The sequence below is a fragment of the Eleutherodactylus coqui genome, chromosome 12, assembly GCF_035609145.1.
Source record: "Eleutherodactylus coqui strain aEleCoq1 chromosome 12, aEleCoq1.hap1, whole genome shotgun sequence".
In the NCBI taxonomy this organism is placed as follows: domain Eukaryota; kingdom Metazoa; phylum Chordata; class Amphibia; order Anura; family Eleutherodactylidae; genus Eleutherodactylus; species Eleutherodactylus coqui.
Genome location: NC_089848.1, coordinates 92,720,577 through 93,008,934, shown reverse-complemented (window position 1 = coordinate 93,008,934; position 288,358 = coordinate 92,720,577). Strand labels below are relative to the sequence as shown.

General features: G+C 45.2%; 4 protein-coding genes across 12 annotated transcripts in view; 1 reads left to right on the top strand and 3 right to left on the bottom strand.

Annotated features, from left to right (window-relative positions):
* CDK14 (cyclin dependent kinase 14) overlaps positions 1-36,922 on the bottom strand; it is a 509,998-nt gene extending 473,076 nt beyond the window's left edge. For 2 of the 4 annotated variants that reach the window (XM_066584665.1, XM_066584667.1), the window contains exons 1-2: positions 36,410-36,920; positions 4,244-4,275 (exon numbers count right to left, since the gene is read on the bottom strand). In XM_066584665.1, coding sequence (XP_066440762.1) covers positions 4,244-4,275; positions 36,410-36,500 — 123 coding nt within the window. In that variant the 5' untranslated portion in view covers positions 36,501-36,920. Of the gene's footprint in view, positions 1-4,243; positions 4,276-36,409 lie in introns of all 4 variants that reach the window. The other 2 variants (XM_066584666.1, XM_066584664.1) reach the window with 2 other exon arrangements.
* Positions 36,923-76,807: 39,885 nt separating this feature from the next.
* Positions 76,808-140,103, bottom strand: LOC136586995 (pituitary tumor-transforming gene 1 protein-interacting protein-like). 2 transcript variants are annotated; one of them, XM_066585386.1, is made up of 7 exons: positions 139,834-140,103; positions 133,165-133,217; positions 130,148-130,256; positions 116,859-116,973; positions 115,206-115,274; positions 91,323-91,369; positions 76,808-78,896 (listed from the first exon to the last, which is right to left on the bottom strand). In XM_066585386.1, exons 1-7 carry the CDS (start codon positions 139,946-139,948, stop codon positions 78,847-78,849), a joined length of 558 nt encoding a protein of 185 aa, XP_066441483.1. In that variant the 5' UTR covers positions 139,949-140,103; the 3' UTR covers positions 76,808-78,846. The 2 variants fall into 2 exon arrangements, with proteins under 2 accessions (XP_066441483.1, XP_066441484.1); XM_066585387.1 differs by having other exon boundaries at positions 115,206-115,271.
* On the top strand, positions 140,085-164,638 carry DUS3L (dihydrouridine synthase 3 like). 5 transcript variants are annotated; one of them, XM_066585383.1, is made up of 14 exons: positions 140,085-140,223; positions 142,372-142,461; positions 145,610-145,907; positions 147,546-148,103; positions 148,920-148,961; positions 149,941-150,093; positions 150,365-150,481; positions 153,424-153,489; positions 154,150-154,260; positions 156,632-156,728; positions 157,522-157,597; positions 158,609-158,797; positions 164,209-164,337; positions 164,474-164,638. In XM_066585383.1, exons 2-14 carry the CDS (start codon positions 142,373-142,375, stop codon positions 164,544-164,546), a joined length of 1,998 nt encoding a protein of 665 aa, XP_066441480.1. In that variant the 5' UTR covers positions 140,085-140,223; position 142,372; the 3' UTR covers positions 164,547-164,638. The 5 variants fall into 5 exon arrangements, with proteins under 5 accessions (XP_066441480.1, XP_066441477.1, XP_066441478.1 ...); XM_066585380.1 differs by lacking the exon at positions 140,085-140,223 and adding an exon at positions 140,265-140,352; XM_066585381.1 differs by lacking the exon at positions 140,085-140,223 and adding an exon at positions 140,269-140,356.
* A 6,978-nt stretch (positions 164,639-171,616) lies between these two features.
* SRI (sorcin) lies at positions 171,617-192,398 on the bottom strand. The gene is made up of 8 exons (XM_066584794.1): positions 192,272-192,398; positions 185,200-185,274; positions 182,033-182,102; positions 178,869-178,912; positions 177,371-177,518; positions 175,420-175,533; positions 175,288-175,346; positions 171,617-171,879 (listed from the first exon to the last, which is right to left on the bottom strand). Exons 1-8 carry the CDS (start codon positions 192,311-192,313, stop codon positions 171,853-171,855), a joined length of 579 nt encoding a protein of 192 aa, XP_066440891.1. The 5' UTR covers positions 192,314-192,398; the 3' UTR covers positions 171,617-171,852.
* Between the last annotated feature and the right edge of the window lie 95,960 nt (positions 192,399-288,358).

The window sequence follows — 288,358 nt, the reverse complement described above, 5'->3', positions numbered from 1 at the left end:
CCGAAAGGCAGAGCGTAACGTACAATGTTGCCAAGCAGCGGTCAGTGAATGTGTTGGGTTGAGGATGATCAGAGAGGTTAACTACTTATGTCCTGAACTAGTAAACCCTTATGAAAGTTGTGTTCCTGCAAACTATTTCATGCGCCCGCACTGGGATCACTCCCGCACTCCTCGTCCTGAGCGACTAAGAAATTGTTGGCATTCAGACTGCATCATCAAGACCCACAAATAGGCTGTAACTGTGGGGAATGTGCGTCCATGGGAATGTATTTCCAGCCGCTCTCCCGCTGCTGTTTGTGGATTACTGACAGGATATGAGAAGATGAAGTTACAATGTAAGCACTGTAGGCCTGGATGTGTGATGTAATGCATCCGCTGAAGTGTGAGCAAACTAATCTGTGACACTTTAAAAAGGGGGCGTATATGCGAGGGTATCACATCAGACTACTTTTAGGACTTTTAAAACTTGTTTAGAACCCCTCCACAACTAGTTAATACACTTCATCACTTTTGGAAAGCATCTGTTATAGCTTCTAATTGTCACTTCACTAAATAGACTGGCTCGGCTTCAATCCATCTAGCAGCCCACTTATGCTCTTTCCTAATGGCCTGCAACTCACATCCCCCATTATTACATCCTCTCACTCTTGTCCACAAGACTTCTCCCGTGCTGCACCTATTTAGTGGAACTTGCTGACCTGCAGCATTAGACTTGTTGTTCCTGACCTTCCCGATTTTAAGTGTTACATAACTATAATCCATGGCGCATACACAACCTGCACTGGTCACAGATATTTTTTCTCCATCCTGTCCTCAAATAGTCCATTATAGATTATATATACACACTATCTACTTTATATCCATTTTGGCTCAAGTAGCAGCTGGTGAGGGGTTTATTAGCTGTATATTCGCCATACTGACACAAAGTGCGGGTCTCCTGGACAATATTATCACAGTGTACCTATTTTGTCTCTCCTCTCATTATTTAGATTGCAGGCTCTTAGGGACAGGGCCTCACTCCCGTAGAGTGTCAGGTCTTATGCGCAGGGACCTCTTTTTGCGTTTTCCTTGTTTGTCCATTTGTTTCAGTTACTCATGTTTTCTTGTTAATTACAGTACTGTGCAAAAATTTTAGGCTGGTGTGGAAAAAATGTTGCAAAGTGAGGGCGGCTTTGGACGACCGTATATCGTCTGCGTTTTCACGCCGAGCAGGGGGCGGAGGATGGAAGAGCCAGGAGCAGGAACTGAGCTCCCGCCCCCTCTCTGCCCCTTGCCACTATTTGCAATAGGAGGGGGCTAGATGGGGGCGGAGCCAAGTCCCGGAGCTTAGTTCCGCCCCCGTCCCACCCTTCGTATTGCAAATAGTGACAAGGGGCGGGAGCTCAGTTCCTGCTCCTGGCTCTTCTATCCTCCACCCCCTGCAGCCAAGGACACCGTATATTGGCGTGAAAACCCAGCTGATATAAGGTCGTCTGAATAAGCCCTAAAGGCCCATTTAGACAACGATTATCGCTTAAAATTCGCTATAAAGCCATCTTTTGAGCGATAATCGTTGTGTCTAAATGTGTCTATCTTTCAGTTTTCTACTGAACGACAGTCTTCAGTACTGCTTGAAAACCATTGTTCAGCAGAACAGCTGATAAGCAGGACCACACTGTGTTCTGCCCAGGGAGAGCTGATTAGAGCTGATAACATTGTATCAGCTGTTCTCAGCTGTCAGCCCAGCCAGCAGATCAAGGCGAAAGTAATTAGGGAACAGCGGGAGGTGTGTATCCTGATTAGGCATTAGCGGCAAGTTGTAGGTTATGCAAAATGATCGCTCAAAAGCCATCTTTTGAGCGATCATCTTTGCAGTGTTAATGCACCCTAAGAATGCTTTCAAAATAGAAGCAGTAATAGTTTATTTCTGTCAATTGCCAAAATGCAAAGTGAACGAACAAAAGAGAGAAATCTACTGTATTTTTCGGACTATAAGACACACCCAATTTTATTAAACACTAACTCACCACATACAAGTGTAGTAATACATGACCCCTTCTAGCTGCTTCCTGCTTACATGGTTATGACATCATCTATGGTCCTGCTGCTACTGCAAGACCTTTGATCTCTGCTCTTGTCTGTCCCTTGTGTACAAAAGGAGAACCTGCACCCCAGCAGAGATATGGGTGATCTCTAGAGTTCTCTGCACTGATCAGGCAGGGAGAGGGAGGACTGTGCAGCCGCGGTATGCATGCTAGCAGAATTCTCACAATGACTGGGCAGTGCCGGATTATTAGGGCAGTGGTCAGGGGTCTCTGGATCTATGAAACCCCCCTGTCTTTGAACAATTAGGCACAAACGCTTTTCAGCAAGATTTGGTGTGGCTGCCCTTTGCCTTCACAGCAGCATCAAACTGCCTTCTGTTACAGCCAAATATTTCATTGTGACTCATCAGTCCAGAGCGCCTGCTGCCATTTTTCTGCACCCCAGTTCTTATGTTTTCATGCACAGTTGAGTTGCTTGCCCTTGTTTCTGCATAGATGGTAAGGCTTTTTGACCACAATTCTTCCATGAAGGCCACTTCTGGCCAGACTTCTCCGAGCAGTTGGAGGGTGTACCTGGGTCCCACGGGTCACTGTCAGTTGTGAGCTGACGGCGCTGCAGGTTATCTTCTGATTTTGAAGTGAAGTAAGTTTCCTTGGCCGACCACTGCGTTTACAGTCTTCAACGTTGCCCATTTCTTTGTGCTTTGGCAAAAGAGCTTGAATAGCACATCTGGAAACTCCAGTCCTCTTTGAAATATTTGCCTAAGAGCCCTTGCTGATGCAAAATAACTACCTTGTGTTGCTGTGCTCATTCTTGCCATGGTGTATGTCCTGTGATGTGAAACTGTATTCCACAACCTCCCCTTTGTAGCAGAGTTTTCCTCACTGACTTTTAAGCCTCCTACACATCTGCTTCTGTTTCAGTTGATGACTATTTCAACATGAAAATAATGATCATTATCACCAGTTTGGTATAATTGGTTAATCAAACACCCAACTATAACCTTACAAAATCCCCTCACTGTGTTTAAGTGTATCTAGAAGAATTCATGTGGCTTTAAAAGACAAAGGGCGGTCACAGCAAATATTGATTTGATTTAGATTTCTGTTCATTCTCTTTGCATTTTAATTGACAAAAATAAACTATTAACACTTCTATTTTTAAAATAATTTTTACTTTGCAGCATTTTTTTCACACCTGCCTAAAACTTTTGTACAGTACTGTAACATTCCCAATTGTAAAACGCTGTAGAATAGGTGAATGCCACATAAATATAGATTATTAGTAAAACCGATGTTACTCCACAATGTCGTCTCTTGGGAGTGTTCCGTTAATTGACATCTCCTGCTTTACCATAATCTATTGTTATAGAAGCTATGTGTGAACAAGTCTAAGGGCTCATGCCCACAACAGTGACGGACTCAGTTTGCGGAATATCGTAGCGGAGTCTGTCACAGCGTCCCCCCCTCCCCCCAAAGACCCCATACCCACCTCCTGGATCCGCTGTGCGTGTCCTGCCTGACGCGCTGATGCGCATACACAGTACAGCGCATGACGCGGCCGGCGGTGGGCAGGGTTGCATATTCGGGCGATACTTCCGCTGTACTGACAGTTGAAGTATAGCGTGACAGCCAACTTCCATTTACTACAATGGAAGCCGGCTGCGGCAAATAGGACATGCCGCGGTTTATTTCCCGCTGCGGAATTCCGCAGCATGGACATTCAGCTATTAGGTTCAATAGAACCGAATAGCTGCGGTGTAACGCTGCAGATTTCTGTCGCGTGTAACGTGATGGAAATCCGGCCGTGGGCATTAGCCCTAAGAGCATCATTTATGACTGAATAGGTCTATGGCGTGGAGCTTGAGGTCTTCTTCAGATGGGGCTTTGACCAATCCCTTTCACTACTGCTCAGTAATGAATGAGATATCAATGTGGGTCAGTCGTTATCATGTTAAGGAAATTTGAAAATTATGATTATGGCGGCTAAACAGGGCCAATCCCATTCAAAGGGGAATCAAGCCAAAACGAACTTGTGATAGGCCATAGATACAAGGGAGAAGAGGACATTGGTGAAGATGGACATCAAACAACAATTGAAGGGCTATATAGAGAGATCAAGCCTCTGTGTCTGCAATGTCCGAATAGTCTCATCTACAGGAAAGCAAATGGCAATTACTCAATGTATCACTATAAGTATTATACACAAATTTCAATACCTCATCGATGGTGTTCTCATCCTTCTTCAAAGCTGTAAGTAAAAAGAGAAGAACATGTTAGAGACAAAACTAAGAAACCCAGATGCTTCTAGAGATTCAATCAGAAACTCCAAGAATATGAAATAGAAGCTGCAGATACTCACCCATTGTGGCACATGGAGATCATAAAGGGGTTCCTTGTTAACTACCTCCATACCACTACTAAGCAAAGCTGTATACAGATCCCATCTCCATGTGAATACAAAGGATTGCAGGGCAATCACTGAACTCAGTGTACTTAAGGTACCTTTACATGGGATGACTATTGTCTGAGTAATGGCTGAGTAAGCAAACAATAGTCTTTCAGTGTAATCACAGCCACCAACTAAGCGATAAGTGGCCAGTCGCTTTGTTTCAGTTTCCAAAAAAAAGTTACTGCTTGATCAAAAGTGGTCTGGTGTGAAGTCACAGTCGTTCATATTTGAACAACTTTACATGGAGATCCCTTTATGAACAATATCCCAGCAAACTACTAAAGAACAATAAGTACTCCATATAAAAGCAGATGAATGACTGTCGTTAAGGCCCATTTAAGCGCTGCGGAATAAGTTGGCGCTATACAAATAAAGATTATTATTTACACGTAATGATTATATCGCTCAAAATTCATTCAAAGTCCGAAAATGAGCGACAATCGTTACATGTAAACGCATGCATAGTGCACTTTTCACTTGAACGATGATTTTAAGGCGAACTTAAAGTATCTCTCACTAGGAGGCGGCAGATAACATTGTAACCTGCCAGCAGCCGCGAAGAGAATAATGCAGCTGTTTGCACAGCTTGGCGTAAGATTAATCACATGCTAGGCTCTGCAAACAACCCCTGGAGGCCCTTTTACATGCACATGATGATAAAGTGTTAATGGCCATGAACACTTTCTGCAAATAGATCGCAAAATCTTTCAATCTTTCAGTTGTTTGAAAGATTATTTTAGTGTGTAAATGGGCCTTTGGTCACTCAGAAAAGTCATTGAAACGTACAATCTGAATAATAGTTGTTGCCTAAAAAGGTACCTTTAGTAAATAGAAGATCTACCCAATAAGGGGACATCCCTATACCTTCATCTTCTTGGCCACTGCTGCACTCACGGTCCTGCAATTGGCCACATCAGGGCCACGTGTGTGGTAAGGTACAGAAGTAAAGAGGCCCATGAAATTGAGAAGCGATAAGTAAATGGAGGGTCTAGGGTCTGAATTTTGGGGTCTGTCCGGCAGTGAATATTAGGCACATATAGCAACATAGGATCTCAAAATTATGTCACGCATGTACACACACAGCACTCAGAGGTGCATTTAAAAAGTTTGCTATAGGACAGCAACTTCGAGTTACAACCTTGGTATACATAGATGGACAGAGGAGCTACACTCCAATGAGGCTGTGACAGTAATAATACGGTAGCTATTAGATATGATAGATACCATGCTACCACAACTAATAAGCAACACACCCGCTGTCTTAGGGGTCATATATATATATATATATATATATATATATATATATATATATATATATATACTCCCTATATTCAAAACACCTCCCTGCATCTCAAAAATAGCTCCAGAATCCGGCTACTCTTAGGCCAGTCTCACATGGGCAAATTTGAATAATGGAATCCGCGGATGGCATCTGCATGGTGGATCCACAGCAAGCGGCATGCATTGAAGTTATGCAAAAAATTGCTTTTTCCTTCACATTAGCGGAAACAAATTGGGATTTCCGTGAGCGAAGGAAAAAAATCACAGCATTCTCTATTTTGCTGTGGACTCTGTGCCGACAGCCTCCATTGAAGTCAATGGACGTTGTCTGATCCGCAGCCCATCCGCAATGGGCCGGATAGGCCGCGGGTACCCGAGTCACTACCTAGCGACTCTGTACTTCGCATGTATCCGAGTATCCATGGTCATTCGCAGTACAAGAAAAGAAGCTACGTGAGGGTCGCCAACTGAGGTTACAGCCGAATTCCACTGCGGGTTCCCCGAATCTGCCGAATCTGACTCGTCCGTGCGAGACCTGCCATACTGTTGCCCTGATCCATTTTCAACTCTCTACTAATCTGTCTTCCCCTCACTAAACTCTCCCTTCTCCAACCTACCCTGAATACAGCAGCTAGGCCAATCTTTTTGTCCCACTGCTCCACCGAAGCCTCCACCCTGCCAGTCACTGCACTGGCTGTCCATCCATGGTATCACTTAACTCATCGCTCTCATCCATAAAGCTCTCCACAGAGCTGCACCGTCCTATATCTCCTGCCTCATTTCTTTCCACCACCCTGGGCTCTCTATTCTACTAATGATCTTCGACTAAAGGCCCTTTTACACGGAATGTTATTATTAAAAAAAAAATCGTTCAAATGAGCGAAAGTGAATCATAATCGTTCAGTTCAAATGTAGCCAGCAATCGAATGACAAACGATAAATCATTCACTTTTCGTTCTTTTTATGCAGACTTCAGATAGTTGCTCTTCTCCGAACAGCTGCCTGCTCACAGAGATCTCCAGTGCGCTCCTCCTCCATTCACTGAAGGACTATTACTCCATGTATGAAAGCGTAGGAGCAATAGGACGACTGTTGGGCGCAGTTTTCCCACGTAAAATACCCCAAACTCCTCTGTAATTCTCTCAGTTCCATCTCCAAGAATCTTCCCATGCTGCACCAGTTCTTTAGAATGCGCTACCCCAGACAATCAGATTAATTCGAAACACTAACAGTTTTAAACGGACCTTAAAAACACCTCTTTTTAGGGAACTTTACCATATTCCCTAATCCAAGGGCTATTGGAGACAATCCGATATATCGTTTCACTAGATCGTTCGTTTGTGCAGCCTGTTTATAAGGCAGATACATTGTTGGCTCGTTGAAACGAGAAATCATTCAGTCATTCACATTCACTGTATAAGTGACAGAGAGGGCCTGAACAAGTGCTGTTTAAACTGAACGATAAGTGAATGAGCCAACAATGATTTTTATGCATTGAATAAGCGAAAAGCGAACGATTATGGTCCGGTCGTTGGCTCGTGTTTAGACTGAACAGTTGTTCACTTTCGCTCATTTGATATCGTTCTGTCTAAAAGCACCTTACTCTTCTGTTTACCCCTCTTCTACATTCTCGCTCAGAACCCGACCCCTTCATCCCACTGTACCTCCCACACCCTATTGCATTTCGCATACTGTATATACATATATACATACTGACTGACGACCAGCTCATACAGTTTACTGCATACTACCCCTTGTAGAAAGCACTTGTTGCAGCAGTGCTGCGATCGCTGTTGGGTTGATGGAGTCCGGTGCGGGTGTTAAACATCTTCTAGCTTTGTAGGGGTGATACAATGCGTTCACATCTGTGGGTGATTAGCTGGCTATTTAGCTGGGATGGATGGGAAGCTAAGGTGCTTTTAATTGTCATTTGCTCACTGTCTGAGCTGACAGTTAGTGGCTCCCGTGGACAGCGTGGTATCCACTGTTCCTTACTCCGGACGGCTCTGTGTGCTGCGGCTTATTCTACTAAAGCTAAATGTTGTGTTTTATTTTGTTTTGTCCTTTATCAGTTTGGCCAAGTAGGGTTACCTAGGTCCCAGGAATGAGTGCAGGCCCACATCTATCGACGCGATCAGTCTGTTAGGCAGGGCCCTCTCCCTCGTTTGTTACGTATTTAGGGAAAGACTTCCCATTTATTATTTGTTGGTTTGTTTTGGCCACCGCACTGTGAGCAATTATTGTGCACGTCTGTGGGTGCTGGTCCAGCATGTCCTTTGCAGATGTAACAGCACTTTTACCTCCTGCGTCATCCCCATTTCCTCCTAGATTGTAAGCACTTGTGAGCAAGACTCCTATTACTCAAACTGTATGTATAAGAGGTTTCATTTTATCTGTATACGTCCCCTGTAATTTGTAAAGTGCTGCGGAAAACGTTGCCGCTATATCAAATTATCACGCTCCAGACTTGACGATTGAAAATGATGATGATGAAAGAATCAGCACATCACATGACATAATGCAGACTATTTGATGGATGCATTAGTGTTGCAGAAAGCGGCTGCGATAGTCCTGACACTGATGCAGTTGGGTCACATGACCTGACTGCGGGAGATTTTTTCGAAGTGTATTTGTACGATGAACCAGCCCTGACCATTACGGGGCTATGGATGGCTTTTAAAGTGTACCGATCAATATCTGCATTAACTTTCAATTAAGGATGTTGGAGTTTACTGCTTAGTGTGTTGGATGAATAAATGATACATTGCACATTACTCTGGACAAGTTGAGCACTGAAAACACACCGCGTTTACTCGGTTACCGTACGCTGCGTGTTTATTTATTCAGAAGAATGTGGACCCGATTTCTAAGATGTATTTATTTTCCACTCATCGGGGGCTATAAAAAGTCAGGTGAACTAATGGAAATCCTTATAGTGCACCATTCCGAAATATTAAATATTAAAGAGCATTTCCCTTTAAGCCCATAAAATAGTTGTTTTCTTTCAAGTTATTAAATATTCCATCCTGTCCTTTCGCACAATAGATTATGGGAAAGCTGAGTGACATACTCAGAAATGACTAGAGGGGGCACCACCGGCGCCTCATGGAGTTATCACCCCTAAACCTACCATTGAAGTTGAAACCTAGGAAATGAGGACTGCATTGGACTCCGCTCCATCCCCTACTTTATTGATCTCTGTATACTCTATCATTGTATTAGTTGGGCAGTATATGGCGAGAGGGATGTCCATGGAAAGTAATGTACAGGGCACCATGAAACCTAAAGACAACCCTGGATTTATTGTTCAGGACTAGAAATGAGCAAACTGGACATGTAGAACCCAAATTCAGGTCGAACTTTACTAAAGGTTCGGTTCAGCGAAAACAAGAACCTCAGGCGATTCGTTTCTGCCGAACTAGAAGTTCATAAAAACTCCTAAATTGAAGACAGTCTAAAAACATGGTGGTGGTGATGGTCCTTCAATGGAAATATCAGTGGTTAGTACTGTTGCCTTGTAGTGTTAGGGCCGCAGGTTCGAATTTGACCAAAGACAGCATCTGCATGGACTTTGTAAAACTCCATAGATGTGGTCTATGGTGAGATTTGAACCTAGGACTCCAATTGTCAGGCAACAGCCAGCAAGCTTCTGCTTCTTTCTTCCTCCTTCACTTTCTTCTTCTACTCCTGAAGAGGAGGGAGAAACATAGTGAATGACTGGAGGACACTGTTGTCTTGCAGTGCTGGACTCCAAGGACAGCATCTGTATGAAGTTTGTATTTCTTCTTGTTCTCCTCCTCGCCCGAAGTAGGAAGAAGAAAAGAGAAGGAAGGGAGAAGCAGCAGCATGGTGGCTCAGTGGTTGGCACTGTTGCCTTGGAGCACTGGCTTCTTAGGTTCAAATCTGACCTAGGACAGCATCTACATTTAGCATTTTATAAAGTCCATGCAGATGTGGCACAGATTAGTACCTAGGACCCCAGCACTGCAAGGCAACAGTACTAACTACTGATCTACATCCGCTGAAGGACCACCACTACTGTTCAGAGCACTTAGAGGTTTTTAGGAACTTCCGGTTTAGTTTGAACTAATTGAGACCAATCCGTTCTTGACAAAATTCAGCAAACCAACTTTTGAGAAGTTCGCTCATCTCTACTCAGGACTACAGGAAAGTTAGGTGACAACCCAAGTGGGAACTATGATATCCAGCTTTCCCAGAAGATATATGTAAACCAGGACTCAATTCTAATATTTACTAGGATTTTTTGTGCTTTTAAACATTTTACTTTTTCAAACTCAAGCCCAAGATCCAGAGTAGACATCCAATTACCTTTAGCTCTACTTAAATCGTATTTTCAACGTTCTACTTTATTTTACTGTTTATATTACGGTATGTATAGATTTAATGCAATTTAAGAAAAACACACACACACCTAACTCTAAATGCATTGTACTTGTCTGGGTTACAGCCTGTATTCTCCAGAGCTGCATTCACAATTTTGCTCTTTGCTACTGGAAACAGTCAACAAGCTTGTTGTCAGACACACCCCTAACAGTAACAATACATTGGAAACAGTTTTTATTTCCTGCATGAGATTTTTATATGTTGTTCAGCATGAAGACAAAACTTCCTAAAATGCGAAGCTCTGTGTAGAAACTGAACTGGTAGTGAATGTTGGGAAATTTCAGCTCCAAGCCTGCAGAATTATGAATGCAGCTTTGATCAACAGCTATTAAGGATACTCGCTAAGGCACTACTCGTCCGAGTAATGTGCCTTAGACGAGTATCTCCCTGCTCGTCCTTAAAGATTCAGGGACCGCTGCGGCTGACAGGCGAGTCGTGGCGGGGAGCAGGGGAGAGCGGGCGGGAGAGAGGGAGAGAGAGATCTCCCCTCCATTCCTCCCCGCTCTCCCCCGCCCAGTGGCGGCCCCCGAATCTTTAAGGACGAGCAGGGAGATACTCGTCTAAGGCACATTACTCGGACGAGTAGTGCCTTAGCGAGTATACTCGCTCATCCTTAACAGCTATGTCTCCCAAGCTCCCTCCCAATGAGTGTGCATGTATTCTCAATAGAGAGAGAGGAATAAGGGTAATTGCTCACGTGCAAACACGAACCCTGACAGGGTACTGAGTAGAGATGAGCGAACCTACTCGTTTCGAGTAATTACTTGATCGAGCACCACGATTTTCGAGTACTTCAGTACTCGGGTGAAAAGATTCGGGGGGGGGGGGAGCAGCGGGGAACAGGGGGGAGCCCTTTCTCTCTCCCTCTCCCCCCCCCCCCCCACTCCCCGCTGCAACCCCCCACTCACCCACGGCGCCCCCCGAATCTTTTCGCCCGAGTACGGAAGTACTCGAAAATCGCGGTACTCGGGCAAAAAAGGGGCATGGCCGAGTAGGCTCGCTCATCTCTAGTACTGAGCGAGACATTTTCTCATTAGTGGTTTCAGTTCACTAGTTAGAGTTTCACTATGGGGCCCCTATAATTTCTGTGTATGACCTTTTTTTAGACAGAACCCCCAAAAAATATGACATGTGTGCATGGATCCTCAATGTAATGTCCATCCCCAGTAATCTGAAATACTGAATTTTGGCGTAGCCCCAAAAACATCTGCAAGAGAGTTTAGAAATATGAAAAAAAGTCTATGGAATTAGTAACGTCAACAATGGGTTTAATAAATGTTCCCCAGAGAAGCCAGACCTCCACATAGTCCTTCTAAACATAGCGTCGTGTAGCCGTCACATCCCGGGCCCAGGAATACTATTTATAACAGCAGAGATTTATACACAAGAGCATCACTCACACCCGGACCGCTAAGATATTACTTCCATTAACGGTTCTAGAATACTTGCACTGCATAATCCCCGTGATGGCACAAATAGGAAGATATATCTGGTTTCCTGTGTTCAGTATTGATCACACTAGTATAAAACCAGTATAAACCCTGCATACATCCATCTAAAAGGGATAGGAAAAGTATGAAAAATATATATTAACGTGCCAAAAAGTTATGGGGCAGTAACGAATATTGTATAGGACCCCCTCTAGCTTGAAAAAAGTGCCTCGACTCAGTGTGACATTGATTCCACAACTGGATGGAAGATGTCTGCAGTGATGCTGAGCCATGCCATCTGGATAGCCACCCACAGCTCCATGGCATTTATAGGTGGAGGATCTCGGGTGCGGATGGACCTCTCCACCACATGCTATAATGGTTCATGTCAGGTGAATGTGCAGCCACACTATTCATAGGAACTCTTCAGAATGAGCCTCCAACCAATTCTGGACAACTTGGGCCTGAAGGTATGGTGCATTATCCCATTATTGTGGGTATATGAAGTCCATGAAGCAAATGGTCATCAAGCAGTGAAACGAAGTAAGCAATGGACAATGATGTATTTAGGTGGACCAGTATACCCAACCCATGAGAACACACCCCACGCCAATATGGAACCACCAGCAGCCTGCACAGTGTTTTGTTGATGACTTGGGTCCATGACCTCATGGGACTGGGGGACACATGGACACACGGACACACACACACACGAAACAATTAGTACTGTGACTCATCAGAGCATGCCACGTTGCCAGTCCGCTAGAGGCCAGTTAGCAACCTCGCGAGCCTAGATGAGGTGTTGTGTCCGATGTCGTGGTGTTGGCAGAGGCCCTCTGTTGTGTCTTCTGCTCCCATATCCCATGGAAGATAACCCTGCAGCACCCAGGGTGGAATATGCGTGTGGGGCCTCCAGCATTGAAAATACATGATTGTTGCCGAAGCGGCTTGTCCATTTGCACAGACAATTCTAGCCAGATACCGGTAGTCGTCATCATTTAGCTCCTATAGGTGGCCACGGAGCTGTCCACTGTGGGTGGTAAGGACAAATTCCCAGTATGCATATGACATGTGGATCAAGGAATGTTAGATATCCGCAGAACATTGGAAATGGAATACCCACTATCATGCCTCGTTCAACACCAATTCATGTCTCCTTGCAATTAGAACGCTGGCCAGTGTTCAAGCTCACTCACAAGATAACACCTCATGACTTATACAGGTGTGGGTGTTCCTAAGCAGTTAGCTGAGGTAACGCCACTTCATAATCAATTTATATACCGCTATCTCGTGACTTTTGGCAGATCAGTGTACTATATACAGCCACCAAAAAAACATTATGACACCATTTTCACAGAGGAGGGTGGAGGTTGTGGTGCTTGCTGTTTTATTTGCTCCACATCTGCTCCTACAGTGAATACACAAAGCTAAGTGGACATTTAAGAGGTTTACAAATTTAGGAGTTAGATGATTATCTCATTCCAAAAAGAAGGCCATTACCATTGCATTGCCCCATGCCATTTGTTACTATAAGAGGAACCATTCTTCGAATGCTTCTCCGCAGGTTTTGGAACAGGTCACTTTCAGGTAGAAATAATGTGCGGAGTCATTTCTTTACATACGGTACCTTTATAGTAATCCAGGTTTGTGAGCGGAAAGTGAACCAACCTTTCATTTCAAAACGAGGGCCAGCACTGCCACGGGAGATGAAAGACCAGAGGTCACTCGTAACCCCAGTACCATTATGGAGGACAGGTGAATGAGGGAGCTTCTGGGAATTCAGAATTGTATCTTCATACTCACAAAGAGAACAAACTTCTTTGTTCGGACCGCTACAGTCCCTAAACTCTAGAAGAGGTTATTGTTGCTGGAAGGGGGTAGAAATACAACTCTGCACATTTTCGTCCACTTGTAATATGATGTTCTCCTACAGTAAGTACACCCTGAAGTATTCGGCAGGAAGAGGAAGATTAAGATAAGGAGGCACCCGGCATGTACTGAAATAGCACACAGGTAACGAGTTTGAGGTCAATCCGGGACAGAAGCAAAACTTTATTATCTGCACTCATAAACTCAGCACTGTAGGATTTATGGGACTCATCTTTGTGTGTGGCTCAAGGGTCCTCACTGTATCTTTCCAAAGTAACGACCCTGACAAATAAGCCCCTACAGTGGAAACAAAGCTCCCAAGACACCCAACATGTAGAGGGAGCGGAAACACACAGCAATTACAAGTGGGATGCAATTCAAGACAATAGCTGCGCCATCAAAAGGTCAAAAGCAAATACTTACAGAATAGATTAAAAAAAAAAAATCATGGAAATAGCTAAAAGGGATGTAAAGATCTGGAAAAAGAAATAACCCCCCCCCCCCCCCCCCCCAAAACCCTAATGAATATTAACCCTTTAATGACCAGTGCTTTTTTTTTTGTAGAGATTTTATGAAGAGCCGTAACTATTTTATTTCTTATGCTATCAAAATAATTTCCACTGCATTCTTTCTAAGACACGACAGCTATTTTTTTATAATATAGATTTTTGCTCTTTTTTTTTTTTTTTTTTAGAGTTTAAGTAGAATATAATATATAATAACTGTGAATTTTCACAATTTAATTTGTCAGAATGGGTTCCCCATTTTGTTTCTTGGCTCATCTCGAAATAGTTAGGCCGGTCTCATACGAACGATTCAGATTCCGCGTGCCGAAGCTCGCAATGGCCGGCGACCCTGCCTACCTTCTTCTCCTGTACTGCCGCTGACCGATGACACTCACTGGTCGGTCATGCGCAGTAGAGATTTTTTTTTCAAATATCTGTATTTCCCGCCCCATTGTTATGTCAATTGCGGAGGAGCTGCGGGTCGGACGGCCTCCATTGTCTTCAATAGAGGCTGTCTGTGCGGAGTCCGCAGCAAAAATAGAGCATGCTACAATTTTTCCTCCACCTGCAGAAATTGCGATTAGTCTCCGCGATTGTAAAGAAAAAAGCAAAAGTACATGCCTTTCAATGCATGCCGTTCGCTGCGGATCTTCCATGCGGACGCGGATTCCGTAATAGAAATCCAGACGTGTGAGACCGACCTTAGACTGCGTGGTAAGTTCAGTTTTCTTCCTCCATTTAGGGAGCAGGAAAGGGGAATCCCCTGGCCAAACAGATCAGTCTTATGACGAAACCAAACAGCGCCCAACTGACACCATTGACCATAATGGGGTCCAATCGGTTTCTACTCAATTGCCCGGCATTCTACCAAATGTAAAAAGGGCTCCATAGACCAGGTGAATATTTTAAGTTTTATTCAGATGACAGTATGGACAGCGCATGGACACCCGCCGACATGATGTCTAACCTGCATGGACAATGCATATTGTGTGTCCTATTCTTGTCCATGATACGATAGGACATATGCCCCCTGCACACGAGTGGAAATTCCACGGCGGGATTTCCCGCAGAATTTCCGCCTGTGCCTGCTGCCATAGGACTGCATGCATGCCTGCAATCCTATGCACAGAGCCGCGATTTGTCCGTGCGAAAACAAATGCGGAAAACAAATTGCGGCATGTTTTATTTCTGTGCGAGTCTCGCACGCTAACTGGACAGAACGCTAACTGAGAATACGCCTGTATGAATAAGCCTTAAGAATATGTACATCTGTAAGCACAGGCACTTATTAGGGATAGCCTGTTAGGGTAAATCAGTGGTATCTAGAGCTGAGCGAGCATTGTCCTTAGCGAGTATCTCCCCGCTCGGCAGAGAAGGTTCGGCTGCCGCCACGGGTGACAGGTGAGTTGTGGCAGTCAGCAGGGGGGAGCGCGGGGGGCTTAGATCTCCCCTCCGTTCCTCCCCGCTCGCCGCTGGCAGCCAAATCTTTGCTCCCGAGTGGGCAGGTACTCGCTAAGGGCAATGCTCGCTTGAGCAATTGCCCTTAGCGAGTATACTCGCTCATCTCTAGTGGTATCATAAAAGGCAGCTCTGGGGACTTGTGTGGATCATGTGGAGAGTGCTGGAAATCACTGCTAGAAGAAGGTCTGGTCGTGGCACTGAAAGGGTTAACTGGTAAGTATGACCCCCAGGGACAGAACTGTAAAATGTTGGAAATTACAGCCACAATAATCTGCACAAAAACCTCCAACTACAAAAGTTACAGATACTGGAAAAAAGTCAAATTTCTTACATAGCACGAGAGCATCAGCATACCATACATGTAGTAATGCTCTGCTCTGTAAGGGTACTAGAGTTGTGTGGAGTCTGCTCTGCAATGTCAAGATATATCTGTTCCCCCTCTCCTCCTACAATATATGTATAAAGGTTTCCATCATGTCCCGTCCCCCCCTTTCTTCTCTCCTTCTGTAACATATATAGAGGTTTCCATCATGTCCCTCTTCTGCCTTCTCTCCTCTATGTAACATATAAAAAGGTTTCTATCATGTCCCTCCTCTCCTCCTGTAACATATATAGAGGTTTCCATCATGTCCCCCTCTCCCTTCTCTCCTTCTACTAATTATATATATATAAAGGTTTCCATCATATTCTTCCTCTCCTCATATAACATATAGAAGGGTTACCATTAGAGATGAGCGAGCACGCTCGGATAAGGCAGGTACGCGAGTGAGCATCGCTCTTCTCAAGTAACTGCATTCTTGTCTGAGCAGGCTTGGGGGTGAGGGGGGAGAGAGTGAGAGGGGTTTCTCTCCCCCTGTAGACTTTTGGCACACTAGTATAACCACGACTTGGGAGCAACTCACTTCTGACAGCACACAGACATTCATCTGTGTGCTGTCCAACATGCATGGACTATGCACACTGATGTGCATTGGCGTGTCCTATTTCTCATATGTGAAATGCACAGTAATAGGACATGCCACGAGTTTATTCACATAGACCACAGGTCCATGTGAAAACAAGCATCTGCGTGTACTGCTTCATAGGCTAAAATAGGGCCATGTGCTGAAAATATGCTTGTGCGTCACTTGCCTAATGGTCCTTTCACATGCGCCAATGTGTAAGGCCTTAAGGCTAGATGCACACTAGCATAAAAAGTCTGCTTTTCATATGTGTGCAGTTCCTAACATAATCTATATGCGGTCTGTGTCTCCGTTCTCTTACTTCAATACGTCATCCGGTTTTCATGTCAAAAAAAAAAAAAGAAAAAAATAAAAAAAACAGGTACAATTCCTTTTCTCTTCATCTCTTAAGAAAAACGGACAGCATGTGGATGACATCTGAGTGCTGCCAATTTCCCTTGTACTCCCCCCATTGACTTGAATAAACAAGTTTGTCAGCGAACTGCATCAGAATAGTACAAGTCATGAGCTTTTTCTCATAATCTATGCAAAAGAAAAAAAAATAATAAGTGCACCTAGCCACATTAAGTAATTCAGGACCCTGTGCCGTCTGAGTCTAGTAAGTTTTTTACTCGAACAGCACACAGACTTTAAAAATCGCTAGCGTGCCAGAGGTCTAATTCTGCCACTCGCCCCTTTCTAGGAACAGTCGGACCCCCAACTTCCCGATCAAACATTAATGGCCTATCCTAAAACTAAAACAAATCCCACCTTCTACACTTGCTTGTTCGCGGCTGGGTCCAGAGCAGAGGATCCCCCCTGTGACGCCAAATCTAACCGGCTAATAAGCAGGATATTGAGATCATCTAAAAAGCCCAAATGATGAGGAATTAAATCCATCTCCATGTTATAAACCACACAGCACGTTACAGTAGCCCAGGCTCTCATGTCAGAAGAGGACACCATGCCAGCATCTTGGATGCAGCAGCCTGTAGGGTTGAACATTTTGGCAGCCAGTATCTGGCACCTGATCCTCCTCACATTTTCCAAATGTAAATCGAGAGAGAAGCGGCGTCTGCATCACTCGGTTACATTTGGGCAAACTCAGTAACCGCTCCACTCAGCCTTAAAGGACCTAGAGGGTCTCCTCCTCTTCTCCTTACAAGGCTAGAATAGGCATCAAATACTTCACATTTGCATTGCTGAGAATACTGTTCTGTCTCATTGATGACACCGCTGGAATTTCCTCCCTGAATACAGTCAATTTTCCAGAGCGAGAGAGAAAAAAAAAAAGTGTCCTGGAACGGTGACAGCAGTAACTGGGCCTAGTTAGCATATGATGAAGAGCCAAGCTAAATAATGACAGAATTGTGTCCGTGCAGGGAAGGGGGCGACTGAAGAACCTGGCTAAAGGTTTTGGCGCTGATAATAAATGGCCCTGAGATCACTACGGCCCATAGGACGCAGGGCATTTTGGAATGCAGCAGCCACTTAACCTTCTCACCCCCATCTTTCCAATGCCTTTGGGGCTCTGCATTAGGTACACGAGCCATCTGTTCTGCACGCAGCTCCACTATGACCGCGCCGAAAATAATAATCAGCTATTGTTCTCACAATATAAACAAACAGCGCCTGACAACTCACATACATGAAAATGTAGCAAGTACTACGAGGGTAATAAAGCTCTAAGATCAGTCTACAGTAGCTATTGTTTCCTGCTTGCATTTCCTTGCTGTGCACTTTCGTCCTCAATTCTTGGAATGCTCCAATACATCTAAAACTATTTTTTCAAAAGTCATGATTTAAAAAGGAAAAAAAAAAACATTTTGAGTATACAATTCCTATGCAGAGCTGTGGATCTCCATGGTAACAGACTACAAACATAACCTGTATGCAGTCTGATCCTGCAGTTATACTTTTGTCCATTTGTTCTTTACTTACTTGCTTAGATACATTCATAGAACTGATCTAGAGAAAGCACATTGTAGCTAGGCTTGGCACGCCCAAAAATGGCTGATAACATGGAACAATAGAATATTCAATCATCTGCCAGAAAGCGAATATTAAAGAGGTTGTCCGGTTGGAAAAGGAGTTTAAAAATTTGATCCAAAGCAGTTAAAACAATAAAAACAGCAGTACTTATCTGTCCTCAGCCAATGCCATCTAGTGCTATAGCCCTGTGGTCCATCTAGTCTTTGTTGTGGAACAGACACGCCGTGGCTGTGGCAGTGGGGCACTGTTCTCCTGGCATATCCGCGCAGATGCCAAGAGAACAGCACCTGACCGCTGCAGCCTCTGATTGTCTGCAATGGTCACGTGGCTATAGAGGGTGCAAAAGTAAACTTGTACCGGGGCTTAGTGCCTTAGAAAATCCAAAGGGCCCCCCAGCCATACAAAAAGACACCAGTATTATACATGGTAAGGGAGGGCCCTGTTACAGATTTTGCATTAGGGCCCAGAAGCTTCAAGTTACTCCTCTGTCCATAAGTGTAGGCTTCCATCTATTCCCCACACTACAGACGAGTCTATACTATAGACTTTCAAGGATGAATCTTAGGTGCCAGCAGTCAGAGGAGGCATTTAGCCTCAGCGCTTGTGCTGCTAAAGGCTCATTCACATTTGCATGGATCCCGTTTTCCTGCCCACCACTTATGGTTTAAAGAGTCTTGGTGGCCCTTTTGGACATGGCTTAGGTAATGAGAGGCAGGGCATATAGTTAAAAAATTTGGCATGGTCCGCACAATTTCTCCCTGAAGAAATTTCCCAAAAATAGACAAAATAATACTAAACATCACTCCTAAAATTAGGGTAGATTGCACAACTGGTGCTAAGGAAAAGCAGAGTACTTCACCAAAGTTGTGCAGCATCTCATGTTGTGAATTGAAGGTTTGTGTGAACTGGTGTCCAATTAGGTCAACAACATTTTACGTCGAGTGTCCGAGTGAGAAGTAAACAAGTCCCATTCCTTCTATCATTTTGATTGCTGTTCACATAAGCAGGTGCAGAACATGTGTGTCAATGGCCCGCAGATGGATGCTGCATGGCGTAAAGGAAGAATCTCCATGGCTACAGTAAGGAAAAGCAAAATAATAATGATGTTCTCTATAAGACGAGCCTAAACAGGACGATCTTGTTGTAGTATTTAAAAAAGTAGCGTAACGGGAAAATTACAGATTGGCATTCAGACATTGCATTAGTTCAATGCAGTTCTCCCCACGCTGAGAGGAGAACAGTTGTTGGTGGGGCGCAGCTGGGAAGTAAATTTTGACAAAAAGTAATATATCTAGTGATGTCTGTTTAAGGCTAATTTCACAAGGGTGAGTGCGATGTTGGGCCATTTTTCCATGGATGTAGGGGTCCTCCGGCACAGCGGACAGCTGCACCGGAGGATCAGCGACTGTTTCCCATTTAGTTTCAATTGGAAACCTCAAATTGTACATGTGTGCACCTTGCTCGCCATGCAATGCTTTTGCCGGCCCTATTGAATATATATGACTCCGTTCAAAAGAATGGGGTTCATATCCATGTGATTTTCTCGGCTGAGAGAAAGCTGCCCAAGGTATACATTGGGAAATCTTTCTGGTATATATCTCCAATGTACACTGTAAATCCAGTGAGAATAGACCCATAAAAGGGGTATTCTACTACTGATCTATTCTACTATCTTCAGTATGGGTCATAAATAATTGATTGGAAAGTGTCCATTGCTTGGGATCACCAACGATCAGCAGAGTGTCTGGCCTGCTGCCCTGACATTGATCAGCTGATTGGTGGGGATTCTGAGCCTATTCACAGGATAGAGAATAACTCGCTGAGTGGTGAAAGTACTATTGCTGAGACCCCCACCAATCATGAGGAAATTTTGCTCCTGGGTGTCCTAAAGTTTTGTTAGCAGTGTCCACACCAGCGCACCTCTGCTCCATTGACTTCAATAGGACCGCCGAAGATAGTCGGCTTTGACTGTTCGACTATCTCCGATGCTCCCATTGAAGTGAGTGAAGAAGTGCCACATATGTGGCCACCGCTATCAAAATGTCAGCATGCGCTGGGTGGACTTTGGGGATTTGTAGAGGTTCCAGTGGTTGGATCCTCACCAATCAGCAAGTTATCCATTATCTTGTTGATAAGGTACATCTTGCTACGATTGTTCTACCCCTTTAAAAGGGGTTTTCCCACTGAAGACATTTATCCCCTATCCACAGGATATGGGATAAGAGTCTGATCTTTGGAGGTCTGACCACTTAAACCCTCAGCAATCCCAAGAACAGCACACCATGAATGCCTCACCACTTTATTCACTTCTTTGGGATAGATGGAGATAGATACGCTCTGCTACCTCCCTCTGTCCCATAGACATAAATGGAATGGCAGTGGACCATACACATTGCTGCATTCACATGGGGCATATGGGATGTGCTGTTCTAGAGATTGCTGGGGATTCCAGTGGTCAGACCCCCCAGTGATCAGCTATTTATCCACTATCCTGTGAACAGGGAATGTCTTTAGTATTAAAACCCATTTAAGGTACCCCTCGAAATTAATCTACAGTTGTTGAAAATGGGCAATTTAACCAAAATGATTGTTCACTGGGTATAATGTAACAAAGAACAACTGGTTTAATCAACCAAAAGACATACTATCATCATCTGGAAAGAAGTTGGCCATGTTTGAAGTTTCTCGTCAGGTAGTCTGACTAAAGATCTTTCGTCCATAAAAGAACTATGTTTGAAAGCGTGTGTATGGGAAGTATGAAGAACTGTAATAGCCAATGTGGACTAAAATGTGTAAGGCAAAAAGATCATTTCCCAGGTGACTTATGTTCAGCCATCAACCTAGTTCTATATAGGCTATGGAAACCTTTGAGCATAAAATATATACACGCACGCACGCACACCTTACTGAGTCCCTTTAGAAAAAAAAATGAACTTATTTGTTTTTTTTGGAATGAGTTTTCCTTTACTCATTTAGAAAGCCTCATTCTTGGTTTGCAGTATCTCCTACATTCAAGTTTCTGGCTGCGGTCGTTCTCAGCGCTAATCAGCTTGTCTCTCTCATGAATGTGCACAAGCTCATCTCCCCCTCCCCTCCCTTTTTTTCAGAGGCTGTGTAGTATAACCACGCCTACTCAATTCTACACAGCTATTTCTCCATCCTTTTTCCAAGCAACTAATGGTTTGTTCTTCCTCACTGCCGAAAAGAGCAGAAAATTCACCTAGTGAGACCTTTGCTCTCTGTCTTCCTGATCTCCTCCCTCCTCCCCCCCCCCCCATCCCTTCTATCCCCAGCCCTGTCCTATAGCCCTCTGTAATAGCTCTGTGGGAAGGTAGTGAAAGCACCATCACAACAGGGGAGTTGAAAAGAAACAACCTTTCAGTTTACGGTGACAGAATTTGCTACAATTCCAGTCCTCCAGTATCTTGGAAAACCAATACAAACATAGAGCTCAAACACAATTTTTTAATGAAAACCAATTACAAAATCTCAATTTCCAAAAACACATTGATTTAAAAAAAAAGTTCAAAAGGTTACGTAGCCTTTAAACCCATAAAAAGTGGTTAAAAATAAAAATATAATATATTGTCATATAAGGTTTCATACCTCACTGCGGACTAAAACCCATGTAAACTAATGAAATGAAAAGGAAATAAAAGATTTAAAAAAAATAGAAGCATAAATATTTAACAATATAAAAGAATTTTAAAAAAAGTAGAAAATAGTTTTTAGATTTAGTCACTGAGACAGATATGAATAATAGATCAGCTATAGCTACACGAATATCACGCAGGTGCTGTCCCATATGATGCAGAGACAGCGCCGGTGTGAGGTGTTGGCAGACTGCAGATGATTGACACTTTCTTCCCGAGGACACAGGAAATTGTGCAGCAGCTGGCGGAATTTTTTTCTAAATATTTTCTTACAACTTTCCAGCCGTATTTACCCACAGAAAGATTATATAGAACAAACAATATGAAATAAAAAGTATGTTAACTTGTATCTTTACTCTCTCATTGCCGTACTTTGGATCCTATTTTTAATTTATTTGTACTGTGTGTGTAATATATATATATATATATATATATATATATATATTTTATTTTTTTTTTTAATTTTTTTTTTTTTTTTTTTAAATATCGCGTAAGAAATACAAAATTTTAATCAAATCAGATTGAAATACAATGGAATATTAAAATAATAATGTCCAATCTGTCAATGTCGAAAGAGACAAATGAGGGGGAAACTACCAGTAGCGGGCCTCAGCTGTTACCGGCAGAACCCGATGGGACTCTAATGTCCTGTAATGGCTGGTAGTCTAGTCTTTTCTGAAATGATAGCCATGTATAGCTCTTCCTTCGGCAATTACTGTAGCAGATGTAAGAGTGAAACTCAATAGTTTACAGGTTTCTCATTCATACACACAGCTCTATTGATGAGTTATGTACAAGCTCTAGGGCCGCATTGTAAGTACAGAGCAGGCTGAATGGATATTGTATACAGACAGCGGAGTAGAAAATGTATATTTGATTAAATATATTTTGTCTGAAATTAGGTGCAGATTGCTTTCAGAAAATACATGTTTAATCGGGTGATTTCCTATCTGGATTGGAACCTCGGAGGTTCTGTCACAGATCCGGAAAAAATACAGAAAGAGCTGGGCAGCTGAGTTGAAAGCAAACGGAAACATTATAGTTAATGAGGTCTGTTGGGTTCCATCCTAAGGCCTCATGCACTCTGAATAGCAGATTCCGCAGCCAATATTAGGTTCTGTCTCCATCGGGGCTAAGAATCTAAATTCGCCAATGTTTTTGGAGTGTGGGAGAAAACCCATGCAGACATGGAAAAAGTATAAACTCCATGCTGATGTTGTCCTAGGCAGGATAATGAACCCAGGACCCCCCCATCACTGCAAGGCAACAGTGCTCACCACCGAACAACCATGCTGCCACAGAGCCTTAACAGACACAAATCACCTGCTTCCATTCAATGTTCTGGCTGCTGCTAATCACCACTAGGGGGAGCCGAATAAGTCTGTATGCAGAGAGCTCCCCCTAGTGGTGGTGGTATGAAACTAGAATGTTATTTATAGTAGCCCTTCGGTAAAAAAAAAAAAATATAGCCACCTCATGCACACTGTGTATTAGTAGCCTATGCATCAGTAGTCTAAGGCGCTACAAGCTGCTCCGATTGGACAGTGCTGCTCGATCAACACAGGTGTCGTGTCTTAGACTAATGATGCATACTAATTCCCTAAGTCTTGCTTTTATGTCATATATACTGTTACAAGAATGACAAGAAAACTTTACTCTGTAGACAAGTACGATGGCGACAATACCAAATTTATATAGTTTTACTTTGCTGCAACTTTTAGGAAATAAAATTTTTTTGGAAAAACATAAAGATTATTTCCTGCAGCCGTCTACTGGCAGCCAAAAAGCTTTTATTTGTTCATTGACATAGTTGTACGAGGGCTCGTTTTTTGGAGGGACATCCTGTAGTTTCTATTGGTATTATTTTGGAGTACACACGACTTTTTGATTGCTTTTTATTACATTTTTTCTTGACAATAGGGTAACCAAAACAAAAGACAAATTCTAGCGTTTTTTCCGGACAATTTAGGATAAATAATACGATACTTTGATAGATTTAACTCTTATGGATGCAGCAATACCCAACATGTTTTTTCTTTTTATTATATATGCGGGAAAATTTTTTTTACTTTTAATACTTTTCATTGGTTCTAATTAATACAACTATTTGAAACTAATATTTCGTTTTTTTTTTGTCCATAGGTAACATGAACTTGCGAGAAAAAAAACAAAAACAAAAAACACACATAGGACAACCCAATTGATGTCACTTTTTTCCCCCCCACTGTCTCAGGGCAACATGCATTACAAAAAAATGCAGTGAAAGCAGATGTGTGCTGTATTCACTACATTTTTTTCTAAACAACACTTACATAAAAAAATTCACCCATGAAAGTCTGTGTATGTAAACCAGGCACAGAAAAACGCACCAATTTAATTCAATGGGTCTGTATTTAGTCAGTAAAAAGAATATGGACTGAAAATATGCCTGTGTGAATGGGCCCTTACACCACTGATTATATAGCTTATACTGTAGTTGCAGGGTTCTGAGACACAAACCCAAGCAAAAAGTAAAAATGAATTCCCACTTAAAGATTTCTAAAGGTGCACAAAGTATTTTCCTGGGAAATCCAAGATCCTGGGACACCCCTCCTTCCCAGGTCAGCGCGGCGATATATGACGCACACAGTCTGAAACGCAGAACACTACATAAGCTTCTGCAAACAACACTCAGTACCCTCTTCTATCACCCTGAAGGCTGGTTTATGCAACCAAAAATAGCTTACTCCCTTGTATTTCTCCCTCTCCGGAGTTTTTTTAGTGTGCACAAACACTCTGCGCATTTACGCACGTAAAAAAGAACGCACAAAATCGCATTGATATATAAGTTGATATGCAGGTTTGCATGTGGAGAAGTGGTAAATTGGCACATTGATTGCAGTGGGTCTGTATCTAGTCTGTTGTAGGCTGCCCACAAACTGAAAATAACGTTATGTGAATTATGCCTTACGCATAGGGGCGCCAAGCTCATTTTCACCGAGGGCCACATCAGTCTTATGCTGGGCTCACACGAGCATATGCGTTATACATGCAGCGTTTTACCGCTGTGTAAGCCGCGGTGAGCAGGCTATCGCTGCGTAGGGCAGCGATTTTGCACTGTTCATGACAGCGTATCTCAATCACGCTGTCATGCGCAGTGTGACTTGTTTTATTTTTTTTTAAATTTCCTGCAATGTAATTGCGTATGTACAGCTTTATTACGTGCCCATAGAGAGTAATAGGTCTCTATCGCGCCTAATAGAACAATAAGGGAAGGGAAGTGAAAGGCCAAGTAAAAATCTACAGCTAATTAATATATTTTAGAACCTTGCTATTAGAAGTGGAAAGAAAGAACAAAGACAAAAAATTCAGAAGGAAAGTAGAGGAGCAAGAGACACCGATCACAAACTAAAAGGTTTCTACACAAATGCACAGAGCATGGGAAACAAACAAGGAGAATTGGAGCTCCGAACACAGGAAGACTATATGACGTCATAGGCATCATGGGCGATGTTACACTTGATTGGAATACAAAGCTTGAAGGGTATAATTTATTTATAAAGAACAGACCTAATAAAAGGGGAGGAGGTGTTGCGTTGTATGTTAGGAAAGCATACATCTGCAAAGAGATTCAAGCTTCAGAGCATGGGAGTTCTGTAGAAACTGTTTGGGTAAGAATAGAAGGAGAGAACAACAGAAAGGTCACTATTGTAGGCATTTACTATAGGCCACCTGGACAAGCAGAAGATATGGATGAACTCTTTCTACATCAGATGGCCGAGCTCTCACAGAAGCATGACATAGTGATCATGGGAGATTTTACCATCCCGACATTTGTTGGGAATCTCTCTCAGGTAAAAGTAATGGATCCAACAAATTCTAATCTGCTCTTGCTGACATATCTATAAAGCAGAGAGATGGCAAGGGAACACTTAGCTAACTTAAATGAATTCAAGTCTCCAAGTCCCGATGAATTACATCCTAGGATACTAAAGGAAGCGGAGGTAATTGCTGAACCACTTGCCATAATCTTTGAAAATTCCTGGAGAACAGAAGTCTCAGAAGATTGGGAAAGGGCAAATGTTGTCCCCATCTTCAAAAAAATGAAAGAAGGTAGATCCCAGAAACTACAGGCCTGTGAGCCTGACTTCTATACTAGGAAAGGTCTTTGAACAAATTATTAAATAGCATGTAAGCATGCAAGTACTTGGATGAAAGTGGAGTAATTAACCAGAACCAGCATGGGTTTGTAACAAACAAGTCATGCCAGACGAATATAATTTCCTTCTATGACAGAATCACAGACTGGGTTGCTGAGGGAAATGAGGTGGATATAGTTTATCTTGACTTTAGTAAAGCATTTGACAAAGTATCTCATACCATACTTATTGAAAAAAAACGACCACATATGGGATTGACAAGGCTACTGTTAGGTGAATTCACAACTGGCTGAGTGATCGTACTCAAAGAGTGGTCATAAAGGGCTGCACAGCCACGTGGAAGAATATATCAAGTGGGGTACCACAAAGGCTTTGTCCTCGGCCCAACATTTTTAGAAATGATCTGGAGGAGGGAATTTATGGGAAACTGATCAAATTTGCAGACAACACAAAGCTAGGAGGGATAGCTAACACTAGGGAAGAGAGAGAGGGAGGATTCAAAAAGATCTAGAAAAGCTTGCATAGTGGGCAGCGACTAACAGAATGGTATTTAACAAAGGGAAATGCAAAGTCCTACATCTGCAGGAAAAAAATGAAGAAAGCACATACAGAATGTGAGGAAAGGGGCTAAGCAGCAGCATATGTGAAAAAGACTTGGGTATACAAATAGATCATAGACAGAACATGAGTCAACAATGTGATGCAGCATCCAAAAAGGCAAACACAATTCTGGGATGTATTAAGAGAAGCATAGAGTCTAGATCATGTGAGGTCATTATCCACCTCTACTCTTCTTTAGTCAGACCTCATCTGGAATACTGTGTCCAGTTCTGGGCACCCAACTTTAAATAAGACATAGACAAACTCGAGCAAGTTCAGAGAAGCGTTACTAAGATGGTGATCGGTCTGCAAATCATGTCCTATGAAGAACGGTTAAAGGATCTGGGAAGGCTTAGCTTGCAAAAATGAAGTCTGAGAGGAGACTTAATAGCGGTCTACAAATATCTGAAGGGCCGTCACAGTGCAGAGGGATCAGCCCTATTCTCACTTGCACAAGGAAAGACTACAACAAGCAATGGGATGAAACTGAAAGGGAGGTGACACAGATTAGATATTATTGTGTTTCCGCTGTGACAGAGGATTTTTCATCACCGCAGTCCCCGCGGGGATGAAGGAAACTCCTGCCACAGCTGACAGCTGTGGCAGAAGTCCGCGGTATTCTCCATATTTTTTCAATGGGGCTAGCGCTGCTGCCGCTGGCCCCATTGAAAAGGCTGGCGATATCCCGGCGTCATCCCGTTTTTTTTTTCTCGCACTGCAAGGCGAGAGTTTTCACTTGCACCCGCAGCGCAATGGAGAAAAAAAAAAAAAAGCCAGTGGGTGTCCGCCCTAATGCTCTAATTTTCTGTGTATTTGCCCACCAAAGGCCCCATAGAAGTAAATTGAAGGCGTGGGGCTATCCACAAGGAGATGCGACAAACACTGCGTAAATCTGCTGGAAAAGAACACTTCTGGAGCCATTTAGCCATTTCAATCAGCGCCGATGAACATACCTTGCGGGTCAAAAGTGCAGTAAAATACGAAAATGTGTGCGCAAAAAAAAGCATCCACAAATACGCAGTCCATCCTGAACTAATTAATTTAATTGCCCATTTCAATGAATAGAAGCATAGTTGCGGTTTTTGGTTTTTATATGCACAAATGTGTGTGATTTGCGCCGCACATAGTACAGAAAAACACGCACAAAAATTGCAACGCTCATTGCTCAAATATGCAGCGCAAATGTGCTTCCACCCGTGTGATAATGGCCTCACGGCTGATTTACTACAGGTGTAAGAAAGGTTTTCAATGCTTATCCAAATCTGGGCTTACCGGGGTGTAAAAAATAAATAAAGCGCTGTACGTGTGGTTGTTATTTCTACCTACAGACGGACACGGACGGCTCCGAAGGACATTGTTCGTTTGCACGTACTGAATAGGCGAAGATGCATTAAAACTACTGCAGAATGAAAGTGGCGCAGTTGCCTAGATTCCTCTACTCAGTTTTCAGAGGACATTTTTAAAACTAAAGCTGCAACCTGATTGGTTGCTATGGGCGACTTCTCCTTAGCAACAAATTATTATGATACGTCTCCCTCACTGTGGGTAAAAAAGTTTTTGCTCAGATTCTGGCTTTTCTACGCCAACCGCTTTACGAAAAATCGAAAGCAGGAATGTGGTTGGTCGCTCCATTTTATTTTGCGCCATTCCGTATTCTACACGAAGGTCCGTTGGGTTTTATAGAAATGCAAATTAATAATGTGAACTTTCGCCATCTGTACTTGCAAATCTGCGGAGAGAATGAAGCAGCTGACAGCGTGCCTGTGAAGGGTTAACGCAAGCTGTATCGTCTTACAAATGACGGCCCTGCATGTCCCACCAGCTGGTGTTTAATAACCCCCCACCCCATTATATCAGCATCGATTCAGCGCTGCGCATTTGTAAGGGTGACCACGCGGCTGCACTTCATTACAACGAGGGGGGATTATGAATACGTGAGAGGAATCGGATGCGCCGGACCGCGCCTTTTATATCACCGCGTTATGGTAATAAAGTGCAACCGCAGTGAAATGTGGAGGGGGATGTTAAAGGTATAGATGCGATGGTTACGCACATACACTGGGGATGTCAATGGTGCAGAATTTCCGCAGCATAAACCCGCGACATTTATATTACGAACCACGCGAGAAATATTATTTAAAAAATCTGGCTGATGTGGAGTTGAAAAATTGCGCATGAAATCCGCTGCAGGCTGTGAATTCCGTAGCGCATCAATTGAAGCTGTGGATTTTAAAAGCAGGTTTAAATGCAAACGGTTGAAACCCGCGGCACATCTCACGCCAAAATCTCAATATTTGGGTGCCGATTTGGCGTCTGCAGTGAATTTCTGGTGTGGAAGTCCGCCCTGAGTGAAGGCACTGTAAGGCTAGTTTCACACAGACAATTGCGATTTTGCCGCAGGAAAAAGAAAATCACTTCTTTGTTCCCGCGATTTTTGAGATTCAGCACTTTTTTTTAGAATAATCTCGCATCGCATTACTGCTATCATCAAAAAAAATTACGCAATAAAAACACACGATTGTTTATCACAAAACTCAATAGCCTCACAAAACACGTTTGTACCCGGCGCATGTGCGCGGCACGCAGCCGGCGTGCCGAGCACATCCGCCGGCCGAAGAAAGAAGATCCGGCCGTGAAGAAGAGAAGACCTGCCCAGTCTGCTGCGGGTAAGTTAATTCTTATTTTCAGCGCTCATGTCGGCGGGGCAGGAGGGACCCGCTGCAGATTCTCCATGTAGAATCTGTAGCGGGCCTGATTTTCCCCGTGGACATGAGGCCTAAAAGAACTTCTTAAAGGGAGTTGTCCAAGTTCCCACTCTTGTCCACGGGCCGTGTCGTTACCAGCCCATGCGCAGGTATCGGGCTGTTTCCAGAGAAAAAGTAATTTTTTCTAAACCTGGCTGTCCACTTAAAGACACGTTGATTATTGTGAATACGGCGGGCATGCGCACTGTCCAAAATGTCTGAAAATTGGAAAGAAACAGCGCACATTCATTTGATTGGGTGTTTGCACGCTGATTTTGTTTTTTTACTTGGGGCTTATTCATACCAGCGATATTCTCACACGAGTTTTATCTCATATCTCCAATATGTGCAAACATACTGGACAAGTTTTTGATAAGATATATATTTCCATCTGTTTACTTTATTCTGGACGCACATTAGAAAAACTTTAGTTTTTTTAACCATTAAGGAAACGTACAAAGTTAACATTACTTATTAGCATTTCAAGGAACATTTCGTTTTCCTACACCAAGCCAAGATTGCAAAGGCTCATAGGTGTCAGAATGATGTGTGTGTGTGTGTGTGTGTGTGTGTGGAGGGGGCGCAGGAGTATTTTGACACCACAGTTTCCTTTCAGGAATTAATGCAATTTAGAAGAGAAAACATAAAATTTCATATTTTAGCAAATATGTCATTTTAAAGACCAGTTTTTTTCTTTAGTGCACATGAAAATGAGGATTTGCACCCCACAATAGATACCCCTGTTTGAGACAAAGTGGATAGCGGTGATCATGTGACCAGGAAACACATACAATGGTCACCGGTGATCGCTCCCCAGTGGCCCCCATGACAGCTACAGGTTGTCGGCTACCTCTGGCAGCCGACGGCATGGAGCTGACATGTCCACAGGCCCCGTAGCTTTAATCCTCAGAGCGTGTTTTTACGGCCCTGAGGATTAAAGCCCAGCCAGCCAGGGTGCAAAAAGGCAATGGGGCTGTCACTTAGGGGTTAAGGCCACTTCCACACAGGCGACGCGATATTGCAGCGCGAAAAATCACAGCAATATGGCATCTGTGTTCTGTGCGATATCGCTGCCTTTTCTCGTGGCGATATCATGTTTTGTGTCGCACATGGTGCTACAAAGTCGCACGTGCAAGGTTTTTCGAGGGGGAATGGCTTGAAATATAAGCCCTACCCCAAAAATAAGCTTTAGCTGCCAAAAAAAAATAAATTAAAAAAATGCATCACCTAAGAAGCACTGTCCGTCTCCTGAAGCTCCCCGGCACTTGATTGAAGTTTTCCGGTATAGCTTCCTGGTCAGGATTTTGAAAAGTCCCACCTCCAGAAAACTCTGCCTCTGACTGGATGGCATTAAATGGCTGTTATTGGCTCTTCGAGTGCTGGCTCAGCTTTTTTTAGCGCAGCTAGGGCTTACTTTTGGGCTTTTACAGAAGGATTTCCTACTGTAAAAGTTGCATCGCACCGCATGAAAACTGTGTTTGTGCTTTGGGTTGTGTTTTGTTAGTTGCGCACAGTTGTGCCGCTTTTGCCCTTCTCGTCCAGGATGGACATAACAGAAAAAAAAAAAAAAAGCATTGTTCATAGCGCAAGCACATTGCACTAACGAGCTCGTAATTGCGCATACGCCCATGTAAAAGGGGCCTTAGGGAGCAGGAAAACAGCACCCTCTGGCAAAACAGTTGAACGGTGCCGAATGGACCACATTCACGATAATGAAGCTAGTCCGGTTTCCGGATGGCCTTCTGGCTCTTTACGGGACCAAATAGTGCGACATAAGACAAATCCGTTCAGCCAGGGCTGATGAGAAAAAGCCCCAAAACTCTACAGAATTCACATCTGTGGTTCCACATCTGCGCTCGGCTTTCTGATTTCTTGCTCCATTCAGGAAGCAGGAAAGGGGAATCTCCGTGACCGAAGGCTCCGTCTCAGGACAGACCTGAACAGCGCCAAGTGGACCCCATTGACTATAATGGGGTCTATCCGCTCAGCTGGCTGGCTTTTAGATGGAAGAAAAAGCACCTTCATGGCAATATTAAGCAATGCTACAATTGGAGGTCTGTCCAATTACTGCAGGTACAGTAGAGCACCTGTCCTGGTATCACATGGACCAAAGAGGAGACGCTTTACAAGAAAATGCAGGTGATGCTGGCATATATTATATACACATCTGATAATCCAAAACATTTCGGAAATCCGATACTATTCTTTAGGGTTTTATGGCAAGTCAGAAAGGAGGACGGGGCTTTGGGTGACTAGACTGTATGGGGGTTATAATGGATAAGTAGGACCAGGGTTGAATTGGCCAGCTGACAACCAATTGTATCAGGCCTTTTGGCATTAATGGTACACAAGGGGACGCCGCACAGTGCCCAAGGTGTCACATGGGGACGCCACTCGTCACACTTTCACATCCAGAATGGACACAAACAATGGCAGATTACTTTTACACCCCATTTACACTGACAGATGATCGCTCAAACCATAGTTTGAGTGACATTTTTGAGTGATCATACTTTATAGTAGCTAATTAGCCACTATACAGTTATGCAGTCCTGGCCTCTAATAGAACACTGCAGCTGTTTTGCATAAGCAAACAGCCGTATTGTTCTGCAGGCTTACAAGCCCATAAGCTGTGTTTACTCTTACAACTAGATAAGGTTCATTTACATATGACTCACCCTGTCTGTAATGTAGATGTAGCAGAGCTGAATTTGTCATTGAACCTTTCTGTCTCTACACTGCCATATTCACTAAACCCATGGTACAATTTCTCTGCAGTGTTGTAGAAAGTTAGTGATATACTAAATGACATACTCCGCTCGACTCCATCTGCAGAACCTCACATTAGTTGTCTAATTGCTTTCTAATGTCTTGTGATCAAAGTTCTTCCATTATTTTACAATGTTGCTAATGCTAACCAGCCACTGAAACTTACTGACACCCATCAATCTCCTGACAGCAGTGTCCCAGCTGTAATCATACAAATGTGTAAGAGACCCGCACCAAAATTCATGTACCTCCGTGCGGAGTTTGACGCGGAATTGAAAATAACCTGTGAAAATCCGCAGATGTCTGCGGCGGAAGAGTTAGTTGTGGCCAAATACCAGCCAATGCGAAAGCGCCCCAAGAAGGTAACATTGTTATCATTTGTTTGACTGCGTCTAGCCTGGCGAACGTTTGTGCAATTTCTTAGCGGGATCGAGAGGTGCAGACTACTATGTTTTTCTGTCCCACAAGAAAAAAAAAAAAAAAAAAAAAAGTATGGAAATGCCTGTGTATTAACACTGCGGTCAATGAACAATGTACGGTTTTAAGTTTTCACGCTTTATCTCTACGGTTTTTGTGATCAAGGGTGGAAAAAAAAAAGTTGAGCTACAAAAAAACTTTATTAAAAAAAAGTTTGCAGTGAAAAACGTAGAAAAAAAAAGTGGATTAAAATAAATACAATTTTAAAAAACATAAATGTATGTTTAAAACAAATTTTCTATATGCGCCTTTCTAAGGGTGCATATAGAATTCCGCAGCGAGATTTCCCGCCCGTGCGCGCTGCCATAGGATTGCATGCAATCCAATGTAGACAGCTGCTATTTGACTGCGTGAAAACTCACGCGGTAGACAAATCACGGCATGTCCTATTTCTGTGCGAACCTCGCAGAGGCCCACACAGAAACGTCACTGGTGTTGGGCCGGCTCCGCTCTGCGCATGTGCTGGCAGCAGAGATAAGGCACTCGGAGGAGGTGAGCCGCGGGTCACTGCAGGGGCACAGCTCACATCCCGCAGCGAGAATTCTCGCAGCGGGATCGGACCCGGCCGTCTGCATTCACCCTTACATGTGTGGGCGAGCCCTAAGGCAGGGGCGTAACTATAGAGGGTGCAGGGGATGCGGTTGCACCTGGGCCCAGGAGCCTTAGGGGGCCCATAAGGCCTCTCTTCGCCATATAGGGGGCCCAGTACTATGAATAAAGCATTATAGTTGGGGGCCCTGTTACAGGTTTTGCATTGGGGCCCAGAAGCTTCAAGTTATGCCTCTGTGCAGCATGGTTTAGGTATGGGTACGGGTACAGATAGAGGGGGGGGGGGGGGGCTCACGTTTTGCATCAGGGCCCCTGAGCCTTTAGTTACGCCCCTGCCCTAAGGCCTGTTGTCCACGACACGCAGTGCATCCGCAGTGGATGTGATGCAGATATCCGCAGCCGATGCACTGTGGATCAGCTATAAAATCCTTAAAAATGATTGTTAAATGCTTGCGGGTGATCGCGGATTGTGGAGTTTTTCCGCGCAGATGCGCTGCGGATCATTCCCCGTGGAAAAAAAATCCACAACCCCCCCTCCAAGCCTTTTCCCTACCTTCCTAATTGCTTCTAACCTTCAAATCCGCAGCGGATCCGCAAATGCATTTAAATGTATTTGTGGATGTACTGCGGATCCTGAGCTCCCATAGAGATGAATGGAGCCAGATCCACACGTGATCCGTGGTAAAACGGAGCATGCTGCAATTTTCGATCCGCTTGGATACTAAATGAATACAATAAAATTATATCTGCAGACCTAAAAATCATTTGCAGAAGCCCCATTCACTTCTATGGGCGGCAATCCGCAAATGGACATTGGGCCTAACTCATTCCAATGAATACGTGATGTTCGGTGCGAGCTCTGGCCATCGCGTTTTTTGGTGAACGGTGCTCTCTTGTGCACACATCGGTGTATTTTACTGTACCCCCCCCCCCCCCCCCCTTACAATTGTTGCATCTGTCATCCCAATACCACAGACATAATGATTATGGGGAGGATTGCCATCCACGGTCGGAGGGTTAATGATGATCATTATGTCTATGGCTCATTGCAAGAGAACTTGGAAGAATGTTTATCAATCCGTTGCCGCGGGTTACAATATTCTTTTATTAAAGGTTCCAATAGCGAATACACATTGTGACCTTAATTTAATTGCAGGCAATTCTTCATGGACGACTTAACGCAAGTTTATAACCACTGAGGATAAGAGGAGCGGAAAAGTTTCCAGGGTCTGGGTTATTCTAGCATGTACCAGTTCACACAGGAAGTGGTAAAACAAGGAATTTCTGGAGATATTAAGTCACCAGAGAGATATCCCATTGTACACAATGCGGAAAAGAACAAGAATCACCACTGATCCGTTCACATACCCCAATAGTATACATAGAGATGTAGCAGAGCCGAGTTTGTCACCAGCAGCAAATGAAACACAGCTAAGCCTATCATACAGTCTGTGATGGATATGCAGATGTAGTAGAGCTGAATTTGTCAGCAGTAGAACTGAACGTGTCATTTGTGGTCTATATGCAGCAGAGCCAAGTCTGTTCTGTGGTCAATGTGCAAACGGAGCCAAGCTTGTTATATGCAGTAGCAGCAGAGCTGAGCTTGTCATATATGCAAGGTAGATGAAGCAGGGATAATCTGGGTTACAGTATATGCAGGAGCAGCAAAAATGTGCTTGTCCTATGTGGTCTCTTTGAAGATAAAGCAGAGCTAAGCTGGTCAGAAGGCTAATGCGGTTATATGTGAACTACATGCAGGAGCAGCAGAGATGAGCTTGTCACATGTGGTCTACTTGCAGGTAAAAGTTAGTTCTATATGGCCAATATGGAGAGCTAATGTGGTTATATGTTGACTATGTGCAGAAACAGCAGAGAGGAGTGTCAGTGAGGGTCTACCTGCAGACAAAGCAGAGCTAAGTGGGTGAGAAGTGGTCAAATGCAGAGGCAATGAGCTTGTCATATAGGTGGTGTTTAATAGAGACAAGCTTGTCCTATGCGGTCAATAGACAAAAGCAGCAGAACCAAGCTGGTCGTTATGCAGATGAAGCAGAGCTAAAGTCGTTCTGCAGTAAATGGTCTATATCCAGGAACAGTAGAGAGGAGCTTGTCACATGTGGTCTGCTGCAGATAAACCAGAACCTGGCTGGTCATATGTGGCCAATATGCAGAACTAATGCAGTTATATGTTGACTACATACAGGAGCAGCAGAGAGGAAGACGTCACATGTGGGCTAACTACAGATAAAGCAGAGCTAAACTGGTAGCATGTAGTCAGTGAGGTTGTCATAGGTGGTCTATATACAGATGGCATACAGCTGAAGGTGGCATATGCAATCAATATGCAGAAGCAGCACCGCTAGATTGGTCATTACACAGATGAAGCAGAGCTAAATTGGTTATACGGTAGGCTGTATTTATATATGTAAAATAATGGGATATTTCTTATGTTCATCTCACAACTCACAGAAATCATGGGTGAAAATCTCCCGGCACAGAAGGGACTACGCACGGACCGCATGCAGACCCATATTATTCTATGGGGTTTTGCACGCAGACACGAACAGTGCAAAAACACTCAACGCATGCACTATTCTGTTCTGATCCTGTTTACGGAGAAGACTGGCCCATTCAAATCAATGGGGAGAAAGAAAAAAAAAAAAGACATAACACAGATGCCGAAAAAAAATTTGGCTTTTTTTTTTTTTTTTTGCGGATGTGAAAATAAAAAAAACGCATGACATAAAAGAAAAAAACAAAAACAAACATCTTTTGTAGACAAAGCAGATTTTCTTACACAAGCCTAAATGGACTACATGCAGGAGCAGCAGAGCTGAGCTTGTCATTTGCGTTTTACTTGCAGATAAAGTAGCGCTAAACTATGTGATCACAATACAGAAGCCGCTATGAGCCTGTCCTATGAGGACTATATGGCATTATAACAATCCAGCACTGCTACATCTGTAGTATACCCATTGACCATATGCAGCATTCAGCCATCCCCACACTGTTGATGTCAGCAGATCCTGTCTCCAGCGTACAGAAACATCTGCGAGCTGCATACCAAAGAGTCTAATGCACAAAATCAAAAGTTCGGCTTCCTCCATCCAAGACCACTCACCTATCCTGCTGAAACTCTCAGACAAAGTTCTTCTCAACTTTTTCATCTTGCTCAGCTTCTGAGGGGGCTGAGGCTCAATCATGTCACACATTTAGATTGCAAGCTCCTGGTTCCAATCTGTAGCAGGAAATGGTTAATAATCCCAGTTACAATGTAAGCAGCTGCCTCTCCTATCACCTTGGATCTTCAGCCAGTGAGGAGCTGCGGAGACTTTAGGTTTTGCATGGAGTCTGTGCCCAGAGGATCTGACTCATTTTTGGGTTTCTTCTATTTTGTCTTTGAAGAAAAACCAAAAAAAGCTGCAAAAAGAAAAATAAAAAAAAGAGAAAAATTCCAAAATGCTTCAGAAAATATTGACCCCCAATCTATAGTATGCAAATCAGCAAACACAAATCCAAGTAAGTACAAGAGGAGTTTGCAAGTGGGGAACGATCAGGATGTAGGGAAGCCCTTGGTTGGACATGCAGCAGCTTTGGTTGGTCCTTCTGCAGCTTCTTAGACAGCCCAGTTCTGTGTCTGAGCTCTGCTCTGTCCCTCCCCTGGCTTCGTCATTGTAGTGTTTATATTCTTAGCAGGCTGATGAAGCACATCCAGGATGGGGCTTTTAACTACAGAGGAAGGAGAAGGGTATTTGCTCTGTGGTCTCGGGAGCAGCTGTAGAATGGAGATTGGCATAGCTCTAGGGAGCCATCTAGTGGCGGTTAGGGGTAAGTGCAGCTGCCCGACTTGTGCAGTAAATCACCATTATGGAGCTCAGCTGTGAGAATAGGACCAGGTCTATCAGGATTTTGATGAGCTTTCATTATGGCACTGCATTAAAATGGAGATGTGGTCATCTTACATTTAATTGAGTTAGTAGATGATCGATAGGAGGCAGGAGGCATGGAGTGGAACTAAATAAACCGCTTTTCTTGTAGGAGTTTTCCACATGGGTCCAATTAAAAAAAAAAGAAAAAAATGCAGATATGTGATTTTTAAGGAAGCAGATAGTAACCGATTCTTATGTTATGCAGAACACTTCAAGCTGCTTATGGAAACCGGTATTAAGAGATACAGTGTATCAACGGAGCAATTAGAGGGTGAAGAATATCTATCACGTATCCATGGATTTTCAGGGATTTTTGAAATAGACGGAGGGAAGCACGTTCCAAATTAGGGCGAAATTCTCTCACTGGTTTGTATATGTAAGGCCGCCTTCTGATAAGATTATTGTAACCCGACCATCTGTATTACCAAGTGTTACAGATGATATTACAGCCTTGTGTCATCAGCATATCATCCATATATTTTAGCTTCTGGATAAATACTGATCCGTATTTATTTAATAGTAAGTAATAGAAATATGGAGGCAAATACGGGAAAAATAGGTCATGCCGCGTTTTTAAAAAACGGCGGTGAAAAATTACGGCCATGTGAACAGATGCATAGATTTAAATTAGGTCTGTATTAGGGTCCATGAAGCACGGACCAAATATGGAGCTAAAATACGCTTGTATGAAAGTGGCCGTGGGCTGCATTCCCACGAACGTATATCGGCTTGGTTTTCACGGCGAGCCGATATACATCGTCCTCATGTGCAGGGGGGGAGGATGGAAGAGCCAGGTGCAGGAACTGAGCTCCCGCCCCCTCTGCCTCCTCTCCGCCCCTCTGCACTATTTGCAATGGGGAGAGGTGGAACAGGGCGGGGCTAATTCTTGGAAATTAGCCCCGCCCTGTCCAGCTTCCTTTCATTGTAAATAGTGCAGAGGGGCGGAGAGGAGGCAGAGAGGGGGCGGGAGCTCAGTTCCTGCTCCTGGCTCTTCCATCCTTCCCCCCCCCCCCTGCAGATGAGGACGACGTATATCGGCCGGCGTGAAAACCCATCCGATATACGTTCGTCTGAATCCAGCCTTAAACATTTCTGCCTGGAGTTCATCTTTTCACTGAAGAAGCCACAGTGAGAAGCAGGCAGGTTTCATGGACCAACACTGTAAGAGATCGTCTTCTCCTTACAGGTACAAGATGCTTCTGATCTATTATGATTTGTGTCCTATTTTATACACTATAACTTGCTGAGTCATCTGCCATGTGCTCCAGGCTTTGCAACCAAGATGTTATCAATCTGAGACCCTCACCATCTGAAGTAGCCAGCTTCATTGATGGAAGGTTCAGAATCAACAAAACTTAATTCCCTAGACAATGATGATGGTATCAAAAGATTAACAAGACTCAACAGATTCCTGGCGATACAATGTATATTGAGAGAGTTCAAACAAACCTATGCAAACGGAATTGTGGTTAATGCAAATAGCATTGTTCTGGTAATTGTAGTTGATTCAATTACCACTGTTTTGGATAACTAAGTCTACATCAAACAGGTTTAAAGTCCACAGGAGTGCTCATAGCATTTCACATTTAAGATACAAAATGGAGGATAAAGGAACAGAAATAGCCATTTTATATAGGCCTGCATTACAATAAGAAACAAAATGGAGGGCTACAAACAGCCAATTATATTTGCACCACACTATGTCATATTCAGGGGCGTACATAAAGGCTCAGGTGTCAAGATGCAAAAGTGCAGAGCGCCCCTCCCCCCGTACCCATACCTAAACCATGATGCATATAACTGCAAAACAAATTTACATACATGATCTGGCCCCTTGACCAGACTCATTTACTGCACTACCTGAAAATTTGTTTGTAGCCCAGTAGGCCACTCTCATACACACACACAGCTTTTTACTGCTATTAGCGCGACGTCTTGAGGTCTGCGGTACAACGCTCTTATTGATTTTAATGGGGTTACTCATACCAGCGCTCAAGAGAGGTGTGTCTAACGCTGCGATTTTTGAGAGCTGTCCGTTCTATTTTTGCTTTTTCACGCTTTTTTAACGCACCTCCTCATCCAACACAATAATGGGGGTGCAAACTTTGTACCATGTGTTCAAAACCACCGTTCAAAAGTGCGGTAAAAATTCCATAATTTTGAGCTGCGTTTTTTGAACAAATGTGAGAGTGACCTTGGGCTGTGTTCATGTTTTTTGTTGAACATTTGAACCACAATTAAGAAAAACACATTAAAAAAACTGCGTGTGGTATTCAAAGACCACATATGTTTTTAAGACACTGTATACACTACTAAAAACCGCCTGTGCTTTGGAATGCGTTTTTTAATTGTGTATATTGTGTATAACGTATACAAAGTACAAAATGAATTTGAAACTAAATGTATCTTCCCTGCTTCAATGAATCTCAATGAAAGAAATGCAAAGTAAGCATTATTGAAGTTAGAAGTTGGTGTGGACACCCACTGGTGTTTTTTTCTATCTTGCACTGCGAGAGCAAGTGAAAACACTCGCCTCGCAGCGCAAGAAAAATGCTAGAAAATTTCTGGAACAGCGCCAGTGTTTATAATGGGGCCAGCGGCAGCAGACTAAATGAATGAATAGCTAAGCCCTAGCTGTAATTGGCTGAGTGCTTAGCCAATCAGCACAGCCCTTTCAGGAGGCGGGGATTTTTAAATCCCCACTTGCTGAAAGTGCTAGACAGCAGTGTCGGGGAGCCAGCCGGAGAACGCATCTGAGCGGCGGAGAGTTAATTTTTTTTTTTTTAACCAGTTAATAATTAATTTTAGGGAAGGGCTTATATTTTAAGCCCCTCCCCGAAAATCATACTGCGGGGCTTGCCACAAACCACTGCTTTCAATGGGACTGGCAGCAGCGCCGATCCCATTGAAAGCAATGGGATAGCATGCTGCACTTCTGCCACAGCTGTGACAGCTATAGCAGAGGATTCTTTCATCCCCGCGGTCCCTGCGGGGATGAAGGAAACTCCTGCCACAGCTGTGGCAGAAGTCCGTAGTATTCTCCCTATGTTTTCAATGGGGCTAGCGCTGCCGCCACTGGCCCCATTGAAAACACTGGCGATGTTCCAGCGATTTTCCAGCATTTCTCTTGCGCTGCGAGGCGAGTGTTTTCACTTGCTCTCACAGTGCAAGACAGAATATAACGCCAGTGGGTGTCAGCCTTTACCGAGATGTAAGAGGGCTGCGGGTGTTGCGGCTCTTGCTACTTCTGCTGTGGGAGAGGAATATCAATGGAACACAAATGCTTTAAATATCCAGTTTTATAATAGTTTGAGGCAGTGGTTTAGAATGGGGTTGCCTGGTTACCTGACAACATGCCCTCTTTATCACCCTCCATGCTAAAATAAGAAAAGGAAGTGTATTTGCCCTTCCTCTTTCACCACAATCCAGCACTGCAGCCCCGCTGTGGTCCTGGCATTTGTTGTGGCAGATGATATCACTCGAAATCAGGTGACCACCGCAGCCAATCAGAATCTGCAGCGTTCCCTCCGCTCATTCTCCTGGCATCAGCACTCAGATCCTGAGCACCATGATGCCAGGAGTGCGGAATGGTGGCCCTGCATCCCCTGGCTGCAGCGGTCACCAGACTTCCAGTGATATCATGTGTCACAACAAACGCTGGTACCACAACACTAGATCACAGTGATAGAGGATGGGTAATACACTTCCTTTTCTTATTTTATCACATTGAGTGCGTAAGGGGGCAGATTTCCGGTAACCAGAAAGCTCCTTTAACTGCTTGCCTTCCTGATTGGCCAACTGCAATCACTTAGTTATGGCCAATTCAGAATGCCATTAGCAGATGTATTTCCTATAGAACATCTACAGTACTAGATACTCTGGCTTACAAAGTCTGTTCTGGTGACAAAGTCTATATCAGAAAGATACAGGAGCTACAGAGATGATGCCACTAAATGACCTACATGTTTCTCTGTGGACACTTAGGAATCCACCAGTTTCTGGTTCTGAAAACAAGACATAATCAGATACAATGGATGAGAGGAGAACAGATCACATTACCAGTCTATAAGATTCTACATATGGATATTGTTTTGTGTAATGTTCTTTGGCTGCTACCCAGGGGCGTAACTATAGAGAATGCAGGGGATGCGGTTGCACCCGTGCCCAGGAGCCTTAGGGGGCCCATAAGGCCTCTCTTCTCTATATAGGGAACCCAGTACTATAAGTAAAGCATTATAGTTGGGGGCCCTGTTACAAGTTTTGCATCGGGGCCCGGGAGCTTCAAGTTACGCCTCTGCTGCTACCGTAAATGAGACAACACTTAAATTTACAAATATTGTGACCCAATGAGCTCCAAAAGTGTAAATCCAGCTGTGCTCCTCCTATAGATACACATGACTGAATCCTCCCTAGGCCAGGCCACCTTCACATGATGTTCTACAGATCTACTTATAATCGTCATTAGTGTGGATAATACAAAGACGGGGTTGGAATCTTTCTAAACCACAATGGATCACAGACATCGGGGAGTTATTTACTTAGACCGGCATTTTATATTCTAGTCTAAGTAAAGACAGCGACCAGCTATGAGCAACAAATGTATTAAGAGGCCGAAAGCTTCTTTCATCCGGTGGCATCACTGTGTGCCAGATGACAAATTTACTCCAGCTAGGAGCTGGGATAGTTCCTGTGTAGATTACAGCCAAAGAAACAGGCAGAGTGCAGCCATGTGTCCAAAAACCGGGCCTCACCCACTTTTTGAAATAGTGACGGGTGGTGTGTGTATGAGTCTGAAAAGTCACAGTTTTTGGCATGTACACCAGAATTCTGCCGTCCAAGAGTTCTTAAATAGGCTATATTTTACAAAGACTGGTTCTCACACTTCATCCAGCAATGATTCAATGACTGTAACACTATGAGCTCCAGCAATAGTAATAAACTTTTGAAAAGTTCTGTTAGTCTAGTTCATTGAACTTTTGCAAAATGTTTGGTTTGGGTTAAATTAGTTTGAACCAAACAGAAAGTTCACCGAAAGTCCTGAAAACTGTCTAAGAGCTATAAAATCCATGTCCAACTCTAAGGGTGCGTTCACACGAGCGCATAAACGGCGCGTTTTTGCGACCAAACGTATATACGTGACCATCTGAGGCAATGGTTTCAAATGTATTCGTTCACATGGGCGATCTTACGGCGCGTAAAAACGGCCACCCGTGGAAAAACGGACATACGCGACCGAAATACGTGCCGGCGAATATTCGATGGCCGAAAAGACCGTTTGAAAAGTAGGAACAAACGAAAATACGCTTTCTAGCTCTGGTCGTGATCGTCGAAAAACGTTCTTTCCGGCGATTATACGCTGCGCTCGTGCGAACGTAAATACGCCTACGCTCGTGTGAACGCACCCTTAGAGTGTTAGGGCTCTTAGACAGTGTTATATATAGAGTTGCCGCCTGGCCAGGACAGTAATTAGGTCTGAAGGCCAGTGATTGTATTCATTTTTTACCGGCAATGTTAATTGTTGGTAACCAGAAATAATCTAGTTATGTTCTTGGCAGTAGCAGGTTGTGTCTGACTGTGTGAGTCCTGCTGTTGGGAGATTTACGGGGAGGGTACTGAATCTAAGGGTAGGCCACTGTGGGGGGTCACTATTACTACTGAGGCCATTGTGGGAGTCATTTTTACTACTAGGGAAACTGTGGGGATCACTATTACCATTGGGGCCACTATAAAGGCAGATTACCACTACTATTGGGGCTACTATGGAAGTCACTATTACTACTGGGATCACTGTGAGGGTCACAATTACTATAGGGACTACTAGGAAGAACACTAACACTGGGGCACCTGATGGTGTCACTATTATTACTGGGGGCTCTAGTGTGGTCACTACTGGGATCACTAATGGGACCAGTATTACTAATGAAGCCACTAAGAAGGGCACTTATTATTTGGGCCACTACTTGGAGAACTGTTATTTTTGGGGCCACTGAGGGGTGGTTGTGGCCACTAGAATAATGGAGTTAAAAACATACATGGCATTAAGCAGCACCCCTTTTGCCTTGGCCAGTATTTTTTTTTTTTTTGTGACAAAGGTAGCAACCCTAGTTATATGCCAGTGTTCATCTACTATTGTAGAATAGAACCTTGTTTCGGGAAGAACTTTGCAAAAAGCTCAGTTCAAGTTTGTTGCAGACCAAACTTTTAGCAAGGTTCGACCCTAAAAAGGGTTTCACAGACTTAGTTCACTCAACAAATCAAGCTCTGCACCTTCTAGAAACTTACTTGGGTGATTCCACACTTGGCCAAGTTATAATTGGTGGAATATAGTGGAAACTTACAAATAAAATCTCATTTATAGAATCTGTTTCTACCAAACTCAAGCACCATAAAATGTAGATCTAGTAGTGAAACAGTCTGGACATCCATAATCTACAATGTTATGAAATTTATAGAGTGAGCATATAATAGGAAATAATAAGCTTTCCACCAACCTGCTGATGGTCTCTTCTCCGATGTCTAAGTATTCTACTTCACTCTCCTCTTCCTCCTCCTTTTCCACCTTCTCTTTCTCCCTTTTGAATGAATAAGGTAGAATATATGGTATATAATTCTTAAAGCTAATAAGAAAACAAGAACAAATACAACCTAAACTACAATGATGTAGTTATTCCACCCATGACCAGGCCTCCTTCACATGATGTTCTATAGGCCTATAATGGAGAGCGCATAAACTTACAAAAAATTTCTTATCTATAGAATCTGTTCCTACCAAACTCAAGCGCCATAAAATGTAGATCCAATAGGGAAACAGTCTGGTCACTGTGAATCTACAATGTTCTAAAATTCATATAGTCATCACATAATAGGGAATAATAAGGTTTCCACCAGCCTGCTGATGGTCTCTTCTCCAATGTATTTTATGTCCACTCCTCCTCCCTTTTGAATAAATAAAATAAAACACATAAGGTACATGATTCTAAAAGCCAATAAGAAAACAAGAACAAAACAACCTAAACTACAACTATATAGTAGACAATAACGTATACAGCAGTTTCCTCATACACCTCTACAACGGATCTCCCTCTCGGTATGAGTGAGGTATCCTGATCTAGGACCATGACAGTGGCGGGGAAGTCACATTCACCAGCTCTGCCCAACCTTCTTAGAACTATGACCCTGCTTCTCCAATAGACTTACGGAATTGTCTCCAGATTTGGATACAAAGAGAGTCCATTAAATTTGAATCGCCTACCATAGGAAACAGAACTCTGGTTACAATCATCAATAATTATGTGACCCTACAGAGAATACATCTATCTATACATAACTCATCTCTCTCAGGCAAATACATTGTAGGATCTCCTCTCTATTTCATGATAGATGATGCAGAAAGATTTTTAGCCTGAAGATGAACCCGGGCGGTTCGGCAGCTCGCTATATCATCATGTATTTTTGTTAGTCAATAAGAGGTATCATATCTCCAAAACCACGTGGTTTCTCTTGCTGGGAACAATCACAATGTACTCTACTGGATAACTCGGTATCAAACCTTTGTTTAAATATTACTGTGTTTTCCCCCCCAAAAAGACACTGTCTTATATGAATTTTTGCCTCAAAAGAGGCACACTGTCTTATTTTCAGGGGGTGTTTAATAATACTTACCTAGCAGCTGGCGTTCGGGTCCCTCGCGATGGCCTGCGGCGCTGCTACAGGTTGCCGACAGAGCAGTTCTTCCTCGTATCAGGGCTTAAATACCCTACTTCCAGCAAGCTAATGCTCTGATTGCTTATTCGGGCGCCATGTCAGCCAATGAGAGCCGGCGCTCGATTAACCAATCCCAGCAATTCATTGAATGACATAATTGAATGGCTATGATTTATTAATCCAGCGCCGGTTTTCATTGGCTGACACGGTGCTCAATTAACCAATCAGAGCATTAGCTTCCAGGAAGAACAGCTCTGTGGGCGTGAAGGAGGACACGGCATCCTGCAGCAGCGCTACAGGCCATCACGAGGGACACAAACGTCAGCTGCTAAGTGAATATTGGGCTTTTTTTACATGTAGCCTAACTATGGTTTATTTTCAGGGGAGGGCTTATATTTTAAGACACCCACTCACCCCTGAAAATCAGTGTTGGGCATATTATTGGGGAAACACGGTATATATACAGGCTATAGAAAGTACCAGGAATATACATTATACTACTGGCATCAGATATAACATCCAGTACAGGCAAACACCGGAGCTGCCGCCTACAGAATATAGTGTTATGTCTATTGGTTGATGTAAACTAGATTTTGGGGGTAAATGTTTCAGTAACAGGGGCCACACAAGTTCTATAAAACTCTTTATAATGATGAACATTGAGCGAACCAAACCACTAGAACCCCGTTTTGGGTCAAACTTTGCTAAAAGTTTGGTTTGGCATGAACCTGAACTAAGCTTTTAGTAAAGTTCTACCCAAAACAGGGTTCTACTGGTTCAGTTCATACATGTGTGTCTATGTGATATATACTTCGCCGGAATTTTAATATATTTAATAAAGGTTATATTTTTTGTTAGTTTTTCCCTTTGGTGATTTCTAGTTTTCCTTTTTGGGAATTCCTCTGCCAATGGTGACCTGCTATATAACACTGTCTAAGAGCCATAAAAGCCCCGTAGCACACTCTCAGAGTGCTTTATAGGGCTTTCATGGCTCTTAGACAGTGTTAGATATCAGTTTTAGGGATTTAAGTGAACTTGTGGTTTGGTTTAAACTAAGGCTGCATTCAGACGAACGTATATCGTCTCGGTTTTCACGCCAAGCCGATGAACGTTTTCCTCGTGTGCAGGGGGGGGGATGGAAGAGCCAGGAGCAGGAACTGAGCTCCCGCCCCCCTCTCCGCCCCTTTGCACTATTTGCAATAGGGAGAGGCGGGATGGGGCGGGGCTAATTCGTGGAACTTAGCCCCGCCCCCGCCTCTTCTCATTGCAAATAGTGCAGAGGGGCGGAGAGGAGGCGGAGAGGGGGCTCAGTTCCTGCTCCTGGCTCTTCCATCCTCCCCCCTGCACACGAGGACAACGTATATCGGCTCGGCGTGAAAACCGAGCCAATATACGTTCGTCTGAATGCAGCCTCATTCAGACTTTTTGTAAAAGTTTCGCAAACCAACTGAACTTTTCAAAAGTTTACTCATCACTTAAAATGAGGTACATACATCTCATCTGGGACATATAGCGAGGTCCCTTTTTCTTCTTTTCTTTTCTCCTTGTAGCCAAGACCTACTAATTCTAATTCTATTTTTGCTTAATCTACAATTTGTTATTTTTTCCATTTTTAATGGCAACAGGCGTTTCAAACCTGCATTATTCCATGAGCACAAGAAATTGCTAGGCCTGGGGGTCTGATGCATATATAAGTTATATGGGATGTACCGGAAGGACATACAGAAGAACTTAATGCAGTATTACTGGGTACAATATCCTTTTCTTTTATTTCTTCTTTTCTAATCTATAAGCTATTATTGCGGTCCTGCGAGACCTGCTATATGTTGTTGGTTTTTTTTTCGGTTGTCTAGGTGTAAAATTACGCAAAAGTTCTAATAAAACCATATTAAACATACATCTCATCTGGGAACTCCTCCTCTGAACCTTTCTTCATCCTAATAGAGAGTAAAGAAGACAATGTGAATTAAACAGCAATGACTCCTGGGACTTTTTAAGATATAGACAAAAGTTTATAATAGACAGGTATGTGATTCTAATTTACTAAACCTACCTAAGCTTATAACTGTGAATACCCGCTGTAGTGTATTTATACCCAACCTGTACCCGCACCTCTAGACTTGAACCCAATGCCTTATCACCAACCCATCAATCCCCAACATCTACTGCCTACATAGTCGGAATAGTGAGAATGAGCTCAGGGTATGAGAGGTTTCAGGTCGTCATTAGAGAAATTCTACATTTACAATAGAGATGAACTTACCTGAAAAAAAATCGCTCACCAATCGCTCACCGATGCTACTAGAGAGTAAAAAGAAGAATTTACAGAGAAGAGATCATAGTATTTCCCTGAAACGTATCTGCTGATACACTTATAGGATGGAAAGAGGTGAGAGCAGAGAAGAGCGGACAGCTGGACTCACGCAGAGGAGACGTGTGGGAAGAACGCGAGAAATGGCAGGAAATAATGGAGAACACAAAAAGATCATGAGAGTGCAGACTTTCCTCCACTAATGCAGCATCCAAGGAGTGAGCCCACAGCCGAGGAGATAGCGGGGTGGATAAACGTTTTGTCACGGCGCTCTACCATCCCCTCCCTAGGGTTAGTTTGGGACCCGACCAAGTTACTGCTGGGGGAGGTCATAGGGAAAAGTACCGGAGGTTGCCTGTAGTCGTCTTTGTCACGCATGACGCCACCGTTCTATCCTCTGTGGTGAATCCTGACAATTGAATAAAGTAGAAACGTTCCAGACAAACCGTGAATGGTCGCTAATGTTCATTTACTGCAACTTGTTAAACTCCAAATAACTTCAGCAGTCTGGCAAAGATACAACAGAATAAAGTAGTGCGACAGGGAGGATTCCCGGGGTAATCCGGTCGATCCACAGTCCCAGTTATCTGTGTAATCCTGCTCCCGGCAACTCTCTCTCTAACTCTCTACCGGTCCACACTCACATTACTTGTCTTTTCCTTTAGTTATGCAGCGGTCTTTCTCTCTCACTCAGTGCTTAGTGGTAGCATCGGCACATCCTGGATAGACTGGCCCAGGCCAAGCAGAAGGGAATCTCTTGGCTCCCACCATTCTCTCCACACACAGACTAATCAGTGTCTGTGCAGCTCACTCACTCTCTTCCACAGACATGGACTGACTCCAGCTAACTCGCAGACTTAGAGTAGACAGACTTAGGAAGATTCTGCGCAAACATTTGTGATGTTATCCCTGCCGATTGCAGTTGTTACCGGCCCTGAAACCAGAAGGCAAAGTGCGGCGATGTTCTTTCTGCGAGAGTCTGCAAACTGTAATGGAAGGCGATGGTTTCATGGAGTCTTTAGTGTTTAGTGATGAATCCGCCTTCCACCTTTCTGATAGTTACCAAATGAAATGTCAAAATTTGGGGGGCGGGAAAACCCACTTGTCTACGGGTAGTGAATGTGCGACTCCCCCAATGTGAATGTGTTCTGCGTTATAACCCATATGAACATATACGGCCCTTTAATATTCCATGAGGAAACAATCATGGAGATTTCATACCTGTGTGCTACAGATATCGCCGATTTCATCTTCTAACAGGATTAGGCACCCCCCGTTTGTTATTTGGCCTCCACATTCCCCGGACATCAAGCCTTATGATTTTGTTCTCTGGAAGAGTGGGGTGGAACCTCCACTACATGCCCCCCTTACCACCAACCATGCATGATCTGCGGCATCCCAGAAGCCATTGCATCAGTCAGTCGTGATACCCTACAACGTATGCGGCAGGAAGTTGACTATAGGCTCCGTGTGTTGAGTGATAAGGGGGGTCATGTTGATCACCTCTGATATGGAAATCCTTTTTGATGTAGTGCAGCAAACCTTTTTGAGCTTGTTTCCATTGATATTAAACTTATGTATCTGAGTATCATTAAACGTGAGTTATGAGGGTTTCAAATCGGGAAGATCATTTGTAATAACCCTGTGTGTACATATATATGTATACGCATGCTCACATTATACACGTCTCATGCCAGAATATTGGAAAATTTTCAATAGTAAATCCGCCCCAATATGTTACATATCAAGTCACACTGAAAAGTAAGTAGCTCTAAGTCATCTAGCTGTCTAGCTTCCACCTTACATTGCAGGGAAGAAGTCATATATGAGGAAAGTTTTCTTCTTGGACTAATATGAATACAAATTGCAGTATTGATCATTTGCAATGGAAATCAGAAGTAATATCCACCACCAGGGGCGTAACTAAAGGCTCAGGGGCCCTGATGCAAAAGGTGAGCTGGGCCCCCCCCTCTATCTGTATCTGTACCCGTACCCATACCTAAACCATGCTGCACAGAGGCATAACTTGAAGCTTCTGGGCCCCAATGCAAAACCTGTAACAGGGCCCCCAACTATAATGCTTTATTCATAGTACTGGACCTATATGGAGAAGAGAGGCCTTATGGGCCCCTAAGGCTCCTGGGCCCGGGTGCAACCGCATCCCCTGCACTCTCTATAGCTACGCCCCTGTCCACCGCGGGGCTTTCTGTTTGTATCTGAGTCCTATAATCACTATTAACCTTTCTTGCGACATTCAGTTTATCACCTCCGAATTAACAATCCCCCTCCCCATAATATATGTGAGGCGCTGACCTGTTCTACTGTACTGTATTATGGAGAGCCGCAGAGTATGGGCTCTATGGGACAGTAAATGGTAACATTACAAAGAAAGGATTGGATACTCTCTTATCATCAATTTGATGCTTACGACATTTGTACTGATACATTGGGGGTCTTTGCGAAATGGGATTAATATAACTAAATATTAGTAAACTTTTTGTTAGCTACCTCATAACTTCTACCTTTTTTTTAGACTTTTCAGATGCAAATAGTAGGCAAATAAGTGGTGGAATAATGTTTCCACAGCGCCACCTATTGGAAGGTAATTACCCATCCAATTGCACTGAGCAGGGGGTTGGATCCAATGACCCTGGAGGTCCCTTCCAACTCTACCATTCTATGATAACCTCTGCGTCAATATCTAACATCGTGTAAGATGACTAGAGATGTAAGCTAACGCAGTATATTCTTGTACAGAGAGCTGTTTTGGGGTTCTTGCCTCTTTTCCGTGCACAGTAGGGTGCTCTATAACCTACTGATGTACATGTGTATTCTGGTTTGGCTTATATCACTGGTCATGTTGCAAGCCTTGTTAAAAGCTTAGACCCATTGCATAGCTATTTTTCAATAGGCTTATTGTTGTGTGTCTAGATTCTCTAACTTCTGACCATCAGCTGTCACCACCAGAGAATGTGTCTTTTCATATAGTACACTTCCCGCTCAACAACTGTACTTTACTATCGTTAGGAAAAAAAATCGGTAGGTTTTGCAGGTATTGAATTCAATGAGAGCTGCGCCTGCACTATCTAACCAGGCAGCGGGGATCTGAGTGACTGACTCCCACCGATCATCTATTGATGACCTATACTGGCCAGGTCTATACTGGTTGATGACTTGGACAGGTCATCAGTAGACAAAAATCAAAAAAAGCCCAGATAATCTCTTTAACATTTCCCGGTAGATACAGTTCAGAGCAGGTAAGTTTAACCCTTTGCAATCCAATTTTGGATTCAGGGTTTCCTAGGGGTTTTCCTCTTTCTGCCATTATACAATAGCGCCTTCTGCTGGCTAGAGTCAGTACTGTGGTATGGTACATGCTGGAGCGGCCCCCGACAACAGAGCGGCCAGTAATCTACAGTAAGAATACCCTGCCGGACGTCTTCCGACATCGGAAGCTGTACAGCCTTCAATCAGAATGTCTTTAGACGTCAGACAGTGGATTGGAAAGAGTTAAGAGAGGGTCTTGCCCACTTTCAAATTCAATGCAAATAAAATAAGTTTACTGCTCAGATTAGCCTTTAATACATGAATAATCTTTCCTCTGCAAGACACTCCTCCTTATTAATGCTATGTCTTAGGCCAGTGGTGTATCTATAGGGGTCACAGGGGTCTCTGTGAGTCGGGGTAGTTGACTTCTGGGTATCCTGGTGACTCTGGTGATTTGATCATCCCTTGAGGTGGGATGGTAGCCCTGATTTAAAAATGTCCTTTTAAGATGGTATAGATGTTCCTCTTTGTCTGTTGGGTTGGAGCAGATCCGGTTGTATCTGATGGCCTGGCTGTAGACAATGGACTTTTTAATGTGTTTGAGGTGGAAGTTATCACATATGAGGTATGTGGGCTGATCAATGGGTTTTACAGGGATAACAGAATTGAGTTGTTTAAAATTTTTATGGTGGTATCGAAAAAAATGTTGATTTCTATATACAAGTAGCTTAATGTCAGCTTAATGTGGTGGTGTGACATACATCAAATCTTTCATGGAATATTATTAGCTCTTGTTCGGTGTTGGTCCACATGATTATGGTGTCATCAATGTAGCTGAAGTAGGCCAGTGGTTTGATGGAGCTGGACGCCAGGAAGTCACTTTCCAGTTTTGCCATGAAACGTTTGGCATATTGCGGTGCCATTTTACTGCCCATGGCAGTTCCGGTGAGTTGCAGGAATATCTCTTTGCCAAAGGAGAAATAGTTGTGTGTGAGGAGGAATCTTGTGAATTGTAACAAATTCAGAGCCAACCCAATTTGTCTCAAGGTATGGCTGGAAGACGGTCAGTCTATTTTTGCAAATCTTGTCCACTTTGCTGGCTGCCTAGTTTTTGCTCTATCTCAGCGTGTACAACGCGCCAAGATAGAACATGCTGCGCTGAATTTCACGGCCGCGGGGCAGACAATGCAGCAGCGCTCATGTGAGCGCTGGAATGCATTATGATGGGAGCTAGTGACAGCGTATCAACCGCGGAATCTACCCGCGTATAAAATGCGCTGAAAATGCAGCCAAAAAATGTCCACGTGAGAGAGACCTGCTGTTTTACACGGTCGTGATTTCTCCGTTTTGCCCAAGGAAACTTCCAGAATGCAAAATGTATTCAAGAGAACCATTGCTCTCAATGAGCTCATTCAAATCCCAGCGCGCAATTACGCCGTGATGTGTCCACCAACTAACAGGCATAAATACCTATTCACTGGCAGCTTACGTGTGTCACTGATGACATCAGCGGTCCCAGGACGGCCCAGGTCATCGTCACAGCCCCAAGATCGGTCATGCAACCGGCGCCACCGCAAATGCAAACGCAGGCACCTCCACTGAATTTTGCAAAGGTGCCTGCGTGTTTGAGTTAACTTATATGCAAGCAGGCAGCGATACTGCGCTGCCTGTTCGCGCATAGGGCTGTGTAAAACCGCCCTTAGGGCTCTCTCACACAAGCATTGTTTTTCTGCATTTTATGCCCGTTTTTCATGCAAAAATCACCCATAGGAATGAATGTGGTGCTTAAAAAAATGCAGCGAAATGCAATTGCTGCGTTTTGTACAGCGTTTTACTGCGTTTTTCACGCAGGTTGCTATGATGGAATAGGAGGGGGGAAAAAGAGAAAGGAGCTCGTCTTTGTTTTGACACCGGTAAAAACGTGCAAAAATGCAGGTCTGAGTGCAGTAAAACGCTGCATAAAAAAACACAGCATTTTTACAGACGCTTGTGTAGAGCGGCCTTAAGGTTTAAGCCTTAAAATAAATGTTAGGGCTCCTTGACTTCGCCCTGAGGCCCAAAGGCCTCCGCAATCTAAGAAGTTTGAGAACCACTGTATTAGAGGTACCCTGGGCAGATTGTGTGGCTACTGTTGTATCTTGACTCCACCATGAAGAATGGGTGGAGGCTTGGATTGCGCAGGTGGAGGATTAGGTGACGCCCACAGCAGCTGATTGGCTGATGCTTGACTGCCATCTCCTGTCCTGGGTCCTGTCAGTGATCCTGGCGTACATGCCCCCTCCTGTCAGTAACCGTGCCGCTCACCCATCTCCACTCCTGCCTCCAGCGCTGAGTGTCCCCGCTGGCCTGTGCTTCAATCTGTCCTCCTCCTGCTCCTCCTGTCACTCAGCCCACCGCTTACTCGTCTCCCCTGCTGCCAGTGCCTAGTGTCGCTGCTGGCCTCCACTGCAATATGTCCTCCAGTCCTCATGCTCCTCCTGTCAGTCAGCCTGCTGCTCACCCATCTTCCCTCCTGCCTCCAGTACTGAGTGTCTGCTCCTGCTCCTTAGAAACCGACACCGCTGTTAGCATGAGCAAGTCAAAAAACTCGCAAGCTGAGGCTCAGGGGGATGAAGTCTATACTCACCTGTTTCCAGCGTGTCGTCCTCCCGATGGTCTGCGGCATTGCTACAGGCTGTCACTCTCTCCTCCACACCGACAGAGCATTGCTTCCTGGATGCGGGGCTTGAATGCCCCGCCTCCAGTAAGCTAATGCTCTGATTGGTTAACTCAGCCCAGCATCAGCCAATAAAAGCCGGCGCTGGCTTAACCAATCACAGCCATTCAATGACATCATTCAAGTTCTGCATCCAGAAAGCAATGCTCTGTCGGCATGGAGGAGGGAGCGACAGCCTACAGCAGCGCTGCAGATCATCGCAGAACGCCGGCGGATGGTGAGTATTGATTTCTTTTCTATTTGTAGTTAGTTTCCCCATTGAAATGCATTGGAACGCATTAATGGCGTTTTAATGCATTTCAATGGGGAAAAGTGCTTTGACATACGAGTTTTTTGCCTTACGAGCTCCGTCTCCGAACGGATTAAACTGGTATGTCAAGACACCACTGTAGTAATATTTTGTATAATGATGTATCTGATTGGCCTTTTCCTGTTCCAGATAGTCTAAGAGTTGATTTAATTAAAAGGAGTAGTGAAGCGTATCGGAACAAAGACGGTCCATTCCATACAGTTACAAGATCAGGTGATACAATAACGGGTTCTTACTGCCAACTAAGTCTGATTGGTTCTATATTAGTCTACCAAATGGTGGGAAAATACTAAGAACCTGGATGGCATACTATACAAAAAAGCAAAGCGTGTACTGTTTTTGTTCTAGGCTGTTTGGCACTGCTAATCCATCAAAGTTTATGACTGGTTTTCAATCTTGGTGGAAACGTCATCCGAAAGTTCAAAGTCATGAAAACTCTGAGCAACGTTTAACTTGTCTTGAAAAATGGAAAACGTTATGAGCGAGTCTAATTGCTAACAAAACGATTGATCAAGTTAGGCAGACTGTTGCAGAAACAGAAAAAAGGAATCGAGGGATATTTTGAAAAGGCTCTTAGATGTAACATTGTTTACCATTCCGTGGCCACAAAGTGCATATATTATCGGAAGACAGAGGAAATTTTCTACATCTAGTTGAGCTGCTATCAAAGTATGATCCGGTACTAAGAGAACACTTGATCGAACTAGAGCAGGTAGGTCAGTCACAGACAGGCAAAATACTTATAAGCTATCTGTCCCCACCCACACAAAACAAGTTTATCACACTTCTAAGGGAGAGCATTAAGGAAAAGATTTTAATTGTGGTTCAAAAATACAACAAAAAACATGAACAGCCTAAAGGCCCATTTAGACACAACGATTATCGCTCAAAATTCGCTCAAAGCCGTCTTTTGAGCGATAATAATTGTGTCTGAATGCGCTGCCATCGTGCACTATTCGTGCATTATTCGTTCATCGCTCATTTCTAGCAAGCTAGAAATGAGCAATGAGCCTTATCAGTGCCGGATGCTGATTTTCTCAGTGGGTGGCACTGATAGCATTCTTTCAGCTGGTATCCCGCTGAGAAGCCCCAGCGGGATACCAAGTGAAAGCTCTGAGAACAAAGGAGCTGTCAGCACTCCTGCTGTTTCTCGGAGCTAGCAGCTCAGCGGGACAGAGCGACAACAAAGCAGCTGTTTGCATACACAAAACAGCTGCTTTGTTCTCGGAGCTATCGCAGAGGTGTCCTGCTCTACCTGCATAACTCTTAAGTAGCTAATTAGCTTCTTAGAGCTATGCAAAGACGATTGCTCAAAACTGTCACTCAGACTGTCATTTGAGCGAATTCTATGCGATCATCGCTCCGTGTAAATGGGCCTTAAAAGGCTACAAACAAACTTGAATCATGTTTGAAAAGCTTATGCCAAAAGGCTAGATCCTGTATGTAAATTTGTTTTTCAGCATGGTCTAGGTATGGGTACAGGTACAGATGACTACAGGCTGTATGGTTTAGGTATGGGTACAGGTGCAAATGACTAAACTGTATGGTTTGTGTATGGGTACAGGTGCAGATGACTGCAGGCTGTAGGGTTTAGGTATGGGTACAGGTGCAGATGAGAGGAGGATGTAGGGTTTAGGTATGGGCACAGGTGCAGATGACTGCAGGCTGTAGGGTTTAGGTATGGGTACAGGTGCAGATGAGAGGAGGATGTAGGGTTTAGGTATGGGCACAGGTGCAGATGACTGCAGGCTGTAGGGTTTAGGTATGGGTGCAGGTGCAGATGACTGCAGGCTGTAGGGTTTAGGTATGGGTAAACCCTGTTTAAAGGGTTCACAGGTCTGCAGTAGTTTGAGTGGTTACGGGTTCATTAGCGACAGTTTAGGAGTGTGTTACTCAGAGAGCTTAGGTACTAATGAATAATGTGCTATGGATATGCTTGCGGAATGTTATTGCACAGCAGGTCACCTGACCGTTAAAATGCAAGAAAAAGCAGAATAGCAGAAAAGACCTTGAAGTATATTATGGTGTCAACAATATCACGCGCTCCTAGTGTAAGGACATAGCCCCTAAGGGGCAGATTTGGTTGGGCTATGGGTATCTAGATGAGTCCAACGGCCGATACATGCTGTAAACATGGTGCCAAGGGTTAAATGCTATGTACCATACACTGTTAGTTATTTGGTGTTACGTTCTAGTAATTATCATCCGCCTATGGATCAGCAAAATGAACTACCATTGTTCAGTAAAGTTCAGTTTTTATATGTGCCGCCTTCATCTGTCACCGCCGCACCATACATTACCATCCACCACCCGCTTCAGTGGCATCACTAGTTTCCTACCTAGGTTGCCCGCCATATGGGTAAATACTAATATGTAGAACAGCCGCTGCTTCATTTCCTGCTCACAGGCTCCGCTATTCCCGGAGTACATGAAGCAATTCTCTTAAAAAACCTGCACGTCACGACGGAGCGTAACGCTCCCTGCAAGTGAAATATTTTCCACCAACTTCATGAAGATAAAGCAATGAGAAGCCATTAAGAGCTGCAGCTGTTCAGTAGACTCGGCGCGCTGCAAATTACCTGTGGAAAACCCGGCATACTTGAATGAAGCTGGTAACCATTAAGACGAGACATGACTTCAAGATGGATAGAGACATTGCTTTCACCACACGGTCGTTCGAGCGAGACTTATTTCAGGATCATAAAGCCAGTAGCCTACATAGAAGTGGGGTAAGCAGGTGCCTCCCCTGGAGCCAATAGTCATTTGTAGAATTGACACCTGAACAAAGGGTAGTTTGGGATCACAGCCTACCCCATTTGCCTCTGTCTCCAGTTAGGCAGTGCTGGGAAGGTAATACCATATTTCCCCGAAAATAAGACACTGTCTTATATTAATTTTTGCCCCCAAAAGGGCACAGTGTCTTATTTTTTAGGGGGGGGGGGGGCTTATACTCACCTGGTTCACGGCATCCCAATGGTCTCCGGCAGCGGCACTGCGGTAAACTTCGTCCTCCTCGGCTCACACCTGAGCTTCTGCTGGTGACGGGGCTTTGATTACCCCTCCTCCAGCAAAGCGAGGGTTGTGATTGGCTTATCGAGCGCCAGCAGCCAATCACAGCCAGCGCTCGATGAGCCAATCACAGCCATTCAGTGATGTCAATAAGAAGGGGCGTACACTTTCCTACAGGTTTTGTTCCTACAGCACAAAACACATTCACCTTGTTGTCGCGCATTCGCTCCATGTAGACATATGGGTTTTCCTGCCCCCAGATTCTGACATTACCTTGGGTAACTGTCCCCGAAAGGTGGAAGACGGATTCATCACTGAACACTAAAGATTCCATGAAACAATCGCTTTCCACTATAATTTATATACTCTCGCAGGAAGAACGTCGCAGCGCTTTGCCGCCAGGCTTCAGGGCCGGTAACGACTGCAGTCAATAGGGATAACATCACAAATGTTTGCGCAGAATCTTCCACACAGTCGGTTGTATATAAAACAGAAACCGATAAAAACCAGTGCTCTAAGATAAGTACAAAGATGGTGCAACGCGTTTCGGAGAGTAATTCTCCTTTCTCAAGCATAGACTTATCACAGGTAAGATGCCACACCAGATTAATATAGTAATTAGAGATGAGTGAGCACGCTCGGATAAAGCAGTTACTCGAGCAAGCATCGCTCTTCTCCAGTAACTCCTTACTGGTCCGAGCAGGCTCGGGAGATATTTGCTAGGTACTGTATAAAATAAAATAGAGCAAGTGAAACTCAAAATTGTGGATTGGAAGGATAAAAAGTGAGTGGAATAAAAGTATAAAATTGTTACATTTTCTGTAATACTTTGTTCAGGCCATTCGGGCCAAGTGTGTTGAGCCAAAATATCCAATACATTTCTTTAGATTTGAGTCTTGAAAAGTGACCTTGCGTTACCCTCTCCAGTGGTGGGATCTGCATCACGGAGGGGTCCTTATTGTGCACATTGGAGAAGTGTCGGGATACGCTGTGTTTTTGAAATCCATTCTGGATATTAAATGGATGTTTCTTTATTCTGGGCCTAAGAGCATTTATAATCCTCCCGATATTTTTGAGACCACACGGGGCATTCTAAAAGGTTTATTACAAAGCTTGGACTGTAATTGAGAAATTGTTTCAGACGGATAGATCTATGCTCACTCTCTATAAAAATGTCCTTCCTGCTATGGTGAATATTACAAGAACACTTACAATTCCAAATCCCACATTTCAAAGAACCCTTTAAAAGTCCATATATAACATTTAGAGATGAGTGAACGTACATGTCCGAGCTTGATACTCGTTCGAGTATTAGGGTGTTCGGGATGCTCGTTACTCTTAACGAGTACCACGCGGTGTTCGGGTTACTTTCACTTTCCTCTGTGAGACGTTAGCGCGCTTTTCTGGCCAATTGAAAGACAGGGAAGGCATTACAACTTCCCCCTGCAACGTTTAAGCCCTATACCACCCCCCTGCAGTGAGTGGCTGGCGAGATCAGGTGTCACCCGAGTATTGAAATCTGCCCTTCCCGCGGCTCGCTACGGATGTATTCTGACATTAGTTCAGGGAAAGTGGTATCTTGGTGGAGCTGCTATAGGGAGAGTGTTAGGTGTATTGTAGGCTTCAAGAACCCCAACGGTCCTTCTAAAGGCCATAAATCGTCTCTATATGCGCTCAGTGGGGCCGGCGGCAGCAGCGCCGACCCCATTGAGAACAAATAGAAGACAAATCCTTCTTTTCTGCCACAGCTGTAACAGAGGAGAACGATGTTTGCCCATTGAATTCAATGGAACCAGCAATACAGCAGGTTCCACTGAATGCAATGGGCTGCCGGCGATCGCAGGATGAATGGTCGGGAAGGGGTTAAATATATAACCCCTTCCCTGCAATTCATCCAGAAATGTGATACACTAAAAATATATACCGGCGTATAAGGCGACGGGGCGTATAAGACGACCCCCCAACTGTCACCTTATACGCCGGCAATACAGTGGAGCAAAGAATAAAAAGCATTACTCACTTCTTCAGACGATCTGCACCGCTCCTGTAGACTGTCACTCCTTCCTGGTGTTCTGCGGTGCTCCTGCAGGCTGTCGCTCCCTCCTGGTTCCCGGCAGAGCATTGCTTTCTCTACGAAAGGCTTTAAATCCACGCCTCCAGAAACACACGTGCCTTCAGCCAATCACAGCCAATGACAGTGATGTCATTGAATTGCTGTGATTGGCTGTGTTTCTGGAGGCGGGGATTTCAAGCCTTTCATAGAGAAAGCTTTAGTCTGCCGTGGACCAGGAAGGAGTGACAGTCTGCAGGAGCGGCGCAGATCGTCTGAAGAAGTAAGTAATGCTTTTTATTCTTTGCTCCACTGTATTGCCGGCGTATAAGGTGACAGTTGGGGGGTCGTCTTATACGCCCCGTCGCCTTATACGCCGGTATATATTTTTAGTGTATCACATTTCTGGATGAATTGCAGGGAAGGGGTTATATATTTAACCCCTTCCCGACCATTCATCCTGCGATCGCCGGCAGCCCATTGCATTCAGTGGAACCTGCTGTATTGCTGGTTCCATTGAATTCAATGGGCAAACATCGTTCTTCTCTGCTACAGCTGTTACAGCTGTGCCAGAGGAGAACGATCTTTACGCTGACAGTGCGAGGGGGGGGGGCCCACTCTTGCCGCTATTGTGGCTTAATAGTGGGACCTGTGAACTTGAGATGCAGCCCAACACGTAGCCCCTCGCCTGCCCTATCCGTTGCTGTGTCGTTCCCATCACTTTCTTGAATTGCCCAGATTTTCACACATGAAAACCTTAGCGAGCATCGGCGAAATACAAAAATGCTCCGGTCGCCCATTGACTTCAATGGGGTTCGTTACTCGAAACGAACCCTCGAGCATTGCGAAAATTTCGTGCCGAGTAACGAGCACCCGAGCATTTTGGTGTTCGCTCATCTCTAATAACATTCCTAACTGGAACAAGAGGAATTTTTGGAATATGTGGACAAGGCGGAGCTAAAATGTTTTTCAGGGTTCGATTTTTTTTTTAAAGATAACTGTTGGTTGTTCATAAATCTCATTAATACAGACAGAATAAGATTTTGTACAACTACAATATTGAATTACAATTACCGTATATACTCCAGTATAAACCGAGTTTTTCAGCACAAAAAAAATGTGTTGAAAAAGCCCCCCTCGGCTTATACTTGAGTTAGGTTAATTCAATGATGTCATTCTGAATGGCTGTGATTGGTTTATTGAGCATTGGCTGCGATTGGCCAGTGCTCGATCCAATCACAGCGCTGATGGCGGGGATTTCAAAAGTAAGCCAGGTAGAAGACTGCAGCAGTTGGTTGCACCGCCAGGGACAGCATCGCGCCGGGGATACAGATGTCGGCTGATAGGTTAGTATTGAGGGTTTTTTTTTTTTTAACCTATCAGCCGACATCTGTATCCCCGGCGCGATGCTGTCCCTGGCGGTGCAACCAACTGCTGCAGTCTTCTACCTGGCTTACTTTTGAAATCCCCGCCATCAGCGCTGTGATTGGATCGAGCACTGGCCAATCGCAGCCAATGCTCAATAAACCAATCACAGTCATTCAGTAATGTCATTCTGAATGGGTGTGATTGGTTTATCAAGTGACGGCTGTGATTGGCCAGCGCTCGATCCAATCATAGCGCTGACAGCTGGGATTTCAAAAGCAAGCTAGGGAGAAGACAGTGGGGAGAAGACTGCAGCAGCTGGCCACACCGCCGGGGAGAGTATCGCACCAGGGACACAGACACCGGCTGATAGGTGAGTATTGTTTTTTTTAAATCTACTATATACTCTTTTATGATAGCAGATCTCTGCAGGCATATATTTCCTCCCTGTGTTAAAACTCTAAAATAAGGAGAATAACTAATTCTTTGGGGTAACCTTTTAAAAAAAACATTTTTAAAATATCTGATTGTTTAATAAAAACCTTGTCAGATGTACAGTTCCTACTGATTCTCCTGAACTGTCTGTATTGTTAACTTTCCATTTCTTGGCATGGCAACTTGAGAAGTCAAGATAGCTGTTTGAGTCAACTGGTTTGAAGTGATTTTTCACGTGGACAGTATTGTTGACAATATATAATCCCAAGTCTAAGAAGATTATACTTGTCAGGTCATAAATGCTGGTAAATTCCAACCCCCACTGGTTCTTGTTAAGAATGTCAATAAATGCTTCTAAGGCAGCCATGGTGCCATTCCAGATAATTAAAACCTCATCAATGAATTTCTTGTAAAAAATAATGCATGGGTCCCTGATTTGTTCCTCAAATGCCCCATATATAAATTTGCATAACTTGGGGTAAATTTCGTCCCCATTGCAGTTCCCTTTGCCTGCAAATAAAAGTACTAAAAAGAAAATAATTGTTGTGTAAAATAAAATCAATTGCTTCTAAAATAAACATTCCTTGGTGGTGTGGCATAAGTGGGTCCTGGTCTAAAAAGTGTTTAATTTATTTGGACACCCATAGAATGGTGGATATTAGTGTATAGTGATTTAACATCTAATGATACCCAGACAAACAACTCCTTTCACATAAAGCCCTCAGTTAGTGACAGAAGATGTCCAGTATCTGGCAGGTATGTGACAAATCTCTGCAAACGATGGTCCTCATAGTCAGACAGCCCACTTGGTATGAGGCCAACCCCAGAGATGATTGGTCATCCTGATAGGTTAGAGACAGGAAGTAGAAATAAGGAACCTCTTGGTTAGTCGTCTGTAGGATGTCTAATTCTCTGCTTGTTCTGATTGTCTTTGTTACCCATAGCGACCAAAGTGCAGCTTTCATTATACATCAGCAACTTGAGAAATGAAAGCTGCGCTGTGATTGGTTGCTATGGACAGCAAGGACAGTCTTACTTTTACTAAATGAAACTTTTTGAGTTTCTGTTTCCATTAATATCAAATTTATGCATCTGAGTATCATTAAAAGTGATTTATGAGGGTTTCACACTGGAAAGATCCTTTTGTACTGTATTAACCCCATAGTTCGGCCTCATGTCCACGGGGAAAATCGGGCCCGCTACGGATTCTACATGTAGAATCTGCAGCGGGTCCCTCCTGCCCCGCGGACATGAGCGCTGAAAAGAAGAATTAATGACAATAAACTCACCTCCCATCCGCTCCGTTTCTTCTCTTCGCGGCGGCGTCATCTTCTCTCGTCGCGGCCGGATCTTCATTCTTCGGCTCGGCGGATGTGCACGATGACGTCGGTGACGTGCCCCGCGCATGCGCCGGGCCAAAGCAAAATGATCCGGCCGCGGCTGAGAGAGGATGGCGCGGCGCCGAAGAGAAGAACCGGAGCGGGTAAGTAAAATGTGATTTTTGTGTCCCGCGGATCCGGACGGCTTCCATAGGCTTCAATAGAAGCCCGCGGGAGCCGTCCCCGCGGGAGACCCGCATGAAAATGGAGCATGGTCCAGATTTTTTCATGCTCCATTTTTTTTAAAATCCCTTTTATTGACCATCCGCGGGTATTTATCTACCCGCGGGTGGTCAATGCATCCCTATGGGGTGCGGATCCGCGCGCGGGAGAAGAGTTAAAATCCGCTGCGGATTTTAATTCTTCTTTTCCCCGTGGACATGAGCCCTTCTTCTTCTGCTTTTTCTTCCATTACTTGTCTGGACAATACATGTATTATTTCATTTAAAAGAAATTAATATTTGATGTCTGAAAAATTGGCAAAAAGTATAAAGAACGGCTTTCAAATCCAACCAGATGTGACATCTGCAAGGGGTTTGTATGTTCTGCCAATACTTGTGTGGGTTTCTTCCATAGACTTTGGGTTTCCTTTATGCTCCAAAACAGATAAGGTAGTATTCCGTGAGAAAAAAAAAAGCTTTTTTCATCCTGAAATGGTGCCACTTTCGTTTATGGGCTGTTTGTGGTACTGCAGCTCAGCTGCATTCAAGTGTATGGGGCTCAGTTGGACAGGTGTGTTGCTATTCCTAGATGAAAGCAGCCAAGTTTTTCTAATCTAACACAAGCACTTTAATTGAATCTATGGAAGGGGGGCATGGCCTGGACACGGACCAAGATGGCTGCTTCCTTCTGAGCTCCGTCCAGTTCTCTCCTCTTTCAGTGATATATGATTCTTTCAAACCATTGCATTTGCCGAAAGAATTTCAAGATGACCCGCTGCAAGACTTCCAAGGTGCAACCTAAGCACCTCACCGAGTTTTTACCACACGCAGTTCGCATTGGAACTTTGAAGCTGAGACCTGCAATGCTTCCTAGCCAGGCAACTTAAAAGACAGTGAAGAAATTCACTGCGATTCCCGATGAAGCTCACCGGGTTCTCCTCCAAAGCCTGCTTGACAATGTTGTCCTCCAGCTACGCCAAACCTGGTGTGTGAACAAAGAGCCTCTCCTTGTTCCTACAGTTCTACAATCTGGGCTAATGCAGCATCTGAGGAGCAGGATCACACCTGAGGAGATGGCGGGGTTAATAAAGTTTTCTGTCACAGTGGCTCTACAATCTCCTCCCCTGAGGGTAGCTTGGGATTCATCCAAGTTACTGCTGGAGGAGGTTAAAGGGAAAGAGTAACTAGTGGTTACCTTACAGTTCTTTGTCACTCGTGACACCACTGTTCCTGCTCTGCGGTGAACCTTGAGACGGAAATAAAGTAGTCCACACACAGGGATAACTTTCTGAGGAAACCAGGAATGGTCAGTAATGCCCGTTTACTTAAAGGGGTTGTCTCGCGAAAGCAAGTGGGGTTAAGCACTTCTGTATGGCCATATTAATGCACTTTGTAATATACATCGTGCATTAAATATGAGCCATACAGAAGTTATTCACTTACCTTCCCTGCGCTGGCGTCCCCATCTCCATGGCTCCGTCTAACTTCAGCGTCTAATCGCCCGATTAGACGCGCTTGCGCAGAAGGGTCTTCTGCTTTCGGGTCTGTCCGGCAGCAATGGTGTTCTGGCTCCGCCCCCTTCTACACGTCATAGCGTAGCTCCACCCCGTCACGTGTGCCGATTCCAGCCAATCAGGAGGCTGGAATCGGTACACGTAATGGGGCGGAGCTACGCGATGACGCGTACAAGGGGGCGAAGCCAGTTACTGCCTTGATGTGAGTATGACTTTAAGAAATTTGTTGTTCACTTGTTTGCCACTAACATTTGCCTGTGTAACTGGCCTTATACTGGTAAGCCATCCTAGCATGCTCTCTAGCCTGTCAATCATCCAAATACAGCTCAGCTAATATTGGCTAGCTAGTTAGAAAGCTGTTAGCAGCCCTGAAATTGGCAGCTAAGATCTATGGATGGGTTGGCTGGGAGTAGTTGATATAAGAGAGGAGTTGTGATAGTCTAAAGGAGTAGGAGTAAGGAAAAAGAGGAGTAGAGAAGAGTTGACAGCAGAGAGAGAAGAGGCAGGAGAAAGGCAGTGCAGTGAGAAGGAGGAAAGTGTGAGTACAAAAGTTACATAAGATTTGGAGAGAAAAGAAAGAGCAGTTATAGAAACCAACATTTTCAGTAAGAGAAGGAAGATAGAGAAAGGAAGCAGATCAAGAAAAGGAAGGTACGGCCTAAAAGTATCAGTAACTACCTAAAAGTAAAGCTTCATACCTAAAGAAACAAAAGACAAGAAATAGAGAGAAAAGCAAAAAAGCAAAGCATAGAGGACAGAGAGGATTCCCATGCTTGTTACTATTATAGAGCCTATCAGTGTGCAGATATGGTTTCTGCACTTAATGCCTGTCTCTGTACTGATATACGTGACTGTACCTTGTAAAGAAGATAGATATTAAGTAATGCTATGTGAATGAAGACCCAAAAGCTAATTTCTTATTTTTCAACTCTGCACCGCCTTTCTGCCAGCATGAGACAGCAGATGAGCCAACGAGACCACCACCATTGCTGCCCACCTCACCGCGCGTTGAACCATAATAGGGCCAATCATCTATTACTAGTAGGCAGAGTGGTGTGCAGCCCTCTCTGGAGGACCTGTCCTGTTCTGGAGTACACAGATAGCCCATTCATTTCTATTGGTGTAATGTGGCGGCCCTGCGGCGGAATTGAACACTCACTGACGGATTTCTTCAAAATGTAGTTAGGAGTCCCGTAGCAGGATCACCTGTGATCATCAGGGGATCCTTCTAAATAAGAACTCAGGGAGCAACGCCGGTACATGCTGCGGATCGCTGCTGCAAAGCAAGTGTACAGGAATCCTTAATGACACAGCTAATTACTTTGATCATTAACATTAATTTTTTTATTAGTCTTCACCACTTATCATCCCAGCTGTCAGGTCTTTTTTTTTTTAAGTCTGTGCAGCTGTATATCTTCCCTTCTGATACACGTAAACTAAATATTAGGCTAACTTCACACTGGCGAGCGCGATATTGGTCCATGAATCCCACCCCCATATCGCGCTCCATGTGAATTCCCTGAGGATGCGAGACGTTTTCATGTCAAAACAGCCTTGATCATTTTGGGGATGAAGGGAATCTCCTCCGCGGCGGAGGTTCGCAGTTTCTCCCATTTTGTCAATGGGAGACCTTGCATCGCTTGCACCTAGCATGTGGTGGGATGCTGCGGCGGGCTCCATTGAAATCAATGGACGGTGCGATGCGAGAGCACGCAGCAAGATTGAACATGCCGTGATTTGTTTGCGATGCGGTGCCATGCGGGGAAAACATCGCTCATGTGTACGACCCCATTCAAAAGAAGGGGGTTCATATTTGTGAGAGATTTGTGCGTTTTTCTTGGCCCTGTGAGGCCGGCCTAAGGGGCTGATTTTTATTTCTTTCTGCCAGATGTATTAAGCCTCCCTCCCACAGGCGTTCGGCAAAGCGCTGCCATTTTACTTTCAGCCGCAGCTCCCTGCAGCTGACAGCGGAGTTTAGCATACCTCATCATGGTATGTGCGCACACAAAAAAATGCAGATTCCCAGGCCGCAGCATGTCTTTTTTTTTTTTCCGTTGCGGCCATGCTCCTCTCTTTTGGAGCACCGGCCGCAACGAAAAAGTAGGCAACCAAGCTGCTCCAAAGCCGCAAGCTTTCTGCCTGGGAATACGACCCGTGTGACCCCAGCCTTTCAATGACAATCGGCCCTTTGTAGACAACCATAAAGCTGACGGTGCCCTCGGTGAATAAAAGTATGACACCCCTGGTCTGGACTGTTCATGTCGGCCCTCACTTTAATTCCGATTTTCCTTCTGTTGGATGGTCTTACGTAAACATAGTAGAGGTTATATTTGAGATATTTCATATTCCGGACTTCCTATTGCTAATAACTGCGTCTGTGAATATAATTCAAGATGTTAAAGCGCCGCTGTTGTAAAACACTTCAATCCAAGAAATCTTGCAAAATAAATAAAAGCAAATGGTGACAATAGCGCGGCATCCGTCTCCTTAAGACGTTTAGTGTCTTTATATCATGCTGACAGCTGCTAGAATTTCATATTCAGTCCTTGACACCTTTTATATAAGCCGGCTGACAACAAAGACAAATGTTTTCCTATTAAGTTGCCGGTGTCAGTATTGAGCTCCGCCATCCTCTGACGAGGATACTTCTATCATCTTTACAAATAAGTACTTACCCCCCAACACCACCCTTCCCGTCGCCAAGCACCTCTCCATTATTAGCTGCCGGCAGTAAGCCTTCAAGGGCAGTCACATTAGTGGTGTCCCATCCTGCACCTCGCCTCTAACTCCCAGATTTTACGGTTATTGATTCTTAATGCTTCCCCCTCCAGGACCAGCAAATTCTATATTAATTGTATTACGAAAGGGCTTTAACACCACATTTCTTTACATAAAAAAATGTCTTTGCTATGGATTAACCTAAAGGAAATTTAGCCCACCGGCAAATCATTATTAAACCACCCACACCTGCATTGTCTGACCCGATGAGTTATTATATGTAAAAGCAAAGGAAATGGGTTCCCACTTTTAACGCCTACACAAGAAAATGTCTATTCTGTAAAGTAATGGTACTGACACACAAGGAGCGGGAGAAGAGGAAAAGTAGAAACAAGACGACAAACAGGTGCAGCAGAAAGAGGTGGAAAAATGTAGATAGATAGCAGATAGATAGATAGCAGATAGATAGCAGATGGATGGATGGATGGATGGATAGATAGCAGATAGATGGATGGATGGATAGATAGCAGATAGATGGATGGATAGATAGCAGATAGATAGATAGCAGATAGATAGCAGATGGATGGATGGATAGATAGCAGATAGATAGATAGCAGATAGATAGCAGATGGATGGATGGATGGATAGATAGCAGATAGATGGATAGCAGATAGATAGCAGATAGATGGATGGATAGATAGCAGATAGATAGATAGCAGATAGATAGCAGATGGATGGATGGATAGATAGCAGATGGATGGATGGATGGATAGATAGCAGATAGATGGATGGATGGATAGCAGATAGATGGATGGATGGATAGCAGATAGATGGATGGATGGATAGCAGATAGATGGATGGATAGATAGCAGATAGATGGATGGATAGATAGCAGATAGATGGATGGATAGATAGCAGATAGATGGATGGATAGATAGCAGATAGATGGATGGATAGATAGCAGATAAATGGATGGATAGATAGCAGATAGATGGATGGATAGATAGGAGATAGATGGATGGATAGATAGGAGATAGATGGATGGATAGATAGTAGATAGATGGATGGATAGATAGGAGATAGATGGATAGATGGATAGATAGGAGATAGATAGATAGATATTTGATAGATAGATAGATATTTGATAGATGTATATGAGATATATTGATAGATATGAGATAGATTAGATAGATATTTGATGGATAGATAGATAGGAGATAGATAGATAGATAGAAAGGAGATAGATAGATAGAAAGGAGATAGATAGATAGAAAGGAGATAGATAGATAGAAAGGAGATAGATGGATGGATGGATAGATAGATAGGAGATAGATAGGAGATAGATAGATAAATAGATAGATAGGAGATGGATGGATGGATAGATAGATAGGAGATAGATGGATGGATAGATAGATAGGAGATAGATGGATGGATAGATAGGAGATAGATGGATGGATAGATAGATAGGAGATGGATGGATGGATGGATAGATGGATGGATGGATAGATAGGAGATAGATGGATGGATAGATAGATAGATAGATAGATAGGAGATGGATGGATAGATAGATAGGAGATGGATAGATAGATAGGAGATGGATGGATAGATAGATAGATAGATATGAGAGATAGATATGAGAGATAGATATGAGAGATATGAGATAGATAGATAGATAGGAGATATATAGATAGATATGAGATAGATTAGATAGATATTTGATAGACAGATAGATCGTGTTAGGTCTGCATGTGTTTCCTACAAACGTTCCAGTTTCAACCCACGCTCCAAAAATATATCAAAAGGTTAATGGACTTTGTGTGTCTAAGGCTTCTTTCACACAAGCGTTCTATCACGACTATTTTGCCGCGATAAAATGCCGGTCCGAAAATCGCGACTATCTGAAGCTTGGATTCCAATGCATTTGTTCAAATGGCCGATTTTCCGGTGTTTAAAATTGGCCGGATGGAAAAGATAGCATATACGGTACGCATTCTGGATGGACACTTTTATGCGATCCCGGAAATGATAGGACTTGTTCTACTGTGGTGGCCGAGAGGGTCCTCCAGAATAGCCACACAATCATTGTCCTGTCACACCGGCTTCATATGTGCTTCAAGGCAGCATAGGAGGTGCCTTACGTCAGAGAAACCCTTTATCTTCCCTTCCTAAACTAAAAGCTTGGCAACAGCTGGCTGCTCATTGCTGTATGTCATGCCCACACTTGTTGGTCAGAGGGTGTGGTTAGAGTCCAGAGCTGGAAACTAGACAGTGAGCCTCTATGCTGAGGGGGAGGAGAGGAGAGAAAGTGCGGAAGCAAGGCAGGAAGTGAAGGAGGAGTCAGAGCAGTCTTCAGTAGTCAGTCTGCAGAGAGAGTCGTTGGAGGAGGTCGTGCAGGGAGGAGGTCCGCAGTGTGAGCAGCTGAAGCAAATGCTTCTCTTCAGGGAAGCCAGGATTCACCGGCTCCCTAGTCTTACCAGCAGTGTGGAGGAGTGAGACTGAAGCCGTTCCACTAAACAATGAGTTACACAAAACCCGGTAAATTCAAAGCCAGGGATAGTAAAGCTGCCAACTTAGCTCTAATTTCAACACCTGCTTAATCTACTTCCAGTAGCCCAACAGATAAATAGGCCCGTGGGAATTCATACTGAGTAGCCTTTCAAGTTCCAAATAGAGAGAGAGAGATCGCTGAAGAGGAAATTGTGTTTACAAGTGAATCAACTGTAGTGCATAACCGTCTGTTCTGCTATCCTTTTACAAGACTGAAATTGTGAATTGTATCGTGTTTCAACTACTTTAAAATACTGAAATAAACTGTGCACTTCTGGTTACTAACAAAACAGTTACCAGGACTCGTGTCAAATTATTTCCCGCCCTTGACTGCCATAGTCCTGGATGAAGTGCTGGCGTCACGTGACAAACCACTGTTCATCTTAATAAGAAATGTATCTGTATTTTGTGCCACTGTGCTGCAACCAAGTGGGACACCTTTGCCACCATTGTTGGGAGAGATTCAGAGCCACCTGTGACATCCATCTGGCAATCCCCATGGTCTCCCCCACTTTAGCGCATCTCGCTCGGTGGGAAAACGTTGCAGTTCCCATAGACTTCTAAGGGAAAGGGAAGGGTGAGGGAGTTTAGCCGTGGCTTGCGTTGCTAAAGTCCCTCTCCTTGAAGTTTATTTTGTTTTTGGAAGTTTATTTTGCACACAGAACGAGGGTTGGGTAATATCAGCAATTATATGATGAGATGGAGTAAGATTGTAAGAACAGTACGTATCTCCATATCTAGCCGGATATTACAGGGAACATAAAGCAATCGAACAGAATGAGAACGAAGTGCAATGGCCTCCTAGTTCCTTCCAGCATCCCCAGAAGAGCCCAGCTTACTTTTGAGCGCACTCCAGCAGCTGTACAGATTGCTGATTGGGCCAGAGCTGTAGAGTTTTTGTGCGGACCGCGCGGTTTTTGTATGGTGACAAACTGAATTACCATGGGATCTAAAAAAATTTCAGCAACAGCTATCCTGTACTATCAACACCTGAGTAATAAGTTACTAATGGCGTCTGCTGTTTTCTATATGGAGGACAGAAACTGCGCTGGATTCCCTACACGTAATGACACGTAATATAAAACCACTATGGGGGGCATTTTTGAAGGCTTTATGCCAATTTTCTGCCAAAAAAAAAATTATAAAATTTTGGGCAAGGGCCCCTTCCTCACAAAAGTTTGCGACTTTTTAGCCTTTTGCGCAAGCCCCGTTCTGGACCAACAGATTTATGTATAGTATACACCACAAACTGCAGTAAATTACACCAGAAATGTACACCCGGTCGGGAGGTGTGACCCTCTTTATGCATTCAGCCTACTGTTTGCTGGGGGAAATCTTACTAAGCCTTGAGCAGGAATTGCCGGACCTAGTAAATTTCCCCCTTTATTCCTGCTTTGTCTCAGCGAGTTAGGGAGGAGTCAGAAAAGGGAAGGGGTACCGTACACAGGTCTTCAAATACACTGCAATACCCAGTAGTGGCATTCATAGGATAAGTTTACAAGGTGCATGACCACTCAGATGTGCAACTTTCAGAGAAAGGCTGATGCACATTTGGTCCACATTCATACTGCTGTCAACCAGATGATTGCCCCTGCTATATACTGTAAAGGATCTGTCTACACTTTATGGACACCTGACCATCACACCTATAGGACATTGTTGGACATCCCATGACATTGGGTTATGGGCATTAATATGGAGTTGGGCTCTTTTTTGGAAGCTAAAACAGCCTCCACTCTTCTGAGATGGTTTTCTAGAAGATTCTGGATGTATCACGTGCAGTCAGTTCCTGATGTTGGAGAAGGTCTGATCACAAGTTGATCCCACTGGTTTTGGATGGGGTTGAGGTCAGAACTCTGCAGCTACTCAAGTTCCTCCACAGCAAACTAATCAACTTATGTCTTTATAGCAAATATTCACTGGGTGTATCCCTTAAAATATAACTTTTATTGACAAATATATATAAAATGTTTGGGCCTCACAAAAAACAGACAAAACAAAACAAAACAGAAACAGAGCAGTAGATAGAACCCTGGAAAAGAACCGATAAAAAATCTACGAAGCTGATCCCTCCAAGGTGGTACAGGAGTGTACTGATGGATAAGACACTACCGACTCACTATATCAACCGCTCCAAAATCAATTCAAATCTATTTAGAGGACCATATCGAGGTCTACCCTTATAGAAAAGATGGAAGCGGAAAAAAATTCCACCAAGTGGGTGGTTTACAGTCAGCTTCTAGTGGTGGCGAGCCCCTGGGTATGCCCTATGTCCCATAAGCTAGACCAGGAGCAAAAATGAGCAAGTGACCCAGTAGAAGCCCCAGAGCTCTGAAAATGACGTATCGGTAGGAGACAAGTGCGGTTCTATCCAGAGGAATGCCCTGTTTAAGTAATAGTAACGGGCAAGAAGTAATCCCAGAACGAGAAACCAGCAGAAGTCTATGATTGGCCTCTATCCACAGAACTAGATGAAAATTAGTTCTGAATACACGGACACCAATCAATGCTTCCGCTGAGTACCTCCGAGAGATAAACACAAGTGGCTGATAGACTATAAGCCACAGGTTATCAATCCAGAAATACAATAGATTCTAATGAAACAGCAGGAGAACCACATTCAACGATATGATGGGTTCTCATGCAACGTGTGGTTTCAAAGACCAATAAAAGACAAGTTCAGAACACCAGTGGACAGTCAGACTGGGTTCTCCTAGCAAAAAAAGGGATATTTTGAAAAATTGTTTCAAGGTTGGTTCAGACTGGTTCAACGCGTTTCTGTCTCATACAGACTCATCAGGAACCTTAATGCTTGATAGTGTCATAAGACACGGAAAAAGAATAGTTGTCCTTGATAGTAAAATATCTATCTCATGTATAATTGGATTAACCTAAGCAGATGCCCTATGCTGTAAGCTATGCTGTTATATAGTAAAATAGGGGATAGCTATCCGTATGGGCAAATGAATAGATGATAAATTGCCCATAACAGAAAAATTGTACCAAAATACCACTTCCCCCAATAATAGAAAGACTCCCAGAAAAATAAGGAGTATGCTCATAGAAATAAAACTAACCAGGATGATTGCAACACCTATGGAGAAATGAGCGTTAAAAATGTTACACTGATTCCTCACTAGAAGGTGCTAGGATAAAGTGATATCCTGGAAACAATATCCCAAACAGAACAGAGTCTCCACAATAAATGGAGAGTGCTCCAAAACAAAAGGTTAGAAAAAAAACAAAAAACCCAATCCGGTTAGAGATAGAGCAAAGTGGGAAGAAGAGAGAAAGAACAGCAACTCCTGTCTTGATGGTAGACAGGAGTTGCTGTTCTTTCTCTCTTCTTCCCACTTTGCTCTCTCTCTAACCGGATTGGGTTTTTTTTTTTAACCTACCGATACGTCATTTTCAGAGCTCTGGGGCTTCTACTGGGTCACTTGCTCATTTTTGCTCCTGGTCTAGCTTATGGGACATAGGGCGAACCCAGGGGCTCGCCACCACTAGAAGCTGACTGTAAACCACCCACTTGGTGGAATTTTTTTCCGCTTCCACCCTTTCTATAAGGGTAGACCTCGATATGGTCCTCTAAATAGATTTGAATTGATTTTGGAGCGGTTGATATAGTGAGTCGGTAGTGTCTTATCCATCAGTACACTCCTGTACCACCTTGGAGGGATCAGCTTCGTAGATTTTTTATCGGTTCTTTTCCAGGGTTCTATCTACTGCTCTGTTTCTGTTTTGTTTTGTCTGTTTTTTGTGAGGCCCAAACATTTTATATATATTTGTCAATAAAAGTTATATTTTAAGGGATACACCCAGTGAATATTTGTTGAAAAGCCTTTCCTTTGTATCCCTCTGCCTCTGTGAATTATGTCTTTATAGAGCTCACTGTGGGCACAGGGCGTAGTCATGGTGGAAAAGGAAAGAGACTTCACTGAACTGTTACAATAAAAGTTGGAATGTGACAACTATCTTTCCTCCGCCACATTTTACAGTAGGCACTGTGCATTCTGGTAGGTAGCGTTCTCCAGGCATCGACCCATTTGAGATTCCTCCATCCGACTGCAAGAAGATGAAACACAATTCATCACTTCCAAGCTCTAGTACACCGGGAAATTCATGAACCGACTTGTGGCAAACTCTCTCTTCGTGCCACGGTGAAAGGCGCTGGGCTTAACGGCACGACCCACACGATTACCAATATTTATCTATGGAGATTACATGGCTGTGTGCCTGATGTTTGTAATGGATGCCCAGCCAGTACTTGTATATTCTGCACCTCTATGGCTGAGAGGTTACTTGCCTTACAGGGACTCGAATGGTAGCCGCTTCTTCCTTATCTGTGCCGTGTGCAGAAAATGAAGTGTGAAAATCCACTAGATCTAAGAGGCAGAGGAGTAAAAACAAAGATTATGGAAGGGGGGGGGGGGGGTTCTTGGATACCCCAGGCAAGGTCGTTCTGCGCCATTCTAATCCCCTCTAAAGACTCATTTGATAAGGCGAAAGAGAAATTCTATAAATGTGTGGCCAGAAATTAAAGTAGCACGTGAGGCGCGGCCGCTCACCGGTCACCACTGCTAAGCCTTTAACCCTTTCATGACCAGAATGTTCTATTTTTCTCTCCCCGTCTTTCAAGAGCCATAGCTTTAGCTTTTTTTTTTGTTTTCCATTGTCATACCCATGTAGGACAATGGAAAACAAAGTATTAAAAAACTTTTCTAAAAAGTGAGATTAATATAAAATAATATAATTCACCATTTTTGTTTACTAGTTTTGGTGTTAACGTGACAGTAAAAAAGAAGAAAAAAAAAAGACTTACTTTATTCTGTAGTCAGTCTGATTATGATGATACCAAATTTACACAGTATTTTTTTTTTATTATTTAAGAAAAAACAAACAAAAAACCCCACCTTAAATAAGTTGTTCTGTGTCGCCATATTCTGACCTCGGTGGCTTTTTTTTCTCTGATAGATGGGTTGTGTGGGGACTTGTGTGTTGCAGAATAAGTTGTAGTTTCCATCAGCACCAGCTTGAGATAGAGGCGACTTTTTGGTCACTTTTTTTTCGCCAATCTTATTTAGAAATGGGGTAAACAAAAAAAAAATGCAGTGAGGGCACTGTGTATTTTTTTTTTTCCTATAGCGGTTACTCTGCTGGCTAAATAGTGCCATTTATGGGGGAAAAAAATGTAAAAAGTCTATTTTTAAATACCTTTCTATGGCCGCCTGCAGACGAGTGGGTCGGATCTGGCAGCGAGAATTCTCGCCGCGTGATCCGACCCGAGCGCCTGCAGGGACGAGCGCGTACTCACCCGCGCCTGGCGGCCCCGGCTCTTTCATGTGCCGGCTGCCGCGCAGCCGGCGCATGCGCAGACCGGAGCCGGCGGCCGGGTGAGTGCGTGCCCCGCAGAAAATTAGGACATGCCGCGGTTTGTTTGCCGCGCGAGATTTCGCGCGGCCAAACCGCGGCCGTCTGCATAGGAGTGCGTATTTTAATGCACTCCTATGCAAACTTTCAGCGGCAGAAATCCCGCGGCGGGATTTCCGCTCGTGTGCAGGCGGCCTAAAATGTTTTTACACCTTTCTTAGCGCCACTAGGGACCTTAGCCAGACGATCCTTTTAATGCTTGTACAATATACTGCAATCCTTCCTATTGCAGTATATTGTAAATGCCCTGCCAGGATTTTATTGTTTTCCATACATGGCAGTCTTTACTAAGCCCTAGGCTGCCATTTATACCCTACAATCGTGTCACAGCAGAACCGACAGACAACCCTCTCCCTGTGGCATAGATGCAGAGGTCGGCATTGTTTGTGGAATCAAAGTGATTATAGGGAAGCTGGTACCTGTCTAAAGCACCATAAACTAACTCATGGTGCCCTTAGGGCAGGTGCTGTATTTTTTATATTCACCAGCTTCTTGGATCATGCGGTGCCCACCTGTCAAGTTTATGCAACGGCCGAAAATCAGAGTCCTGTGCGCTCCCACACGAGTCTATGGGAGAGCACGCACAGGAAGCAAGTTTTCAGCGGGTGCGCGGACGTCACATGTGAGCACTAGGAAGTGGGCGTGTATGAAAAATATAGCACCTAGCTCACTGGCACCTGCCCTAAGGGCACCAAGAGTTAGTTTATGGTGGTGCTTTAGGCAGGTGACAGGCTCCCCTTAGTGATTGATACACCTTTGTAGTGAAGGCAGCTTTAAACCTGCACATATATGTTTTATAGGTGGTGGCTTGCAGGGCTGTAGAGTCTGAGCCAGAGAGCCGCTTTGGTGGAGGCAGAGATGGTAGTGTACGGATTCCAGCTTATAAAAAATTATATTATATATCTTATAAATATGGTATAATTGATTCAATACAGAAATCTTGGAAAATTTTCACACAGCCGGTATCTGATCACACAAGAAGAATCCAAAGCGGCCGTGTGCATGCAGCCTGAGGGAGTTTATTGTTACAGACTGGTGGACGCCCTAAAAACAACCCCCCCCCTCCCCCCAAATAAAAAAAAAAAAAAAAAAGATTGGCGGAATTTCTAGCCAATCTAGGAATCTTACCCTGCCCCCTCAAAAAGAAATAAGCCATACAACACCTATATACCCAGAGGGGGGGGGGGAAGTGGGCATTATAAAATACAACTCATCCCACAAAAATTATTTTAAAAACACCCCACAAGCCTTCACTCAGCTATGCCAATGAGTTATGGCTCTTGCAAAAGATGACGATGCAAATCGCTTGGTCCTTACAGCACAAAATTAGCCGGTCACCAAGGGGTTAAAGAGCCGTTGCTGGCGGGTTGCAGTTATCTGCCGCACACAGCCGGCACCTGCACGGTATGGAGCAGCTTCAGCTGCTAAGTCCGTTTCATACGCTCGCCGCGCCCGCCTGGCTTATTTGATGCAGTCCCGGAAGGGATTGCATTAGCTTAGGGAGACACCGCTGCTTCTTCCTGACTGCTTGCAGGACCAGGAATAGGTTTTCTCTTAGAAAGTACTCTGGGTATATACATTTATACTGATTGTAATATGACAGCTTACAGCTTTAGGTCTCCCCATTTAATTGGCAGAATAACTTTTTTGCTTCTGTTATGAGGTTACGGCTATAAAGGACAGCGGGACGTTTCAACCAATAAGAATGATGCGGTTCATCTCACTGATTGGATATTTTTCTTCTTGGTGCTCTTTAATTGTAAACTATTACTTTTTAAAACTTTGTACAGCAGTGTCAGTGTCAGTGTCTGCCATGTAACTTATCCTATGACACTCTGCCAGAGCTGGGGTCTAACAGGCTGCTGTCATAGTGTTAGTAGAATGCACTACATAAGTAATGCAGTGTACTATGCTAGCGATTGAACTATCACATCTTCAAGTCCCCCTTGTGGAACAAAAAAAAATAAAATAAAAAAATTATAATTTTTTTTATTTATTAAAAATTTCTATAAAGTTTAAAAAAGGGAAAAAAAAAGGATGCAATTTAAAAAAAAAACAAAAAACATTTTACTGGAATAGACTTTTTTTTAATGCAGCACAGTTATTACCATGTTCGTAATGGCCCAGATATTTATTGAGCATGGTGAACACCATAAAAATAAATTTAAAGAGACGGAACGCCTCAATTGCTATTTTTCTTTGGTTTGCCATGGTTATCAGCAAGTTATGGTTCTTGCAATGTGAACAATTACTTGGTCCTTAAAAGCAAAAGATAAAAAATAAAAATGCTTGTTAAATGGGTTACAATTAATTTTCCAATTATAACGAATCCTTACCTGGACCTGCGGTGTCAGAACCTCCACTTCCATCCCGGTTCCGACACCAGGTCACATGATCTAGACCCATTCTGTGCCCCACATATCATTGAAAGGGGTTAGCAGTTTCATTTATTTTAATAACTAAGCCAGCCCCCTTTAAGATGAGCGGAACAGCCAGCCTCCTGCAGAGATGTGACCCGATCTGATCTAGACGGCTTGGATACTTTTGTGTATTTCTTCATATTTAAAAGAGACACATACACAAAGTGTGCCCTCCCCTATTATGCCTGTTGGTGCCCCATAAGCATCACTACAAAACAGATCGATAGATAAATAAATGTAGACCGGTATGAAAGTGGAGTCAAGGGTTCACGTTTTTTAATATAACAATGCAACAAAATACTAAACAAAAAAAACAAAAAAAGAGTGAATCAAGTGCAACATCTGATAATAGAGTGTCAGCTCCTCTGCTCCAGTAAGTAGCATCACACAAGTGCTTGGCTGGTAAGCATCAATCTACATATCCAATATTATAGAATAATGCCAGTGAATCCATAGCAGCCAAGTAAAAGCATTGATGTAGCAGAGCTGAATCTGTCACTGTACTGGTCCTCTTCATCTTACTATGCTACTACGACTCCCCCCCCTCCTCTAAGAGGTGCTGCAGCTCCTGGACCCAGCGCTAAACATGTAACAGAGCCTACCATGCACAGTATTAAAACCAGCATCCTCGCATGGCAGAGGCCTTTGGACCCCTTCAGGCACTGGGGGAATCTTCCACCTCTTCCCCCCCCCCATAACTACGTGTCTGCGTCTTCTACTGATAGCCTGTATCATGGCATCGTCAACACAGCAGATACGAGTTTGTGATTTTGAATAGATTCAACATCTGTATTGATTAAAAATGAAAACAACAGAAGCCATAATACAACGCATATAGTAAAAGATGTAAGACTTGGAGGAAATGACTAAGTGGCGCAAAGCCCCAACGTGTATTCACACAGATTGTAGATAAATGCTTAAAGGGTAATTCCATAATGGTGTATTTTCTTTTTTAAACCTGATTTAGATGTAGGAAGTTCCAAGTTCTTCAGCATCGCCTTGCAGGAGCATCACTAGACAAAGCAATAGGCTGGCATGGCAGAGTGCCAAGTTCTCACGGGCTGGCACAGTATCATCAGAATTGTCCATTACCTAAAAAGTCCATTTCTCAAGGCCCCCATGATATCAGGAAACCTTAATACAAGCAATTGTCTGGTGGTTCCTTTAAAGAGGCCATCTTTGTCTACGGTCTGTGTCCATTATTGCAGGTATTCGCTTAATTAGGGACCATAGGCAGAATTGGCGCCCTTTCTGGTGGCAAAATCTGACCCACCCCATTTACAAGAACTTTATGAAAATGTGGTTCTAGTGACAACTCAGAGTCGCACTCCAGAACCAAAGTGCTAAAATCCCTATAACTGCAGCAACAAAGTACGGTTAAATATACATTATAATGAGCGAGACCATTAGGGGGTGGGGTGGGGGAGGGGGAGTAAAAATCTGAGAAAATCTAAAAAAAAATAAAGAAATGTTTCCCATTCACATATGTGCCGCGGTTAAAGTGATATCAAGAGTTAAAACAAAGCAATAACATGATAATAAAAAAAATTCACATACGAGTTGCCTGTTGAAGATGACCCATCAGCTCTCCTGGCATGTTTCTGCAATGCTCCAGAAGTGTTATTTGATGGAGAATACGTCATTCCTCCATTATTCCTCCTGCAAAAGTATAAATAGACTTGACACCTGGGTGTTACCATTTCCCTCCTCGTAGTTCCATACTGTCCAATCAGTGCTGAAAATGTTACACTGTATGGAAAAGAGAAATGTTAATGTCCAATTGTCAATTTCCAGGAGGAGCGACAGAGGAATTGCAGAAAGCTGCTTCAGAATTCCTATTATATGTGGAATGCAATAATTTATTCAAACAGACATAGCAGCAGAGCCAACGAGTCCTGTTTTTGCCCCGATCAAAAAGCTGGTGGGTAAAGACAGAGAAGTGCAAGTATCTGCAACAAAGGGAACGAAGTTCCCGCAGTTGCAAACAGAATTTATGTGCATTGTTGTGCATGTCCTTCCGCTAATCAAAGGGTTAATTACTAGCTGAGAAAAAAATGTAACTAGTTCAGAAACTTTTTTCGACTAATGGATTACATTTCTATTGGTCGGAAATGATCTCTTCGGCACCATAGACCTAATGATGGCCGATCAACAGGATCAGCAGTGACCATCACTAGGTCTGTGGTCGGAAGCCTCATGCACTGCACACTGAAAATGATCTGCTGGCAGTCCGGCGTCTACAGGGTTGGCGCATGCGGCAGGACGGAGTCACATCCACAGATCTTATCCGGATTTACTCGTTATCAAATTTGCTGTAGGGATGATCCATATCTTGGAGGAGACCTAGAAAATAAGAGGGAAATCGCATTAGAAAATTCAGTGTGATGTGTGACTAATGCAGCCTATAATCCCAAGAAAGCGAGAAGAAAAAGGGTCAATTATTTAAAAAAATTATATATCATTTTTTTTTCCTTTTTTTAAGAAATGGGTTCCCAATAAAGTGAAACAATAAACACACAATAAATCCACATCGCCATTAGTTACTAAACATCCTGGAATGTGTAATTATCTGACCTCAGAGTAGGAAACAAACTGCTGCATCTTAAAAATAATGATTGCCATCTGATGGTCAGAAGTGGTACTGCAGCGTTTTAAGCATTATTTAATGGTAACTTTATAAAAAGGTGTAACAAACAAAATAAATAAGATCCAATACAGAGTGCCGGCCTATGTATACCTTCAGGAGCCAGGAGACTTCAAATTTCCCAGGCCTACGTGCACATGCGGCTGACGTAATGCCACCTGGCGTGTGCATGCGCAGTAGACCGGCATCAGGTCTTCAAGGACCAGATCGCCGCAGGACATCACGGAGAACGGGGGTCCTCCATGACTGCTCCATGTGGTCAGCTATCTCCGGGAACTGACAGCATGGAGCTATCATGTCTACAGCTCACATGGCTTTAATCCTCAGAGAAAGCATGTTTTTACATCCCTGGGCATCAAAGCCCACCTAGCTAAGACGTAAAAACACTATGGGGTGGTCACTAAGGAGTTAATATGCCGCCTGTGAGCCTCGTGGGTGCAACCACCATACATGGGAAGTGTGCCAAAGGCCCAAGGATGTAAGCCAGAGTCAGAGTCTGTGTACATACAGCTGTTTCGACGTTACCTTCTGATAGGTGGCGCTGTGGAGGATTACTACATCACTAATTTGCATAGCCTGAAAGTCACATTTTCAGGAATACATAGGGTTAATTTGTATTCTATAACCATGGACATACATAGGTTTGTTTAGGAGCTGTATACACAAAACGGAAGGCTACTTTTAATGTTTCAGGCCAAACAGGGGCAGATTTACTGATTTTAAATAGTTTAAGACTCGTCAGAATGAGCCTAAAACGCAACACCCCATGCCAATAATTGCATCAGATTTTGGTGCAATTTTTTGTGTAAACTCAGCTAGGTAGTACAGTGCCCCAGGTGATGACCAAAATGGTCAACGTCGTGCCCAAAACTTTATAAACTGCAATCAGATTTTTCTATCTGGTTGCGACTGTCCCTGCAAAAACAAAAAAGTCAGATGGCCTCCCTCACGCTGGGCACATCAGATGACCCACCCCCCAAACACTGCTGTACATACCAGCACTGAGAGGGCACTCTGGATGTGTTTATGTAATAACAGTGCTGTATATAATACAGTACAGCGAGTACTTCACATTTATTTAAAGGGGTTGTCTGGAACTTTTGCAATTTGAATTCAATGGGAACCGAGCCTGCAAAACCAACCCGGGCCACTGCACTAAGTACAGCGTTATCTACTTCCTGTACTGCCCATACTGGCAGCAGTGCTGGTAATCAGGCGATCAGTGAGGATCCTGAGCGGCAAACCTCCACCGATCAACTATTGAATTGATGTCCTATCCCTTAAGATAAATCATCAATAAAGAAAAGTCCTGACAGGCCTCTTTAAATTTGGCCCCTAAACTGAAAAATTTAGGAGCCAAATTAATTTTTTACTTGCCAATGCCTCCTAAATAATGGAGTCCTGTAGAGGCTGGTATAAAAAGTCAGACGAGACCATCTAATGCCAAGACCTGGCATATCCTTCAGCAGAGCCACGGTGATACATCTGGTGCATTGTAAAACTAGTCTAAATTTGCACTAGAATTAGGATTAGTAAATAGTCTTTACCACGTTGGTGCAATATGTGAGTTAACACGGGGGGAGGGGGGGGGGTTGTAGTATCTGCTATGCGGAAGGTCAAAGATGGGCAATGCCATAGACAGATCCATATTAACGGCTTCCTGCTCACATTGTAACCAGTGATTAACCATGAATCCATTACAGGACGGCCGCCTTAAGGCACATTTACCGCTTCCTATCCTCGTCCTCACATTGCCGCGGAGATCTCTGGCCGACGGGACCCACAAGTGGTTACATCAGACCCATCCTGCTGCTGTGTGCAGCATTTCATACATAAATTAGATTACAAGGAAATTGGCTGAACAACTCTGCGTTTTCCATTATATCAACGGGGATAAACAATCCCGACACTTAAGACGGCAGACAAATTAAGGGCAGAATTCTCTTCTGATCATGTTCTCCTCGGGAGGACGACCGTACAAGTGTATTACCAGCCTGGAAACATTACTGTGAGATGATATGGGAGATGGTCAATAGGCCCGTCTGTATAAAAGGGAAGATATGCAGGAGATATAGATGGAGCTCATGGGAACTGATGGACATATCTATTATCTAAGATTATGGACTCAAGTGTCTGTGAATGCAGTTTTAATACTCGCCTGCTTTCGCGTACCTTCACTGTCCGCAGGTGAAGCCGCTGCGCAGGCCATTGAGCAGATGACTCCTCTGCATTGCATGCGCACACAATCTCATTATGGGTGGCGAGCACATGCAATGGAGAGACAGAGCGCTGGCTTACTGTGTGGGCAGCGAGGGATGGAGAGGCAGATGAGTATTAAAGTCACACAACTAGAGATGAGCGAGTATACTCGCTAAGGCACATTACTCGAGCGAGTAGTGCCTTAGCCGAGTATCTCCCCGCTCGTCTCTAAAGATTCGGGGGGCGGCAGGGAGCAGCGGGGGAGAGCGGGGAGAAACAGAGGGAAGATCTCTCTCTCCCTTTCTCCACCCCGCAACTCACCTGCGCCGGCCCCCGAATCTTTAGAGACGAGCGGGGAGATACTCGACTAAGGCACTACTCGCTCATCTCTAGTCACAACCCTTAAACCCATTGGCCCATGTCCCGTGAGCCAATGGTTATAGGGCACAAAGGACATGGGCGGTAAAAGTGGCATCCAGAGGCTTCTGAAATGCTCAATGTGTCTTAATAAGCCAACAATGACTGGAAAACCCCCTCTATCGTCAGATCATCCTCGGAATAGGTCATCAATAGTTGATCCACACGGATCATCTGATCCTCCAGCCCACTCTCAGTACAGCCAAGCTGGAAGTGTAATTAAAGGCTTCACTCCCATTGAGATCAATGGAAGTGAAGTCTACTACACCATCTGGCCAACAGTGGGCCAAAGGATCAGAGGATTGGCAGGGATCCTGAGCGGTGGACTCCAGCTGATCAACTATTGATGACCTATCCGGAGAATAGGTCAATCAATCATAAATAACCAGAAAACCCCTTTAACCCTTTCCAATCCACTGTCTGACGTCTAAAGACATTATGATTTAAGGCTGTACAGCTCCGATGTTGGAAGACGTCCGTCGGGGTTCTCTTACTGTATATTGCCAGCCTCTCTGCTGTCAGAGACTATCTAATGCGTCACCTCATGCAGTACTGACTTTAGCCAGCAGATAGCACCGTTGTATAACAGCAGAAAAAGAGTAAGCCCCTTAGGAAACTAGGATTCAAATTGGATTGGAAAGGGTTAAAAAGGTTGGCCAGGACATACAACTGATGCTTATTCTTACAAAAGGTCAGCAATGCATAAAATCAGAACGTGTCCGACTACTCATCTCCCAATGCATCGTGTAATTAGCATACATGGAACCAACAGTAATGACGACGTTAACAGGGAATCAGCACACCAGCAAATCGGCCCATTTACACCAGCCAAAGATCGGGAAAAAAAAAAGAGGCTAAAATCGATCATTTTAGCGATAATAGTTCCGTGTAAATGTGCGCCCATCGTCCGCTTTTTGGGCACTGCTAGCTGATCATTAAATTCAAGCCCACCTTGTCCTTCACTTTTATCAGTAGTTCTCCCGGGCGGGGGCACTGTTGCTTCCTGGAGAACAAAGGATCTGAGCGCAGATAATAGTCTCTGGCTATTAGCTGCATTCAGGGAAGGCTTCATTTGCATACATAATTGGTATTTAAGTAGCTGGTGCCGATTTTGATACATATCTGCAGCAGGTTTCAATTGGTGGGTTAAAATCTGTTGGGTCTGCCCCAAACAGTGAGAATTTTGATATAAATTTGGTATGTATTTTTCCACCATGGATAAGCTGCATCTAATCAGCTACATGTGAACACACCTCACTAGGGGATAGTCTGATAAGACGCATTGATGTATAACCAAGTACATGCCATTCATGTCTGACAACTGTAGGCTCTACCTGTGCTATATCAATCAATACAAAGCGCTTATGGAGTCAGGTGAACTGCAAAAGCCCAATTGGCCCCATTCCTGGGATTGTCGGACCTTCAATGATCAGTCTAGCGGTTGCCATGAAAGTCTTGCTGGAAATAAGTTTTCTTGATACATTTTCTTTCAAGATGTCTGGCTGTAACATTAAGAAGGGGTATGTTCAGGATAATAACGTGCTTGCCGTTATTCCAAAAAAAAGTGGTACATCGGTCCGTGGGCAGTGCCATCCAATGTTGATTCTCGTCCCCATTTAAGTGAATAGAGTTGCAATACCAGATGATACATGATATTCAAGGGTGGGCATCCATTATAGGCCAATTCTATATCCTGCTTGACGGATACAATCCATAGATCCTGGACCTGTGTTCATGTAATAAAGAGTGCGGGTAGCAGCCAGGTGCGCCGGGGATTATTCCGATGTCCCCGGTGTTTCCCTTGAATCCAGGCTTTATAAGAACACACAAACAAACCTTCACTGCTATTTATACAGATGGAGACGCTTATTTAACGTTCTCTCTTCTGTCCTCCACAGCTCGAGACTGTCGCACCTGACATTTTAAAATTGCTTTGCTCTCTAGTTCCCGGGAGGAGCGCTAGTCACTGGCCATGCGGCAATTTTTATATTGAGTAATCGGTAATATACAGAAAGGGTCAAGGTAAAATTTGCCAGTTGACTTCACCGAGGGACGTGAAACATCCTAGTTATATTTGGACGCTAATAGATTGTCTCACAGATCAGATAAACGGACGGCCGTTCTTTAAATTCTTCAGCAATTAGAAGACCGAGAAACAATAATGGAAAATGCTAGAAAAAAAACAAAAAAAAAGTGTTTGTGGGAGACGAATAGTGCCAACTGGTGAAGGGCTTTTTTTCAGGACCATCACCAATATCTTAAATCGGCACCACCACAGAAAAAAAATTACGCATTACATTATGGCCATTCAAATCAATAAAGGTGTCTAATACAGGACAGGTCCTCAGGAGGAAGCAACACTCTTTGTAAGGGGGAATTTCACATCTGCGTCAGGGATTCCACTTTCCTGCTCTGTTTGGGGAGTATGAAAAGGGAATCCCCGCGGCCGAACTGTTCAGTCTCTGGATAGAACTGAATAGTGCTGGATGGACCCCACTGAATATGATGGGGTCTGCCATTTTTCACCCAGCTGCCCGGCTTTTGGACAGATGACAAAGCACTCTATGCAGTACAGTACTTTTATTTTGGTACTTTCAGCCGCATCTGTGCCGGAATATCTGGTCAGAAGTCCCAACGCGGATGTGAAACCGGTGTTGCTGCTCTCCACTCTGGCCAAGAAATAAGGATCTTGACTAGAGGTGAAAAGCTATCTTCTATCCACAGGATAGGGCATAACGTTCTGATAGGATAGTGGGAGTCCCAGCGGTCAGTCCCCCACCAGAGAACAAGGGTCCCAAGCACTTGAACTTGGAAGCGCTGGAGACAGCCATTGAAATGAATGGAGCTGCAGAAACCAAGTGAGACCATTCATGCAGAGACCTTAGTGACCCATCAATTGTAAAGAGTCTGCCTTGATACTGGAGTCTTAAAGGGTTTGTTAATGCATGCCGCTCCATTTCAATGAGAGCAATGGAGAACTTTGGAAAGCCTGCTCCTGGGATGGGTGGGCCCCCGATCAATCAGAAAGTAATCCCCAATCCCATGGATAGAAGATAACTTTCTATCTTGGCATGACCCCTTCAATAGAGGGTTAGTCCTCCATTCAGGATCCTCATCTCTTGGCCAAAGTTGACAGTAATTACAAGGAGCGGCTCTCACTCTGGAGGCCCTGCCTTCTTTTGCATTACTTAAACAACTGATCGATTTGAATGGATACTGTGTAATTCTTAATTTCCCCTGTGAAGGTGCTGTAGGGAAACTGAACAATAAAGGCCCATTAAGACAGTGATTATCACTCAAAATGCACTAAAAAGCAGTCTCTTGAGTGATAATCGTGTCTAAATGTGCCCATCTCTCTCTGTTTGGCTGAATAACAGTTTTCAGTTCTGCTTGAAACCAGTCAGCTGATAAGCAGGACCGCACACTGTCTGCTGTCCATGGTGCCGAATTCTCCCCGGGGAGCCCATGACTAAACAATGGAGCTAATTACAGAGCTCAGACCTCCTGCTAAGTTCTGCAACAGCTTCCAGAAGCTCATTTGCATGAAATGTAGCTAATAAAGTACTAATAGCAATTAGTGCATATTAGTACTTTATGCAAAACGATAGCTGATCTTTCAATCCTTTGAAATATATCTGTGTATGTAAATGGGCCTTTACTTCCACCTTTCCCCACAGATTATAGCTGATCGCTAGGAATCCCAGCGGAGAGACACTTTGTAAATCAGCTTAATGTCAAGGGGATCTTTAAAAAGTAGAGATTGCCAAAAGTAGAGAGCCACTTGGCCTTGTAAACATGTTCGCGTTGTCGGGATCCAGGTAACGGCATTGGTCAAGACACCAGTTTTCAAAATCGGCAGAGCTCCTAGTGGTCAACTCCTACGGATCAGAAAGTTATGCCTTCTATCTTGGCACAACCCTTTAACTCAGAATTCCCTATTGGGGTATATGAAAATGGCTTTTAAGTACTAGACAATCCCTTTAAGTCAACCTTAACATGAAACTGCAGTGCAAGCTCTATCCTTCTCCTTGTCACTTTCCCTCTCCATGCCAGAAAATCTCAATATGTAATTACCATCTAAATTATATGAGAAAAGCCGGTTGGGGCAAACGAGGAGAGAGAAAAAAATGCACACATATTAGCGTATCCCCAATAGACGAGCCTGAGCTGACATTTTGTAGTTTAATCTTCTGAGCCCGAGTTAATAAATCTCTTCTCATTCTGTCACTCATCCTTATTAGGAGTGAATTAAGTTGGACACAGAGGAAAAGCGCCCCCCGAAGAATAATGTTGCATCTTGCAGAATTCCCATCTGCATAAAGGACATTATCGGTTCTATTGAGCTGTTTTGTGGTGCAGCTGGTTCTGGTGTCAGGAGAAGTAACACAAAATGAACCCGAGGAGGAAAAACAAATCCAGCAATAAACTTCAATAGGCTGCGTGTAAAGCTTCGCTTTTCTGACGTCCTCTTCGCTAACACCACACAGAAGAGATTACACAGCAGCGACATTAAGCTCGTCTGCGAAAGGTTTATCACACGCTGTAAAGATTAAACTTCAACCCAAACCGTATCCACAGCTCAGCCTGTGTATTGGGGACACTGGATTATATTAAACCGCCTAGGACGGGATTTATGGCATATTGACTGGTCTGGTGACAGCTAAAGGGTATACAAAAATTCTTGGACATGTCAGTTTTGGTAAATACTTCTATCGCCCATGAAATAAATCTGGAGTATCACTCTGCATTGTGCTATTCCTCCATGTAAACCTAAACAACTAGATATTACAACTTCTCTCGTCAACCGGACTCATTCCGACATGATCAGCATGGACTCGACAGTGTGACACCGAGTAAGGACAGTTCATTCATTTCCGGGAAGAAAGCCAGATGGAAGGCACGACTTCTAAGAAGAAACATTTTAGAACTGTTATTTAACCCCTTTAATGGCACGCCCGGAAAATCTCCAGGGCTTGCTGCACTGACCATGCAGTTAAACCCAGGAAGATTTCTGTGGACAGCTCCAGTGCTGAAATGCTGGCCAGGACACAGTTATTGTGGCACTGTAGACGTTTGCCACTTCGAATGACCTCAGGAAAACCTGCCACTGCGCTGACATGGTAATAAACCTGCCACTGAAGGGGTTAATAGAGAACACAAGCATTTACTAAAACAGACGAGCCGTCAGGAGAGCGCGAGAGTCAAAGCATTCTGAAAAAAAAAAAACACGATGCCAACGGAGAACCATAAATAAGAATTCTTCTATCACATTGTGTGCATGGATGTCAAGAGGGTCAAATTAGACCACCCAAATAGTTAGCGATATCAACTCAAACTAAACCAAGAAGTCAGGAGGTCAGCACTGAATAATGAAAAATATAAAAACCTTCAGCGTTTAAATCGGAAAACCGCATTTAGTTCAGGATTTTATTAAACGCATTAAATTTAGTAATCTACAAGGGTGGCTCTGAAACTAAAGCTTCCCATCTTACGTTGGCACAGGATGCCACAAACGGATGCTGGCGGTATGCTGATAGAGCTTGAATTATTCCACTGACATCCGGTAAGTTGTGGTGCCGTGTGCCAGATGGCATCAGAAGGACAGTCCGCTTTATACACTTTCATGTCAGACATCATTTTGGCAAAGAGGTGTAATTGAATTCCTTCATGTGGACCCCCCTCCCCCCCCCCCGAAAAAAAACAAAAAACATTCTTTGACGTTTGCTGAATGTTTACAGAAGCCAGACACTGGATATCAGCACAGTGAGGTGGTGGGCGTCACGTTTCAACAAGCCATGGACCACTTTCACACCATGAAATAAAGAGCGACACAATCAGCTCACCTGCAGGAATCGGAAGATCATAGTTTCCAATACACTAAAGCGGTTCTTCAGCTCCTTAGCTAGGTTCCCTAGTCATAATCCTTCAATTTGGGGCTGAAAAGCTGATCGAGATGCTCACCATTGTCGGGCGCGAGTGTGTTGTGCGTGGCACCCACTGCCTCACTGCGCCAACATCCATGGTTTGGTTTCTTGAATTGTTCTGCCATGTAGAACAAAAAAAGATTCCATCCGTTGACATTCGATGAATCAAATTACACACGTTTGCTTTATAATTGCCTTTATGTCAAACTGCCCATCTGTCATAGGGCAACAAAATTTACCAATTTTCTGCAGCTCACTTGTCAGCTTTGTTGCATAGACTGGGACAGAATGCAGAGTTTTTTCATCATCAGAGGGTGAGCAAGTTACTGACAGCTCTATTGTACTGCTGGGAGCCTGGATAAGAGCCCTTTTACGATGAATGGTAACGGACAGTCAACCCCCTGTAAAAGGACCCTAATGGCAGGAGATAGTCACACAAAGCCTTATCTGTTTGTATCGAGTTACTATTCTGTCACTCACCGGTATCAATGGGAGGGGTTCATCTCCATCACTTTCTGGAGACTGTAATATTCTGACATTTCTCCATTTTTGCAAATATCTTTAATGAAATGTTATCGTACAGAGCAATATGCGGATATTCTGTATACGAGTATCCCAACACAATAAAGTTCAGCTAAATGTTTAAAAATGGGAAAGCCGATATTTGCTGCGGGTCGCCATCCCTAACCTAACAGTCTTGTTATCGCTGCTTAACAGAGGTTTTACATTTAGCTTTCACACTGCTGAAATGACAGAGGAAAGGTCATCAGATGGAGAAGATTCTAATCTCAGAGTAAATAACCTGCACAGAACAGTCACAACGGCACAAAGACGGGGCTGATCGGAAAGAGAAAGAATACATAGACTTACCTTGTGGCACTACCCCCGTCAACAACAGTAAGCTGAAGTCATGGTGAGCTAATGGGTAAAACCTTGCATAGTAGGGTGGCTCTTCCCCGAGCGAATTAATGACTAAAAGACTATTTAAAGATACTATTACGGGGAGCAATACACAGAATTAGCACCATAAATGGGAGGGAAGGGAAGGGATTTTAGCACCTATGGACCAGCTAGGTGCTTTAAAATTGCTGGCACACCCTTACCCCAATAAACAATGGTCTAGCCGAAGGACTGAGGAGAGCTAGGCTATGTATATGGCAACCTTTAAGGGAATCAGCCAACACCTTAAAAAAAGACAAAATGGGCTGAATCTCAAGTTGACAAAAACATTAAAAGCGGCGAAACAAAAAGTGCCAAAAGGGAGAAATGTCCAACCTGGTTGCTTCCCCCTGATGGTAAAAATAAAGAGCTAATTCAATCCTACGGGCCGCTATTGGATCCGTTAAACGTCCATTTTTTTTCTATATACTATTTTTAAAAACAAAAAGATCTTTTGAAATGAATCCATTATATTTTGTCACCATCTCCTTACCTCCATAGCAGGCTTTATTTACCTGTTGATGGGGCTGTGCGAGGACTCATTTATTGTTGAACTACTTGTAGTTTCCATTGGTACTATTGTGGAGTACATATGACTTTTTGATCGCTTTTTATAAAAAAAAAGCACAATTTTGGCATGGCGTATTTTATTCTTCTGATGACATTCACCATGGAGGGATAAATAATGCATTGATAGATTGGGTTTTTCTGGATTTGGCAAAACCAAATATTTTTTTTTTGTCTTGATTATAAATATGGGAAAAGTTTTTTTTTTCTCTTTATAAACCTTAGGCCTCCTGTCCACGGGGAAAATCAGGCCCGCTACGGATTCTCCTTGGAGAATCCGTAGCGGGTCCCTCCTGCCCCGCGGACATGAGCGCTTAAAATAAGAATTAACTCCTCTCGCACGCTCCGGATCTTCCCTTTGTCACGGCTTCATCTTCTCTCCGCCGCGGCCGGATCTTCTTTCTTCAGCCCGGCGGATGCGCACGGCATGTCGGTTGCATGCCGCGCGCATGCGCCGGCCCGAAGAAAAAAGATCCGGTCGCAACGGAGAGAAGATGAAGCCGCGAAGAAGGAAAGATCCGGAGCAGGTGAGTATATTCCGATTTTGGTCTCCCGCGGATCCAGACGGCTTCCATAGGCTTCAATAGAAGCCCGCGGGAGCCGTCCCCGCGGGAGACCCGAACGAAAATGGAGCATAGTCCATTTTTTTTCATGCACCATTTTTAAAAAAAATCACTTTTATTGACCATCCGCAGGTATTTATCTACCCGCGGGTGGTCAATGCATCCCTATGGGATGCGGATCTGCATGCGGGTTATCCGCTGTGGATCCTAATTCATAATTTGCCCGTGGACATGAGGCCTTAATATCCATTACTTTATACAACATTTTCTTCATTTCCTTTTAAGTTCCGACCCCTCTTCTAATCTTCATAGGGGACCTAAACATGAAATAGTTTGATCGCTTATACCAAATACTCCAATATTGAAGTATATGGTATTTCTACAGGCATTCTATTATGACACGGGCCCGTTTTAATAGACAGAAATACATGACAGTCCTGAGGGTCTTCAGAAGGCCCCCAGGTACAATGACACCTCCTGAAACCACTCCATACAAACCCCACACACCCAGGAGGTACATATATGTCCTGGGACGCCAAGGGGTTAAAAAGGCACAGCTGATCAGTTACTGTAACACTGTCGAACGGGTCTATAAAAAGTATGAAATCCACCCCCCTTCTCCTTAGAGGCTCAGTCTGCTGTCCTGTCTTTATACCATACTTTACACTGAAGCTCCACTTGTTCCGACTGGCTAATGTGTATAAGCACAAGCCCAACATAAACTCACCAGGAAGACTGTAGATTTCTCTAACAGTAAGGATACAAGTATTCCCACACTGCAGCAGTTTGCCAGAAAACAGCACTGCCACGAACAACTGAAACCAGTGCCAACATGGTTTTGTCTGTCTGTACAGAAAGTGCAGCATGGGGTGCAAGCTTTATGTCAGCTGAAGTGAACGGAAGATAACGGACGGGAAATGGCAGAGATTACAGTTTCCAGGAAGTAATGTTGTGCAGCCGATTCCCCAGAAACGAGGGAACGTCATACGAGCTGCACACAGTCTTACCTGTGTGACTAGTGCTACTATATCGCAATATCTAGGCCTTCAGCAGTATAACAGAACTGTCATTTAGTCTTCCACTCCCTGCTCACTGTGTCCCAGTCTATACGGCAGAGCTGACAAGTGAGCTCAGCAGCTTACTGCGATTCCTCTAATAGCCAACCTGAAGATTGCAATCTCCTTTTTAATGAGCATACACAGAAAAACACACTTTCTGCTACTGTTCCTTTAAACCAGGTTGTGTAGCTGAGTTTACGCTGCGGTTACTGTGCAGCGCTGAACAGGTTACTGAAACAGAAGGTAGAGAATCATTTAGAACAACCTGTAATTATAGCACAGAAAACAATAACAAAAGATGATTTAATTTTATAGGTCAAAACATTTGGCAGAACGCGCGGCGTCAATCATTTTACGTTTCGCTGCTGAACGTCATTCTAGCAAATCGCTTTAAACAAAACAAAAAAAAAAATACAAAAAAATAAATAGTCTTCAGTTTAAGCAGAGCATAAACTTACCATATTTCTTCCGGATCTCGTTATGCTTTACGGTCCTTTCGTTCTTTCTGTAAAAATAATTAAAAACACGATTTACAGATTTGTAGAGGAGAATGCGGCTCATAATATACAGATGCTTCAGAGAGAAAACAAAAATAAAAGCCCTTTCCTATACCGGTACTTTGTATCGTCAGGACGTCTCCTGAAGGGTTAATTCTATAAGATGACAGCAGTAATATAAGTGGCACATGATGGCCCCATTACGGATTATGCATTGCGGCCCAAGAGCTTCTAATTACACCTATAAGTCAAGCCCCATTATTTTAATAGACCACAGGAGGTAAGTGGCTGCCAGATAACCCCATGTCACTCATCTCCAAAGGGATTCGACAAAACCTATACGCCAATTAACCCATTAAATACCAGAGCGTTTTGGTGCAACAAGGACCTTATAGTCATTTTACCCAGGTGTTGGTTTTACGGCCCCATTTCTTTTCCGGGCCTGATAAAGTTTCGGCTGTTTTTTTTCCATAACATAAGGTTATTTAATACTTTTTTTTCTTTTCATTGAATTTTTTTTTTTTTTAATTCTTCGGGTTAATGTGGTCAAAAAGTTGAATTTTCTTTTAAACTTAATTTTTAACATTCTACTTACATTAAAGTCATTCTGCTATACGGCGATGGTTTAAATTGGGATTCTTTTTAAACCTTTTTCCTTAGTAACATTTATGTCTCCCATGATGTCATAAGACCTCTGGGGAACATTCACTAATTTTCTTTTCTTCATTATTTTGCATTTTTCCACTGTAACTAGGACATCCCATAGACGCAGCATCCATAGGAGCCCTGGTTACAGGGAAAAACATCCCCATGTGCGACAACAGTCCCTGTCAGAGCCGGCCGGAGGTCTGCCAAGACTCTGCAGCTTATACCGGCCGGTGATCGCCGGGTCCCCAATGCAGGAAATGGCAGTCCTGTTTCCTGCCTTCTCTATATTGGCACCCAATGAGTGCCGTTTAACCTGTAAAAGGTGGCAGAAGTAGTTGAAAACCACTTGTTTTCCCCTCTGGCTCTTCGGCCGCATCTGACAGACGAGAACCCGAACCTGCTCCTCCTTGATAGAGGGATTAAAGCTAAGTATATTTATTAAATCGGCCAGGATTAAAGCCCAGGACCAAGTGCCGGACACTCGGTCCTTAAGAGTTTAAAGTCGTCATACTACTGGAACCCCAAAACAGTCAGCTATAATCTGGTAGGGAATAGGACAAAGTGCTGCAGTGCCCCCATAGGGGAAACAAAGGATTACATAGCTTTCATTGAAATTAGTGGGCTGCCTGTGTAATGCAAGAAACATTAGGTCCTCCAGAGCAGGAGGCGCCCTCTGTAGGTGGCTCTTCACTCGGACTAATAGATGAGCAGCCAGAATGGCCACACTGCAAATGTTGCTCAGGAATGAATGAGGGACATGAAAAGATTAAGGGGATAACTCTGCCCCCAAATTCCCTGGATCTCAATCAGATCGATCATCTGTGGGATCTGCTGGTAAACTAGTCCAATCCATGGAGGCCGCACCTCACATCTTACGGGGCTGCTAACATCTGTGCCAGATACCACAGGACCCCTTCAGCGGACTTGTGGAGTCCGTGCCTCGACAGCCCGGTGATTTTACAGTTTAGGCTTAATGGCTTAAGTCTAGTATATACTAACACTAACTGGTTTATACTGATTGTAGAACTACACATGGCAGCATGTCCTCCCAATTAGATGGATTATTACCATTTCATACACAACCTGCTTTTTTTCAAAGCTTACAGTGTATTTATTCCAAGTGTGGGGTCCTTGGGGAAACTCTTGAGACCCCATTTGGGCCGCTGGTGAGATAAAAGGATGCAGATCAATGGCTGCGATGCATAACCTGCAACACTAATATCTTAATACCGGCACAGCACTTAATACCACTCCGACACCTTCATGAACTCCATCACCCCAATTAAAATCAAGAGAGGCGGGAAATGTGAAGGTGAAAGCTGGAGATTTACACCGTGGGAGGGAGAGCGGTGGAAAGAAAGAACAGGAACGCAGCGGAGAGCACAGGAGAACTACAGCCTGGGGGGAGCAGAACCGGTTACACCTATACTACCGGGTTATTACAAATCTGCCCGGTTTGAACCCCCCCCCCCCCCCCTCACCACTCGCATTTAATGACTCCGACACATAAATTTGTCATCAGTGGAAACAAACTCAAAGTTTTCTTACACAACATCATAAGTGTTCAACGTCACTCCCTTAATCACTGGACACATCAAGCCTGGAGTCAAAAGTCACTGCCTGTAGAGTATCACAGTGACTGATGCAATGTCATCCGTCATGCATCCTCGCAGATCATGCATGGAAACTATCCAATACAAACGACCAATGAAAGTTAGTGCTAACCAGGACTAGGAGAATGGTAACATAAGTGCTCCGTGTTCTGGTTTGATATCCTCAAACTTCAAAATGAAAGGGGTTTTCCAGGACTAGATCTCATGACCCTATCCTTAAGATAGGTCCTAAATATTTGATTGCCCCCACGACCAGGTATTTGAGTGCCACAGCATCATCACGGCTTACCAGGCACAGCACCGTTCATTTCAGAGTGGATGCGTGCGGTATAGCAGCTCAATCCCATTAAATGGAACAGAGCTACTCTCTTCAAACAGCTTATTAGTGAGGGTCCAGTGTGGCAAACCACCCCTTCCCCATGATTGGATATCGATGATCTGTCCTAAGGATAGGTCATTAATATCCTAGTCCTGGAAAACCCTTTTAATTAGAAAAATGGGTCATTAGTGTGGCGAGGGGGGTGAATCCTTCAAAGCTGATCACTCAACAGGTTCTCTCAAAGTGCAGATTAGGTCGCAAAGGAAATTAAAGACGTTTTACCACCTATTGATTGGGGGTGATACAAGTCTGATTGTGGGGGTCTCACTGCTGAGAACCCCACCGAGTCAGAGAAAGGGGGTCCCATGGTCCTTTTGTGTCATCACTGCGGCTCCCTGCACCCACCCACAGCGATGGAGACTAAACGGAGCAATGGTCGCACACGTGTGGCGCCACTATATTCATTTCAATGGCGTTGACAGAAATAGTTGAGAGTTCAGCTCCCTCCAGCAGTCCCACTGAGGAGGTAAGTAGTGGCACTGTCGCTTTATTCAATCTCCTCCTGACTGCAGGGGGTACAGCGAGTCCATAGCAGCAGAAAAAAAAAAAAAAAAAGGGTCAGACTTGTTCGATTGCAACACTTCTGATATTTTTTTCCATCCCTTTCCATTGTAATCAACAGGCATGCTTGGTTGAGCCGCGTGCGCATGTTTACGATGGAGCATGGTAGCTCCAATAGCTGCCGATGAGATGGATAAAGAGAATTTTGGTTATTGTGACACTAGAATGTTACAATAGCAAATCTTGCTTCAGTTAGTTGGTTATATAACAATGACCAGTATTGTGCAAAAGTTTTAGGCAGGTGTGGAACAATGCTGCAGAGTAAGCCTCCCTTTCAGCACCACCCTAATGGCGGTATAACACTCCCACTGTTTTCAATGGGACCGCTCAAACAGCCCCTCGATCGCAGCGCTGCAATTTTCGAGCGGTACCTGTTCTATGTTTAGGCGTTTAATGCTCTTCATCAACGATGGAGTGCTAGAAGCGTCGAACAGAAAAATGTGGCAGAGCACCGCAATTTAAATTGCAGCGCTGACCGCAACGCTTGTGTGAGGGAGGGATAAGAATGCTTTCAAAAATGGAAATGTTAATAGTTCATGTTTGTCAATTCACAAAATGCAGAGTAAGGGTGCCTGCACACGAACGGAATTTCCAGCGCGTTATTTTAGGCACATTATCCGCCCCAGACCGCAGCCAATATACTCCTATGAGGATCCGCAGTTGTCCCCAGACGGACGGATTTGTATCGCGTTTTTTCACGCGCTTGAAAAAATCTGCGACCTGTTCTAATTTGGGTCGGATTCTGCGCGTGAAGCCTCCAATACAAGTGAATGGGTGCGTTTTTTCACGCAGTACATCCGCAGTGCAGCTGCGGATGGAGTCACTGGTTGCTATGACTACAGGAAGTAGGCATGGTAGGAGGCGTCCCAACACACAGCAGAGCTTCACAGGCAAATTTGTAGAGGGAGATAGGTAGTATTTCTTGCCAATGCAGGATGTAAGAATGCAAAATCTGTAGTAATGAATTCCTCTTGTGAATTTTTTTGCAGTGACTGAAATAAAGTCACGCTGGAGAAGCACCCGAAAAAAGTTACATGGATCAACCATGCCCACAAAGACATCTGCTCACCGGGTGAAAGCATGTTGCCAGAATAATTTAATGGTGCTCGCACAAGCAAGAGGGACAAAACGGAGTCTGGGTGTTGGTTTTAAAGCTGTTTTCCAAGGAATGGGCAGTTCTCTAGGGGTTGGGTTTACAATAAGGGGCGTCTGCTGGTTTTTCTGCGCGTTTTTTTCCGCAACACATCCGCGTATATCCGAGGGTAATTTTTCACGCATCCGCACCTATCCGTAGGCACATTTAGGTACCATACGCGCGTGAAAATCCGCTAGCGGAATCCGGAACGCTCGTGTGCAGGAGGCCTAAACGAGAGAGAAATCTAAATGATACCAATATTTGGGGTGAACACACTTCTCAACAGCATCAATTCTTTTAAATTCACTTTCACAAATTCAGACTATTGTTAGATTATAGTCCGGTGTCGGATTGACCAATTAGACCAAACGAATGATGCTAATTATCTTCACATGTAGGTTGAAACAGTCATTAACTGGAACAGAAACAGCTGTGTAGGAGGCTTATATCTGGGTGAGGAGCAGCTAGACTCTGCTATAAAAAGGTGAGGATGTGGAAGACAGTTTTCTGTCACAAGTCATGCACTATGGCAAGACTGAGCACAGCAACAAGACACAAGGTAGTCATTCTGCATCAGCAAGGTCTATCCCAGGCAAGGATATCAAAGCAGATTGGGTTGTCCAGATGTGCTGTTCAAGCTCTTTTGAAGAGGCACAAAAAAACGACCAATGTTCAGTGTAGACGTAGTGGTCGGCGAAAAAATCTTTGTGCAGTAGATGAAAGACATCCTGCTTACTTCCCTTTAAGAAAAAAAAAAAAAAGGAAACTACCCAGCAGTGCCATCAGGCCCAAACTAGCAACAAGTAGTGGGACCCAGATACACCCATTTACTGTTGGAAGTCTGACCAGAAGTGGTCTTCATGGTAGACTTGCAGCCAAAAAGACATTTTCTTTGCAGAAACAAGGCCAAGCGACTCAACTATGAGCCAAAACATCAGAATTGCAGTGGAGAAAAAGGTCAGCAGGCGCTCTGGACTAAGGAGTCAAAATGTGAAATATTTGGCTGAAATAGAAGGCAATTTGTTTACTGAAGGGCTGGAGAGTGGTACAATAATGAGTGTCTGCAGGCAGCAGTGAAGCATGGTGGAGAGCGGTACAATAATGAGTGCCTGCAGGCAGCAGTGTAGCATGGTGGAGAGCGGTACAATAATGAGTGCCTGCAGGCAGCAGTGTAGCATGGTGGAGAGCGGTACAATAATGAGTGCCTGCAGGCAGCAGTGTAGCATGGTGGAGAGCGGTACAATAATGAGTGCCTGCAGGCAGCAGTGTAGCATGGTGGAGAGCGGTACAATAATGAGTGTCTGCAGGCAGCAGTGAAGCATGGTGGAGAGCGGTACAATAATGAGTGCCTGCAGGCAGCAGTGCAGCATGATGGAGAGCGGTACAATAATGAGTGTCTGCAGGCAGCAGTGAAGCATGGTGGAGAGCGGTAGAATAATGAGTGTCTGCAGGCAGCAGTGAAGCATGGTGGAGAGCGGTAGAATAATGAGTGTCTGCAGGCAGCAGTGAAGCATGGTGGAGAGCGGTAGAATAATGAGTGTCTGCAGGCAGCAGTGAAGCATGGTGGAGAGCGGTAGAATAATGAGTGTCTGCAGGCAGCAGTGTAGCATGGTGGAGAGCGGTACAATAATGAGTGTCTGCAGACAGCAGTGAAGCATGGTGGAGAGCGGTACAATAATGAGTGTCTGCAGACAGCAGTGAAGCATGGTGGAGAGCGGTACAATAATGAGTGTCTGCAGGCACCAGTGAAGCATGCTGGAGAGCGGTACAATAATGAGTGTCTGCAGGCAGCAGTGTAGCATGGTGGAGAGCGGTACAATAATGAGTGCCTGCAAGCAGCAGTGAAGCATCGTGGAGAGCGGTACAATAATGAGTGTGTCTGCAGGCAGCAGTGAAGCATGGTGGAGAGCGGTACAATAATGAGTGCCTGCAAGCAGCAGTGAAGCATCGTGGAGAGCGGTACAATAATGAGTGTGTCTGCAGGCAGCAGTGAAGCATCGTGGAGAGCGGTACAATAATGAGTGTGTCTGCAGGCAGCAGTGAAGCATGGTGGAGAGCGGTACAATAATGAGTGCCTGCAAGCAGCAGTGAAGCATCGTGGAGAGCGGTACAATAATGAGTGTGTCTGCAGGCAGCAGTGAAGCATGGTGGAGAGCGGTACAATAATGAGTGTCTGCAGGCAGCAGTGAAGCATGGTGGAGGATCCTCACATGTTTGGAGCTGCATTTCAACAAATGCAGTTGGGGATTTGGTCAGGATTAATGGTATCCTCAATGCAGAGAAATACAGGCAGATAATTTTCTATTATACAATAAATTTGGAGCGAATCAGAAGCCTCCCTGATCGTATTCTGCAGCAGAACCACCACCCCAAACATCCAGCCAATGTCATTAAGAACTATCTTCAGTGTAAAGAAGAAAAAGGAGTTCTGGAAGTGATGGTATGGTTTCCTTAGACCCCTGATCTCATCATCATCCAGTCTGCCTGGGATTACATGAAGAGACAGAAGGATTTGAGCACGCTACATCCACAGAAGATCTGTGGTAAGTCCTCCAATAGGTCTGGAACAACCACCCCGCAGAGTTACTTCAAAAACTGTGTGCAAGTGTGCCGAGAAGAACGGATGTCGTTTTGAAAGCAAAGAAAGGGCGATCCCAGCGAATATCGATCTGTTTCAGATTTCTCCTTTGTTCAGTCACTTTGCATTTTGTTAATTGACAACAACTTTTAGTAGTGAAAAACGATCCAACTCTTCCAATATACTGTCTGTTAATTTCTTGTGGATTTCAAGATCTCTGCTTGCTGAAAATTCAATAGAAGTACTCATTGTGTTCTGCCAGGGAATATAAAATCTGCCCTGGTTATGTGATGCCCACAGCTGCACGACTCCTTACTGTATGTGTATCAACACTTGGCTTCTGTGTGCCCTATGAACAAGACATTCAGGTCCTGTGACAGACAATGAAACTTCCTACTGACGGACAGCAAGCAGAGTTCTTACAAATAGTGATGACATATTAGAAAACTTCATTCTACAATAACCTTTATTTGCTGAAGCTGGAAAATCCCTTAAAAAAATCGATACATTTCTACACAGGGAGGAGTGGATTTCCTCATGAGATGGGACAGGAGGATAGCGGGGACTTTCCAAAAGTTAAATTTGCTTGTATCCAAGAAAATATGAAGACCCTGGAGGAATAAAAAGTTTTATTTCGTTGACCGTTCATGGTCAAGCAACCGAGAAGAGCAATATATTGGCAGAGTAAAATCCTATCTGTGAAATGCTGCCCTCTTGGTCGGAGACTCCGCTGAACAGGCGGCCTGCAAATCATTAGGTGACAAATACGAAATTGCATTTTGGTTGAAATAACCCATCTATCGGCGGGCAAAGTGGCGATTTTACGAGGCCGGCGGAACATCCCGCAAGTCATCCTCTGCTCATCCCGGTAATTTGCAAATCATGTGATGGGATTCATTCCTAGAATGGCGCCTTGTGCCGAAGTTCAAGCGGGGATTTAACAAGGTGAATAGGACAATAAGGGAATGTAATGCTAAACCTCGTTATGCCATGCGGAGTAACGCATCATAGAATGAACGGGTTTAGAAAATTACTGAATGAATTATTAAATCTTTTGCATCTGAGATGTGCTGTAGTGTCAAAAATGAATCTGGTATCCAACCGTTTTGAACCTTCGTGGACAACCCCCTTTAAGCCCTTCCTGACGCAGCCAATTTTGGCACCTCCATATTTGCTTCAGCATAGACACATAAGGGCTACTATTTTGCTTTTTTTTTTTTCATGGCAGCATTTAACCCTTTCCAATCCAATTGGTTTCCTGGCTTTCCTAGGGGGCTTACTCTTTTTCTGCTGTTAGACAATGGTGCTATCTGCTGGCTAAATCCAGTACTGCATGAGCCTTAAATCATGATGTCTTTAGACGTCAGACAGTGGATTGGAAAGGGTTAATGGAAAAAAAAAATCAACATACATCTATATAGTTTAAGTGGTTGTTGGGGGGGGGGAATTGGAAAAAAAAAAATGTTGGGTTTAGCTTTTATGACGTTAACCATGTGGTATGAAGGACTCAATAGCTTCTCTGTGGGTCAGCACAATTCCAGAGATACCAAGTCTGTATAGTTTTTGAAATATTTTACTACTTTACAGACATATAAAAAAGGTGCTTAGCGTCTTCACATCACAGACAAAACTGTTTTCCCCCATAGTTTTTCTTTCCCCATTTTCCATAGCTTAATATTTAAAGAAAAAAAAGACACTTTTCACAACTAGAGCTCAAGCGTGTAATCACTTGATTGCTCATCTAATACACTGCAATATTTATACACTGCAATACTTATGTATTGATCCCTACATCTAAGGGGTGTAAAGAAAATCTACATAATAAACCAACCGTAACACAAGAAAGGGGACTGACAGGTCAGTGTAACCATACTGCTTCTGTGCTTCAGTTACTCCACTGCTGCACCGTATGCCATTCAGTTTAAGATAGACCAAGGAGCAGTGTGCTCACCGTCCTGATCCGGGCTCTCCATACCTTATTTATCAGCAAAGTAGCTTGGTTTTTGGTGATGAAGTGCCATGTGTTCCCTCCACCACACCTCCACCACACCTCCACCACACCTCCACCACACCTCCACCACACCTCCGAAATCCGAGCAGGACCTCATTGGGACTGGGGCAGGGAACGTTACTGCACAGTCGAGAATTCCAAAGCTTCATTGCAAGCATAGTATGTGGAAAGCATGGCGATCTGTCATTACAGAAGAAGTGGTGCGGTTTGTATAAATGGAGAGGGGTGGGGTGGACCTGGACCAAACTAGCAACAAAACTATCCAGTGAGCTGTTTGAAACTAATTCGCATACCGCATGTGACGCAAAATACCTGGGGCACAAAAAAAGTTTTGAAAATTGAATATTCACCCATCCCGGCAGCTCCCCATCCAATGCTGCAGCCCCGATGCCCACCGCACAGAACCCAGTAGAATCAGAGGGTTTTATAACAGCTATAGAAGAATCCCCACTGAAGCCTGCAAGTGGCTGAGCGGTCACGTGCACAATGAACGGCCTGTGATCGCCCGAGACTTCTACCTACCAGGTTGTTGTGCAGTGGGCACCAGGGCTACAGCGCTAGACGAGGAGCCGCCAGGATAGGGCATTATTCAGTTTTTCTTTAAGACTGTATAACTTTAAAAAAAAAAAAAATATCCCTTTAAATAGTAGAATTGTAGAAGTCTGCAGCCACCACTAGGTGGCACATACGAGTTTAATGCATACTTCTCCCACTAAGCTCAAACCAGCCATAAGCTCCCTCTACAGGTGGCTGTAAGCACTACAAATTGATTTATTTCGGAGGCTGCTCGCACACAGCAGCGCGGCAAAGCGCCACGATTTTACTTTCGTTTTCGGTCGCAGTTCCCTGCGGCCAACAACGGGGTTTAGCGCGCCTCATCATTGATGAGGCGCGCTAAACGTAAAAAATTGCACAGACTCCACTTGAAAATCACGGCGCTGAAAAACGCCACGATCGAGCACATGTCTACTAGGCTCCATTGAAAACGGGAGCCTCAGACAGCGTTTAGCGCTCCGCAAAAGCGCAGCGCTAAACGCTGAAATAAAGGCTTTGTTAGAGGGGCCCAAGGCAACAAATAAGAATTTAGAATTCCGTAGCAAATAAATTGGAACTCCGCCCCTCGTTAAGTTTTTATGCCATTAAAACACATTTCTGATCTAAAAACTAGATGGACACTCCCTCCAAACACTTCCCTTGCGCCATTTCTTCTTTGAAGTCTACACTTCAGGCAATAGAACAACACACATTACTCCTTTGCCACCATCATACCTTTGATTCATAGACCCGTTACCCAATTATGTCATCATCCGCTATAGAACCGCTTTGCTTCTTATGCGTTTTATGAAATATTAATGCATTCCTTAGCGCACAAAACCCACGGCCGCAGTGGTTAAAGAACCCGCCGCTATTTCGGGCCCTTCATAACTCAGGGCAGAATTTACAATACTGTCACTTTTAGACGTTTGGACATTTTTCACCGCCAGTTCTGCCGAGCGCAACCTGTGATTTTGGTAGTAAATAAGGGGAGCTGAGAACAAGGCAGGTTTAATGAATTAGTGAGCTGCGGCGCTGTATGTTCAGAACGTATTATGTCTGATGCAAATCCATAACGCTCCCCTGACAAAGGCTTTTTAATGAATTTTTGATATATATATGCAGAACTGTGCGAGGCTACAGAGCAGGCCACCGAGAACTGCTGGGGGACTTCTGAGCGTTTCTTTTTGGGTTTGCAATAAATAGAGGACCAATATCTGTAGAAGGGGGTACTTTTTTTTTTTTTTTTTTTAAATTCGCCTCTAATGAACACCAGACCGAAATGTCCCGAGCGTCCCCTTCCAGTAGCAAGAGAGGAGATGCTCTAAAAAGCTCCATATATTTTTACTCCCATTAATCACATGCAGAACAGGGGTCTTTCAAACACTTGATCGGCAATAAAATTCTAGAACAGCAGTGAAGAATGACACAGGCAAAATATAATTGAAAGAAGGAGTGTCTGGTTTATAATACCTATTGGTTAAATAGGTCATCCTCATGTGTAAAGTCTCCACCGCCACAATTCTCTCCCCCCCCTCCCCCAGCAGCAGACGCATCGCCTCCACCGGCCACCATTCTCCCCCCCCCCCCCCCCCAGCCCCAGTAGCAGACGCATCGCCTCCACCCCCGCCACCATTCTCTCCCCCCCCCCCAGTAGCAGACGCATCGCCTCCACCCGCCACCATTCTCTCCCCCCCCAGTAGCAGACGCATCGCCTCCACCCGCCACCATTCTCTCCCCCCCCCCAGTAGCAGACGCATCGCCTCCACCCGCCACCATTCTCTCCCCCCCCCCCCCCAGTAGCAGACGCATCGCCTCCACCCGCCACCATTCTCTCCCCCCCCCCAGTAGCAGACGCATCGCCTCCACCCGCCACCATTCCCCCCCCCCCAGTAGCAGACGCATCGCCTCCACCCGCCACCATTCCCCCCCCCAGTAGCAGACGCATCGCCTCCACCCGCCACCATTCCCCCCCCCCCCAGGTGCAGAAGCATCGCCTCCACCCGCCACCATTCCCCCCCCCCCAGTAGCAGACGCATCGCCTCCACCGGCCACCATTCTCTCCCCCCCCCCCCCAGTAGCAGACGCATCGCCTCCACCCGCCACCACTCTCCCCCCCCCAGTAGCAGACGCATCGCCTCCACCCGCCACCACTCTCCCCCCCCCCCAGTAGCAGACGCATCGCCTCCACCCGCCACCACTCTCCCCCCCCCCCCCCCCCCAGTAGCAGACGCATCGCCTCCACCCGCCACCACTCTCCCCCCCCCCAGTAGCAGACGCATCGCCTCCACCCGCCACCATTCTCCCCCCCCCCAGTAGCAGACGCATCGCCTCCACCCGCCACCATTCTCCCCCCCCAGTAGCAGACGCATCGCCTCCACCCGCCACCATTCTCCCCCCCCAGTAGCAGACGCATCGCCTCCACCCGCCACCACTCTCCCCCCCCCCAGTAGCAGACGCATCGCCTCCACCCGCCACCACTCTCCCCCCCCCCCAGTAGCAGACGCATCGCCTCCACCCGTCACCATTCTCCCCCCCCCCCCCAGTAGCAGACGCATCGCCTCCACCCGCCACCATTCTCCCCCCCCAGTAGCAGACGCATCGCCTCCACCCGCCACCATTCTCCCCCCCCAGTAGCAGACGCATCGCCTCCACCCGCCACCATTCTCCCCCCCCAGTAGCAGACGCATCGCCTCCACCCGCCACCATTCTCCCCCCCCCAGTAGCAGACGCATCGCCTCCACCCGCCACCATTCCCCCCCCAGTAGCAGACGCATCGCCTCCACCCGCCACCATTCTCCCCCCCCCCCCCAGTAGCAGACGCATCGCCTCCACCCGCCACCATTCTCCCCCCCCCCAGTAGCAGACGCATCGCCACCATTCTCCCCCCCCCCACCTGTAGCAGACGCATCGCCTTCACCCGCCACCATTCACTCCCTCGCCAGTAGCAGACGCATCGCCTCCACCCGCCACCATTCCCCCCCCCAGTAGCAGACGCATCGCCTCCACCCGCCACCATTCTCCCCCCCCAGTAGCAGACGCATCGCCTCCACCCGCCACCATTCTCCCCCCCCCCCCAGTAGCAGACGCATCGCCTCCACCCGCCACCATTCTCCCCCCCCCCCAGTAGCAGACGCATCGCCTCCACCCGCCACCATTCTCCCCCCCCCCCCAGTAGCAGACGCATCGCCACCATTCTCTCCCCCCCCCTGTAGCAGACGCATCGCCTTCACCCGCCACCATTCTCTCCCCCGCCAGTAGCAGACGCATCGCCTCCACCCGCCACCATTCTCTCCCCCGCCAGTAGCAGACGCATCGCCTCCACCCGCCACCATTCTCCCCCCCCCCCCAGTAGCAGGCGCATCGCCTCCACCCGCCACCATTCTCTCCCCCCCCCAGTAGCAGACGCATCGCCTCCACCGGCCACCATTCTCCACCCCCAGTAGCAGACGCATCGCCTCCACCGGCCACCATTCTCCCCCCCCAGTAGCAGACGCATCGCCTCCACCGGCCACCATTCTCTCCCCCCCCCCCCCCAGTAGCAGACGCATCGCCTCCACCCGCCACCACTCTCCCCCCCCCAGTAGCAGACGCATCGCCTCCACCCGCCACCACTCTCCCCCCCCCCCAGTAGCAGACGCATCGCCTCCACCCGCCACCACTCTCCCCCCCCCCCCCCCAGTAGCAGACGCATCGCCTCCACCCGCCACCACTCTCCCCCCCCCCAGTAGCAGACGCATCGCCTCCACCCGCCACCATTTCCCCCCCCCCCCCAGTAGCAGACGCATCGCCTCCACCCGCCACCATTCTCCCCCCCCAGTAGCAGACGCATCGCCTCCACCCGCCACCACTCTCCCCCCCCCAGTAGCAGACGCATCGCCTCCACCCGCCACCACTCTCCCCCCCCCCCCCCCCCAGTAGCAGACGCATCGCCTCCACCCGTCACCATTCTCCCCCCCCCCAGTAGCAGACGCATCGCCTCCACCCGCCACCATTCTCCCCCCCCAGTAGCAGACGCATCGCCTCCACCCGCCACCATTCTCCCCCCCCAGTAGCAGACGCATCGCCTCCACCCGCCACCATTCTCCCCCCCCAGTAGCAGACGCATCGCCTCCACCCGCCACCATTCTCCCCCCCCCAGTAGCAGACGCATCGCCTCCACCCGCCACCATTCCCCCCCCAGTAGCAGACACATCGCCTCCACCCGCCACCATTCTCCCCCCCCCCCCAGTAGCAGACGCATCGCCTCCACCCGCCACCATTCTCCCCCCCCCCAGTAGCAGACGCATCGCCACCATTCTCCCCCCCCCCCACCTGTAGCAGACGCATCGCCTTCACCCGCCACCATTCACTCCCTCGCCAGTAGCAGACGCATCGCCTCCACCCGCCACCATTCCCCCCCCCCAGTAGCAGACGCATCGCCTCCACCCGCCACCATTCTCCCCCCCCAGTAGCAGACGCATCGCCTCCACCCGCCACCATTCTCCCCCCCCCCCAGTAGCAGACGCATCGCCTCCACCCGCCACCATTCTCCCCCCCCCCCAGTAGCAGACGCATCGCCACCATTCTCTCCCCCCCCCTGTAGCAGACGCATCGCCTTCACCCGCCACCATTCTCTCCCCCGCCAGTAGCAGACGCATCGCCTCCACCCGCCACCATTCTCTCCCCCGCCAGTAGCAGACGCATCGCCTCCACCCGCCACCATTCTCCCCCCCCCCCCAGTAGCAGGCGCATCGCCTCCACCCGCCACCATTCTCTCCCCCCCCCAGTAGCAGACGCATCGCCTCCACCGGCCACCATTCTCCCCCCCCAGTAGCAGACGCATCGCCTCCACCGGCCACCATTCTCCCCCCCCCAGTAGCAGACGCATCGCCTCCACCGGCCACCATTCTCCCCCCCCAGTAGCAGACGCATCGCCTCCACCGGCCACCATTCTCCCCCCCCAGTAGCAGACGCATCGCCTCCACCCGCTACCACCATTCTCCCCCCCCAGTAGTAGACGCATAGTCTCCACCTCCCCCACCATTCCCCCCCCAGTAGTGGACGTATAGTCTCCACCTCCCCCACCATTCCCCCCCCAGTAGTGGACGCATAGTCTCCACCTCCCCCACCATTCCCCCCCCAGTAGTGGACGCATAGTCTCCACCTCCCCCACCATTCCCCCCCCCAGTAGTGGACGCATAGTCTCCACCTCCCCCACCATTCCCCCCCCCAGTAGTGGACGCATAGTCTCCACCTCCCCCACCATTCCCCCCCCCAGTAGTAGACGCATAGTCTCCACCTCCCCCACCATTCCCCCCCCAGTAGTAGACGCATAGTCTCCACCTCCCCCACCATTCCCCCCCCCAGTAGTAGACGCATAGTCTCCACCTCCCCCACCATTCCCCCCCCCAGTAGTAGACGCATAGTCTCCACCTCCCCCACCATTCCCCCCCCCAGTAGTAGACGCATAGTCTCCACCTCCCCCACCATTCCCCCCCCCAGTAGTAGACGCATAGTCTCCACCTCCCCCACCATTCCCCCCCCCAGTAGTAGACGCATAGTCTCCACCTCCCCCACCATTCCCCCCCCCAGTAGTAGACGCATCGCCTCCACCCGTCACCACTCTCCCCCCCCCCCCCCCCAGTAGCAGACGCATCGCCTCCACCCGTCACCATTCTCCCCCCCCCCAGTAGCAGACGCATCGCCTCCACCCGCCACCATTCTCCCCCCCCAGTAGCAGACGCATCGCCTCCACCCGCCACCATTCTCCCCCCCCAGTAGCAGACGCATCGCCTCCACCCGCCACCATTCTCCCCCCCAGTAGCAGACGCATCGCCTCCACCCGCCACCATTCTCCCCCCCCCAGTAGCAGACGCATCGCCTCCACCCGCCACCATTCCCCCCCCAGTAGCAGACACATCGCCTCCACCCGCCACCATTCTCCCCCCCCCCCCCAGTAGCAGACGCATCGCCTCCACCCGCCACCATTCTCCCCCCCCCCAGTAGCAGACGCATCGCCACCATTCTCCCCCCCCCCCACCTGTAGCAGACGCATCGCCTTCACCCGCCACCATTCACTCCCTCGCCAGTAGCAGACGCATCGCCTCCACCCGCCACCATTCCCCCCCCCCAGTAGCAGACGCATCGCCTCCACCCGCCACCATTCTCCCCCCCCAGTAGCAGACGCATCGCCTCCACCCGCCACCATTCTCCCCCCCCCCCAGTAGCAGACGCATCGCCTCCACCCGCCACCATTCTCCCCCCCCCCCAGTAGCAGACGCATCGCCACCATTCTCTCCCCCCCCCTGTAGCAGACGCATCGCCTTCACCCGCCACCATTCTCTCCCCCGCCAGTAGCAGACGCATCGCCTCCACCCGCCACCATTCTCTCCCCCGCCAGTAGCAGACGCATCGCCTCCACCCGCCACCATTCTCCCCCCCCCCCCAGTAGCAGGCGCATCGCCTCCACCCGCCACCATTCTCTCCCCCCCCCAGTAGCAGACGCATCGCCTCCACCCGCCACCATTCCCCCCCCCCAGTAGCAGACGCATCGCCTCCACCCGCCACCATTCTCCCCCCCCCCCAGTAGCAGACGCATCGCCACCATTCTCTCCCCCCCCCTGTAGCAGACGCATCGCCTTCACCCGCCACCATTCTCTCCCCCGCCAGTAGCAGACGCATCGCCTCCACCCGCCACCATTCTCTCCCCCGCCAGTAGCAGACGCATCGCCTCCACCCGCCACCATTCTCCCCCCCCCCCCAGTAGCAGGCGCATCGCCTCCACCCGCCACCATTCTCTCCCCCCCCCAGTAGCAGACGCATCGCCTCCACCGGCCACCATTCTCCCCCCCCAGTAGCAGACGCATCGCCTCCACCGGCCACCATTCTCCCCCCCCCAGTAGCAGACGCATCGCCTCCACCGGCCACCATTCTCCCCCCCCAGTAGCAGACGCATCGCCTCCACCGGCCACCATTCTCCCCCCCCAGTAGCAGACGCATCGCCTCCACCCGCTACCACCATTCTCCCCCCCCAGTAGTAGACGCATAGTCTCCACCTCCCCCACCATTCCCCCCCCAGTAGTGGACGTATAGTCTCCACCTCCCCCACCATTCCCCCCCCAGTAGTGGACGCATAGTCTCCACCTCCCCCACCATTCCCCCCCCCAGTAGTGGACGCATAGTCTCCACCTCCCCCACCATTCCCCCCCCCAGTAGTGGACGCATAGTCTCCACCTCCCCCACCATTCCCCCCCCCAGTAGTGGACGCATAGTCTCCACCTCCCCCACCATTCCCCCCCCCCAGTAGTAGACGCATAGTCTCCACCTCCCCCACCATTCCCCCCCCCAGTAGTAGACGCATAGTCTCCACCTCCCCCACCATTCCCCCCCCCAGTAGTAGACGCATAGTCTCCACCTCCCCCACCATTCCCCCCCCCAGTAGTAGACGCATAGTCTCCACCTCCCCCACCATTCCCCCCCCCAGTAGTAGACGCATAGTCTCCACCTCCCCCACCATTCCCCCCCCCAGTAGTAGACGCATAGTCTCCACCTCCCCCACCATTCCCCCCCCCAGTAGTAGACGCATAGTCTCCACCTCCCCCACCATTCCCCCCCCCAGTAGTAGACGCATAGTCTCCACCTCCCCCACCATTCCCCCCCCCAGTAGTAGACGCATAGTCTCCACCTCCCCCACCATTCCCCCCCCCAGTAGTAGACGCATAGTCTCCACCTCCCCCACCATTCCCCCCCCCAGTAGTAGACGCATAGTCTCCACCTCCCCCACCATTCCCCCCCCCAGTAGTAGACGCATAGTCTCCACCTCCCCCACCATTCCCCCCCCCAGTAGTAGACGCATAGTCTCCACCTCCCCCACCATTCCCCCCCCCAGTAGTAGACGCATAGTCTCCACCTCCCCCACCATTCCCCCCCCCCAGTAGTAGACGCATAGTCTCCACCTCCCCCACCATTCCCCCCCCCCAGTAGTAGACGCATAGTCTCCACCTCCCCCACCATTCCCCCCCCCAGTAGTAGACGCATAGTCTCCACCTCCCCCACCATTCCCCCCCCCAGTAGTAGACGCATAGTCTCCACCTCCCCCACCATTCCCCCCCCCAGTAGTAGACGCATAGTCTCCACCTCCCCCACCATTCCCCCCCCCAGTAGTAGACGCATAGTCTCCACCTCCCCCACCATTCCCCCCCCCAGTAGTAGACGCATAGTCTCCACCTCCCCCACCATTCCCCCCCCCAGTAGTAGACGCATAGTCTCCACCTCCCCCACCATTCCCCCCCCAGTAGTAGACGCATAGTCTCCACCTCCCCCACCATTCCCCCCCCAGTAGTAGACGCATAGTCTCCACCTCCCCCACCATTCCCCCCCCAGTAGTAGACGCATAGTCTCCACCTCCCCCACCATTCCCCCCCCAGTAGTAGACGCATAGTCTCCACCTCCCCCACCATTCCCCCCCCAGTAGTAGACGCATAGTCTCCACCTCCCCCACCATTCCCCCCCCAGTAGTAGACGCATAGTCTCCACCTCCCCCACCATTCCCCCCCCAGTAGTAGACGCATAGTCTCCACCTCCCCCACCATTCCCCCCCCAGTAGTAGACGCATAGTCTCCACCTCCCCCACCATTCCCCCCCCAGTAGTAGACGCATAGTCTCCACCTCCCCCACCATTCCCCCCCCAGTAGTAGACGCATAGTCTCCACCTCCCCCACCATTCCCCCCCCAGTAGTAGACGCATAGTCTCCACCTCCCCCACCATTCCCCCCCCAGTAGTAGACGCATAGTCTCCACCTCCCCCACCATTCCCCCCCCAGTAGTAGACGCATAGTCTCCACCTCCCCCACCATTCCCCCCCCAGTAGTAGACGCATAGTCTCCACCTCCCCCACCATTCCCCCCCCAGTAGTAGACGCATAGTCTCCACCTCCCCCACCATTCCCCCCCCAGTAGTAGACGCATAGTCTCCACCTCCCCCACCATTCCCCCCCCAGTAGTAGACGCATAGTCTCCACCTCCCCCACCATTCCCCCCCCAGTAGTAGACGCATAGTCTCCACCTCCCCCACCATTCCCCCCCCAGTAGTAGACGCATAGTCTCCACCTCCCCCACCATTCCCCCCCCAGTAGTAGACGCATAGTCTCCACCTCCCCCACCATTCCCCCCCCAGTAGTAGACGCATAGTCTCCACCTCCCCCACCATTCCCCCCCCAGTAGTAGACGCATAGTCTCCACCTCCCCCACCATTCCCCCCCCAGTAGTAGACGCATAGTCTCCACCTCCCCCACCATTCCCCCCCCAGTAGTAGACGCATAGTCTCCACCTCCCCCACCATTCCCCCCCCAGTAGTAGACGCATAGTCTCCACCTCCCCCACCATTCCCCCCCCAGTAGTAGACGCATAGTCTCCACCTCCCCCACCATTCCCCCCCCAGTAGTAGACGCATAGTCTCCACCTCCCCCACCATTCCCCCCCCAGTAGTAGACGCATAGTCTCCACCTCCCCCACCATTCCCCCCCCAGTAGTAGACGCATAGTCTCCACCTCCCCCACCATTCCCCCCCCAGTAGTAGACGCATAGTCTCCACCTCCCCCACCATTCCCCCCCCAGTAGTAGACGCATAGTCTCCACCTCCCCCACCATTCCCCCCCCAGTAGTAGACGCATAGTCTCCACCTCCCCCACCATTCCCCCCCCAGTAGTAGACGCATAGTCTCCACCTCCCCCACCATTCCCCCCCCAGTAGTAGACGCATAGTCTCCACCTCCCCCACCATTCCCCCCCCAGTAGTAGACGCATAGTCTCCACCTCCCCCACCATTCCCCCCCCAGTAGTAGACGCATAGTCTCCACCTCCCCCACCATTCCCCCCCCAGTAGTAGACGCATAGTCTCCACCTCCCCCACCATTCCCCCCCCAGTAGTAGACGCATAGTCTCCACCTCCCCCACCATTCCCCCCCCAGTAGTAGACGCATAGTCTCCACCTCCCCCACCATTCCCCCCCCAGTAGTAGACGCATAGTCTCCACCTCCCCCACCATTCCCCCCCCAGTAGTAGACGCATAGTCTCCACCTCCCCCACCATTCCCCCCCCAGTAGTAGACGCATAGTCTCCACCTCCCCCACCATTCCCCCCCCAGTAGTAGACGCATAGTCTCCACCTCCCCCACCATTCCCCCCCCCAGTAGTAGACGCATAGTCTCCACCTCCCCCACCATTCCCCCCCCAGTAGTAGACGCATAGTCTCCACCTCCCCCACCATTCCCCCCCCAGTAGTAGACGCATAGTCTCCACCTCCCCCACCATTCCCCCCCCAGTAGTAGACGCATAGTCTCCACCTCCCCCACCATTCCCCCCCCAGTAGTAGACGCATAGTCTCCACGTCCCCCACCATTCCCCCCCCCAGTAGTAGACGCATAGTCTCCACCTCCCCCACCATTCCCCCCCCAGTAGTAGACGCATAGTCTCCACCTCCCCCACCATTCCCCCCCCAGTAGTAGACGCATAGTCTCCACCTCCCCCACCATTCCCCCCCCCCAGTAGTAGACGCATAGTCTCCACCTCCCCCACCATTCCCCCCCCCCAGTAGTAGACGCATAGTCTCCACCTCCCCCACCATTCCCCCCCCCAGTAGTAGACGCATAGTCTCCACCTCCCCCACCATTCCCCCCCCAGTAGTAGACGCATAGTCTCCACCTCCCCCACCATTCCCCCCCCAGTAGTAGACGCATAGTCTCCACCTCCCCCACCATTCCCCCCCCAGTAGTAGACGCATAGTCTCCACCTCCCCCACCATTCCCCCCCCAGTAGTAGACGCATAGTCTCCACCTCCCCCACCATTCCCCCCCCCAGTAGTAGACGCATAGTCTCCACCTCCCCCACCATTCCCCCCCCAGTAGTAGACGCATAGTCTCCACCTCCCCCACCATTCCCCCCCCAGTAGTAGACGCATAGTCTCCACCTCCCCCACCATTCCCCCCCCAGTAGTAGACGCATAGTCTCCACCTCCCCCACCATTCCCCCCCCCAGTAGTAGACGCATAGTCTCCACCTCCCCCCCCATTCCCCCCCCAGTAGTAGACGCATAGTCTCCACCTCCCCCACCCCCCAAGTAGTACACACACAGTCTCCACCCACCACTATTCCCCCCCAGGCATATATCTATATTACACCACAATTATGCATTATGTTCCCCTAATAGTAGTAGTATGCACACTCTTCTTCCAACAGAAGCAGCAGCAGAAGGATCTTCACCTAGGTTTACACATACTAATAAGAGTAAGCTTTCCAGCCACCACCTGACCCATAACAGTACTGTCCCTACTAAATAAATGAATTGCTAAGTGTCATAGATTAGTGTCTCCCAGACACCCCCAAGTCTTCGGCTCATCCGATTCTAAAGAACATTTCAAACAAAACAACCCAGTTCATATTGTATCCAATTGATCATTGTGCTGTCTGCTCACTGCATTTACCACATTATGTGGACACTGTCTGGTCCTGCACACCTCACATCGATGGCCGGGGCGGTACCAATCCACTTTGCAACATTAGTCCATTAGGCATAAAAAAAAGGTTTCCTTCTATCAACACTTGAGCCGAGAATAAACAGAAGAGCAAGAGTGAGCGCGCAGAACACAGCGGCCATCTGTTCCTCTAAGTGCCAGTGTACAGCGGTAATCAGGAGACAGGATGAGGGATACGTAGACACCAATTATTTACTGTTACGACACGTACTCCATCAAGCAATGGGCACAACATAGCAACGTGACGGCCTAGATGCAGGTGGCATGGAGAATATATTTACCCATTTCTTCCTCTGTTCACTGTTCATAACATGATCAAAAACAGTTTCCAGATATTAAAATGGGCATCCTTGCCCATAGAGGGGAGTACTATAGTAGTTCTATTCTTGCCCATAGGGGCCAGTAGTACTATAGTATATTCTTGTACATAGCTGGCAGTATTATAGTAGTTATATTCTTGTACATAGGAGCAGTATTATAGCAGTTATATTCTTGTACATAGGAGCAGTATTATAGCAGTTATATTCTTGTACATAGGGGGCAGTATTATAGCAATTGTATTCTTGTACATAGGGGGCAGTATTATAGCAATTGTATTCTTGTACATAGGGGGCAGTATTATAGCAATTGTATTCTTGTACATAGGGGGCAGTATTATAGCAATTGTATTCTTGTACATAGGGGGCAGTATTATAGCAATTGTATTCTTGTACATAGGGGGCAGTATTATAGCAATTGTATTCTTGTACATAGGGGGCAGTATTATAGCAGTTCTATTCTTGTACATAGGGGGCAGTATTATAGCAGTTCTATTCTTGTACATAGGGGGCAGTATTATAGCAGTTCTATTCTTGTACATAGGGGGCAGTATTATAGTAGTTATATTCTTGTATATAGGCGCAGTATTATAGTAGTTATATTCTTGTATATAGGCGCAGTATTATAGTAGTTATATTCTTGTATATAGGGGCAGTATTATAGTAGTTATATTCTTGTACATAGGAGGCAGTATTATAGTAGTTATATTCTTGTACATAGGAGGCAGTATTATAGTAGTTATATTCTTGTACAGAGGGGCAGTAGTATAGTAGTTATATTCTTGTATATAGGGGGCAGTATTATAGTAGTTATATTCTTGTACATAGGAGGCAGTATCATAGTAGTTATATTCTTGTACATAGGGGGCAGTATTATAGCAGTTATATTCTTGTACATAGGGAGCAGTATTATAGTAGTTATATTCTTGTATATAGGGGCAGTATTATAGCAGTTATATTCTTGTACAGAGGGGCAGTAGTATAGTAGTTATATTCTTGTATATAGGGGGCAGTATTATAGTAGTTACATTCTTGTACATTGGGGCAGTATTATAGCAGTTATATTCTTGTACAGAGGGGCAGTAGTATAGTAGTTATATTCTTGTATATAGGGGGCAGTATTATAGCAGTTATATTCTTGTACATGGGGGGGCAGTATTATAGTAGTTATATTCTTGTACATGGGGGGGCAGTATTATAGTAGTTATATTCTTGTACATGGGAGGGGCAGTATTATAGTAGTTATATTCTTGTACATGGGGGGGGCAGTATTATAGTAGTTATATTCTTGTACATGGGGGGGGCAGTATTATAGTAGTTATATTCTTGTACATGGGGGGGGCAGTATTATAGTAGTTATATTCTTGTACATGGGGGGGCAGTATTATAGTAGTTATATTCTTGTACATGGGGGGGCAGTATTATAGTAGTTATATTCTTGCACATGGGGGGGCAGTATTATAGTAGTTATATTCTTGTACATGGGGGGGGGGGCAGTATTATAGTAGTTATATTCTTGTACATGGGGGGGCAGTATTATAGTAGTTATATTCTTGTACATGGGGGGGCAGTATTATAGTAGTTATATTCTTGTTCATGGGGGGGGCAGTATTATAGTAGTTATATTCTTGTACATAGGGGGCAGTATTATAGTAGTTGTATTCTTGTACATAGGGGGCAGTATTATAGCAGTTATATCCTTGTACATAGGGGCAGTATTATAGCAGTTATATTCTTGTACATAGGGAGCAGTATTATAGTAGTTATATTCTTGTACATAGGGGGCAGTATTATAGTAGTTATATTCTTGTACATAGGGAGCAGTATTAAAGCAGTTCTATTCTTGTACATAGGGGGCAGTATTATAGCAGTTCTATTCTTGTACATAGGGAGCAGTATTATAGCAGTTATATCCTTGTACATAGGGGGCAGTATTATAGCAGTTCTATTCTTGTACATAGGGGGCAGTATTATAGTAGTTATATTCTTGTACATAGGAGGCAGTATTATAGCAGTTATATTCTTGTACATAGGAGGCAGTATTATAGCAGTTATATTCTTGTACATAGGAGGCAGTATTATAGCAGTTATATTCTTGTACATAGGAGGCAGTATTATAGCAGTTATATTCTTGTACATAGGGGGGTAGTATTATAGTAGTTATATTCTTGTACATGGGGGGGCAGTATTATAGTAGGTCTATTCTTGTACATAGGGGGCAGCATTGTAGTAGCTTTATTTTTTGTACAAAGGGGACAGTATTATAGAAATTCTATTCTTGCAAATAGGGGGGGTGGGGGTGGGGGTGGGGGGAGTACTTTAGCACCTAGATGCTTCTTAGTGTTACAGCAATCATTGTGTACTATGAAAAGAAAAAAACAAAAAAAAACAAACAAAAACGACTTCTTCACATCTAGGGCACAAAACACAGCAGGAAAAAATAACAGTGTGAACTTGGCCTTAGAAGTCAATAGGGCCTACGAGAGCACCGCCGAAGGTGAACTCCTCTCCTAATACATTCACAGTGGCAGCTGCATGACATGACAGTAAGCACTGTACCTCTGAAGGGACTCTTGTCTCCTCTTCTCACGTTCTCGGATTAGATTTTCCTCTTCTGCTTCCAGTCTTCTAGAAGAGACAAAACAAAATAAAACTCCATGTATCTGTATAAGGAATTTCAATTTCCCTTTAGTAAAATTTACAAGCAGCTGTTTTATAGACTAGTGCAAGACAGACTAAACATTGTAACTGATCCAGTCCTATAGTGCAGACTCCAGTCTGTACCTGAAGGGTATGTTCACAGATAGTGGAAATGATGCAGATCTTGGAGGATCATTAGCAGTCTTCACCCCTCTTAACTGGAAGGGCGAAACCCGCTGCACATCTGCATCAGACTCCATACCAATACTATAGATCTTGACACGGGTTTGATGCAGATTTTCCACTGTGGAAAATCCACACGATTTCCGCAACGTGTGAACATAGCCTAAGGATGAATTTGCAGCACTGTCTAATGCACTAACCTCTTCTCCTTTAGAGTAAAGGGACTCTCCAGTCGGTCAGCATCATAGAACATCCCTGGCAAGCACCGGACACTATTGCTATAACAATCAGGGGTAGTCAGTGATTGATGTAGCCCTAAAATCCAACCAAAGCTTGTACCGTCACTCACAATTACCGCGTTTCGCTGAAAAGAGGACGGTCATTAAAGTTTGCCCCAAAAGATGACCTAGGCCTTATTTTCGGGAAACGTCTTATTGTACTTACCTAGCAGGCTTGGTCGGCGTTCCCCCCACTGCTCTCTGGAGCTACGGCAGGCTTCCTGCAGTCCTCGGCCGCCCACAGAAGATCGCTTCCTGGTTACGGGATTTAACCTGCCTCCAGGAAGCGATGACTGATTGGTTGAGCAGTGCTTGGGAACCAATAAATGCAGCACTGGATGAACCAATCACAGCCATCGTATTGGTTCATCGAGTGCTGCATTGATTGGTTCTCGAGCGCTGCTCAGCCAATCAATACAGCACTCAATGAACCAAAACGATGGCTGTGATTGGGTTCATCCAGAGCTGCATTGATTGGTTGAGAGGCACTCGGCAACCAATCACCGCCATTACATTGTGGAGGCGGGATTTATAAATTGGCTGAGCCGCGGCATTGATTGACCAATTTATAAATCCTGTCTCCACAATGCGATGGCTGTGATTGGTTGATCGAACGCTGCATTGATCGGCTGAGCAGCGCTCGAGAACCAATCAAAGCCATCGTTTCCTGGAGGAGAGATTTATGAATTCCGTAACCAAGACGCGATCTTCTGTGGGCAGCAGAGGTCTGCAGGAATCCTGCTGAAGCACTGGAGGGCATCGGGAGGGGCGTGGACCAAGCCTGCTAGGTAATGTATTGGCTTTTTTTCTTTTAATGTAATGAAGCTAGAGCTTATTTTCAGGGTAGGTCTTATATTTATGCCTCCCCGAAAATACAGAAAAACCAGGGTAGGGCTTATTTTCAGGGAAGCCCTGTAGACCTACTAAGAAGACAATCGCATACAGGTATCATCATTCGGGGTATCGTGTGCATAAGGCACCAGGTTTTAAAATGTTGTTTCTTGTTAAAATGCTTTTTGCACCTCCTTGGAAAGCGCTGTTGGCCAACAGGCACATAAGAGAAATGATCTATGCAACAGTATGTAAATAGACATGTAAAAAATAAACTTACAGCCGTGAACTTGAACTCTTTCGACAGTAGCAGCAATAACAGCAACAGACTATTATAGTCAGTAGAAGGACTCCCGCCACCACAGCCATTGCAATGATCAACGCTTCAAAGTTTACTGAAAGACACGAGAAGAAGAAACATCTGACTATTATATACAAGGATATGTCATCAATAGTTGATTGACTGGGGTCCACTGCTGATTGGGACCCTATAGTCAGCACAACACAGCAGTCAGAGCAGCAGCTTCCGCTCCGTATACCTGTGTAGTCGCCGACACTTTACTAGCAGGCGCAGTTCTCACAGATTGTAATGAGCTGCGCCGGCAGTTACAAGTGCCAGCCACTACACAGAGGTACAAGCTAGGCATTTTTGACACTGGCATCGGGCCCCTAGCAGCTGGGGGGCCCGAGTGCTAGATCCTAGTTGATCAACTATTGATAATGTATCCAGAGGTAATCAATAGCATTTTCCTAAAAAAATAAAACCTTTAAACTTAAAGATCTTGCCATTTCTTGGTTTTGTTGTAGCATCCGTTTTGCACGAGTGACAAGTGAGAAGTAAAGTAATGGGGACAACGGCTGCCCTTTGTTGTAACTTGTCACGTGCAGCCAAGTTAGTTGCAAAAGTATCCGAGTTTTCTGCAGGCGCCAGGCTCAGTAACAAAGTTTTCTGCAGGCGCCAGGCTCAGTAACAAAGTTTTCTGCAGGCGCCAGGCTCAGTAACAGAGTTTTCTGCAGGCGCCAGGCTCAGTAACAGAGTTTTCTGCAGGCGCCAGGCTCAGTAACAAAGTTTTCTGCAGGCGCCAGGCTCAGTAACAGAGTTTTCTGCAGGCGCCAGGCTCAGTAACAAAGTTTTCTGCAGGCGCCAGGCTCAGTAACAAAGTTTTCTGCAGGCGCCAGGCTCAGTAACAAAGTTTTCTGCAGGCGCCAGGCTCAGTAACAAAGTTTTCTGCAGGCGCCAGGCTCAGTAACAAAGTTTTCTGCAGGCGCCAGGCTCAGTAACAAAGTTTTCTGCAGGCGCCAGGCTCAGTAACAAAGTTTTCTGCAGGCGCCAGGCTCAGTAACAAAGTTTTCTGCAGGCGCCAGGCTCAGTAACAAAGTTTTCTGCAGGCGCCAGGCTCAGTAACAAAGTTTTCTGCAGGCGCCAGGCTCAGTAACAAAGTTTTCTGCAGGCGCCAGGCTCAGTAACAAAGTTTTCTGCAGGCGCCAGGCTCAGTAACAAAGTTTTCTGCAGGCGCCAGGCTCAGTAACAAAGTTTTCTGCAGGCGCCAGGCTCAGTAACAAAGTTTTCTGCAGGCGCCAGGGTCAGTAACAAAGTTTTCTGCAGGCGCCAGGCTCAGTAACAAAGTTTCTGCAGGCGCCAGGGTCAGTAACAAAGTTTTCTGCAGGCGCCAGGGTCAGTAACAAAGTTTCTGCAGGCGCCAGGGTCAGTAACAAAGTTTCTGCAGGCGCCAGGGTCAGTAACAAAGTTTCTGCAGGCGCCAGGGTCAGTAACAAAGTTTCTGCAGGCGCCAGGGTCAGTAACAAAGTTTCTGCAGGCGCCAGGGTCAGTAACAAAGTTTCTGCAGCTGAGGGTATAATGATGTCCGCAGCTCTGGGATATGGAAGAACGCACCGCTACACAGTGACAGTATATCAGCACAGGAGTGTCCCCTTCTACCACATCTCCAGCGTTACACTTGGAAGACCTCTAATAGAAGGACGGCAGGTAGAGAACGCTCTGCGATGTCACGGTGCGAGGTGCAGTCACTGGACCGCAGTTTTCATATTAGTTCCGACTAAACTCCTTCCCTGCGATCTACAGTGGGATAAATACAAGATATGACTCTTATCTAAACCAAACCTGTGGCTCTCCTGCGGCAGCCATACTACAACTCAGCAGCCTCTGGATTAAAGGGACCTCAACTTAACCCTTTAAGGACCAGGCTGTTTTTAAAGATTTTACCCATGTGGTGGTTATACTGCCCTATTTTTTTCATTTCAGCTACCAAAATTATTTTTGTGGCGGTTTTTCCCCGTGACAAATAGAGCTGTTTGTTTTGGTTTTTTTCCCCACAACCCCCCCCCCCCCCCCCATTTTTTAGTTTTACTGGGGGTAAAAAGCTAAATTAAAATGTTTTTTCCCCCAAAACCCTGTGTTCTACTAATTTTTGCCCCAAAAGAGGTTCTAGGTCCTATTTTCGGGAAAAGTCTTATTTTACTTACCTAGCAGGCTCGGTCCATGTCCCTCCCACTGCACTCCTGAGCTTCACCATGCTTCTTGCAGTTCTCAGCTGCTGACAGAAAATCACTTCCTGGTTACGGGATTCATAAACCCCGCCTCCAGGAAGCGATGGCCGATTGATTCTCTAGCGTTGCTCAGCCATTGAAGAAATGACAGCTGTCTTTGGTTCAGCGAGCGCTGCATTGATTGGCTGAGCAGTGCTTGAGAACCAAAGCAACAGCTGTCATTGGTTCTTCAATTGCTGCATTAATTGGCTGAGCATCACTAGAGAACCAAATCAGAGCCATCGCTTCCTGAAGGCAGGATTTATGAATTCCAAAACCAGGAAGTGATCTTCAGTTGGTGGCCAAGAGCTGCAAGAAGTGCAGCGAAGCTCTGGAGAGCAGCGGCATGAGCGTGGACGAAGCCTGCTAGGTCTTATTTTTGGGGGAAATCACGGTATTTATGCTAAAAAAAAAGTATGGGAAGGAGTCCCTTATTTTGTTTCGGAGGTTTGGATCTATAAAATTTGTATAGTTTTGGATAACAGAATGCACACGGCAATGGTTTTGTTGGGGGGGGGGGGGGGGAATTATGCAAAAAAAAAAAAATTTACAGAATAAAAGTTGTATACATAAAGAAGATGACCCAACGCCAACCCTCCATGTCCCCCATGTCTTTTCAACACTCTCTAATAAGGCATATAGACAGAGGATGCTGTGATGGGTCCACCTCTAGATTGAATATGCGCTGTACATAAATGGGGCCCTTTGATGTTGGCACTGGGATGCTGAAATATTGTCTAGGTGACCCGAGGATCAGATATACTACTGCTTCCCTTATTCTTCATAACTGGCTGCAAATTGCACCTTTGCTGTGACAGCAAGATGCAATATTGCATATGAATCTCCCTTTAAAAAAATCCTATTCCATCTTGATAACAGACTTCCCATCGCCCGGTTGGGGTTCAGTTCATATTGAAGTCACTGTCATTATTCCAGCCCAGTATATAATATATCCCCAATAATGGTCTCTACGGCCCCTCTGAGCTCCGCTGGGCACCATCTCATTACCTTCCTCCTCCAACTCCAGGGGTTGAATTAAGTTCGGTGATGACATCTTGTTAAGCCTGTCACAGATTTGTAGGCAGAGCTATAAGGAAAGTTGTGCGCCTTAATGTACTAGGCTATAATGGACTGTCTGTGCACATACAGATTGGGGTCACGACATTAAAGGGCCGACTCCAGATCTCGTCAGCCGGTAATTTGGCTATTAATAATAAAGTGTGAAAGCGGCGTTCAGCTCTACCCGGTATCATGCAATTAGTAAAACGTGAGGGGTCTGTCAAAACGAGCGCAGCAAATACCAGGGAATGCGGAACACATTCTGCTTTCATTAGATTTGCCTTTGATTCCTGCAGCCTACGATATTAAGAGCATAATTTAGCCCTAATTGCTGAACGCCGGCGCTCAATAACATTTATACAGGAAGAATCCTAATGATTTTAAATATCAGGCTCCTTTTGCAGCTGTCAGCAAAACAAGACCTTCCCGCTGTCACAATAGACTGCATGGTGCTGCTGTGTTGGCGCCACCTAGTGTCCAAATCCTAAAACTACAAGCCCTAGAAATAATGCGGTAATTTTTGGCACAGATTGTGATATTCTTTCCTACAGGATTGTTTTTTGGTTTTTTTGTAATTTCATGTAAATGGGCTTATTTGTTTTGGTGGTTTAACTGTACTTGCCTGCTGAATAGCACTGATCCGTCACTGCCTCGGCGTGAATTTGCATTATTAGCAGACATTTATGCTAATAGAACTGAAAGCTGCTGAGATATTTAACAGGATAGTTTGCATATATTACAGCAACTGCAAATGCCAGAGTGTGGCATAGTTAAGCCCATGGGGGTGGTGGGGTGGGGGGAATCTGTCTGTCATTCTATACCAATCATTTGAGGTATATTAGTGTCGTTTAGTACAAATTCATGACCACAATTAAAAATAAAATCGATTTGTTTAAAGGCATAATGAGGGTTTCCTTTAACAAGCTCAGAGCGATACCACAGAAGTTAATTCTGCGATATAGGCCGGGAGCAGCGGCACCATTTTTGTGGCTTCCAGGTTGGACAGCTGTAATCATTGGTATCACCTTCACTATTTTATGGCGTCTTGAAATTTAAAGGGTAGTGCAGGATTAGAAAAACACATGGCAGCTTTCTTCTAAAAAAAACAAACAGCGCCACAACTGTGTAAGGATAGTATTACAGCTGGGGTATTGCAGCTCAACCTTATACACTTCAAAAAGGAGCTGAGCTGCAATACCAGATACAACCAGTGGACAGGTGTGGTGCTGCTCTTGTTTTTCTAACCCTGGACAACCCTTTTCTATGGGATCTGGCTGCTGCAAGGGCATAAGGAAAGGGATTGAATACAACAAGTGTCTGATCACGAGGGTCTGACTGTAGGGAACTAAATAAAAGGGTCTTATGCCACTCTACCTGGTAGAAAGGAGGCTGTATGTACAGCGTCTCTTCACTGTAATCTATGGTAGTCTCAACTGATGTGCCATTAAAGGGGTTGTGCCAATCCCCACCACTGGAGGCATACATGTACACCCTCTAACATTAAGGGGTTAAAGGGGTTGTCCCGCGAAACAAAGTTGGGGTATACACTTCTGTATGGCCATATTAATGCACTTTGTAATATACATCGTGCATTAAATATGAGCCATACAGAAGTTATTCACTTACCTGTTCCGTTGCTAGCGTCCTCGTCTCCATGGTGCCGTCTAATCTTCAGCGTCTAATCGCCCGATTAGACGCGCTTGCGCAGTCCGGTCTTCTCCCTTCTGAATGGGGCCGCTCGTGCCGGAGAGCTGCTCCTCGTAGCTCCGCCCCGTCATGTGTGCCGATTCCAGCCAATCAGGAGGCTGGAATCGGCAATGGACCGCACAGAAGACCTGCGGTCCACCGAGGGTGAAGATCCCAGCGGCCATCTTCACAAGGTAAGTAAGAAGTCACCGGAGCGCGGGGATTCGGGTAAGTACTATCCGTTTGTTTTTTTCAACACATGCATCGGGTTTGTCTCGCGCCGAACGGGGCGGGCTATTGAAAAAAAAAAAAAAAAAAAACCTTTCGGCGCGGGACAACCCCTTTAAACATCTGATAGATGCAGCTCCCATCTTTAAAAATGGTGCGTTGAGAATGGCTGTTGCCGGACTCCCATCCCATCTGGTGAGGACATTGTGGACTGCTGCATCCAGGCAGGAAGAATGGAGGGATACTTGTGCGGTTCTCTCTATTCACTTCTATGGGAGTTACAGATCCAGCCGAGTGACCGTGGATATACCAAATACAGTTAGGGCCAGAAATATTTGGACAGTAACACAATTTTCGCGAGTTGGGCTCTGCATGCCACCGCATTGGATTTGAAATGAAGCCTCTACAACAGAATTCAAGTGCAGATTGTAACGTTTAATTTAAAGGGTTGAACAAAAATATCTGATAGAAAATGTAGGAATTGTACACATTTCTTTACAAACACTCCACATTTTAGGAGCTCAAAAGTAATTGGACAAATAAACATAACCCAAACAAAATATTTTTTTTTCAATATTTTGTTGCGAATCCTTTGGAGGCAATCACTGCCTTAAGTCTGGAACCCATGGACATCACCAAACGCTGGGTTTCCTCCTTCTTAATGCTTTGCCAGGCCTTTACAGCCGCAGCCTTCAGGTCTTGCTTGTTTGTGGGTCTTTCCGTCTGAAGTCTGGATTTGAGCAAGTGAAATGCATGCTCAATTGGGTTAAGATCTGGTGATTGACTTGGCCATTGCAGAATGTTCCACTTTTTTGCACTCATGAACTCCTGGGTAGCTTTGGCTGTCATTGTCCATCTGTACTGTGAAGCGCCGTCCGATCAACTTTGCAGCATTTGGCTGAATCTGGGCTGAAAGTATATCCCGGTACACTTCAGAATTCATCCGGCTACTCTTGTCTGCTGTTATGTCATCAATAAACACAAGTGACCCAGTGCCATTGAAAGCCATGCATGCCCATGCCATCACGTTGCCTCCACCATGTTTTACAGAGGAAGTGGTGTGCCTTGGATCATGTGCCGTTCCCTTTCTTCTCCAAACTTTTTTCTTCCCATCATTCTGGTACAGGTTGATCTTTGTCTCATCTGTCCATAGAATGCTTTTCCAGAACTGGGCTGGCTTCTTGAGGTGTTTTTTGGCAAATTTAACTCTGGCCTGTCTATTTTTGGAATTGATGAATGGTTTGCATCTAGATGTGAACCCTTTGTATTTACTTTCATGGAGTCTTCTCTTTTCTGTTGACTTAGAGACCGATACACCTACTTCCCTGAGAGTGTTCTGGACTTCAGTTGATGTTGTGAACGGGTTCTTCTTCACCAAAGAAAGTATGCGGCGATCATCCACCACCGTTGTCTTCCGTGGACGCCCAGGCCTTTTTGAGTTCCCAAGCTCACCAGTGAATTCCTTTTTTCTCAGAATGTACCCGACTGTTGATTTTGCTACTCCAAGCATGTCTGCTATCTCTCTGATGGATTTTTTCTTTTTTTTCAGCCTCAGGATGTTCTGCTTCACCTCAATTGAGAGTTCCTTTGACCGCATGTTGTCTGGTCACAGCAACAGCTTCCAAATCCAAAACCACACACCTGGAATCAACCCCGGACCTTTTAACTACTTAATTGATTACAGGTTAACGAGGGAGACGCCTTCTGAGTTAATTGCAGCCATTAGAGTCCATTGTCCAATTACTTTTGGTCCCTTGAAAAAGAGGAGGCTATGCATTACAGAGCTATGATTCCTAAACCCTTTCTCCGATTTGGATGTGGAAACTCTCATATTGCAGCTGGGAGTGTGCACTTTCAGCCCATATTATATATATAATTGTATTTCTGAACATGTTTTTGTAAACAGCTAAAATAACAAAACTTGTGTCACTGTCCAAATATTTCTGGCCCTAACTGTACATCAGAGTTGGAATCCCTATTTAAGGCCAAGTCACCACATCAACACGGATCAACTATTTACTGTGAAACTCACGTTCTCCAAACTGCAGACCACCTATGGGAAATAAAGTTCCCATAAAAATATATATATTTGGCACACAGAGCAGTTAAAAGGGTTTTTTTCCTGCAAAAACACATACTCCATGCAAGAACATAAACACACAGTCCCCTCTCCAGTCTCCCTGCTATGTCCAACGCTCCAGATCTCCTCTGTGACGCCATGTTTACAGGCTGCAGCAGCCTGTCCATGGGACATCACAGGCTGCTGCAGCTCGAGCGAAACATTTTCCAGGGCTTCCCCCATAAATTAAGACTAAAAGCGTTAGAAAACCCCATAATATACATCACTGTCCTATGGGGCTATATGTAAATGCAATTTTAAGTAAGCTGGTCCCCCATATTTATAAGGCAGTCATGAAGATAGCATTTATGACAGCTGCCATGTGCATGACTAACTTAAGTTTCTGCATTGCATGGACACAATTTACAGTACGGAGCAGGGTGCACAACTCCAGTCCCCAAGGGAGCCCAACGGGTCAGGTTTTTAGGATTTCCTCAGTATTGCACAGATGTAATTATTGTCTTCACCTCACACATTGCCACAGGATATACTAAAAACATGACCTGTTGGGGACCCTGAGGACTAGAGCTGTGCACCCCTGCTATGGAGGATTCTATATGGACACCAGTACACTAAGTAAATAGGCCAGGTATGCTACAGTACATATATACTGGTTACTTACAGTGTCATGTCTAGTAAATTCCGAACTCAGTGTAGCTGCTTAAAAAAACCAACCCTGGACCCGACTAATGCTGCCAACTACCGACCCGTCTCAAACCTCCCCTTTATTTCCAAATTACTGGAACGCCTGGTCTACTCCCGCCTTACTCGCTTTCTCTCTGACAACCCTCTCCTTGACCCCCTCCAGTCTGGCTTCCGCTCTCTACACTCGACCGAAACTGCCCTTACAAAAGTAACAAATGACCTGATGACTGCAAAGTCGAGAGGTGATTACTCCCTACTAATCCTCCTTGACCTGTCTGCTGCATTTGACACTGTCGACCATAATCTCCTTCTCACTATGCTCCCCTCTATTGGTCTAAAGGACACTGCTCTCTCCTGGTTCTCTTCCTACCTCTCTGACCGCTCTTTCAGTGTTTCCTTTGCTGGTTCTAGCTCTGCTCCACTTCTTCTCACTGTTGGGGTACCCCAGGGCTCGGTCCTTGGTCCCCTTCTTTTCTTTATACTGCCCCAATTGGACAAACCATCCACAAATTTGGCCTCCAATACCATCTCTATGCTGATGACACCCAACTATACACCTCCTCTCGTGAGATCTCTGAACCATTCCTCCAAAATATCACCGACTGTCTGTCCGCTGTCTCTAACACCATGTCCTCCCTTTTTCTCAAACTAAACCTCTCTAAAACTGACCTCCTTGTCTTTCCGCCTTCCAACCGACCTCCCTCCAACATCTGCATTCCAGTGTCTGGCACCATCATAACCCCCAGACGGCATGCCCGATGCCTTGGGGTCACACTGGACTCTGACCTCTCCTTTGCCCCCCCATATCCAATCTCTGGCCCAAACATGCCACATGCACCTCAGAAATATTGCTAAAATACGTCCGTTCCTAACCACGGACACACTAAAGACACTCGTGGTTGCCCTCATCCACTCCCGGCTTGACTACTGCAACTCGCTACTCATTGACCTCCCCCGTACTAGACTCGCTCCGCTCCAATCCATACTAAATGCAGCAGCTAGACTCATTTTTCTATCCAGTCGTTATTCAGACGCCTCTGCATTATGCCAGTCGCTGCATTGGCTGCCCATCCACTGCAGAACTAAATTTAAACTCCTCTACCTCACTCACAAAGCTCTGCATGGCGCTGCGCCACCATACATCGCCTCCCTACTGTCAGTACACCACCCAGCCCGCTCACTCCGATCGGCTAACACCCTCAGACTAAACACCCCTGTAATATGAACCTCACATGCTCGCCTACAGGACTTCACTAGAGCAGCACCCATCCTCTGGAATGCTCTACCCCAAGGCATCCGGACAATTCCCGAAGCACGAAACTTCAGACGTGCCCTAAAAACGCACCTCTTCAGGGAAGCATACCAAATCTCCTGACCTAGTCCCTCGCCCCTCCCTATGGTGCCCCACCCTGTTTGCCTTCTGATAAATGATCTGTACATAAAATTTCCTATTGCCTGTGTTCCCCACCCCCTGCACCTCCTGTACCACCCTCAACCCATTTGTGACTAACCCAATGTATCTCACATTGTAATTGTTGCAATTGTTGTATTGTTCTGCATTTATCCATGCCTGAAAGCGCTGCGGAATAAGTTGGAGCTATACAAATAAAGATTATTATTATAGCTGGATATTTTTGACTTGCTGGTTCTTTGCAGCATCCATGTAAATCACAAGTGGTGTGCTAGTGCCATCTGGTGGTTATTTCAGTTTTTACTCTTGCCATCGTACATGGCTTTTTCACCACTCAGATCCAATAATGTGTCCCACTTTAGAATGGAGTGGTGGTATTCACATACTTAATGCAACATGCAAATATCTGATGGATGCAAATACCGCTTTAAGCCTGCCACGTGCAGATGCACCTGAGCTCTCTCTGCCAAAAAACATGAGCCAGGAAGTACCTAAGTGGGCTACTTCCAATGAAACGATCATGTGTTCTTTCATAATGGTGTGTTAGGGGAGTCGCTAAAAAGGTCGGTAAGTACCGAGCCTCTGCAGTCCTGACCCTTGTATAACAAAATATATACACTTTGTAGAACTAACATTTATGGAAAAAGTCTGCTTACTAATGCTAGGACCATGGTTGGAGGATCCAACCAGCAATCTTGGGTGACTGCAACACAGTATAAGGTCAGTGTGGGCGATTGGCTTACATAAAAAAAAAACAAAAACCACACACGATAGAGAAAAATAAAAAGTTCTTAAAAATGTAGAAGAAAATAAAGCTGTTGGGCTCACTCGGGATATCACCCAGCTTTGAGTGGTATGTTAAATAATATTTGAATAGTATGTTAACACTTTCCTTGCAGACCACATATCAACTACAGCCTTGCAAGGAGGCACTTCAGTAGTCCTTGCTTCTAGTGCATGTATCTCAGGTTGGGTTGTGGCTGAAGCCTCAATTTTAGGCAGGTTTTAAAGCCAAGAATCTTGCCATAAATTTTTATTCAGGTCAACAGTCAGATAGATTTGTTCACCGACTCACATCATGACTTTTCTGAAGAGGAAAAGACACTGAGAGGAGCTCTTGCCCCAACTCATCAGCCCTCTGTACCTAATTAGGCAGTTTACTGACTCCACGCCCAAAATTTACCAGCGTCCAAATAAGGGCTTATTCAGACGTCCGTATAATTGGACGGCTTTTCATGCTCGGCTGATATACGGAGTCCCTCTCTGCAGGGGGAAGAGGCTGGAAGAGCCGGGAGCAGTGCACTGAGCTCCTGCCTCCTCTCCACTATTTGCAATGGAAAGGGCAGAGCTAAGTTTAGGAACTTGGCTCCACCCCCACCTCGCCCCTTCCCATTGCAAATAGTGCCGAGGGGCGGAGAGGGGGCTGGAGCTCAGTGCACTGCTCCCGACTCTTCCAGCCTTCTCCCCATGGCAGAGAGGGACGCCGTATATCGGCGGGGCATGAAAACTTGGCCAATATACGGTTGTCTGACTTAGCCCTCAGTTGCATCCCAAACCTCAAAGTTTATAAATTTGACACAAGCACAATCTTGCCCGTCTATGCTCTTTAGTATAAAATATGTTGACTCCTATCTAGCGAAACCCGTTACAGGCTCCAGTCAAAGCGATATTGACCATCACTAGTGGGAGATGTCCAATAAATTTTTGGCAAATGGAATATAAGATACCGATGCAAGCTTCAATTTCATTTGCATGTAAAATGTAGCTGACATTCCTGCAGATTTGGGGTTTGTTAGTTGCAGCTGTGGACAGACGTGAGGGGTAGGTCTGAACTCTGCAAAAAAATGCTGTGTTTATGTAGTGTACATTTTTTCTCAACTACATATTTTAGTTACAAATTTGAATCTTCATGCAGTTTTTGCCGATAATCACAGTGATAAAACGTTACATGAAGGTGGTTGTGGGCATAAACTAAGTTGTATTTGTATACATAGCATGCTGTGCCCTCTCTGTTAGCCTTGCAGCTGACCGCGGTGCGCCGTGTAGGTGCTTAATAGAGATGAGCGAACGTACTCTGTAAGGCCGATTTCGCAATCGAGCACCGCGATTTTCGAGTACTTCACTACTCGGGTGAAAAGTACTCGGGGTCGCCGGGGTGCGGGGCGTGGCGTGGCGGAGCGGGGGTTAGCAGCGGGGAACAGGGGGAAGTCCACTCTCTCTCCCCCCCCCCCCCACTCCCCTCTGCAACCCCCCCGCTCACCCACAGTGCCCCCGAGTACTTTTCACCCGAGTAGTGAAGTACTCGAAAATCGCGGTGCTCGATTGCGAAATCGGCCTTACCGAGTACGTTCGCTCATCTCTAGTGCTTAACACATCTGTGAATGACGGACAAATCTTGCAAAGTTTCAGCTTCAGTAGTCTATACGGACTTTGCACAACTTGATCCATTTTTCCATTGTTTGTTATGTGTTGTTCTGCTTGAAAATGAACTTTATGTGCAAAAAAAATCCTGTGTCACAAAGTCGCATAACGGTGGACAGAGCAGACAGTCAAGACAAGTGCAATCAGCAGGCCGCCTGCTCTCAGGAAATGTATACGGCTTGGGAGGCATTTCTCAAGGTGTGTAACTTTTTCAGTATTTTCAGGTTAAAACAAGATTTTTGTTTTTTTCCAGTTCTGGATATTTAACGAATACACGACTTTATATCACATATTTGTAGGAGTTATCGTGCAACTTTTCTGTTTGGGTCACACTTAGCTGCCAGTATCAATTTTTAAGTTTTCTTTAAAAATGAGAAATTATACTTTTATCAAAATTCCACTGAGCACACGAACCTTCATGCAACTTTGCATCAATGTGCCAGGTGTCCGCTTTCAGAAAAACATATGGGGGAGTTTAATATGATTTTTATTTTGTAATTTAGATTTAATTTGAACATGTCACAAGTATGAAAAATGTTGCGGCTACAGAAGGCGCCTCGTGTTCAAACACCTTTGACAGAAAGGAAGAGTTAGGCCTCCTGCAGACGGCCGGGTCGGATCCCCTGTGAGAATTCTCCTAGCAGGACCCAACCTGCACCCCTGCAGGAACCAGTGCGGGTCTCAGCTGCTCCTGCGGCTCCGTCTCTGTGATGTCCCGGCTGCCGGCGCATGCACAGAGCCGGTCCTACTGAAATAGAGCATGCCGCGATTTCTTTTCCGCTTGTGATTTCACGCGGAGAAATCGCAGCCGTCTGCCTAGGATTGCGTGTGTAAGGGGGCCTTAATCTACATTGTTTAAGTCACATCAACCGGGTTGCCCCTTTCCTTCTGCACGGTGACAGTTCTCACTGTATTTTGGCATTGTATTCATAAAATATGTAATAAAAAAAAAAAAATTCTTGGATACAGTAGGAAGCTCAAGATCAACAACTGGACTGCCTGGGCAGAAAACCATATAGAACTGCGCTAACTTGCATGGTATTGTGGGAGGACCAAAAAAAATTTTTTTTATGGAAATCTATAGGTCCCGCTCCTTTTCCAATCCAGCTGCCAGGGATCTAACCCCCTTATCACCTGATCAGGTCCTTTACCGTCCACGGGTAAGGAAAAAACCCCCTGTATTCCTAGGAATGGACATGCATATGCATAAGTCATCATTTCTATTCAGCAAGTGCGATTTGAATAATCATTTGGCCAATTTGCATGTTAATATCTTGAATTTGCATAAACACGTGTCCCTCCCCCATACCGGGCAAATTTGTAGCCCCCTGGGGACAGGATCTTGTCTGATATGTTTAGCTGCTAAATCCCATGAAAAGCGTGCATTGTGACAATAAAGAGACGCCGCGCCATAAACTTACACAAGTGCTTCCATGTAGAGCATTATACTTACTCCAACAAGCCCCCCATCTAGCAGCAGACATGGCGCAGAGGGAGGAGGGGGGCAGGATGGATCTGACAGGGTACTCCAGACATGTGCTATTTGTTATACACCACAGGCACTGCAGGGATCAACACAAAGGCATTAATGAGTGCAAATCAACTTCATTTTCACTGCTGGTTACACTTTTACAGATGTAGCAGAGCCCGGGTTGTCATTTAATGCTTTACAAGCGTGTCAAGCACAGCGATAAGAATACAGATTAACGTGTGCTCAGGAAAAAAGAAGATGAACGACATACTTGGCTCTGCTGTTTATGTACATCACAGAAAAATGTCTCATTAATTGTAAAAAAAGAAAGAAAGACAAAAAGTTTTGAGATATCAGTCCATAAAAGTACATAAAAGGTTTTGACCCACTTCTAGCCATTTTGCTGCAGGAAGCAGACAGCGCCCTACAGTGGCCTGGGTTGGTACTGCAGGCTGAGACCTATTGAAGTGACTCCGCATGCAGTACAAACCAGGCCAGTGTGCAATGCACAGAGCTGTCCGCTTCCTGCAGTAAAACAGCTAGAAGTTACACATGCTCATTAAATCACTTCAAAATGATGGGCCGATTAATTTCTATGTATATCCGTGTACAGTCATTGTCAAAAAACATCAATTCCCTAGCAGGAGGGCGAATGGGATGACTCTCTGTGTGATTGCAACGTTAATATAAGTGATTACAATGTCAGAGCAAAAGGAGAATTTATTCTAGGCCTGGAGTGCCGTGCTGTACCGCCTCTAGCTTGGCTACAAGATGTGATACAGGCGGGCATGGAGGCTCTAGTACCCTGTTGTACCGCCTCTACTTCGGATGCAAGATGTGATACGGAGGGGGGGGGGGGGGGGGCATTGAGGTGCTAGTACCCTGTTGTACCACCTCTAGTTCGGATGCAAGATGTGATACGGGGTGGGGGGGAATAGAGGTTCTAGTACCCTGTTGTACCGCTTCTAGCTTGGATACAAGATGTGATACAGGCAGGCATAGAGGCTCTAGTACCCTGTTCTACCACCACTAACTTGGATACAAGATGTGATACAGGCAGGCATGGAGGTTCTAGTACCCTGTTGTACCACCTCTAGCTTGGATACAAGATGTGATACAGGCAGGCATGGAGGCTCTAGTACCCTGTTGTACCACCACTAACTTGGATACAAGATGTGATACAGGCAGGCATGGAGGTACTAATACCCTGTTGTACCGCCTCTAGCTTGGATACAAGATGTGATACAGGCAGGCATGGAGGTACTAATACCCTGTTGTACCGCCTCTAGCTTGGATACAAGATGTGATATGGGTGGGCATGGAGGCTCTAGTACCCTTTTGTACCGCCACTAACTTAGATACAAGATGTGAAACAGCTAGGCTTGAAAGCATATAGGTTCTGTATGGGATCCTGTTGTATATCGCTCCACATTTGCTGTAACGGAGCCTCTAGATTATGCAAACTCGTAGACTTTTGAAGTTGGCGTCCCAGATACTCCCCTACATGTTCTATAGGCGATAAATCTGGCGACCGGTCAGCCACAGAAGTGTGACACTGTTGTGGGGACATTCCTGTGACCCCCTTGTGTGTGCGGCCGACCATTATCCTGCTGCCTCTTGGAAGCCGCCATGAGAGGAACACATGTGGCTGCAGGATGTACTGAAGATATCGCTGAGCTGTCAGTGTCCCTCGTACCACTACTAGGGGGGACCGACTATTGTATGTGATGACCCTCACAGCATCACACCAGCAGGGGGCAGTGTGCCGCTCCACAGCCAAGGCAGGATTGAAGCGCTCACCCCTAAGTCTCCAGACACGAACCCGGGCATTATCAGTGCCCAAACTAAACCTGGCTTCATCCCTGAAGATAACCTTGTGTGCCCTCATTCATCCACTAGTTTCAACACCTGCTAACAGTCTGGTCAGAACGGCCGGTGGGGGAAAATTCAAGGATGCGACCATCCAGCTTCTCACATCCCAATAATGCGCCCCTCTCAGATTCTGGTAACATGGTAAAATCTCTTCTCTGTGTCGTAGAGGCGTCTAGTGGCCAACAAGCTCTACACAAGCGGAAGAAGAGGTCACTACAGACAAGGAGCCTCTGAAAGCCTTTTACAGGCCAAGAGGCGGGGGGGGGGGGGGTAGAGATGACCGAGCATACTCGCTTAGGGCAATTTGTCGACCGAGCATTGCCCTTAGCGAGTACCTGCCCGCTCGAGAGACAAGGTTCGGGTGCCGGCGCGGGGGAGCGGTGAGTTGCGGCAGTCAGCAGGGGGGAGCGGGAGGGAGAGAGGGAGAGAGAGATCTCCCCTCTGTTCCTCCCCGCCGGCACCCGAATCTTGTCTCTCGAGCGGGCAGGTACTCGCTAAGGGCAATGCTCGCTCGACAAATTGCCCTTAGCGAGTATGCTCGCTCATCACTACTTCTAGGTGCTTGATATTTTTTTTGACAAAGTCTCTCTATGACAGAGATCTGTTTTTCCAATACACTGTTCTAAATCTCCTGCATAGACCTAGATATATAAAAAAAACAAAAAATACATTGCAGTTTCAGCTCCCCATAGTGGTGGCTGCAGGTCTGTACTGCTTCGCACTGAGATCTGTAACCTAGAATAAAGTAAGCCCCCTCTAGTGGTGGTTGAAGGGATCCAATATGGCAGCAAATAGAGTAGTAAGCATGTTTCCCTACGTGTGCATGTGCGGTGTTTATTGCACATTTTTTTTCGCATCCGCATTTGCTGCGTTTTTCCAAAAAAAAAAGCGAAGCGGTCCAATCCAGTCGGCAAAACCGCCTGTGTGAACGGGTCCTTACGGCAGGGCGAGCAGCAGCCTAAAGAGGCATGTTCACATGGGGCAGAGCTGACACTGTAGAATGGTGAAAATATGTTTAATAATCTATATATTCCGTGTCGCACCCCTTACAGTGTAGTAGCGTGAAGCCCGACGACAGCCCGGGATAACATACATGTCATCATACAGTAGGGTTAGGGCAGACTTACGGAGACGTTCTTCAGGCAGTTTTCACAGGAGTTTCCAGAGTAGAAACTGCAGGCTGAAATTAAGGGAAAAAACTATTAAAAGCAGAAAAAACAACTATATACTAATAAATGATAAAGAGTGTAACAGGAAATATTCAAATCCATATGATAGAGGATTGAACCTGCGTCCCCATGACAGCTCTTCCTGCCCCTGTAGTCTGGCAGCCCAGTATTCTAAAAAAAAATAAAAAATTAAATTTGTATAGCGCTAACTTATTCTGCAGCGCTTTCAGGTGATTTATTTATTACCCCCCAGCAAGCTCATTTTACCGACCTCGGAAGGATGGAAGGCTGAGTCAACCTTGAGCCGGCTACCTGAACCAGGCGGGGATTGAACTCACAACCTTAGGACTGCATAACTGCTGCCTTAACACTCTGCGCCCCCACAGTAAAAAGTCAATGTTGGATTGGATGCGATCAAAGAAAGTAAAGAATCTGACTGGCTGCTATGACTTCCAGTGTCCCTGTGATAACACTGAGCGGCAAAGGGTTAGGAAGGGTTGTCATGGGGATAGGGATTTTTAGAATTTTTTTTCCCCCTTTTCCTCATGCCCAAAACCACTAAAAGGGGTTGTACGAAGATGGCGAGTTATCCTTGATCACAGGTGCCTTTAGACGGAACGAATACGGTTCAAACCAGCAGAAGTCAATGGCAACTGTTAGGTCTAAACGCGAGCCAGCGACCCAACGATGAATCAAAAGACACTCCACCCCCCCAAGACACATCGATCTTGAGAAAGGTGGTCCCATTTCTTCCTCTGCCTGTTATGCCAAAGATAAGAAACGCCGTGATTTTTTACCTCCACACTGCGATTCGAAAAAACCCCTCATGTATATGACCCCACGGGGTTCATATTTTCTCGGCCGCGTGAAAGCGGCCCAAGACTCCTGCCATACACAGGCCATCTGGGTTAGAGGCGCATTATCTATATACACATTTATGGCATATCTGCAGAATATGCGAGAAGTGCTTCATGGCTGCCCTCATCCATCATGGAAAATGGTGGTTGTACATGTGGGCCACCGAACAGCAGGCCGGCAACACACCGATATGGAAGCGGTCAAAAAGAAAGTCTCTGTTACCCATAGCAACCAATCACAGTGCAGCTTTCATTTCTTACATTGCTGAGGTAAGATGAAAGCAGCGCTGCGATTGGTTGCTATATATTATACTGCTGAGGTAACATGAAAGCGGCTCTGTAATTGGTTGCGTTATATTATGCTGCTGAGGTAAAATGAAAGCTGCGCTGTGATTGGTTGCCATCTCCTATACTGCTGATGTAACATGAAAGCTGCGCTGTGATTGGTTGCCATTTGTTATACTGCTGATGTAACATGAAAGCTGTGCTGTGATTGGTTGCTAGGGGCAACCAGGACAGATTGTCTTTTAGACAGTTTTCGGTACCGGCCTACTTGTCCGTGGCCGCGCTGTAAGTCCCAAAGACTAATGTGGCACCCAGTCACCTCTTCATTGACTTCTATGCTGAGAGCAACCGGTCAATGAGGGCAACGTGACCCCTGCTCTTCCGATAGGCGAGGGGCCCAGAGATGGCATGACCATATCAGAGTACTTATGGAATATCTTGTGGATCCCCTTTAATAGGAACTTAAGACACTATGAGGAAATTTATGAAACCGGTATGTGTGGAAAAGGGTCTCTCTTTTCCACCCAGCAACCAATCAGAGCGCAGCTTTCATTTCTTAGACTACCTTCACATGGGTGAGCGCACTTGCCAATGTGCGATTTTCACAGTGAAGAGTTTTTGATTAAAAATCACATCGCTTCTGTGAAATTGCAATCCGCACTTTTTCGCGCCCGATAGGATTGCAAGCATTTCCCACTGACTTAAATGGCAAGCCTCGCGCCGCACGCACGTCATCCAAGCGCCAACGATGTCTTTCAAGGTCCCGTTGAAAGCAATGGGCGAGGTGTTCTGAGGGACCGCCCAAGAGATAGTGTCGTGCGCCACCTCCACAGCCCTTAGGCCACAGTCGCACAGGGCGGATTCCCGACGAAAATGTCGCAGTTTGGCCGCTGCGAAAAACCGTGACATTTCCGCCGGGAGAACTGCTGTGGAGGCTTTGAAGTGGTCCGGCCGCTCGCTCTTACGCTGCGGCCGGCGCTCCTATAGAGTAGAGCGCGGCCGCAGCGCAAAAAAAATAAAATAGACATGCTGCGGTCGGCAAATCTGCGCCGCAGCAGCGGCTTCTACCGGCTTAGCCGCAGCAGATTTGCCGTCCCGTGTGGACGAGATTTCTGAGAAATCTCGTCCACATGGCTGGCTAATCCCGGGATTAGCGGCCGCATGCGGATTTGCCGTGGCGAAATTCCGCACGGAATTTCCACGCCAAATCCGCCCTGTGTGAACCCAGCCTTAAAGTAGTCGTTCTAGATTTGCCTAAAGCGTTCCATTAACCCTGTAATAACGCCCAAAAGTTCCTCTTAGCGGTGAAGCAGAAGACGTTGAGGCAATCCTGAAGCCTTCTGTCTTGGAGGGCGGATCTTGAGAAAGGTTATGTACCGAGCAGTAAAGACACGCTGAGTTATCCACCCGCCGCGGAATGTAATCCGATAGATTTACGGCCGGCCAGGGCGGCTGCCAAAAATACAAAAGGAACATTTACCGTGAATTATAAGACGTTATAAAGACGTTCTCCAGAGGAGAAGAGAAAAAAAAAGCATCCCGCGCTCAGAGGCATTTCCGATTTAGCGGTACGACAACCTGCAGATAAATGGAGCCATTCCACAGCAGAACCTCGGTGATCCGTCAACAGAATTAGTCTCAGGGCTTAAAATCAATGGCGATGAAATTAGCAGAAAAAATAGCAACCCGCATAAATCGCACGAACACGGGGAAACCGGTAAACAGTTTAATTGGCGCACATAATAACCAACGCAGGGTTCGTTATTTTAACGACATGCTCAATTTCACGAGCCCCTAATTAGGGAAAACAACAACTCCCGATTCCCAGGAATGTCCCATTATTTAGTCCAGTGATTAAAGGGTGTGTATACTTTCGCAACCCTTGTAGTCAAGGCCCCAATGCAGTTGTAATAAAAATGATGCAGAATTGCGGATTCTGCGTTCAATTCGTGCGGACGATCCGCGGCCGTGGACAGGCACGTAGATTCAAAGTTCACCTCACATCTGTGGGCACAGGCGTAAGAAAAATCGCAGCGTGCTCTAATTTACCGCAGATGGGCTCCATTGAGGTCTATGAATGCGTGCGATCTGCAGTGCGTAGGCAACGTGAATGGGTGGCGAAATTGCGTACAAGATGCTAGGAGACCAGCGAGGAAATGTATTCAAACAAGCGACGCTGAGCGATAATCGTTCCGTTTAAGCCCGAGCGGATGAATTGCGCGCTCCTCGTTGGTCTTCAGCTTTAGCCGCAGTTTAAACATAGGAATGTGAAGCGCTGAACGATTAGTGAGCGAGAGACGCAGTCTAAACACGCTGTCCGTGCTAGTGATGACGTCACCAGCTCATTCGCTCGGGCAAAGCAGAATCGCTAGATTATCGCCCTGTAAGGGGCATTACCTTTGTAATTTTTTTTTTTTTTTTTTTTTTTTAAACATTACAGTCAATGGCAGATGTATGGCAACTAGAGATGAGCGAGCACGCTCGGATGAGCCAGTTACTCGAGAGGCGTGCTCGGAGGGGTGTAATCGGGGGATAGCGGGGGAGAGAGAGAGAGATCTCTCTCTCACTCCCCCCCCCCGCCGCTCGGGATTGTGAGTCCATATTGCAGCGGGTTGGTTTAGTGGTACAGGCACAGTTCCCAATGAACTCAGTGGGGGACGTGCCTATAGCACCAAACCGGGCAGCTGTATCGTTGGCAGCACTCTTCTACCTGCACTGACAGCGGGGGCAGGGTCAGGTGACTGACGGGGACTCAGAGGAAGACTATGGCCAAAAAAAAAACAACAAAAAACGCTATGGCAGATCTATGAAACAATGGAAGCCGCAGCGCCTGATGGAGCCCACTGAACATAACGGGTTCCGCCCGGTCGCTAGCATTTTCCTGGCAAGCGTAGTCCAGCGCCACTTTACGACAGAAACCCGTTTCGGAAATGTGAACGGAGACTTACCCAAAATTCAGTCAGGTATAACCAAACTTCAAAAAGCGTAAGCTGGGAACACGCTGCCCGCCACAGGGGTTTATGGCTATATGGGGCGATTCTCCCACCAGCTAACCCAAACATTCCTCAATCGCCTTCACTTGGCTCCCTATGACAAACTGCCATGATGGAGATGACAGAGGAGATTCATAAAAACGGTCTGTTGCCCATAGCAACCAATTACAAAGCAGCTTTCATGTGGAAGGAAGACGCGCTGTCATTGGTTGCTATGGGCAACAGAGACAGGTTTCATTTTAGACAGTTTTATAAATCCCATCGGCACACTTTACCTCACGAAGTGGACTATTCCCATGAGGTCAGGACGCGGCGCCAAACAGGCATCAGAGAACGTACTCCGTTGAACAGGGACGTTTGTTTGAATACACAAACCGGTTCATTTACAGAAGGTCAAAGGGCATGTCAGAATACGCCTGAAGAAGCATATTGAAAAAAAATCCAGTATTTACGGAACGCGTGGATATTTTGTGCGGATTTCCGCAGCGGATGCACTGGGGGTCATCTTAAAATGTTTATTTCCTTGCGCGGATCATCCACGAGGAAAAAATCTACCACCCCACCTCCCAGCCTTTTCCTCCTCTCCAAAATTGCTTCTAACCTTCAAATCCGCAGCGGATCCGCAAATGTATTTAAACGTATTTGCGGATCACTGCGGATCCTAAGCTCCCATAGAGATAAACAGAGGCGGATCCACACATGATCCGCGGTAAAACGGCGCATGCTGCGATTTATTATCCGTGCGTGGCATCCGTAAATCATTTAAAATCAAATCCGCAGGACTTAAATAAAGCGCGGACGCCCAATGCTTCCCTATGGGCGGCTAGAGCTGCGGATCTCGCGCGTGGAGTGGATTCCATAAATTAAAACCGCCGTGGACATTGGGTCTAGTAGATGCCAATTAGATCTAATGCAAGCACCAGGGAAATCACGGGTATGTTTACACGCGGCGGGAATGCTGCGCCATTGGTGCGGATTTTGACTGGACATCAGTTGCGTACCCGTAACTCCGAAGTCTTCAGCTGGCGGCGCTTCCTTCACCCAGCGGCCTCTAAAGAGCGCAGCGCCACTGGTCTGGAGACGCGGAAGTAAACCGCGGGGCTGCGCTCCATACAGGATGCCAGGCATAAGGTGAAGGAAGCGCCGACAGCTGAAGACTTCAGAGATCAGCTGCGGGTACACCACTGATTTCCAGTCAAAATTCACACAAATGGCGCAGATTTACACATTTCCGCCACGTGTAATCTTACCCCAACAGTCATTTACATGGCCATTGGATTAAAAAAAAAAAAAAATCTGTAGCCACCGAGATCACCAGACCTGCCACCACCGGATTCCTTCTTCAGTGGCTTACTGCAGGGCCGTGCGTACAGCAATAAGCCGCGAACAACTGGTTCCCTCGTAGACGCGATATGGGGAGGTTGCTGCCATTAGCGATGTCACATTAACAGAGGTCTTCACCATTACACAGACTTGCTGACGCTCGGCCGCCACTGCTGGAATTCACTTTGATTGCGGCCGTTTATTATTGAAATGCTGCTGTCATTCTGTTTAAAGGGCCCGACTGGCATCTAGAAGTCCTGAACAGACCCGCTGCAAGGAGATCGCCGAGTGCTGTTCAGGCATCATGGCAGCCAAGGGCCTTGTGAAGACTTGCTGCCATGGAGGTTTGCCTATTAAGACATGACTGTGGCACGTCTTAATAGAATGCCTGTCAAAACCCTGTATAATACAGTACTATGATGTTGCAGTATACTGTATAAGCATTGACATGATCACAAGTTGGGAGACGGTCACCATGTTCTAGCGCCATTCTCTGAGAGCACCATAGTGAAAGGCACACTGATTACAGTGGGGTGTCTGCTGTGTAGCGGTTTGGGAGAAACTTATTATTAAGCGTATTTTATCAGTAGCAGCACCTCTCGCAACTATGTTGACGGAGAAATTAAAAAAAAGCTGTAGCTGTCAGAAGATTGCGGGAGAAATTTTTTCTCAAAGGATTAAAAAAAAAAAAGCGGAACAGCAAAAAAAAAACAACCTTATAAGTTTGGTATTGTACCGCCCATTAAAAATTTTTTTCATTTTTGCTGCAGTGCATTCACTGTAGAATCAAGACCCTCCGAAGATGGCAGAATTTAATTTTCTTTCCTTCCACTTCCAAGTTTTCTTTAAAAAATCTCATTACATTAAATAGTACCATTGAATAATACAACTCAATCGCCATGTTGATGGGGAAAAAAAAAGTTTTGAAAATGAGGACGGGGAGGGGGTGAGAAAAAAAAAATAAGAAAAATAGCCTCATACCTAAGGGGGTAAACAAGGGGTTAGGCTGAGGAGGTCACTCAACCCCAAGAGGCAAGTGATGACCTCACTTCTTCCCAAACACAACCACGATGACATCACTAGCACGTCACATACGTCACTCATGCATTATAAACCCAACCTCGGTGCCCATAGCAGCATCGCACATGTCTGCCACAACCCCTGCTTACGTCTGGTGAGAGGGGCCGGGGCTGGAGGACTGGTCTGTGCCGCTGCCATGGCCAGGCTGAGGAGTAGGAGCGACAGGAGCAGGACACAGACGTGCTGGGCTCTCATCTCCTCCATAGCTGACAGTCTGCCCCCTTCTGCACGGATACAATATAACAACTTCCGGGAGGCTGTGCCCCGCCACCTGCTTCCTGCAGACCTCAGCCCGCCGTTGCAGCACAGCGCCCCCTACCGGCCGCAACTGCACTACTAGGGACAGGCTCACTGCACGCCGCGGGTCTCTCTTCACCCGAGGGTGGATTTAACGGAAACACTGCGCATAGAGAGAAATAACGGAACCTTCTGTTGTGGCTCTGTTGCTGCACGGACTGATATAAAACCGTACGGTTCAGGTATGGGGGAGCGTATTCAAGGTTGCACTCGAACGGTTTCCTTTCCCCGGCTAAGCGTGGAGAGAGCAGAGCAGTCACAGGAGGACACACGTGTGTACCGGGCGTGATATGAACAGTTCAGGGCTGCGGGTGGGTTAGTCACCCAGATTCGGTGCATTTACTCTTAAAAGGTGGCAAGAGGCATATGATTTGTATAGACCAAAGTGGGTTAGTGGTCTGCAGTTGTTGGGGAACTACAACTCCCAGCATGCCCTCGACTGCCTGTAGCTTACAGGGTATGTTGGGACTTGTAGTTCTTGAAGCAGCTGGAGTTGCTTACTCATTTTGCATGGTGTTCCCTGGCTGTGTTTACATGTGTGTCTGTGGCTACGGCCGCAAGACGTCTATGGGCAGCAGGGTCTCTGCATTGGCTAGACTGGTGTACAGTATATACTGCCCGTGTATTTCATGGACAGCGCGTGTGCCCATTATGAGCCAATTAGACTATTCACATGAGAGCTCCGGGCTGCAGTAAATCACTGCATGGTCTATCCTGGTCCATATAACGGAGGAGAGTGGAGCATGCCATGGACGGCACATAGACGGGTCCGTGTGCGGTCTGATGTGCGCTGTACCTGGGAATCTCTGCCCAGCTCTCGTACGCCTGTCTGAATGGGCCCTGGTTACCCATCTGTGTTCTGTGTCATCCCTGTGTGGGGCTGTGGAGCATCTGTATGGATTGCCTGCAGCCATCATTTACTTCTGTGTATCATCCCTTCCTCTTAAAGTGTCACTTGGCAGTGATCTGCAAAAAACGTCACACGCAGATGTCAGCCATGTTCGCTCCATCTCCTTTTTTTTCACCTATTATTGACTTGAAGGGGTGACCGATGTCTGAGTAATTGGACCAGAATAGGGCATGTTGAGCAATGCGGTTCACACAAAACCGGCCCGAATGTGAAATCCATTCTTTTGAATGGACTTTTGCACATAAGCATTTTTTTCTTCTCATCTCTGTGTGTTCCCATGGAAATCCTCACCGATTATTTACAATGGGGCCCTAAAAGATATCACATGGCACTTGGTTTGATGTCAATGGGAAATACATGCGATCCTTTGATGCTCGTGATACATGTATCTGGCGGATCGCAATTTCACAGAAGTGATGCACGCCGATTTTAACCCTAAAAAAAAATGCGTCGGTCTGAAAAAAAAAAAGACGCACGTTTGTAAGTACAATATCGCGCATGCCTGTGTGAAGGTAGCCTAGAGGTGTAGTCACACAGGTGATTGCGATTTTGATCTATAAACAAAACTCCAATTTTTCCCGTGCGTGAAAGAGAAAAAACCTTCCTCTGCACTTCCTAGTTCACTTAATTTTTTCTTTATGGTTTCCATCATTACATACATTAAAAACGGATCGCACTCACATCACGCAAGTGCAATCTGTTACTTTTAACGCGCGCATCATTGGGTGATTTTACTCTTATTTTTCCTTAGAAACTCACACAAAAATAGGACATCCTCTCGTGGTGTTGTGTTTTGTTTTTTTTAATACTCGGACTGTCTAGCAGAGTAACCCCCCCCCCCCCCCCCCCACACACACACACACGAAGTCTCCGCATTACCCCATTGAGTCTAATGAGGGTTAGTTGCGAACATGCATATCACACACGTAAATAAGCCCTAATGGAGTGCGAGACCCCTCTCTTATATCCGTATGTGATGTACAGGAGTTGTATCATGAAGAGAAGGCGTAGAGACCTCCTAGAGCGAGTTCCTGGGCTGTGGACCCCCTATGCAGTATCTACATGTACACTAATTTTAATAGCCACCATATAATGCTACATTTCCCTGCCTAGGCTGCAATCATAATGACACCCTCTGAACATGCACAATAAGAAGGAGGGGAGGGGTTGGATATAGAAGTACTTTCTGTCTTGGCAATACAATCCCTTTAATTGGAAATTTAGGCTAGAGCCCCGTAGCTACAGTGTGTGGATTGCAAGTTCCTAGGGAGAAAATAAGACCCAAGTGCTTTTGAGACGACCACAAAGAACACGTTTCCATAGTACCCAAGCCTTTCTATAGTCTATGAATATAATGAAAATACAGAATTTGTTCTACTTTTTATTATAATATTACTTTTTTTTAATGTAACTTTCCTAGAATGGCAGAAGAAGGAAACCGGAGTAAAGAGAATGGCAGAACAGAAGCCGCGAATGATTCTGACCGCGGAGTAGCTGCTATTAAACCTCAGTAAGTGATAAACATGGATGTATAATGTCATTGTGGTCTATAGAATATGGAAGTCATGGATGCAAAGTAGTGCAGAGAAGAACTGTGGCTGTTGCATATAAAAACCAATCTGAATCCGTGATGGCAAAGTGTGAGGAGAGGTGAGTAATTAGAGAAAGCTAGAATTAAATAGGTTTTCTCACTTTTTACTATTGATGACTTACCCTCAGTATGGGTCATCAATAACAGATCGTAGGCAATCCGACTGCTCGTGATCCCACACGGTCAGTCCATCCTCCATCCCGCTGTCAGTGCTGCAGGGCCAGACGTTCTTATCGGTGCTCAGGGTTGGAAGTGTAATAGATTGCTTCACTCCCATTTAAATCTATAGGAGCGATGCCTTCTATTACACTTCTGGCTCCTTGTTGCAGTCAGAGCTGAAAGTGTAACAGGAGGGACGGCTTCTATTAATTTCAATGGGTGAGAAGCCGTGTATTACACTCCCAGTGCTTACAACTGATACAGATGTATGGCTCCGCTGCAGTGACAGTAGGCCAGAGGATCAGCGGGGATCCTGAATGATGGATCCCTGCTAGTGATGAGCGAGCATATTCGCTAAGGGAAATTGCTCGATCGAGCATTGCCCTTAGCGAGTACCTGCCCGCTCGGGAGCAAAGATTCGGCTGCCGGCGGCGGGCAGGGAGCTGCGGGGAGGAACGGAGAGGAGATCTCTCTCTCTCCCCCCTGCTGACTGCCGCAACTCACCTGTCACCCGCGCCGGCACCCGAACTTTTTCTCCCGAGCGGGGAGATACTCGCTAAGGACAATGATCGATCGAGCAATAGTCCTTAGCGAGCATGCTCGCTCATCTCTAATCCCTGCTGCTTTGCTATTGATTACTAATCCTGAGGATAGGTCATCAATTGTAAACTGTGAGAAGCCCTTTAAAGTGTTATAAAATAACTTTAAGGATGCCTGAGGCATATTCACTGCCGACTTTCCACAGTGGAAAATCATCATTGAATATGCAGTAAATCTGCAGGGGCCAAATCTGCACCGTAAGGCTACATGCACATGAGTGAGAATCTCACATGCGTTTTGTGCATTGCGAGACGCACAAAACTCATTCGACTATGCATTCTATTCTTTTGAATGGAGTTATTCACATCAGCGATTCGCCCTCACAGCGATGCTGCAGGGATCAAAATCACTACATGCTGTATCTTTGGGCGTTCACTTGGGACGCATTGCCCATTGTTTTCAATAGGACTTTCAAAGACATTGCATGGTACTCGCATTTGAGTGCAATGTGATGCTTCCCTTTGACATCCATAAAAAACGCTTGCGATTCTCTAGCGCTCATGAAACACGAATTCCACAGAAGTGTTGCGAGGTTTTTGAATGAAGAACTCCTCGCATCTGCGTATTAAACACATGTTGGCAAGTGTGATATCGGGCCAAGTTTCTTGCCCCAGTATTGCGCTCGCCCGTGTAAATGTAGCCTAAAGGCCCCCCTCACACAGGTGTTTGCAAAAACGCTGAGTTTTTTTAATGCTGCTTTTAGGGCCTTTTCAGCAGCGTTGGCGTGTTTTGGCTGTAGCCAAGGAAGCTGGAGACTTTTTTTCAGACTTGCTGGCATAGCAACCTGCGTCTAACGCTATAAAAATGCAGTACAAAGTTGTGCCGCGTTTTCAGCAGTGCTGAAAACGCTGCCGTTCATTTCAGTGGGAGACACACAGCTGAAAACTGACAAGAATACAACATGCAACACTTTCAAAACGCACCGTTTTAAGCCTTGTGTGAGCAGCCCCATTGAAATGAATGGAAGTGTTGTACAGCGTTTAGCGCAGCGCTGATTGTGCACATTTGCTGCAGGTTTCAACTTTTGTATTTCAAAGGTTGAAAACCACAGTTAAAAACAGTTAAACTTTGCAGGATAAATTGACACGTTGTGGAATTTTTCATGTGGTTGACATTTTTAAAATCTCTTCCACGTAGCTTGTTCTGTAAATACTGCAGCTTTTCTTCAGCAAATTCCACAGCAAGTATGGTTTGTGTGAAGGCACCCTATGGCTGCCTGCCCACGGGCTTTGCGGTATCCTGCGGCGGACCGCCGCCTGGGAGCAGGAGCCGGCAGACAGGTCTCCCTATCTGACAGATAGGCTGACTGTGGAGAATCATGGTAAATTCGCAGCACGCTGCAAATTGCTGCCCACGAGTGGGGAATCTCAGAGCTTTCACTGCGTTCCCTGCAGCCGGATTATTGCCGCAGGGAACGCAATTCAAACCCGCCCGTGGACAGGCAGCCTAAGGCTAGTTCTAAACACGTGAGTTACTGCAGTCACAAGAAATTCACCAAGTTTGGATTTCCTGCAAATGTGTTGCAATAACTTGCCAATTGCAACATGACCACAATCCCTTCCATGTGATGCAGACAGGCGTGACACTGCTATCATTGGCCTTGTGGGTCCGGTCCCGATGTCTGCCCCCAGACCAAACCCTATTAGTTACATCCATATCTGAACCTTTAGGCCCAATGTCCACGAGCAAAATTGAATTGCGGGTCACCTGCGCGAATGATCCGCAATTCAATATGCCCATAGACATTCATTGGGCATCTGCAGGTAATTAAATACCTATAGATGTCATTGTTTTCCCGGCGTGCGGATCGCACGCACAGGAAAAAAGTATATCATGCTCCATTTTCTGCGAATTCCCGCACGGATGGCTTACTTTGAATTCAATGGAAGCCTTCCAATCCGCGGCACACCCACAGCTGACACTACGTCTGTGCCGCAGGACAGCAGAAGATTGGGGGAAAAAAAAAAAGCACAGCGCATGCACGCAGCACGCTACCAGTGTGCCCGAATGCATTTCTTGTGCAGCAGAAAAAAATTTGGCCGCAACGGAGAAGACCCGCACAGCACCTGGACAGATAAGAAAATATCTTTTTAGGCCTCATGGATGCGGGCACGAGTGGAAACTGTGCGTGGCGTGGACATGAGGCCTTACTAAAGCAGAAAGCATGTGATTTGCTGGGTGAAGGGGGACCATAAATAATTGGCACACTGCCAGCTGCTGTATATTTACATGATGTGGTCAGGAAGGGGCTAAGACTTCTAAATCTGATTCCTTGGAATAACGCTATTCTCTGCTTTTATTAATGCAGGTTTTTAACTACAAAGGATGCCTTCCATGCCTTTGTAGATGCAGACAGTAAAAAAACGGCAGCAGGATCAGTTGATTCTGAGCAGTGCAATGACGGTGAGGAGAGTAGCAACTTCGCGGCTGAACCTCCAGCAAAAAAGATTAAATTGGTGGACTCTGCGGGAAATCAAGAAAAGCAGAATGAGAAGGTTGAAGAGGAAAAGCAAGACAAGAAGAGGGCGAGAGGGCAGAACAAGAGTCGTCCTCATGTGAAATATCACCAGCTGGAGCTGCAACGACTGTGCCCCTCTATTGTACAGGTATGGGGGGGATCCGGTGCATGGAAGCAGACAGAAAAATGAGCCAATAACGTATTCATTAAGTCCTTGTTTATAAAAGGCAGAGAGTTGGGAGCGTCTTGGGGTCCTGTACAGTAAGTAGTGTACCAGAAAAAGTAAATTGAAGCCCCTTCCTCTGGTGTTCAAAGGAGCATCTCCTCCTGTTGCAGGTAGGTCGCTGTGTCCTGTACTTCAGAGAGGCATTACTGGGCAGCCAGTCAGTGCATGCACGAGTCCTACAGTGTCCGCTAGCTTTACTTGTAATGCACAGATTCAAAGATGATTTACTAATGAGGCGCACTCTCTTAGATCACGATTGTATACATTACAGATGCACACAGCCTGTAGTATTATACTTTAAATGTGGTTTTCAGTTACAACGGCCAAGGGTTTCACATGGAGCAGTGTGCTTCAGTAAACAAGCATGATCAGCGCTCATGCATTGGGTCTTTACATAGTCTAGTTCACACTCTATTGGGGGCTAATATGAACGTTTGTCCCCATAGAGTTGCCATTGGTTGGCTGCACATGTCACTTTTTACACAGGCAGCCACACAGTGAGAATTTTAATGCTTGCAGCCAAAAAGAAAGCTTTTGCTCATTCATCAGCTAATTATGTCCTTTCTTATGGCCTGATAATACGCAAACAAATATTTAGGTGAATGTACTTGCGTAATAATTGGACCCTGTAAAAGATCCTTAATGGCAGCACTTTTCATCTCTAATGTACAGAACAGGCCTATTTAGAAATAGGTTTATTAGCCTGCATTTCTATTACAAAACCCCTCTTCAACTATGCTGTGCTCCTGTGATCTGTCTGTCACCCAGGCTGGTTTTATTACTCTTCTGTCTCCACTCCTGCTGCCTTCCCCATGTGCTGTGTAAGGAGATGCTGTTCTGCTGCAGATGGCTTCTCCAATACTCGGTGCCATTTTCCCACTAGACCTTATACACTGTCAGGGTCTCAGTGCATTGGGTGTACTCACAAGCCAGTGGGCTGAGACCCTGACAGTGCATCGGGTCCAACAGAGAACGGGCGCTGTAAATGAGAGAAGCTGTCTGCAGCACAGAATAGCTTCTCATTATGCAGTGCCTGCCGACGGAGGCAGGAGAATTTTACACCAGTGCTGGGGACAGACACCTCTTAGGGCACAGGAGGATTGAAAATGAAATAGAAAGGAGGTATTTATTAATATCCTATTTTATGGTAACAGCTGTGCCTGCACTAGAGAGAGAGAGAGCAGTGCAGGCACAGCTGCAGTTCCGTCTTCTGCTACGCAATGAGGTGATGATGGATTTCCCAGGCCTGTCTTCACCTAGCTACATAGCTGAGGAGGTATTTTGTAAGAATAATGTACAGAACAGGCTTATAAAACCTACTGCAAAATGTTTAGAATTGCCTATTCCGTACATTTTAAAACAGCAAAGTGTAGATTCTCTTTAAGGAAAAGAACATTGTAATTTGAGTAATTGCTGTATTTAAGTGGAATGTGCCAGGAAGGCTATCATTCTGATAACCCAGGACTTTATGGGCATCTGTCCGGTCCTTTATGTCAGATGATGGGGATTTTACTTTACAATCCACCTATGTAATGAGTTTTTGTTTCTCTTCACCAACAGGAATGTGCCAGTAAATGTTTCTTTGGTGACAAATGCAAGTTCCTGCATGACGCTGAAAAATATATATCGGGGAAGCATGAAGACATCGGACCCAAATGTTATCTGTACGAGACTTTTGGAAAATGCATATACGGGATCACCTGCCGGTTTGCCAAATCGCACTTGGGTGACGGTTTCAAAAATCTAATCAACGAAGAACTGGTGAAACAACGAGAAGGAAAAGTGCTGGTGAAGAACAGTCTAGACAAAGACCTCCAGCAGCAGCTGCGGAAGAAGAAGTATTTGTTTGAAAAGTCTGAGAGGTACTTAAAACTTCTGAACAAACCCCGAAAAAACAGGAAGGAAGAAAGGAAGGCTGGAGTCGAGGCCGTAGCCCAGGGGAATGCACTAGAGGAAGCCACGGGTCAAGGAGGAGACCTTGGTGTAGACAGTGTCACTACAGGGGAACCTACAGAGGAGAGCCAAGTGAAGCAGACTACTCAGGAGCCTACACGGGTGACTAGGGGAGCAATCACAGATGAAGATATCATAAAAGTCAGGCCATGTGAGAAGAAAACGGTAAGGACCCAAAACATAGTTAAAGGGGTTGTAGCAAAATCGACCTTTATCGCCTATCAACAGGATAGGTGATAAATGTCTGATCAGAGATTCCCTACCAATCATGAGAACGGGTCCCATGTCCCCCCTCTTCTCACTGTGGGCTCGCTGTACCCACCTGCAGTGACACGGAGATGGAATGGTAACTTGTGCGGAGCTGCTCCACTTATTTCAGTGGGGCTGGTGTAAATGGCACTTGACTTTCTTCGGCAGTCCCATTGAAGAATGGAGTGATACCGCGCATGCATGACTGCTGCTCCATTCAAGCTCCTCCCCACTGGAGGAGAAAGGAACATGAGACCCCCACCCCCATCTCGACTACCTCTTAAAGGGATTGTCCAGGGACGCCTAGTCTCTACCTGGACCCGTGGTGATGGGACTTCCATTTCCAGTTCCCACACCAGGTCACATTGTATGGACTCTCTTTGTGACAGTCACATCCTTGTAGTGAGCTGGCTGTTCCGCTCATCCTAATAACGCAGTCAGCCCTCTTCTCAGTTACAGCCGCTGCAGAGATGGAAAAGGGGGCTGGATTAATTATTAGCCTCCTCTAATGATGTAACGGACACAAAGAGTCCATGTAATGTGACCCGTTGTCAGAACAGGGCCAGAATTGGGGGTCTGGATACTGCAGATCTGGTTAAGTAGTCGGATGGACAACCGCTATAAGGCACGTGGAAGGGGGTCTCATTTGGTGCCTCCATAAGAAAACACTGCAGTGCGAGGCTTTGCTTTGGCGAATGTGACTTGATGATATTTATTTTCTTTCCTGTACAGATCGACTTCCGAGGCAAACTTTACCTCGCTCCATTAACTACGGTAATTATTCTCTCTGTTATAAAGCTTGTATGAGTTTCTAATAGTCTCTAATTTATGGTCCCGTTAAACCTCACTGGTGCTATTAGTTTATTGAGGAACAAGCAGAAGGCACATAGTTATAGAAATCCTGCATATATCCATTAGCGGAGCTGCTCCATTTATGGACAGCAGCTAGAGATGAGCGAGTATACTCGCTAAGGCACATTATTCGAGCGAGTAGTGCCTTAGCCGAGTATCTCCCTCGTCTCTAGGGGGCCGCCGGGGGAGAGCGGGGAGGAACGGAGGGGAGATCTCTCTCTCTCCCTCTCGCACGTAAAAGCCATGGAATGGCATGCGCATTTGCCGTGATTTTTTTAATGGGGTTTATTTCCAAGCGGTAAAAAACGTACGCTGAGTCTGCATGAAGATGTGACCCTTTTTTTTTTTTTTTTTTTTTTTCCCGAGCCGCATAAACTATGGTACACTTAAAGGCTGCAGATTCCGCATCAGATCTGTGGTGAAATCTGCCGTGTGAACACCGCATTAAGCCCCGTTTATACGCAACGATTATCGCTCAAAATGCACTCAATGTCTTTTGAGCGATAATTGTTGCATGTAAATGCTACCATCTTGTACTTTTTGTCCGAACGATGATCCTTAGTTGAGTTTAAAATCTATCCTTCGGGCGGAGAGCTTATGGCAGGGACCACATGGCAGAACAAAGGGGCTGTATGCAGAAAACAGACCACCTGCTGTTCTCTGCATGCAGCGAAGGGAGGCTCCTTTACATGCAAATGAAGGTAATAAGCTGCTAATGGGCATTGAGTGATCATTTTGCATAAGCTGCTAATGGGCACTAAACTGCCAATCATCCTATCTTTTGAACAAATTTTGAGCAATCATCTTTGCGTGTAAATTGGGCTTAACTTCATGTAGGAAGAGGAATACATTATTTTGCTCTAATGCATATAATGTCTATAATTTTCTGTTTTACTATTAGTGTGGGAATCTTCCGTTTAGAAGAATATGCAAGCGGTACGGAGCAGACATCACGTGTGGAGAGATGGCTATGTGTACCAACCTCCTTCAAGGCCAGCCTTCAGAGTGGGCACTGATGAGAAGACATCATACCGAGGATCTGTTTGGTGTTCAGGTCTGATTCAGTGTTAATCATGACTGTAGTGCTTCATTATTTATCTAGCTGGTGCTAATAAAGCTGCATAATCCTCCCCTCTCACCATCTGAGGTTTGGTAGGGGGGCTGGTGTATGTTGCTTCTAGTGTACAACTAAGGCCTTGTGTCCACGGCACTCATGGACTTTTCGTACGGAACCCACCAATCCTGAGAAATGTTACATTTTGAGCTTTGGTTTATTGCATGCTCTATTTAGCCATAGATAAAATGCATTCCATTTGTTCCTGCAGCTAGAGGGCGCCTTCCCCGACACAATGACCAAATGTGCAGAGCTGCTCAATAACAGCATTGAGGTTGATTTTGTGGATATCAACGTTGGATGTCCAATTGACTTGGTCTATAAGAAGGTATGGTTCTGTTTTATAACTTATGTTTCTGTACATGTAAAGGTCCATTTACACGAGACGAATATCGAGCAAACGATGCCCAACAGTCGTCCCCGCATGTACTCGCTCCCGTGCTGTTGCACAAAAGTGAGTATCATTGGCTCGCAACGGGAAGGCTGAAGGAGATTTCACTCCTCGCTCTTTCCCGCCCCTCTCCATTCACTTAACACAGCGGCGTTCCGTACTCAATGGCTGCTGTTTATACTGAATGATCAGCGATCAGGATTTTATGCAGCTTAAAATCCTGACCGCTGATCGTTCAGTGTAGATTGCGTCCGTTTAGTACTGAATGGCCACTGCGTTAAGTGAATGGAGAGGAGCGGGGGAAGAGCGAGGCGTGAAATCTCCTCCAGCGACACTCTCTCCTATGTAACAGCACAGAAGCGAGTATGTACGGGGATGAGTGTCAGGCATCGTTTGCCCTCCATTCGTCCAGTGTAAATGGGACTTAAGTTAAGGCCCATTTACATGCAAATATAATCTTTCAAATGATTGAAAGTTTTAGCGATCATTTTGCATAAAGTGTTAATGGACACTAACATTTGATACACAATCTTGACAAGGTAATACTAGTTTTCAATTTGTCCATACAATTCCAGAAATTATAATACCGTATATCTCTGAAAATAAGTCCTTGTCTTATATTAATTTTTGCCACAAAAGAGGCACCTGTTATTTCAGGGGATTTCTTATAATACTTAGAAGCCGAAGAACCAATCGCAGCCATTGCATAGTGGAGGCGGGATTTATGAATTGGCCAAGCCGTTGCAATGATTGGCCAATTCATAAATCCTGCTTCCACAATGCGATGGCTGTGATTGGCTGAGCAGAGTTTGAGAACCAATCGATGCAGCATTGATTGGTTCTCGAGCGCTGCTCAGCCAGTCTGAGCCATCGCTACCTGGAGGTGGGATTTATAAATCCTGTAACCGGAAAACAATCTTCTGTCAGCGGCCGAAGACTGAAGCAAGCTCTCCGGAGAGAAGCGGGAGCACCCAGACCGCGCCTGCTAGCTAATGTACTGCTTTTTTTCTTTTATGTAATCTATGGTCTATTTTTCGAGGTAGGGCTTATATTTCAAGCCTCTCCGATATATCAGGGTAGGTCGTTTTTTCGGGGAAACGCGGTAGAGGGATAACACAATGCAGAGTTCTAAGAAAAGATTCTCCGGAAAGTCCTCCTTGCCCCACTATATGTTGGAGAGATCTGCGACTTTCTAATATACTTTTTGAGTTTATTTGTTTTTAAGATTTTGTTTTTTGCCTTCAGTGTTTCGGAACATTCATGTTTTACAGCGATGAAAACCTGTATATTGTCAACTATATGCAGTCCAAACTACCCTCTGCAAGCTAAATACAAGAGCAGCGCACATCTCTCTGGTGTCTAAATACATTGTAGCAAATGATCTAAACAGGAGGGAAACCTGCGCTGCTGATGTGTTCTGTAGACTGGATACAATTGTAGCAAACGGTTAGCCGTGAGACGTATTAAAGGGCTATTCCCATCTCGGGAACCCCGTTCCCATGTACTGCAGACACGAAACGAAAGCACTCACCGATGCCATGTCTGATGCAAAAATGTCCCGTTTTATTGAAAAGCTGCAGACTTCTCCTTTAAAGTTGTGTACTGCGCATTGCCCGGGGGAGCGACCACCCCCGCTATGTTGCAGAGATGGCCGGAACTTGATTGTAGCACACAGTTCGAAGTGTCCAAGCGCCGGCCATCTCCAATCTATGTCTGAGGTGGTTGGTTCCACCAGAAACTAGCATGAACAACTTCAGAAGACTAAAGCATTTCAGGACAACTGGACTTTTTTTGTAAACAGGCAAGGCATCGGTGAGTGCTTTAGGGTCGTATTTGCAGCACATTGAAATTGGGATCCCTGAGATAGGAATACTCTTAAATGTATGAACAGGTTTTCAGCCTCTACATGAAATTTTTGGCAAAACAGTCCCACAATCAGAGCCATTGAAGGGCTGGGGTTTATGCAAACCTCACCCAAAATGGCAGGTTGCGGAGTTTCCAGGGTAGAGCTTAGAGAAACCCGATCGCCATCTTTTTGAGAAACTTGCCTGTTAGCAGTAGCAGCTAATGCAGAGAGAACCACTTAAAGCACTACTTTAAAATATCTTATTTTTTACATAATGGCTAGAGATGAGCGAGCGTACTCGTTAAGGCAAATTACCCGAGTGAGTATCGCCATTTTCGAGTACATGCCCGCTCATCCAAAAAGATTCGGGTGCCAGCGGGGTGAGCGGTGAGTTGCGGCAGTAAGCAGGGGTGAGGATAGAGATCATCCCCCGAATCTTTTCGGGCAAGTAGGCATGTACTCGAAACTGCGGATACGCGCTCGAGTAGCTTCCCTTAATGAGTACGCTCGCTCAAAAGGGCACCAATAAAGGCTATAACACTTCCTGCAAAAAAACAAGACCTCCCAGAGCTCCGCTGCCTGAAGAGTAAAAATGTTATGGGTCTTTGAATGGGGTGATGCAGATTCAGTTGTCTTTGTTTTTCTTTAAAAATGTGCTTTTATCGTGCTAAAGTAGTAAACAATAAAATCTATTTAAACTTGGTATTGCAATAATCGTGCTGATCCAGAGAAGAAAGTTACCATGTTATTTTTGCCGAATAGTAAACAATGTAGAATTTTTGTAGAGGTTTTTCCCATCTCACCCCCCTCCCCGCCACCCAAAAAAAGTAATACGTTATATAATGCAATAGTGCTATATAAAATATGCAACTAGTCCGGAAAAAATACAAAAAACTAGCTCTTGTATGGCTATGTCAACGAAATATGGCTCTTGCAATGCAACAGTGAAAATTGCTTGGTCCTTAAGGCACAAAATAGGCTGGTCACTAAGGGGTTAATGAAGTGACTATTTCTACCTTTTCTCCTTTTGCAGGGTGGAGGATGCGGTTTAATGACCAGAACTAACAAATTTGAAGACATTGTGAGAGGTATGAATTCGGTGAGTGTGGAGCAGTAAACGTAGAATTCATAGTATTTAAACTACAAAGAAGCGGTCAGTCTGATCCTGCAGCCAAATTCCCTTTTCACCTATCCTCTACTTGCTTTCATGCAGTACATGGACACCCGACTGTTGCACCTATGGACTTATACATCCACTCCAAACCCATGGATGCTAATATGGAGTTGCCCCCTTTATGGCTGGTCTACTGGTTTTGGATGGGTCTATGGGAATTTATGTCCATTCAGCCAATAGACTGTGAGATCCAGCCTTGATGTTGGCGGTCTGGCTCGCAGTCTGCGCTTTAAAGGTGTTGGATGGGGTTGAGGTCAGGGCTCTCGAGTTCTTCCACACCAAACTCTTCACCCCATGCCTTTAGGAACCTCAGATTGTACAGGGCCTTCACCAAACTGTTACACAAAGAGACAATGATGTAAAGCGTCAAGAAGTAGAGGGCAGATGGAAGCGGACTACAAGCATAACCTTGCTGTTGTCAGTGACCTGTATTAGGTACATACAGAGTAGATCAAGCATTCTCTGTAGCCCTCTCTGCCACAGGGAATCCCCATTGTGTCAGAAGTGTCTCAGGTTTTTCCTGGAAAGTAACGAATTATGAACATTTACCATCGTATTCTAATTTTTAACATAATCTACTTGCAGGTTCTGGATGTGCCGCTCACTGCGAAGATCCGGACTGGAGTTCAGGAAAAAGTCAATCTGGCTCACAAACTCATTCCAGAGCTGCGAGATTGGGGGGTGTCACTGGTCACTGTGAGTGCCGGTATTTATAGTAAAACTTTTTTTATCGTTCAGTGCCCAGCGACTAAAGGTTTATCTTATTAATTTTGGCATCAGAAGGCTCTGACCAACCGATGGGGCTCATTTATTAACACGATAGTGATATCTGAGTGGCTGTTAATAGAGTTGGATATGTTTTGGGCTTCTATTTGACACATTGTAGAGAGGATTATCAGAATACTAACAACCACCTGTCCGTGAGTGACTGTGTGAGTTACATGCTCCATTTCTGATCACCTGACGGTGACATCATCAAAGGTCATCAAACAAAAACCATGCAGAGCCTTTAAGCCGTGTGCTTACAGGAACTGTGATGGTCAAGTCATGTGATCTTGAATGAGTGAGTTGCATGCGCCACGCCTGATCACATGACAGTGACATCATCACAGTTCCTTCATCCCTCTGCAGATTATGGGCGGACTACATTCCCTACAAATCCCTGCGGCCCCAGTTGCTACGGAGTACAAACGACCACTTGTCTGTAAGTGAGTGACTGTGTGAGTTACATGTGAAGATGCCACCATCATGGGATCAGTCGCCCATCCAAAGGATAGCTGATAAAAGGCTGATCAGTGGGGATTTCATTGCAGAGATCTTCACCAATTCCAGGAATGGGGCTTCTGTGTCCCTGTAGCAATTCAGTTGTCATGGAGGCTCTAGCACCCCATTGTACTGCCTCTAGTACCCTGTTGTACCGCCTCTAGCTTGGATACAAGATGTCATACAGGTGGGCATTGAGGCATACAGGTTCTGTATGGTATCCTGAAGCCCATCGGTCCACATTTGCTGTAACTGAGCCTTTAGATCATGCAAAAAGTTGGCATCCCACATTGTCTCATACATGTTCTTTTGGCGATAAAACTGGCAAACGTATTGCTGAGCTGTCATTGTCCCCCGTACCACTACTAGGCGTGACGGACTGTCATATGTGATGAGCCCCAGACCATCACACCAGCAGGGGGCAGTGTGCCGCTCCACATCAAAGGCAGGATTGAAGCGCTCACCCGGAGGTCTCCAGACACTAACACAGCCATCGTTGGTGCATAAACTACACCTGGATTTGTCACAGAAGACAACCCGGCTCTACTCTGGAACAGTCCAGTTTTGTCGTTGTCCACGACACCGCTACAAACAGAGGTGACCATGGGTGGTTGTCAAAGGCCATACACATAATGGGTGTCGTAAGACCAAATGTCCTACAGCAAAGTGCCTGGAAATGGTTCCAACAGACATGTGGATGACAGACAATGAAACAGTTGGAGATGCTCATGCTTGTCGGACCGTCAATGACATTCTGAGTCTAGTCGTCTTGTCAGAAAGGGCCAAGTGGTGGCAGTTCGTTGATACGACCATCCAGCTCTTAAACTTTGTTACGTGGATGAAATCTCCTGTTGCATCGTAGAGGCGTCTAGTGGTCAACAAGCGGAAGAAGAGGTCACTTGCACACAAGGAGCCTCTGAGAGCCTTTATAGGCCAAGAGGGGAACCACTTTTAGGGCCTCAGGTGGCAAGACCGTTCATCTAATCACGCCACAACTCTAATCATTTACATATCTGCCGGAGATGGAACTGCATGCCAAGTTTTGCAGCAAAATAAAGTGTAATTTTTTTATTTTTTTTTCTTTCTTTTTTTGTGACTCCTTCCACATCATATCTATGAATCTGTCACAATTTCATTCCCTTGTGACATTCCCTCTACTGTTCACTGCACCCCACAGGGAGGAGGAGTTTGAATGGAGAGGTGCCTCTCCATTCATTCTCAATGGGACTGTCGGAGATAGCTGAGCGCTTGTACTATCCTATGAAAGGGTGGTGAAAGTCAGTTGTGAGACAACCGCTTTGTTTTCTTCTAGTGGCTAAAAATCTGTGATGCAAGCAGAGGGGGTGCTTTGTTACATGTCCATCAGAAATCAGGATGGAAAACCTCTATACAGTACCATTTATATATGGGGATACAGAGAATGGAGTCACGCTCTTGCATATCATCCTCGTTTAGGACATGTATGATCTAACCACAGGATATTCCTGTATTATAACAGATGTAACAGCTGCAGCTTCGTTCTAATGGGAAGATCAGCAGGACCTGGCATTCAAGGGAAAGATCGAGGAGAGACACCGTACCCCCTTAGATCACATAAATAACAATTAGTTATAACCATCTGAGTGCAAAAAGGAGAATTGGGAGGGGAGACACAGTTTTAGTCCCTAATGGGTTAAAATAGAAGCCTTTCCTAATGGACGTCGGTTGAGAAAATCTGTATATCGCCCAGTTGTAGTATAACTGGTATCGGCTCATCTTTAAAAGAATGCAGTTGTATTTTCATGGCTTTCCTGTTTCATCTTAGCTGCATGGAAGATCCAGGGAGCAGCGGTACACCAAACTCGCCGACTGGGAATACATTAAACAGTGTGCTAAAATTGCAGACCCGCTGCCTTTTTTTGGTGAGTGTTCCACGTTGATCCTTCCTTTTCACCTTCTAGATAATATTGTGGTCAACGGCTATAGACTGATCTATTAAAATAGCTAATTAAAGGAAACTTTTTACAAACTTCGGTGGGGGTCCAAGTGCTGAGACCTCAGCTGATCTCTAAAACAAATGGTCAGAAGCACTCGGCTGAGCGCTGCGTCTGTTTGGCCATCACTGCCAGTGGTGCAAGGGCTCTATAGCAGTGACTGAAACGGCCAAAGGAGCACAACACTCAGTTGAACCCTTCTGCCTATTCAATTTAGCCATAATGACATGTCAGCAGTCAGACCTCCACTGATCAAAACTACTAAGACCTACCATTATGGCATGTCAGAAGTTTGTCTAAAAAAAAAAAATGGAGCTACCGTTCCAATCGGTGGTCTCCAACCTGTGGATCTACAACCCTCAGCATGTCCTACTGGGAACTAGAGAGCCATAGAGTCCAATGCTTTACACTGTTCCTTTCAGGGTGGCTGATTAGAGGACATACTGGAACTGCATTGTGTTGTTCTTCAGTTGTTTTACTGTTGTATATTATACATTAACCTCTGGGAATTCCATACATAACTGGGATGTAGGGAGACACGCCCCATTGACGAAAGCAATGGTAATGCCCATTTGGCAATTGATTTTATAAATTTCCAGGATGAATAACGGAGGTCCAGCGGGGTGCAGAATTCTAGAGAGAAAACATGGTTTTAGTAAATAAGGATAGCTGTTATAATACAATCAGAGATAAATCTGTGATATAAACACTTTACTTGCAGGTAACGGCGATATATTCTCTTTTGAGGATGCAAATCTAGCGTTGGAGACTGGAGTTTCGGGGATCATGGTGGCCAGGTTGGTATTTTTCTTTTTCTTTGTGCCATGAAATGTACCATGTTCTAATAAAAGGGGGGAATCGGGATGACATAAAGATGGTCCAATATGGGCGGGCATTTCTGTGTTATACAAAAGGTTTCTGATAACTTGGGAGGGTTTGTGTGTGACAAGATTTACATTGACAAAATAAAATCTGATACCTAAAGAGGAGTACAGTGGTGCCACAGCTGGCGAGCTTCTTGACTTGTGAGCAGGCTCTCTCCCAAATTTTTGCTCTAATTTAAGAGCAAAAACTCTGGTTACGAGCCTGCTCGCTAGTCAAGAAGCTCGAAAGCTTATACACGGAGAGGGGGTCTAATACTCGCCTATCATCGGCGTTCCAGTCCTTCGATGGCCTGCCACGTCCTCCTCCACGCTGACAGAGCATTTCTTCTTGGAAGCAGGGTTTGAATACCTCGCCTCCAGCAAGCTAATGCTCTGACTCAGCGCCGAGTCAGCTAATGATGTCATTGAATGTCTGTGACTGGTTAACCCAGCGCTGGCTTCCAGGAAGAAATGCTCTGTTGGCGTGAAGGAGGACATCGCAGGCGGCAGCAGCGACTGAGACCAGCGTGAGGACAGGAACGCCGGCAGTAAATGAGTATTGATGTTTTGTTTTTTTACATGTAGTGTAGTTAGGGCTTTGGGGAGGTCCGGAACGCATTAATGGCATTTCAATTCCTTTCAATGGAAAAAATTGATTTGACTTACAAGTGTTTTGGGTTAAGTGCTCCGGAACGACTTAAACTCTTAACCCAAGGCACCACTGTAGTTCATAACCAAGGATATTACCTTTACAAGGGTTGACTTTGGAGTCAACCCCTGAAACTTTACGGTCACTATTGGCTTTCTTGCAGAAAGGCTGGCTGATTGGAAGTAGTTCCAACTAATCAGATACATGGAAGGATGGATAAAGTACAACCGGATCTTTGGGGTGAATCGTTTTGCTATTGACTTCCTCTATTGACGGCTGGCCTCTCTTGCTTGCAGGGGGGCACTAGTAAAACCTTGGCTGTTCACAGAAATAAAAGAACAACGGCACTGGGACATTTCCTCTTCGGAACGATTTGATGTTCTCCAAGACTTTGCAAACTATGGATTAGAGCACTGGGGCTCGGACACGCAGGGGGTGGAGAGGACCAGGAAGTTCTTGCTGGAGTGGCTCTCCTTCCTATGCAGGTAATGAGCTGTTCTTTCTGTATTGGACTCTGTTCACATCTGTGCCATGGATTCATATAGTTATAGAAGCCAGAGCGGTGTACCACATGAGAATGGCACCCAACTGATTTATAATTATAAATTGATTGGGGTTGTGTGTTTTTGACAGCAAATTGTTATTGTTGAAGTAGAAAGTGATCGAAACCCTAATGGAATCCCTGAATGCCGGTGTGAATATAACTTTATCTCCCGACAGAGCAAAATATCAGTTTGTATTCTAACATGCCTGATCCTAATTTACCCAAATATACTGTATATATAATATACAGCTTCACAGCTGGATATGTGGATGATATTCAAATGTATATGGGCAACCGCCTGTAATGCAGAGACATTCCTGGTCTGATCTTCTCATAGTCACCCCCCCCCCACACACACACACACACACACCCCAAGGCCTCTTTAAGATTAGCACAATATAAAGCTCATTTTTTGCATCCATATTACTAAGGAGTCTTCTGTCCTTGGGAATTATTCTGCTGTGAGTTCGAGCCAGTAGATTTTGACCCTGGACACTCATCTGTAATGTGGGCTATGCTGCTGTGAGTACTGGTCAGTAGATCTCGGGCTGGGACACTCGTCTGTAATGTGGGCTATGCTGCTGTGAGTACTGGACAGTAGACCTTCATTTATAATACAGTTTCAAAAATACACCCGTATTACACTCCTCTAAAAGTAGCTTATGGGTTCTAAAAATATGTTCCTAAAACTAGTTTTCTCGTCTGTATCATTGGGGAACACAGCAAAGACCTTGGGTATAGCTTCTGCCGCTAGGAGGCAAGCTCAGTTTTTTGCTTAGAAGAGGTCTCCTCCTTCAGATACTATCAAGGTCCCCCAGGACTACATGGGTACAGGGCAGACAGGACTCTTCCTGTCCCGATTATACATGGATGTGGGCAACAGGGCAGGCAGGACTCTCCCTGTTCCCCACGAGGAGGTCAAGACGGTAGGGGTCTGTCGTCCTCCAAGAAGAAAAGGAGGCACATCAGCTCTGACTAAAAGCACTCCCATCCTCTCCAAAGGATGGCGAGATGATAGGGCTCACTCCCGGAGATGAGGGAGCATGCACAGCATCAGGACAACCGGGAGTAGGTGAGTAGCTATGGTAGTGGTCTCGTCTCGTCTCGTCCCTGCCCAATCCAACCTCAGAGTGATTCTGGCCTTGCTGACTCCTGTAGTACCTCCCATCCGGAAGGAGTACTCACACAGGGAGTCTCTGGACGCTTTGCCCCTCCTGCAGTTCTCTGCAGCCAGCCTTACTGCAGTGTCCGTATCCAGGATGACACGCGGAGAGGGGCAGCCAGAGCCACATACCAAGTGCGCTCTCGCGACATACGAGATACATCCAGCTAGAGGTTATCTCCTTTTACGAACGGCAGTGCTCAAACTAATTGCCAACATGGCTCCAGTTGGACTAAGCTCTGGTACCTGCCATAATGGTAGAGTACTCGTACAGGTATTCGCCGGACCAGGTTGAGCCTGACTACTGGTAGCTCCCCTGTTGCCCCTCCTGTAGTTCCCTGCAGGCAGCTGTATTGCGGTGTCATAGTCCAGGATGACACATGGGCAGGGGCGGCCAGAGCCACGTACCAAGTGGATGACACGTGGGCCGGCCAGAGCCACGTACCAAGTGCGCTCTCGCCGCAGTGTGAAATCACATCCAGCAGACAGGATCTCGTCTTTCGAACAACTGGGTTGAAGCTAATGTAGCTACCCTGTTGCCCATCCTGCAGTTCCCTGCAGGCAACCTTAACACAAAGTCCTGTATGGAGAGAGCTGCTGATGAGAACGCAAAAGGTCGTGGGTTCAAGCCCCGACAGTCTGGCTTCTTCACCTTCCTTTCCAGCCTTTAGGTGGCCAGAGCTACGTACCAAGTGCGCTCCCACCACAGTACAAGATTATAGCGGAGAATAGCTTATTTTACAGACTACAGTGTTAGAACTGGTTGTCAGTGCTGCCCCAGGTTTGCTGAGACCCGTGGTACATTCCATACGGACAGAGTACTTGCAAAGGGATTATCTCGGATCGTCCCCCCTCACGTCTGCTCCACACGGGGTGGGGACTCGTCTAACGGCTAGTCCCCCAGCTTCCCCTCCTGCAGTTCCCTGCAGGCAGCCTTGGCACAGTTTCCATGCCCAAGATGACATGGGTCAGGGGCCGGCCAGGGTCACATACTATGTCCGCTCTTGCCACTCAATGAGAGTTACATCCGGCAGAGAAGTCTGTGTACGAACAAGGGTGTTCAAATTGTTTGCCAGCATTGCTGAGACCTGTGGTACTTTATATATAGAAAGAGTATCTGCACAGCCATTCTCCGGACACATCGCTTCTCTCGCCTACTCTGGACTGGGTTGAGCCTTCTCTAGCGGTAGCACCCCTGTGCCTTGCGGACAGCCGTGCCACAGTGGCCGAGTCCAGGATGACACACGGACAACAGTGTTTTATCTTATCAGCATTCATCCAGGCTGGATTAAGAGCGGTGTTATCTTCCTCATGGGAAGAGTACTTTGCGCACGAATTCTGTGGACTCCGGAACAGGGGAGACTTGCCTAGGACTGGATCCCCTATGATGGCCAGCCTGCAGTTTCTTTGCAGGCAACTCTGGCACGATTCCCGCTTGCAGGATGAGCCGCAGGCTGGAACCAGGCCAGAATAGCATGTGTTTGCAGTCTCACCACAGCACGAGATTGGCGGACAAAGAGTATCTCGTTTTTTAAGATCAGTCTTGTTCAAAGTATAGTGGTAGTCCAGGGGTTCACCCTTCAGCAGGGACCCTGGGGCTGTAGGTCCATCTATTAGTGCCCTCCAGTCAAAACCGAAACATCTAGTGCCTGCGGCCTTGTCAATGTGGACATGGGTCACTCAGGTTGTCTGGGATGCATGTATGATTCTGGTTTAGATAGCGCCGCTGCTGACCCTAATTTCCTCGATGTGGATAATGGTACTGTCACTGTAAGGTGTGCTCAGACCAGCCTCCAACTTCGCTCGTAGAGCGGGTCTTCACGGAGCCCTTGGGCGCAGGTACCATGCATATGGTTCTGGTCCAATGTTGGAGCCCCTCTGACAACTGCGTCACAAACCGGTACAGTTGGGATGCCAGGCATCCTCTAGTGTCCTGTTTTGACAAAGATCAGTCGCTATATGGCTGCTATGCCGCACATGGATGGCTGCATATGCATCGCAGAGCAGTTGCTGGGGTCCCTCAGCAGTTATACAAATGCCTCTTTTTTCAGGACCCCCTCATTTGTGCAGGCACTCTGAGACCTGTATGGTTGACAGCCGCCGGTCGTAGTTTTGCATTTTCTCGTGTCCGGACTACACCTTATGGAGCGTCGTCCCAGTGAGACAGTGGTTTACACCAGACGGATCTAGAAGCATGATGTGATCCTCCTGCGTCATTTCCTCCTGCAGTGTTACTTGCAGGAGATCGTGGAACAGTTTGCACTGATACTGATTTCAATGCTAGCACTCGCCCCTCCAGACGTTTCCACAAAGGGACCAGCGGGATTCACGTACTGTGTAATCTTGAAGGAACGCCAAATCTTATGGTGTCTGGTTAGTCATGCGGTTGCTTGACATCCTTTAAATGGCCCTGGTAGAGAACCCAGGGAGATGCCATTTACCAAGGCTAGACCTCTTCAAAAACCATAGGCATCATTCAGAAGATGGAAGCTGTGGCCGTTGTCAATCCCTGAGGACTAATGCTGAGGGTAATTTGAGCCAATCGCCCCCCCCTCTGGCGTGCTCTCTGGTAGCTCCCATACATTGCCTGGGTTGCTCCCTACTAATTCTTTAACAGCGGTGCTGTTGATATCAGTGGATTTCAGTGTACTCCCTAGGTCGACAGCAGAAGGCCCCAAACCTTGAGGTACTGCTCCACTTCTGGGTGCCGACGACACATTCAGTTCGCCTGGACTACTCGTCTTCCCTCTGAGCAGGAGGTGTTATCTGGCGGAATTCTCCTGGTTGAGGGTTACCGACTGGTTGCATGTTTCCTCACTAGATGTAGTATCGGGATCGGCGTCAATGAGGTTTCCGCTCACAATAGCTGCTAGTCCCATGGGACGCGCCGGTTACAGATGGGCTCGGTCGTCTTCACAAGATACCTCTATCAAGTGGTTTTAGTTAGTCACCTTGTCTCTGGGCTCACCCACTGTCAACCCAAGTTGTGTCCTTGTTTTTCCGACTTTGCTCTGCGGCAGTACAGGGTCACCATGTCATGGACATCATACTTTCAGGCTGTATTACGGCACACGTTACTCGGACAGCAGGTGCCTCATCGAGCGTTTTCTCCCGGTGGGTAGATAAGACTGGTACTCAGCTACTTTATGCTCCGTACCTAAGCTGTCTGGATGCCTAGGCACCCGTAACGCTGCTCGCGGTGAGAGGAGTGGGTAACGCTCCTTTAGGCCTACGGCTTCTTATATTTCCCACCCCCTTGGGTACTGCTCTGGAACATCCCAAGGTCTTTGCTGTGTCCACCAATGATACAGACGAGAAAACAGGATTTTTGTCATAACTTACCGTAAAATCTCTTTCTTGTCCTGTTCATTGGGGACACAGCACCCACCCAGTGTGTTGTTAGGACTTTAACATATACTCCTTGGTTGGAGTGTCCTCAGTACAGTTGCACACGGTACAATGAGTACAGTTCATGAGTATGTGCTTTATTAACTATTATTGTATCCTACTGGCTGCTCCTACTCCTTGCATACAAACTTCATGCCTGCAGGTGGGGTATAGCTAGTGGGAGGAGTTAACACTTTTTTTGTGCTTAGTGTCGCCTCCTAGTGGCAAAAGGTATACCCAAGGTCTTTGCTGTGTCCCCCAATGATACAGACGAGAAAGAGATTTTACGGTATGTTATACCAAAAATCCCAGTTTTGTAAGGTACGGTTATTTATCTAGCTGAATATAAAGACTGCGATGGAGAAAGCTGCAGTTCTGGGAAACTTGCATTTCTCTGCCACAGAGTCTAAATTGGGAACCCACATAAGTTTTAAAAATGTGGTGTTCAGAGTAATTTGGGGAATTACTTGTAGACCCTTCAGTCCTTATATGTAGATGAAAATAAAAGATCAACCCTATTCTTATTTGCACAAGGAAAGACTAGAAGACACAAATTAGATATTAGAAAAAACTTTCTGACAGTGAGGGTGATCAATGAGTGGAACAGGTTACCACAGGAGGTGGTGAGTTCTCCTTCAATGGAAGTGTTCAAACAAAGGCTGGACAAATATCTGACTGGGATGATTTAGTAAATCCTGCACTGAGCAGGGGGTTGGACCCGATGACCCTGGAGGTCCCTTCCAAGTCTTCTATGTTGGGTACAATAGATTTTATGTGTGTCCTTCTGTACTCCTGTTTGGCAGGTACATTCCAGTTGGTTTATTGGAACGTGTGCCCCAGAAGCTGAATGAGAGACCTCCGTACTATATGGGAAGAGACTACATGGAGACATTAATGGCGAGTCAGAATGTATCCGACTGGATTAAGATCAGGTAGAGTGAACGATCACCTGTTGGGCGGGAGGTATACCAACGAAGTGTAGTCGGTAATGGAGATGGAAAATGTGTTCTAGAATTCAGACCACTCTTGGTTTATATGATGTAACGCTATTCTCCTATTATTTTGCAGTGAAATGTTGCTGGGTCCTGTTCCTCCAAACTTCACTTTCCTGCCTAAGCACAAAGCCAATTCTTATAAGTAAAAAACCCTGTATTAGGAAACGGTTCTGACTGAACTTTTTTTGTTTTTATTTTTTATTTTAAATAAACACTTTCAGGCTGTCTTATTACTGAAGGATGTTCTTGCTTATTGGGGAGCTACATCACACACAAACGGTTTCTGTATTTCTCAAATTACCTAGCTTGTTTAACACGCAGTGCTTAAATCAATGGGCTTTTCACTGGACCATTCAGACATGCACATTACGTGCATTTACACAAGCCATGAAAAGAAGAATGGAATGTTGACAGCTGGGACGGGAACAATGTAGTGGTTTACATAGCTGGGTGTGTGTTCAAACACACACTGGGCTCTGCAAACAACCCCTGGAGGTCCTTTTACATGCAAATGAAGATTATAAAGTGTTAATGGCCACTTTATGCAAATTTATGCAAATTTGCATAAACCACTTTATGCAAATCGTTAAATCAGTCATTTGAAAGATTATCTTTGCGTGTAAAAGGGCCTTATGCTAGGACATTTAGTTTACCTTTTTGTCCATTTTCTGCTTGGACCTTTTTAGTCCAGTCCAGGGGCCATATTTATCCCATAGTTTTAGACCGCCACAAATTCGAATGAATCCTTTTATGGTCCTGAAAGGGTTAATGGGATTTTACTATCTTTTTTATTGTTACCACTCGATATTCATATCAAATGCTGAGATCTGTTGCCATCACTTGGTCATTAATGCATCGGTCACTAAAGTGTTAAGAAAAAAAGTTGGGAGTAACAATGAGATGTGATGTCATAGAACCCCGGCTATTGTTACATCATCGGGTTCTAGAACACGGACTCCTATAATAAGTGGGTCACGCAGCTCTACTTCACACTTCATACTTTGTGGTGAGGTGAACTTACCGAGCGGTGTACTGACCGAGCGATTTATTCACGATTACGGAAAGCGAATTTCTTCAAATTCTTCTTTTCTCTACAACCGAAGGGATCTCTGCAGCTATTAAGGTACAGTATAAGTTTAATAGACTGTCATTAGAGATGAGCGAGCGTACTCGGATAAGCACTACTCGCTCGAGTAATTGGCTTTATCCGAGTATCGCTGTGCTCGTCCCTGAAGATTCGGGTGCCGCTGCGGCTGACAGGTGAGTCGCAGCGGGGAGCAGGGGAGAGCGGGCGGGAGAGAGGGAGAGAAAGATCTCCCCTCCGTTCCTCCCCGCTCTCCCCTGCAGCTCCCCGCTCCGTGCCGGCACCCGAATCTTTAGCCCCGAGCACAGCGATACTCGGATAAGGCCAATTACTCGAGCGAGTAGTGCTTTTCCGAGTACGCTCGCTCATCTCTAACTGTCATATATAATTAGATGTTTTGTTTGGTTTGAAGGAAGAGGGCTGCCTCTCTAGTGCCATCTATAGGTGACTACCTGTAAGCCAATGCCCTACACACCGGGTACACAGTGTGTATTCCACCCCTCTCCGTTTCAATCCACTTGCCGGGCTTTTATTAAGAAAAAAAACTTTGCTTGAAACATTTCAGCAAGTGGACTGAAATGTTGTTTATTAATACATGTGCAGTAAGCGCCCCCTAGTGGTGGCTACCAGTAGCCTTTGTGGGAGCTTTGCTTCTATTTAGGAAGACTTGTACAATCTGGGAGTGTAGACAAGTATGATATAAGCAACTGCTGCTGACCTGTAGTCATAGCGCCTGCGGTTGAAGTTCTGGGGCTGCATTGTAGATGGAATTTTCTTATTCTGGTGCAGGGTTAGAAAAACATAGTTGCTTTCTTCCAAACAGCGCCACGCTGCTCCATAGGGTTGTGTGTGGTATTGCAACTCAGCTCCCATTCACTTCACTTGGGCTGAGCTGCAATGGCACACACAATGGACAAGGGTGGTGCTGGTTTTGGAAAGAAGCAACCACGTATTTCTTGCCCTGGACAACCCCCTTTAATTTCAGTGTTCACCAATGTATTTACCTGGTTGATGTATTAGATGCTGCAGCTGGTGAATTCTATAACTGACCGTTTCTGGATAACAACGGTAACAAATAAGTAGCCACAATGGTGATCACTGACATTAATGCACCGTAATAAATGTAAGAATTGAAAATGGTCATTTTTATAAACTTTGGGTAAAAGTGAGAATTGGTGAGGATGAAAATCCCCATTGGAGTCTGTAGGAAAGGTGATGTTACCATGACAACAAGACCAGTTACTATTGTTTTATCAGCAGCTCTAAAATGAATTAATGCCTCTCTGGTGACGTCCATTCAGAAGATGCATCTCTACCCCATGATTACATCACTGGTTATACATATGGATGTCATTGGTTATAGATTTTGATTCCTGTAGCGGTGTCTGCAATCTGACGCCATGTTCCCACTTCTCACATGTACTGGTTTGTGACGGTTGTAATGTATACACCTAATTTTTTATTCCTCTATTGCAATAGCAATGGCAGACAAAGATCCTAAAAAGTCCAGGAAGAGACCCTCTTGTGCCACTGAGGTACCATCTAAGAGGCGTCTGATTGAGAATCCACCAGCGCAGGAGCCAGCAGCACAATCCTCTGCACGACGCACTCTGCTGTACACACCATCTAGCGAGGTCCTCAAGTGTCTGGGACGGTTTCTTTGCCAGAGATGTTGTAAGATCAAACCTCTTTCGCCTGAAGATCCTATAAATTGGCTAAAAAACATTGACAACTACCTCCTTATTTACGGCTACCAAGGCGCAACGTTCCTGAACTCGGGCAGCGCAGTGTTCCTCTACATGCTCTGCCGGGACCTCCTCTCTCCAGAGGTAGACAGTGTGGAAGAACTGCAAGCGACCCTCTTCACGTGCTTCTACATCTCATACTGTTACATCGGCAATGCACTTGGATACCCACAAACACCATTCCTGGCGGGGAGCACCAAGAACGCCTTCTGGGACCGCTGCTTATCCTATATCAAAATAATGAGTGCAAAGATGATGAGCATCAATAAAGACCGCAAGATCTACAGCAGCACGCTTGCCGAACTCAAAGCTGTAGGCCACTAAAATAACATCTACATCCTGGTAAAAGACCATCTTTTAGTGAAGCCATCTCCACCAAAAACCATAAGCTTCACCCTGAAAGTGCAGTCATTTTCCAACTGCTCCTGGAGGCCTACAACCCCATTCACACCCAGCTGACTCACTAAGTAAAACAACCAGGATTATCATAAAGGTGCCGGACAAGCCGTCTTCTGCCGACAAAGCCGATGACTCAACCATGGATAGAAATATGGATCACTTGAGAGATGGATCGTCCCATTTTCCTGGAGATGGAGACTTTGCACTCTTAAGATCCTTAATATATAATGGGTGAAGTCATAGAGTAACTGAAAATCAATCAAAACCGATATTGGACCAAGACACAGAAGGCTGGTGAAGATGGATACATTGTCTTCTAGACAGAACAGAGCAGCTCAAAGTGTTCCTTAGAGTTGAACTGTGTCCTACAGCCAACCACTGGACTTATGTTTCTGTAGTCAACTTTCTTTGTTTAACCTGCTGAATTTTTTCTCAGCAGTCAAATAAAAGTTCTACAATTTAGTTGTTTTTGTTTTCTATCATTTTTATTGCTCACAATTAATAAGGAAAAAATGCAGAACAATAAGCGGTAAATCATGTCTATGACTGTATGTATTGATCTAGGGGACCATCGGCAGCTACAACCACCAGTTCCCAGCAGTATATAGAAGGGCTGTACAGCAGGACTAGACTCCACTGTAGATTTCTTCTGCTGTGAGTGAATGAGGTTTGTTCAGACCCCATATACTTACATTCTACTGGAGGTTTCTTGTGGGAGTTCTGTGTGCATTCAGTAGTCAGAATTCCATGACTCTTCTATTATGTGTGAACTCACCCTAATAGTGCAGTAATGGCAAACCTTTTAGAGACCGGACTACAGGGCGCATCGTATGCCGCATGCACAGCATTTCATTTCATGCCCCTCTAATAAGCCGCTCTGGCTCCAATCCTCGCTCCAAGAGCAACTCATCTTTTATGTTGATATCTTAGAGGTGTCAATATCAGGATAATACTGTATGGATCGCAGAGCAGACATGGATATTTATCTGGTTATTGCATTAAAGTGCAAAGATATAACTTTATACTGAACTTGTTCCAAAGATTTCTTTGTAGGAGGAAGCTGGAGGAGAGATCATCGTAATCCACCATGTGTCGTCGTCTTCTCTGACTCAACCATGGATAGAAATATGGATCACTTTAACCCATTTAGGACCAGCCACGGCATGTGACCTCTTGGGATTCCCTGCTATGCAGAGCTGGAGGGTCAGACATAGACCCTGGCAGCTCTGCAGGTGACTAATGTCACCACAGGGGTTGCTTTCCCCTATAATTAGGGCTCCTATGGATGCACCAGCTACAGTGGGAAAGTGTCAAAGAAAAAAAAAAAAAGTGAATGTCCCCCAGAGGTCTTATATGACGTCATGGGGGACATAGATAGTAAAAAACGCAATTACATACATCAGTAGAGTAAAACAACAATACATACATAAGAAAGAGAATAACACAAAGCAGACACCAACAAAAACCGTCGCCGTATGCGCCCTGTAAACCAAAACCATACATACTATATATCAAAACGTCCGAAACAAATAGAGGAACCCATTTCCATACTTTATTTTAGTGTAAATATAAAAATAATTTTAAAAAAAACTATAAATGTTAATCTTTTTTTTTAGCATTTTACCCCCAATAAAACTAAAAAAGCGGGAAAAAAAGTCAGTGAAAAAGATATTTTAAAAAATAGTCCTATATGTCACGGGGCAAAAAACGCAGCAAAAATAATTTTGGTAGCTAAAGGACAAAAAATGGAGCAGTAAAACCGCCACATGGGTAAAATCCCTAAAAAGTGTCTGGTCCTTAAGGTACAAAACAGCTTGGTCCTTAAGGGGTTAAAGATGGATCATCCCATTTTCCCGGAGATGGAGACTTTGCGCTCTTAAGATCCTTAATATATAATGGATGAAGTCATGGAGTAACTGAAAATCAAGACTCCACTGTAGATTTCTTCTGCTGAGAGTGAATGAGGTTTGTTCAGACCCCATATACTGACATTCTACTGGATGTTTGTTGTGGGAGTTCTGTGTGCATTCAGTAGTCAGAATTACATGACTCTTCCATTATGTGTGAACTCACCCTAATAAGTGACTAGTGCAGTGATGGCGAACCAAGTGCCCAGACTGCAACCCAAAAACCACTTTATCGCAAAGGGCAAAACCGTCAGGGGGGCGGGGCTTTTCACGGCATATGATTTTACCCCCTTCCTTCTAAAAAGGACAGGGCCGCTTCAAAATAGACAGTGTGCAGACCTGGACCTGGACTTCTCATCAGGAAATACCTGCTCTCCTAGGTCGGCTTTCTCAGATCCACCCAAGTTTCCTGACTTTTGCTTTGTAGGTCAGGAGCTGATTTGCTGCCTGAATTTGTGCATTACAAGCAGAGCCTCAGAACCCTGCGTCTTGCTCATTTATAAAATGATTCACCTGTATTGGTTCCTCTGTGATTTGCAGGTGCAGAGGGACCAGGGGGCATAGGCGCCTGTTGCCTTCATTACTGATGTTTCTGTGAGCACCAGTCCAGAATTCCAGAGAAAGACATAGCAGATTGCATGTCAAGCACGGTGGCTTGGCGATTCGTAATATTGTCTTGCAGTGCTGGGGTCATGAATGCGGATCAAGCTAAAGGAAAACAACTCATTGAGCGCTATGTACCCGGGAGAGGAGAAGGCAGAATTGGCCAAAAAAAAAGCTTCTCCCTTCTCCTCCGGGTCCTTGGTGACCAACAGCTAATAAGCTGACCTGCTCCTGCTTGAGCAGAGTCTTTAATCCCACGCCATAATTTTGCCATTGGCCAGGATTAAAGCCCAGGACCAAGTGCCGTAAATTTACTGAATTTGGTCTTTAAACAAATCTTAAAGTGTTAAAAAAAAGCTGCATTCAGCTTCTTCTATGGGGTGGGGCAGATTCTCTTAACAGTGTCAATTTGAAGAGAAGCTACAATGCTCTTCAACCCTAATTGAAGCCCTGTATTTGCAGAAAAACCCTCCCACCCATGCCCTCTCAGATATTTATACCATTCTACAGATTACTCAGGGCTACCCTCACTATTGCAGATTTCGGGAAAGGGAGTTGTCTGCCACGATTCCTGACTGATTAGGCCGGCACATTGGTTTTCACACACAAACTGCCGATAGCTTATGCCGCGCAGGAAGAAGACTACAAACTGCTCACTAGGTGGTACAGATATCCAGACCCCAGTCATTAAATGTATCCAGCAGTATCGGACTCCTGCTGGCGCTGTAGCTCTGGGTTGGGAACCAGGCTCCAGATCTGGTGGGAGTGCCTGGCTTTTCAGTACTTCTAGGACACTGTCTCCCAGTTATACGTAGCACAGTAGCTGTGTCCCCTCCATTAGGCCTTCTTTCCATTATCCCAGGTTCCTTTGCCAAGATGTCACTTTCTGACCGCAGTATGAACTGTTACTCCTTGCCACTGGTGGAGCCCCCACCCACTATACTTTATCCAAGAATTGAATTACTTAATGCATTTGGAAGAAATGGTGGCTGAAGATTCGCCTAATTCAAACATGTGCCAGATGGACCTTCTTTCAAGATTCCTCAAATTTTCTAAACTTATTGGGATGATTGGATAGAACGTTTTCCTCCCCCCGTTCCCCTAGGTACCCTTCCACACCCCATCTTCCCCTCCCTCCTCCCTTTTTTTTTTCCTTCTCTTTCCCTCCTTTCTATCTTACTTCTACATCCCCCTCTCTTTATTATTATGACAATGTGATTCTTCATTTCTAGTGTTCTACTAGGTACTGTTTAGCAAATATATACATGAGGAATCGCTTCTCTGGGTGTCCTATTATAAGGGCTTGTTCACATACGCCCCATTACCCGGGTGTTTGGTTGCAGACCCACATTCCTTCATATACAAGTAGTTATTTTCCTGATGGGACTCTACTGGATTCTGAGTGACTCTTTCTAAATGGTCCGATAGCATTATTTAGTGCACTCACTGGAGCGACCTTTACAGGACGGCCTCAGATGTCGGTCATTGGATATGTCTTTATTGTTGTTCCTGTTTTATACGTAAACATTTAATCCACAGATGAAACAAAGATACTTTCTGCCACGTTGTGTCGCCTCTTCACAGTTCTGCTTTTATTAAAATACAAAAAAATAATTACAAAACAAGTGGGATGTTACATATAAACATGCTAGTAGATGTGCAGGAGTAAAAATAGGCAGATTGTAGGTCATCCGTTTCTGGGAGGTGGACATATTCAGATGCTCATAATGCACTGTATGAACTGCGGAGAAAGAAGAAATTGGGAACCGTAAACAAAAAGTACAAATCAAGTCTTAGCAGTTAGAGAAGGAAAACCTATTAAAGCAGGGAAGGTCCGCTTCACCCCGAAAAGGAGTTGGAGGCATAAAAAAAAAAAGACTTTAAGGCCTCTTTCACAAGGGCTACAAAGTCGCGAGATTTAGTAGCGATGCGACATCACTACAAAACGCATGCATGTGACGCTTATGGTTTCCTATGGGTTCTTTTAGGCTACAAAGCATCTCATGTGAAAGAACCCATTGGAAACAGTGAGCTTCACATACTTGCGTTCTGTAGTGATGTCGCATCGCTACTAAATCTCGCGATTTTGTAGCCCGTGTGAAAGAGGCCTAAAGGAAATATGTCATGTCCCTACAGCCAAGTTATAGTGCTGCTAGGGTAGGCGACAGGGAGCCGGGTGATGTATATATATTTTTTTATACTCACTCGCTCCCCGATTCCCACGGTGCGGCGCATAAAACTCTGACTCTTTTCAGATTGCTGTGTACGTACACTCCCATAGACTTGTATAGGAGAGCGTGCGCACGGCAATCTGAAAAGAATCAGATTTTCGTGCGCCGTGAAATCTTCAGTGGGAATCGGAAAAAATAATTATACATCACTCGGCTCCGTGTCATCTTCCCTAACTGCACCATAACTTAGTTTATAGTGCTGTAGGGAGGGAACAGGTTCCTTGAATTCCCAGTTATGTGTGAAGAACACAGTAATAAAAAGTTATGCAACTTTTTATTTGCATGTGAAGTAGGATTTCCTACTATCAAAGTTGCATCACCCTGCATGAAAACCGCGTTTCCATGCGATGCAACAGAGAGGAAGACTCCATAGAGAAACATGGGCTACAAAACCTCGCAGGTCAAGTGCATATCGCGAAACCCGCAAGGTTTTTGCCTCGCAATGTCACAAGCTACAAAACATTGTAAATGTGAAGGAACCCACAGGAAAGCATAGGCTTCACATACATACGATTTGTAGAATTGTCGCATCGCGAGAAAATCGTGCAACTTTGTCGGCCGTGTGAACGAGGCCTAATGAACATGGTATCACAGTACTCTGCTGGGCGCTGCAGTAGGAAGCCTTTACTATGGAGGGACTATCCCGGGTCTCCTCTGCTGGGTGTAGTACGGCGGCAGTTATAGTTCCAAAAGTTTTTATTGAAGTGTCGGATAACATTTGCATTAAGCTTATTTGAGTCCCCACGCAGGGGGTGCCACAATGTTGAAAAGCATATAACAATAACATAACATTTTTTTTTTTTTTTTTTTTCCTGTTCGGATTCCACCATGTTCCTAATGTAGGCAATGGACTGGTTTAAGTGTTCAAGTTTTTCTCCTCTTCTGTGTCCTTTACTTCCACCATTGTGTGTTGTGTGTTGCCTTTGATATCCCTCTCCCCCGCCCCCTCCTTCTTTCCACATCCTTCCCCCCTCCCGTAATCAGTCTTTATTTGTTCTTCTATCGGTTTAGTAGCTTATGAACTAAGGGGTCTGGTTAAGCCTGGTATATCTAATGAGACGGCCCAGGGCGTCCAGGTCTTGAGAAATAGGTCCATTTTGTCATCCCTCATGGCCGACAGTTTTTCATAAAGCATCATTCTTGATGTTCTAGTTATGATTGGTTCTATATGAAGGGTGGGTTTCATCCATTGGAATGTGATGTAGATTTTGGTTGCCATACAGATCTGCTGTGCTAGTTTGTGTTGTTGGTTATTGTATCCCATGGGTTTGTCAGCTAGGAGGCATACAGATGGAGTGAGGGGGAATGTCTTACCCAATACTCTAGATATGAGGTTGGTTACTCTTCTCCAGAGGGCGGCCACTATGGGGCAGGTCCACCATGTATGTAGGATTGTACCTAGGTTATTGCATCCCCTGAAGCAGTTCGGGGAGGTGGTAGGGGAGTACTTATTGATCGTTGTGGGGACTAGATATGCTCTATGGAGTATTTTTACTGCGGTTTCTGCTAAGGTTACTTGATGACTGCCTTTTGCTGTGAATGTGCAGCAATGATGCCATCGTGGTAGAGAGAGGGTAACACCCAGATCTGACTCCCAGCGTGTCATAAAGGGGAGTTTTGTGCCTTCTGGGGGTTTATTCATGGAAGCGTAGAGTGTAGATATTACGCCCGATTGAAGTGGTGACTATAAGCAGTTTCTCTCGAAAGGTGTAGGGACGGTTGGCGGATTAGTAGTGTTCAGTAGGGAGCGTAGGAAGCTGTATATTTGCCTTAGTTCAAACCATAGGTTTTCTGGGACTGTGTATTTATCTATCAGTTGTTGCATAGATAGTAGTTTCCCACAGGGCATGAACTGGTGTAGGGTCGTGATGTGTTTGGCTCGCCACCATTGGTAATTTTGTTCTTGTAGGCTAAGGGGAAACGCCTGATTGGGGATCACCGGTAGTAGTTGTGGGATGGGTGACATCATGGCATATTTAAATCTGTTCTTTCTCCAAATTAAAAATTGGTGGTGGGTTAGTGGGGCTAGGTGTTGTATGTTTGTGGGTTTCCAGTTTTTATCCCAGAATATGATACCTAGGTCCAAAGGGGCCAGAAGGGCAGTTTCCACCTCTGCCCACAGGGGTCTTTTCCTGCCGGCGAACATTAGGGGGATTTGTGATAGTTGCGCTGCTATATAATATTTTTTCAGGTTGGGTACTGATAGGCCTCCGGTTCTCTTGTGATAGTGCATTACCTTCTGTTTGATTCTGGGTCGTTTGTTCCTCCAGATAAATTGCAATATGGCCTTTTGCATTTCTTGTAAGTCTTTAGGGGGGATTCCAATGGGGAGGCATCTAAATAAGTATAGTAGACGGGGCAGAACGTTCATTTTAATAGAGTTGATGCGCCCTATCCATGACATGGAGGGGTGGTTCCATTTCTTTAAGTCTGCTTTCAACTCTGCGAACAGGGGGGGGGGGGGTAGTTCTTTTTGTATAAGGTGTCTAGTTTGGGGGTGAGTTTGATACCGAGATATGATGTTGGCATGCATTAAATCCAAAATTTAGTTCAATGAGCTTTTGTGAGTGTGAGGGGATATTGTGGAATAAGACTTCCGTTTTGCCCATATTCACTATCAGTCTTGAGACTTCAGCAAAGGTGTCTAAGACTTTCATTAAGTTTGGTAGTGAGGTGAGGGGTTTAGTTAGAGTGAGCAGGATATCGTCCGCGAATAGGCTAGCTTTATATTCTTTGCTTCCTGCGGTCACCCCCGTTGTGTTTGGGTTCTTTCTAATAATTTGTGCAAGGGGTTCCATCGCTAGAGCGAAGATGGGCTGGGGATAAGGTACGGCGGCAGTTATAAGTTGCAATATACGGACATTGCACATTAGTTCTGTGGTTTTATTGCAACCGCACTAATCTATCGCAATACTTACATCATCGTACATGAAATTCACCATCCCCTGCTGAGCAGTATCTCGTCGTCTGAAGGTGTCTGCAGACAATGAGACACTTGTAAGAAAACAGTGTAGGAGAACGCCCCGCAGTATCAGAATGCAGTCACTCACCTGTCAACGCTCGGATCTTCACACAGCAAGCAATGTAGTCGTCAAACGTTATCCTTCCGTGGGTGCTGTATCTTTTGGTGATCGCATTCAGTGCTTGGGGGCTCAGCCGATATCCTACAATGTACAGTACAGAGACACTAATAATCATGTCTTTTCTGGATATAACCACCACTATGTATATGGGGGAACTACAATTGGGGTGGTTTGCTCTGGGAATGACTCCTCTAGCCGAAGCCCTCATTCACACTTCAACATTTCATCAGTGCTTTTCATTGTTTTTTGTTTTTTTAAGCAATATTGGGAGGGAATTAAAGAAAAAAAAAACAAGAATAAATTTTCTCATATATATTTTGTATTTGTATTCCACTCTTGGTTTTGGGTTAAAAAAAATACTGATCCAATAGTGTGACAGGAGCCTATCCTACACAGCTGCGAGTAGCTGTGTAAGCATTTATGCTTAGAGTGATTCTACCCCTTAAGGATTTTTCTGGGACATGAAAACACAGTTAATAGAGCTTAACATTAATACACATTGAATATTCACCTATCCTGGCCGCTCCCCGTCCCGGTGCCTGCCGCACAGAACCTGGAAGAAGCCGCGGGAGTTCACACGTCGTACCTTGTGCATTTGACCGCTCGGCCACTCACAGGCTTTAGCAGCCATAGAATCACCGCTGAAGACTGCGAATGGTTGAGCTGTCATGTGCACAATGCACGGCTAGCCGGTTCTTCCAGGTTCTGTTTGGCTGGCACCAAGGCTGCAGCGCTGGCCGCAATAGGTGAGAATTCAACTTTTATTCATTTTAAGCCCTTTTAACTGTTTATGTCTTGGAAAACTACTTTAAAAAAGCCACATGCCAAAAATGGTGTAAAATAAAGCAAAATGTATACACAACTGTTCCAGCAACTCTTCTTCCAGCACTGGAAAGCCTGTGCCTGACGCTTGGAACCCGGAAGAAGTTAGCAGGCGGTCATGTGCCATCTATTGCGAACCACCAATGGCACATGACCGCCGTTCAGCTTCTTCTGGGTTACAAGTAGGGAGGACCAGGGCTGTGGCACTGGAATGGAGCCGTTAGAGCAGGTGATTATACACTTTTCTATATTTTACACCATCTTAAGCCTCCACTTTTTTTTTTAGACCCGAAAAGTCCCTTTAAATGGCATTTTGGTTACAGCGCTTTGTCAGATTTCAGTAACCGAAAATCCTGAGCGGTGCCAAAGGAGTTTGATCTCTCTATAGAGTCATTTTATTCTATGGTGGACTGCGACTTTATCAATGTGATTATCTCCAGTGTATCTATGACATCGGAATATAATTTCCTTTCTTAAAGAAAACTGATAATTATATAATGATTAGAGATGAGCGAGTATACTCGCTAAAGGCAATTGCTCGAGCGAGCATTGCCTTTAGCGAGTACCTGCCCGCTCGAGTCGGAAGGTTCGGGTGCCAGCAGCGGGCAGGGAGCTGCGGGGGAGAGCGGGGCGGAACGGAGGGGACATCTCTCTCTCCCTCTCCCCCCCGCTCCCTCCTGCTGACTGCCGCTACTCACCGCTCCCCCGCGCCGGCACCCGAACCTTCCGTCTCGAGCGGGGAGATACTCGCTAAAGGCAATGCTCTCTCGAGCAATTGCCTTTAGCGAGTATACTCGCTCATCTCTAATAATAATCTTATAGTGTGGGACCCATCATATACCAGTCAGTATATTATCTAACTTTGACTAGAACATCAGAGAGGGTCCTAAAGCTAGAACTCCAGTGCAACCTTTGGTTCAATGACAGTCAACCTCAACAATTTCCGTCAAGGATACATTGATGTCGTAGGCATGAAAAAGTCACCTGTAGCTTAAGAAAATCAATCAACCACAAATCTTGTATGTCTTAGTTTATGTGGATATCAGGAACCAATGTCTTAACTCTTTCTCTGTACTTTAAGAGCTCCCATACTCACCCATAGACCCCAAAGCGCGCTGAAGCTCCATTCCATCAATCGTCCCACTCCTGTCTGCATCATAGGACATGAAGTTCTGCCTCCAGCCATTTAAAGCCACCCCCAGCTCCTTAAACTCATTAAAGCCCATCTTGCCGGTCATGTCTCTCTTGAGGCAATGTTAAGGAAATTAATTTTGTAGGACTAGAGCATCCCTCAAAGTTTGGTAAGAACACTTCAGGTACCAATAATTTACCATTCTCCATTTAAAGGGAATCAGCCACCCGCTTTATGTATCCAATTTAAGGGGAAGCATGAAGTAGTGATAGACACTCCGATTCCAGCGAGGCGTCACTTACTTCTGTTGGTGCGGTAGTATTTATAAAATCAGTGGTTATCAGCTTAAGCGGGAGCCGAGGATACAGTCTTCTCCATTCAGTCCGAGCACCCTATGGTCCTCAATGTACATTAGCAGTGAGTATGCCCCGCCACTAATTGACAGATTTCTCTCACTCAATGATGGGTGGAAGGAGGGCGTCACCACTCATAAACACAAAGACTCCGCGCTGCAGCCAATAAACCATGATTTTATGAAAACTACTGCACCAAGAAAAGTAACTGATTCACAAATGGAATCGGGGTCTCTGTCACTGATGACACATTACCTTTAACCCTTTCCAATCCAATTTGCATCCCGGTTTTCCTAGGGGGCTTACTCTTTTTCTGCCGTTATACAATGGTGCTATATGCTGGCTAAAGCCAGTACTACATGAGGTGACACGTTGGATAGGCTCCGGCAACAGAGAGGCTGGCAATATACAGTAAGAGAACCCCAACAGACGTCATCCAACATCGGAGCTGTACAGCTTTAAATCATATTGTCTTCAGACGTCAGACAGTGGATTGGAAAGGGTTAAAGGCTCTTGCACACTGCCATATTACGGCCTCAGACCCCACAAATGCAATATACAAATACATATCTGGCAGCTTATCTCCTGAGAAACAAATCTTAAGGAATTTTTTTCAATACACATATTGATAGCATTAGAGATGAGCGAGTATACTCGCTAAGGCTAACTACTCGAGCGAGTAGTGCCTTAGCCGAGTATCCTCCCACTCGTCTGTAAAGATTCGGCTGCTGGCACGGGTGACAGGTGAGTTGCGGCGGGGAGCGGGGGGGAGAGAGGGAGAGAGAGATCTCCCCTCCGTTCCTCCTCGCTCTCCCCCGTCCCCAGAATCTTTAGAGACAAGTGGGGAGATACTTGGCTAAGGCACTACTCGCTCATCTCTAGATAGCATCAACTAGCAAGGTATCAATGTGCAGTAGTGGTGGCAAAGTGCTTACTAGCAATATAGCACCACTGTCTATAAAGAGTCATCCCCTCTAAGAAGGCAATGCAACCCAAACCTCTAATCCTGTGTGACAATTGGGGGTGGAGAAGCGATTTTACCTACAAGTTACAGGTAACACCTAATTAATGAAGGCTGCAGTGTTACATTTGTAAGTCTAAAAAGATACATCCAGCATGGCAATCATGAGTTTGCAGGCTTCCAAGTTAAAGGCTGTAAAAAAAGACAAAATACGAAGGCGAATTAACAAAATACATAAAATTACAATACTGAGTAGTAACAGTGATGTTAGGAGTTACTTGATCTGGAGTTCAGACAAATAAAGTAACATTATCCATAGTGGTGCGATTTGCGATGACTGTTATCCGAAAATTACAAAACAATTCATCAGCTTTGGATTTTTGGTGATTGTTGGGTCAGAGATGCGGCAACTTGCAACGCGACTTCACTTACAATGATGTAAGCGAGGCCACAGTGAGATATTCGGTTGTGTAGCGGCCAAGGTCGCAGCGCAGCCTAAAAATGTCTCTCCTTCATTCTTGAGTTGACTGTGGCTCCTGACCATTACTGAAAACTGAATGTGGCTCACGAAGTAGAAAAGGCTGGAGACCTCATCTCTCGAGTCGTGTCAGTGTTCTGTATATTTCGTGAAGGTCTTGTGCAATTTTTTACATCATAGGAAAATTTTAAGTGGCAGTGCGATCATTTATTGTACCACAAGACTGTCTCAATGTAGCCAAGCCTAAAGAGGATATCCTGAAAGTCCTCCTACTGGACTCCCATCGATCCGCCAAGTTTATGTTGGGACAACGCCTTTAACTTTGGCCTCACAAGTGCACAATTCCTGATCATTTACAGCCGGACAAAGGAGATTTCCGATAAGATCTAATAAGCACTTTGGGTTTATTATTAACAAGACTCTCTATAACTAGACTTGCACGGATCAATACCTATATGGCGATTACACACATGAAGTGCAGTCATCACTCTAAGTCCAGGCTCACACGAACATTTGATAAAACATATATATATATGCAAATGTGAATGGATCAATGAAGATCAATGTACTTTCATTGGATCCATTCACCACATAATACGCGATTAAATTACGCTCATGTGAGCCTGCCTTAGTGGTGGCCACGCACATTACATGTATATCAGCCAAATGCAATGTTTTCAGAGGACCGGACGATCATCTAATCTGTCCGGAGGCCTCCAAACTCTACCCTGACAGTGGATTTCAGGGGAGATAAAAGAACCAACTGTTGGATTTTCCATGATCAGCGCAGATTTTTATGCCCTGGAAGGAAACAATGAAGGTTCCTATTGAATAACAGCAAGCTGCGATCCTGCAAACTACTAGGGATTGACACAATATAGATCAATAAAGTTTTACTGCTCTCAGTTAGGGTGGCTTCAGATGAGCGTGTTTTTGTGCGTGCATACGTGCGCACAAAAACACGCTTCTATTAGAAACAATGCATTATCTATGGTGTGTTCAAATGTCTGTGTTTTACAGGTGCGTGCCTGTAAAGATAGGACATGCGTGCACCATAGAGAATGCACGCATTGTCTTCAATGGAGCTGTGGAACTGTAACCAATCAGAGGCAGCTCTCAGCTATTGAATGGCAGCTGAGAGCTGCCTCTGATTGGTCCCTGCGCTCAGCCAATCAGAAGCAGCACTCACCCATTCATGAATTCATGAATGGGTGAGTGAGAGCTGCCTCTGATTGGCTGAGTTCTGGGACCAATCAGAGGCAGCTCTCAGCTGTCATATAATAGCTGAGAGCTGCCTCTGATTGGTCACAGTGTTCAGCCAATCAGAGACAGCCTATTCAGCAGCCAGGGATTTTAAATCCACGCCTGCTGAATACTCCTCAGAGCAGTGCAGGAGAAGAGCCGGCTGGATGCGGCTGAGCCCCGGCAGCTGAAGAAAGGTGAGTATGTGTTTTTATTTATTTTTATCACCATTTTTTCTTGTTTTTCAGGGAAGGGCTTATATTTAAAGCCCTTCCATGAAAAACAATTACAGGATACCGGCAGTTGGATCTCCTACCGCAGCTGTCATCTGTGACAGTTGTGATAGGAAATTCTTTATTCCCCGCAGGGATGAAGAATTCCTTTGCTGCATCTGTCACAGATGTGGCAGGTGCAGCAGGGAATTCTTTATTCCCTGCGGGAATGAAAAAAAAACATCTTCCATCCAAAAGCTGCTCGACTTTTGGATGGAAGAAAAAGTGCTGCATGCATTGCTTTTTCTTCCGGTACTTTGAGACGGATTTGGATGGAGCCTTCGACCGGAGGATCCAACACTGATTTGAAACTGGCTTTACAGCAAGCTTTTGAAGCTACTTAGGTCTCTTCATTAGGCACTAGACCAAGCTCACACTATGCCTGACGAAGAGGCCCAAGTAGCCTCGAAAGCTTGCTGTAACATCATGTCTTAGAAGTAGCCATTAAACTGTATCCTATCTACAAGATTATTGTTTCTCTTACTTAGCATAACAACACTTTTTTCTACTGCTTACACGGTACCAAACTTTTCTCTTTTTACTAATATATATAAAAACATTGTATATTCATTTATTGATGGAGCAGTAGTAACTAGAGATGAGCGAGCAAGGCAGTTACTTGAGCGAGCATCGCTCATCTCGAGTAACTGCATTCTTGACCGAGCAGGCCCGGGCGGGGTGGCGGGGGGAGAGTGAGAGAGATCTCTCTCTCCCCCGTGCTCCCCCCCGCTGCCCCCCTGAGCCTGCAGTTACTCGAGAAGAGCGATGCTCGCTCGAGTAACTGCCTTATCCGAGCGTGCTCGCTCATCTCTAGTAGTAACTTTTTAAATCATTTTTATTTGATTAATTCTCTGATATTTCATGAAAAAGTAAACTTCTATACTTAAAGGGGCTGTCCAGGAATTCAACAAAATAGCCGTTGCCTGTAGAAATCCATCCTAAGGTTGACTCCGGCATCTCTACACTGGCAGGGGAAGGATTTGGGGTTGCAGGTGGCGGCAGAACTTCACGCCACACTGTTAGGCTGAATGGCAAGAGTGAACAATGTGATATCAGGCCCCGCCCCTTCAGTCTAGAGATTCATTCACCCATCTTTGGACGGTGACCACTTTGTTGAATTCCTGAAAACTCCTGGAAACAGGCACTGATTGAAATCAGGTACTCATGGCAATCAATCAAATGGCTGCTTTTAATTTTCCGAAGGGCATCTGAAAGACGAGGGATGGAATCTAATTGGTTGCTATGGGCAACAGCTCTACTTTTTCTCCGCATCAGTTTTGATAAATCTCCTCCATTCTATGTATTTTCCCAGACACTTACGTTTATATCCGCCCGCCATGCCAGCTTGTGTCAGACATCTCTGCAGCTCATCAGCATCTATCTGACCATCCTGGAATGGAAGAACAAGGGTCATCGTATAGATTAATATGCTTATTTAGATGTTTCCTTGATTCCTACAGAAGAAATTGAGAAAGCTGAGTGCATGCTTGGCCACCTGTCCATAATATTCCATCTGGATTCAGGACAGGGATTGGGAGACCCGAAAGCTTACACAATTAGAGCTTCCCTACGGGGAAATTAGACACATGACCCCGGAGTGCAACGCTATCGCATTCAGGCAGGCCATGGGGGAAATGACCTAACTGAACGCAACCCAAATAAGGGCTGGAGGGAAAGGATTGGGACTGTGGAACATGCATACACGCTGAACGCCATAAGAAAGTGAACTGCAAATGGGACAGACATCCAACAATGACTAACAAATACCAAAACGCATAAGCAGATGGAATAGCTAAAGTACGTACGAGGTATTGGTTCGTATTTTGGCCAAGATACTTAAGTGCACGAGCCCATGACAAGGGTCCTCGTTGTCTTGCGGGTCCCTACTCTACCAAGCCAACTTAACCCCAGGAGTCCTGCCTGCAAACTGGGCAATTGTACCATTAGGGATGGCCCCACGCTGGAAGCTACAGGTCTGGATCGCCCTAGTTGGTATACAACATATACAATGAACAGGACACAGTTCACAAAACAGACAAGGGACATCCACCCTGAACAGGGAGCTGATTACACCTCATGTCTGGTCATCTACACAGACACTGAACACGTCGCTGTTCACACCAACAACAGACAGAAACCCCACTCAGAACTCTCATGCATAATGATATTAAACAACAGCTAATGGAAAATGTCCTCACACCGAGGGGAAAGTGCGTCAGACACCGAATTGATCAAAAGGGAACCGAGTCAGGCATCACCCACCTGACAGCACAAATGACATCGGGTGTCTGGAGGCCGCACCTGTCAAAGGGAAAGGGAGAAGGGGCCTGCATAAGATGCAGACAGGGAATACAGGTGTCCAGACCATCCTCAAGGAAGGTGAGAGAAACACTTCAGACTAACATGCATAACAGCGAGCTCTGAGGGGGAATAATATAGGATAGATAAGTGACCGGCACCCTCTAGTAGGAGGGGCTGGTATTTATATGCAGCAGACCGGTGGCAATTGGCTGGCTGGAGAACTCTACACCATCAGCCAGCCAAATCAACTACACCTACAGCAGTGTGCTACTGGAAACCCAAGAGAGCCACAGGTCCCAGGAGCACAATGTGACACTGACACTCCAAATACTGTTGGGATAAGATATGACATTGTGATACGGATATACTGTATGTGCTCTTATTATAACATCCTATCTATGCCTTTATAAATCGCATCTCCTGGAAATGACATCTTTGGTGAGATAGAAATTACGTGTAGGTGTAATTAGGAGCCTCCGCAATTTGAGATTTGATCCATTATTATTTGGTATTGTTTTCTGATAATATTGTATCTGAAGATATATAATACCCGGCTATAAATTATATTAGTGATTATTATATGAGTAACAAATAAGGTGTTATTTATGACATTAGTTAATGAGTGATGATCCCTAATGTACCCTCTGAATTTAGAGGTCAGATGCACAGAAATATAAGTAATCTGTATCATTTGAGGTCATAAGTATTTGAAATTAAATGTACCGTATATTCCGGTGTATAAGACCTTTTAACCCTGAAAAATCTGCTCTGCACTCGGGGGTCGTCTCATACGCCGGGTATACAGTTGTCTGAAAAAAAACAGTACTCACCTCCCACGGCGTTCTGCGGCACTGCTGTAGGCTGTCACTCCCTCCTCCTCGCCGACAGAGCATTGCTTTCTGGATGCAGGGCTTGAAATCCCCGCCTCCATACAGCTAATGCTGTGATTGGCTAACTCAGACGGCGTCAGCCAATCAATGACATCATTGAATGGCTGTGATTGGCTAACGCAGCGCCAGCTTTCATTGGTGGACGCCGCCTGAGTTAGCCAATTACAGCCATTCAATGATGTCATTGAATGACCGTGATTGGCTAACGCAGCGCCAGCTTTCATTGGCTGACGCTGCCTAGGTTAGCCAATCACAACATTAGCTTTCTGGAGGCGGGGATTTCAAGCCCCGCATCCAGAAAGCAATGCTCTGTCTGTGAGGAGGAGGGAGAGACAGCCTGCAGCAGCACTGCAGAATGCCGCGGGAGGTGAGTAATATTTTTTTTTTCCGTACACTGTATTCCCGGCATATAAGGCGACAGTTGGGGGGGGTCGTCTTATACGCCGGAATATACGGTATATATTGTTGTATCTTGTGATCTGTATTGTTTGCTGTTATTCTTTGGAATTCTTTTCATTTTTTGGATCAGGTCTCCTCTTATCTTCTCCCTAATTTTTTTTTAGTTAGGGGAAATAAAGGGAGAGGCAGGTCAGGTTCCAGTGTGGGGTCACCCTTTTCGAGGCGGTTACTCCACGTGCTCATCTCAATATTACATTTTGGGACATTGTAAGGTGCAGTTAGATTTTTTTATATAATTTGATCGGTAATAACATTTTAATTCCAATTAAGATTACAGAACACATTTCTGCTTTTTTGGCTGTGATTATTTTTTTGCCTGTACGGGGCATTTATTCCTGACATTCTATAAGTTTTTTACTCCAGATACTGTGTCTAAGCGAACGACTTGCGATTTTTAGCACAGATGGGTAATAACGGCAAACAACCAGTTCCAGCGCCATTGTTGTCTAAATAGAAAGACAAGACTCCAGTGGGTGAAAGACAACAAAAATTGGATCACTGAGCCGTGAAAATCATCACCTGGTCAGCTGAATCCAGATTTGTTTCACCATGCTGATGGGAGGGTTAGAATTTGGCGCAAGCAGCATGAATCAATGAACCCTTCTTGTTAGCAGTTCAGAGCATTTTAGTGCCGCCATCTGATTCGCGGTAACTGCAAGATGCTCTGCTGTCCGCATGGGCCGATATTCCTGCAAGACGATTTCAACACCTAGTGGAATGTATACCATGACTAATTGCTGAGGTTCTGAAGGCTAAACGCACTACTAGCTGAGAATCTGTAATAAAGCGGCCTTGTATATTGTATGCACACACAGATATACTGGCAATAAAACTTACCTGCCCTGCAATATTTAAAAAATAGGCATACATGGGATCCTGCTGCGGGTATCCGCCCCCTGGAGCGCCGCCATACTGAAGAGAAAGAAAAATGTTAAAACGCACAAGATACGGGAAGATAACTGAATTTAGATAATATTCTGCACATAATGTACTATATCACGTATTCCGGTGATCGCCAACCTGCGGCTGCTACAGAACAAGTTAGGATGTTTAGGTTCACAACTGCTGAACAATCACAGGATGGAGATCGCTGCGGTGAGGGATGCAATGCATTACGTAATTAGCTCGGTTTCCTCCATTCTGCGACAGTTGAGTTTTTGCAAAACTATAACTCCTAACATTCTGCAGCAGGCAAAGGTTTGAGATCATTGCCCTATACTATGGAAGATGTGACGAAGGGCGAGGGGAGCAGGCTATACACTGCAGTGATATGATAATGCAGTTTTTCCGTTGGGCGGATCTGGAACTTCTCTAGTCATTCACTGCTCACAAGGGATGTGAAAATGCAAGTTTCACACACCAATCTGCACCCATCACCTGCTACAAGGCACAAAGGGAAATTTATTAATTTAGTAAATTGGGGAAAAAGTGAAGTTGGAATTGGGTTTATGCAGCATGAACCCAAGACAGGGATGCCCAGTGCTCCCATGTATATATTACTCTGAAACACTGCAGGGTTTCAGAATTAACACACTTTGAATTTTGACTCAGAGGAGCTCTGAGTCACAGAGGTGGGCTGCGCAGGCTTCTCCCCGCCCGCAGCATGAAGACTGACAGCTCTCTACCTATACACAAGCATGAGCTTGTAAGGCTCCTTTAACACGAAGCAATAAATCGTGCACAATGGTGTTCGCAAATACACTTTGAAATTTGACTCGGAGTTCAGATTTAGAGGCGACTTGCGTTGCCCCTCCACCCCCCACCCCTCCGCAGCATAGACGACTCCTTGCCCTAGCCGTTAAAAAACACTCCCACAGCATGATGCCACCACCACCGTGCTACATTGTAGGGATGGTATTGGGCAGGTGAGCCCAAAAAGTTTAATCTTGTTTTTCACACTTTGTCCTTTATGTGCTTTTTGGCAAACTCCGGGAGGGCTCTCATGTGTCTTGTACTGGAAGTGAGGCCTCTTTCTGGCCATTCCGACGTAAAGCCCAGATTGGTGGAGTGCTGCAGTGATGGTTGACCTTCTGCAAGTTTCTCTGTACAGAGTCTTTGGAGCTGAGTCAGAGAAAACAATGGGTTCTTGGTTACCTCTCTAACCAAGCCCCCCCACCCTACCTTCGCAATTAGTTCGTTTGGTTGGGTCGGCACTCGGCTGTTCCAAACTTCTTCCATTTAAAAACCTTGGAGGCCATTGTGCTCTGGCAAACGTTCAGTGCAGCAGAATCTGTAACTTTTTCCAAATCTGTGCCTCCACACAATCCTGTCTCTAAGCTCAACAAGCAGTTCTTTCCTCTTCATGGCTTGGGTTTGGCTCTGATATGCATTGTGAGCTGTCAGACATTGTATAGTCAGGGATATGTCTTTTAAAATTATGTCCAATCAACTGAATATACCACCAGTGACTCCAATCAAGGTGTAGCAACATCTCAAAGATGATCAAGAGAAATGGAAGCCCCCCCAGAACTAAATTTCAAGTGTCATAGTAAAGGGTCTGAATACTTATGTCCCTGCAAAATGTTAGTTTTTCATTTTTTTTAACTTACGAAGATTTCTGTTTTTACGTTGTCACTATTGAGTGCAGAATGATGGGGGACAACTTCCCCAAGTTTGTTTTTTTTAATTTGCACAAGGCCACAACATGTAAAAAAATGTAAAAAATAAAAAAGGGGAACGGTCTGAAGACTTCCTAGACCCCATTGTATTCCTGAGTGTTAACTGTAACATGAGACAAAGTAGGATCAAAATGAATAGTGGCGATTAAGGAAGTTACCTGCTGAATGTTTATTGTGTTTTTCTGTGTTTAGTGTTCCTTTAAAGGTGTTCCCATAGTTGTGGCCATTGTTAACACTTTGTTTGCCAATACAACACAAGTGGAATGTAAACTAATTCATTACTGCATTCAATGTACAGTAACGGCAAATACTATTTATCACCCTGTGTCTCTAGCAACCAGATAACACAGGGAGCTGCAGCGTCAGCGGTACCCATTATCCAGGCCGCTCCACGAGGGACAGTTCAGCTCTGTCTGCATCTGCACCATGGCTTCCATTTATAATGGAGACCACATTGCAGCGCCGCGCCTGTAATATAGCCAAGCACATCAGATCCCGCTACGGTAAGGCAGCCTTTGTAATGAAGGAACAAAATAAGACAAAAAAAGGAAAAAGGTTGCTGAAATGCAAGGAGGCAAAAGTAAAAAAAAAGTTACTGTATCATTAAGGCCTAAAAAGGTCTGGTCATTAAAGGGTTAAAAAAGTGACCATTCCCCCCCCCCCCCTTGACTGTTGCTTTAAATGGCAACAACCTATCTCTTTCCATTTATAATAGTTAGCAGGCGGTTGTTACAGGTCCATTCATAATTCCAGCGTCCAAGGGCACCTCGCCTCAGGCGGCGCTCTATTCCTGACCGGAGGGGGCAACGCTTTGCAGTTTATGCTGCCAGCCGTACATAAATAAAAGGAGCCGTTGCCAACAAGGTCTAGGGCACACAGGTCAAACACAAGGCCTTCATTTTATCTGGCCCGCCGGCAGTGCATCAGAATAACAGGTATTACAGTCACCCGGCCTGCAGCCCTGGTCCGGCGGCGGCGGCGGAGTCTGTGACCGCTGACCTTGGCATAGACGCTGGTGGCGCATTGCAAGAGTGTGTGACCGCTGACCTCTCCCCGTCTGCGCTGAGGAGAGAGGTAGCGGGTGGCAGACTCAGCAGCGGCTGCCGTCACCAGGCCAGATCTGCAGGCGGGGGGAGTGTAAAGTCTGTAGGGATGCTGCCCAGACAGATGCCAATAGGGGCAAATACGCTCATGTGAACGAGCCCTTACTCTACAATTATAATTGGCCCCTTGAAGGCAACCATAAGGCTGGTATGGCCGCTCCCCGGTGACAATGAGTTTGACACCCCTAGTCTAGGGGATGGGTGTCAGTTCGTATACCTGTATCTACAGTCAGAGGTACACATAGATATAGTCGGCCACCAATGCTCCAGGCGGGTTCTCCATCTGGTCTTTATTTCATGGCAGCAGATATGACCCCTGTGGCCACAGACTGGCTATATCCCAAAGGGGATCACAAGAGCATTGATCATGGTCAACCCCTTTAAAAACCGAACCAATATGGGTCATTTTAGCCTGCCGGTTATGTTCACACCTTTTTAATGGTATGCCAACTTATCTCCTGTCCAAAATAGAAGCACATCCCATTAGAGGAACATAAAAAATCCAGCTTTCCACTAAAAAAAAAATCAATAATTACCAGTTTTGGCAAGAAATAAGTCATTGTAGCTCAAGTGCAACTACACCCAACTGAGAGTTCTAAGGTCGGCCTCCTGTAAACTATAAAGGGCCTACCCAAAGCCAAAGTCCATCAGTAGGCACTTTCCTGGGCTAATCTAGAAATGTCAACGTAAGGGCCATACAAAGAGTGAATTTCATGGTCTTACGGTAGGATGCCCAATACTAGAGTAATTATACATACTGATGACATTAGTATGTGCCATCACGTGTTACCCACATTTACCAGGCTGTACAGGTAGCTGCCAGGGTTTCTATAGGTTCAGGGAAGTGACTGGTCTACGTGCCTATAGAGCTCATTTTTCGTTTAAAGGGGTTGTCCAGTTGAAAATTATTAATGGCCCACCTGCAGAAAAGGCCATCAATAGTAAATCAGTAGAGGTCTGCCTCCTGAGATCCCTGGCAAACAACTGTTCCCCAGGCCAACGTGTTTGTGCACTGAGCTGATTTCTGCAGTAAGCAGACAGCTCCATTCCCACTACAGTGGGCAGGCTTGGTATTGCAGGCAAAGTTCCACTGAACTGAATTGAATTGAAACTTCGGGTGTTATGCCCAGCCTGGCCACTGCAGTGGCAACAGAGCTGTCCACTTCCTGCAGAAATCTGCTTAGTGCACAAAGCACACCAGCCTGGTGAAAAGCATATCAGTGGGACTCCCTTGATCTAATATTGATTGCTTAACCTGAGGATAGACTATCAATAGTCTACTACTGGCCAACCCCTTTAGTCCGGTAATACTAATAATAGTGTGGACCCGCTTATGGCAATTTTTGCCCGTGAATAACAGCGTATCTCACGCACGCTGTCACACACAGGCATCCCGGTTTAATCTTTTAAGTGTAACATTCCGCTCTGCCGCTTAGCGAGGTTGCGTATAAACTCCGTACATACGCCAGGTGTATGTACAACATTTATTACGCACCTATAGAGGACATGGGTGCTGCATTCTTTTTTTAATGGTGTACTATAGGCGATGAAGAAACGGTAATGTGCGTCCAACAGCGAAGATCAACATATTTGAATTACCGCATAATACGCAATTCAAACACGCCCGGCCTTACAGTCATAATGATATCTTACTGCCTTTTCATATTACACCTATCTATGGAGGCCTTATACCTGTAGACGGTGGTCAGATTCTTTTTTATTGGTGATGTACCTATTTTAGTTATATTCGGCACCGAGGCCGCTGGGTAGATCATATTACATGTCGACTTTTCATCCTGCCCCAATTCCTCATTTTCACGGTTATTTTGTTTTTGTTCCCCGTGTTCTTCCTTATTTTATTTCGCTCCCCCCGCCTCTCCCAGAAGTATAAAATCATACATATATATATATTATGCCGACCATCTATAAACTGTTTTGGCCAATGATCAGGCCTCATGCACACGAGCGTGTCGGATTCTGCATGGGGAGTCCGGCCCTGGCAGCAGCGGCGTCCCCGTGTACCTGCTTTTCTTTAGGGCTCATGTCCACGGGCAAAATGTGATTTAAAATCCGCAGCGGATCTCCCGCGCGCGGATCCGCACCCCATAGGGATGCATTGACCACCCGCGGGTAGATAAATACCCGCGGATCGTCAATAAAAGGCATATAAAAAAAAATGGAGCATGAAAAAATCTGGACCATGCTCCATTTTCATGCGGGTCTCCCGCGGGGACGGCTCCCGCGGGCTTCTATTGAAGCCTATGGAAGCCGTCCGGATCCGCGGGAGACCTAAAATAGGAATTAAAAGCATTTACTCACCCGCAGCGGACCGCGAAGCTCTGCTCTTCCTCACGGCCGCATCTCCCTTGCTTCGGCTCGGCGGATGTGCCCGGCGCATGCTCGCGGCACGTCGACGACGTGCCGGCGACGTGCCGCCGGCGTCAGGAATTCATCCGCCGGCCGAAAATGAAGATCCGGCCGTGAGGAACAGCTGACCTTCGCCGCCCGCTACGGATAGGTAAATGCTTTTAAATTTCTATTTTCAGCGCTCATGTCCGCGGGGCAGGAGGGACCCGCTGCAGATTCTACATGTAGAATCTGCAGCGGATCTGATTTTCCCCGTGGACATGAGGCCTTAATCTGTGCTGTGTATGGTCCGCACGGCAGATCTGCCTGTGTGCAGCCGGCCTTAGGCTGAGTTCACACAGGGCAGATTTGCTGCGGTTTTTCCGTTGCGGTTTTGTCGCAGAAGAACTGCTTCTGCGGCAAAACTGCTTCAAAGGTTAATTTTGGCTTGCGGATTTTCTTGCGGAAAAATCCGCAAGCGTTTTTTTCCGCAGCACTTTTTTACTTTCTGCCGCGTATTTTGGTGCGGATTTGGCTGCATCCATAGAGGTCTATGGACAAAAAAGAGCTGCGGAAAAGACAGAGGAATGGACATGCTGCATCTTTTAAAACTGCGCCGCAGTTGCATTTCCGCACTGCGCCTGTGCGGAAAAAATCCGCCCTGTGAGAACAGCTTTTTGCCCAAACACATTTGCACTGCAAACGCAGCGGTTTTTCTGCAGTGCGGATATGCAACGGCAAACCGCAGCGAATCCGCCCTGCGTGAACCCAGGCTTAGGCTGACTAGTCTCTATACTTGTTTTTATCATCAGCAGGTTTTGTAGTGTTTTACCCCAAACTGCTGGCTTATAACTTTGTCCGATATAAAAAAAGTTCCTTCCACCTCACCGGTCCTTTATAAAGTTTTTGGGGGGTTGCGCCCTAATCCCGCACTTCTATCTCCGTCTCTCTACGACAGGCGCTGTACCTAATGGCGGAGAGGTTGGAAGGGATTTACGTTTTTTCATGTGATTATATAACAGATACGATGAGATCGACACAGGCTGGTAGACAGCGGACGTTGGCAGAACGGGTAGCGCCCCTCTAGATGGGGACAGGGATTTACCACGCAAATCAACGGGAGGCAGAAAAAAAAAAGTTGTGTGACCTTGAAGACGATTGCGCACAGAAGTTTAAATAGCTGCGCCCGACATTCTCAGGGGCGACTCAGATCGGACCATACATGGATGCCCGTCTGTGCTGCCCGACCTGCGCTACGCAGCATACTGACACATGCGGGTCTTGTCCGAAAATCGGCAAAAATAGGAGATACTGCGATTTATTATTTTTTTTACTCTGACTATTCGTCCAAGTAGAAGGAAGCCCTTCCTACAAACGAGTGGGCGCAATTTCCGTCCAATGTCCAAAAATCGGAGAGAGAAAAAGGCGGCGTGCATGTTCCTTTAGGATACATTTACACGAGCAGATGTGACATCGTTCCGAATTTATCGCGCTTGTATACCCACAATCTTGTATGCAAGTGTGATGCGTTTTGGCAAGAAGCATGCATCCATCCCTGCTGCCACGTCCATTGCAGTAAAACCGTGCATGTAAACTACATGCATTTAATACAATCGCTTCAAAATCGCCCACGTAAACGCGCCATTTAATGGCATCCCACTAGGTTATAGCCAGAACTGCCACACTGACCCTATCACCTCCACCCATCAGTGACTACTCCCCTCTCCAGCACCCTCAGCATCACTAAGTGCAAGCTCTGGGAACCAGAGTCCAAACAGTACATGCAGAAGCAATGCACAGCCCGTCCTACTGTAATGTATATAGCAGATGCTCCGGACTCACCCCCGGGCCCGAGCAGTAGCCCCCTCCTCCTGGATAAGCCATAGCTGCAGACTGCACGGATGCGCACTGCCTGCACTGCCTGTAACCGCACCCCGATAAGAGCAGCAGAACTAAGCCACGCCCTATCCTCCCGAAGTGGGCGGGGCGATATAAAATAGTCAACATTGCAGGCTAGGCAAAACCACGCCCTCTTCCTGGTTGAGGTCGCTGTGGTGGGTGGGGCGTTTGTAACATCTCTCACAAGTAGTATCGTAAAACCCCGCCCTGCTCTCGCTATCGGGCTGAGCGGGCGGCGTTAGTATTACGTAATCAGTAAAGCGAAACCCCGCCCTCCTCATTATCAGGCTTATGTTGTGCGCTGGTAGGCTAACATAACCGGTGACGCCCCGCCCTCTTCCCTATCAAGTTGCTGCTGTAGGCGGGCTGCTTATTATTATTACTGATTGCTCCGCCCCCTACATTCCTATTATTATGGACGCACCTTGTAGCACTAAGCCCCGCCTACTGGCTCGGCCTGTACTCATGGCTGGTGAAAGTCACCGATTTTTATGCGGTTGTCACACTTTTTAACCCCTTAATGACGCGGCCCCTTTTTCTTTTTCTATTTTCGTTTTTTCCTCCCTCCTTCAAAAAATCCGTAGCTCCTTTATTCATCCATCGACGTCGCTGTAGGAGGGCTTGTTTTTTGCGGAACGAGTTGTATTTTTCAATGATGCTATTTAATGTACCATATAATGTACCGGAAAACTTTAAAAAATTCTAAGTGGAGTAAAATGAAAAAAAAAAACGACATTTCGCCATTTTTAGTGCGTCTTGTTTCTACGGCGCACAAACGGCAACAAAAGCGACATGATGACTTTATTCTATGGGTCGGTACGATTACTACGATACCAAACTTATATAGTTTATTTTTTACTATACTACTCATTTTTTTTTTCAAATACATTTAATTTTTTTCAATTATTTTCTGCAGTCATTTTGTGCGCACGATAACTTGTTTATTTTTCCGTCGATGTAGTTCAGCGATGGCTCATTTTTTGCGTGATGTCCTGTAGTTTCTGATAGTACCAATTTGGAATACATACGACTTTTTGATCGCTTTTTATTGCGTTTTTTCTGGGAGACAGGGTAACTTAAAAAGTGCATTTCTGGCATTCTTAATTTTTTTTTTCAGATGATGTTCACCGTGCGGGAAAAATAATGCGCTACTTTGATAGATGGGACTTTTACGGACGCGGCGATACATATTTTTATTTTAGAATTTAGATTTTTTATTAATAGATATGGCAAAAGGGGGGTGATTTAAACTTTTATAACTTTTTTTTTTACAATTAAAAACTCTTTATTGTTTTTTTTTTTTTTACTTTACTTTGAAGTCCCCCTGGGGCATATATACCAATTCAGTATTGACTGAGTAGCGCACTGAGTAGCGCTGCCGATTCCAGCCACCTGATTGGTTGTTGGGTACACCCCCCCCCCCTTAGGAGATCTGCACGAGTGCAACTTCACGAGACCAACGGGGGGGTTAGGGTTTAGGGTTAGGTTTACGATTAGGGTTAGGTTGAGGGTTAGCTTTAGGGTTAGGGTTTAGGGTTGTGGTTAGTTGCTGACCCTCCTACGGCCCTGCTGCTGCTTATTTAACGGGCGGGTCACTCGTGCACATCTCCAAAGGGGGGTGTGTATCCAACAACCAATCAAGTGGCTGGAATCGGCAGCGCAACTCAGTCCCCATAGTTACCAGCGTTAAAAACGTATCGTTTGTGATGCGTATTTTAGTCGTTTTTACTGGCTGAATAGAGCGCATTGAACGAAATTGATGAATTCACAAATGCCTTTTTTATGCGCATAAAAAAAATAAAAACCGCAGCATGTCGTATTTCGGTCTGTAGCACTACTAAATCACCCATGAGGCCGCTCCCACACGGCCGAGACGCACACAAGACTTGCGCAAATAAAACCCCCACTCTTATGGAGTCGGATACACGAGCGATGTTTTCCTGCACCGCATCACCGCGATGGAAACAATCGCGGCATGTCCAACCTTTTGTGTCCCCCGGAACGCATCGCCATTGTTTTCAGTGGGACTGTATAGCACATCGCACGCCGTATGATGCGAGGTTTACCACTGAAGACAAGGGGAAGCACCTGCCGATTCTCTGAAGCGACTGAAAGCCGCGCCGGAGGATCGCTACTTCACAGAAGTGGCAGGAGGCGTTTTTGCCAGAAAGCCGCCTTACATCCATGTGGCAACGCACTTTGGCGAGTGCGATATGGGGCTGAGTTGCTTGGCCCAATATGGCGCTCACCCAAGTGTGGGTAGCCTAAGGCTAACTTCACACAGGCGAGTGTGATACCGGCCGTGCCGCACTCGCCGACATGTGATGTCCCTGCGGATGTGAGGTGTTTTTGTTTCAAAACCGCCTTACATCACTTCAAGGAAGAAGCGATCCTCCTGCAGGGTGAAGGATCGCGGTGTTTCTCTAAATGTTTTTGATAGGTGCATGCAGTGCGAAGTGAGGGTTCCCCTAACACGTGGCGAGATGCTGCCGCCGGCCCCATTGTGAACCGTGGGTGCTGCGATGCGTAAGGACGCAGAATGAAAGAATATGCCGCAATTCGTTTTCCGCATTGCGGTGCAATAGGGAAAATAAGTCGCTCATGTGTATGACCCCATTCAAAAGAATGGGGTTCAAATTTATGCAAAATTTGTGCGGTGTGAGACGCGATTTTCTCGCCCGTGTCAAGCCGGCCAAACAGTGTATGGGAGTGAAATAAATGTAGTGAATACGGATGTTACTTGTGTTTTTGCAACTTTTTTTTGGTGCATACTGTCAGGAAACAGTGAGAAAAAAAACAAAAGTAAAGAAAAGTCCTAGATAGTCCGTGTGGCCACGGCAAAGCGATGCAGCTGTTCCTACTGACCTGTAGACATGACACGTCCTCTTTAAACACAGGGGTAAATATATGTACACACGTGTAAACATGTATGAGCACGCACAAGTATATGCACACAGCATGGGATCTCACGCTTTATTAAAACCTTACCCAACTCTTATAAATAACCGACACAGACCCCAATATTGGATAAATAAGGCCACGGTGTTTATTAACGGGGTTACAAACATTTGGGGAGAAATGTAACCAATAATCACCATAACACTTCTTGTAAACTCTGTCTTATAGTTTACCACCACCAAACTCTCCCCAAGTTTACCTGCCCCCCCCCCCCCCCGCCTAATGCGGGGGCGACAATCCCCCCATTAACTACACCGCGACAAACCTAAGGGAGGGCGGGATGCTGCTTTCTTTCCAGATGATTTTGGCACCACATCTCTGCACCTCCATATCTCACTGCTGCTCCTCTCAGCCTGTTTCTCTGGGCCAATCACCAGCCACTGTAAGGCCACCAGATTCTGCCTGACAACCACAGACGCGTTCCGCCATTTTTCTTCAGCCAATCATGTGCTGCTGCCAGCACTCCATCACTGGGCGGAACTCACTCTCTGCCATGTCATCTGAGCCAGTAATGACCTTTGTAACATTTCTTGGCAAACCAGAAAACCTCCTCCATAGAGAGTGACATATCATCCATCCATCATGTACCTAAAGCTCCCAGATCCCATGAGGCGTTCCCTCCTAACTGTCCCTGAAGCCTTACAGGAGCCATCCTCAGTTATTCCTCAACCGGCCTGCATGGGACTGTAAGGGCCGTTATCTGCACCAAACTCTTTGTACAGAATGCTGGTGGGAGAGGAGTTGCTTTGTGCCAAAGTGTAATTGTATTTCCCTATCACAGCATTATCACAGATTTTCCCAAATTTTGGAAAACCACAGTAAAACAGCAGTTTGGAAATTCTCTGAACCTCACGATAATGTTGGTGGACACAGCCTGGAAGCCTGCTGGGTACTCCAAGATCTATGACACATACCCTATTGGGTTGGGAACTACTGATATTAGTTACACGCTTCAAAAAAGCTACCCTCATTTTCGTTGTGACTCAATCCCTGAATTCACCTTGTGAAGGACTTTCCTAGGTTGATATCTCTGCAGCTGGGTGGTCATGGCTGCTGCTACGCAAGGAAGAACAGTGGAGGGAACGCAATGCGAAAGGAGCACTGCAGCCTCTGCATCTTCAGGATTGGTGACCTCGAAGCCAGGATTACCCCACCGCACAACCATCATATATTAGATATATCCTACATATCAATAGCCTAAAAATATGTCATCACTTTATGAGATAGCGATATCCCTTTAGGGCTCCCACACACTTTCGTTTTTTTTAACGCAATTGTCAATGGGACTTTCTAATGTTAAAAACGCATCACACAAAAATTGCAAAACACAAACTTGCGTTGCATTTTTAACGTTAGAAAGTCCCATTGACAATCACGTTAAAAAAAAACGCAGCGATATCGCAAGGTGTAAAAAACGCAAGTAGGTTAGTGCCCTCATACGGGCGACAGCAAAATCACTGCTACTAAATCGCTGCTGTGTACACATGATTTTGTAGCGTCAGTGATGCTTTTTTCTTGGGAAAAATGTAGCATCGCGTCGTTGCTACCCGCAATTTTCTTATGCAATAAAATTGCGCAATTTTATAGCGAGAATGTTAATAGGACTTCCTAATGTTAAAATTGCATTGCAATGCATGCGATGGCTGTTATTGGTTCTTCGGCATGGCAGTGATTACTATTAGCTAAGCCGCGGCGCTTGACAAGTGCTTCCTGGAGGCGGGGTTTTTGAACCTTCAATCCAGAAAGTGCTGACAGAAGAATGCAAACAAGTATCTGGGACCTGCGAGGAGAAGTGCAGCGGAGTGGACAGCGGCTGTTAGGTCATGTATTGTGTTTTTTAATTTATTTTATTAATGCAGCTGGGGCTTAGTTAAGGGGAAAGAGTCGGACTTCCCACTGTAAAAGTTGCATTGCGCCGTACGAAAACTGTGTTTTTGTCCGATGTGATGCAACAGAAAGGAAGGCTCCACAGAGAAACATGGGCTACAAAACATCACTAATGCGAAGAAACTAGAGATGAGCGAACCTACTCGGCCACGCCCTTTTTTCGCCTAAGCGCCGCGATTTTCGAGTACTTCCGTACTCGGGTGAAAAGATTCGGGGGGCGCCGTGGGTGAGCGGGGGGTTGCAGCGGGGAGTGGGGGGGAGAGGGAGAGAGAGAGGGCTCCTCACTGTTCCCCGCTGCTACCCCCCGCTCCGCCACGCCTCCCCCCGCCCCCCGGCGCCCCCCGAACCTTTTCACCCAAGTACAGAAGTACTCGAAAATCGCAGTGCTCGATCGAGTAATTACTCGAAACGAGTATATTCGCTCATCTCTAGAAGGAACCCATAGGAAAGCCTGGGCTTCACATACATGCCATTTGTAGCACTGCCGCATCACTAGAAAACGGCGCCATTTTGACGACCGTGTGAAAGTGGCCCTAATTTGATTTGTTCAACCAGACAGATTTAACCCTTTCCAATCCACTGTCTGACCTCTGAAGACATTATGATTTAAGGCTGTACAGCTCCGACGTTGGAAGACGTCCGTCGGGATTCTCTTACTGTATATTGCCAGCCTCTCTGCTGTCCTATCCAACGTGTCACCTCATGCAGTACTGGCTTTAGCCAGCATATAGCGCCATTGTATAACGACACAAAAAGAGTAAGCCCCCTAAGAAAACCAGGATACAAATGGGATTGGAAAGGGTTAAGCCACTAAGTAATCACACACTCATTCATGTATATCGATACCAAATGCATGCACTTTGTCCAACTTACATCATTGCTATAACGCCCAAGAACAAAGGTCTTCATTTACTCTAGCGTGACTCCTGCCTCTGGGTTGTAGGTGGCACAAAGCACCCATGTACACACATTTTTATTGTACAGTAGGTATAAGAGCAGGGTGAGGCTGGGGAGATAAAAACAAGTGACAGGTAATAATTTGTGCGGATTTGATCTAACACGTATTCTATGATATGGGCACATTACTTTATATATGGATCCACTTGCTGATATACCCGGCTTCGCCCGAGCTAACTTGTTACAGGTGTTTACCTGTTGTTCACATGGAAAATTTTCATGAAGTCGTGCCTACTTCAGAGGAACCGAGGAATAAAATATGTACACACATAGAGGAGCGTTAGATTCTCCTCAGACTGCATGCACTAATGTCCCTCTGAAGAATGCGCCACCCCTCCCATTCTCCTCACTTTTTACCCTTAAAGGTAAAACCCCTTTTTATTAAAATTTAACCCCAGATTGGAGGTTGCAGCCCCTTCTTAGCCTTAAAGGCATGTTCCATCCCTGCAGTCCATGGCCAGTAGATTCTTCTCAGTATACACACATAGAGGTGAGGTAGATTCCTCTCAGTATATGCACACAGAAGTCAGTTAGATTGTATGACATCGGAAAGTTACATAACATAGGGGTGCACTTACTTTTGCACTTAGCATTGAATAATCAAGTTGTGACCCCTTTACTTTTCCTATTTAGGACCTAAAGAATGTTACTGCCAAATTTCATGTTTGTATGACATCGGGAAATTAGAGAATTACTGGCGAGTCAGTCAGTCAGTCTAGTCAGTGAGGGCTTTTGCCTGCATATAGATGGATGACATCAATGTAAATTGCATCCATGTCATACAGGATGGTCCTTGATAGTGCTAGTGAGTTGGGGAGTTACATCACCAGTTGGAACATAAATATAAGTATTAAGAAAGGGTTAATAGCACTGATAGAAGGTAGCATTACCGCAGCCATCGTTTAACTGGCTTTGCAGCATCCCGTAGGGTGACCCCGAACACATGGCATACGCTGAGGAGCTGGGAGGGAAAGATGCTGGCTTGTCATGGCGGCACTTACCATGCTCCCTCCCGGAGGGATGCACGTAGCCAAGGCCAGGGCAGCGCTGGGCCTCTTTCGGACACCCCTGGCATGGGGATCCTCAATAAACTGGGAAAATGGGGTTGTGGTTGTCACGGGTGACGCCACCGTTCCGGTACCCCCCTGCATGAACATTGGTGGGGAAATAAAGGACTTAACTTTAGCAATACAAGGCATAAATGACTAGTTTGGAATAATGCAGGAATTAGAAAAGCTAGAGTACCTGCACAGGGCCAACCCAGACTACAGGCCACCTGTCCATGACTGAATAAAGAGCTAGTCATGCATAAGGGCACTTCTGGGATTAGAATAAGCACGGCCAACCACAAGATGGCACCTCAGTAATAGAAAACAATGGAGCACGCCAACCAAGGGTGCCTATACATGAAGTATATTATATATAATAGCAACTAGTTCCTGATAGAGTCAGCGCCATATAGTGGATGGCCGAGACGCTGATCGGCAGTGTTACTGTCGTTGGCTGTGACGCAATCCGCGTACGCGCGGTGCGCCGGGAAGATTCACCTGACAGTATATCCGGCTGAACACATGAATGGAGACATAGTGGAACGCTGTGTGGAGCAGCCCAACACATGGATGCAGTCCAGGTTTTACCTTAATGTATATGTGCAGAGAATCTTGTCTTTTGTATAGTCCATGTCTGTTTTTTGTTTCATGTGTGTTGTATTACTTACTGATTAAGGAGTTGGAGGAGTGTCCTCCCTGTCTGTCCTCACTATATAAGATGTGTGTTCATGGCAATGTATTAGGCTTGAAAAAGACTTAGATTAAGTCGAAACGTCGCCACTTTATGGAGCAACTAGCGTACCCGTCGCGCGTTGCTGCGAAGACAGACATACATACATACATTCGTTTTTATATATCTAGATAACAACCAATCACAGCGCAGCTTTCAAGTTACCTCAGCGGTATAATATATAGCAACCAATCACAGCGCAGCATTCATTTTACCTCAGCAGTATAAGAAATAGCAACCAATCACAGCACAGCTTTCATGTTGCCCCAGCAGTGTAATATATAGCAACCAATCACAGCGCAGCTTTCATTTTACCTCAGCATTCTGAATATCCAGCAATTGTCTTGCGAAACGTTCGGCGGATGCATCATTTTGTAGTTGAACACACATCCCGTTGCTCGTAATGCCTTTTGCTTTTGTGCTTGAGATGGAAATCAAACGATCTTTGTCTGGGGGGCATAACTGTCGACGATGCTCGCACGTGCGCCACCTATCGTAGGGTAGTTGTACTATGCCTATAATCTTCCCAGGAGTGTACTCAACAACTTCCCAAAGTTTCATGGCGATTAGATGAATGGTGTAGTAGCGCCAAAAGGACAGACAGATGACATCAGGAAGTGAGAGAATTAAATTCTGTACTAAAAATTTGGACGCTAATTATTTTGCACTTAGAATTGAATAATTGAGTTGGGACCCATTAACTTTTCCTATTTTTGACATAATCAATGCTTGTGCCAAATTTCAAGTTTCTATTACATTGGGAAGTGAGAGAATTAGATTCCGTACGTAAAATTTGGACGCTAATTCTTTGGCGCTTAGAATTGAATAATTGAGTTGGGACCCATTATATTCTCCTATTTATGACATAATCAATGCTCGTGCCAAATGTCAAGTTGCTATGACATTGGGAAGCGAAAAAATTAGATTCCGTATGTAAAATTTGGACGCTAATTCTTTGGCGCATAGAATTCAATAATCGAGGTGGGACCCATTAACTTTTCCTATTTATGACATAATCAATGCTCGTGCCAAATTTCAAGTTTCTATGACACCGGGAAGTGAGAAAATTAGATTCCGTACGTAAAATTTGGACGCTAATTCTTTGGCGCTTAGAATTGAATAATTGAGTTGGGACCCAGTAACTTTTCCTATTTATGACATAATCAATGCTCGTGCCAAATTTCATGTTTCTACGCTTTCGGGAAGTGAGAAAATTAGTGGCAATGATGGAAATCGAACGATCTACGTGTGGGGGGTATAACTGTCGACGACGCTCGCACGCGCGCCATTTGTCATAGCATAGTTGTACTATGCCTATAATCTTCCAAGGAGTGTACTTAACAACTTCCCAAAGTTTCATGGCGATTGGATGAATGGTGTAGTAGCGCATAAAGGACAAACAGACAGACACACAGACATACATTCAATTTTATATATATAGATAAAACCTTTTTCTACAATTTCTACACCGTTGATGCTGCCGCCTCCTTGGACACCATTGCATTTATTTGGGGTTGGGTTCATGACCCCACAGGTGGCTTGGCATACACAGATTGGAACCTCTGCACTTAAAGGGATTGTCCCGCGAAACAAAGTGGGGTTATACACTTCTGTATGGCCTTATTAATGCACTTTGTAATGTACATCGTGCATTAATTATGAGCCATACAGAAGTTATTCACTTACCTGCTCCGTTGCTGGCGTCCTCGTCTCCATGGTGCCGTCTAATCTTCAGCGTCTAATCGCCCGATTAGACGCGCTTGCGCAGTCCGGTCTTCTCCCTTCTGAATGGGGCCGCTCGTGCCAGAGAGCGGCTCCTCGTAGCTCCGCCCCGTCACGTGTGCCGATTCCAGCCAATCAGGAGGCTGGAATCGGCAATGGACCGCACAGAAGATCTGCGGTCCACCGAGGGTGAAGATCCCGGCGGCCATCTTCACAAGGTAAGTAAGAAGTCACCGGAGACCGGGGATTCGGGTAAGTACTACCCGTTTTTTTTTTTTATCCCTGCATCGGGTTTGTCTCGCGCCGAACGGGGGGGCTATTGAAAAAAAAAATAACCCGTTTCGGCGCGGGACAACCCCTTTAAGTGCTGCGGGACTTTCCTATTTCTAGTGACTGAATAAAGACACGTATCTCCACTCAGCAGGATTCAAACTTCAGGACGCTTGAGAGTGAACAATGACTACTGAGTACCTCCACCAGGTGGTCCCTGAATTCAGGACGCGCGGACGTGACAAACAAGTGATTGAGTACCTCTGCACTAGGCCTTGAAAGACTCTACTTGCTCTCTCTGCTCACTATCTCTCTCTCTGGGACTCACTTTGTCTGTGTTTACGGAATTTCTATGTGGCAAATCCGCCTGCAGCTACTATTCCTGGCATTTGCCAGCCATGTGGACGAGATTTTGTAAAAATCTCATCCACATGGGGCAGCCAATCCGTCATGGCAAAGCTGCAGCATGTCAATTCTTTTTTTTCCCATTGCGACCTCACTCCTCTCTATGGGGAGAGAAAGCCACAACGTAATGCCAACGGCCGAAACTGCTCCAAATACCGCGGCAAAATGCATTGGGTTTTGAAGCTGCTCCCTCTGTGACGTTGTTGGGCTCTTGCGATACAATCGCAAAGAACCCGGCTGGTTGCCATGGCGTCCTGTATTGCCAGATACCGGCTTCCTGTATTGCCAGTGCCTGTGATCACTGTAATAAGCAATAAGGCATTGCAGTAGAGAAGTTCTGCAATGCCTTATCACAGCGATCATCGGTGCTATGGTTAAAGTCCCCCAGAGAGACACAAATGGTGTAAAAAAAAAATCTAAATAATGTACAAAAAAAAATGTAAAAAAACCCGCCAAAAGCGTAAAAAAAACGCTAAAAAACTGAGGCAAAATGCACATTTTTAGCATTTTGTCTCCAAAAAAACGCAATAAAAGTGATCAAAAAAGCCATATCTACCCCAAAATGGTACCAATAAAAACCACAGCTCATAGCGCAAAAAATAAGCCCTCATAGAGCTCCGTACATAGAATAATAAAAAAGTTACAGGACTTTGAATGCAGCAATTTAGAAAAAAAAAAAGATTTCCAAAAAAAGGGGTTTTATGGCAGAAAAGTGGAGAAACCTAAAGAAAAATATAAGAATTTTGGCATTGTTCTAATCGTAGCGACCCGCAGAAAAAATGTTTTGTGTAATTTATGCTGCATAATTAACGCTGTAAAAAAAACAAAACAAAAATCTATGGCAAAATTGATGCATTTTCTCTCTGTTATAAAAAAAAAATAATAAAAGTTTTACAATACAGTCTATGTACCCAAAAATGACACCATCAAAAACTACAGTTCACCACTCAAAAAACAAGCCCTTACACATCTGTGTCGACAGAAAAGTAAAATAGTTATGGCTTTTGAAAAATTGAGATGAAAATCCGCCAAAAATCGTTGCATCCTTAAGCCCAAAATAGGCCATGTCATTAAAGGGGTTGTCCCGCGGCAAAACATAAAATTTTTTTTTACACAGACCCCCAGTTAGTCCACAGTAATGCCCCATCCATGTGTTATTTTATTTATTTTTTTTAATTCCTCTTATCTGGATCCCGGTTCTGCAGCTTTGTCTTTTCTTCTTTCAAAGATGGCGCCGCTGGTCTTCTCCCACGGTGCACCGCGGGTTTTCTCCCATGGTGCACCGTGGATGTTCTTCTCCATCCTGCATTCCACTGCCAATTACAGACACCTCATTGGCTGATCGGCACCACGTGACGGAGGCGGAGCTACGATGACGCGGAGAAGAGGGAGGAGCCAGGGTGCCGCTCGTGAGCCCGGAGGGAGACAGAAGAGGAATCTTATCTGCGCAAGCGCTGACTGTTGCAGCGACCATAGAAGAGGCTTCATCGTCGCCATGGAGACGGGGACGCCAGCGCCGGAGGGGGTAAGTGTATAACTTCTGTATGGCCAATATTTAATGCACGATGTATATTACAAAGTGCATTAATATGGCCATACAGAAGTGCTGAACCCCACTTGCTGCCGCGGGACAACCCCTTTAAGGGGTTTAAAGCTGAGGTAATACAAAAAGGAAAGATAAGTTAAAGGAGTCAATTTTTTTCCCCCCTAAGGTTAGATGCACACTCGTCGTAAGTCCGAGTTGCGACCAAGAATTTCTGGCGTAAGTTGCATCAGACAGCACACAGGAAATGTAACTGAAGGTTACCTTTAGTCTTCTTGTCACACGTGACGCCACCGTTCCATCCTCTGAGGTGCAGAGGATGGAACAGTGGCGTCACGTAAAATCCATCTTTGCAAACCCATTTTAAGGGTTTTTCTGGTTTAAAGTAATTTTTTTGAAGTGACAAGGAATGTGATAAAAAAGTAAATAAATAAAAGCTGTACTCGACTAGTTAATGGTCCGCTGCTCCTGTGTCGCCACTCTGTCCTCCCGGCTGGGCTTTATTTACACTGGCTACAGTGGTGACAAGCCTGTATACTAACATGACCGCTGCAGCATGTCTTATCTTTTCGCATTCCTTGGAATGCATCGCCCGTTGTTTTTAATGGGACAGTAAGACACATTGCAGACCGTGCGATGTGAATGCGAGTGCAATGTGGGGTTTCCCAATGAAAACAGTGGGAAACACTTGCTGATCTTCTTAACACATCTGAAACCCAGGCAGGAGGATCGCTACTTCACAGAAGTGGGAGGTGTTTTTGCCAAAAAATCGCTCCTATAGGCCGCCTGCAGACGAGCGGGTCGGGTCCGGCGGCGAGAATTCTTGCCGCGGGACCCGACCTGAGCGCCTGCAGAGACGAGCGCGTACTCAACCGCGCCCGGCGGCCCCGGCTCTTTCATGTGCCGGCTGCCGGGCAGCCGGCGCATGCGCAGACCGGAGCTGGCGGCCGGGTGAGTGACGTATCTGTGCGAGGCTCTGCGAGCCCCGCACAAAAATAGGACATGCCGCGGTTTGTTTGCTGCGCAAGATTTCGCGCGGCCAAACCGCGTCCGTCTGCATAGGAGTGCGTATTGTAATGCACTCCTATGCAGGCTTTGAGCGGCGGAAATCCCGCCGCGGGATTTCCGCCCGTGTGCAGGCGGCCATACTGCACTAAAAATCACAGGAATTTTTCAGGCTCAGAAGACCTGAGCTTAATGCATGTGAAAATCGCCCATTGACTGGAGCAGCGTGTAGCTTTAAAAAAGTGCAGCTGCTCCAGGAGGAGAGAGGGAAGAAGACCTGCAAGGCTTCAGGATTTCCTCATAAGGCCTCATATCTACTGGCTAATTATATTTACGAAATCCGCATGGGTGTCCTGCGCGTGTAATGCAGTGGGATGCATTGGACACCTGGAGGTAAGCAAATACCTGTGGATGTCATTTTTCCCTGCCACGCGGATCGCACGTGCGGGAAATTACCGGCAGCATGCTCTATTTTCTGCGGGGTTCCCGCACAGACGGCTCTCGCTGGCTTCCATTGAAGCCTAGGGAAGCCGTCGGTATCCACGGCACTTCCGCAGCTTAATTTCTGCTCTGCCGCGGGGCTGCAGAAAAGCAGGGATTAAAAAAAAAAAAGGAGTGCGTGGAGCATGCGCGCGGCACGCTGCTAGCGTGCCGAGCACATTTGCTGGGCAGAAGGAAAGAAGATCCATCCGCGACGGACAGGAACCCGCAGCTTCTGGACAGGTGAGTATTATCAATTCATAGGCCTCATGTCTGCGGGAAAGGAGGGACCCCGCTGCGGTATTCTGCATGGAGAATCCGTGTGGGCCCAAATTTCCTAGTGGACAAGAGGCCTAACAGGGAGAGAAAGAGCAGAACTATGGGAAATTAACCGATAGCCTTGTAGTATCCCAGAATAACATCCTGGTCCCCTCCATAAATGTCATACAAGTGTTGTCTCATGTAGATGCACTGTGCAAAACTGTCATGTCAATTTTCTGTATGTGTGTTGTACAGCTGCGGCATCTGAAGGGTTAACTCACCTAAAATCATTGCCTGTCAGCTCTGCTGCTGGATGTATCTGTCCTACTGTGTCATGTGCTACAAGTGGGATTATAAAGGTGAGTGTCTGAGAGCGGGAAGGGGCTTCTTCTTCAATCTGTGTTGGAGCAGGGTTCCATCTTACCTGCTACTGAGGCCTAACACAGAGCCACATGGAATCACCTTTAGCTTCCCTGTTGGTGAAGATGGAGGAAGAGGAACGACTACCCGTAGTGCATGGAGAGTGGATGTAATAGGAGTGAGTCCCTACCAGAGAGAGAGAGCGCACAACCCCCAACTTCCTAGAAAACAGGTACCAGTTCACACTACAGGCATTATTTTTCCTGTGTGGCCATCCGCCATTAGGATCACCACACAGAGGTACGTGATTGTGACACCCATGCGGAGGTTGTGCACGGTGCATCTAGGCTAAGCCTTTCTCCAGTAAGAAGTGTCAGAGTGTATGTAGAGTGACGCCTAACTTTTGCCTCCTCCAGAGTAAACTCAATTTTCAGGACCGGTGACATATAGATAACGTGGACTATAGGGCCGTATTGTTCCTGTGTTTTCTCACAATCTCTGAGCTTCTGCCTGTAATTTTATGCAAGTGAATTTGTACCTGTAATAACCTGTTTTGCAAAGTTTATCTAAGTAAAGTTTTACCAGGTCTCAACCGTTCCTGAGGTCCCGAGGTACGATACACAAGCCTCTGTATTTATTGCTCTGCCGTACAGAATAATAGTGTGGGAACGGTGGCGTCACGATGTGATATATATATATATATATATACATTTCCCTATAATAATTCTGCCCTCCTGTTACCACTCGGCAACACCGTAACAAGGACTAGGCCTCCGGCTATACGCACAGTGAGTGTATTGGGGTGTTACAGGCCCCAATTGAAAACTTTGGCATCCCAGATATACATCACAACATACTTGTTTTCCCCTCTCCCTGCCCGTTGCAGCTCCCTGCTATTGGTTAATCCCCCATAGCCCTTCTCTCTCCCTGCTATGGGGATTCCTGAGGGATATCCCAATAGTGCAGAAATAAAGGGGGTGGGGCTACAGGGGAACCCTGAGGGATATCCCCATAGCACAGAGGGAGGGGCGGGGCCAGAGAAAAAGGGCAGGGCTAGAGATCTCCTCCCTGGGATTTCCCCATTGCAAGTTAAGAAGATGCAGGGCTAGAAGTTCTGGACTTGAGGGAGGATCCCTCAAACCCTGCTCCCACTCTCTGGAAGCCCCCTTACCCTGCCCCCTCTCTCTCCCCACTATGGGGAAATCCCTTGGGCAACCCGATGCTGAGAAAAGAAGTGGAGGGAGTCCCCTACTGCCCCCTCTACTGGGGAATTGCCCAGCAGCGGGGCTGGAAGAATTCCCCGCTGCTTACAGCAGGACATTTAAAACTGCCTGCCCAGAAGTACATTTTTAATGTCCTGCTGTAAACTCCTGTTAGTCCCTGTGGGGATTAAGGGAACCCACAGGGAGATGAACAGAACCCTCGGGGCTTTCCTTCATCTCCGCAGGGACTAACCGGAGTTTACAGCAGGACATTTAAAATGTGCTTCTGGTTGTAACGGTGCCACTGCTGTTTGGCAGAAATCCTCCTAATGACTTCTAATCTTCTTTTACAAGCATCGGACACTGCTACACTCCAGCTCCCATAGTAGTCTATGGAAACTCCTGCGTATAACGCACCAAAGATAGGTCAGGTCCTATCTTTTCACACAGCACGGACCTTAGATGCATGTATTACAGTTGCATATACTATCTTTGTTAGGCGAGAGTTTTTTGGTAGAGATGAGCGAGCAGCACGCTTGGTAAGGTCAGTTACTTGAGCGAGCATCGTTCTTCTCGAGTAACTGCCTTCTCCTCCGAGCATGCTCGGGAAGGGGGGGGGGGGGCAGCGAGGGTAAGCAGGTGGCGGCAGGGGGTAGCGGGGGGTTCCCACTCCCCCCGCTGCCCCCCCAAGCACGCTCGGAGGAGAAGGCAGTTACTCGAGAAGAGCGATGCTCGCTTGAGTAGCTGACCTTACCAAGCGTGCTCGCTCAACTCTAATTTTTGGGTATCTAAAATTCCTTCATCTGAACAGTTCCATTGGAAACCATTGGTTCTACTGTATTAGAAACACATTTTTTTATGCGCTTTTATGTGTGAAAACTACACTCGTGTGAATGAGGCCTAAAAGTTACAGGAAAATGGCTATATAATGCTTCATTGGATAACTTGTGCAGTGATAATTTTTTATGCTGCATCATCCATGGTATATAAGTTCCCTTTAGACAAAGGAGGGCGGAATCCATCATGGAATATTGGTGTTGAAGTCTACTCTTGACCACTGGGGTTGATGGAAATCAATGAGGTGCTCTCTAGATTGGCTATCCACATATCATGGATTCTAAGTATAAGATTACATTGCTTTTCTGTATCTTGCTGGCATACTGTTTGTATATCCTGTTTGTATCCTTTGATCCTGTATGTCTCTTTTGATGGTATTTTTTGATATCTTGGATGTTTTTATATCTCTATTTTGTCTAGATTTCCCCTTTTTTATCACTTTAAGCAAACTTTATTAATATGTAGTCAGGGGACGTAAACCTATTTGTTATTGCCATGGACTATAAAACAATGTCATGTCAACTCCTTTCCCGCATCTCATATTATTTCATATTATTATTCTAGAGTGGACCTCCATTACTAGAAATTCACTAGCACTGGGCAAAACAGACATATGGGGGGGGGGGGTTATTAAGCAAAGATTACATGTAAGTGGGCGGGGTTAGGTGGAGGGGGTGGGGCCAACAACAGGTTTACTATATGCAAGAAATTGGTGTAAACTATAGCCCAAATCTAAGCCTGCCTACTGTGTGTGTGCACAGGGGAAGGGGGTGTTTCTCATATTAGAAATTGGACTCTTGGGATTGGTGAGGAAACAGGGGCATCTTTAGGGTTCAAACATGGGTGTAGGTACAAGCTGATGGGCCTGGGTGCAATGTCCCTTCATGGCTGCCTACAAAGACTCTGCAAAGAACTTTATACCGTGTCGCTGGGTCTTACCCATCGATGCAGCACTAGCAGCCAGGGATGATGCTAGTGGTCCAGAGCCAATGAACACTTCTTGTAAAAACAATATATATTCATACATTTTAGACAGCATAATATATTTATTACACTGCAGGCTCAGATACAGCAGCTCAGCTCTGGTATATCTCTAAATAATGGAATCACCATATAAGAGATACCAGTTCAGCGCAGTGATAGTGATTATAATGCAGTTACCTCCTGTGATCACATGTGACATTTCCTCTGATTCATGTCATTACCATTGCTTTTTTTTGCTATATCTGGGTCCAGACAGTCAGAGCTCAGTCAGATGGGCGTTTGTTCGCTGCGCATTCTTTTGCGCAAAACGCATGCGCACAGAAATTCACGTGATCAAAGAGGGCGTCACACTGAAAAAAACGCACTTGGCTGCGTTCAAAATGCGCACATAAGGAGCGCTGCCCGCTATTCCCTGCTGCGGCTGTGACAGCTGCAGCAGGGGATTCCTTGGATGTGAAACCCCTGGATGCTGTCACATCCAGGGTTTCACCTTGTGGCCAAAGGGGCCGGCGGCAGCAGCGCCAGCCCAATTGAGAACATATAGTGAAGATCGTGATCCAGCATTGTCACAGTGTACAGTGACAAGGAGACTCCCTGCGGAAATGAAGAATCCCCATGCCAAAGCTGTCGCAGCTATGGCACAGGAGCGCAATGTTCTCCCATTGCTTTCAATGGGACCGGCGCTTCTGCAGCCCCATTGAAAGCAATGGGATCCCGGGAATCCCTGCAGTGAATTTCGGGGAAGGGCTATAAATATAACCCCTTCCCTGAAAATCATCCCTAGAATGTGCAAAAAACTATATACTTACCTCTCCAATGCTGCCGGGGCTCAGACGCATCCAGCTGCTTGTCTTCCTTAACTGCTCTGAAGTGCTTTTAGAAGACGGGGATTTAAAATCCCCACCTGCTGAAATGGCTGCCTCTGATTGGCTGAGCACTGTGACCAATCAGAGGCAGCACTCAGCCATTAAATGACAGCTGAGCACTGCCTATGATTGGTCCTTGCGCTCAGTCAATTAGAGGCAGCGCTCAGCCATTCATTGAATTCATGTGTATTGCATTACTACAGCACTGAATGGGTTAATGTCTGGGTTATGTCTGAGAAATGTATCTTGTTGCATGTAATGTGACCATGTTTTAAATATGTGTTTATAAGGATGCTATAAGAGGGAGTTGTTGTTGGAGTCTGCAAGTGAGTGAACCCTACAGACACAGATCGGTCTGTGCGTGGAAAATGGAAGAAGCTGAGAGATACCCTTCAGCTTGGCCTGGACCTACTCTATCCAGGATGTGCCGCTGCTACCACTAAAGCACCAAGAGAGAGAGAACAGTCAGCAAAGGAGTAATCTTGAGAGAGTTTGAGAGAGCCACATCACAGACACAGATTGGTCTGTGTGTGGAAAATGGAAAAGGCCGAGCGATTGCCTGATGCTCAGCCCGAACCTGTGAAAACTCCTCAGTGCTACTTCTTGGTGCTTTACAGCGAGTAGAGAAAAAGGAAGAAGTGAGTGATTTCACAGTGTAGAGGGATTTGTGCCGGGAGAATGTGATCACACAGATAGCTGAGACTGTTGACTGTACAAATGCCCCAAGAGCCTCCACTGCTTCCACGCTTCCTTTGTACAGAACTGTTTGTGTTAAGCTGTTACTTTCAAGAAGTTAAAGTAAACTGACATTTACCCACTGTTCCTGGTTTGTTCATGAAAGTTTTGTGTGTGGACTACTTTATTACAACATCCAGTTTCACTGTAGAAGACGGAACGGTGGCGTCACGAGTGACAGAAGAGACTCAAGGTAACTTTCAGTTGCTTTTCCTTGTGGTCTTCCCCAGCAATAACTTGAATGGGTACCAAACTACCCCTATGGGAGGAGATGGTAGAGCCACCGTGACATAATAATCCTTATCTACCCCCATCTCCTCTGGGCCCGCTCCTCGGACACTGCACCTCCTCATGGTTAGTGTGGCCTCCTTCTGCATCTCCCTCTTGGACAGGCGTGGCCTCCTTCTGCGTCCCCTCATGATCAGCGTGGCCCACCTCTGGTTCTTTCCCATGGTCAGTGTGGGCTCTTCTTCTATGTCCCTCTTATAATCAGGGTGGCTCCCCTTCAATGTGCCCCTCTTGCCCCCTTTGTGTCCCCCTTAGGCCAAGAAGATTTTCTCTCGCCCCACTACTCATGCTGCTGTCCATCACATCATCTCTGTGGGAATAGCACAGACTGTCCCTTCCTCCCTCTCCTACTCTCATTTCAATGTATATGCTCATGAGAGGGAGGATAAGCCAGTCTGTGCTATTGTCCCAGAGATGGTGTGGCAGGCAGCAGGGCGGCAGCTTTAGTAATGGGGCGAGATGTAATTTTCCTGCTCTTAATGGGACCTGCGACTATGGCAAGGGCGGCATATTGGTCCCCAGACTAAGAGGCCCGGTCTCACTTACGACCCCTGCAACCCCTATAGCTACACCACTGTTACCAAGACTGCTGAGGCATTCAAGAACTTTTGCCTTGGAAAAGAAGAATGCTTGTCTTCTCCTTGTATATGGACAACAGGATGACTTTTTCTCTGTTTTGATGCACAAAATAATTTCATAATTTACTAGCAACATTATGATCACACAGAAGGCAGTGTTATATTAAAAACACAGTGGAAACCAACGCTAATCCCTTGGGAAATTATGGGGAAGAGACACGAGAGCTTCACAGAACAGTTACCGCTGATGTGCGGAGCTAATATATATGTCAATGTGCACTCACATCAAGCATTTTTTTTGTTTCTCAAAGTGATTTCTGCCTAATGGGAAAGTTAATGCTTTCTTTAAAGTCGTACATTGAAATTCTTTGCATGAAATTACCGTTCAATTCAAACTGGCAAATTTCATCATTTATCCTGGATACTAATGAATAACACGCATCCCGCCCAGGATGAGGGAAATAGTGACATTTTCATCCAACATCCTAAGAATACTCCTGTGTAAATTAGGTATCACATGAACCATGTCCTATCTACCAAGAATGCAGATGGCTGTTTGTCACTCTAGCAGTGAATTACTCCGGGGATCCTTAACGTGAAACTTCAGCTTTCCCATAAAATAACAATTCTAGAGCATCTTTTCTTAGAACTCTGCATTGTGCTGTTCCTTTGTTCCTCTTTCTGGAAATGTTTGACTAAATTTACAACTGGGTGCTACCATTCTCTTTAGGAGTGTGTCCCTATACACTTTGACACTGTCCGATCAGCGCTGAATGTTTAGGGATACACCCCTTTGACTAAGTCAACAATTTATTTGTGCATTTCCAGGAGGAATAACAAAGGGACAAGATAAGATGCTGTAGCATTGTTATTTTGGAGGAATACAAGTATTTGCTAAAACAGACATGTCAGGAAAGCCAACAGGTCCTCTTGCATTTGGTCATAGTGATTGCGTAGGTGTAGTAGCCCAGAGTTGGGTACTACAGCACTTCTGTAGTTATGTTATCATGGTTCTTATTGTGCGTGACAAATGTTAAATTGTACATTTACATTTACTGCTGTGTAAGTTATCACTGCTGGGGGAGTGGTTGGTCAGGTAGCAGGAAAAGAGAGACAGCCGTGATTGGGTAATGTTTCTCCTGCACAAGTTGGGCAAGAGTGATAGTATAAAAGGAGAGAGGGGGTGGAGTTAGAAGGAAATGGAGAGGAGGAAAGGACCAAGGACAGAGGAGCCAGTGCAGTGGGGAGAGAGAAAAAGTGTGAGTACTAACATCACTCCCATGTCAGAGAGAGAGAAAGAGAGTAAGGAGTTAGAGGACTACAGCAGTGAAGGATTAGCACCGTTGGAGGAGAGAAAAAGGCATGGCCAAGAACTAAGTTACAGGTGTCAGAAAACAAAGTCAAGGGAAGAAAGAGTAAATTCATGTCCAGATAATATCAGTAAAGTCAAATCAGTGTCTATAGTTGTCTTGAAGATAAGCAGATTTATGTCTGTATCTAAAACACAAGTATGTTATGCCCTTATGGAAGAACTCTCCCTCAAATAAAATATTCATCTGGTTGCACCTTCAACCTGAGTCCTGGAGTTCTTCCTCACCAATGTGAGTGATCAAAATTTGCTTTGTAGAATGCATACACAGTAATATATCCTCACATTTTTGTTATCCCCATAACGGTAAGTTTCACACATGATGGATTTGCTGCAGAAAATTTCCCCAACAAATGTGCAAGACAAATCTGTACCTACTCATGCGGGTATGCCTCTGTGTAAAGAGTTCAGATCATATTTCCTTGAATGACCTCTAATGGATGTCACGCATTACTTCCAGGATGTCTGGAGGACTGGGGATGATAGAGAGGTGCACAAGCTTTGTGTGCTCAGGTGGGAACTATCAGAGCCAGACACCAGCAATCTTAGTGGAGCTCAGCCTTGACAGACTACTGCAAGAGGAGTGAGGTGAGGCTGAGGGAGCCGTGGAGATTCTGTGCCTGTTAGAAAAGGCCAGTCTATAATGCAACAGAACTGACCGCTGAAGGGACTACAGCTAAGGAAATTGCTACAGAGAATCCACATTTTCCTGCATCTCTGTCAGGGCTCGAACCCGCAACCTCCTGCATTCCAGTTGGCAGCTCTCTCCATTAGGCCATTCAGGACTTGGACAGTTCCTTTGCTGAAACCTAGCCTTGTTCTGTATTTCTCCAGATCTAGTTCCTGCCTCTCTGTCCTGGGCCCGCCCTGCTGCTAATTGGGACTCTCTATAAAAGCCTGGCCCTGCCGCTCTATCCTTGCATGTTTATTCTGCTTCACGTTACCTTCTCCTCTGCTATTCCTGCAAAGACTACTCGATAATGACTCCTGGCTTCCACCTGACTTCACTTTCCGCCTCATCCTTTTGTACCACAAATGTGACTACCCAATAACGACTCCTGGCTTCCATCTGACTACGCCTCCTGCCTCATCCTTTGTACTGCAAATGTGACTACCTGATAAGGACTCCTGGCCTCCACCTGACTACGCTTTTCACCTCATCCATTGTATTGCAAATGTGACTACCTGCTGACGACCTCCAGCTTTCTCCTGACTATTCCCCAATCCCGCTCGGCTACTACGCCTGTGGCACCTATCCAGTGTCAGTAAGATGCTAAGGGCGCTCTTGTGTGTGACTGAGAGAAAATGAGGCGAGGAAAGAGCTCCATGACAGTAAAATTGGGTAGGCACCTGAGTTGTATGTTCCATGATGGCACAGTAGCTGATGGACAGAGGCAGAAACAATTTTTTTTTAACCAAAATAAACTTTACTTAACATGAACCATATCTTTGCTTCATGCCATAGGAGGGTAAATAAAACTTGACGTGTTTTTTACACATTATGGGCTCGTCTCCATAACTTCTACACTGTCGGAGTACCACCGCACTTTGGACTCAATGCACCAAAGGTGCAAGGTACATTTCCCATACATCTCAAATATTGGACGATGATGGATTTTGCACTTCACTGATAACTGTCCATCCTCATCGTCATACTCCATACATTATTTTTAAAGTTTTGCGGCATAACACAATCACCACAGCCTCATTTACCGCAGGTGCCAACGTCTGCATGGAATGCAGATCATTACCTTTGTCTAACATACATTTTTACTTGGTGCATAGTGCCATTTCCACAAAATGTCTTGTCACCTGTCACGTCGTTTTTTATATATTACATTGTTTAGTAACTCCGTTATACATTGCAGCATGATCTATCTTGGCGCATATTAGACACTGTGACAAGTTGGGAGGTCACTCGCCTACAGGATCGCCATCTTTCCGAATGGGCACCACACGTACATAAAAGGCTTGGAGACTTGGATTCTCTTTATTACGTATGGTAGAGCAGCAGGCATTGTCATGGCATACTTGCTGCATGCTCGCACACAGCACACCGTAAGCACGGTCATGTGAGCCCAGGCTAAGTCAATAATCCACAACCATCTCTCAGTGTCCCTATTATGTGCCCCCACTAACATGTCGTTGGACAAGTCTTGCGTGTCTTGCAGCTTGTCCCCTTTCTAGATCATGGTTCTGTAATTGTCTTCCTGGACCGAATCCCAAGCAGGCATTGAGACTCCTTCTCTTTCCATGCAGCCTATCGCTGTCATTGCTGCCATCTTTAGCAATAGCACGTGAGACCGATCCAACGATATGATAGTCTGCGCACACTATAGGGACATTGACGGATGGTTGTGGACTGTTGACGTAATGTGATGGTTAATCAAATTAGTCAGGAATGTTATGTAAAGATTGGTTGTACTGGTTACAAGAGAGTTGACTATCGGTCTTTGGGTGCATTCACACGGGCGAGAAAATCATGCAAGGCTTGCGTGTCATGAGACAAACAAAACTTGCGTGAATATACAACCCATTATTTGCAATGGGTATATATATATACAGGGGCAATTTTTCTCTGCTGCGAGATTGAAAAATAGAGGCATGTTCTATTTTCATGCGAGTCTCAGACAAGAGTAGAACATGCAGATTTGTGGGCTACTGCACATGGACCCAGCACATGGACGAGGTGTCTGTGTGCTGTTCCATGCGACTTGCTGTCACACGTGTGAATGCACCCTTAGTACATGAGTACAACATCTGTAAAGCACTGTGTAAAAGAGATAGCAAGCGACACTGGCATAACTATAGGGGATGCAGGAGATGTGGTTGCACCCGGGGCCAGGAGCCTTAGGGGGCCCATAAGACCTCTTTTCTCCATATAGGTAGCCCAGTACTATGAATAAAGCATTATAGTTGGGGGCCCTGTTACAGGTTTTGCATTGGGGCCCAGGAGATTCAAGTTATGCCTCTGGCAAGCGATATAATATATAAAAGACCATGCGATGGGACACAAGGCACTTTGTGATAATGGAATTATGAACAGCTAAAAGGTTATGTGGGACAGCAGTAGGGATCCCACATTCTGTGCGGTCCTTATTGTACTTTATGCATCTCTGGCGTATTAATTCTGCGATGTTGTATCCTGCCGCAGAGCTCCAAAATTACAGTAAGCCAAGTAGACAGGTGTGACCGTCCCTATTTTTCACAGACGTTGACCTATGGTGCTTCATGCCAAAGGGTTGGTGTAATGCCGCAGACCTTCAAAAATACAGTGTAGAGTACGACAAGGACGATCGATAGTTGTAAGGGAAGTACAAAGTGCCTTGTCGCTCTAGTATGAAAATTAACCCTTTACAATCCAATTTTGGATTCAGGGTTTCCTAAAAGGCTTTCACTTTTTGCTGTTATACAACGGTGCCATCTGCTGGCTAAAGTCAGTGTGTGTGCGCCAGAGAGGTTCCGACAGCGGAGTGGCTGGCAATAGACGGTAAGAATACCCTGTCGGACGTTTTCTGACATTGGAGCTGTACAAGCTTCAATCATATTGTAGGAACACGTCAGACAGTGGATTGGAAAGGGTTAATATTGTAAGTGTGAATTTCCATTAAGAAAAATTGGTAACGTTTAGGAAATTTGTGTCCTCCTATGGAGTGATATGAAACCACCTCTCATGGTTTAGTAAAGTTGATTTGGTTCGAAAAAAATACTGCCTACATCCCGGTTTGTCAGCTGTTGCATCATCAATTATCTGCAACCCGGACGTCCTACCAGCGTCCCTTTTCAAGACGCCAATTGATTCCTTCTCACACATGCAATGGTGCAACATGTGTTGCTGAGTACCAATTCTGCCTTGTCCTCCCACAGGCCAGGTTTGGCAGAATGCGAATTGAAACCAGCACAAGGCTCGCTGCTGATAAGAAAAGCGACAGCACCTTCAGGTCCAGGGAAGGGTAGGAAGGCAAACCCTTAACCGTCTCAGTGTATCGTACCTGTAGTATCCTCTGCCCTTCTACAGTTGTTGCACAACTAATCCCTCCACTGACACCAACAAAAAAGGTTTGCTCCAATGTTGAAGCGGTACCACACAAACCAGCGGTACCATTTCACGATCCCCATGAAAACCCACAGCAATAGATTTCTTGTGCATTTGATTGCAGATTTTTTTCTTCTCCATTGAAATCTGCAACCAATCTTTGTTCCTTCTGCAAAAAACTTGACGTGTTGCCTGTTTTAAAATTCGTACCGCAGGTCAATGTCTATGCTAAAAAAATCACTAACATGTAGGGGGGGGGGGGGTTGTTAAAATGTTATCCTTTTGCTCTGAACCGTATTCTTCCTCAGATTGCAAATATGCAGGGAAAATTTGCAACATGTATACTGTACTTACAGGTGAGTGAAAAACAAAAGACGAATCATGGCGGAATGGCGATTTTTTTTTTTGCACCATTGTCTCCATTATGACCATTGTTTCCTCCTAAATCCGTATAAACTACAAGTTGTCCTGTTGAAAACAAAACCCCATATTGCTACTTTGATGCAAGTTCTTAGTTTCAAAATGCCAAGATGAAAAATCAAAAATTTTGGAAGGATCCTAAATAGAGATGAGCGAACGTACTCGCTAACGGCAAATACTCGAGCGAGTAGTGCCTTTTGCGAGTACCTGCCCGCTCGTCTCAAAAGATTTGGGTGCCGGCGGGGGGCGGGGAGAGCGGAGAGGAATGGGGGGGGGAGATCTCTCTCTCTCCTCCCCCCTCCACCCTGCTCACTCCTGCAACTCACAGCTCACCCCCGCCGGCAGCCGAATCTTTTGAGACGAGCGGGCAGGTACTCGCAAAAGGTACTACTCGCTCGAGTATTTGCCCTTAGCGAGTACGCTCGCTCATCTCTAATCCTAAAGGCTTAAAATGGCTCGGTCCTAAAGGGGTTAATGAGTTAAAGGGGTTGTCCCGAGGCAGCAAGTGGGTCTATACACTTCTGTATGGCCATATTAATGCACTTTGTAATGTACATTGTGCATTAATTATGAGCCATACAGAAGTTATAAAAAGTTTTATACTTACCTGCTCCGTTGCTAGCGTCCTCGTTCCCATGGAGCCGACTAATTTTTGGCCTCCGATGGCCAAATTAGCCGCGCTTGCGCAGTCCGGGTCTTCAGCAGTCTTCTATGGAGCCGCTCGTGCCAGAGAGCGGCTCCGTGTAGCTCCGCCCCGTCACGTGCCGATTCCAGCCAATCAGGAGGCTGGAATCGGCAGTGGACCGCACAGAAGAGCTGCGGTCCACGAAGACGGAGGATCCCGGCGGCCATCTTCAGCGGTAAGTATTGAAGTCACCGGACCGCCGGGATTCAGGTAAGCGCTGTGCGGGTGGTTTTTTTAACCCCTGCATCGGGGTTGTCTCGCGCCGAACGGGGGGGGGGTTTAAAAAAAAAAAAACCCGTTTCGGCGCGGGACAACCCCTTTAAGTTATTTTTTTATGGGTGTTCACTGATAATATTCCCTGGGAAACAGCATTTTCTGCTACAACAGAACACAAGTTGAATGAAGTTTTGTTTGCTAAGTAAACTTCCCGCGCTTCTCAACTGTTGGAAATACGTCTTTGTATTAGCAGAGTCTTCACGTCATTGGGTAAATGTTTCAACGATATATGAAAAGTTCCTGTAGGTAGAGTGCAGGTGGGTGGTGAGGAGGGGGAAGCCTGTTTGGCACACATGAATCATGTAACACAAAGTGGCTTTCCACCTCTCGTCTACATCAGTTTGTATAAGGAGGCGCTAATATTTACTGTACGCTATGGTGACCTGTATAATAAATGTTGCTCTTTCTTAATGTTCAACTTCGGAGCTCGCATTGGTGGATTTGACCTGCTGTTACTATGCACAGTAGGTTCACCAAGGCTTGTTACATATTTGCAAACATTTGAAAATTATCACTAGCTTCACTTGCTTTTGTTGGGGTTGTGGCTTGGCAAACGTTGGGTGTCACGTCAGGTCCAACTAGTTTGCATAACCAGGGGCGACAAGTTATGGAGACACAAACTGGATCAAACTGGTGAAACCCACAGTTGGGTCCCCTTAAAAAGTAACTTTTATTGATATGTAATAACACTGGCATAACTATAGAGGATGCAGGGGATGCAGTTGCACCCGGGCCCAGGAGCCTTAGGGGGCCCATAACGCCTCTCCTCTCTATATAGGAAGCCCAGTACTATGAATAAAGCATTATAGTTGGGGGCCCTGTTACAGGTTTTGCATTGGGGCCCAGGAGCTTTAAGTTACGCCTCTACATTAAGGGGTTAAAAGATGTTGGGGAGCCCCAAGATAAACTTTTGCACCTGGGCCTATGAGCCTTTAGCTACACCCCTGTGTAATAAAATATATTAGAGTACCAATGAATTAAAAAGATCAGAGTCTGTAGTGTGAGTGAATATAATACAATATACAAAACCGATCTAAGAGAAACAATATCCTGCCTTGCTGATTACGCACAAATATCAGGATCACGACTAACACTTGCTGCAAATGGTGCGCGCTGCCATGCAGCACAGCACTGCTGTATGCTGAAGATTCAGCATGTGATTAGATCCCTGCATGACCTGCCAGTTTAGTGACCGAGCGCAGACCTTACTGGGTGAGGGAGACAGCGGGGTTTAGAAGATGGCTGTCACTGGTGGCTCTGCTGCTCTGCTCCGTAGATTGGCTGCGGCCTGGCTTAGATACGCCGCTTGCAAATAAACTTAAATGAGAGTTCGTGACGCCAATACCCTTTAACTTAATCAAGTTGATGAAGATAATTGAAGACAGTCCCGACATCAGAAGTTATGGTAAAGCAAGGGTATAAAGTTTACTCAACTCTTGAACACAGACTATTAACAGTTTCTATGGTAATAAGCATAAACGTTGGGTATTCAACAGACATCAGAATTAGGCAGATTTCTCTCAGACACTCTGTAAGCTTAAGTGACGCTGAGGTAACGTTATTTGTGGAGGAATGGAGGGAACTAAAGCTGCCACTCCTGTGGTTCCTATCCTGCTGCTCTTCAGTGGTAACTCTACTCACGGTTGACAATGGCCGTTTGACTGTTGCTCCCGGGTCTTGCCTGTACTGGGCATGCTTCTTCCAGTGGGACGGAAATAGACTCTCCTTCTCTGTCCACCATTCTTAGTCTAGGCTAAGACCAGTCGTGTGAAAGCGCCCTAAGACTCAGACGCAGACTCTAGATGGACAGACCCTCTGACTACACCCCTGCGATACTATTTATGAACTCCCCTCTAGCTAATCCCAGGGGATTCTGGGTGAACCCCTCTACCCAATCCTAGGACTGCTTTTGGGGGTGACACATGACGCATGAGGGTAGGGTATCTCACATCCAGACATCTACAAGAAAGACATACACAACACCAGACATTTGACCTGACAGTGACTCTATACAATACAGCAGACGTATGCAGAAGACAGCGCTCCAGCTATCTTCTGCATACCCTACTCGAAGCGCTGAGCTGTATACCAGCTGAGCGCACCATGAACACAGCAGGAGTATGCAGAAGACAGCTGTGCTCTATATACCCCATTTGGAGCACTCAGCTGTATACAATCCGCGCATACCTGTCTTTCTTTCTCTTCATCTTCGGCACGGTTCGCCATCGGACAGGCGCAGTACAGATTTTTTTTAACTCCTGCTTTTCCCGCATCATCGCTAGGTGATGCTATTCTTCATTCACGCGATTTTAAGCTCCAATAGTTGCGTTTTTTTAGTGCAGCTATCAGAGTGTTAAAATGACGTTCTTGTGAAAGAGGTGTTAGGCGTGCTCCACTTGAGCATATGCGTGACAGGGATTGCATTTTTGCAGGTGTCTATGTGTATTTTACTGTATTTTTTGTGCACACATGCAATGCAGAAAAACAAGCAAGCATGCTTCCTTTGATCAAATGGGCTGATTTGTGTATAATATGCACCAAAAGTGGAACATACTTTTTTTTTGCGCAACCGAAATGCACACGTGAAAAATGCATGTGACCAAATTCTTTGAAATCTATGGATTCTATTCACTGCATATTGGGCCTGCGGATATTGCATCCGTGTGGATAAACCCTTATGGGTATGTTTAGATGGTGGAATACAGCTCATCATTTTCCTTCCGAATTTCGCCTCTAAAAACTGTCAAAATCCTCAACTTTCTGCCATGGTTTTCGGTCTACATTCGCACATGTGATTTGCCCTGTCAACAAGCAAAATTTGCGCGTGGAATTCCAAGTTTCTACGTTAAGAAGTGACATATCATCTCTGCATTGAAATTCTGCATTCAGATTTTACCCATTGACAGAGCAAATTGCACTTCTGTGCCGTGGAAGATTCTACGGTGAATTGCGCTGTGTGAACATACCCTAAATCCTGTATTCCATGACCCCTATTACATTGAAGTTTCTGGGGCTGAATGCAAGATGGCTGCCACAAGATGGTTGACAGGCCATACTATAGTGGCAAAAAAGTTGCATCACACATTAAAGGGGTTGTCCCGCGGCAGCAAGTGGGTCTATACACTTCTGTATGGCCATATTAATGCACTTTGTAATGTACATTGTGCATTAATTATGAGCCATACAGAAGTTATAAGAAGTTTTTCACTTACCTGCTCCGTTGCTGGCGTCCTCGTCTCCATGGAGCCGACTAATTTTCGGCGTCTAATGGCCAAATTAGCCGCGCTTGCGCAGTCCGGGTCTTTTCTCAATGGGGCCGCTCGTGCAGGATGCCGACTCCGTGTAGCTCCGCCCCGTCACGTGCCGATTCCAGCCAATCAGGAGGCTGGAATCGGCAATGGACTGCACAGAAGCCCTGCGGTCCACCGAAGGTGAAGATCCTGGCGGCCATCTTCAACCGGTAAGTAAGAAGTCACCGGAGCGCGGGGATTCAGGTAAGCGCTGTGCGGGTTTTTTTTTTAAGTCCCTGCATCGGGGTTGTCTCGCGCCGAACGGGGGGGGGGGGGGGGGGGGGGAGGTTGAAAAAAAAAAAAACCCGTTTCGGCGCGGGACAACCCCTTTAAGGTTGGGACATCGACACAAAAATATCGATAGCCAATAGTATCAACTATCGCTGAACAAACTATCGATTATTGTAAAATTTTGGGGGAAAAATATCGATATTTTGAGATATCGACTTTTTTAAACGCTGTATCAAAATAAAACAGGTCTATTAATAAAGCGACACAATCAACAACCAAAAATATAGTTTTCTTTTAAAACTTTAAACTGTTGAATTTATTATTAACTTCCAACTATCAATAACATCATGGAAATAGATTAAAGTTACAAATGAAAATAAAGAATTACAGCTGAAACATAGAATTACAACGAGGTATATGGAAAGAAGTTTTTTATCTTTGGCCCCAATAATCGTTATCTAATGAGCCAAGAAATATTAATTTGCTGGCCTGCTCTCCCTTCACAGTGCTCCTTCCAGGAGACAGAATTTCACCAGCTTTTGAAAACATTCTTTCTGCAGGAACAAATTGGAGTAGGGTTGACATTAGAGATGAGTGAGCGTACTCAATAAGGCAGATTACTTGAGTGAGTAGTGCCTTATTCGAGTACCTGCCCGCTCGTCTCTAAAGATTCGGGTGCCGGTGGGGGCCGGGGAGCGGTGGGGAAAAGCGGGGAGGAACGGAGGGGAGATCTCTCTCTCACTCTCTCCCCCCACGCTCCCCCCTGCTGACCGCCGCAACTCACCGCTCTCCCCCGCCGGCCCCCGAATCTTTAGAGACAAGCGGGCAGGTACTTGAATAAGGCACTACTCGCTCGAGTAGTCTGCCTTAGCGAGTACGCTCGCTCATCTCTAGTTGACATATTTCCCTCCATATTTTAAAAGGATTGTCTCCTAAATGACCAGCAGGGGGCATTTTTAAGTACCAAGAAAGTTCTGGTGTTATTTCATCTAACGTTCTTCGTTTTATTTTTGAGGTTCCAGGTCTCCTCTACAACCAACTGATGAGAGCTCTATAAAGAAAACTCAGCATTCAAGTTGCAGCTGATGAACCAACGGTCTCCATGGCAACTTGTAAACAATGCAGGGTCTGGTAACACGAACGCAATGCCCCGAGCGCAATTGTAATTGCGTTAGATGGGTCTCCTATTTTTTCTGAACGCACGACATGTTGTGTCTCCTTTTCTGGAGGCGACCTTCGTGCGTTCAGTGCAGCCCTTCATCTGCATGTGGAAATGCTTTCATTTAGAAAGCATTGCCCGCAGCCATCGCATTAGACACAAGCGATCAGAGCCTCATCTAACGCCATGAACAAACGCATGTGGAGGAGGGGCCAAAGACCCCACTTTGTCTGAGAGTCGTTTTGCTTGGAGCAAACCTTATTGGTGACCAAGAGTCGCCTCACACTTTCCAGAAGTTTCTAGAACTTGTTTATAAGTTCATTAGTGTCGTGAGCAAAACTACATCCTGTACCAACACAGAGGAAAGAAAGAAAATCTGGTCATTAGACCATAAGACATGTTACTACTTTACAAAAATCGATATTTTATCGCCTTAAACTATAGATGTTACCAATATATCGGACTTAACAATATCGATGAAAAGTATCGTCAAAGCATTAGCGATGTATCGGTTTTTTTAATGTTCTAATCCTACCTACTTGTATCTCTTTTCAATCAGAAGATATTCTGGGTGGCCTGACTTCTGAATCACCCTTTATATTGTACTGCAATGAATCATATGTGCACTTCCACAATTGTCTACTAGGTGTCATGATTACCATTCTATACCGCGTCTCCCCAAAAATAAGACACTGTCTTATATTAATTTTTGCATCAAAAGAAGCACAGTGTCTTATTTTCAAGGGGTGTCTTATACTTACCCAGCCGCCGGTGTCTGTGTCCCTCGCGCTGGTCCTTGCTCTGCTGCAGTTCTCAGCGCTGACAGGGTTCTCTTATGGTGACAGGGCTTTAAATACCCCACCTCCGGGAAGCGCTGTGATTGGATTGAGTGCCAGCCAATCAGAGCCGGCACTTGATGAACCAATCACAGCCATTCAGTGATATCATTCACTGAATAACTGTGAATGATCAAGCATCGGCTTTGATTGGCTGGAGCTCGATCCAATCACAGCACTCTCTTACTGGAGGTAGGGTATTCAAAGCCCCGTCACCAGAAGAGAATTCTGCCAGCGTGGAGGACTGCAGCCTGCCACAGTACCGGAGACCAGCGTTAGGGACACAGACGCTGGCAGCAAGGTAAGTATTGCTTTTTTAATCTAGTGTAGCTAGTGCTTATTTTCAGGGGATGGCTTATATTTCAAGCCCCCAAGTTCTCCCGCCCCGCAAATAGGGGTAGGGCTTATTATTAGGGTAGGGCTTATTATCAGGAAAACACAGTATCTACAAGACATTATATACTGTTTTTCTCTGGGTTAGAGCTCATGGATGTGAGAATACTAATTCCATTTGCTCTAGTCTCTGAATACAGTACTTTCCACAACAACCTTATATGTAAATAAAGTCGTCCTAGGAGCGGAGTAATCCAATATATAAAAAAACGAAAATACATAAGTAAAGGATTGTACATCATATGGTACCCATGAGGCATTTCTGAACAAACTTGCAGCTGTACGTTATACCTCTGGCGTCATGCTTAATATTTTAGGTATTTATGGGATTTTTTACCAATGAGAAAAATACAAGACAGAAAAACATAGCTGGGATGTGGCTTCGCACTACACCGAAGTGAGCCGAGTAAACCTACATAAATAACATCAATGTACAAATCCTGCCACCATTGATTTTTCAGTAAAATATGTCATTTCCTCAGTCGTCCACCAGGTGGTGCTGTGGTCACACGACATAGTTGAAGATTTCTCCCCAAATTCAGGTCTAAATGCAGTAATATCATTATTTGTGTGACTTGTAAGCCGTTATCAGTTAAAAGCAGTTATACGGATCACGCTGCGCTGATGAGGAAAATCTGACATATTTCAGAAGTTAGGGAAAAAAACGCTCTCACTCTTTGTGGACGGGTGGGATGTGACAGACTTGTATTCTAGCTCTTCATTTTTGATCATAGAAGGTGAAAATATAAAAATGACTAATTTGAAAACTTTGGGTCACTTTACATATCCTAATTCAGCACAGAAGGGGCGTTTCTTGTTTGTACAGTAACAAAATTCCCATTATAGAACAGTCCGCCGCAGTATATTGGGAGGGATATGGTTTTAACCCCTTAAGGACCAGGGTGTTTCGGTTCTAAAGGACCAAACACTTTTTAGGGATTTTCCAGATATGGTGGTTTTACGGCCCTATTTTTTTTTTCCTTCGGCTACCAAAATTATTTTTACTCCCCTTTTTCCTGACATTTAGGGCTATTTATTTATAGCTTTTTTTTTTTTTTTTTTTTAAGAATTTTTTTTTTCCATTTCTTAATTCTATTAGAGGTAAAAAGCTGAAAAAAATGTTAATTTTTATTTATTTATAGTTCTTTATTTTTATAATTAGTATATTTACGCTAGAATAAAGTACATAAAGTACAGGAATGGGTTCCCCATTTTATTTTGGATGTTTTGAGAGGGAGAGTGGTCTCTCTGTGGTGTCGTTGGCCCTCCACCATGTGATTGCTGAGGGCTGATGAGTTGCCATAGCAACCGGATGCCGGACAATGGCATCTGGATCTGCCATGGCCTGTAATTGCTATGAGAATCATTACATTGTAGTACAAAAGTAGTATCAGTGCAGTACCCCAGAGTTGAGTACTCCAGCACTTGCTGACTAGAGCCTTACAATCAGGTGATAATATAATGTATAATGAGTGTGAAATGTTATGATGTTATTATTCATACTTCTCTACTATGTTGTGTGTTCTGGCAAGATCCTCCAACCCCTGGTGGTATAGGTCACCTAGGAACAAGCACAGGAGTGGTTAGCCAAGATTAGCAAAGAGTAGGTCGCCTGCGATTCGTAGTTTAGATCCCCATTACAGGATGAGCTAGTGTGGCAGTATAAAAGTGAGGAGTGGGCAGAGTTAAGTAGTCTAGTACAGGGGAGCCTGAGATAGAGATCGGCGAGTAACCAGGAGAACATTTTCACTTAGCCTTCCAGGTCCATGCTAGTAGTCTTTCCAGTCCAGTTGAGAGGAAACTGAAGGAGACGGGGGAGTAACCAGGAGAGAGCCAGTGAGGTGGGAAGTTGAACATCTAAAGTGTGAGTACTGTGAGTAAAGTGTGAGCATGAACGTTTAGCTACAGAGGAGAGAGAGAAGAAGAGAGTAGAAGGAGGTCTAAGTCGGCACCAAACAGAAAGGAAAGCTAGATGGCCAGAATCAGGCCCAGCCAGGGAACAGAGCTAAAATGCAACGCACAGAGGATAAATGTATTTCCCTGTATCAAGTTCCTGAGGATCTGGAGAAGTAATTAATGCCTGTAGCTCTAACAGTTTCTTTAAAGTCTGTCAATGTGAACTGCATGCAACAAGTCAAGTTTGTCTCTCATCTGATGTTGAAGAATAAATCAGTTTTGGTCTGCTATACAGCCTGACTCCTGGAGTCACTTCCCACCATCCATACCATCTACAACATCTGCACTGAGGTACCACACTAAAGTACTCCAGGCAAAACAGAGGTTGATCCCCCATTTTTGTTTAGTTGTCCACTTTTTATATTTTATTAGTTTGCTCAGAACAGGTCCCTACCCATAAACGTGCTGGCGTCACGACAAAACAACAACTTCCCCTACTCGAATCCGCGGGTAGCACCCCACTGTGGTATCACCATCTTACCCTGCCTGACCGCGTGGCTAGCATGCAGTGAGAACTGCCAAAATGTACCACTCCATAGCACTACGTCATCACCATATTCTCCACCTATCCAGGAGTAGCAGCTGAGCCACTGTGACTACCATCTCAATTTCCCTCTCTGCTTATCCCCTCCTAGGTCTGGTCCGGTCTGGCCTGTTGCATCAGTATTATCAGTGCGATCACAACAGTGCAGTTTCAATTCCCCTACAGGAACATATAAATGTAAAAAAAAATAGTAAAAACCATTTTTGTCCACTTCCCCCCAATGACCCATACAATAAATTAAACACACTTTTTATCCTACAAGGCAAACGCCTTAAAAAAATAAAAAAGATGGAGCCAAAATGCTTTTTTTGCTCAATTCACCGACCAAAAAAGGCATAAAAGTGATCAAAAATTTGTATGTACCCCAAAATGATGGTAATAGAAAAACTACAGCTTGTTACGCAAAAAAGCAAGCCCTCACAGAGCTCCATCAATGGAAAAGTAAAAAAGTTATGGGACTTTGAATACAGTAATGAAAGAAAAAAAAAACTTTCTAAAAAAAATGTTTTTTATTGTGCAAAACTAGAAATACCTAAAAAATATATAATTTTGGTATTGCCATAATTGTACCAGCCCGCAGAAAAAAATCATCATGTTATTTAGGGCTTATTCACATGAGCGTATACGGCCGCCGTTTTCACAGCCGGCTGATATACGCTACCATCTGAGCTGTCTTCCCCCTTCCCTCCCCTTCGCCACCTCTCTGCCTCTCTTCTCTCTCTTGCTGTTTGCAATGGGAGGAGGTGGAGCTGATCTCCGCCTTTCTCCCGCCCCTGCCATTGCTGGTTGCAGGCAAGGGGTTGGGAGGAGTAGGAGCTTAGCTCTGTCCCCGTGCCGCTAACTCCCATTGTAAACAACCAGAGGGGAGGAGGAAGCAGAGAGCCGGCAAAGGGGAGGGAAGGGGGAAGACAGCTCAGATGGTAGCATATACCGGCCATCCGTGAAAACGGCGGTCGATATACACTCCTGTGAATAAGCCCTTATGCTGCATGATTAGAAAAAAAAACAATGGCAGAATTAATGTGTTTTCTCTCCCTTCCCTCCAAAACAATTAATAAAGGTTATACAATACATTATATATACCCAGAAAGAGTACCAATAAAAACTACAGCTCGCCACCCAAAAAAACAAGCCCTTATATGGCCATGTTAACGGTCAAATAAAAATGTTAATGGCTACTGAAAATGGAGATGAAAATCACCCAATAAGTGTTGTATTCTTATGACCAAACTAGGCCATGTCAATAAGGAGTTAAAGAACGTAAAATACGTATGACTTATTTATTTCAAGCATCCGAAAATAAAAAAAAACAATAATATAGTTGTGCAGCGCTAGACAGAACGCATAAATCCGAGACTTCAGCTTTCACATATGTAATTATTTAGAGACTGATGTGAGGATCACAGATTTCATTACTTCATCTTATTAGAAAGTGGGAGCAGGTGAGGAAGAACCTGCAGAATATTTCATGGGTGATGGAGACCGGCTACTACTCTATCATATGGGATGGAATTGTCCACAGATACAAATTTTGTCAATTAGTGTGGATTTGGTTGCATTCTTAACAGTTTTCATAAGTAAAAGAAACATCGTATATGCTGTGCTATGCTGTTTCCGTATTTCCCATTCACTTCAGGGAGAGCTACAGAAACAGCACCGTGCTAAGTATTTGGCTCTTTCCAACAGTTGGTCGGAACAGAGCGGACGGGTTTTCCAATCGCAGCCATGAAAAGCTCAAATGAGAATACCCCTTTAAATAAATACAGCCTCAGTTAATAAATAAAGACCCCAAACCAGATCTAAATAAATGCTGACCCCCAGAATCCAGACCAGACCCCCTTAAATAATTGCAACCCTTCAGACCAAAGCCACTAAATAAATACATCCCCCTTAAACCAGGCCTCCTAAATAAATATAGACCCCAGAACAGACCCCTTACATAATTACAAACTGCTATACCAGACCCCTTATATCAATACAGAGGCCAGATGAGGCCCCTTAAATAAAATACAGACCTCAGACCAGACCCCCTAAATAAATAAGGATTCCATACTCGACCTCAAAAATAAATCTAGGATTCACTCCATAGCCAAAAAACTGAAAAAAGTTACATGCTCAGTTTTATATAAGAAGGTAAATAAATGTTATTTAGCCACATGGGCTACAATATAAGAACATGCAGGATTTGTGGGGTTCATTTTTTTCCTGCGCTTTTCATGAAGCTTCAATGGTTGCCGGGCTAGTGAGGTGGGTAAAAGGGGAGGGTACAGTCTCATGCAGACTGCAGGTTAATCCCCAGCTCTACCATCAGCATGTTCTCTGTAGCGGCACCAAGCTGTGAAAAAGGCTACAGAAATGAGGAGAGGTGAGTATTTTGGCAGATTTGTGTTCTATTCCCGGAGCCCTGGTGGTCTGCCCTATTTCCATGAGTCGACAAATATGCTTTAACTCCTTAGATAATGTTTTGATCAGTAACCATCAGCACCCCATGATTCTATAGTGTGGTCTTGGGTATAACTATAGTGGGTGCAGAGAATGCAGTCGCAAATGGGCGCTGGAACCTTTGGGGCCCATAAGGTCTTTCTTCCAAATATAAGAAGAACAGTACTGAAGCATTATAGTTGGGAGCCCAGTGGCTTTATGTTATGCCCATGAATGTGGTCCAGTATTGGTTGCTATAGCAAGTAGGCGCCTAACAAAAGCTGAGCCGAGGGTGCATCTGTTTGGGAGAGTTAGTAGAAACAGCTTGTTTGTCTAAGATTGCTTTTTGCAAAAAAATGAATAAAAGGTTAAATACTAATATATGATCATCTTGTATGTTTTCTAAAGGGTCCTGTGTCCCCCTCTGCCCTTCACTGCGTGGTCGCTTCTCCCTTCACAGTGATGTGAAAATGCATGGAGCGCTAGCCAGTCGGCATTCCATTCATTTGAGTGGGGCTGACAGAAATACTTGAGCACTTGCCATTTGGCTATCTCCGGCAGTCACATTGAAAGTCAATGGAGCGTCAGAGCGCTTGAGTGACCATCACTATATTCAGTGCCCTCATAACTGTGGTTGGATCCAGTAAGTCTGAAGTGAGGAGCATGGGGGACCCCAACTGATCAGCAAGTTATACCCTATCCTGTGTACAACTCCTTTATTTAATTAAAGGGGTTTTCTGGGACTAGATCACCAAAATTTGATCGGCCAGGGTCCACCACTCAGGATCCTTGCTGATCACTTGTTCACCGGTCCTGCTGTCATTGCAAACACAACCAGATGCAGACAGCTCTGTCCATGCTGCGGGTTAGTATTGTATTTAATTCAATGGGAGCTGTGTCTGTAGTGCCAACCTGGGCTGCTGCAATGTGGACAGAGCTATCTGCTTCCAGTTCTGTCAGCAGAGCTGTCTACGGGCCCAGCGAACAACTGATTGGTGGGGATCATGTGCATCGAACTTTTTAAAAGTGAGGGTGATCAATGAGTGGAACTGGTTGCCACGGGAGGTGGTGAGTTCTCCTTCAATGGAAGTGTTCAAACAAAGGCTGGACAAATATCTGTCTGGGGTGATTTAGTGAATCCTGTACTAAGCAGGGGGTTGGACCCGATGACCTTGAAGGTCCCTTCCAACTCTACCATTTAATATATAAAGAAACAGTCAGTAAGCAGCTCATTCTTTGATCGTTTTAAGACCAGTGTATAACGGGTGCACTTATGTACCCGTAATATGGACCATGCTTCTACTCATCTGAACTCAGAACATCATAGAGTTTGGTTCAGTAGATCCGTTGTCGGACAGGACGCTCTTTCATATTACGGGCGCATAAATGTACCCGTAATCCACTTGTGTGAGACGGGCCTTCAGCTGCAGAATTCTAGCATGGCAGATCGGAATATATACAATATGTACAGTATATACATATAGCCTAATGCAGAGCTGAGTCTATTAAGTCATTGTGCAAAACCGTATCTATCGATTAACACAGGACTGCAGAGGAATGTAGTATAGTTCATCCGCAGCCCTATACAAACCAAATGATAGATGATGTCCTGTATTACCACACTGTACAGTGCTGATCGCACTTTGCTGATTAATTAAGTTCTTCTTTAGTTAGTACATCTTGTGAACTGCGCTCTGCTCTTCTCTCTGAATGCGAGTCTATGGAGTTGGAAGCAGGCAACATATTGATAATTTTACTGGACTAATTCATCAGGCTTGTCGACATGTCACCAATGTATATTTGTCATTATTCCTGCGGGGATTTCTAAATGACTGTTGTAGATTTTTGGAAATTGCTGCTGGAAGTGTCTGTGAATCATATATGCAGATTTCTCTGAATTATTGTTCATCCATCAGAGGCAAAAACAAATAAGAAACAAAAAGTTAAAATATATCATTGTGAGCTTCTGAGCCTAATCCATAACACAGCGCACCCACCTACCATAGGCTTCTATCTATTTATCTATCTATCTATCTATCTATCTATCTATCTATCTATCTATCTATCTATCTAATATCTATCTATCCCATATCTATCTCATATCTGTCTATCTAATATCTATCTATCTATCTATCTATCTTATATCTATCTATCTATCTATCTATCTATCTATCTATCTATCTATCTATCTCATATCTATCTATCTCATATCTATCTATCTATCTATCTATCTATCTCATATCTATCTATCTCATATCTATCTATCTCATATCTATCTCATATTTATCTATCTATCTATCTTATATCTATCTATCTCATATCTATCTCCTATCTATCTATCTCATATCTATTTATCTATCTATCTTATATCTATCTATCTCATATCTATCTCATATCTATCTATCTCATATCTATCTATCTATCTATCTATCTCATATCTATTTATCTATCTATCTTATATCTATCTATCTCATATCTATCTATCTATCTATCTCATATCTATCTATCTCATATCTATCTATCTATCTATCTCATATCTATCTATCTCATATCTATCTCATATTTATCTATCTATCTATCTTATATCTATCTATCTCATATCTATCTATCTATCTATCTATCTCATATCTATTTATCTATCTATCTTATATCTATCTATCTCATATCTATCTCATATCTATCTATCTCATATCTATCTATCTCATATCTATCTATCTATCTCATATCTATCTATCTCATATCTATCTATCTATCTATCTCATATCTATCTATCTATCTATCTATCTCATATCTATCTATCTATCTTATATCTATCTATCTCACATCTATCTATCTCACATCTATCTATCTCACATCTATCTATCTATCTATCTATCTATCTATCTATCTATCTATCTATCTATCTATCTATCTATCTATCTATCTATCTATCTAATTTATCATACAAATCTACACCAACTCGTAGCTGCTGTATATTTGATTTCTGTCACATGTGCTGATGTAAGATGAGCGAAATGTATTAAGAGTCATGTCTCTAAATCAGTTTGGTGCATCTGACTCAATAAGCTGTTATGTGAATACATAACATATAACACCAATTTCAGTTTTCCCCCCTACAGGCTCCATCCCCAATTTTCAGTTTACCCTAAGCTGGTCGGTGTAGACTAGCTGCAGCGATATCTACTATACACTGCACAACCAAAGTAGAGGAGATTTTATACTGCTATCACTATCTCTCATATATAGAGAAACAGCAGCAGCAGCATGGAGGGCATTATACAGCACTACTGAGCAGTGCAGATGTGATTTTAGCACTGTGGTAAGACAGAAAACTTACTAGAAACGCAATCACATTCTCTGTGTGAGTTTTTCTGCTCCCGTCTTCCTCCAGCAGCTCCCTCCTCTTCCGCCCACTCCTCTCCTTTAAAATTCAATAGCCACCATGAGGCAACAACAAGCAAAGACCCCTCTCTGATTTATTGTAATCCATCTTAATGCCTCTTCTACTCGAGATTAATTTCACATTACAACAGGTGGTGGACAGCAAGGAAGAAGGAAATAGGAACTGTAGTGGTCAGCACTCTATAGCGATTTTTCAGCATAAACATATCAATTTAGGTAAATAAGGTAATTTCCACTTTTGGTAATTATCACATGGCTATCACATAAGCACAAGTTTGTTGAAAAATAAGTGACTATTTAAGTTGTCATAGAAGGACCACTAGTAGAGATGAGCAAGCGTACTCGCTAAGGCAAACTACTCCAGCGAGTAGTGCCTTATGCAAGTACCTGCCCGCTAGTCTATAAAGATTCAGGGTGCCGACGCGGGTGAGAGCGGTGAGTTGCGGGAGTAAGCAGGGAGGAGTGGGAGGGGGGAAGAGTCAGAGAGAGATTTCCCCCCCCCCCCCGTTCCTCCCCGCTCTCCCCCGCCGACACGCAAATCTTTAGAGACGAGCGGGCAGGTACTCGCATAAGGCACTACTCGCTCATCTCTAACCACTAGGGAAAATCTGGCTGATGTATATAACTTGTGTTCTCTATTGGTGGATTATGCAATTTAAGAACGTACCGCTCTCTGCGTCAGAACATAAAAACTATATGACATTTTATCTGTTGTATTATTTTTATGATCGGCCAGTTTTATCATTTACTGTGTGAAGGAAAGCTGGGGACTTGGATCACTACAGGGAAGATATTTTAAAGGGGCTGTCGACTTCTTAAAGGGGTTGCCTGAGATAAAAATGTCTTTTATAAAGGTCTCTCAGTGTGTTAACATAATAAAGAGCTCATACTCATCTCTCCTCACTCCTCTCCTGCCGGTGGCTGTGGGTCTCTACTGTGTTGTTTGTTTGCAGGCTGCAGTCAGCCTGTGACATCCTGTAAACCTGCCATTGCAGCCAATGACAGCGCTCACCAACAACTGCTGAGCTCTGTCATTGGCTGCAGCAGTTTGTTTGGAGACAGCTGAGGCTGACTACAACTTGCAAAGCTGCCAGTGGGAGATGAATGAGGAGCGAAGAGAGGTAAATTTGAGCTCTTTTTCATGTTTACATACTGGTTGACACCTTTGAAAAAAACATTTTTTTAATCTTTGACTACCTCTTTAACTAGCCTCTGGACAGGCCATCAATAGTTGATCGTCATGCATCTGCTGCTTGGGAACCACACTGATCAACTGTTGCCCTGGCCAGTTTCAGTGTCTATGGAGCCAGAAGTTGACAGCTCCGTATACTTGGAAGCGGTCCAAGTTGGTATTTTAGGTACTGGTCCCGTTGAATTCAATGGGAACATTGCCTAAAATACCAACCAGGGCTGTTGCCATGTTAATGGAACTGTCAGATTCTGGCTCCATACACACTAACAGGAGCCCTACGTACCGCTGATCGCTGGGTCTCCTGAGTGGCCAACCCATGCAAAACAATTACTGACCTGTCCTGAGGTTAGGCTAGCAATAGTTAAGAAGTCAACAAGCCCTTTAATATCTGGCATGAAGACATAGAAAAGTACGGTGATCAGGCCTACTGCACTGGTATACTTGTTCCTCCAGTCTCATGACGGCAGAACTGCCCACTGTAAGCAGAGGTGAAAAGGATTTAACATAACATTGCAAAATAAAAGGCCATCCCAATGCTACATTTGCTTTGCCTTTGCTCTATTTGCATATAGAGAGTTGAGTGCTTACACGGATAAGCGCCATAATGACCCTTACGGGTAATTAACAGGAACCGTTTTTAATTTCAAAGGGAAGATTCTCCTTACATTATCCTACAAATTATTTAATCAAGTCAAAACTATATGCACCCAGTGACTTCAGTCTTCCCTTATATCTGCAATCATATGACAGTGTATATCACGGCTCGCCAGCCACATAGGAGGATCGGGACCAGGATGACATCATGGTATGAGCCCTGACTCACTTGATCCTAACACTGACACATACTCAGTTTCCTTTCAGCACTGGACGTCAATGACCATACTTCTTTTTTCATGTGTCAATTGATTGGTTGGCTAGGAGGTATGTATTCCACCAGCCAATCAGCTTTAGTTTGTGCACACTAATTCTTGCTCCTCCTCCTAGTGGAAGATGGTTACTTCATCTGTCTTAAGGTGTTCTAGTCAAGTTAGCGGCTTATGGTCTAGTTCTGTGTCTTAGCTGAGAAAGTCTGTTTAGTTATCTGCTTTATCTGGGGTGTTGCTACATCTTATCACCTGTACATTTGTGGTGCATGTGCTGGTGTGACATCTAACTGTGGCCACATTCTCTGTTACCAACTAGGGAAAGTCAGGGTTGCCCCATGTTCCTGATGTGGGGTCAACCACTGGCGTAACTATAGAGGGTGCAGAGGATGCGGTTGCACCCGGGCCCAGGAGCATTGGGGGCCCATGAGGCCTCTCTTCTCCATATAGGGAGCCCAGTACTATGAATAAAGCATTATAGTTGGGAGGCCTGTTACAGGCTTTGCATTGGGGTCCAGGAGCTTCAAGTTATGCCTCTGTGTTAAGGAGTTCAGAGAAGTTGGGGGGCTCCAAGATAAACTTTTGCACCCAGGCCCATGAGCCTTTAGCTATGCCCTAAGGTCAACCTCTGGTTTTCGGTAGGGTCTCCTTGCATCAGTAGATTAAGATCAGAGCCCCGGTTTTCCCACGTTGTGGTTTCCTTATGTACTATTTTGTGTTATCTAAGTTTGTAGTTTGTGTGAATATTCGTCCTTTAAGAGCATTACATTTTTGTCCTATCAGGAAATAGTGATTTGCGTCTGGCTTCGATGTAACAATTACATTTATATACTATAGAAACAGAACTGGGGATTTTTTTCCCCATGTTTACATTACCGGAGCTGATACTACAATGAAGAGGAATGTCTTTGCAAAACGATAGAAGAAAAGAAATGAATGTGTAATGCCTCCATGTTGTGCCCCCTCTTATACCAGATATATGCTATGGCCTTGGGGAACACAAATATATTGGATAACGCTGTCAGTAATTACTACCATAATAGCAGAAGGCTTTTATTAATGTTGGCTAAATACCAGTAGACTAAACCCAAAACAATTCTCATATTGATTCTCACAATGGAATTCTTTCATGGATGCATATTCTGACCTATACCCTATATAGATTACAATATACAGTATAAAAACATATTTATGGGCTATGTTTGTAAGTGGAAAACGCTTGAAAGAAGAGTGGAGGAAGGGGATGCAACTTTCTTTGATAAGAAGTATTATTGACAGTATGCTACCACCAACTTGCCGAATCTGGAAGTGGTTTAATTGCTATGCCAATCTTATGTTTAAGCTTTGTACAAGCCATTGGGTGGAGAGAACCATGTAACCTGGGCAGAAAGCTTGGGTGGTACAGGAAGCTGGGTTCAGAGAGGTGAAGTAGTGCCTGCAAGAGGGTGTGGAAGTGGAAGCTGTTCCTGCCCACCAGAAACAAGTTTAGAGTACGTCCTTTGACTGAATACACACAGTAGAGTGGCTACAGCAAGAGAGGCAGGGGTGCAGGGAGCAGTGCAGAAGCAACAGTGATCAGAGGGAGAGGCGGCACCCCAAAATCTGTTGAGCAGCGCAGGAGCTGCCAAAGTAGAATAAAAGAGAGGCTACTGCCATAAGCTTGATGGTACCCAAATTTTCAGACAGACTGCTGCACCAAGCGATGACCACCTACACAAAACAGAGACTGGATTTGCATAGCAGAGCAAGAGCAGCGTGACTGTGGCAATCAGAGAAATCTTAACACTCTACTAATGGAAACACAGACTACATCATGAAGAAGGATATTGAGAATTGCATCGGAATTGGGTCGTAAGTGAGGGCAGCCCCAATAAAAGTCGAACGTGTGCACACATATAGAAATTGTTAGGGACTAAGCAGGACTGCTGGTCACATAACATTGTTCTGTAGGACACTTGGATTAAATACTCTAGAAAGGATAGAGATTTTGCTGGAAAAAAAGGCCTGGGACTCTTGTAGAGTTACCTTAAGTACATACAAATACTCCAGTTGTGTTAATATCTTGGTTAGTTTTAGACTGTGTGCAGCAAGCAACGATTACAAGTTTACCAGTTAGGGTGAAGTCACACGAACGTATATCGGCTCGGTTTTCACGCCGAGCCGATATACGTTGTCCTCGTGTGCAGGGGGGGGGGAGGATGGAAGAGCCAAGTGCAGAAACTGAGCTCCCGCCCCCCTCTCTGCCTCCTCTCCGCCCCTCTGCATTATTTGTAATGGGAAGAGGCGGGGCGGGGGTGTGGCTAAGTTATGAGAATTAGCCCCGCCCCCGTCCCACCTCTCCCCATTGCAAATAGTGCAGAGGGGCGGAGAGGAGGCAGAGAGGTGGGCGAGAGCTCAGTTTCTGCACTTGGCTCTTTCATCCTCTCCCCCCCTGCACACGAGGACAACGTATATCGGCTCGGCGTGAAAACCGAGCCGATATACGTTCGTGTGAATGTACCCTTACTGTTGAAGAGACTGTCTCAGATGTGCATTACTGATATTGTAATTAGTAATTGTTCTTCAACATAACGTATAAAGATTGTTCTGATTTCTAGTTAGTGCTAGTCAGGTTCATATAGCGATACAGTAACATTTACGTGATTACTCTACTAATTTCTGAAAGTGCATAACCATTTTTCCTTTAAGTATACTAGTTGTAATAAGAGCTTTTATTTTTGTAACTTCGTTGTCCGCTTTGTATCCTGGTACCTGTGTCGCCTACCATCCACCGTGACATCCCCACCAGCACAACCATTTTTACATTAGCCTGTGTACTAATAACAAGGAACGTGGACACCCGCAGGCCCCTCTGTGATGTGAGAAGACACCAGCAGGGGCTTAACTATAGAGGATGCAGGGGATGCGGTTGCACCCGGGCCCAGGAGCCTTAGGGGGCCCATAAGGCCTCTCTTCTCCATATAGGAAACCCAGTACTATAAGTAAAGCATTATAGTTGGGGGTCCTATTACAGGTTTTGCATCGGGGCCCAGCAGCTTCAAGTTACACCTCTGGACACCAGTATTATAAATGGCGCATGGTATGTAAAGGCTTTGTTACAGATTTGTCATTGGGGCCCATTGGCTTTATTATATATCTCTGTTTGTAGACTTAGTTGCCTTACACGTATTTTTTTGTGATCACACTTCTGGAATTGACAATGACCAGATGACCCGTTATAAATGACTAATGAATAAAGAAGACATGGAAACAAATAAAACATATTGTTTTTGGAAACATTCCACTGGAAATTTGTAAACCGAGGCTCTGACTGGAAGCAGCTTGGTCAGCAAACATTTTGTATATTTATTCAGGGTCCATGCCAGTTCCCGCCATCAGCTGTAAAATACATTTATAGTCAATTATAAGTGGTGAACTTCATCTCGCTGCAGATGTTTCATATTTTCCTTTCAGAGACAATTAAATTGAATAATGATGTTTACTGCCTCCTAAATACTCAAAGACAAGACTTCTCGGACAAACACAGAGGGGAAAGTTTAGATTCTTCGTCAAAATAAATCCAGCCCCTAGAAGGAGTTGTTGTTTTGCTACAAAACTCGGCATGCAGTTAGATCTCAGGTAGATATACAAATCATTAGAGTTGTGGGGTGATTAGAAGAACGGTTATTAGAAGAACCTGAGGCCCTAAAAGTGGTTCCATCTTTGTCTAAAAAAGACCTCTTTTTCCGCTTGTGTAGAGCTTGTTGACCACTAGACGCTTCTACGATGCAGAGAAGTGATTTTTCCCAGTTAACAGAATGTGAGAGGAGGTGCATTATTGTAATACAAGAAGTGCATGGTTGTATCGCCTGGGCTATTCTGACCAGACCATTAGGAGGTGTTGTGTGTGTGACCTCATGCATTAACTGGTCCCAAGGCGACTAGGGTCAGGGCGCCCTTGACAGACCACTAGTGGAGAGGATCATCTGATCATCTGACAAGAACAAGCAGCTCCAACTGTTTTTGTTGTCTGCCATCCAGAGACAGGTTACACCATTGTTACAGGCTCCTCTGTCTGTGGAACTATTTCAGGTGCTTGGCCAAAGGACGTTCGGTCTCACGGTGCCCATTATGTGTACTGTCACCTCCGTTTGCAGTGGGGGTGTGAATAATGAAACTGAACTGCTACAGAATAGAACCAGATCTTTAGCAATGAATCCAAGTTTACTTTGGGCATTGACCATGACTGTGTTCGTGTCTGGAGACCTCAGGGTGAGCATCTCACTCCTGCCATTGCTGTGGAGCGGCACACTGCCCCCACTGCTGGTGTGACAGTTTGTGGGTCATCACACACGACGGTCACTACTAGTAGAAGTACGAGAGACAAGGACAGTTCAGCAATATGTTCAGGACATCCTGCAGCCACATCTGTTCCTCTCATGGCGGCTTCCAAGAGGTATTTTTCAGCAAGATAATGCTCGGCTGTACACAAAAGGGGGTCACTGAAATGCCTCCACAACATTGTCACACTTCTGTGGCTGCCCGGTTGCCAGATTTATCACCAATGGAACATGTATGGAACCATCTGGAATGCCAAAGTTAACAGACCTGGCGTACTTTTCTAGCATTATTCAACCACGATGCACCTATTCAGGAAACTGTTGGCATCACAAACCACCAAAAGTTGCAAAATTTTTGCATAAGCAAGCATTGTACAAAACCTTGTACTTTTTTATGACAGAAACTGGTATTAAATTTCTATAAGTGCCGCCATAAAAGAAGCTTAAAGGCACAGTGTACATTTTACATAACTATCAACAAACTCAATTAGGCAGGACATTCCTGTACATAACACCATCTTACATTTTCCTCCTGTTTTTACTGTGACCATCACCAGAACTCAGTAATTACTCAAGGAACTATAAAACCTAACATATTAACAACATAAACAGTTAAAGTTCTGTAATTCAGTGCAGGTAATTGCAGTCATCACCATCCTGGGTACGTGGAACTTGTGCACTGCTCACCACCAATAGTGGGTTGGCCTGTATGTTTACGGCCAGGCCCCACTGGCATACTAAACCAGCCAGGGGCTATACATCTCTATTTACAGTTTCACTCACCGATGCCATGGGGCACTGTGGTGGCAGCATAGTCCCTCTATGATCAGCCCAAATAGGATAGGGGCAAGCATAGTGATCAAAGTCCTTGGGACCAACATCATACATGTAGTGGCAATCCTCTTTAAAAGTAGCCCACCCATTTGGTTTTTCTGGGTGGTGTACCCCGCACTTGGGTTTAATAAGTTCTGTGACTTCCAGGTAGTATTGGGGTAAAGGCAGATCCTCATGTTCCACTGACATCTGGTTGATGAAGATGTTGTCTCCGTGAATCCAATTTGCAGACAAACCCATATGTGTGTTGCATATCAAATTGGCCAGTAGTCCCGTGACTATGCAGCCACTTGTGTTCAGCTCTCATGTATTCCCATAGTTTGGCCCTTTCCTCCACCTCCATGAACATCTGGACTTGGAATCCTTTATCATCCGCTCCTTCCTAGTCTCTTAGTCCTGTATTTAATCCAGTAGCCAATTCTTCTGTTGGAGCCTCTCTCCTGAGCCTACCATGACTGGCATGCAGCAGGCAAGGCCTGCACGGGTTCTGTTTCAACCTCCTGAGCTTTGTGCACTGAATAAGGCTTTCCTGCCCTGTCAGCGGCAGTCCTGTTAATTATGCCATAATTAAAGTGCTTGGTGAAAGGCAAGGCCTTGGGCAGGTCCAGGTATTGCTTAACTGCAGGGGAGGCTTGGGATTCTGGGACAGTCTCTTATAGGGGAGGGGGAAGTGGTAGGTATAGGTCTGGTCACAGGACTTACCAGGATGCACACAGTATATTAGGATCTCTCAGTGAGTACACCACATGGAGACAGACACCACCTTCTCTTCAAATGATTTATTAAATAAAGCAACAATAACAGTTCTCTCCTTAACTTCATCTAGATCACAGGCATATAGGGTGTCAGGTAAGGCAGCATGCAAGTCTTGACTCTTTCTCTCAGAGCCAGAACCAGGATGGTGCACAGCGTGACAAACACAGGGAGCCTAGACTCTATCCCCAGCATATGTTTTATAGCTGTGTCTCTACTCCGTGACTACATGGAATATGTTCCTTTAATAGACTCTGGTTGTCTAGGGACTAGGTCCTCCTACCATCTGCCTTCCTGCACCCTGTTTAAAGGAACATACTATAACCATAAAAGAGCCTAAAAGGCACAGTGTATATTTAGCATAACTATTAATAAACTCAGTCAGGTCGGACATTCCTGTACATATCACCCTTTTACACGTTGTCATAGTGATTTGTTTCTTAATTTTATCAATACTTGTATTCTGTAACTGTATGTTATTCTAATAAATACTGTATTCTTGAAAATATTGGTATTTTAAAACTACTACGAGTGACTTGGACTTCTGGAGTTCCCAGAAGTTGCTAATGAACACCTGCTTGATGCTTTGTTGGACACACATGATCTACTTTTGATTAAAAATAGAAAATGGGAAATTCCCAACAATAGATAAGAGTACAGCTAACCAACTGTGAGAATGGTATTTTCTCAGGACACATAACCATTAGAGATGAGTGAACCTACTCGTTTCGAGTAATTACTCGATCGAGCACCGCGATTTTCGAGTACTTCCGTACTCGGGTGAAAAGATTCGGGGGGCGCCGGAGGGCGGGGGGAGGCGTGGCGGAGCAGGAGGTAGCAGCGGGGAACGGGGGGGAGCTCTCTCTCTCTCCATCTACCCCCCACTCCCCGCTGCAACCCCCCACTCACCCACGGCGCCCCCGAATCTTTTCGCCCGAGTACGGAAGTACTCAAAAATCGCGGCGTTCGGGTGAAAAAGTGGCGTGGCCGAGTAGGTTCGCTCATCTCTAATAACCATTCATTTTGGTAAATGATGATGCAGGCCCACAAATCTATTTAGGAAAACTTGCCTTTGAAAGTTCTAATTAAATAATTGTTGTTTATTTCTGACCTCTTAACCACAACGCTAATTAAAAACTTGCAGATGTGAAATTACAATAATATGTAAGTCATTGCATTCTTTGTGCAAACTGAGTAGGTTTTTTACTGATAATAAAGACTGCAAATTATGATCCTTATTACAATTAAGTCTAGATTGATCTTGACCATGCATCTCTCTGTTGAGATTATTAACGTCTCCCTATATAACTGTTGGCTGTATGCAGAATGATCAATCTTAGTGTGTAGTAATTTATCTAATTGACAATGTTGACAGTTTTCAATGCAGTCGTCAAAAATAGAGAGAGGAATGAGGGCAGGGCTAGTTACCATTCACTTGCAGTAATGCTGTGCCTGCACTACCATTCTTGGTCCCTGCAAAGTGTATGGAACTGTGTGTTTCTGGTACACTGGAGCTCTGGACACTAAGGATATATGTACACAGCGCAGATTTGCTGAGAAATATCCACAGTGAACATTCTGCAGCTGGAAGTCCGCAGCAACTTGACACATTTTTTAAAGTAGATTTTGGTATATTATTAGTTGAGAAGAAATTGATTCTGCAGCATAAAAGCCGATAAAATTAACGCGCTGCGGATTTAAATTCCAAACTGCATGTTCATTTCCGTATGGGTTTTGTGCAATTATTTTTGTTTCCTTTTCTGCAGCATGTAGACGAGATTTTCAAAATCTTATCCACTTTGCTGCTTCAGTAAATGCTGCAGATTGTCCTTGTGGCGAGGCCGCATGGAAAATCTGCCACATGTGAACGTGGCCTAACACAGCTGGCCAGCAATGAGAGGATCAACAAGGGTCCTGTTACGATCGTGTGGGTAAAACTAAGAACAGGGGCCAAACGATCGTGTACAAAAGGGGAGTGGATGGGATGGACGCACACAGGATGCACACAGTATTCACACAGGTTTCAGGCAAACTTACCCTGAACTACAAGCGGGATGACAGTGGGCCTACCTAAGCGGGGACATCGCCCCAATAAGAGGGCGGTCCAGCGGTCTTTGGATCTGGGTCCTAGATGATCCTAGGAGCCACGCACCAGAACAGGACGCATTCACATGCCAAATAACAGGGACTGGACAGGACACGCAGAGCCAGAATACACAGCATACAAAATACAACCACTAGTAACAGATGATAAGCTGAATATAAATACCAGGTATTAGTTGACATTTTGTACAAAACGTGAAAGCTAGCGGGCCACTTCATGGCTCCTGGTTATACCGCTAGTCCCTACACTAACTAAGAGTTCAGCGGCACTGGACAGAGTTCACAGAGATCACTGCAACAGGACAGGACACAGATCACAGTTCACCCAGCAAGCAGACAGATTTTAAACGTACAAACGGACATGAACCAGCAAGACACAGATCACACAGCAAGCTTGCATAAGGTACAGGACAGAGCACACGGCACACAATGAGCTGACCGAAAACTGACAGGAAATAAACGTACAAACGGACATGAACCAGCAGGTCACAGATGACACAGCAAGCTTGCAACAGGACAGACAACCAGGGCACGGACTCTACCGGCATGGACTCTACCCAGAGCTCACATGAACACAGATGAAACTCACAGCAAGTCTATGTGTTCTTATACCAGGGGAGATAGACAGTCAGCCACAGAGCTGACATAGGGGACTGTGTCAGGGATCCACCAACTGACACACTGGAAGCAGAGAGGCACAACAGACCTACTTGCAAGCACAGATCAGAGTACGAACAAGCTGAACATGACTGATAACAAGTTACAAAACGCAGAAGTAACATGACTGCTCACCCTGGGACCCAGCCAGACTGACCAGGAGCTGGTTTTATATGTGAGCACAGACCCAGGAGATTGGCCAGCAGGAAGTACCACAGCCAGCCAGCTAAATTAACCCTCAACCACCTGTAGCTGTGCTGCTAGGAGTACATAGTACAACAGATCCCAGCAGCACACGTAACAGGTCCCAGGCAGTGGATTCCCACCATTCAACTTCTGATGACTATCCTAAGAAAATATCAGCAATAGCTTAAACCTAGGGAACTCCTTTAAACAAGAGTCCATTTTCTGATAATACATTCCCTTTAAAACATAACAGGATTTTCCATATTACTTTTTCACTTGAGCTTTCAAGTCTTTTACTTTTATGTGACATTGAATCTACACTTTTTTTAAATTACTATTTTTTTTGCCATAAGAAATATAATCCAGTATAAAAACAGCATAAAATAGTAATTCATTATCTCCAAATCCAGGTGCCGAACCCATGTGGAACAAGCACCGGCCCTGTGATGAATGACCATCTGTGATGTTCTGACATCTATTGATTTGGCTATATTGTGTTCCAGGCCCTTTGTGAAGTAAATGTTTAATGCGCTGACCCATAATTAATGCCACCATTGTAGGAAACGTACAGGTAAGGACATATTATATTGCCTCGGTGACATTACTATTAGCTCTCCGTGACCTTTCTTTGTGCTCATGTATCCATTATGTATTTTATCTGTCTGTAGAATGCTTGGTTCACATTTATTAATACCAAAAAATATTACTTGTACTATGATTAAAAAAAACAACACAAAAACACTGTTCCCAAAAAGTTGTTTTTCTATTTACAATGTCTAGAATGGAAAGCAAAAACACTTGCATTCAATTAATCAGTTTTTGTGTATTAAAGGGGATGTTCGGTTTTAAAAAAAGCATTTGGGATAACCTATTAGTAAATTCTAAGCTCATAAAGAATGCATTTCCCCAAGCCGAAGCAGAGAGCGGCCACAAAGAGTGTCTCCTACATGGAGGACCCAGTGTGTCCATGCATTACAAGGACAGAGCGCTGGAGGCGATGAAGCAAGTAAGTATAATCTGGTTTGCTATTTTACTAAATCACTGGGTTTATGATAAAAACTTTATTCCCTGGACAACATCTTTAGCTACCTCGGACCACCAGAGATAGGGAACTTTTAGTGTATATTTACATGTAGCGGAAATGCAAAAAAACAACAAGAAGCCCTTATATGATTACGTCAATAGAAAAAGAAATTCTGGCTCTTGAAAAGCGGGGAAAAAAACCAAAAATTTGAAAACAACAAATCAGATTTACTGCTGGACAGTTTTCACCTCACCATGTGAATGAGCCCTTCACAGAATAGACGTAATTAAAACTAAATTTTATTCAAATTATTAAAAAAATAGGGCTATAAGCACACACTGGTGCATCCACTCAGGGTTTCAAAAGTGTGGGGCCGTAGACTTCAAAACATACACACATCAGATATATATATACACAGACACATTCAATTTAGTGATAAGGGAATCAAGAGGAGAGGAATTGTAGTGGCCCAGAGTTAGTGGGGCCCCTCCATAATGTTAAATGTCTGTCTTGTGCCATTTGCCTTGTCAGAGTCTTATATGTAGTGTGCATTTGGTTGCACCTCTGCAGCACTGAATGGGTTAATGTCTGGGTTATGTCTGGAAAATGTATCTTGTAAGTCATGTGACCTTGTGATATATATGTGTTTGCGAGGATGCTATGCTAGAAGAGTCTGAGAGTTAGTTAGTGAGGTGGTCGTCTTGCAAAGATTGTTCTGGAGAGTAGTCTGTGCAAGTCAGTGCGATACCCTTCCACTTGGCCTGGGCCTACCCTACCAAGGATGTGCCGATGCTACCACTAAGCACTGAGAGAGAGAGATAAAGAGAGAAGGACCGCTACTTAAGAGAGAGAGACACCAGAAGCATGAGTATTGACCGGTAGAGAGTTGGAGAGAGAAGGAGAGTCGCTGGGAGCGGGATCACACAGATAACTAGGACTGTGGATTGTCCGGATTAACCCGAGAAGTTCTCCCAGTTACACCACCCTCTCGAAGTGTACTTTGTGCCTGACAATTGTTGTATGTTACTACTTTACTGAAGTTACAGTAAACGGACATTACCAACAATTCACGGTTTAGAGAGAGAGAGAGAGAGAGAGAGAGAGAGAAAAAGAGAGAGAGAGAGAGAGAGAGAGAGAGAGAGAGAGAAAAAAAGGGATGACGCCCCTGGACTCCCACCCAAGTTGAGGTGCTTATTTGAAAGACATGTATATTGACATTGTGTGATGTTCTGTAAAAAAAACGCTGGCAGGAGCCAGACAAAGATATACGCAACTCCTGAGCCGTGTGGTGCGCCATTTCTTATACGAGAGGTCAGCGATCCTGAGACGAGGGCAGCCCGTTTGCTACTATATATATATATATATATATATATATATATAGATAGATAGATAGATATAGGTCTATATATATATATAGATATATAGATATATATAAAAAATTTGCTGTATGTATGTCTTGAAGTCTACTGCCCCACACTTCCGAGACCCTGTGTGGATGCACCATGTAGCTTCTCTGTTTGTTTTTAGCCCTAATTTTTAATTGTTTGAATAAACTTTAGTCTTAATTATGTCTATTCTGTGAAGGGCTTATAATTTGAATAATAAACTTTTCTGCCTCAGTGAAAGGGGGCACCATGTGAATGAGAGATCTTTCTTTGGGAAACATCTGCATATAACTTAACCAAACACAGCCGAATTCGATGCTGCTTACAAGTAGACAGCTCATATCTTCTTCTACAGTATTTTCTCTGAATAAACCCTCTCTGCTTCCCAATGGAAATAAAGTTTGAAGAATTAGCTTTTACAAGTTCTCTTTTTCTGCTATGTTTTGCAAAAAACTTGCGAAACAGTACTACACCTACTGCAGAATCCCGGACTTGTCACAGCTCTGTAAACAGAACCTTCTACGGCTATTATCACATATTACGTCTCAGGCATTGCAAGTATCCATGTGCAAATACTATTTATAAGACATTAGATTGTCCTGATTGGAGCACGGGCACTGGTGTAATTATAGGGAGCCCAGTACTATGAATAAAGCATTATAGTGGGGGGCCCTGTCACAGGTTTTGTATTGGGGCCAAGGAGCTTCTAGTTAAGCCTCTGCGTTAAGGGGTTAAGAGAAGTTGGGGGACCCAAGATAAACTTTTGCACCTGGGCCCATGAGCCCTTAGCTATGACCCTTAGCTGCACAGGCTAACAGTTATGACAATTACCATTTCTTATTCCGTTCACATTAGACATTTAAATTAGAAATGTCAAACATTTAACCGGGAGTCCACCGTTTTTTAACCCCTTAAAGGCTCTTAAAGGGGTTGTCTCGCGCCGAAACGGTTTTTTTTTTTCCATAGGCCCCCCGTTCGGCGCAGGACAACCCCAAAGGATGTGTTAAAAAAAAAAAAAATGTATTACTTACCCGAATCCCCGCTCTGCGACGTCTTCCTTCTTTTTCCTTCACCAAGATGGCCGCCGGGATCTTCACCCACGATGCACCGCGGGTCTTCTCCCATGGTGCACCGTGGGCTCTGTGCGGTCCATTGCCGATTCTAGCCTCCTGATTGGCTGGAATCGGCACACGTGACGGGGCGGAGCTACGATGACGACGCGGTGAACAGCTCTCCGGCACGAGCGGCCCCATTCACCAGGAAGAAGACCGCACAGCGCAAGCGCGTCTAAAAAAGCAAGAAGACATCAGAATTAGACGGATCCATGGCGACGGGGACGCTAGCAACGGAGCAGGTAAGTGAATAACTTCTGTATGGCTCATATTTAATGCACGATGTACATTACAAAGTGCATTAACATGGCCATACAGAAGTGTATGACCCCACTTGCTGCCGCGAGACAACCCCTTTAATGTCTTAATTTTCTCCTCACCTCCTCCTATTCCAATCAATCATTTTTTTCTAATTTCCTACCGTGATGCCGGTGGTGCTCTAGCACCATATCATGTGACCTGTGATGTCCTGTTTCTGGTCCTCACACTGGCTGCAGTGATCACATGGCTAAACAACTACCATCAACCCTTCAAACAGCTGATCATGAGGGTGACAAGGCACAAATCTTATATTGATAGCCTAATTCAGACTACTTGCAGCCTTCACTTTGGGGAGCTTATTGTATATTGCTTTAGTATTGAGTTCAGTGTATTATCAATATGCAGTAGACGTATCCTTCCTCAGGATGGCAATACTCCAACCACTTTAAAGATGTATTAAGTAATTAATCAGCACTAATAATCTGGACATTTACTTATTTACTTGAGTCTTGAAGAGATTGTAAAGCTCTAAAAAAATTGATAACCTACCCCCCAGATGGGTCATCTATAGCTGATCATGGTGGTACACCACCGGGGAACCCCCGCAGATCAGTTGCTCTCTAGGCTGTGGCTGCAATACATGCAATGTGTATGGAGCTATCTGCTTCCTGCTCCTTAGTCTTTGACAGCAGCCTGGTGAACAGCTGATCAGCAAGGGTCCCAGGTAGTAGGCCCATGCTGATCAGCTAGTGATGACCTATCCTGAAGATAGGTTGTCAATATTTTAGAGCTAGAAAACCCCTTTAAATTGAAATTTGTATTCATATATGGAAGAATCATACGTAAAAGGCCTTAGCAGTACTCAGATCTCACTTTAATGACATTGATCAGACTTTTGTGAAGTCAAATTTAGGTGCAGAACTTTAGTATTACCAGCAATGTGTGCAGACTAAGCAGGAAATGTGGGAGTTGTACTTTCAGCCAATAGCTATTGAGTAGGAAGTGATGTCAGAGAAGGAGGCGCTGTTTTGGCAACTTCTGCTGTACAGAAGGAAGTTATTTCTGCTTGTGGTGTTAAAGACCAATAGTGTTTAGAGCATATTGAAAACTTGCATTTGAGGGACCAGAGGGAAATAATTAACACCCCTTATATGTTACTTGACCCTAGTAGCTGCATTTTAATAATTTTAAAACTATGCCTGAAGTTTTACTTTAAATCTTAAAATTCTGATAAATCCCATGTCTTCATGTCCGGTCGATTTAGTATATTTCAACCTATTGACTTGATTTTTGTAATATTTCCTAACAATCTACCCACTCATTTTACTGGGTCGTCTTAAAACTGACACTAATTAGCTTTTCCATTCCTCACCTTTAGAAAGGAGCAATGTAAACTACAATGTACTAATGAGCCTGTCAGGCAATAATGGGAAATTGTAACAAAGAACAGATAACTCTGTATTGTTACTTTCCCTGTAATTTTGAAGCATAGGTGTGAATAATATGACTTCGACCCATACATAATCAGTGACATTTTGTAGGTTACTTACCACTCTATAACTATGGTGTCAAGCGTTCTTCATTTGTAAATCGAAGGTGTGTGTGTGTGTGTGGGGGGAGGGGGCAGGATCATATTTTGTGGGACTGAAAATAATAATATGTACGAAATAATGACATTTCTAGATAGCGCAATTGGAAATCTTGCCCCTCATTATAAAAACAGCAAATCTCCATTCTTGTAGCCTCAGGTGAGAGACTTCCATATAAAGTATTTAGGGACATTATTACTAGATCCTGCCTTATTAACCCTTTGCAATCCAATTTTGGATTCAGGGTTTCCTAGGGGGCTTTCTCTTTCTGCCATTATACAATGGCGCCACCAGAGTGTGCAGGGATTGTTGCAAAGTAAGAGAAGCTGCTTCCTGTGATGGAAAGGCAGAGAGCAGTATCAGAGAGTTGAGGAAGGAGGTGCAATAGTCTGCAGGGATGTGCTGCTTGTGAGAGAGAGAGGAGCATGAACTCTGGCTGTGAGAAGGTTGCTTGGAAAGCACCTTGAGCATAGTGTGCAGAAACCAGAGTCTTTCTTCTGCAAAGAGGAGCAGAGTAGTTGTGCCACCACCACGAACCTGTGGGGGACAGCTGGATGGGGACAAGAGACTGAGGAAGACAGGGCAGTAGAGTTGAGTTCCTGACTTTAGACAAACCAGGGTCAGTGGCAATAGTGATTCCCGTCGAACAAAACCGTAAGTGAGGTCTGCCTCAATTCAGACATTAAATGTGCACACTTTTAGGGATGTTATTAGATCAACCGGCTGTTGAAGAATCCATGAACTGGGTTGAGGAGATTATATTGTTGAATGAACTATCTTTACACACAATGCCACTTTCTGATTGAGTTAATATACAGAGAATGGTGTATGAGCTGGCCCTTAAAGAGACCTTTGCAACTGAGTTCCCTTGCTCGTGCTTTCCAACTGCGATAGTGATACAGAGAGACGAGCCTACATAATAGAGGCACGTCAATGGGAGTTCAAACTCTGTTTTCCAACAGACCGCATTGATAAGGATAGAGTTTTCATCTTCTACAAGAGGAACTGTGTGTTATGTTTCGTGATTTGCATTTCCATTCTGCGGGACTGATTTTTGTACAGCATTAATGATACTGCTCCTCAACTACTGCCATTAGCTCACATTGTGCACAAAGTATTAGTATTCCTAGGATATAGTTAGTCATAGCTAGCAGCAAAGCATTTAAGGGAGCAGTGTAATTACTGAATTATTATCATAACCTTGTTCACTCTCATTCCTTTGTTTGAAAATAAATATTGTTCATTTTGGTTACTCCTTCTGCTGTATCATATGCTGAATACAGGATCACAACACCACCATCCGCAACAAGGCCACTCTTGCTTCTTCCACTGTATCTCAAGACAGGATAGTTTAACATACATGTACTACAAAGGCTGTTTCCAACCCTTGTGAAGGAAAATGGCACCATATCCCTTACCCTTGGCTGTGTTCCCTTCTTTCACTAGTTAACGGGAATTTGATCAGTTAGGTCCAGGGCAAACCTAGGTGATGCCAGGTCCAATGGACCTGAGGGACAATAGTGTTCTGGGTAGTCATGTGTTGGTAATATAGACATGGTGAACCAGGCTTGGAATGGCTGGAGCTCTCCCAGGCAGGTACAAAGCTTATTGAGATACTAATATGTTTTTGAGATGTGGGAGGAAACTGGTGTGCCCGAAGCCTTGGATTCAAACATGGAGAAAACATGTAGGATGTGTAAACTATCTGTTGATGTTGTCCTTCTTGGAAATATTGCTAATAACTGGGACCCCATGCAGGGTAGTTAAGCTATTGGAGGAGCAAAATGGGCAACTGAACCAGGACTTTCTATCTAAGGATATTCACAGCCTTGTTTTCCTCATGCTTTGTCCAGGAGAGCACATAGAGAGAAGCTGCATACTGGGTGCAGTAGGTAGGCTGAACGAGGTAGTATATGAAACTGTACTTATTGAGCACTGTATTGTTGTTAGTAAGGGGTATGACACTGTTTTTATAGGCAATGTATGGCAAGTTTGATTCCATATAATAAGCCTTATCTTTTGGATGTCTACAGCATGCATTCTTCTCTATATGTGTACACAGGCCTGGATTGTTGGGAATACACATGGGGCACATGTCCTGGGGCCACTTCTGGAGCCTAAGAGGAATTCACCACCCACCTTCCTGGATCCATTTGGTGGTCCTATTCAGCTGAGAAGAGGTGCAGAGGTAGCTGGCTTGGTCTCCATAACTTCAGTAGGCTTCAAAGGAGAGGGCCATATACATAATACATGTATGACTACGCTATGGATTGAGGTGGAATCTGGGCACCAGAGCTGGGACAAGGGCCTCCACTAATCCAAATCCAGCCCTGTGTGTCCAGTTTCATGAGCCTACCACCTCACACACTTCTCCATATCTTCATTAGCTGTCTAATTACTAACATTCGCATCCAGTGAAATTCATTAAACTCTAATGAGGATATATTGCCAGGAGGATCTACCTGTCCTGCTCGTCACAGCAGGTTCTCTAATCTCTGGGGTTCGGTCCCCACCTGGGGCTGAATACAGAGATGTAAATAGCCGGATATATCCAGTTTTCTTAAGATGCTAATTATTTACTTTCCTTCCTTTTTTTCCATGTACAGATGCAGTTTGACAGTTTGCCGGCTGCTATATATTCTTGTTTGGTTGGAAACATAAGGGAATTAGTTGTATTTAAGAAACATGTCAAGCTGAATGCTGATGTCTAATTAGAAAACAAAAGTTAGAACTTCTCAGGTTCTTTTTATAGTCAATCTGTATTAAAGAGGAAATTAAAGGATGTGCGGAAACTTTGCTCATCTCTTTAAAGGGAACATGTCACCAAGGAAGCGTGCCTCGAGAAATCAAGATCAGTCTAGGGTATGATTATTATTTGCATCATTAGGAAATATCTTGTACGTTATCAGTGAATACACATATCTTTTCGAATGGCTTGGCATTTGTTTCTATGTATAGAAGAGATGTTTTTTCACTTTGGACAGAACATTGGATATAGCAAACGGAAGAACATACCTGGACAAACCTAAATTCTCTCCAGTTGACTGCATTGCTGACAGACGATAGGGATGTTATTCCCAGGACAACATAGAAGAAAAATCCCAAGATTCCTAGCGCTAAATAGGTGTCACTTCTGCAGGCCAGGGGCTTATCTATCTATCTATCTATCTATCTATCTATCTATCTATCTATCTATCTATCTATCTCATATCTATCTATCTCATATCTATCTATCTATCTTTCTCATATATATCTATCTATCTATCTATCTATCTCATATCTATCTATCTATCTCATATCTATCTATCTCATATATATCTATCTATCTATCTATCTCATATCTATCTATCTATCTATCTACACTATCTATCTATGTATCTATCTATCTCATATCTATGTATCTATGTATCTATCTATCTCATATCTATCTACACTATCTATCTATCTATCTCATATCTATCTATCTATCTATCTATCTATCTATCTATCCATCTATCTCATATCTATCTATTTCATATCTATCTATCTATCTATCTATCTATCTATCTATCTCATATCTATCTACACTATCTATCTATCTATCTATCTATCTCATATCTATCTATCTCATATCTATCTATCTCATATCTATCTATCTAATATATCAACTTTTTTTTGCTCTTGAGACATTGTTCTCTTCTGTAAGATAATTATTTTGGCAAATGTTTTTGTGCAGTTGGTTAAAATGGCTTTATCTCAAAAAGACAATGGTATATCTTAGTACATACTTTCTCATGTTTTCCAGTGTAGTGTACCTAAGGTAGTGTACAGAAATTTCTAGACGTTTCTGAGTGATCTATGTATGTCTTCTGCTTATGTGTTCGAAATAGAAAAAAGTCACAGTGGCAGTACCAAACTACCACAATAGTGGGAGGTAACTGAGATTACGATGCAAAGCTTCACCAGAAAGGGACCAGACTCCAATGATCCCACTTAGTCCATGTAGTATAAGTAAGCAAAAGTGAGCAGCATCACGAGTGTATTCAGTAAGGCTGCATCCCGATGATGCCTTTTTATTCACTCCATAGTAGACAAAATAGCACAACGTTTCAACCCACGCAGGGGTCTTCTTCAAGTAACAAACAAATCAAATGCCATATACATGTAATAAATACAATACCACCACCAATCACCATACACCGATACATTAAACCACTCCCACTTACAGCTGAATATCATAATGTAGATCCCCATCGCAGGTGCAGGATCCGCAACCGCTTCAGTCTTCCCCATATGTAGCATAATCAGGCCGCTGTCTGGGCATACCATACATGACGGTGGATGTAAATTGTTTTGGACTGTTGTTCAAGTTATTCTTCAAGTAAACAGGCTTTACCGATCGTTCCCGGTTCAGCCTTGAAAAATTAACTCTGTGTGTGTGGACTCTTTGTTAACATCTTCAGGATTCACAGCAGAGGACTGAACAGTGACGGCACCCCTGACAAAGACTGAACGTTGGGTTACCCCATTTAACCCTTTCTAATCCACTGTCTGACGTCTAAAGACATTCTGATTGAAGGCTGTACAGCTCCGATGTCAGAAGACGTCCGGCAGGGTATTCTTACTGTAGATTAATGGCCGCTCTGTTGTCGGAGGGCTCTCCAGCATCTCACATACTGCAGTACTGGCTCTAGCCAGCAGATGGCGCCGTTGTATAATGGCAATAAGAGAAAGCCCCCTAGGAAAACCCTAAATCCACAACTGGATTGCAAAGGGTTAATAGCCTGCCATCGGTGAACCACAGTTGGATTACCCCATTTAATTGCCTGCCATTGGTTCCTTGAACGGTTCCCCTTGCTACCCTCAGGGTAGGAGATGGTAGAGCCCCCGTGACAAGGCTCAAACTCTACCCCTCTGTTGCCTAGGCTGAGGGACGCTGCACTAGTATACCCAAAGAAACTGATACAATATGTGATGTGAAAGTGGAATTATACAGCAATTTATATAGTGTCACAGGTTTATCTCTTAATGAACCAAGCTCAGAGAATCAATATGTACGTTTGTTCTCTGGTGTTTGCCCAGGTCAAAGCTCAGTCGTTGGAGTAATGCTTTATACAGTATATTTCCAGTACTTGATGTGTATCTGTCAAGAACTCTGTGTTAATGATTTAACAGGGATTACTGACTAGAATACAGACGCAAGCTTCCTGTAGGTAATTTTTTATTAATGTTCCCTAAATTCATAATAACGCAGAATATTAATACAGATGTGTATTAAATGGTTATTTCTAACTTCTAGTGGTGATATATTACTAGGATATGCCATCGCTTTATGATCAGTGAGGGGTCCGATCTCTGGGATCTTATTCCATAGAATAAGGGGGCTGCAACCCTGATTTATTGCTGCATCCTCTTCACTGGATCTTTCCTGCAGTGCCCTGATGTCCTGCAGTGCAGGACCTGCAGCGGTTCTGTTCAGGTGACACAGGCTGGCACAGCTGGTTAGCCACGAGAGCCACTGTTATGGGAAAAAGCTGAAGCAATCCTATTATTCTCGGGATCAGTGGGAGTCTGACCTCTGGGACTATCATAAAGTGACGGTGTATCCTAATGACAGACCATCACTTTAGTTGATGAAAAATGTCTCTTTAAGGTTGCATTCACACGGGCGAGTGCAATCTCGGGCTGAGAAACCTTTGCCGAGATCGCAATAGGGAACATGCAATTTTCTTGCGCTTGCGGACTGCTGGTTGGAGATTACCAATGGCTTCTGGAGTTCTGCACAGTTTCCACACTGTCTTGGTGCACTGGACGAGTAGCACATACATGTGCGGAAGCCGCCGTAATCGGGGTCTCATTCCTACAATTACATGGAATATTTTTCGATGGCACTGTTGGCCTTGGCTGACAGTAATTACCAGTTTGGACTTGTAGATATCGGGGCCTATCACAGTACTGCTGATGCACGCGTCTTCACGGCTTCCCAGATAGGGCAGCGGCTTCACTCACAGCAGCTATTCTTCCTCACAAGCTTGCTGGATCAACCGGCCCTCTGCCCCCTTTGTCATTGTTGCTGATGAGGGTTTTGGGCTCATCCAACACCTGCTGCATTCCTCTCTCCGCCGTGGCCTTAAGGTGAGTATTTACTTAAAGGCTCACTATGGCACAACATTTGTGGAGTGTGTATTTGGGATACTAGTCACCAAGCGGCGTGTTTTCCAGGACACGCTTCAGCTTGATCAGGAGAGGGTGCTGGCCATAATTTAGCCATGTGTGGTCCTCCATAATTTCAGCCGCATTCATAAAGGCCCATATGACGGTATGGTTGATCCTCCGCACAATGTGTCTTTTGGATCTCTAGATTTGCCAACACTTGGAAGACTTCCTGTACCTGGCCTGTGCTTTCGTGGTCAATTTGAAGACTTTTTTCACCACTAATGGTATCTGTGCCTTGGCTGCATGAATGTCTCCAAGGAAGGCGATGATTTTCTTTCTGTAGCCTTTTTTCGTTTCCGTGCAAAATTACTGTTACATTTATTCCTGTGTAAATCTATTTTGGGTTTCGCTCAGCATAGATGACCTTCGACGAGTGTAGCGACCTGTGTAATTAATAAACAATCCATTGTTCGGTTATGTTGGTAATCATTTGTAATTTGAATGTCTCTGTGCTTTTTAAAAATGTATTTAGTAAATGACAATATATGTTTATGCTTTTTTATGATAGAATTATTAAAAATAGACAAAGTTGTCTAAAATTAGGACGAAGAATTTTAACACATTTGTTCAAGCCAGGCCAATTTACTAACTTCAATGTCTTTTTGGAGATCGGTAGGCTATAATAATGTCTATAATGAATGGCTCATGGTATCTTAGTTGTGAAGGACCCCATGCTAATCTGTCAAATGGCTGAATTATGGATGTTATGCATACAGTGGTGGCCCTTATGTGAATTTTTAAGGGCCAATCTATCATTTAGGATCTCAATTGTACTTGGTTCATGTCAATTATGTATGGACCCCGATGCCTTGACACATTTCCCTGACTACACAGGCTCTTGCAGCCGATTACCTATCCCTGTTTTTCAGCAAGGTGTTTATGTTTTAGTTTTGTTGCCATCTTTTTTTTTAACATTTCTGGAGGAATTCAGGGCAAATTATTTTACCTTGTTGCAGGATAAGGAGCAGAAAGACACATATCCCCTTGAACACAAACTTTATTTAACTTTTTTTATTTTTTAATAAAAAAATAAAGCTTTTTCTTTTTTTTTTAAATTTTGTGTGTGGTAGTAAAAAAAATGGCCACATTAGCATATACAAAATATATAATTATTAACAAGATAAATAACAAAACTTTATTTATAAATTTAAATTAAAGGGACATGAAGTAGGCCCCTGACTCTTTGACGCAACAGAAACATTCTTTCCTTGGCCAGCTATTTGGGAGGGCTCTGCCTGTTGCTAGGGGGAAATTCAGGCCTTCTCTGGGTAAATAATAGGGCTCTTACCGATGGTACTTGGGGGCTTTAGATCCTTGACTGAAGTAGCCTCTTGCTTGCTGGTGTGGTGGATAAGTAGGCTGTGGTAACTTTCTTGGGCTGGGTGGGGGAGAGGAACGCAGGATGGAGAGTGCAATTCAGTCTGAAAAGATGGATCCCATCATATAGAAACCTGTCATTGTTGGGAGGGGCAGACAGCTCTATTAGGGTCATAATTGCTGCCTGCAGCAAAAAGCGGCAGTCCCCTGGCAATGCCCCCATGCTGTCCACCACAGTTTGAGCAAAATGATTTGCCCAGTCCGAATGCCTTTGTGCCTGTAGGATCTGAAGGACTTGCTGGTCCATAAGCCTTCCCAAATGGGCATCCTCCCTTGCTCTCCTGGATCTGCCGGGTGCACGCGTAAGCTGTGGCCCCTGAGATGTGCCAGGCAGTGTGGATGGTCCAGGCTCCTCCTCTGTTTCTGCTGGGTTGGGTCTTAGTGATGCAGGTGGCGTGATTGCCATCTCTGTGCCTCCACTTTCAGCCTCACTTTCTTGGGTCTGCTCCTCATCAAGGCTGTCTCGAGCTCTAAAAGAAAATATAATTGTATGAATGTCTATCTACAATAATTTTGCCTTAGTTCATGTGAGTTTTTCTACACTAATTAGCCTATTTTCCTTCTGTTTGGTCAGGACAGCATTACGCAATTTTACAGGAAACTCAAAAGGAAGGTCAAGATCTGAACTATGCGTGGCATGTAGCTCCAATAGATCGTTATGTTTATGGTTCGGAAAAAAACCTTACAAAAGTTTTAGGGATGGAATGGTCACTTCCAAAATGAGTATCTAAAAGGAGTTTGGCTGAGTTCTAATTTAGCTGGAAAATCTCGTAGAGGCTCTGTGTATAGGCTGGCCGGATGAGGATAATAATAGAGGCCTTAGTCTGAATGCCAATAGTACATCTAGAGGTGCTCACTGGCCAATGTTCTGTCACAGGCCTCTGTAGTGGTCCAGCAGGTCCTAGAGAACACTCACACCAACACTTGTCCTGTCTCACCTGTCTATGTGCCGTTCATGGACATAGAAGGTGCTGTCTGTAGGAGAGAGCATATTTATCCCCTTCTCTTCACTAAGCATAGAGCTTAGCCTGATGACAACTGCAGTCCCATTGGCTTATAGTCAGATTCAATTTCACTGGTGCAGAGTCCAAGGGAGGGAAAGCCACAACACAAGTCCCTATTCAAGAATGGAGGAGTCCAGAAAGTGCGGGAAAGAGACAGAGGAGATAAAAGGGAGTGACAATGAGCAGTTAGGCAGACTCCGCCAGGTGTGAGAGAGGAGAGGTTGCAGTCAGTCGTGCCGGAGAGGAGGAGGTACACGTACAGAAGCAAGTGAGCAGTGCATCATGGTTTCTTCCAATGCCAAGTGTGGTGTATATCCAACAAGGTGTTTCCATAAGTGTGCAATGTTCCCAGTGTTCTTCCAGCAGAATGGTGCCTCCCCAAATTATGAACGTGATGTCCACGGGTTTTCGAATTAGCACTTTCCTGGAAATTGGATTGGGAATCATGGCCCATTGGAGTGGTCCACCCCCACTCACTGGATTTCACCTCCTTGAACTACCTGTGGGTTGATGTCAAGTCTACTGTTTACGTAGTAAAAATGCAGAGTATGGTGCTCATGTAACTGAATTCTGGATGCCTGTGCAAGCATTTCTGGTGAGGTGTTGCTCTCAGTGCATCCCGATTGAGGGAAGAGGATAGCCTTGATGATTTGAAACAATGGGGAGCACATTGAACCTATCCTGAAGTGGATCTTTGTTGTGTTCCATGTCACAGGTACATATGTGACATGCACCTCTTCCCATTTGTAAATATTGACCTGGTTCCAAGATGGTGGCTTTCAAAATGGCCACTGTGTTGGACATCTTCCTGTTCAAATTTGCCCCCTTCCCTTTAGCAACATGCTATACACAGGATGGTGTTCCCAACCACCATTTTTCATCTATATAGGTGCATCCAATTTTGGACCACCCTGTAGTTTCTTCTGCCTTGTGCTCGGTCCTCCTAATCCCCTCCATCATTCTCTGGGACTATTATGAGACATTGACCAATAACAGCTTACCAATACTTAGCAACACATCACTGTCTCCTCTGTCCCTTGTCTTGTAACCTTGTGTTAAAATGGGTTGTATTTTCATGTGTCTTGCAACGCACAAAGCTCGTACAATGTTCTCGCCCGTGTGAATGAACCCGTAAGGAACTAACTGGATATGATTAATACAGTTATGATGCAAGCGCCCCCTCTTGGGGGCTGCAGGCAAATACAATGACTGCATGGGAGGAATCAGGGGGAAGCAGTTCAGTGCTGTTCCCCACCTCTTACATAGTTTTGTGTCAGTGCAGTGACTGATCTGGTCTTACCGATTTTCCCTTAGTTGCTGTTTTAGATTCGCTGGGTTCTATTCTTATATAATGAAATCACTTAGACAGAAATATATATATAAAAGCATTCTGACATCCTGTCTAATTATTGTCCTCGTCATCTGTAATGAATTCTGAATTGTGATTAAACTATGATTAAATAACTTATTCAGCAATTATATCATTATCATCTATATTTGTAATCAGAAGTAAAGCTAATTACCATTTTCAATCTTGTCCAATTGGAACCATTTATAGGACATGATTTCTTTTGTAGATATAGTTTGCATAATTAGTGGAGGAATGTATTGCATTTCTCCAACACAGCAGCAATACTTTCACTGGTACAGTGTGTTTCATATTAATCAGGCTCCATTATTAGGGGCAACATGAAGAAGGTTTCACTTATTTCTATATTCATTGTGTGTAATTATTGTATAATGCAAATGATAGATTATGAGAGCCATACTTGTCTAATAAACTGACTAAAGAATCTGCCCTGACTGAGGTTCTCTTTCCCTCCCACCTTCAGCCACTGCCAGAGGCTCCCATAGGAGCTCATGCACCGGCCGATGTATTCCTGGCCCAAAAGATAGTTCCAGGACTATTTTTTGGGCCCCATATAAAAACGCCGGCGCTATATTGGCGTTTTTACGTCTCAGAAATATGCCCATGTGATCTGATGCATAGGAATCCAATGCATTAGATCACAGTGACAGCACATATTGGCCGGCCGTGAAAATGGCTGGCCGATATGTGCTCATGTAAAAGAAGCCTTAGAGAGGCTTCTGCCTCCTCATTCCTCTCCTCCCTTCTGCCTGACAAAGTTGATGTGATACAGAGCTGCCAAGGCTACATTAATGGTGACCGGGTAAGAACTTTTGAGAGATCAGTTACATGAGGAAAACAGAATTTAAATTGAAACCCCAATTACCGGGTAAGAATTTTGAGAAGCTCTATATATGGGTACTAGACTTTTAACTTAACACCGCTAATGCAGATCCTAAGTAAGAGCCAACTGGTATACCGTTGTGAGTAACCATGGAACAGAACCTGAACCGTTTACTTGTTTCTACTGTTCATTAAAGTTCATTCTTCAAAGCAAATATGTTGGCTACTGGACCCTATGTGAGTTATCTGCGGAGACTCTGTGCTACCAACACTATCACAGGTCACCAGGGAAACCCTGAGCCAGATATGAGGGTCCCCTCAAACCATCACGACTCAGTCTGTCTACCGGTGGTACAGGCACCATAGGCAACAATTGGTGAGGAGTCTGTTGGAACCAGATGAGCCAGCAATTACAATTCAAGACCAGGACTGGGATTGAGAGGGGAAGCCAGTGGAGTCTCTCTGTGACTACTCCAATGGGAGGGAGACAGGAGGAGGCCTGCTGTAAGTGCTGGTGCATTGTCCCATAGGGTGACTCCAGACACAGGGCATACGTTGAGGAGCTGGGAGGGTAGAGTGGTCACTTGTCACGGTGGCACTTACAGGACACACATAGTCTCGGCCAGAGTAGCGCTGGGCCTCTTCCAGACACCCCTAGGAGAGGGATGGCCAATAAACATAAGAACAGGAGAATAGGTTGTCATGAGTGACGCCACTGTTCCATTACCCACCATAATTTACCATTGGCAGTAAATAAATGACCCACAGACTGTTTAACGTACCTCAGGTCCCTGGGAAAGGTCAGGGCCTGTCAAAACTTTACTTAGAAAACTTGATCAGAATGCACTTAAGAATACACTGGTGCAGGTAAACAGCAGATTAGAGGTCAGAGAGGAAACACAGGATGACACCGGTCCTGCAGTCGCAGTTATCTGCAAGGAACCGCTCCTGGCAGGGGAACTCTCCAGAGGAGGATAGCGGTAACGTCACTCCATAGACACTCTCTCGGAACAGTACCTCTGCATGGTAGTTTTGGCTGTCTCTTCTCACTCACTCTCAATCTCTCTCTTACTTGCCCTTACTCACTGTTGGCTCCTGGCATCGAGATACTCAGGAAACCGCTCTTCTTCTTCTATTCTTTACCACGTGAGGATTGAAGGTACCCCCATGTGGCTGGCACTCTCCCCCAGGAACCCAGAAGAACAGGACTCACTACCACACCCAAAGCACTCATACTTATAGACAACATAGATCATGTGACTAGACAAATATTGATACATTGTGAACATCTCCCACTCTCATGCAAGCATTAAAGGGGTTGTCCCGCGATAGCAAGTGGGGGTAAGCACTTCTGTATGGCCATATTAATGCACTTTGTAATATACATCGTGCATTAATTATGAGCCATACAGAAGTTATTCACTTACCTGCTCCGTTGCTAGCGTCCCCGTTGCCATGGTGCCGTCTAATTTCAGCGTCTAATCTCCCGATTAGACGCGCTTGCGCAGTCCGGTCTTCTCCCTGGTGAATGGGGCCACTCGTGCCGGAGAGCTGGTCCTCGTAGCTCCGCCCCGTCACATGTGCTGATTCCAGCCAATCAGGAGGCTGGAATCGGCAATGGACCGCGCAGAGCCCACGGTGCACCATGGGAGAAGACCCGCGGTGCATTGTGGGTGAAGATCCCGGCGGCCATCTTGGTAAGGTAAGTAAGAAGTCGCCGCAGCGCGGGGATTCGGGTAAGTACTAAACCTTTTTTTATTTTAACCCATCCCTTGGGTTTGTCTCGCGCCAAACGGGGGGCCTATTGAATAAAAAAAAAAAACGTTTCGGCGCGGGACAACCCCTTTAACCTCTCACTTGCTGCAGCTGTGCAATACACATAACAAGATGACTAGACATCTTTGCACAGCGCATCTACAAAAGACATGACATGTATGACATTTATGGAAGGGCCAGCAACATAGACTTCTGGCCAGTACACTGGGGGAGTGGTGGGAGACTATGACTACTATGGAAGGGGGACTGAAGGGGGTTTGGTGTGACTAGTAAGAAAGTGAGATAACTGCTATGACTTCTGATGGTGTGAGAGCGTGGGACACTGGTCTTACTACTAATGGGTGGGGGCATTATTGTAGCTATCAAAGGCCACTCTGTTTTGACTACTGGGGGAGGATAAAACCTCAATTGACATTTAAAGGCAGGCTCACACCCGTCTTGTTGCAGTGTGGACCTGGCAATACAGCTTGTCTTTGCTATTTGTCCAGCTAAATGCTATGGGCATAATTAGGTAAATTTGTCATTCATGGTTCAACGTACTAATAGTCCCTTCGGCAGGGCAAGGACAAACTCTTCTGGAACCCAAGGCACGGATTGCCCATTTTAAAGGGTTGTTGGAGTTGCACCATCTCTGTACAACCCCTTCCCTATGCCCTAACATAACAGACTGTCATATACCCACCTCTCAACCCACTCCTGCTATTTACCACGACGGTGCTCTGTACCCCACTCCGGGCTATGTTGACAGCTGTAGTTTCGCCCGGTTTAAAACAGACATGTCAAGACTAAGAGAGCTGACAGGTTCCCTTTAATTTCATAAATTGAACACCCCTCTGTCAATGATGCCCTAAGCAGCTGCCTTCTCTGCCTGGCCCTATTTCTGATTATGGAACCCATGGTTGCAGTTATATTGGTTGTCACCCAGCTTTCCCAGGAGCAGATATAACAAAGTGATAACCTAATATTGTGGTGAGTTTTAGCAGAACTTCACTTTAGTATTGTTGATAGTGAAAAATCAGGAGAGGAAAGTGATTATTATGTGACAGCGAGAAGCGGTCACCAGGGACGGGGAACACAGTGTGATAACGCCTTCAGCAAGACTGCAGGAGATTAACATATTCTGTGCCCCAGGAGTGGATATGATGTCGCCGCACTTCATCACTCGCTCCATTCCTTCCCCGCTCTTTACTTTATACTTTTCCTATAACCTCTACATTTTCATTTTGCTTAGTGAAATGATTTTAGCAGAAAATAAAAACCTACAAGTGAAATTTTGTTTATGCAACCGGAATGTGAAATTACTGCCCGTAAGATGCTGATGCAGAATTTTAGATACGATGACAGACACCGAGCGTTGAGTGATGTTGACGCTTTCATTTCAAGCAGGTCAGCAAGAGTGGAAAAAATGTCTTATTTTAAATTTTCTCAACAACTTTTTTCTAAATAGGATATAACTTTGGAAAGTCTGCTAAGGCTCACGAGAAAAATGAGATTTACTGTATCTGATTTAGAAAAATACCTATCAGTGATGGATATGGAGACAATTCATTTGAAAAGGGGGTTTTCTAAAAAAAGACTGGAAGTTGGAAAGAAAGTTGTCATTTAAAGGCATAGTCTACTTATAGACATTGGTGGCATGTTGTTCACATATGCCTGTCATGATGTACCGCTGCAGTCACACCGCTTACCCGCTGCTGGGACTGCTATTAGTTGCTATTCTCACACTCGTAGTACACACCGCATCCTGCCTCCTGCTTGGTCTCACCATGTAGAACTTGCATGTGCTCTCGCCCCCTGACTTAAAGGGTCAGCGCATACTCCACTAATCTTCTGACACCTATGGCCGTATTAGCCATCCACACCCAAGGGTGGATGCTTAAGCAATTTGGTTCAATTCCAATTGTGACAAATCCACAGTTAGTGTATTCTCCTGGTTAAGACCTCTGCTTGCCTCTGACTTTGTTTGATTTCTGTATTCTTTTTACTCAGCTACAATTCTGGATTCTGCTATCTGTCAACCACTTGCTCTGATCTATTGCCTGATTATTGTGCCTGACCAACCTTGGCTTGTCTTCCAGATATGTCTGTGTTAATACAACGGCTGAGCTGAGCATGCTAAAGTGCGGGAGAACACGGGGTTTGTACGACGGTTGTCACGGGTGGCTCTGTAACCTCTACCGACAGTAGCAATAACAATGCCCTGCTCAGCTGTCGCACAGTGGCCAAAATAATGCACCGTGGTATGCTTAACAGGAAGGCCTGTTTTGTCACGGGTGACGCAAGTACTCCAACCTGGACCCTCGGGATGGAATGTCGATGAAATAATTGAGACAAGTGCGGTAGATTGTGGTAGTAATCTGGGAGTATGCAGATTTACTAAGCTGGTATTTGTAACAGTTGAATACATAAACTTTCAATGCAGCACTTGGTGAGATACAGCAATATGCAGTAGATACAGCAATATGCAGTGAATTGAATTTGATGAATGACAATTGACTTCACCGATCTCTCCTTTACTTTCACTGAAGCTGACCTAAAGGGGTTGTCCCGTGAAATCAAGTGGGGTTAAGCACTTCTGTATGGCCATATTAATGCACTTTGTAATATACATCGTGCATTAAATATGAGCCATACAAAAGTTATACACTTACCCACTCCGTTGCTGGCATCCCCGTCTCCATGGCTCCGACTAATTTCTGCATCTTCTGGCTTCTTTAGACGCGCTTGCGCTGTCCGGTCTTCTGCTCTGTTGAATGGGGCCGCTCCGGCGTGCTTGCGCCGGAGAGCTGGTCTGCGCATCGTCATCATAGCTCCGCCTCCATCACGTGGTGCCAATCAGCCAATTAGGTGGCTGTAGTCGGCAGTGGAATGCAAGACAGGAGAAGATAATCCACGGTGCACCATGGGAGAAGACCCGCAGTGCACCATGGGAGAAAACCGCGGTGCATCCTTGGGAAAGCATCGGCGGCCATGTTTAAAAGAAGAAAAGAAGAAACTGCCCGAACGGGGATGCAGGTAAGCGATTTTTTTTTAAATAACAAAGGCATTGTTTTTAACGGGGCACAATGTGGGGGTATGTAGAAAAAAAACATTTTGATTTCGCCGTGGGACAACCCCTTTAAGACAATTCCCCACTTGTTTATCTAGCTGACGGGATAAGTAGGATTTAAACAGAGTGTAGGTGAATTTGAGGTAAGGTGGTCGCTAGACTAATCCGGGCTTTGAGTTCACCGGGTAGCTTTTGACTTACTGTTTTAGTGGAAGATCAACCTCAGATAGTCTCTCCTCCTCTCTGCTGTGGAACACCAAGGGAGCGGAAAGGGACCTCGCTAACCCTCGGGAAGACTTGTAAAGATACTGCTTTCTCTCCTGTAGGAATGCCTCCTTCTTCTTCGACACGACTTGCTGCAGCCCACTCTCACACAACCTCTCTCCTCCAATGCCTAACTCCAATTCCCTCCGCTCACTCCCTCTCCTCCCCTTTCTTTCCTTTCAGTTCCCGCACTTTTCTTCTCTCCTCCCACTCTGCATAGGGCTCTCTTTGAGTTCTTCCCACCCTAGACTCTGCTCCAATCACTGGGAACTTGAAAATTAGCCAATAGGCAACCAGCTGATGCTTAGAAGAGGGTGAGAAACAGGGTTTCTCTGACGTATGGCACCTTCTATGCCCAAGGCAGGTGTGACAGGGCAGGTGTTGATGCGACTGTTCTGGAGGACCCGCCGGGCCACTACATTAACACCCTCAGGTACCGCACCTTGACCTTTTGTAGCATCAGCAGCCACACCACTGACACTAAGTGTAATGTGGTGCCCAAAGTAATGCTTTGGGAACCCTGCAACAAAGATCAAATCCTGCTTGGAAGGGTCAAGAGTGAAAATTAGTGTTTCCCAAGGGCTGTCTCCAGTTATAGCCAAGTCAATGTGTGGGAAGGTGTATCCAAATAGAAATATGCCACCATGAGTGATAAATGGAGCATTCTACAGGAGGATGGAGTAGCATTGTCACCCGACCATAGCATATTTACCGGCAATTAACACAGCTGGTTAAAAAGTATTAGGCCTTCCTCACACAGACGTTTTTGTACAGCGTTTAGTGCTACACTAAACGCTATACAACACACCCATTTATTTCAATGGGGCTGCTCACACAAGGGTGACAACGCTGCATCTTCAATGCTGCACTTTGACAGCGATGCATGTTCTATCTTTGGGCGTTTTCAGCCCTGCTGTGCCTATTGAAATGAATGGGCAGCAGTTTCAGCACTGCTGAAAACGCGACAAAACTTAATGCCGCGTTTTTGGCTGTGTTAACCGCACACCGATTTTTGGGGGGAGGGCATGCAATATAAGCCCTACTCCAAAAATCAGTCCGAGCTACACTAGAGTCGCGGCCGTTGATCTCTGCCGCTGCTTTGGGCTTCCCCTGCACTGACAAATCTATTGCCATAGGCCAGGTTTGAGAACCCCGCCTCCAGCAATAGATTGCTGTGATTGGTTCTCAGCCCTGGCTCGATGCCCAATCACAGCCCTTCATTGATTGTCTCAGCCAAACAAAGCCGGCAAGATTTGTCAGTGCAGAGGAAGCCCGGAGCAGCGGCAGAGATTACTGGCTGCGACCCGGACGGCAGAGGCTAGGTGAGTATTGATTTTTTTAGCATCCTTGGCTAGGGAGGCCTTACTGGCATCAGTCTCTAGCTGTAATTACTGATTGGGTTAGTTATTTATCATCTGGTTGGTAACCCTTATACCATCCTATATAACACCAGTAATTAGACACTGTATGTTATAGTTTTTTGTCAAAGTATGACAAAATATAGGGAATGGGTACCATATAGTGCACCATCCAAAGCAAAGCTTGCCCTGACTGTACTCTATATAAATGCAACTGTTGAATTAGTGACTACCATCTTACCATAAGGAGACCAGAGAGGAGGCACTCTTTTGTTTTGCAGGCATGTTATGGTCACTGCTATACCGAAGGGGCACTATGTGGTGGCATGATGAATCCTATTTATTTCTGATACTTCTCCTTTCTAAGCAAGGAAATATGACTAGACTCAAGGAGACTAACTCAGCTTTATTGACAGCACTATGAACGAACTGTCTTGACAGTAGCATCCTTAAAAGGAATCTGTCACTACCTTAATGCTCTCCTCTTTGATGTTAGTGACAAGCATGCTGATTGCAGCGATATGCCTGTCTTAAGTATCTGTGAAGCAGCTTGTCAGAAGCTTACATTTTATGAACAGCAATGTAGTGGCCCAGAACACCATCCTGGTCCCCTCCATAAATGTTTGTCCAATGTAGATGCACTGTGCAAAGCTTGTCGTGTCATATGCAGTGTGTGTGTTGCACAGCTCCGGCACTTTAGAGGTTAACAGTAATAAAATCATTGCCTGCATGTAGATGTATCAATTTGTCATGTCATGTCATCTCAAAGAGTAGATCCGCGCCACCACACAGGGATCCGAAATAGAAAATAAGTTTTTTTTTTTACTCACCTGGTGCAAAGCGGGATCTCCACCTCAGGGAGAATGACCTGCTTGCACCAATGATCCCCGGTCACCTGTAGAACTATAGATGCTCTTCCTGTGCAAGATCCCCAAGAATCCTCAAAAAGAGGAGATGCAGCAGTAGGAAAAAAAACCCCAGTGGGTGATGCACCACACAAATGGGGAGGAAAGTGAACAAAACTATGATAGAAAAATCCTCCTGCGCTCTTTAACGGGGATTATTTGCAATCCAATAAGGGAAACTATAAAGTCCCCACAATAGGGAAAATATATTTAATTGTACAATTGTACATAAAACATATATAACATGAAAAAAATCCTGCAACGCGTTTCGGCACTAATATCAGTGCCTTTTTCAAGCATGACAAATTAAAATAAACATCACTATTTATAGGGTTACTTACATTTCATGATGACGGAGTCCGGAGTCTGCATTGTGGGACGCCAGTCTCTCCCTTGCTGACGTGTTAGTCAGGCGTCGGGTGATTGAGTATGACGGTGCGGTGGAGTTACGCCATTAACGCAGCTACGTATAAAGCTACGCAACTTACGTAGCAATGTCCGTACGTGCTGAGATCTAGACTCCGGATTTCATGGTAAAGGAGCCCGGGGTCTGCATCGTGGGACACCAGTCTCTCTCTCGCTGATGTATTGATCAGGCGTCGGGTGATTGAATATGACGTTACGGTGGAGTTACGCCATTTATGTAGCTACGTATAAAACTACGCAATTAACGTAGCGGTGTCATGTCATGTCATGTGATATGAGAGAATGTAGATATAGGAGTGATTGAGAGTGAGAAAGGAGTCCATCTTCAGGAGGAGAGAGTGCTAAACAGAGCCACATGGAAGCACCGTAAGCTTCTATCCCGTAGCGACTGAAGTCTAGATGTGAATGGAGTGAGACCCACCATAAGAGAGAGAGAGAGACATTCCAAATAATTCTGTATAGAGGAACCCATCATACAGGTACCAATTCACACTACAGGCTTTTCCTGTCCAAAGTCAGGATCACCACACAGAGGTACTCTATAGAGACACACCCACGTGCCTGCCATGAGGGGTGTTATTGTTAAGTCTTTTGCTTTAAATAATTGTCTACCAGAGAGTTTGCAGAGTGACTTCTACCCCCCTTCTCCCTCTGGAGTGCTCCCAGCTTAGGAGCGGTGTTGTACAGATAATGTGTTCTGTAGGACCGTTTTTCATCCTGTGTATCCTCCCTGACCTCTGAGCTCTAGCCTGCTGTCACTTAAAGAGAGTTGTACCTGCATTGCCTTGAATACCTGTTTGTAAAAGTTTATTCATTAAGTAAAGTTATACCAGGCCCTAACCATTCCTGGGGACCCAAGGTACGATACACAAGTCTCTGTGTTATTTTCTCCGCTGCGTAGAATACCGGTGTTGTTGGAATGGTGGCATCATGAGTGATAACTACTACTACCACCATCAACCCATTTATTGGCATTCCCTATCCTATGGGTGTCGAAGCTGGCCTGCAATCCTGCTCTGGCCTTGGCTGCGTGTCATCCCTCTGGGACCAGAGCCTGGTAAGTGCTGCCGTAACAAGCCAACACTTAACCCTCCCAGCTCTTCATGTTAGTCAAGTGTCCGGGGTACTCCTTCTGGGGTGATGCAGCAACGTACACACAGAGGACTCCAAAAAATAATCCTTTCATATTCATCTAGCCCTGCCTACTGCACCCTCTAATTGAAACTATTATGGTACATAGGAGACAGCTGTCAGTCAGTGGCCAAAGGCTGGGGTAACTAGCCTACTGCTCATGAGTATTGATCTGGATAGGCTGGGTCAAATAGCCAGAAGGATAATACAGAAGACCTGGAAGGTCCTGACGACTGCAGCTAAGGAAGGATGGGGGAGAATAGAGAAGATGCCGTCGGCCTTGGCTGACAGGCATAACGAGTAGGCTTTGTTATAAGGCAACAGAGTAGGCTGACATTTTGGCTGGTTCTGTTACATGGGTATTGTGGCAGGTTTTGTTATGAGTCTTGTTAATAGAACTGTTATATTTCACCTTTATAGAGGCAGTGTGATTTCACTGAAGCTGGTATTGTAATGTGCTGTGGTTGTAACTAATATTAGGGGACTCCATCTGGCGTTGCTATGAGTTTACTGTGGTATCTAATGGTTTTGTTGCTTGGCCACTATGGTATCTTATGGTACTTCTGCTTGACCACTTCGTGGTACTTGGAAGTATTATGCGGGTGGTATATACTGCCGTATAGCGGTATTATTTGTGAATTGTGTGTTATTATAGTGCCATTATATGTCGTTATCATGTGGACAATGTATGGCACTACTATTTGGCTGTTATTTGTATTTCTGTATTGTTTAATCAGGGCACCTTAGTAAATGTCTGGAAACCTTAGAGTGCAGTCAGTGAAGCAATTATAAAGAATATAAATGATGAAGCAACAAATGTTATGTGACAGGCTGAGAATGGTACACAAACATTGGTAGAATACAGTATATCAGTGTCATGGTCAGAAGCAATTCAGGTATTGTACAGAGATAAGAAATAGATTTATGCTGCCAGTAATTCTTTACAGAAGGTTTCGCTAAGGAAATATTTCAATGCTTTGTCTGCACGGAATTTGATTCTGTTCTTCACATTAAAGGGGCTTTCCTGCGGCTTTATCTCTTTCTTCATACTGTGCGGAAATGCTGCAAAATAAAATTCAGCTTGTACTCACCTCTTTCATGCCCCTTGTCTCTCTGGTCCATGACCTTAATGTTTGCTTGCATTCCCGAAGCGGGTCATGTAGGGAGCCAGAGTGGAAGTGATATCCATGGTGGTCATTACAGTATATGTCTGTCTACCACCCGGCTGCACTGTGAAGATTGGAGGTTGAAGGTAAGAACTGGTCGGTGCTCCCCAGTGTGATGACTCAGTGTAGCACGATAACCCCAGTGGAAGAGAGTCCAGGGAGACAGGAAGGGTAATAGTTAACTCATGTTTATTCAGCATCCAGATAATGAAGGCAAAAGCCCTTTACAATCCGGTTTCCTAAGTCCTATCCTGAAGGTGGTGGATGTAAGTGCTGCTACCTCTCTCTTTGTTCCATACTGCTGATGTAGATTTTGCACCACAGCTATGGAAAGCTTCAGCCTGCACTATGTATTTTTTTCCTTCAGAAGTTAGATACAGAAATGGCTGTTGGGAACTGTGAAGATCTGTCTTAGATGATGCTTGCACTATGAAGATGAAGGAGTTTGGGCTGAAACTTACATATTATTGGAAAAATTGTAATTTTTATCATCTGATATTAACAATTTTCATGAAACACTGCTGCAGTCAAAGTAGTCACACTCGAGATGAAACGTTCGTGTCCCGGCGGCGGACAGGGAGCTGCGGGGTAGAGCGGAGCAGAACGCAGGGGAGATCTCTCTCTCCCTCTCTCCCCCCCCCCCCCCCGCTCCCTCCTGCTGACAGCAGCTACTTACCGCTCCCCCACGCCGGCACCTGAACGTTTCATCTCGAGCGGGCAGGTACTCGATAAAGGCAATGCTCGCTCGAGCAATTGCCTTTACCGAGTATACTCGCTCATCTCTAGTCTCTGACTAAAAGTGGAGTAATCGCCTCGATAGAGGTGGCCCCTCGGTCTTCTTCCTGGGCCCTGATTGTCCCTAAAGAGGCCCCTGGAGAGATGAACCAAACAGCAAAACAAAACAAATGAAAAAAGAAATACAACTGAAAAGTAAACCGCAGCAACTTATCTGGAAGTAGCAGTACACCCAGCACAGAGGAGCTCAACTCTCCACTACTCCTCTACTCCTTTATTGTGCTGAATAAGCAGCACTGAGTACAAGGAGGGGAGAGAATATAAAGCTATTCCACACCTAAGGACTAGCACAGCAATTAGAGAAGCACACCTCCAACCTTCTCCCAGGCATGACTAATCCAGCATGCATCACGCAGCAAAGATAGACAGCACCAACAGTCTCTGCACATGGTGCAAAAACCCTTGTCCTGCATAACAAGGTAACAGGTCTTGGCCTGCGTTGAGGCTACCATGCCACGACGCTGTCGTGACTGACAAGCAGCGACACCTAATTGAAAGAAGGCTCCAAAGTCAATAAGTTGCTTCTTCATTTTTTAGGTCTGTGTTTGAGTCATGTTGCTCACTAGGGTCACTTATGGGATATTTCTAAAAACTGCAGAAATGAGTTAATAAATATTGAATTTTATTTGTCTGTTTACTCCTGCTGTGTTACAGAAAAAATGGTTAAAAAAATGTTAAGGGCTTAGTCAGACGGGTGTTTTTTCGCGCGATTTGCGGATCGCATGACGGATGCGCATCCGCAAATCGCGTGACCGGTGCGCGCAAGTCGCCCGCAAATCGCCCGAAAATCTGCTCCTAGCCGCGTTTCATTAGAAACAGGCCGGAGCTGTCCAGCGCATTGCATTCAATGGAGACGGCAATACAGCCGTCTCCATTGAAAGCAATGCGCTGCGGGCGAGCCCGGGATGAATTGTCGGTAAGGGCTTAAATATATAAGCCCTTACCTGCAATTCATCCTAAAATGTGTTAAAATAAAAAAAAATTGTATACTCACCTTCTGCCGGCAGCCGAAGCTCCGCGCGGCCGTCCTGCAGTGGGTGTGAAGGGGGTGTGAGTCAGACCTGCCCCCTGATTGGCTCAGCGCTGAGCCAATCAGAGGCATGCCTCACTCACACCCATTCATGAATTCATGAATGGATGTGAGTCAGACCTGCCCCTGATTGGCTCAGCGCTGAGAGGCAGCAGTCACTCACCCATTCATGAATTCATGAATGGGTGTGTGAGTGTTTTCAGCCTCTGATTGGTCAGGGCTGTGACCAATCAGAGGCAGATCATTCAGCAGGCGGGGATTTTAAAGCCCCGCCGGCTGAATAGTGCCGAGAAGCAGTTCAGGAGAACTGACAGCGGCCGCGGCTGGACTCCGGCTGCAGCGGAAAGGTGAGTATAGAATTTTTTTTTATTTTAACACATTTTAGGATGAATTGCAGGGAAGGGCTTATATATTTAAGCCCTTCCCGACAATTCATCCCGCGATCGTTGGCAGCCCATTGCTTTCAATGGAGCGGCTGTATTGCCGCTCCATTGACTTCAATGGGCAAACATCGTTCTTCTCTGCCACAGCTGTTCCAGCTGTGGCAGAGAAGAATGATTTGTCTTCTATATGTTCTCAATGGGGTCGGCGCTGCTGCCGCCGGCCCCATTGAGCGCATATACAGAAGAGAACAGGAATCGCAGATAGGTGCGATCTACGATTTTTTGTTCTATAATTTATCGGACGAGCGCATAAAAAGCGCTCATGTGTCCGATACCATTGCAAAGCAATGGTTTTAAAAAATCGCCGGACGCATGCGCATGCGCAAATCGCGGCTAAAAACGCCCGTCTGACTAAGCCCTAAAGCTGTAAGAAAAAAACAAATGTTGAAATTTTACCTCCACGTTTATTAACTATTTTGTGTGCTATGACTATCTGTAATTATCTAAAAAACAAATAGCAAAAATGTCCAACACTCCGAAGGACTCCAGCCTAAAAAATGGCTTTATTCAGATGGGAAAAAAATTGCAGAAAACTGTGTTGCGAACAGGGTTAGTCATGACTGTTTATCTTACAGAATAACTGTGTTACGCCAAACCTGAACATATTGGTAATCTCCTAACAGGATGAATACACTCTCACAGTGCAAATGCGGATAACACAAAAGTACATAAGGAAACAAGATGAGAAAAACAGGAAATCTGACCCTAAACTACTGATGCAAAAAGACCCTATCTACAAGCAGAGTGCTCACCGTGATATGGGTAACCCTACGTCAGGAACCTAGGGTGACACCGACTCTCTCTAGATGGTGTCAAGCATCTGCTATTCTGAATCTTCCCTGCTCCTCCCCCCCACACCGGCGGTGCTAAACCATGTTGGCCAATAGACAAATTAAAAAATTTGTCTATAGCTGTTTGTGTTCTACCCAGCATAACTGAAGAAGAGGCTGTGCCACAAAATGAATTTTCCTGCTGGTTCACAAATTCAACTTTTAATAAAGAATACCATTTATATCTTCATTGTTACTTCTTCTTGGAGAAATCACGCCCAGCACCAGATCCTATCTAGATGGTCATGGGAAGCATTGGCAAGGAAAGATGACGCTTAGTAAATAATGAACCACCAGAGTACAGGAAACAATATGTCAAAAGCCCCAGATTAATAAATAAATGACCAGCAGACTTACTTTTAACTGAGATGCAGGTCCGGACAAGGAGCCTTTGACAGGGCCAGAAACGCTTTCAGACAAAAGTATAACCAGCGTCCACTGTGAGGAGGAGCCAGAATAAATGTGTACAAACTAAAGCTGATTGGCTGACTGGGATACACACCTCCCAGTGTAGTATACCAGAGTTGGAGTCCCAGAACATTGCTATTGCTGCCTCATGTGGAGTGTATATATATATATATATATATATATATATATAATATATGTGTGTGTATTTGTATTTGTGTGCAGTTATGTGTGTACTACTGTATTTGGTCAATTAAGAGTTAATTTGTGGTGTTCCTACCACCTCACAGGGTATGGCTTTGCAGAATGCAACCTAATCTGCTCTATCACCTGTCAATCACCCCTAGCTAGCCTGGGATTGGGTAGATAGATTTTTCATAGCTCAGGATAGGTGTAGAGAAAAAGTATATAGGGTGGAGAGTGGGTAGGGCTAGTCAGTCTAGTCCAGGCCTGGAAAGAGTCTAGTCCAGAGGAACCTGAGATAGAGACCACAGAGGAACAATGCAAACATCCTTCCAAAGTCTTCTAGGAGAGCACATCTACAATAACCAGTGCAGTGGGAAGGAAACATCAAGAGTGAGTACTTACACACCAAGTGTATTCTAAAGAATTAGTAGAGGAGCGAGATAGAGAAAGAAGTAGGGAAGATGAGGAGGAAAGCCAAGAAATCAAGGCAGCTAATTGAATCAATAGTGAATGATGTAGGTGTGGCCTGTGATTTAAATAATATCACTGCAAGGAGAATGGTGTAACTGCTGTTGCGAAAAGTAACTCTGCCCATAAGCTAATGTGAGCGGAGCTATGTAAGGCAAAGTAATTGATTGCCTGTGAGTTACTGCGTATCACTGGCATCCAGTGCCCACGTGATACGCAATGAACATACAGTTGTGTAAGCCTAGACTTAGTCCGCTTTCACACGGCCCGAGAAAATTGCTACTTCCCCGAAGTGATGCAAGACGTTTTTAACACAAGAACACCTACTGTTCGTGGGTAAATCGCACATTGGCGAGTGTGATGTTGGGCCGAGTTTCACTACCCGATATCGCACTTGCCTGTGTCAAATTAGCTTTAGAGCTTAAACACATGACCATGTTTTCGTCCCATTATGCGGCCGGGATAATTACAGCCATATAACGGGACAAAATTGATTTCAATAGATTCTCGCCTGTTAATTGTACAAGTGAGAAAAGATAGGTCTTACCCTATCTTTCCCACACATTGATAATACTACTTGCATGAAAGACAGGGCAGGACCTAACTTCCCGCAATTTGTTTCAAACTCTTGCGCTATGGCATGGAGTTTAAATGGCCTGCCAGGGTAAAAAAAAACCTTGTTCAGGTGCAATTAGGCTCTGTACCGGCGAGCGTAGTTGCACATATGGTCGTCTGCAACCACCCTTAGGGCGCCCACCCACTGGCGATTTTTTTTCCTTTGCGTTTTGCGTTTTTTCTCAAGAGCAATTAGTTTTGAATGTACTCCTGTCCACTGGCGTTTTTTGTTTCAGTCCGTTGCAATTTTTAACATAGGAACTGTCAGTTGCATATGTGTCCTTATTTTTCTCTTAATGCACCCATGAATGTCAATGTAAATTAACGCAAAAAGCCGCGAAAACGCCGCGAAAAACGCGACGAAAACGCTGCGTTTTTCACGCACGAAAATCGCAAGCGCCAGTGAGTGGGCGCCCTTAATGTAAGATTTTATTTCATAACTGCCATCAGTTATAGGATGAAAAACTGTCCTTTTTTTATTGCGGTTCTACAATGTGCAAATTTTATGTCCGCCACCATAACTGCTTAAGGACACAACCTATTTTGGCCCAAAGGATGCAACGATTTTTCGGGGATTTTCTTCTCCACTTTTTAAAAACCATAATTTTTTTATTTTTTCGTATGAGGGCCTATTTTATGCATGGTGATTAGTGATGAGCGAGCATACTTGTTAAGGACAATTACTGGAGCGAGTATTGTCCTTTTCGAGTACCTGCCCACTCGTGAGAAAAGATTTGGGTGCCGGCGGAGGTGAGCGCTGTATTGCGGGAGTGAGCAGGGGGGAGGAGAAAGAGAGAGATCCCCCCCCCCCGTTCCTCCCCACTGCCCTCCGTTCCACGCCGCCACCCGAATCTTTTCTCACAAGCGGGCAGGTACTCGAAAAGAACAATACTCACTCATCTCTAATGGTGATATATAGTGTTTGTTGTTTCTATTTTTGTGTACATATAATGTATTGTAAAACTTAATCATATCGAATAAATGACATGATACTTTTTTTTCTGTGGATCGGTACAATTATGACAATACCAAATTATTATTATTTTGTTTTTCCACTTTTGCCCAATTTCTTGGAAATTATTATTTTTTTAATGGTTGTATTTAAAATCCCACAACTTACTTGTTTTTCCATGATCGAAACTCTGTGAGGGCTTGTTTTTTGCATGATGAGCTGCAGTTTTTATTGGTAGAATTTTGGGGTGCATGGAGCTTTTGTTATTACTTTCGTTGCATTTTTTTGGAAGGCAAAATTAACAAAGTAAACATTTTGCCTCTTCTTTTGTAGGTTTTTTTAAACGTTCTTTGCCCTGGAGGATAAACAGTGTGTTCAATTTATTGTACAGGTCTTTACAGATATGATGATACCAAATATGTATGATTTTTAAAATGTATTTGTTTTTATACTAACAGGAAAGCATGTAAAAAAGTGGAGTTCCTTTTTTGCGTGTTTTTCTTTTTTTTTTTTTTACAATGTTTTTTTATTTTCCTGCAGGAGACTTGAACCATTAAAAGCTATGATCACTATACTAATGTATTACAATACTTATGTACTGCAGTGCCTTATTACTTAAAATAGTGATCACAGGCCATGGCAGGCTCGGACAACAGTGTATGATGTCTGATTGCCATGGCAGCCCATTGGCCCACTGTGATTACATCGGGGGGAACCGATGACATCATGGAGGGAGCACGCTCCCTCTGTGAACCTTTTGCATGCTGTGATGTACTTTGCGTTAAGTACCACCCAGCCAGGACATAAACTGACGCTTAGAGAGGTATTCTGGGACCATCTAGAGTCTCCAACACCAAAAATGTAGCAAGGTAATGATCCGCCATAGAGGTGCATTATGTTTTTTGAGTAGATTCCCCACTTGTAGTGCACATCCTGATACCCTCTTTCGATGTGATTTTCTCCTTTCTGGCAATATCTTGTCTGCTGCGCTGATGGGCTGATAGACAGGTCTTGATAGTTAGTTATTCAATATCTAATTGGAGAGTGCAGTGAGTGGAACAATCTCCAGGTCATGGGGGCGGGCTGATGATGTGCAGGGGATGTTGGGATTTGTTCTCTGGAGGGGAAGAACAGGTAGGATGTGCCAGTGCAGTATAAGGCGGCATGTAAATAATGGGGTGCAACGACAAGTGCCACCGGAGCCGGGGCGGTGCAGACATCATGGCTGCAAAGACAAGGAGGCTACTCTTGATCACTCTAGGCACTGTAAAAGCTGGTTTTTGAAATAACAGTTTTTGGCCCTAAATACCTCTTTAACAGCTCCTATTGGACAACCACTTCTTTTTTCTTCTAGTTTCACAATGAAGTGTAGAAGTCAATTTTTTGTGCCAAAGTTGGTCCTTTTTTTAGGGACAACTTTCACATGTTCTTAGATCAACACATCCAAAATCCTATCTTGACAAAACAGTTACTGAAAATGTTTTTAATATGATTGAACTCTACACTAAACAGCCTCAGAAAAACTTGGAGAAGTAAAAGCATTCCAACGTTATCAGCGATCAGCTAGTGGGTCAGTGAACAGAGACTGCTGTGGTATGTAGAACTCCTCATATCAGACATGTTTTTGTGTAATTCGTATAGTTTTAGCCAGCATTTAAAACAAGGATTACTGGTTTCAGTCTACCAGTTTAAGTACAGTTGGGGTCATTCTGACCCTGCGTTGTTTCATATGTTTTTCTGGTCCTTAGCAAATTAAGTTAAAGTTCCCATTAACAGATGGAATTTTAAAAAAATTATCAAGCTTGTAAGAGCAATAGAAAAAAGTTGGCCCCAGCAGTAATCCTAGTATTAAATTGCAAATTTGAATTTTCATACGATATTTAGCAAAATTCATTGTTTTAGACAAAGTTGCATTAAGGTGGTCGTAAGTGTAAACTACTTTGTACTTTGTATATGTTGTTCATAAGTGTTACATGAACAGCTGTAATTCTCCTGCTGTGTCATCATCTCCAGGCTTCTAAATTCGTTCTTTGGGCAGTTGCTTTCCAACTGTCCTATCGCTGATCCATTAGCGAGTCAGCTGACCACACTGCTCAGGCCAGCATTGTTTGGAGAGGAGTTCCTCATTGGCTAGCCGCTCTTTAAACATTCTTGTCTTCTGCAGTGCATGGCAGGTTATAGCAGTAACTATGCGTATTTGAATCCAGTGCTTCTTGTTTACTTCTAATATCTTGTTCTAATCTAGCTTATAAATGTAGTCTTCTTCCTATGTTTATGTCTAGTTCACTCTTCACTATCTAGCCTTGAGGTTTTATCTGCTCGTTCCCTATTATATCTTTCTTGTCTTGTTCATAGTTCAGGTTTGCTTTGTTTGGCTTTCTTTGCTCTGGGTCCTAGTGCCCTCTCATTGTTTCTCAGGGACAGTCTCTTAAATAGGGTTTGCCATTTGGTATATTTAAGAACTACTCAGGGACAGTGGTGTCTGGTGTTAAGGATAGTGTCAGCGATCGATTAGGGAGAGACTTGGGGACAGCTAGTGTTAGGGTTACATATTGTTATTTATGTTTCCATCAACCATCTGCTTCATTTTCTGACTGTTATCATCATCTTCACAATTATCATTCGTCTACCTGCACCATTCTGTTCCCGTCATCCATAGATGAATACACATTCTTGCATTTGTGTTGATACTTGCTTCATATATTTGTTCTTGTGACTGTCTGGTTGCAATACTAGTTGACTCTACTGTAGGTCCTGGGGGTATCTGAGTACTAGGAGGCACCGTTAGTCCCCAGGATAGGCAACTGCTACAGGTCAGGTTCTGCAGTCTAACATCTTGCTGGTGTTGTTACAATAGAGTCTGTTTTCTAAGCATAAAAATATCTTTAGTTATATATTTCATTTTTTCATGGTATTTGTAAAGAAAAAACCCTACTACTCAGGGACAGCGGTGTCCGTTGTTAGGGTTAGTGTCAAGAATCAGATAGGGAGAGACTGAGGTACAGCTAGTGTTAGGGTTCAAAAATTGTCAGGTTGTTATTTCTATCTCCATTAACCACCTGCTCCATTGTCTGACTGTCCTCATCATCCTCACAATCATCCTTTGACTACCAACAATTCTGCAGATTTATAATAATGTATGTGCCCAGTCATTGCCATATGAGGTATTTATGAAATCCGTATATCCTTCACTTGTTTTCTTATGGAGCTGGTTTATGTTCACTGGTGTAGCTGCAAATTTGAATTTGCTTGCAATCTTTGCGCAAAAGAACTGCTTGATGCAAATTTGCAGGAAAGCTCTATTCAAATGAATACCTGCAATACCGGACCCTGCCTATGGACAACAGTGGTGCTGTTTTTGTAAAACGAAAAAAAAACAAAAAACCTTTTAATCCTGGATGCAAAACTGGGAATGGCTCCTTTAAGCCATGTAAGGGAACTTTTTATCCTGTACCTTCTCGAAATCAATGTTTGTGCATCATTATATATGATGGAATAGTTTCCGGGAGCGTGCTCTGAAGTGCTGCTGATGTACTGCAGCAATAAATACTTTAATATATTTTGTGTTTCTACATCTCTCCATGTAATGAAAACCATTTGCTATTATAGTTCCATTTCCATCAACACAGCTACTTCATATGTTGTGGAGTACATCCATTCAGGGGCGATGAGACTCTCTTAAATGGTTTTTCTATTAAAAGTTTTGTTGCACTGCAACTTACTACATGACATTGCTTTCAGATAACAATCCTCAGTTCTTTTCAATTGCTGTACCTGGCGCTCAAAACACGCTTTTACTCAGCATAAATTTTACAGGGGGTTCAATTATTAAAGAGGGCATAACGAACCTTTACAGGGTTCTCCGGGACTTTAACATCGGTAAACCATCAGTGTTTGATTGGATGAGGTCCAATCTCAGGTACCCCCCACTAATCCGAAAAAATGAAGGGGCCACGATCGTCATCTCCCATTCATTGCTCTCACATGCACAGAGGTTCAACAAATTTGTTTTCATGTGATAGCAAATGTGTAAAACACTTTATTTACCTAAAATTACATTTTTTGCTGAAAAATTACTCTAATGGTGCGTTCACAGGTAGCAGAATTGATGCAGATTTTCTGCAATGGACAATCTATAATATCCGCATCAAAAACTGTACCGCAGATGCATGATTTCAATGCAGACTTCACTCCTTCAATTGAAGGGGTGAAATCTGATATGGATTCATGCAGTGGCATAGCTCTAGGAATCGCAGGGGTCACAATTGTGACATGGCCCCAAAGCTAGGGAGGCCCAGAGGCTCTTTGTCACATTAAATTTGCTACACACTGCCTCTGGCGCTTCAGTCCAGAAGAAGCTGCTTAAATATACTGTATCTCCTCCACATCCTCTCACCCCCTAGTGTCCCCTCACCTCCGACCTGCAGAATTCAGTGTCAGTTCTTTACAAATTCTATCATCGGGTGCCTGTTGGGCTATGCAACTTTCTGCACAGCATAGCCCGACTACTTCCTTCTACCACTTATTGGCATCAGAGGCAGGGAAGGAGACGGATTATGCCGTGGAGGAAATTGCATAGTCCAACAGGCAGCCAACTCCATGATAGAACTGGTGAAGAACTGACAGGGAATTCTGCAGGATGGAGATACAGAGGTGCTGAGATGCCGGGGATTGAGGGGATCTGGAGGAGACTGTATATTTAACTGACTTTGAGGACACAGAGGACACTCTGTGTGATGGCTATGTTACCTTGAAAGTGGCACTATTTGGGTCTCAGTCACCTTTTATGGATCACTATTACTTTGTGGGGCACAAAAAAAGATATTGAGAAGGGCAGTATGGGTAGCGACAGGGTGGGGAAAGTGTACAGATATGAGTTGTGACTGGAAGAGGTCTTCATGGCAGTCTGGGCTCAGGCAGAGAAGAAACAGAAAAAGGATAATAGATGACTGTAATCAGAGAAAATGTCAATTGTGATCACCGGAGGTAACTGCACTATAATCACTATCACTATGTAGAACTGCAATCTGACAATTACATGGTGACTGCCATTGTGTATAAAGAAATAGAATAATTTGGACAGCGCCGCAGAGTACATTAATTGACAGTGATATGTCTGCTGCATGTATTCGTGCAGTGGTTTTAGAGAAACTTGCATTTAATCAATAGCAGCACATGCATAGAGGACTACTAGAAGTAGTCCTGGATATTCATGAGCTACAGGCTAGCTACACTCGCCCCACTGATTGACTGCTTTCTGTCTAATACTTTGCATAGAGAGAGCTGCCAATCATTGGCTGGAGGGCGGCGTGGGTGTGGCTAGCCAGCAGCTCATGAATATCCAGGACTACTTCTGTGTGTGGCTGCTACTAATAAAATGCAGGTTTCTCCAAAACTACTTCACAGATCCACACAGCAGACATATAAATGTAATCAGTGTGACAGGCACTACCTTATTAGTGAGGACTGCAAAAAGATGCTGACGGATTCCCTTTAAGACTGCCATGTTCTAACAGTTGTCTTGTAGATATGCATTTTCTGATCCAGAGGACTGCCCTCTATTAAGTCAGAATTTAATGATATATGAAAATTGATTGTTTTGTAATATTAAAAGGTCGCATCCACAAAGATCCATATCAAAAGAAAGTCCTTATGTTGGACTTTACATTGCATTAACCCTTTCCAATCCAATTTGTACCCTGGTTTTCCTAGGGGGCTTACTCTTTTTCTGCCATTATAAAACGGCGCTATCTGCTGGCTAAAGCCAGTACTGCATGAGGTCACACATTGGATAGGCTCCGACAGCAGAGAGGCTGGCAATATACAGTAAGAGAACCCCAACGGATGTCTTTCAACATCTGAGAAGAACAACCTTAAATCATAATGTCTTCAGAGGTCAGACAGTGGATTGGAAAGGGTTAAAGGTTCCATCTGAATGATGGAAATTGTTTTTAACTTAACGGAATGTTCTAAAACAACAAAAGAGGCTAAACCCAAGCGGTCAGTGCCCCGCCTCTGGCTGTTAACCAGCGTTCCAAGACCCCTGAATGCTAAACTTGCCTAGTAATAAAGCTATATATTGCGTGCTCTTATGTGTTTGCATTTGTAGACAGATTTGGTGCTCAGGATCGTCTGACAACTTCTAGACATAACAGATTTTTATGAAGAAAACAACTAAAAATGATGATTTTACACAAAATTTGTAATATTTTTTTTATCATAATAGAAATGTTCTTCAAGAGGAAACTTTTCTGACTTTAGCCAATGCAGTATGGTAGATGAACAGCAAGTCCTAAATATGAACATAGCACATTGTGTATTTAAATATGCTCTCTGAATTCTTGACCTTCCGACATTAAATATACATTACTGAGAAATTCAAACAGATGGCGATTGAAACCCAGTCCTGCAAACATCTGTGACAGATACAGCGAGCTTGGATTTCACCTGTTGCCAAAATGTCACATTACTTATTTAATCTGAAAGTTTAAAGGGAAGACAGAACAAGTATCTCTGTGTGGAAGTAGTCATGGAAGTCAGAAACTGGAAGATGAACATATTCTTGCTCATCTATGGGGTTAAAGGTGTTGGGTACTGGTGTATCTTGTCTCCACCGGAAGTTGGGGTGGAGATATGGGTTGGCCTCGCTCACTGACAGGTGACGCCCCCACCAGTGGATTGGCTGATGCAGGGAAGGGCCAGGAGACGCCGCCAGCAGTGGATTGACAGATGCAGGTCAGCTTTCCGGCCGCGTTACCCTTCTGCCTTGTGTAGGTGTCTCACTGCCAGCTCCTCTGACTGTGCCTGCCATACTACCAGCAGTTCCCCTTCCGTTGTGCCATTGTGGCTCCAGTGCCGTGAGTATGGCCGATGCTGTGCTGTGATCCTCCTGCAACGCTGCTGACGGCAAGTACACAGTCACACCATTGGATGGCAGTGGAGCACTCCCAAGAGATTACAGCCAGCGGGTCCGGCTGATCGGGCTGGACAGGAGCAGCAGGTGTGGGGCATGGGTGTCTGCCGGGCTGAAGACTCACACGGCTAGCAGTCTGCTCACCTTCATACTGCAGGAGCGGCTGTCCTTCTAGTACTATGCCAACTGTCTGGCTGCCGCTGTTAGGCTTTGTCTGCTGCTGTCTGATGCATGACGTCATCCTCCGCAACCTGTGTGCCTGGCGTTGTTGGTCCTTGTTTTCTAGCACTTCAGGACTTGTGCCAGCAGCAAGAGCTGGTGCTGCAATCCACAGCTGGGGGTGGTCCCTTGTCAGTGAGCCAGGCCAACCCATGTCTCTACCCCTAGTTCCGGTAGAGACAAGATACACCAGTACCAAGGGGTTGTCCAGTTATTGGAGAACAATTTTTCAATAGGGCTGACCTATTTAAATTATAGCAGTACTTCCCTCTCTGACGCCACCAGGATCCAGCACTGTGGTCCCAGAGTTTGTTGAGACAGCCAACATCACCGATAGTCAGGTGATCGCTGCAACCAATGAGTGGCTTCAGCGTCATGTTCTCGAACTCCTTGCATCATGGTGCTCAGGATGTGAGCACTGATGCCAGGAGAATGAGTGATGTTGTTGCAGTTCTGAGTGATTCCATCACATTATATGTATGTTAAATGCTACGACTAAAAAATACAACTCGTCCTCCAAAAAACAAGCCCCCATGTAGTAGCTAAGTAACCGGAAATATAAAAGTACTATTTTCTGAAAGAGGGGAAGAGAAAAAAAATGAGAGAACGAAAATGGGCTACAGCAGGAAGGGGTTATGGAGCTATTCTTCCCCTAAAACTTTACTTCTAAGGCCTTAGTCAGACGGGCGTTTTTAGCCGCGATTTGCGCATGCGCATGCGTCCGGCGATTTTATAAAACCATTGCTTTGCAATGGTATCGGACACATGAGCGCTTTTTATGCGCTCGTCCGATAAATTATAGAACAGAAATCGCAGATCGCACCTATCTGCGATCTGCGATTCCTGTTCTCTTCTCTATATGAGCTCAATGGGGCCGGCGGCAGCAGCGCCGACCCCATTGAGAACATATAGAATACAAATCATTCTTCTCTGCCACAGCTGTAACAGCTGTGGCAGAGAAGAACGATGTTTGCCCATTGAATTCAATGGAGCGGCAATACAGCCAGCTCCATTGAAAGCAATGGGCTGCCGGCGTGCGCGGGATGAATTGTCGGGAAGGGCTTAAATATATAAGCCCTTCCCTGCAATTCATCCTAAAATGTGTTAAAATAAAAAAAAATTGTATACTCACCTTTCCGCTGCAGCTGGACTCCAGCCGAGGCCGCTGTCAGTTCTCCTGAACTGCTTCTCGGCACTATTTAGCCGGCGGGGCTTTAAAATCCCCGCCTGCTGAATGATCTGCCTCTGATTGGTCACAGCCCTGACCAATCAGAGGCAGGTTTCACTCACACACCCATTCATGAATTCATGAATGGGTGAGTGACTGCTGCCTCTCAGAGCTGAGCCAATCAGGGGCAGGTCTGACTCACATCCATTCATGAATTCATGAATGGGTGTGAGTGAGACATGCCTCTGATTGGCTCAGCGCTGAGCCAATCAGGGGGCAGGTCTGACTCACACCCCCTTCACACCCACTGCAGGATGGCCGCGCGGAGCTCCAGCTGCCGGGAGAAGGTGAGTATATATATATTTTTTATTTTTACACATTTTAGGATAAATTGCAGGGAAGGGCTTATATATTTAAGCCCTTCCCGACAATTCATCCCGGGCTCACCCGCAGCGCATTGCTTTAAATGGAGCGGGCTCTATTGCCGTCTCCATTGAATGCAATGCGCTGGACAGCTCCGGCCCGTTTCTAATGAAACGCGGCTAGGAGCAGATTTTCGGGCGATTTGCGGGCGACTTGCGCGCACCGGTCACGCGATTTGCGGATGCGCATCCGTCATGCGATCCGCAAATCGCGTGAAAAAACGCCCGTGTGACTAAGGCCTTAGGAAGAATAATTACGTACTGAGCACCACATGGCGGCACATTGGGTGCCTATTAGAGATGAGCGCGCATACTCGCTAAGGGCAATTACTCGAGCGAGTATTGTCCTTAGCGAGTACCTGCCCGCTCGGAAAAAAACTAGGTCTTATTTTGGGGGGCTTATATTTCAAGCCTCCCAGAAAATTAGGCTAGGGCTTATTTTCAGAGTAGGCCTTATTTTCATGGAAACAGGGGATAGTATGCCAGTAAATGTATTACGTAGCATGCACTACTGTAACAATCTTGGGAACAACTCTCTCTCCCCTTGTAAGGCTTTAGAAGGGGTCTGTCAGCTGGAACATGATGGATCAATCATGAGTCCATGATGGATCTGTAAAAATATCCGCCATAACGCCAGTATGAGCAGAACTTAAGATGTCATAATTATACCTGTAAACACCTTCTTCCGTACCCCCCTGCGCTCACATCATATTAGGCGTAGCAGTTATTGCATAGAGTGGAACGTGCCGTTCACTTCATTCTGCTTTAATTGCTATTTTTTGTGATTAAAATGACTTAATTTTCACATGATTACTTTTTATGGCTCATAAATATGGATTGCACTTTGCATTTTCCTGCCCGGGGCTGAGCACAGAACATCTGGGATTAGTCTACGATACATAAACCCTAGCTCAGGCTTTGATCTGAGAACTCTTTAAACAATATACAAATTACTTTGGTGTGACATTATAGGTCATTTCCAGCGCACATTTCACATTTAACGCCCTATAAATTACATCCCAAACATTTATCAAGTGTGGCAAAAGCAACAGGAGCCGCCGACGTTTGGGGATATGGATGGAACTTACTGTTCGCATTGTAATATACAATTGGCAAAAAACAACAGCAGCAGAAGTTTTATTGGCTGTCCTACGTGGATGTGAAGAATTCATGACTCTCTCTCCAACGTCGGGCGACGGTTTATGTTATAGATGATCTACAAGTCTGGAATAGGGCCTGCAGCTAGGAATTAGAAATACAAAGTAATTTAAAAGTTGCGAACCATAAAAGCACAGAGCGGTGCTGCAAAGTTTGTGCATGCTCTGGTGAAAACTAGAAGGACGTTCTTCATGATGTTTAACAGACAGGCTTGTACATTACCACATAGCGGCCCACTACAAAATTCAGATCCATCTACACTTGATAGAATGAAATGAAAAATCTATATCTGCCTGCAGTCACCACTAGGGGGAGCTCATTGCATGCAGATTTATAGAGTGACTATTGAATTCCGCTATAATAATCTCCATGTATGATCTCCATCTGTAGGAAAACATCAAGGACCGCATTTAACAAAAATGGCATGATTTACGGCAAAGTGGTTAGCAGGAATTTGTGCCGAATTTATTAAAGCTTGCATGTTTCCTTATAAATTTGACACATTCTATGGTGTTTTCTGGAACTTGTGAAAGGGTCCTTTAGGGTGTTAGGGGGGCCACAGGTAGATGTTTTGATGGAGGCAAGCAGGATCTTGGGGACAATCCATGTAGCCGCCAAAGACTAGGGTATGTTGGGCATCATGAGATCACTCACAGGGGTTGCTTGTGTTCACTTGCAATGGCTAGAGATTAGCAGAGGCTATCACAAAGATGATGCTTCAACACAACTTTATTAACAAGTCAAACTCTTGCAGTAGGAGGCCACTGGGACAGGAGGAGAATAGAAGACGTGGAAGCTGCTTAGGCACTAAACACTAACAGGACTTCTTTTGCAAAGGTCTCGAAGCTTGCACATTCAAGGCAGTTACCACCACCTCATGATACAGCATTCTCCACTTACTTTCGCAAGTCTGCGCAGTACAGACCATGCCTTCTCTTACATCCCTTTCATCACTTTCTGCCTCCTCCGTGACCCACTGCTGCCAATTACATAAAAGAAGAGCAATCATTACACAGATCCCTGTAGTAACATAGTGTTACCACTAGATGTCAGCAGCATCCCAGAGTTTAAATAACATATCACGCATTAATTAGAACATGACTGCTCAAAATTAAAGTAAGCACCCTCTTACACTTGGATGGTAAAAGGGTTGTCTGATTGCCAAACGATTTTTTTAGACATAGCTGCAAATGTGTTATAATAACAAACACAGGGGTACTTACCTCTACTCAGCCCCAACACTGCAGTACCATAGTCCTTCATTTCTTTGTTTTAGACTAGATACCTCTGATTGGCTGTAGAGGTCAAGTGCCATTATCCTGGCATCATAGCGCCCACCATTTGAGCGGTGATACCAGGAGAACGGCACCTGACCACTACATGCTGTGATTGGCTGTAGCAGTCAGATGGTATCTGTTCTACACCGAAGACCAGTGCAGTGCTGGATTGGCGGGGTAGAGAACGGGTAAATATCCCTGATTTTGTTATTTTAATACATTTGAGGCTATACTTAAAAAAAAAAAAAGCATCCGGTAACCAGCAACCCCTATAGTGACCCAGAATCAGAACAGGGAATCAATTTGAGATCAGTTGGGGTTCAAAGCTCCGGGACTCCTGCCGATCAGCTGTTTGAAGTAGGAGCTGCGACACACAGGAGAATACTGTGGCCTTTTCAGTGCATACCAGGCACAGCACTGTACATTTGGTAGTGGTAGTGCCTGGTATAGAAGTTCAATCTCCTTCACTTGACTAAGCTTTTCTTAGGCCATTTGATGAATAAACAGGATGGGAGTCCCAGGCGGTGGACTCTCACAGATCTGATATTGATAACCTATGCTAAGGACATGTCATCAGCATCCTAGTCCTGGAAAAGCCCTTTAAACTTTCAGACAGGCAAAAGGTCTTTTTACATCTGCTGTGAGTATAGATTAGTGCCATAGCTTTGCATCATTTCTCTTCACTCCACTGAATAGCTTTGGGCTAAACTACATCTCACTTTCCAAAATGTTAACACGTGAGAAGAGAAGTCATGTTTCAATGGGACATTTAAAAAACTGGCATAAAAAATAGAAAAATATGGGCCTATGTCTATATTGGGAACGAGGAGAAGTAATTCAGCATTTGTCCCCTGTCACGATGAGCCTTATAATATGATCATATGGGCCTGCCTCCACTGAGTTGACTATAGTATACTATTAAAGGGGTTGTCCCGCGCCGAAACGGGTTTTTTTTTTTCAACCCCCCCCCCGTTCGGCGCGAGACAACCCCGATGCAGGGACGTACAGAAAGCTTACCGGAGCGCTTACCTTAATCCCCGCGCTCCGGTGACTTCTATACTTACCTGTAAGATGGCCGCCGGAATCCTCTTCCTCCGTGGACCGCAGCTCTTCTGTGCGGTCCATTGCCGATTCCAGCCTCCTGATTGGCTGGAATCGGCACGTGACGGGGCGGAGCTACACGGAGCCTGCATTCTGCACGAGCGGCTCCATTGAAGAGAGCAGAAGACCAGGACTGCGCAAGCGCGGCTAATTTGGCCATCGGAGGGCGAAAATTAGTCGGCACCATGGAGACGAGGACGCCAGCAACGGAGCAGGTAAGTATAAAACTTTTTATAACTTCTGTATGGCTCATAATTAATGCACAATGTATATTACAAAGTGCATTAATATGGCCATACAGAAGTGTATAGACCCACTTGCTGCCGCGGGACAACCCCTTTAAGCCCTTGAGGACCAAGCACGGTGAATATACAGCGCTCGGTCCTAAGCTTTAATTCCGACCAATAGCAGAAGTATGGTGTGGGGTTAAAGCTTCTGTTCCTGCAATCAAGCAGGAGCAGGTAGGATCCTCAGCTGTCAGTCACAGCCGGGGACCCGGAGAACAACGGAGAAGCATTTTTTAAATGCTTCTGCTTTCTCCTTTCCAGGCTACATAGCACTCGATGAGCGCTATGTACTAAAGAGTGTGAAAGCGGAAGTATTAGTGCCACTATGCGACCCGGTGAGCATGTGACCGACGGGTGTTCGCCTGTCACAGCAGAATGGCAGTGACTACTAGGGGGCATGTTTTCCCCTGTAACTGGGACTCCTATAGATGCTGCTTCTATGGATGCCCCAACTACAGTGGAAAAGTGTGTAATAAAAAAAAAGACCATGTGAATGACCCCCGGAG

Coding starts and splice junctions, on each gene's coding strand:
- LOC136586995 (XM_066585386.1), bottom strand. CDS start 139,948: ATGGAGGAGATGAGAGCCCAGCACGTCTGTGTCCTGCTCCTGTCGCTC. Junction 116,974..130,147: donor TAGATGGGGGGCTTGTTGGA/GTAAGTATAATG, acceptor CGTGTCTTTCAG/TAAACTTTGAAGCGTTGATC. Junction 115,275..116,858: donor AAGAGTTCAAGTTCACGGCT/GTAAGTTTATTT, acceptor TGTCTCTTCTAG/AAGACTGGAAGCAGAAGAGG.
- DUS3L (XM_066585383.1), top strand. CDS start 142,373: ATGGCAGAAGAAGGAAACCGGAGTAAAGAGAATGGCAGAACAGAAGCC. Junction 142,462..145,609: donor GTAGCTGCTATTAAACCTCA/GTAAGTGATAAA, acceptor TTATTAATGCAG/GTTTTTAACTACAAAGGATG. Junction 153,490..154,149: donor TTGTGAGAGGTATGAATTCG/GTGAGTGTGGAG, acceptor ATCTACTTGCAG/GTTCTGGATGTGCCGCTCAC.
- SRI (XM_066584794.1), bottom strand. CDS start 192,313: ATGGCTTATCCAGGAGGAGGGGGCTACTGCTCGGGCCCGGGG. Junction 185,275..192,271: donor GCTACTGCTCGGGCCCGGGG/GTGAGTCCGGAG, acceptor CTTTCTCTTCAG/TATGGCGGCGCTCCAGGGGG. Junction 182,103..185,199: donor TTTTAAATATTGCAGGGCAG/GTAAGTTTTATT, acceptor CTTCCATTCCAG/GATGGTCAGATAGATGCTGA.